General features: G+C 47.1%; 1 protein-coding gene across 1 annotated transcript; it reads right to left on the bottom strand.

Moving 5' to 3' along the window:
* Positions 1-39,557: 39,557 nt before the first annotated feature.
* LOC143941157 (vomeronasal type-2 receptor 26-like) lies at positions 39,558-168,226 on the bottom strand. Its single transcript, XM_077463183.1, has 6 exons — positions 167,934-168,226; positions 97,442-97,733; positions 88,085-88,858; positions 63,316-63,549; positions 61,686-61,809; positions 39,558-40,548 (listed from the first exon to the last, which is right to left on the bottom strand). The coding sequence occupies exons 1-6, from the start codon at positions 168,149-168,151 to the stop codon at positions 39,656-39,658; spliced, it is 2,535 nt and encodes an 844-aa protein (XP_077319309.1). The 5' UTR covers positions 168,152-168,226; the 3' UTR covers positions 39,558-39,655.
* Positions 168,227-213,129: the final 44,903 nt, after the last annotated feature.

Here is a 213,129-nt window from a genome sequence, read left to right as displayed (position 1 = left end):
AACACTCCAACATTCCTCCTCATAATATTCCACCATTTTCCTCCTACTGCCTTATGGCATTCCATATAGTGATATAGGACAGTGAATGGCCTTTTGTGCAAAACATTGGCACTGGCTTGAACTGCCTTATGGCATTCTACATGCTGAAAGAAGACAGAGAGTAACCTTGTGTGCAAAATAATAGCACTGGCTTGAACTTTGTGTGATCCAAAAAATGACTGATATGCACCCTTGTGGAGGAGGAGAACAGTCAATTAGTATCCCAAGTACTGTTTGATATGTGTCCTTAAAGATGAATTCCAGGTATGGCAGCTTGGACCAATGTACTATGCATATACCATACCCTGTAGGATCTCTCTAGAACATAGGTCTCCACACTTTCTAAACAAAGGGCCAGGTAACTGTTCTTTAAAATTTAGGGGGGGGGGGGGCAGACTGTGGCCAGCAGGAGTAGAAAATGTCCTGAGGTTGGTGGAAGTAAATATTGTCCCCTCGTTTTTGTTAGGGGGAGAAATAGTGGTATATACTATATGGCCTGCCCTATATGCTCTGCAGAATATTGGGCCTTAGGTGTTGGTGATACCAGATCACTGTAAGACCTCACACTTACTCTTGGTGGGTGCTGGAACGGGCCCTGATGTGAATATTATATCAAGAATTGTAATTACATGCCCCTGTTAAACAGGGGCAGAAAAATTGGGTCTTAGGCAGTGGTAGTGGTGCCAAAACTTTGTAACCCCTCGCAGATTCTGTTGTTGAGTGCAGGAACGAGTCCTGCTGTGAAATATTAGAGCAAATATTGTAATTACATGCCCCTGTTAAACAGGGGCAGAGAAATTGGGCCTAAGGCAGTGGTGGTGCCACAACACTGCAACCCCTCACAGATACTTCAGTTGAGCGCAGGAAAGAGCCCTGCTGTGAAATATTACAGTATAAATTGTAATTACACGCCCCTGTTAAACATGAGCAAAAAAAATTGTGCCTTAGGCACTGGTGCTGGTGCCACAACACTGCAACCCTTCACAGATACTCTAGTCGAGTGCAAGAAAGAGCCCTGCTGCAAAATATTACAGAAAAAATTGTAATTACATGCCCCGGTTGAACAGGGGCAGAAAAATTGGGCCTTAGGCACTGGTGGTGGTGTCCTAAAACAAAAATGTTCTTAGAAGCTATCAACATGAACATTGAGGAGGAATTGGATAGTCACTTAGCATAACAGGATAGTCACTCAGAATAGGCAGTCTTCAAGGGATCTCACATTCATAGAAAAAAGTAACGGTTACAGCAGCATCAGGTGCTTGGTAGCTGGTGATCCAAGACTGATTCATTTTTATGAAGGTGAGCTGAGTCTGTGGACAGGCGCACTCTGTGATCGGTTACAAAGCCTCCAGGAGCACTGAATGTGCGTTCAGAAAGAACGCTGGATGCAGGACAGGCCAGTAGCTCAACTGCATAATGTGCAAGCTCTGGTCAGTGATCCATCCTCAAGACCCAGTAACCCAGTGAATTTTTGGTTGGAAAGGTCTCCAAGTCTGATCTTACCCCTAGGTATTCCTGCTCCATGTAAATCAGAAGTTGGCAATGGTTGCTGGAACCGATCAGACCTTGGAGCTGCAGACTAAAGAATTGTCTGAAGGTATCAGTCAGAGGTCCTCCTTCTCCACCGCTCCTTCTGTGACTGACCGAAGCATCAGCAACACGTTGTCCAGGAGGACCAGGAAATTGTAACCTCCCAGGCTCTGGAAACGCATTGCACAAACCTTTCTGCAAGGCCTTCCGAAGGTCATCCTCTGCTCCCTCTGCGAAGGCTGGATAAATTCTACAACTTTACCCTTCTAACGTGGATCAAGAAGGGTTGCCAGCCAGTAATGATCCCTCTCCTTGATACCACAAATCCGAGGGTCCTTTTGCAGGCTTTGCAGGATAAGGGAGGCCATGCAGCGAAGGTTTGCTGAGGCATTAGATCCGGAGTCCTCTGGGTCACTAAGGATGACATGATCCACAGCCACCTCCTCCCAGCCACGTACAAGTCCATGGGTTTCTTGGGACTGAAAATGATCCCTTGAAGATTGCTGCTGATGCTGTGTGCCATGCTCCACCTCCATGCTGAAACAATCCTCATCCTCCTCCTCCTTCTCCTCCTCTTCCTGTGTGATCGGTGGGCCCGAAGGAATACTGGATAAAGGGGGCCTTCAGAGGTAAGGAAGTCCTCCTCTTCTTCCCTCTGTTCTGCCTCAAATGCCCTGTCCATTATTCCACAAAGTGTGTGCTCCAACAGGAAGACAAGAGGGACAGTATCACTGATGCATGCACTGTCACTGCTCACCATCCTCATGGCCTCCTCAAATGGTGACAGGACAGTGCATGCATCCTTGATCAGTAGCCACTGGCGTGGTGAAAAAAAGCCAAGCTCCCCTGACCCTGTGCTGGTGCCATACTCACACAGGTACTCATTGATGGCCCTCTGCTGTGTGTGCAGCCGCTGAAACATTGCCAACGTTGAGTCCCACCTGGTGGGCATGTCACAAATGAGACGGTTCTTGGGCAGGTTGCATTCCTTTTGAAAGTCATCAAGCTGAGCACTAACATTATATGACCAGCAGAAATGCCCACAGACTTTCCTGGCCTGCCTCAGGAGATCCTGTAAGCCCGGGTACCTGCACAAGAACTGCTGCACCACCAAATTAAGGACATGAGCCAAACAGGGAACATGGGTCAAGTGTCCCTGTCGGAGGTCGGAGAGGAGGTTGGTGCCATTGTCGCAAACCACCATTCCTTACTGAAGCTGAGTCTGCTCCTGCAGAGCTGACAGAATCTCTGCCCTAGTGTGGCTCCTGTTCCCCATGCAGACCAACTCAAGCACCGCAAGGCATCTTTTTTCCTGAGTGCTTGCGTAGCCCCTTGAATGCCTATGGAGCACCACTGGTTCCGAGGAGAAATCTGCAGAGGAAGATGCCACAGAGTAAGAAGAAGAGGAGGGGTGGAGGAGAGAGGTGTGGCAGAATCACCACTACTAGCATTTTGGAGGCATGGTGGCAGAACAAGCTCCAACAATACTGCACCCTGTCCTGCATCTATCCCAGCTGCCAGCAGAGTTACCCAGTGTGCCGTGAAAGAAAGGTAATGTCCCTGTCCATGCCTGCTGGACCATGAGTCAGTGGTAATATGCACCTTACCGCTGACTGCCCTGTCCAAAGAGGCCAAGACATTGCCTTCCACATGCTGGTAGAGAAAAGAAATGAAAATAAATGGCATTTGGGAACCTGCCTCTGAGGTACCACACATTTCACAAATTCACGAAAGGGGGCAGAGTCTACAGCTGAAAAGGCAGCAGTTGGAAGGCTAGCAATTTGGCCAAGCTAGCATTCAGCCGCTGAGCATGTGGATGACTGGGATCGAATTTCTTTTGACGGTTTAGCAACTGGGGTAGGGAAATTTGCCTGCTACAATTGGATGTTGGTGTAGCGATAACAGATTGCCCGCAAGTACTTGGCACACCTAATTCTACACCTTCATTCCTCTCAGTGCAGTTTTCTGAGAGGACTGAAGGTATAGTGGGGTTGGAGATCCCAGCTGATGAGGAGCAAGGAGAGGTCTGCCTTGTTCTTTGGTGTGGGTCTTTTAAGTACTTTTGCCAATGGACCGCATGAGGGGTTGACATATGTCTGGTCAAGCAAGTGGTGCCCAAGCAGCTGCTGTTTTGGCCATGCTTGATATGCTTCAGACATATGTTGCAAACAACAATGGTACGATCTGCTGCACACGTATCAAAAAAGGCCTACACCAAAGAACTTTTCAAAATACTTGGGGAGTCAGCAGCGCTCTGCACATGCAGAGCTCTGCGGTGTGATGCAGTTGGGTGGCTGCCCTTAAGCTGGCCCCTGGAGGGCATCCTGCCTCGTTGGAGATGTTTCTCCTCCTCCTCTCTTCTATCACCTATGCAGAGTCAGTGACCTCATCATCCCCTCCCTCCTTATCACTGGAGCAAACCTGGCAGTATGCTGCAGCTGGGGGAACATGACTGACAGTTTCTTGTCCTTCTTGGGCACTCCCTCTCTCTGGGCTCACGTTACTGCCTTCCTCAACCTGGGTACCATCATTGGAGCCTTCAAAACACTGCACATCCTCCTGCAGCATGTACCTGACACTTTGGTCGAACAGTTCAGGGGACTCCTCCGTGCATGATGGTGGAGCTAGAGAAGGAGTCACTGATGACATTGAGCCAATGGAATAGGCCACTTTGGCAGCTGCAGTGGCAGGGCGAACTACTCTGAGCCTGGGTGACAGAGGATGAGGAGGATGAGAACGGCTTAGTTATCCACTCTACCGACTCTTCTGCATGTTGTGGATCAACACGGTGTGCCCCACCGCCATGTACTGAGGATGCACCGTGTCCACGACCAGCACTGTTGGCTGTAGACACAGAGCCTGTTTGCCCTCTTTTAGAGGCCTGTGAGTAGGGATGAGCTTCGTGTTCGACTCGATCATACGTTCGACTCGAACATCGGCTGTTTGCCCGTTCGGCGAATTCCGAACGTTATGGGCCGTTCGCGCCAAATTCGTGTGGCGCTCACGGCCCACAATGCACTGCGCCATCGCAGTGCATTGCTGGCTCATGATTGGCCAAGCATGCACTGTGACCCCGCATGCTTGGCCAATCACAGCGCCAGCAGCGAGGAGAGCCAGCAGCTGTGTAGTACACGCCCCACACTATATAAGGCCGCCAGCGCGGCGGCCTTGTGTAGTGTGTTGGCGTCTGTAGCAGTTAGTGGGTGTTCTGTGTACCTTCAACACAGTATACACCGATCGTTATCGGGCGATTTTTCGTTCTTGCTCTTCTGTAGTGGTTGTTGTCTGCGTGCCCTGACCGCAGTATACACCGCTATATCCACCTATATAGCTAACTATCTTGCTCGTTTTAAATAGAGCTTGCAGTCAGTGGTAGGAGATTGTGCGTGCTGTCTGTGTGCTCTGAACCCAGTATACACCGCTATATCCACCTATATAGCTAACTATCTTGCTCGTTTTAAATAGAGCTTGCAGTCAGCGGTAGGAGATTGTGCGTGCTGTCTGCGTGCTCTGAACCCAGTATACACCGCTATATCCACCTATATAGCTAACTATCTTGCTCGTTTTAAATAGAGCTTGCAGTCAGCGGTAGGAGATTGTGCGTGCTGTCTGTGTGCCCTGACCACAGTATACACCGCTATATCCACCGCTATATCCACCTATATAGCTAACTATCTTGCTCGTTTTAAATAGAGCTTGCAGTCAGCGGTAGGAGATTGTGCGTGCTGTCTGCGTGACCCTGACCGCAGTATACACCGCTATATCCACCTATATAGCTAACTATCTTGCTCGTTTTAAACGGAGCTCGCAGTCAGCGGTAGGAGATTGTGCGTGCTGTCTGCATGCTCTGAACCCAGTATACACCGCTATATCCACCTATATAGCTAACTATCTTGCTCGTTTTTTAATAGAGCTTGCAGTCAGCGGTAGGAGATTGTGCATGCTGTCTGCGTGCTCTGAACCCAGTATACACCGCTATATCCACCTATATAGCTAACTATCTTGCTCGTTTTAAATAGAGCTTGCAGTCAGCTGTAGGAGGTTGTGGGTGTTGTCTGCGTGCTCTCTGCAGAGTTCCAGTGTCCACAGGTGAGGGGGGAGGATGGCCTCTTCTAGCCTAGGCCCAGGGTTGCTTTCCTGGCCTGGGGCTCCAGCTACCCTCCCTGGAATTGAAGACCTATCCAGGGTGGAGAGGCTCTTTCTGGGGACTCAGGTCAGTCTTACCAGCTGGACCAAAGCCCAGCCAGGAGAGGATGATAAGAAATGCAAAGTGAGGATCGAGAAGGTTAAGAACCTAATGGAGAAGGCAACGTGTGCATACAATGGCCGCATGGCCTGTTTAACCTCTTTTCGGAACCGGCGGGATCGTTCCGGCATCTCCAAGAGATCGGAATTCCGAGTGGCCATTGCAAGTCTAAAGCAGCAGAATGCCAAGTTAATCGACCTCCTGGTGAACCTATGTGACCATGGCCCAGGCGAGGAGTGCTTTTTGGATGAGCTAAAGCATGAGCTGCTGAGAGCAAATGAGGAGGGGAGACAGGCGTCTCGGCGCCAGAAGGGGAGCCAGACCCCGCAAGCTGACTCCCAAGAGGAGAAACCTTCCCAGGTAGGGGAAGTTGGTGCAGTACCAGAGACCCCCGGGAAACACCAGGGGGGTGAGACGGATAGCCGACCCAGGAGACGGGGCAGGAGTGCTGGACTCTCCCCTTGGAACATCATGCCAAACCCAGTCCTGGACAAAATGACTGAGGGTCCCCAGGATCCTGCCGGTCCTCAGGTAGAGGCTGCTGCAGGCCTGGGTAGGGCACCCGATGAGGTCAGGATGTCCACAAGGGGTGAGGCTGGCGGGGGGAGCCTCCTGGGCCTAGTGGAGAGTCGCTTGGAAACTTTGGGCTTACTTGTCACAGGGGCTCCGGTGGACAAGCCGGATTCCCTGCTAGACGTAGACAACCCCCCACTTCCATGTCCTCATTACGCTGTGGGGGGATCCCCCGGTCAGCAGGCCCAGACTGTCCGAACAGTTGAACAGTGCAGATGGGGTGGTGTTGAGTGGGTCTCCCGCCATGGCGGGTGTTGTGCAGGTTGGGGATGGTTGCTGTGGGACGCCATCCTCCGTGGGGAGGGGGGAGGGAGTCCCACACTCTGCTCCGGGATTGGTGCAGGCCTTTGAGGGGCAGGCGCCTGCAGGAGGTCCGCCGGGGCTGGGGGCGGATCCCGCTGCTTCCGGTTTGCCGGCGGGACAGGAGGTGGGCGGAGCTTCATCTGCCGCAGCTCCGGCAGATGACGGGACGGTGAATCGGCAGGTGTGGGGTGAGTCGTCCATGGCGGCTTTGGACAGGGAGTGCCCTGCGATGGAGTTTATCCGTCAGTTGGAGGGCACCCAAGTAAAGGAGTGTATAGTGGTCGATTCTTGCGGGGCTCACGCTGAGGTTAGTGGGAGCTCCGAAATTGAATGGGCGGGCCTCCAATTGGATGCCTTCTTTGGCTGTGGCCAGGAGGAGGCCCCCCAGTCTACCAGTGAGGTTCGGGAAGTGGCGCCCCGGTCGCCAGGGTTGGGAAATATGAGTCAGACCATGGAGTCAGGAGTGGTCCCCCCGGCTGCCTCAAAGTCTGGGGGTAACCACGTGGTGTCGGCTCCTGTGGAGCATCTCTTGGGTGTGGAGGAGGAGGCAGCACTATTGGGTGCACTTAAAGCAGGGCGCTCTTTCTCGCAAGTGGCCGGTTCTAGTGTTCCTCTGGGCCCCCTGTATGAGCAGTTTGGCGCCCAGAATTTTAGGGCGCCGCCCTCCGCCCAGCTTACAGGGCTGGACGCCTGGTCATGGGGTAAGGGGGGCCCAGAGAGAAGACGTAGAAATGTCGTGCAGCTTAAGTGGGAGGGCGAAGGGGCATTTCCCTCCAGGGGTCAGGTAGTGGGATGGATACTGGGTGCCAGTTTCCGGGTGGTGGATCTCTTTGCTGTCATCCCTCCAACGGGATCCAAAGAATTCGACGTCAGTTTCCTCTCCGTCGTCTCGATGGAGAGGTTTCTGACTGTATACGAAATCCTGAGAAGATCTGACCCCTGGAGGGGGTTCCGTGTGGTCCCCCTGTCCCGACAGGAGGAGGTGAAAAATATCACTGTCCTGGTTAGGAATGAGTCCCTCCCTCCAGAAGACATCATGACCTGGCTCGGGAGATTTGGCCAGCTGCAGACTCTGTTGCGTAAGTCCCTAGACGAGCGCGGGGTCTGAACTGGGGCTTGGCAGGTCAGGATCCGGGTCAGGCGCCAGGGCAATACAGTATCTCACGTCCCTGGTAGCGCCTTCATTGGCAGAGACCGGATCCTGGTCTTCTACCCGGGCCAGCCTCGTCGCTGCTTTAAATGCGGAAGCCTGGCGCACCTGAGCGCAGACTGCGTGACGCCCCACTGCGTCAGGTGCAACGGGTTTGGGCACCCACAGGAGACTTGCAGGCTTATAGTCTGCAATCTCTGTGAGGTGCTGGGGCACCCTTTCCGCCGGTGCCCCAAAGCATTCAGGGACTTCCCGACAGAGGGGGGCGAACCTGGCCAACCCCGGGCACCATCTGAGGACCCCGGGCCCGGGTCGGTGGTTGGGGGGGACTCAGGGGCAGGGGGAGCGGTGGGGCCAGGTGATCAGCTGCCCCAAAGGGTGAGGTCTGGGAGGGGGAAAAAGGAGGAGTTAGGGAATAGTGTGGCTGGTAAGAAGGTTGTTGGAACATCTAGGTCCTTGGGGGCAGTTCCCAAGGAGAAAAAGAAAGAGCCCGATAAGTCATCTGTGGGTAGGAAGGCATCTACCAATCAGCCGACTGCCGGGCCCAAAGAGAGACCTCCTAGAAAGGCTCCTTTCCCGGATCCCCCCCCTTGAACCCCCTCCTGCTGTTCCTTCCCCATCCCCTCCCCTTCCCCTCTCCCCCCTCCCCCTCCCCTTCCCCCCCTTCCCCTTCCGTCCTCTGATCACTGTATGGTGTCCGTTACCTTGAATGTGGCCGATACTCCTCAGAAGGGTCAGGGCTTGTGGCGCCTAAATGGGTCGCTGCTCGAGGACCCTGAAGTGAGGGAGGCTTTTGAGACCTTTTTTTTTGGAACAAGCCACGCTCCTTGAGGGCGGCTGCTTCCATCAGGAATGGTGGGAAGTGGTGAAGAAGAGGTCTGAGGGCTTCTTCCGAGAGGTCTCGAGGCACCGGGCTTTCTCAAAATATCTGGCCTACCAGAGGCTGCAGAGGCAATTAGATCGCCTCATCTCCTCTGGGGGCACTCAGGAACAGATCTCTGCTCTGAAGCTTCAGATGAAGGAGTGTCAGTACGACCGTCTCGCCTCCCTGGTCCTTGAGAGGGATTACGGGAAGTTCGTCTCCCCCGATCCTTACAAGAGCTGCGGCGATGTGGTGAGTGGGAAGGTCGTACATGGCCTGAGGGATTCCTCGGGGTCCTTGGTGCGGTCCAAGGCAGGGATCCTGGGCATCATCAGTGCCCACTTTTCCGACATCCTGAAGAAGAAGCCTTTAGACCTTGAGAGAGCCAGGGCGTTCCTTGACGGGACACCACTGGAGGCAGTGTCTGACCTTCCGGTCTCCTTGACAGATGGGATCTCAACGGCAGAGGTTGAGCAAGCCATCGACTCTTTGTCACCAAAAAAATCGCCGGGGCCTGATGGGCTCACGGCGGAGTTCTATAAAACCTTTAAGAGCCTTTTGGCTCCTCTTTTGAGGGAGGTGTTCAATGAGTGTTTGGCATCTGGTTTGCTTCCTCCCTCAATGAGAAGGTCTGCCCTGATCCTCTTGTCAAAGGGGAAAGATTCGTCCAGGGTAGAGAATTGGCGTCCTATTGCCCTTCTCTCCACGGATAGGAAGATTCTGGCGAAGATATTGTTTGTGCGTATGTCTGCTGTCGCGGACAAGTTACTTTCCACCTCCCAGCACTGTGCAGTTCCCGGCCGTAGCACCTTTAGTGCTGTCCTGAACGTCCGGGAGGCTGTGGAAAGGTGCAGGGCAACGGTTGATGGTCGGTATCTGCTGGCACTAGATCAGGCGAAAGCTTTTGATAGGGTAAGCCATGAGTATCTCTGGCTTCTCCTGGGTAAGTACAGTCTGCCAGCTAAATTCATTAATTGGCTGAAAGTATTGTATAGTGGGGCTGAGAGCTTCCCCCTTGTCAATGGTAGGGTGGGCTCTGCCTTCCTGGTGGACTCTGATGTCAGGCAGGGTTGCCCGTTGAGCCCCCTACTCTACGTCTTCGCGGTAGATCCCTTCATAAGGAGGCTTGACCAAGGGAATTTGAGGGGGGTTCCGGTAGAGCCCTGTGGGGGCCCGGAGCCATCGGTGAGGGTGGTGGCCTACGCGGACGATGTCTCGGTGGTAGTGTCTAGCCGAGAGGAGGCCCTTTATGTGGAAACACAGATTGGGGGCTACTCCGAGGCATCAGGTTCGTTAGTCAACTGGGACAAGAGTGAGGTTATCTGGATGGGGAAGGAAGGCGAGCAGTTTGCCCTTCCGGACGTTTTCCCCCAGCCCCAACCAGAGATAAAGATCTTAGGCATCCTTTTTGGCCTAGGCGACTCTCCCAAGCAAAACTGGGAGTGCAGGCTGTTGGGTGCTACCCAGAAAGTGAAGGCCTGGAAGGGCTGGAAGCTGTTGTTGAGGGAAAGGGTAAGCCTGATCAAGACCTATCTGCTGCCTGAATTTCTCTATGTCAGCTACGTTTGTCTTCTGCCGGAATCACTCTATACACGGATCTACAGCCTGTTCTTCCTACTACTGTGGGGAAACAGGCTGAACCTCATCAAGAGGGAGGTTACGTACCTTCGAAGAAGGCAGGGTGGGTTGGACATGATCAACCCAGTGGTGTTTTTCACCACTGTATTTGTGAAATTCAATCTACAGTCTATCTTTGTGGACATGCCTTCTCTGTGGGAACGTTCGTGTAAGGGCTGGCTCTTGCTTTTCCTGAGTAGCTGGGAGGGAGGGGGTCACCCTGGTGATCTCCGTAGATCCCATGGGTACCTCCCGTCCTATGTCCCGACTGCTCTGAAGGTACTAAGGAAGTGGAGGATAACTGCTCTAGAGGTGGGCTCTATTGGTTGGCGTAAGCTGTACCTTAGGGTAATTTCCTCTGACTTTTTGAGACCACTGGCCTTAAGGGATTGCCCAGACAGGGTTCTCACGGAGGGACTAGCCCTTCTGAATTCCGTGAGAATTCCTCTCAAGTTATGGGATCTTGCGTGGAGAGCGTTCCATGGACGCCTCTATGTACGATCCAACTTGAAATATCGGAGCTTAGGGGACAGAGGGTGTCCCCGTCCAGAGTGTGAAGGGACATTAGAGACCATGGACCACTTTTTGGTCGAATGTCCCTTTAACGTGGAGGTTCTGGCGGGGGTTGGGGTGGCCGTCGGCTATCCCCGCCTCCAGGCCCTGTCGGCTTCTGAGCGAGTATATGGTAACTTTGGGGTGCGAAGGGGCTTTGAGTTATCATCACTTTATCTAGTTAATACAGTTTGTCTTTACTTCACCTGGCACGCAAGGTGTTTAGTGTCCACTAGGGCCAAAGTCCTGTCCGTGCATGAGGTGGTGGGAGATATTTTTCGGGAAGTGGAGAAGGTAAGGTGTCTGGAAAGAGAGAGGATTGGGGAAGAAAGGAGTGCCAGGTTGTGGAGGGGTTTTTCCTTTTGGCCTCCTTAATGACTCCCATGGTCCTTTCTCTTTCGGTGGTGGTGTCTTTCTATCCTTTCACCCCCCCGTAGTTTTTTTTTAAGTTTCTTTTTTTTCGACAAACAGGTACGGGCATGCTTCACTCTTTACATTCCCGTCTGTATCTTGTGTGTAGTGTGTTTAGATGGATGAGTTGTATATTTTAAAACTAAAGTTTAGTGGATAAGTTGTACCATAAAGAAACCCGATGATCATGCGGTAGTGCGGCTAGTCGCTGCGGAGACTGCTGGAGGGTTGAGGAGACATACGGTTGTTTGATATGTTATTTTCTCTCACCATATGTATGTTGCTATGGTATAATTTCTAAGAAAGTCTTTGTATATTTGGAAGAAGTTCTATTAATAAAAAAATATCCACCTATATAGCTAACTATCTTGCTCGTTTTAAATAGAGCTTGCAGTCAGCGGTAGGAGATTGTGCGTGCTGTCTGCGTGCTCTGAACCCAGTATACACCGCTATATCCACCTATATAGCTAACTATCTTGCTCGTTTTAAATAGAGCTTTCAGTCAGTTGTAGGAGCTTGTGCGTGCTGGCTGCGTGCTCTGACCTGTCCTGTGACTGTGAGAGCTTCCAGAGAGGTGGAGGAGGAGGCCCTCTTCCCGGCCTGGGACAATGGTTCATCCCCCTGGAGTGAAAGACCACTCCAGGGAGGAGAGGTTGTTCCTGCAAACACAGTTTGAGCTGCTGGATTGGCCCCGGGCCCAGCCGGGAGAGGACCCTGGAAGGATGCAGAAGCGTCGGTCAAGGATCAAAGCCCTTGTGCAGAAGGCCACATTGGCCTATGTGCTAAAGTCTGAGAGACTAGCGGACCTGAGAAATTGCAGAGACCGCTCAGCCAGTAGCAGAAGGGGGGAGTACCGGGAGGCCATTGAGGGCCTGAAACATGAATGCAGAGACCTATGGCGGCTGCTGGGCGGTCTCTGCGAACACGGTGTTGGTGAGAGGGGCTTCCTCTCTGAAGTAAAAAAAGAACTCCTGAGGGCGAGCCAGGAAGGATCCCAGGCAGCCAGGAGGAGAGGCTCTTACCAGAGAGTGTTGCTGGAATCGGAGGAGAAGCTGCGAACCCCGGTGGAGGAAGTAATCTCAATGGGTGAGGAAGACCAGCGCCCCGAGGTGGAGACCAGCCGGGTGAGCGTGGCCCCCGGAGCCGTAAGTGCGGAGGGTCCCCGGATCCCTGTTGTTTCACCTGCTCAGCCAGAGGCTATGGAGCAGATAGATCCGGGTAGGGAACCCCATGATGCACAGGGAAGCTCCGGGATGGAACAGCATGGAAGGAAGCTGGTGGTGGTCCTTGCTAGGGGCCATGCTGTGCGGGCCCCCCCAGTGGCCCCGGTCGAGCTCGCAGCATCTGAGACAGTGCGAGGGGTGCCGGACATAATGGTGGCCCCCGCCGCGGCTGCATGTAGTGAGGGGGAGGTGCCGGCAAGTGCGGACTGTGTTCAGAAAAAACACCTTGGACAAACATCCTCTGCAGACACCAGGGAGGGTGGGGGCGGGGAGGTGGATGTGTCACTTCCTGTTTCCGGAGGTGCGGCCAGAAATGACCTCTGTGAACCGGAAGTACCACTTGCAGTGACCCCGGAGGTTGTGAAAGAATGTACTGAGGAGGTGGGGACACCCCAGGCCTCGGTGACCAAGTCTCCTGCTCCTCTGGGTCAGGTAGGGGCTTTGGGGATCTTGGGGGCTCCTCTGGTGGCTACTGCCTTGAGTACCCTGGAATCCTCCAGTGGAGCTTTACCCGGTGGACAGACAAGTTGGGGGGAGTCCCCTATGGGGGAACTAAGGGGAGAATGCCCGGCCTTGGACTTCATCAGGGAACTTGAGGGGTCCCAGCGGCAGGAGCAGGATATGGCACGGGGAATGGAAGTGGCTTCCTCTCAGGCCCCCGCCGCTGTGGGGGGTGTGGCTACGTCTCCATCTGCGGATGTGGTTGGGAGCAAGGCACCTGTTGGGGGAGGGATAGAGGGTGGGAGTGGGGGGATGTGTGCTGCTCCATCAGAGCCCATGGGCTCATCTCAGCGGTGGTCTGACCCTTCCCCCACAGTCCTGAATCCCATCTTGGGCACGCAGGAAGAGGCAAACCTCTTAGGTGCCCTAAAAGCTGGGCGCTCATTTGCCCAGGTGGCAGGTTCCTCTGTTCCTCTGGGCCCCCTGTATGGCCAGTTTGGTGCCCAGAACTTCAGGGCCCCCCTGAGGAACAGCTCCAGGGGGCACAGGCTTGGTCAAGGGGTACGGGGGGTCCGGAGAGGCACAGGCGGAATGTGGTGCAGCTCAGGTGGGAGGGGACGGCCGCGTGTCCCAGTAGGGGTCAAGTAATTGACTACCTGCTGGGATTACACTACAAGGTTTCTGACTTGTTTGCGGTCATACATCCTGCGAACAGCAAGGAGTTCGATGTGAGCTTCGCCTCTGTGGTCTCTATGGAACTTTTCCTGACCCTGTACGAGATCGTCAGGAAGTCAGATCCTTGGAAAGGTTTCCGTGTAGTACCTCTTTCGAGGCAGGAGGAGATAAAGAACGTGACCGTCTTGGTTAGAAATGAGTCCCTTCCTCCTGAAGACATCGCAACCTGGCTGGCGCGGTATGGGCAGCTCCAGACAGGGTTGAGGAAGAATTTGGACGAGCGCGGGGTCTGGACAGGTGCTTGGTTGGTCAGGATCCGGCTCAAGTGCCACAACAACACCGTGGTGCATGTACCCGGGAGTGCGTTTATAGGGAGAGACCGGATCCTGGTCTTCTACCCTGGCCAGCCCCGTCGCTGTTTCAAATGTGGCAGTCCCACGCACCTTAGCGCGGACTGCACTATGCCTCGCTGCGTGAGGTGTAATGGTTTCGGCCATTCACCTGAGGGTTGCAGACTTATAGTCTGCAACCTCTGTGGGGAAATGGGGCACCCCTTCAGCCGCTGCCCCAAAGCTTTTAGGGGGTGCCGGACTGAGGAGAGTGCTCCAGGCCCGGAGGGTGGGCGGGTCCTTAGACAAAGTGGGGGCCCTAATCCTTCTGGGTCACAGAATGAGGGCGCCCCCTTCCCTCAAAGGGTCAGACCCCCCAGGCATGAGCAGGGGGCGGGTACTGCAGGGGTGGGTATGTCAGCAGGTTCCCCGGCCCCGTCCGGTTCTGTGCCCGATGGGGCGACAGTAGGAAATCCAGCAGAGGTTCAGGCTAAACCAAAAAAGCCCTCTGTTAACCACTTGCCGACCGCCGCACGCCGATGTACGTCGACAGAATGGCACGGGCAGTCATAAGGGCTTACATGTACGTCCTTGCCTGCCCGCCGGTCGGTATTCGTTCGGGAGCGATCCCGGACGAGGGGACGGCCATTCATTCATGGCCACCCCCTCGCGATCGCTCCCGGCGAATGAAAATGTCCGGTGACATCACTTCCTCTCCTGTAATGTAAACACAGGAGAGGAAGTGATGTATTCTCTCCTCCGTGTCGGTAGTTTTCGTTGCGGCACCGAGGAGAGAGCATCGGTGAGTTGCACAAGCACTACACTACACAGTAGAACATGCCAGGCACACTCACACCCCCCCTTTACCCCCCGATCACCCCCCAATTACCCCTGCCCCCCCAGTCACAGTGACACCAATTGCTTTTTTTTTTTTTTTTTTTGCATTGGTGTCATTTGTGACTGTAATAACTGTTAGGGCAGTTAGGGTTAGCCCCCTTTAGTTCTAATGTGCCCCCCTAACCCCCCCAATAAAGGTTTAACCCCGTGATCACCCCCCGCCGCCAGTGTCACTAAGGCTGGGTTCACATTGCAGCGGTTTATGAGAACGAATGTGATTCGCACCGCACTGCAGTGCAAATCACATCCGATCTCTGTGCGATTCGAGTTCAGCCATTCGCCGCACCCGCCACACCCGCCGCACCCGCCGCAAATTCACACGGGACCCTTTTTTTGGCCCGCAGCAGAATCGGATCGCATGGGTGTTCACACCATGCGATCCGAGTTTGCAGATCGCACTGCGATATGCGAACTGATCTGGGGGTGTCAGTAACATTTCACTGACACTCCCAGCAGTTCGCATAGGGCAGTGTGAACTGCCGCCGGGAGGCATGCGATGCGGGAACACGCCGCGGATTCGTGGCGTTTCCGCATCGCTCCAGTGTGAAACCAGCCTAATAAGCGATCATTTTTCTGATCGCCGTATTAGTGTCACAGGTGACGCTAGTTAGGCAGGTAGGTATTTAGGTTCGCCGCAGCTTTTCATAGCGCCAGGGACCCCCATATACTACCGCATAAAGCCCCCTGATTGCCCCCTAGTTAACCCTTTCACCAGTGATCACCATATAACTGTTACAGGTGACGCTGATTGGTTAGTTATTTTTTTTATAGTTTCAGGGCACCCGCCATTTATTACCTAGTCTCACTAGTGTACCCCTAAATTTAGGGGTGTCTACTTTCCAAAATGGGGTCATTTGGGGGGGGTTTGTGCCATCTTGGCATTTTATGGCCTTCAAAACTGTAACGCCCTTAGAAAGCCTGAAGGCGGTGCTTCGTTTTCGGGGCCCCGTACGCGGCTAGGCTCCCAAAAAGTCCCACATATGTGGTATCCCCGTACTCAGGAGAAGCAGCAGAATTTATTTTGGGGTGTCATTTCACATATGCCCATGGCATGCGTGAGCAATATATCATTTAGTGACAACTTTGTGAAAAAAAAAAAAAAAGTTTGTAATTTTCCCGCAACTTGTGGCAAAATATAAAATATTCCATGGACTCAACATGCCTCTCAGCAAATAGCTTGGGGTGTCTACTTTCTAAAATGGGGTAATTTGTGGGGGTTTTGTGCCATCTTGGCATTTTATGGCCTTCAAAACTGTAATAGGTAGTGAGGAGTGAAGTCAAATATTTACGCCCTTAGAAAACCTGAAGGCGGTTCTTGGCTTTCGGGGCCCCGTACGCGGCTAGGCTCCCAAAAAGTCCCACATATGTGGTATCCCCGTACTCAGGAGAAGCAGCAGAATTTATTTTGGGGTGTCATTTCACATATGCCCATAGCATGTGTGAGCAATATATCATTTAGTGACAACTTTGTGAAAAAAAAATAAAAAAAAATTAAAGTTTGTAATTTTCCCGCAACTTGTGGCAAAATATAAAATATTACATGGACTCAAAATGCCTCTCAGCAAATAGCTTGGGGTGTCTACTTTCTAAAATGGGGTCATTTGTGGGGGTTTTGTGCCATCTTGGCATTTTATGGCCTTCAAAACTGTAATAGGTAGTGAGGCGTGAAATCAAAAATTTACGCCCTTAGAAAGCCTGAAGGCGGTGCTTGGTTTTCGGGGCCCCGTACGCGGCTAGGCTCCCAAAAAGTCCCACATATGTGGTATCCCCATACTCAGGAGAAGCAGCAGAATTTATTTTGGGGTGTCATTTCACATATGCCCATAGCATGTGTGAGCAATATATCATTTAGTGACAACTTTGTGCAAAAAAATAAAATATTCAATGGGCTCAACATGCCACTTATCAATTTCGTCAGGGTGTCTACTTTCCAAAATGGGGTCATTTGGGGGGGTTTTGTACTGCCCTGCCATTTTAGCACCTCAAGAAATGAGATAGGCAGTCGTAAACTAAAAGCTGCGTAAATTCCAGAAAACGTACCTTAGTTTGTAGATGTGACAACTTTTGCGCAAACCAATAAATATACAATTATTGACTTTTTTTTTTACCAAAGACATGTGGCTGAATACATTTTGGCCTAAATGTATGACTAAAATTGAGTTTATTGGATTTTTCTAATAACAAAAAGTAGAAAATATCATTTGTTTTCAAAATTTGCGGTCTTTTTACGTTTATATCGCAAAAAATAAAAATCGCAGAGGCAATCAAATACCATCAAAAGAAAGCTCTATTTGTGGGAAGAAAAGGACGCAAATTTTGTTTGGGTACAACATTGCATGACCGCGCAATTACCAGTTAAAGCAGCGCAGTGCCAAATTGTAAAAAGACCTCTGGTCATTTACCAGCAAAATGGTCCGGTCTGAAGGTGGTTAAGAAGCATCCTCCCCCCCTCCCCCAGTTCCCGCCCCTTCCCCTCCCCCCCTTGTTTCCCCTCTCCCTGCCTCCCCTTCCCGTCCCCCACCACCTTCCCTTTCCCCCCCTTCTTCTCCTTCCCCGTCTGCCTCTCCCCCCCCCCCCCTCCAGATGTACCATGTCCGCCTCCGGATCCGGCGGCCCTTCTCATGCCTCCTCCCGCCTCCATGGAGGTGGTGGGTGGTCGGCGGGTTGACCTGGAGGGTGGTATCCCAATGGACACCTCTGAGGTGGGTAAGGGGGTGAATAAGCGCCCCAAGGAGGTGTCTAGTAGGAGGTCGGATGGCGAAAGTGGGAGAGAGCCCCCCAAGTCGGGCTGGGTTAAGAAAAAAACAAAAAAAAACAGAAGCGGAAGGGCCTGGGAAACGAGGGTGGCGAGGACCCTCAGCCCAGCACCAGTCTGGAGGCAGGTGGGGGACCCTTGCTCGCCCTCTGGAACCGTTTTGGGGTCCTATCCTCCGATTCCGAGGAGGATTAACTTAGGTTTGTAATATAGAGAGGAACGTAAACTTTAATCACTAAGGATGACGGTACCCTCTCCAATACGCCTTGCGACGATTAATGTTGCAAGTGTGCGTTCTGCGGCGGCTAGGTTTTCAGCCTTTGATTTTCTCGGCCGCGTTGAAGCTGACATTTTGTTTTTGCAAGAGACCTGGTTGGCATCTGTGGCAGAGATGCACCTAGCAAGGTCTCTTGCGGCTGAGCACTGCAGTGGTGTTGTGGTCCTTTTTAAGACTGGTTCGGTGGCTTGTCGACGAGTGATTGAATTAGAAATCGGTAGGTGTTTGATTGTGGATGCAGTCGTGAGAGGGGAATTTCTCTGCCTCATAAATTTCTATGGTCCCCAGTCAAGGATAGGGAGGAAGGACCTTCTTGCGCTGCTGAAACCATACCTATTTACATCCCAGCAGGTGGTCTTTGGTGGTGACTTTAACCTAGTCACCAGGTCAAAGGACCGGGCAGGCACCTCAGGCCCTCTGGGATATGATAGTATCTTTTTGAATCGCATAGTGAGGGAGACCGGGTTGGTGGATGTGCACGTTCACCACTTCCCCAACCTCACTGGTTTCACATACTCCAGAGGTAGTAGTAAGAGTAGACTAGATAGGTTTTATTTGAAGGGGGACTCGTCCTTTGCGGCTCCTGTGCTGCATGCGGTCGAGTTTTCCGATCACTGTATGGTGTCGGTCACTCTGAATGTGGCGGACACCCCTCAGAAGGGTAGGGGCCTGTGGCGACTAAATGGGTCGCTACTTGAGGACCCTGAAGTCAGGTCAGCCTATGAAGACTTCTTTATGGAACAAGCTTTGCTCCTTGAGAGCGGCTGCTCTCGCCAGGAATGGTGGGAAGTAGTGAAGAAGAGGTCGGAAGGCTTCTTCCGTGAAGTCTCTGGTCGTCGGGCAGCTTCCCAGTACCAGGCCTACCAGAAGTTGCGCAGGCGGCTTGACCGCTTGGTTTCTGATGGTGGCCCTCAGGACCAGATTTCAGGTCTGAAGCTTCAGATGAAGGAGTGTCAGTATGACCGTCTCGCCTCCCTGGTTCTTGAGAGGGATTATGGGAAGTTCACCAACCCGGATCCCTACAAGAGCTGTGGTGACGCGGTGAGTGGGAAGGTCATACACGGACTGAGGGATCCCTCTGGTTCTTTGGCGAGGTCCAGCCCGGGAATCCTAGGGATCGTCAGAGCCCATTTTTCGGACCTCCTGAAGAAGAAGCCTTTGGACCTGGGAAGAGCCAAGAAATTTCTTGATGAGACTTGATGGGAAAGGCTGGAAGCTGTCACTGAGGGAAAGGGTGAGCCTGGTCAAAACCTATTTGCTTCCCGAATTTCTCTTTGTCAGCTACGTTTGTCTTCTCCCAAGATCGCTCTATGCGTGGATCTGCGGTCTGTTCTCTCTGCTTTTGTGGGGAAACAGGCTGAATCTGATAAAGAGGGAGGTCACGTACTGACAGAGGAGGCAGGGTGGGTTGGACATGATTAATCCCACAGTTTTCTTTACCGTGGTGTTTCTTAAGTTCAACCTACAATCCATTTTTCAGGATGAACCCTCCCTGTGGGAACGCTCATGTAAGAACTGGTTTCTGGTTTTCCTGAGTGGGTGGGAGAGGGGTGGTTGCCCCGGTGATCTACAGAGATCCCATGGGTACCTCCCCACCTATGTTCCAACTGCCCTAAGGGTACTGAGGCGGTGGAGGATAACGGCCCTGGAGGTGGGCTCGTTGGGTCGGCGCGAGCTGTACCAGCGGGTCATGACCTCGGACTTTTTGAGACCACTAGCCTTAAGGGATTGTCCGGACAGGGTTCTCAGGGAGGGATTAGCCCTTCTGAATTCTAAGGCCGCGTACACACGGGCGGACTGTCCGCCCAACTAGGTTCGTCAAACAGTTTGACAAACAGTCCGTTCAAAATTAGCATGAACGGACTTGACCACACACGACGAACGAACAGTCCGCTGAAAACTTGCGCAATGACGTGAACGGCACGTACGACGGGACGAGAAATTCGGCGTCTGATACACTGCAATGCAACCTTCGCCGTGTAAATTCTTTCTGAGCATGCGCGAGACTTAGTTTGCCGAACAAGCCTACACACGAGCGGACTGTTCGCTCAAACCAAGTTTCAGCGGACAGTCTTACGGAAATTCCGAAAAACTTTGTTCGCCAGACTGTCCGCTGAAACTGTCCGCTGAAGCCCACACACGAGCGGACTGTCCGCTGAAACACTGTTCAGCGGACAAAGTTGGACAAACAGTCCGCCCGTGTGTACGCGGCCTCAGAGAATTACGGCCAAGTTCTGGGATCTGGCATGGAGGGCGTTGCATGGACGGCTCTATGTGAGGTCGAACTTAAAGTACCGGAGTCTTGAGGACAGGGGCTGTCCTCGTCCCGAGTGTGGAGGGGCACTGGAGACCATGGACCACTTTTTGGTTGAGTGCCCTTTCAACATGGAGGTTCTGGGGGAGGTTGGGGATGCCATTGGCTATCCCCGTCTCCGGGCCCTTACTTATTCTGAGAAGGTGTACGGCGACTTCAGGGTCCGGAGGGGTCATGAGTTATCGTCACTGTTTTTAGTTAGTACAGTTTGCCTTTATTACACCTGGCACGTGTGGTGCTTAGTGTCCACTAGGGGCAAGTTCCTGCCCGTGCATGAGGTGGCGGGTGATATCTTTCGGGAATTGGTGAAGGTGAGATATCTTGAAGGAGAAAGAACGGGCAGGGAAAGGTGTGCCAGATTGTGGAGAGGCTTTTCTTTCCGGCCACCTTGATGATCCTCCCCCTTCTTTTTCCCTAGGTGGTAAGTCTGTCTGTCCTGTCCCTCACGTTTAGTTTTTTGGGCAATCTAATTTTAAAAGCATGGTAGGCACTGATGGTTTCGTTACGTTCCTGTCTATAAAGGGTGTGTAGTGTATATAGATAGGTTGCTATTGTAGATAAACTGTTCTAATCTGAGTGACTTTTCTTTTAAGCTGGTGAAGAAAGCATGTTTTCTTTTCTATTTTATTAAGTCCGTTTAAGTTGGTTTTCCTTTTTTCTTTTCAAGAATGAGTATTTATGTCTTTGTTTTGTAAATACAACTGGCAGCATTTTTTTTTTAAAATAAAAACCTCCACCTATATAGCTAACTATCTTGCTCGTTTTAAATAGAGCTTGCAGCCAGCGGTAGGAGATTGTGCGTGCTGTCTGCGTGCTCTGAATCCAGTATACACCGCTATATCCACCTATATAGCTAACTATCTTGCTCGTTTTAAATAGAGCTTGCAGTCAGCGGTAGGAGATTGTGCGTGCTGTCTGCGTGCCCTGACCGCAGTATACACCGATATATCCACCTATATAGCTAACTATCTTGCTCTTTGGGCTTACTTGTCACAGGGGCTCCGGTGGACAAGCCGGATTCCCTGCTAGACGTGGAAAACCCCCCACTCCCGGATGGGGGAGGGAGTCCCACACTCTGCTCTGGGATTGGTGCGGGCCTTTGAGGGGCAGGCGCCTGCAGGAAGTCCACCGGGGCTGGGGGCGGATCCCGCCACTTCTGGTTTGCCGGCGGGAAAGGAGGTGTGCGGAGCTTCGTCTGCCGGAGCTCCGGCGGATGACGGGACGGTGAATCGGCAGGTGTGGGGTGAGTCGCCCATGGGGGCTTTGGACAGGGAGTGCCCTGCGATGGAGTTTATCCGTCAGTTGGAGGGCACCCAAGTAGAGGAGTGTATAGTGGTCGATTCTTGCGGGGCTCACGCTGAGGTTGGCTGGAGCTCCGAAATGGAATGGGCGGGCCTCCTGGGGAGCCAATTGGATGCCTTCTTTGGCTGTGGCCAGGAAGAGGCCCCCCAGTCTACCAGTGAGGTTCGGGAAGTGGCGCCCCGATCGCCAGGGTCGGGAGATATGAGTCAGACCATGGAGTCAAGAGTGGTCCCCCTAGCTGCCTCAAAGACTGGGGGTAACCCCATGGTGTCGGCTCCTGTGGAACGCCTCTTGGGTGTGGAGAAGGAGGCAGCACTCACTATTGGGTGCACTTAAAGCAGGGCGCTCTTTTCGCGCAAGTGGCCGGTTCTAGTGTTCCTCTGGGCCCCCTGTATGGCCAGTTTGGCGCCCAGAATTTTAGGGCACCGCCCTCCGCCCAGCTTACAGGGCCGGACCCCTGGTCAAGGGGTACGGGGGGCCCGGAGAGAAGACGTAGGAATGTCGTGCAGCTTAAGTGGGAGGGTAACCAAAAAAGAGGGGGGGGGGGAATTTACAAGGGAGATGGGACTTTAAATGCAGCACATGGAAGCAAAAAGATAAAGGGGCGAATGTAAAGGGGTTTTATTGATACATCAATCAAAATATATAAAATTACATAATAATAGTACAATTTAATAAATAGAAAGTAGTAATGCAAAATAACATACATATAATAATACATATGATAATCATTTCACTAAATACACTCCAATTAGGTGCATTAATAAAGATGGACAAAACAATATAAATATGGATAAAATAAACAATAAAACGTTTCCTCATTCGTCTCAAAAAGGCATGGTACATAATAGTACTTAAGAAGTAAAATCCGCAGGACCTATGACTTCACTAAACCTGAAGGGGGAGTAAGAATTCTATAATAACATAGAGGTCTGAATACGATTTGGTAAATATATGGAAACTAGTAGCTCTACGCGTTTCGTGGCTTAACCGCCACTCATCAGGAGAAAGCGTATATGAAATCTAAAATGAATTTTTGTAAAAATTGGAAAATTAATTAATTATATATAAAAAAAAAAATAATAATAATAATATATAAAAATAGCTAGAAAAACAGGATTGGGGAGCGACATAAATAATCACCCCAACCAAGGCTGACTCACTGGAATTCGCTGTGTAGCCAATGTGGTGGTAAGACTGAAAGAGCGGTCTGGAGAACAGATCCAACCGGGAGCTGAGGTGGACAAACATCCAGCACCGATATGGGCGATACCCAGGATGGGCGACTTGCAGGGACATTCTAAAGGGGAAGGAAAGGAAGTGAAAATAAGAAAAGGAGGGGAAGGAAAAAGGGGGAGGGAAAGGGGCTAAAAAGGGGGGGAATAAAGAAAACCCAAGTAGGGAATTACATAGATATGTACAAGGATGTAGGAAGAACAAAATATATATATGAAAGGGGAAAGGAGGGAAAAGAAAAGAATTGTGAAAGAAAGGGGGGGGGGGAAGGGGAGGGGGAAGGAGAAGGGAAAAGTGAAGGATATGTGAGTGATGGTAAAACACAATAATGTACAGAAGGGGGAAGTGGAATTATATAAGTGTTGAACTGCAGAAGGGAAAAAAACAGGAGACCGGTGCACTGGTGAATAAAAAGGAACAAAGTGATAGTGATAAGTGAAGACAAGTTACCTGGTGAAACATGATGGTCTCGGGTGAAAAGAGGCCAAAAGAATCAGACACTGGTTGAACACAGTGGAAACAAACATAAGGAACGTCCCGCCCGCCGGGGACACCCGGGGTGCAGCCTAGAAAAAATGATCAGTCACAGGGGAGTCCACCAATGCCACGCCATTAGACGAAGGGAAAGACACAGCGCGCCGTGAACTGGAACCTCCGGTCCGTCGGCGCACAGTCCAGACACCCATCGCCAATGAGCATGGTATATACAGGCCGTGCGCGATGACGTCAAAGAAGATGCCACGCCCACAAAGTGCAATGCGTGACGTCGACACGTGTATACTGCGCCTCCAGCCGCCCCGTAAACAAAACTTAAAGGAGAGGGAGGAGGCCCGCAAGACGTGTCGCAGCACCCGGAATAGGAGCAAAACCAGACCACAAAGTAGTCCAAACCCACACCCACCCACACAGCGTAAACTTGAAAATAGGTTAATAGGTTTTAAATAGAGCTTGCAGTCAGCGGTAGGAGATTGTGCGTGCTGTCTGCGTGCTCTGAACCCAGTATACACCGCTATATCCACCTATATAGCTACCTATCCTGCTCGTTTTAAATAGAGCTTGCAGTCAGCGGTAGGAGATTGTGTGTGCTGTCTGCGTGCTCTGAACCCAGTATACACCGCTATATCCACATACATAGCTCTTCTCTATTTGAGCCATCTGCAGGAGTTAGTGTTAGTTGTGTGTGCCTCCAGCACAATATACACTACCCAATTGCTGGTTTTCCCAACTCCCTTCAGGCCATTACCATGTCTGGAAGGCCAGCAAGGAGAGGCAGACAGGCGCGAGCCGATAAAAGAGGGCAAGCAGGCTCTGTGTCTAGAGACAACAGTGCTGGTCGTGGACGTGGTGCATCATCATCATCAGCACATGGCCATGAGACACGCTTGTCCTTCTTTTCTGCAGCTGGACATGTTGAGCCGCAACATGCCAATGACTTGGTAGAGTGGATGACCAAGCCCTCTTCATCCTCCTCATCCTCTCTCACCCAGGCTCTGGGTACTAGCAAAGCAGCTGCCAACGCATCGTCTTCCCTCCTCTCAATGTCATCATCAGTGACTCCTTCCCTAGACCCACCACGTCCTCCTGAGGAGTATCCTGAACTCTTTGAGCACAGTGTTGGGTACATGCTCCAGGAGGATGCCCAGTGTTTTGTAGGCTCTGATGATGATACTCAGCTAGAGGAAGGCAGTAGCGTGAATGCAGAGAGAGGGGATGCTCAAGAAGGACAGCAATCTGGCAGTCATGTTCCACAAGCTGCAGCATACTGCCAGGTTTGCTCCAGCGATGAAGAGGGAGGGGATGATGAGGGCACTGACTCCACGTGGGTGCCTGGTAGGAGAGAGGAGGAGGAGGCACATGTCCAACGAGGCAGGATGCCCTCCGGGGGCCAGCTTAGGGGCAGCCCAACGACTGAATCACACCGCAGAGCTCCGCCTGTGCAGGGCGCTGCCTCTGTGCGTCATTCTAAAAGTTCTTTGGTGTGGGCCTTTTTTGAGACGAATGCATCAGATCGCACCGCTGCTATTTGTAACATATGTCTCAAGCGTATCTCTAGTGGCCAAAACATCAGCCGCTTGAGCACCACATGCTTGACCAGACATATGTTGACCTGCCATGCAGCTCGTTGGCAAGCGTACCTCAAAGACCCACACCAAAGAACAAAGCGGACCTCTCCTTGCTCCTCATCCGCTGGGATCTCCAACCCCACAAGACCTTCAGTCCTCTCTGAAACCTGCTCTGAGAGGAATGAAGGTGTAGAATTAGGTGTGTCACAGCCAAGTGCTTCCAGGCACTCTGCTACCTGTACATCCACGTCCGATTATAGCAGGCAAATGTCCCTGCCCTAGCTGCTGGACCGGTGAAAGAAGTTCACTCCCAGCCATCCACATGCCAAGCAGTTGAATGCTGCCCCCTTCCGTGAGTTTGTACAATGTGCGGTTCCTCAGTGGCAGGTCCCTAAACGCCACTTTTTCTCACGGAAGGCGATTCCGACTCTCTACCGGCATGTGGAAGGCAATATCCTTGCCTCGCTGGACAGGGCGGTCAGCGGTAAAGTGCATATTACCGCTGACTCATGGTCCAGCAGGCATGGACAGGGACGTTACCTGTCTTTCACGGCCCATTGGGTCACTCTTCTGGCAGCTGGGAAGGATGCAGGACAAGGTGCAGTAGTGTTGGAGGTTGTTCCGCCACCACGCCTCCAAAATGCTACTATTGGTTGTGACACACCTCTATCCTCCACCCCCTCCTCTTCTTCTTCCTCCATGGCCTCTTCCAGTGCTCTGTCCTCAGAACCAGCGGTGCTCCGTAGGCGTTCCAGGGGCTACGCAAGTACGCAGGCAAAACGATGGCATGCCGTGCTTGCGCTGGTTTGTTTGGGGGACAGGAGCCAAACTGGGGCGGATGTTTTGTCAGCTCTGCAGGGGCAGGCCGAGAGGTGGTTGACGCCACGCCAGCTTAAGCCAGGAATGGTGGTTTGCGACAAAGGCAGCAACCTCCTCTCAGCCCTCCGACAGGGACAACTGACCCATGTGCCCTGTGTGGCTCACGTCCTTAACCTGGTGGTGCAGCGGTTCTTGGGCAGGCCAGGAAAGTCTGTGTGCATTTCCGCCGATCATTTAATGCCTGTACTCAACGTTGGCCATGCTGCAGCGGCTGCACACGCAGCAGAGGGCCATCAATGAGTACCTGTGCGACTACGGCACCAGGACATGGTCAGGGGAGCTCGGTTTTTTCTCACCACGCCAGTGGGGCATGATCAGGGATGCATGCACTGTCCTGTCACCGTTTGAGGAGGCCACAAGGATGGTGAGCAGTGACAGTGCATGCATCAGTGACACTGTACCTCTTGTCCACCTCTTGGAGCATACGCTGCGTGGAATAATGGACAGGGCACTTGAGGCAGAACAGAGGCAGGAAGAGGAGGACTTCCTTGCCTCTCAAGGCTCCCTTTATCCAGACAGTGTTCCTGCTGTGCCACCCATCACACAGGAAGTGGATGAGGAGGAGGAAGAGGAGGAGGAGGAGGATGATTGTGTCAGCATGGAGGTGGAGGCTGGCACTCAGCATCAGCAGCAGCAGCAGTCTTGTAGGGATGATTTACAGTCCCAAGAAACCCGTGGACTTGTACGTGGCTGGGAGGAGGTAGCTGCGGATCATGTTGTCCTTAGTGACCCAGAGGACTCCGGACCGAATGCCTCAGCTAATCTACGCTGCATGGCCTCCCTGATCCTGCAAAGCCTGCGGAAGGATCCTCGTATTCTTCGGATCAAGGAGAGGGACCATTACTGGCCACTCTCCTTGACCTAAGGTTGCCGACCGTATCTTGCCATCGCAGAGGGAGCAGAGGATGAGACATCTCCGGGAGGCCTTGCAGAAAGGTCTGTGAAACGTGTTTCCAGAGACTGGGAGGTTACAAGCTCCTGGTCCTGGACAACGTGTTGCTGAGGCATCGGTCAGAAGGAGCGGTGGAGAAGGTGGCCGTCTGACCGATGCTTTCAGGCAATTTTTTAGTCCGCAGCCCCAAGGTATGATCGGTTCCAGCAACCATCGCCAGCCTCTGATTTACATGGTGCAGGAATACCTAGGGGCAAGGTCAGACTTTCCCACCAAAAATCCTCGGGCTTACTGGATCTTGAGGATGGATCACTGGCCAGAGCTTGCACAGTATGCAATTGAGCTACTGGCCTGTCTTGCATCCAGCGTTCTTTCGGAACGCACCTTCAGTGCTGCTGGTGGCTTTGTTACTGATCACAGGGTGCGCCTGTCCACCAAATCAGTTGATCGACTGACCTTCATCAGGATGAATCAGTCTTGGATCACCCACAGCTACCAAGCACCTGAAGCTGATGTAACCGAATAATTATTTTTTTAAATATCACATCCCTTCAAGTGTCAGGACCTGGACTTGAACCTGGGACCTCAGCTGTGTCTGGCCATGAATCTTCTCTCTGAGCTATCTGAGATGCTGGACAGTTCCTGGACAGTTCCTTGTCAGATCCTTTTGACAACCCTGCCTTGTACCTTGATTTCAGCTGAACCTTGAACTCTTTGCTCCTCCCATGAACTTCCTGATATAAGCCATGTCTCTGCACTTCCTCCTTGCCAGAATATTGTGCCATCTCCAGCCTGTATCTCGTTCCCGTCTTCTCTGCTGCCGCTTATATTTGCTACTGCTCGTTATCGACCCTTGGCCTGTTCCATGACTATGCTTTTGCCTGATCCCAATCTGCAACAACTCGTTACCGACCTTTTGGCTTGCTTACTGACCACGCTTCTGTTTGATCCTTACCTGCTCATCCGCTACTGAACCCCCGTCTTGCTCACCTCCTGGTGGGGCGATCCTGAGGACCGCGACCTGGTACTAACACGCAGCTAAATCCATCTCTACCATCTGGAGCTCTGGTGAAAACCGGTTAGTACTTAGACTCCGCACCTCAGGTGAGCCTGTGTCTTCTGCCAGGGTGACGGCCTGTGTTCCTATCCTGCTGGTTAGTGGTAATCCTGCAAGTGCTATAGCAATTGGTCTTCGAGCCTGACCCCTGATCGTGACATAATATTCTGGCCCAAAAACATGGAGGCCGCTATAGCAAATGCCGTGGCTCCGTTCAGGCAGCAAATTGCTGAGCTGCAGCAAGAAGTCCGCTTGTTTAGAGGCACAGTACACCCAACCCCGGAACCGGTATGTCCAGAACCGTTTGTCTTGATGCCTGAGAAGTTTGATGGCAATCGTGCATCCTTCTTTTGTTTTAAGATGGATTGTGAGCTGTTGTTTTCCCTTAAGCCTAGGACCTATGCCACTGACTATATTAAGATTCGTGCTTCCATCAACCTGCTCACTGGACAATGCAAAATATGGGCTCATCAGCTTTTACAGGAAAGGAGTCCAGTCTTGGATAGCTGGGAGGCATTCATGTTTGCTCTGGACTCTTACATTCCTGTTTCTAAGAAAACCAGAGTTCCCAAGTCTGCTCTTTGCTCACGTGGCCTGCGGGCATCCAGGGATAGGAGTACCCGGTACAGATACGACTCCATGCCATCACAGTATGTTCCAAGCCATGAAGCTGAAGTCCTTACCCCACAAAGCCTAGACGCTCCTATGGTCACACACACACCTTCCCTGGGAGACGTGGAACCCATGGAGATCGGGGCCATCCGGCCCAAGCTATCTCAAGGTGAAAGAGAGCGGAGGAGAGACTGTGGTCTTTGTTTTTACTGTGGGGGGAGAGGGCATCTTATCTCTCTCTGTCCAATTCGCCCACCTCGGCCAAAGGTTCTCCAAGTGGGTACTTCTTCTAGGATCCTTCCTGCTGTCCCTGAATCTCTGCCTGCTATCCAGCTCGAAGTGTCGGTGCCTGTTTCCCCAGTCGAAGTTCCAGTGTCGGTGTCCCCAGTCGCAGTACCAGTGTCGGTGTCCCCAGTCGCAGTACCAGTGTCGGTGTCCCCAGTCGCAGTACCAGTGTCGGTGTCCCCAGTCGCAGTACCAGTGTCGGTGTCCCCAGTCGCAGTACCAGTGCCGGTGACCCCGCTTGAAGTTTCTGTGACAGTGACCCCGCTACCTCCTGACTGCACGTATGCCTCAAATGGCACCATAGTCCGTAAGCAGGACCTGAAGACTTTCGAAAGAGCCTTGCGAGCGACGAAAGTCTCCCCAACTGGAACTTCTAAAACTAATAAAGCCCAAAGGAAATAGAATGTTAATGCACCTAGATTAACAAGAGAATTCCACCAGAGGTTCACTCACAAACCGGGCCCTTGGGAGGAGGGGTGTACTGTCAGGACCTGGACTTGAACCTGGCACCTCAGCTGTGTCTGGCCATGAATCTTCTCTCTGAGCTATCTGAGATGCTGGACAGTTCCTTGTCAGATCCTTTTGACAACCCTGCCTTGTACCTTGATTTCAGCTGAACCTTGAACTCTTTGCTCCTCCCATGAACTTCCTGATATAAGCCATGTCTCTGCACTTCCTCCTTGCCAGAATATTGTGCCATCTCCAGCCTGTATCTCGTTCCTGTCTTCTCTGCTGCCGCTTATATTTGCTACTGCTCGTTATCGACCCTTGGCCTGTTCCACGACTATGCTTTTGCCTGATCCCAATCTGCAACAACTCGTTACCAACCTTACTGACCACGCTTCTGTTTGATCCTTACCTGCTCATCCGCTACTGAACCCCCGTCTTGCTCACCTCCTGGTGGGGCGATCCTGAGGACCGCGACCTGGTACTAACACGCAGCTAAATCCATCTCTACCATCTGGAGCTCTGGTGAAAACCGGTTAGTACTTAGACTCCGCACCTCAGGTGAGCCTGTGTCTTCTGCCAGGGTGACGGCCTGTGTTCCTATCCTGCTGGTTAGTGGTAATCCTGCAAGTGCTATAGCAATTGGTCTTCGAGCCTGACCCCTGATCGTGACATCAAGACTGCCTATGCTGATGCTGAGTGACTGTCCTGTTATGTTGATTGTCTATCCTCTTCCTCCTCCGTTGATATGTTGGAAGAACATTTTTGGTTCTGGGTGATGCCAGCAGCCCAATTTTTCTGCCCCTGTTTAACAGGGGCGTTAAATTACAATTTTTGATGCAATGCTTTGCAGCAGGGCTAATTCCTGCACTAAAACTAGAGTATATGGGAGAGGTTGCAGTGTCGTGGCACCAGCACCAGTGCCTAAGGCACAATTTTTCTGCCCCTGTTTAACAGGGGCGTTTAATTACAATTTTTGATATAATATTTCACAGGAGGGCCCGTTCCTGTGCCCACCCAGAGTAACTGTGAGGACTTATAGTGTTGTGGCACCAGCACCACGACCACCAAAGGTCAATTTTTCTACCACTGTTCAACAATAGCATGTAATTACAATTCTTGATATAATCGTTCACAGCAGGGCGCTCCAGCGCCCACCAAGAGTCACTTTGAGGGCTTACAATGTTGTGGCAAAACCAAAACCTTGTTCCGCCATTTCTGCAGAGCATATAGGGCAGGCCCCTACTTTCAAACATCCAACTTACAAACATCTCCTACTGCAAACAGAAGGATACAACAGCAAGTGAGATGAAAAAAGACGGACGGCAAAACAAATTATACAGGGGTGATAACCCTTCCCTATGTTTTCCAAAAAGCTTAAAAATATATTTTTTGACTGGAGCTACACTTTAAAAATGTACCAGTTGAAAATTACAAACATATTCAACTTAACACAACAAATCTACACAGTCCCTGTCTTGTTTGCACCACCTGTATACTGCTGTTCTGAGTATATAGGGCCTGGGGGCCACACGTATTTCCTTTTTTTAATATGGGTACGGGTTCCCCTTAATATCCGTACAAGACCCAAAGGGGCTGGTAATGGGCAGGGAGGGCTACCCATGCCATTTTTCTCAATGATTTTCAACCATATTGCAGGAACCATATATAACATTAAAACCGCAAGCAGTTTTAAATGACGTTATTTCCGTTAAATGTCATTTTGTGCAGGGACTGTTCTAAACACGGGAAACACGTGGCACTTCACAGGCATACTATAGACACCCCCCAGGCACGATATTTAAAGGAATATTTCACTTTTTTTTCACTTTAATCGTCATTAAAATCAGTGCTCCCGCCAAAACGGCCATTTTTAAAACTTTTTTTTTGCATTGACCCATGTCCCCTGGGGCAGGAGCCAGGTCTCCAAACCCTTTTTAGGACAGTATCTTGCATATTAGCCATTAGAATTAGCACTTTTAATTTCGAACGTTCAAGTCCCATAGACTTCAATAGGGTTCTAACGTTCGTGCGAATTTGGGGTCCGTTCGAAAGTTCTGGTGCAAACCGAACCGGGGGGGTGTTCGGCTCATCCCTACCTGTGAGCATCTGCCTCTTCTTGGTGGCCATCCAGACATGCTGTTTTTTATTAGCAAAACATCGCCTAAAGTTTACTAGAAAAAGTACACCAGGAATGACCTACAGTCAGATATAGGCTTGGCTAGACTAGAATGCAGTGGATATATATGTTGGTGACTGTATATATATTTTATATACTGAAGATTACTGAATCACCTGCCTGCCTGCCTGAAAGTATATTTGAAAACCTACACCAGGAATGGCCTGCAGTGAGATATAGGCTTGGCTACACTCGAATGCAGTGGATATATATGTAGGAGACTATATATATTTTATGCACTACAGATCACTGAATCTTCTGCCTGCCTGCCTGCCTGAAAGTGTATTTGAAAATGTACACCAGGAATGGCCTGCAGTCAGATATAGGCTTGGCTAAACTCAAATGCAGTGGATATATACAGTATCTCACAAAAGTGAGTACACCCCTCACATTTTTGAAAATATTTTATTATATCTTTTCATGTGACAACACTGAAGCAATAACACTTAGTTACAATGTAAAGTAGTGAGTGTACAGCTTGTATAACAGTGTAAATTTGTTGTCCTCTCAAAATAACTCAACACATAGCCATTAATGTCTAAACTGCTGGCAAGAAAAGTGAGTACACCCCTAAGTGAAAATGTCCAAATTGGGCCCAATTATCCATTTTCCCTCACCAATGTCATGTGACTTGTTAGTGTTTCAGGTGTGAATGGGGAGCGCTGAGTTGAAGTTGGTGTTATCACTCTCAGTCTCTCATACTGGTCACTTGAAGTTCAACATGGCACCTCATGGCAAACAACTCTCTGAGGATCTGAAAACAATCATTGTTGCTCTACATAAAGATGGCCCTAGGCTATAAGAAGGTTGCCAAGACCCTGAAACTGAGCTGCAGCACAGTGGCCAAGACCATACAGTGGTTTAACAGGACAGGTTCAACTCAGAACAGGCCTCGCCATGGTCGACCAAAGAAGTTGAGTGCACATGCTCAGCCTCCTAACCAGAGGTTGTCTTTGGTAAATAGACTTATGAGTGCTGCCAGCATTGCTGCAGAGGTTGAAGGGGTGAGGGGGTTAGCCTGTCAGTACTCAGACAATACCCCGCACACTGCATCAAATTAGTCTGCATGGCTGTCACCCCAGAAGGAAGCCTCTTCTAAAGATGATGCACAAGAAAGCCTGCAAACAGTTTGCTGAAGACAATCAGACTAAGGACATGGATTACTGGAACCATGTCCTGTGGTCTGATGAGACCAAGATAAACTAATTTGGTTTAGATGGTGTCAAGCATGTGTGGCGGCAACCAGGTGTGGATTAAAAAGGCAAGTGTGTCTTGTCTACAGTCAAGCATGGTGGTGGGAGTGTCATGGTCTGGGGCTGCACGAGTGCTGTCAACACTGGGGAGCCACAGTTCATTGAGGGAACAATGAATGCCAACATGTACTGTGAAGCAGAGCATGATCCCCACCCTTCAGAGACTGGGCCGCAGGGCAGTATTCCAACATGATAATGACCCCCAAGCACACATCCAAGATGACCACTGCCTTGCTAAAGAAGCTGAGGCTAAAGGTGATGGACTGGCCAAGCATATCTCCAGACCTAAACCCTATTGAGCATCCGTGGGGCTTCCTCAAAGCGGAAGGTGGAGGAGTGCAAGGTCTCTAACATCCACCAGCTCCATGATGTCATCATGGAGGAGTATAAGAGGACTCCAGTGGGAACCTGTGCAGCTCTGGTGAACTCCATGCCCAAGAGGGTTAAGGAAGTGCTGGAAAATCATGGTGGCCACACAAAATATTGACACTTTGGTCCCAATTTGGACATTTTCACTTAGGGGTGTACTCACTTTTGTTGTCAGCAGTTTGGACATTAATGACTGTGTGTTCAGTTATTTTGAGGGGACAGCAAGTTTACACTGTTATACAAGCTGTACACTTACTACTTTACATTGTAGCAAAGTGTAATTTCTTCAGTGTTGTCACATGAAAAGATATAACAAAATATTTACAAAAATGTAAGGGGTGTACTCGCTTTTGTGCGATACTGTATATATAGGAGACTGTGTATGTATGTATGTGTGTGTATATATATATATATATATATGTGTGTGTGTGTGTATATATATATATATATATATATATATATATATATTATTCACTGCAACTCACTTAATCACCTGCCTGCCTGAATGTATATTTGAAAACATACACCAAGAATGGCCTGCATTCAGATATAGGCTTGGCTAGACTGGAATGCAGTGGATATATATATATGTAGGAGACTGTATATAAATGTTATGCACTGCAGCTCACTGAATCACCTGCCTGCCTGACAGTATATTAGAAAAAGTACACCAGGAACAGCCAGCAGTCAGAATTAGCTACACTGGATTCAGTGGATGTGTGTGTATGTATATATATATATATATATATATATATATATATATATATTAAATGCACTGCAGCTAGCTGAATCACCTGCTTGCCTAAAGTATATTAGAAATAGTACACCAAGAACGGACTGCAGTCAGATCTAGCTAAACTGGATAAAGTGTATATATATATATATATATATATATATATATACACAATTAAATACACTGCAGCTAACTGAATCACCTACCTGCATCTAAATGAAATGACACTCTCTCTGGGTCAATGCCAGCAACTACACAGGGCTGACGTGTGGGCGTCCTTATATAATGTGGGGCGTGGACTTAACCCCCTGAGCCATAATTGGCCAAAGGCACCCTGCCTTTGGCCAATTATGGCTCTCTTTGCTGACGGCACTGTGATTGGCCAAAGCATGCGGGTCATAGTGCATGCTTGGCCAAGCAATGCACTGAGATGGCGCGCCACTCGATTTTGGCGTGAATGCCCCATAATGTTCGTATTTCGACGAACGCTCAAACAGCCAATGTTCGAGTCGAACTCATGTTCGACCCAAACATAAAGCTCATCCCTAGTCTACATGTTGGAGTGCCCTTGTCATAGATATTACATAAATAAAACTAAGCGCCAATTTAGGGTACGTATCGGTGAGCACATCAGGAGCATCAATGGTGCTAAAAAGGAGGAGAAAAAGGAAAAGAAAAAAGAAAAAGGACCTATCTCCAGTGGCTGCACATTTCTTTGATTTCCATGGTGGTATATGAAGGGTGAAGTGTATATATACCATCAACCTGCCACCACAGAGGGGTGACTTCAACACTATTCTCCTACAGAAGGAGAAGATGTGGATCTGTCACCGCAACACACTCGCTCCCGCTGGCTTAAACACAGAATGCTACGTCCGTTTGTTTGTAAGCACGGGCGTGTGTTCTGTAGCCGGCCGGCCACAATTTTATACAAATTTGAAGTGTTTTTTTTTTCTATACGCTCTGGCGTTTTTTACTCTTAAATAAAAATACCCTACGGGTTTTACCTATGATTGCTCCATTTTTCCTTCTTTCGAGCAAACAATTATCTACCCTTCGCCATATAATTTTGTACCAGTGGAGAGCCGATTAAGCTGGGCTGGGAGACCTTTCCAGAGGATTTGTCGATTGGATCATTTTGGCGATTGGATCATGTGGGGAGATCTTTCTGGGGAAAAGGCCCTGGCTGGGCTATGGCCATATGTGTTTGAAATTTTCACAGCTGGTAAGCGTGCACTTCACTCGGTGGCGGGATTCTTTCAGCACAAGTCACTTTATTGTGGAAAACATTCCAGTCGTCACTTGATTTCTTCACAGACTGTGGACTGATTTATATATCTTTATTTTCACTTTTCTTTTTCAATTTTTATGTACATATTTATATGGATTTTTTTATAAACACATATAGGAATTCATTTTCATCATTTTAGATTTATAGCAATCAATATTTATTTATCCACTGTTCATTAATATTTGAATTAATTTTTATTGGTATTTGATTTCTAATTTGGTAATTTTTTGTTCACAGGATTTATTATTTATTTATTCATTGTTCACATCATGAATTGATTTATTTTTAGGTTATTTAATTTATTTTTTACTTTCTTGAGTGTAACCTTTTTGGATTTTTATTGTTATTGGTGTGTATCTCATGTGGTGTTGCTGCTATATTACCGTATATACTCGAGTATAGGCCGACCCGAATATAAGCCGAGGCCCCCAATTTACCCCCAAAAAACTGGAAAACTTATTGACTCGTGTATAAGCCGAGGGTGAGACATGGCTGTCCATCCCTGTGTGTCCGTCCATCCCTGTGTGTGTGTCCGTCCATCCATCCCTGTGTGTGTGTCCATCCATCCATCCATCCATCCCTGTGTGTCCGTCCATCCATCCCTGTGTGTGTATCCATCCATCCCTGTGTGTGTGTGTGTGTGTGTGTGTGTGTGTGTGTGTGTGTGTGTGTGTGTGTGTATTCATCCATCCATCCATCCCTGTGTGTGTGTGTGTGTGTGTGTGTGTATCCATCCATCCATCCATCCATCCCTGTGTGTGTGTGTGTGTGTGTGTGTGTGTGTGTCCGTGCAGCCTTGTGTGTGTGTCCAGCCTACCTGTGTCCCAAGCCTCCGTCCCGAGCCGCCGTCGTCCCGAGCCTCCTCTGTCCCGAGCCTCCTCTGTCCCGTGCCTCCTCTGTCCCGTGCCTTCCGGTGTCCCGTGCCTCCTCTGTCCCGTGCCTCCTCCGTCCCGTGTCGTGCCGATGGATCGCCGCTCTTCTCGGCGGCCATTCTACGATTCAAAAGCTGCGCCTCCGTCCTCCGCCTGTGATAGGCGGAACACTCAATTTCCCAGCAGCCTGTGTTCCGCCTATCACGGACATCCTCTCATACTCGTCCGTAGTATGAGAATGAACGGATGTCCGTGATAGGCGGAACACTGACTGCTGGGAAATTCAGTGTTCCGCCTATCACAGGCGGAGGCGGAGAAGGAGGCGCGGCTTTTGAATTTTAATGTCCGCCGTCTGTCTGCTCGATACGCTGATCGAGCAGTCAGACAGCGGTGACTCGAGTATAAGCCGAGGGGGCACTTTCAGCCTCAAAAAAGAGGCTGAAAATCTCGGCTTATACTCGAGTATATACGGTAGTTGTTTTTTTCTTTGTCCAGAGCAATTGTCTTTGTTATAACATCAGGAGCATCAATGGTGCTAACAAGGAGGAGAAAAAGGGGAAGAAAAAGAAAAATGACCTATCTCCAGTGGCTGCACACTTCTTTGATTTCCATGGTGGTATATGAAGGGTGAAGTGTATATATAACATCAACCTGCCACCACAGAGGGGTTAAGGTGGCCTCTAGTGGTGGAAGCAAATAATTGCACTTCCTTCCATGCTTTTTGGAGAGTATAAATAAAAACCCACCACTAGCCCCCATCCCAGAAGAAGCTCAAGCTGATTGGGTGAAACTAGTTGGTTGTCACGACACCATGTGAATGACGCACTGGCGTCACCATCGATGTCGGCTTGCTACCCTGCACATGCTCATGGGAATCTGCGAGTACCACAGCATTCACCTTAACTAAAGGACTTTGAGACCGCTACAGGACCAGACCACATCAAACTGCACCTGCCTCTGACCTAGTGCCTGACCGGCAACACAACCACATCCCTTATCCAAATCCAATGGATGTGCAGGTGGGAAAGTTACAGCCAGTATCCACACAAATCCACACTGCTTCCAGGTTGGGTGAGTGGACATGTTGATCCATGCACTATACGCTTATGTTGTGTCTTTTTGCACTGCAGTGAACACTGGTCACACTGAGAACAATATCCCATGCAATACACTGGACTGATATTCTAACCAGTGTTAATTATATATGACCTTACTGCATCACTACTTCCCAGCTTCACCCTCCTGTGGAAAATCTTTGGACTTGGGATACATACATGCCTAAATATGGGGCACGTTAGTGCCTGGAGTTGCTATGCATGGTGGTCATAGGAAAAACTTGCTCCCCCCCTGCTGCACTCGCAGAGCCCCCATTTTTTGCTCAACCATTCTGCACACTGTGTGAATATTCCTTATCTATGGTGTATTGACAGTGATTTCACTTCACCATATTGTCAGGTGCTTTATTACCCCAGGGATGTTATGTTGATATATGTATGTGTGTGGATTTTTATGACGCAGCTGCATTTTGATCAGACAACGTTGTCTATTTTTTAATTTTTTACTGAGGTGCTGATGATGGGATTTTTATCCAGTGTTTTTTTGTATTATCATTTGATATTGTCGTGTAATAAATTTCCCTTATCTATAAGCTGCAGGGTCCTTAGTGATTACTGCAGGTGAGGCTCTCTTTTCACCTTTTTCTTCTGGGCTAGTGAAAGGGGCAGCTGCAGCCAGGAGTGCTGGCAGTGCCTGAAGAGGTGGTGCTGGGATCAATAGCCACAGGAAGGATAGTTGGGCACTAGAACTTTGCTACACAAACAAGGAGCCCACGGTTCCGGCCTGTAATTGACTTTTGCTACCTTTCTGATTGAGCTATTTTGTCAGATCATCCAACAGTGTGTTGTGCTGGAGGAGCTGGGGTGAGTTTTGTATCTGCATGCAGGTTTGTGCAGGAGGCAGAGGAGAAGAGTACATATTGACTGTAAATAGTTGTGTCCCTGAAGATTCCTTTTGCTAAAAAGTCAAATGGGCATCCCATAATACCCCAGTCCCTATCCAAGTTTTTTCCCCTCAAAAAAACCCAAAAAACAAGGCACTGGACTGTTCCTCGACTCTGTGCAGGGTGGGGGATCCCTTTACACTTGCGGCTCCTTAGAGGGTGTGCTACACTTACTGTATAAGGCGAGTGGATACTAAATAAGGGGGGTTCTTGAAGAGATTGTTTGACCACCACAAAAGGGCAAGCTTCTTCCATGATACTGAGTAGGGAATTTATTCGTATTTTGGGAGACTTGATTTTCACATGTTGCACCTGATTAAAGGGAATAGGGGCATCCAAGCAGGTGCGCTCCCGAACTGTTGGTTTGCATGTCCATTTAGACATGGAGCCGTGGCTCTGCCCCGCCTCCTCTCTCTTCTCATTGGCTCCTTGGCCGTGATTGACAGCAATGGTAGCCAATGGCCCCCGCTGCTGTCTCAGCCAATGAGGAAAGTCCCCGGAGTGCCGATTCTCTCGGATGGAGAAGAAGCTCAGGTAGGTATAAGGGGAAGTTGGGGGATGCTGAACAAAGGAGGTCACTTTAGAATCACATTAAGCTAACATAATTCTAATATTTGATGTCTTCTTCAGAATGAAACCTCTGATTGATCAATGAGTAACTGGAACCAGTTTTTAGCTTTGGAAGTTTTCATATAAGGATCTGGCAAGGTGTGGGGTAGGAGTGTTGTCTCTGCAGCATTGTATGGGGAAGCCAAGTAATCCTTTGTGGCAGCAGTTTTCACTGAAATGTATGCAAGGGCATTTTTTTTCTAGTTACTGATAATTTTAGATGTTTTGGATACTTTGTCACCTTCTGGTCACTGTGGTTCCTCCTCACTACATTGTTCTGTAGTGATGTACCGTCTGGTAGGAGGAACCACTACCCTCAACAGGGGACAAGGTTTCCAACAAACCCAAAGTGTCTGATACCAGCGTTGTCCAGTAGACATGTGCATTTGTTTCCGTCCAAATACATTTTCATCCGAATTTCAGGTATTTTCGTTATTGTTTTAACAAACGATAACGAAAGTGAAGAATCCAAAAAACGAAAGATCCGACATAAACAAATGCTTTCTTTTTGTTTTCATTGTGACAACAGTTCAATATAGATAGGAGATTCGACATGACGCTGACAATAACAATCTGTGTCTAGCGAACCTGTGGTCGCATGTGCCTAACCTTACCTCTATTAGTCCAAGATTATTCTACATAGAGAGAAAATATTCGACATAGAGAGAAAAGATTTGCCATAGAGAGAAGATTTGACATAGAGAGAAAAGATCGCTGCTAGAATTGGGTGGGGGATGTTGTGATAGCCTCAGAGGCTGCCCGTGTTGTGGGGGGATTTATTATTATAGATTCTATATTATAGATTAAGATTCTATATACCCTATCTTGTTACCTGTCTGATCAGTGATCACTATCACCAGTCCATTTTTTGTTTGAACTAAATACATTCAACATGAACGATGTAGATTAGACAAAGCAGCGAAAAACATACAAATGTTGAATCTTTGGCTTATGGTGTCTGTCGAAAGTTCTAAGAAGATTCGACGGAGCAGCTAAACTATACGGAGTCATACAGTTTAGCTGCTCCGTCAAATCTTCTTTGAACATTCTACAGACACCATAAGCCTTCAATGACAGATTCAACCTTAATTCATTTGGATTTTCGGACTAATGCAATTTTCTAACGAAAAACAAATAAAAAAAAGCGAATTTCTGGAGTAACGAAATAAATGTATTTTTCGGACGAAAAACTCTAAAACAAAATATTTCAGTGTGCGCATGTCTAGTATCCAGAGCAAAACTTTAACTCAACTTTCAAAGGTCAAGTGATTATTAAATGCCCAAATTTAACATTTCATTCTCAATACACTAGCAAAATATGAAAAATAACAATAATAGAGATATTGCTTTAACTATTGGTAACCTAGTGTTGCTCCATACATATTAGTGGATAGCTATTTTTGTATTGAGGTCAGGTCTTAACAGAATTATGTAACATTTTTGGAAAAATATACAGCCAAGAAGTCCAATACTTGATGCCATTATAGCAAAAACCTCCACAGCCACCATGTATTTCCCTCTGGTGCTCAGATAGGCCGGGATCATGGCAATCCAGACACTGCAGAACACCAGCATGCTGAAGGTGATGTACTTGGCCTCATTAAAACTGTCCGGTAATGTCCTGGCTACAAAACCTATGATGAAACTCACAGCTGCCAGAAGCCCCATATATCCCAGGACAGAGTAGAAGCCGATAACTGAACCCTCATTACACTGAATGATGATCTTCCCCTGATAAGAGTGAATGTCCCGATCCTGGAAGGGGGGAGAAATAGACAACCAAGTGACACAGATGATGACTTGAACCAGTGAGAAGACACAAATGATAAAATTGGGCAGTTTGGCTCCCATCCATTTTCTCAAGGGACTCCCAGGTTTGGTGGCTTTAAAAGCAATACACACCATGATACTTTTGGCAAGTAGAGTAGAGATGGCAACTGAGAAGATGACACCAAAAGAGGTTACACGCAGCATGCAGGTCACATCTACTGGATGGCCGAGGAACAAGAAGACACAGAGGAAGCTCAGCATGATGGAGACCAGGAGAAGATAGCTCAGGTTCCGGTTATTAGCTTTAACAATGGGGGTGTCCTGATAATGAATAAACATCCCCAATATGAAACCAGTCAAAAGACAACAGAGGATGGAGACAGCTGAAAATACTGCAACAATGGGATCATCAGTGTAGGAGAGAAATTCCACCAATTTAGGAACACACCGATCATTCTTCTCATTTGGCCATTCTTCATCAGGACATTTCATGCAGTTTTCACTGTCTGCAGGAAGAACAATACAAACACAATGAGCATTGGGGTCAGAGAAAAACTGTGAGTAAAAGGAATTATAATACATACAATATAAATATTATATAAATGTAACAACTCGCCGACCGCATCACGTATTTTTTATTGCAGCACAGTGGCTCTGCTGTGCTGGACTACGTAGTAGATGTGTGATTTGCGCTCCCAAGAAGGGATCACCAATCACAAAATATCAGTTGCCTTTAACAACTGATTATGGGAACAGAAACCACAATTACTGTTAGAATTTATTTTCTTTGAGGAAATATGTCCATCCCGCCTCTTTGATTTTTTTTGTAATTGCTACAGACAAAAGAAAACATTGACTTGAACCCATTGATTACTAGAACAATCGATGAACATTTTTAACAGAAAGACATTTATAGCTCGGTGTTGGGCAATAGCAGAGACAACTGCTGTAAGAAGAGGCCTTCGTAAGGAATAGGGATGAGCTTCGTGTTCGAGTCGAATGTACGTTCGACTCGAACATTGGCTATTAGTCCGATCGGCGAAATCCGAACACTTTGGTCCGTTCGCGTCAAATTCGCGTGGCGCTCACGGCCCACAATGCACTGTGATGGCGCAGTGCATTGCTGGCTCATGATTGGCCAAGCATGCACTGTGACCCCGCATGCTTGGCCAATCGCAGCGCCAGCAGCGAGGAGAGCCATGATTGGCCACAGGCAGGATGCCTGTGGCCAATCATAGCTCAGGCTGTGTAGTGCACGCCCCACACTATATAAGGCCGCCATCGTGGCGGCCTCGTGTAGTGTGTTGGCGTCTGAAGCAGTGGGTGTTCTGTGTACCTTCAACACAGTACACACCGATCGTTTTCGGCCGATTTTCTATCTTGCTGTTGTGTAGTGGTTATTGTCTGCGTGCCCTGACCGCAGTATACACCGCGATATTCACCTCACCTATATAGCTAGTGATCTATCTTTAATAATAGAGCTTGCAGTCAGTAGTGTTAGGAGATAGTGCATGCTGTCTGCGTGCTCTGTACCCAGTACATACCGCTATATCCACCTACATAGCTGTTCTCTATTTGAGCCCACTTGCCATCTGCAGGAGTTATTGGAAGTTGTGTGTGCCTCCAGCACAGCACAGTATACATCTGTATATACCCCTTTATCTCTGGTGTTCTATAATAAAGGCATCTGCAGGAGTTAGTGGGTGTTGTGTGCCTCCAGCACAATATAAACTACCCAACTGCTGTTTTACCCAAACTCCCTTCAGGCCATTACCATGTCTGGAAGGCCAGCAAGGAGAGGCAGACAGGCGCGAGCCGATAAAAGAGGGCAAGCAGGCTCTGTGTCTAGAGACAACAGTGCTGGTCGTGGACACGGTGCATTGTCATCAGCACGTGGCCATGGGACATGCTTGTCCTTCTTTTCGGCAGCTGGACATGTTGAACCGCAACATGCCAACGACTTGGTAGAGTGGATGACCAAGCCCTCTTCATCCTCCTCATCCTCTCTCACCCAGTCTCACGGTAGTAGCAAAGCAGCTGCCAACGCATCGTCTTCCCTCCTCTCAATGTCATCATCAGTGACTCCTTCCCTAGACCCACCACGTCCTCCTGAGGAGTCTCCTGAACTCTTTGAGCACAGTGTTGGGTACATGCTCCAGGAGGATGCCCAGTGTTTTGTGGGCTCTGATGATGACACTCAGCTAGAGGAAGGCAGTAACGTGAGCGCAGAGAGAGGAGATGCTCAAGAAGGACAGCAATCTGGCAGTCATGTTCCACAAGCTGCAGCATACTGCCAGGTTTGCTACAGCGATGAAGAGGGAGGGGATGATGAGGGCACTGACTCCACGTGGGTGCCTGGAAGGAGGGAGAAGGAGGAGGAGGAGGAGGAGGAGGAGGCACATGTCCAACGAGGCAGGATGCCCTGGGGGACCGACTGAATCACACCGCAGAGCTCCGCCTGTGCAGAGCGCTGCCTCTGCGCGTTATTCTAAAAGTTCTTTGGTGTGGGCCTTTTTTGAGACGAGTGCATCAGATCGCACCGCTGCTATTTGCAACATATGTCTCAAGCGTATCTCACGTGGCCAAAACATCAGCCGCTTTGGCACCACATGCTTGACCAGACATATGTTGACCTGCCATGCAGCTCATTGGCAAGCGTACCTCAAAGACCCACACCAAAGAACAAAGCGGACCTCTCCTTGCTCCTCATCAGCTGGCATCTCCAACCCCACTAGACCTTCAGTCCTCTCTGAAACCTGCTCTGAGAGGAATGAAGGTGTAGAATTAGGTGTGTCACAGCCAAGTGCTTCCGGGAACTCTGCTAGCGGTACACCCACGTCCGATTATAGCAGGCAAATGTCCCTGCCCCAGCTGCTGGACCGGCGGAAGAAGTTTACTCCCAGCCATCCACATGCCCAGCGGTTGAATGCTTGCTTGGCTAAATTGCTAGCACTTCAACTGCTGCCTTTTCAGTTGGTAGACTCGGCCCCCTTCCGTGAGTTTGTACAATGTGCGGTTCCTCAGTGGCAGGTCCCCAAACGCCACTTTTTCTCACGGAAGGCGATTCCGGCTCTCTACCGGCATGTGGAAGGCAATGTCCTTGCCTCGCTGGACAGGGCGGTCAGCGGTAATGTGCATATTACCGCTGACTCATGGTCCAGCAGGCATGGACAGGGACGTTACCTGTCTTTCACGGCCCATTGGGTCACTCTTCTGGCTGCTGGGAAGGATGCAGGACAAGGTGCAGTAGTGTTGGAGCTTGTTCCGCCACCACGCCTCCAAAATGCTACTATTGGTTGTGACACACCTCTCTCCTCCACCCCCTCCTCTTCTTCTTCCTCCATGGCCTCTTCCAGTGCTCTGTCCTCAGAACCAGCGGTGCTCCGTAGGCGTTCCAGGGGCTACGCAAAGTACGCAGGCAAAACGATGCCATGCCGTGCTTGCGCTGGTTTGTTTGGGGGACAGGAGCCACACTGGGGCGGATGTTTTGTCAGCTCTGCAGGGGCAGGCTGAGAGGTGGTTGACGACACGCCAGCTTAAGCCAGGAATGGTGGTTTGCGACAATGGCATCAACCTCCTCTCCGCCCTCCGACAGGGACAACTGACCCATGTGCCCTGTGTAGCTCACGTCCTTAACCTGGTGGTGCAGTGGTTCTTGGGCAGGTACCCCGGCTTACAGGATGTCCTGAAGCAGGCCAGGAAAGTCTGTGTGCATTTCCGCCGATCATTTAATGCCTGTGCTCGGCTGGCTGAGCTCCAAAAGGAGTTGAACCTGCCCAAGAACCGCCTTATATGTGACATGCCCACCAGATGGAACTCAACATTGGCCATGCTGCAGCGGCTGCACACGCAGCAGAGGGCCATCAATGAGTACCTGTGCGACTACGGCACCAGGACAAGGTCAGGGGAGCTCGGTTTTTTCTCACCACGCCAGTGGGGCATGATCAGGGATGCATGCACTGTCCTGTCACCATTTGAGGAGGCCACAAGGATGGTGAACAGTGACAGTGCATGCATCAGTGACACTGTACCTCTTGTCCACCTCTTGGAGCATACGCTGCGTGGACTAATGGACAGGGGCACTTGAGGCAGAACAGAGGCAGGAAGAGGAGGACTTCCTTGCCTCTCAAGGCCCCCTTTATCCAGACAGTGTTCCTGCTGTGCCACCCATCACACAGGAAGAGGATGAGGAGGAGGAAGAGGAGGAGGAGGATGATTGTGTCAGCATGGAGGTGGAGGCTGGCACTCAGCATCAGCATCAACATCAGCAGCAGCAGTCTTGTAGGGATGATTTACAGTCCCAAGAAACGCGTGGACTTGTACGTGGCTGGGAGGAGGTAGCTGCGGATCATGTTGCCCTTAGTGACCCAGAGGACTCCGGACCGAATGCCTCAGCTAACCTACGCTGCATGGCCTCCCTGATCCTGCAAAGCCTGCGGAAGGATCCTCGTATTCTTCGGATCAAGGAGAGGGACCATTACTGGCTGGCCACTCTCCTTGATCCACGGTACAAGGGTAAGGTTGCCGACCTTATCTTGCCATCGCAGAGGGAGCAGAGGATGAGACATCTCCGGGAGGCTTTGCAGAAAGGTCTGTGCAACGCGTTCCCAGAGACTGGGAGGTTACAAACTCCTGGTCCTGGACAACGTGTTGCTGAGGCATCGGTCAGAAGGAGCGGTGGAGAAGGTGGCCGTCTGACTGATGCTTTCAGACAATTTTTTAGTCCGCAGCCCCAAGGTATGATCGGTTCCAGCCCCCATTGCCAGCGTCTGATTTACATGGTGCAGGAATACCTAGGGGCAAGGTCAGACTTGGACACCTTTCCCACCGAAAATCCTCTGGCTTACTGGGTCTTGAGGATGGATCACTGGCCAGAGCTTGCACAGTATGCAATTGAGCTACTGGCCTGTCCTGTATCCAGCGTTCTTTCGGAACGCACCTTCAGTGCTGCTGGTGGCTTTGTTACCGATCACAGGGTGCGCCTGTCCACCGAATCAGTTGATCGACTGACCTTCATCAAGATGAATCAGTCTTGGATCACCCACAGCTACCAAGCACCTGAAGCTGATGTAACCGAATAATTTTTTTTGAAATACCACATCCCTTCAAGACTGCCTATGCTGATGCTGAGTGACTGTCCTGTTATGTTGATTGTCTATCCTCTTCCTCCTCCGCTGATATGTTGGAAGAACATTTCTGGTTCTGGTTGATGCCATCAGCCCAATTTTTCTGCCCCTGTTTAACAGGGGCGTTTAAGTACAATTTTTGATGCAATGCTTTGCAGCAGGGCTAATTCCTGCAATAAAACTAGAGTATATGGCAGAGGTTGCAGTGTGGTGGCAACAGCACCAGTGCCTAAGGCCCAATTTTTCTGCCCCTGTTTAACAGGGGCGTTTAAGTACAATTTTTGATGCAATGCTTTGCAGCAGGGCTAATTCCTACAATAAAACTAGAGTATATGGAAGAGGTTGCAGTGTGGTGGCACCAGTGCCTAAGGCCCAATTTTTCTGCCCCTGTTTAACAGGGACATGTAATTACAATTCTTGATATAATATTTCACAGGAGGGCCCCTTCCTGTGCCCACCCAGAGTAACGGTGAGGACTTTTAGTGTTGTGGCACCAGCACCACAACCACCAAAGGTCAATTTTTCTACCACTGTTCAACAATGGCATGTAATTACAATTCTTGATATAATCGTTCACAGCAGGGCGCTCCAGCGCCCACCAAGAGTCACTTTGAGGGCTTACAATGTTGTGGCAAAACCAACACCTTGTTCCGCCATTTCTGCAGAGCATATAGGGCAGGCCCCTACTTTCAAACATCCAATTTACAAACATCTCCTACTTGCAAACGGAAGGAGACAACAGCAAGTGAGATGAAAAAAGATGGACGACAAAACAAATTATACAGGGGTGATAACCCTTCCCTATGTTTTCTAAAAAGCTTAAAAATAGTTTTTTTGACTGGAGCTACACTTTAAAAATGTACCAGTTGAAAATTACAAACAGATTCAACTTAGCACAACAAACCTACACAATCCCTGTCTTGTTTGCACCGCCTGTATACTGCTGTTCTGAGTATATAGGGCCTGGGGGCCACACGCATTTCCTTTTTTTAATATGGGTACAGGGTTCCCCTTAATATGCGTACAAGACCTAAAGAGGCTGGTAATGGGCAGGGAGGGCTACCCATGCCATTTTTCTCAATGATTTTCAACCATATTGCAGGAACCAGATATAAGATTAAAACCGCAAGCAGTTTTAAATGGTGTTATTTCCGTTTAATGTCATTTTGTGCAGGGACTTTTCTAAACACGGGAAACATGTGGCACTTCACAGGCATCGTACAGACACCCCCCAGGCACCATATTTAAAGGAATATTTCACTTTTTTTTTCACTTTAATCGTCATTAAAATCAGTGCTCCCGCCAAAACTGCCATTTTTAAAAACATTTTAGGCATTGACCCATGTCCCCTGTGGCAGGAGCCAGGTCCCCAAACCCCTTTTAGGACAGTATCTTGCATATTAGCCGTTAAAATTAGCACTTTTCATTTCCAACGTTCGAGTCCCATAGACTTCAATGGGGTTCTAACGTTCATTCAAATTTTCGGTCCGTTCGAAAGTTCTGGTGCGAACCGAACCGGGGGGTGTTCGGCTCATCCCTAGTAAGGAGAACTTGGACAGAAGGACACTTTGTTCAAAAATACCTGGTGGTCATAGGTGGACATCATTAGTGGGCATTCCTGGTGGTCCTGGGTGTGCATTCTCGAGGGGGCAGACCCCCCTATCAGGAGAGCAGCCAATCGGCTCTCCTGTACTCATGTCTGTCAGACGTGATAGAGGAAAAGTGATAAATGACTTTTCCTGTTTTCACTATGATCAGCTGTGATTGGACACAGCTGATCACATGGTAAAGCGCCTCCATCAGAGTCTATTTACCTAGATCGGAGTTGCAGTGCATCAGACTTCCGCTCTCCTCACGGCTTATAATGCTGGATGTTATATGACGTTCGGTCAGAATAACTGAACTACTTTACGCACGTCATATTGCTATATGGTGGGTGAGAAGTGGTTAAATAAGATAATGAAACATTTTGAAAGCGTTTACAGCTTAGAAGTCCAGGACTGGAAGCCAATATGGCAAATATATCCACATATCTCTGGATCTGGAGAAGATAGAGATTTTTACCTTCCTAACACCATTCTCCCTACAGGAAACATATTTATTGCATGAGAAAAAGCCCTGCAGGTCAATAAAAAAGGAGATTGCATTTGGAGGGTCAACCACATTTTGGGCTAATTTAATCCGTAAATTAGGTGCTCTTCTGAACACCACTTATGGTTGTTCTCATAGTGTAGGATCAAAAATGGGATCATTATGTAAAATACCCCAGTATTATGGATTTGGGGTGAGGGGGGTAGAGCTCCCCCTGCCCCAAAACACCCCCTATGTTAAAGGGCATGTGGCCTGGTATGGTTCGAGGGGATGCTCTTCCCCCTATTCCTGGCTTGCCAGGCTATATCCAAACAAGAAAACTCAACGCTCCAGCTGAGACAAGAAGCCTGATGAACTAATGTATGCCCCGGCTCACCTCCACATGCAATCAAAATAGAAGAAATGGCTGCACTCCGCAATCAATCAAAATTCTTTATTGGAACATCCCAAGTGCTAAGAACAGAGAGCTGGTAGACGTGTTTCACACACTTCAGGTGCGCTTAATCATTACCCAAGGTAATGATTAAGTGCACCTGAAGTGTATGAAACACGTCTACCATCTCTCTGTTCTTATTAGCACTTGGGATGTTCCAATAAAGAATTTTGATCGATTGCAGAATACAGCCATTTCTTCTATTTTGACAGGCTATGTACTCGGATAAGGGTTTGGTATGGATTTATTTTAAATTTTGGCATGGGGTTCCCCTTAAAATCCATAGCAGACCCAAAGAGTCTGGTATTCATAGGGGAGACATTACACCTTTTAATTAAAAAAAAATATATATATATATTTTTGATACTATCAATGAACATTTTTTTTTTTTAAATATTGTTTTTTAACCACTTGCCGACCGGCTCCTATAGATATACGTCGGCACTTTGAAGATGGATATCTCGGTAACGGCAGCAGCTGCTTCCACAACCGAGATATCCATCTTTTCAGGAGACAGTTGTGTTTACGATAATGGTGGTCCACCACCTCCGCTCTCCCGCACCCTCCTCCGCTTACTGGAGCCGTCGGTAAGCGACAGCGGTAAAAAAAAATGAAGTGGGGATCCCCCCAATTCATTCCAGCCTCTTTGTGTCTGGTATGGATTTTATGGGGAACCCCACACCAAATGTAAAAATAAAATGGCGTGGGGACCCCCAAAAAATAATTTAGAATATTATAGGATTCTTTTATGTGGTCCTGTTTATCCCAAATCACTACTCCCCCACCCTTGCCAGCTGGTCCGATCATCAAGTCCTTTTTCCTTAACCATATCAATACTGGGCACTTTTGCCCCCTTCCTTGCATTTTCATTGACAATTGCGCGGTCATGCTACACTGTACCCAAATTAAATTGTTATCATTTTTTTGTTGCGATATAAGCAAAAAAGAGCGTAAATTTGGAAAAAAAAAACTATATTTTCTTCTTTCTATTTTAAAAGAAATCCAATAAAATCGAATGTTGTCATAAATTTAAGCTAAAATGTATTCTGCTATTGGTGGGCATGTCACAAATCAGACGGTTTATGGGCAGGTGGAATTCCCGCTGAATTTCAGCCAACCGAGCACTGGCTGTGTATGACTGCCTGAAATGGCTACAGACTCTTCAGGCCTGCTTTAGTACATCTTGCAACCCTGTGTACGTACTTAGGAAACACTGCACCACCAAATTGAGGACATGTGCCAGGCATGGCACATGTGTCAACTTTCCCTGTCTAAGGGTAGACAGGAAGTTTGAGCCATTATTGGACATCACAATTCCTGGCTTCAGCTGGCGTTGTGTGAACCACCTCTGTGGTTTCTGTCCCCAAACACACCAGCTGAAGCACTGTATGGCACCGTTTAGCCTGACTCTGGGGAAAGCCTTTTGAATGCTTAGGGGGTACCTGATGTTCATAGAACAATTCTGCAGAGGAGGACATGGAGGTAGTGGAGGAGGAGGGGGTAGAGCTCACAGGTCTGGCATCATCACCACCAACTGTATGGAGACATGAGGGGCACAACAAGCTGCAGCACTGAGCCCTGTCCTGCATCCTTTCGAGTTGCATGCAGCGTTACCCAGTGTGCTGTGAACAAAATATATCATCCCTGCCCATGCTTGCTGGACAACGTGTCAGTAGTAAGGTGGATTTTATGGCTTACTGCCTTGCCCAACAATGCCAGAACATTCCCTTCCACGTGATGGTAGAGAAATGGAACGGCCTTACATGAAAAGTAGTATAGACTGGGAACCTGCCATTGTGGTACAGCACATTGTGCAAATTCACAGAAGGGGGCAGAATCCACCAGGCTGAAAAGCAGAAGTTGGAGAGCCAAAAGTTTTGACAAGCTTGCATTCAGGCGCTGGGCATGTGGGTGGCAGGGAATGTATTTCTTTTCCACTGCAGAAGATGGGGCAGAGAAATTGGCCGGCTACTGTCTACAGCTATGTGCTATACCATCATCCCTGTCAGTGGAGGCTGCTGAAAGGTAATGACTTGGTATCGCAGGGGCAGACTGAAGAGGGTAAGGAGGAGGAGGGACAGATTTGTGCCCCTTTTGTGTGACTTTTATGTGCTCTTGCCAACGGGCTGATTGATTGGACGTTAATGCCTTGTTAGGCATGCAGTAACCAAATGGTAGGCGTTTTTGCCACGTTTGATGTGCCTGTGACACAGTTTTCAGATAGCAACAGTGCGATCTACTCCAGATGTGCTGAAAAAAGCCCAGACCGTTGAGCTGTGGGGAGTTGGCCAGGAGATGACAGCTGCAGAATGTGATGGAATAGGATGGCTGCTCTCTACTCTTTTTTAATTCTGACCTCCTTGGGGTTGTGACCCCTCACATTCAGTTTCCTCCTCTGCTGTATCTGGCACCTAAGTCGCATCAGTGACCTCATCATCACCATCATCATCATTATCATCTCCATCTTCATCATTACCACTGGAGACAACTTGGGAATACGCTGCGGCTTGGGGAACATGAATGCCAATTTGTCTACCAGTGCTCCTCCCTCTCTCTAGGCTCATCTTCCTGTCATCCTCAACCTCAGAACCAGTATTTGAATCCAGTAATGGCTGGGCATTATCAAGGACAAGTGGACGATGCTGTGTTCAAATAACTCAGCTGACTCTTCAATGGCTAACGTTCGGGCTACGGCAGGAATAGCTGTGGACAAGGAGGCAGTTTTATCCACTCTGGCAACTGCAGGGGACTGCACACTTGTCTCTGCTTGTGTGACAGAGGATGAGGAGGATGAGGAAGGTTTAGTAAGCCAGTCCACCACCTCCTCTGAATGTTGTGGCTGGATGGCATGGGTAAACTCACTAAACAGAGGAAATGATGCCCTGCCTGAGGACTGACCACCATGTCCACCTTTGCCTGTGGACACATTTGTTGCTGGCCCCCTTATAGTGCCAAGGGGATGTCTGCCTTTCCTTGTTGTTCTCCCAGACATTATTCAGAGGAAGGGGGTGGTGTTTATAAGTAAATGTAAAGGAGAAGTTGGAATCTGTACGTAGATGCACTTTAATCAATGTAAAGAGGTGTTTGGTGCCCTTTAATTTGAGTACTTACACTACACAGACACACTCCACGGATACAATATAATATACTGCAATATAATGCACCAAAGGTAAAGTGACGCACAGAACTATATGGCATTAAACTGTCAGTAACACACACAGAAGTAAATGGCGTTAAGCTGGCAGTAACGCACAAAACTATATGGCGTTGAACTTATAGTAACGCACACAGAACTATATGGCGTTAAAGTGGCAGTAACCCACGCAAAACTATATGGCCTTAAACTGGCAGTAATACACGCAAAACTATATGGCATTAAAATGGCAGTAACGCATACAAAACTATATGGCGTTAAACTGGCAGTAACACACGCAAAACGGTATGGCATTAAACTGGCAGTAATGCACGCAAAACTATATGACGTTAAACTGGCAGTAACGCAATCAAATAGATGGTGTTCAACCGTCACTACACTGAAGCTATCTGAACTGTCCCTACTCTAGCTATATAATAATGTCAAGATTACTGACACGGTCTCACTACACTGAAACTATCTGAGCTGTCCCTAATCTAACTGCACACTATGAAAAGCTGAATGATGATCCTCACTACTCTCACACTATCCCTAGACTGACACTAAACTAATATACTATACTGACAATTGAAGCAAAATAGCACAGTATAACACACTAACTAATAGCACTGAACAGAGCCCTGTTCTATCTCTCTCCATGCCAAAATCACACTGAAAATGGCTGCCATTGAATGAATACTTTTATACTGTGGGGCGGGAATGAGGCATGGTTGGATAAAGCCATAATGACAGTGTCCAATCATGACTTTGACAGTGCTCTGTGTCCTGATTGGCTGAAGCCACTGCTTCAGCCAATCAGAGCTTGCAATGCACTGTCCAACGTCACAATGCATTGTGGTCGGTTCGGGGGGCCGAACAAACGGTCGAACGACCCGTTTGTTTGGATGTTCGCCTGACGTCCGAACAATGAAAGTTCAGCCCGAACTTATGCTTGGGCAGAACTGTTCACTCATCCCTATTGCCTAGCAACCGGCTCTGTGTTTACATCACATGATGTCTGTGATTGGACATGGCCATCATGTGATCAGGAGGGCCAATTACAGTGCCCTCCTGCTGATCGGAGATGCGCCGTGTCCGGGTGACACGAGCGCATCGGGATCGCACTGCTGCATGGGCACACGTGCACGTGATCAATCTCCTGATGGGGGATGTTCCTGAACATCCACTCAGAAGGAGAGAGCACCCACCCGGCCGTTTATGTACATTGGCCGGGTGGGAAGTCGTTAATAAACTTTTGATACTACTATCAATCTAGTTTATGTGTTTGGCTTGGCTTTGGTTTTAACATGCATGGAATTCAAATTATTGATGACCATTTTCTTAAAGATTTTATTATGGGAATTGGTGGATGAGGATGGGTTAAATGTTATTTTTATATAGTAGTTGTAGAAGGTTTTCTAATGACTCAATTTTTTTTTTTAGGATTGGTCTAGTAAATTTTGTTATTTTAATAACCAGTATATATTTGAAAAATTAATAATTCTGATGTACTGATGGCCTCTCATTTCTTGAGGCCATACAATGCCAGGACAATACAAATTCCCTACAAATGATCCCTTTTTGTAAAGTAGACAGTATGAGGCATTAGCAAGAGGCATGGCAAGTTTTTTGAAGTTGTCATTTTTTGTTTCAATATTTAAAAAAATTAAGTAATTGAATAAAAAAATTTTTTTTCTTCATTATATTTTTACAATCCCTTTATAGTTGTTGGCTCAGCTAAGGATCTGGTATGGATTTTTTGGGGGGACTCCACGCCATTTTTTTTAATTTTGGTTTGGGGTTCCCCTTAATATTCATACCAGACCCAAAGGGACTGGTAATGGACTGGGGGGATCCCATGATGTTTTTTCCAATGACTTATTTTATCTGTATTGCCAGGACAGACAATTGATTATAGCCACAAGTAGTTTTAAATTACTTTTATTCCTTTAGAAATGTAATTTCTTGATCATACATCACGGGACACAGGAGCTTCATTACATAGTGGGTTATATAGGCACCCCTGGTGATTGGACACTGGTTGACCCTAATTAAGGAGAATTCCTCCCCTATATAACCCATCCCATCTGGGAGGCACCTCAGTTTTTTCGCCAGTGTCTGGGTGATGGTCACGTAAAACTTAGCTCTATGCAGGTCCCTGCGAGGGCCGAAGGGCTACAACAAACCGGATCCATACCTCGGGCCGATATTTGACTCCCAAGATGGTATGGTACCCGGGCCTCGTCTGCCGAAGAAGCGAGGTTTTGCCTGTAAGTCCTCTCCATTGGAAGACTGGACTCTGGGAAAACCAGACTTGGGGTACTGTTTATACAGAGCGCCCGAAAGTTTCTGGCAGAGCTTTCTACATGGCCCAGGTGGTAGGTTCTTTTCGTAAGAGCCCCAGATATACCTGAAGGTTGGCTAGCAATACCCGCTGTGATGGGTGAAGGCTGGAATTGGTCTGATTCAGCAATTCCTGCGGCGGGGACAGGTAAGGGAAGTCATCCTGTATATTTAAATATATGAATGGATTTCTTCATTGTGAGTAGTTGTATGTCTTACCTGGTTTCCACCACTAGAGGGAGTAAGAGCAGCCTGATGCATACTTACATGCCTTTCAATACAACACGCTCAGTGAAAGCCTGGTTTCTCCAGCTACTCACGTCTCCATTGCAGTCCCTGCCACAGATGAAGGTAAACAGGGGTCCCACGCAGTTCAGGGGTCCCACGCTGCTCCGTTTTGGGTTCTCCTCCCCCCCCGGATTCCGCGGTCCTCGTGCTCCTGGCCTAATGGAGGAGGGGGGGGTGTGGTTACAAGCCGTGCATGTCAGTGTGCACGGCGCTGTACTGCGCAGGCGCCAGGCGGCAGTTTTAAAAGCCCAGAGCGTCAGGGGACTGTAACTGGAGACACAGGAGCTGTGGGCAGTAAGCATCCGTGGGGATTGGATCCAGGCAAACCTTAAGACACCTACTCAGCATCAGGTTGTGCAGTTTAAGCATATATTGATTTATTGTGAGACTTTAAGCGCAACAGTGATCGCACTTGTACTAGTACCTCTGCTTTGTAGCTTAGTACTATGTCTCCTCGTAAGAGGGTCTCAGGGGGAGGTAATAAGAGCACTGGCAAGTCACCGCCTAGGTCCAGGGGTTCCAAAAGTGCCTGTAAATTACCATCCCCCTCTGCAAGACTGGAGCCAGCCTCTCAAGACGAGTCGGTGCCCCTGTCGGGTTTTGCAGCCTCTCCTAATGTCGCAGCCCCGGTTTATGTCACTGAGGACTCCCTTAGGGCTACATTGGAGGGTTTTGAAGGGAGAATCATGAATTTTATTTCTGCTTCCCTAAAAGATAGCAGGAAAAGGGGTAGATCCCCTCCCTCTGCTGAAATCCCTCTCTCGGATAGTTGTTCTGAAAATGAGGAGGGATCCCTATCTTTGGATAGGGATCATGAGCAGTCGGATGAGTCAGAGGAAGAGGAGATAGTCCCCTCCTCCCAGGCACTCAGAAAACAGGTGCAGTATTATACTGAATTGGTGCGTACCACATTCAGAATGCCTGCTGCTGAAGTCGCTACATCCTCTGTCTCTTCCCTGGGAGTCAGGAAAGCCCCACAGACTGATTGTTCCTTCCCAATTCATCCTTTAATGGATAAATTGATGTATGAGGATTGGGGACATCCCGATAAACTGTTTACTCCTCCCAAAAGGTTTTCCATGCATTATCCTGTGGAGGAAAGTTTCACCAAGAAGTGGGGGGTCCCATCTGTCGATGCGGCTGTTTCTTGTGTGAATAAAAACCTAACTTGTCCTTTGGATAATGCACAGGTATTCAAGGATCCAACTGATAAAAGGCTGGAAACCTTATTAAAAGCCTCCTTTTCCATGGCTGGCGCTGTAGTGCAACCTACAGTCGCAGCCGTGGGGTTGTGTCAGTTCCTCAAGGAACAGGTTAAACAGATGTTTGGGCTCCTTCCCAGTGAGGAATTAGAAAATTATGCAGAATTGCCTCACATCCTGTGTTTCATAATTGATGCGATTTTGGATTCTGTCCAACAAGCATCACGTTTGTCCCTCATGTTGGTACACATGCGCAGGGCCCTATGGCTAAAGAATTGGGCTGCTGAGCTGTCATGCAAAAAACATTTGACTGGGTTCCCGTTTGGTGGGGAGCGTTTGTTTGGGGAAGAATTAGATAAATACGTCCAAAATATTTCAGGAGGTAAATCTGCTCTCCTTCCAGTCAAAAAGAGCAAGCGTCCTTCATTTAGGCGTGCTCTCTCTCCCGAAGCATCAAGCTCTAAACAGTGGCGACGGCCTTCTCAGTCCTCCTCTGCTAGAAAGGCTCAAGGCCGAGCCCAGGGACAGAAAAAGACTTGGGGGCGAAAGCCTGCCAAGCAGAGCCCCAAAACCTCCTTGTGAAGGGGCGCCCCCGCTCGGCAGAGTGGGGGGAAGGCTCCTGCAGTTTGCAGGCACCTGGCGGGAAGAGATTCAGGACAAGTGGGTGATCTCTTCAGTATCTCTGGGCTACAAGCTAGAGTTTCAGGAGATTCCACCTTCTCGTTTCCTAAGGTCAAGGATCCCCAGGGATCCAGTAAAGCAAAAACCGCTATTCCTGGCCTTAGATCAATTACTATCCCAGGGTGTGATAGTAGAGGTGAGCCCGAAAGATCAGGGTTCAGGGTTTTATTCAAATCTCTTCACCGTTCCAAAACCAAATGGAAGTGTCAGACCTATCCTGGATCTGAAAGACCTAAACCGGTTTTTACACATCCAGACCTTCCGAATGCAGTCAATCCGCACTGTGGTCTCCTCCCTGCAAGGGGGAGAATTCATGGCCTCAATAGATATCAAGGATGCATATCTCCATGTGCCAATTTTTCCCGCACACCAGAAATTTCTAAGGTTCGCGGTAGAGCGGCGCCATTTTCAATTTGTGGCCTTGCCGTTCGGGCTGGCTACAGCCCCTCGAGTCTTCACAAAGATTCTGGACCCTCTCTTAGCAATCTTAAGAGTTCAGGGTATAGCCGTCATGGCTTATCTAGACGACTTGCTTCTCGTGGAGAGAACTGCAGTGTTCCTAAGTCGCAGCGTCACCAAAACGCTAGAACATCTAGAACGCCTAGGTTGGATTATAAACCTAGAAAAGTCGTCCCTACAACCGACTACCAGGTTGGAATACCTGGGTATAATTATCGACACCGCTCAGGGCAGGGTGTTTCTTCCAAGGCTAAAGGCCTTGGCCATTGGAGATCTGGTGCGTCTGATTCTGGGCAGAAGATCTTCCTCCATTCGGTTGTGCATGAGACTATTGGGAAAGATGGTCGCCTCATTCGAGGCCGTCCCGTTCGCCCAGTTCCACTCAAGGCCTCTGCAAGGATGCATCCTTGCGGCTTGGAACAGGAAGCCCCAATCCCTGGATCTTCCTATGCGTTTATCCCCCGGGACACGCAAAAGTCTTGTCTGGTGGTTACAAACCAGGAATTTGCTGAAAGGCAAAACTTTTCTTCCTCTCTCATGGGAGATTGTCACAACAGATGCCAGCCTGACAGGCTGGGGAGCTGTATTGGAGGGAACGTGCTCTCAGGGTAGATGGTCTGCGACCGAAAGTCTACTACCCATAAATATCTTGGAGATTCGGGCAGTTTACATGGCACTCATAGAGTGGTCTTACAGACTGCGAGGTTTCCCGGTTCGGGTTCAGTCCGACAATGCCACCGCAGTGGCTTATATCAATCACCAGGGCGGTACCAGAAGTCTGGTGGCCCAAAAGGAGGTGAATCGCATACTTGTCTGGGCAGAAAAGCATGTTCCGTGTCTTTCTGCAGTCTTCATCCCAGGAGTGGAGAATTGGCAGGCGGATTTTCTCAGCCGCCAGCAATTGTGCCCAGGAGAATGGGCCCTGCACCCCGACGTGTTTCAGAACATATGTCACAAGTGGGGCACTCCAGACGTGGATCTGTTTGCATCCAGGTTCAACAGGAAACTGGACAAGTTTGTGTCAAGGACAAGAGATGCGCTTGCTCAGGGGTCAAATGCTCTGACAGTTCCCTGGGATCAGTACAATCTGATCTATGTCTTCCCCCCGAGCCCGCTACTGTCGCGGTTCCTGGGAAGGGTCAAGAGGGAGACGAAGTCGGTCCTTTTGGTGGCCTCGGCTTGGCCCAGGCGACCATGGTTTGCAGAAATCATGAAGTTGGCAGTAGGCAGGCCATGGACCCTCCCTCTCCGGCCAGATCTGCTCTCACAGGGTCCAATCTACCATCCTGCTTTACGCAGTCTGAATTTGACGGTTTGGCTGCTGAGACCCACATTCTGAGAGACCGTGGCCTTTCGGGGCCAGTCCTTTCTACTCTGGTCAATGCCAGAAAGCCGGCCTCCAGGCGTATTTATTACAAAATCTGGAGGACATATGTTCCTGGTGTGAACTCAGGAAGTGGCATCCTAGAAAGTATGTCATTAACAGAATCTTGGCCTTTCTCCAGTCAGGCCTAGAAATGAATTTGGCCATAAGCACTATCAAAGTGCAGATTTCGGCCCTGTCGGTATTTTTTCAAAAACCACTTGCATCACATTCCCTGGTACGGGCTTTTATCCAGGGGGCTATGCGGACAAAACCGCCAGTTAAACCTCCGGTATGCCCATGGGATCTGAATTTGGTTCTCTCGGCCTTACAGGGGCAACCATTTGAACCTTTGCATCTGGCTTCTTTAGCTCTCTTGACTAAAAAGCTGGTCTTCTTAGTAGCCATATCCACGGCTAGAAGAGTATCAGAGTTGGCAGCTCTTTCCAGTAAAGAGCCGTATTTAATTATCCATAAGGACCGGGTGGTTATGCGTCCCAACGGGTCTTTTCTACCTAAGGTGGTTTCGGGTTTCCATCTGAATCAGGATGTAATCCTACCATCCTTTTTTCCGGACCCTCAGTCCAAAGAGGAAGAGTCTTTACACACTTTGGATGTGGTTAGAGCAATCAGTGTTTATCTTCAAGCAACTGCTCAGATAAGGAAAACTGATTGTTTATTTATTCTGCCGGAAGGCCCTAGAAAGGGTCAGGCAGCGTCAAAGTCCACTCTCTCAAGGTGGATCAGACAAGTTATTTCTCAGGCCTATGACTTAAAGGGGAAGATTCCTCCTTTTCAGGTGAAAGCGCACTCTACTAGGGCTGTCAGTGCTTCTTGGGCAGTGCATCATCAGGCCTCCCTGGCTCAGATCTGTAAGGCTGCGACTTGGTCATCAGTCCACACATTCACCAGATTCTATCAGGTGGATGTCAGAGGGCAAGAGGATATCGCCTTCGGGCGCAGTGTACTGCAGGCTGCAGTTTAGGTCCTCAGGTCCCTGGCGGCCTATGTTTATGATCTGTGTCTCCCTCCCCTCAACCTGAGCATTGCTATGGGACATCCCACTATGTAATGAAGCTCCTGTGTCCCGTGATGTATGATCAAGAAAATGGGATTTTTATATACAGCTTACCTGTAAAATCCTTTTCTTGAGAGTACATCACGGGACACAGGGCTCCCGCCCCTCTTGGGTTTTACGTGGTTTCTTATTGCTTTGCTACAAAACTGAGGTGCCTCCCAGATGGGAGGGGTTATATAGGGGAGGAATTCTCCTTAATTAGGGTCAACCAGTGTCCAATCACCAGAGGTGCCTATATAACCCACTATGTAATGAAGCTCCTGTGTCCCGTGATGTACTCTCAAGAAAAGGATTTTACAGGTAAGCTGTATATAAAATCCCATTTTTGCTCTCGGACTGTTTCAAACACGGGAAACATGCGCCACTTTACAGGCATGCTATAGAAACCCCCCCGGTATGAAATTTAAAGGAATATTACACTTTTATTGTTTCACTTTAAGCATTATTAAAATCACTGCTCATGAAAAAGAACTGGCGTTTTTTGCATTGATACATGTCCCCTGGGGCAGGACCCAGGTCCCCAAACACTTTTTATGACAATAAATTGCATATAAGCCTTTAAAATGAGCACTTTTGATTATTTGTGTTGATGTCCCATAGGCTTTAACAGTGTGTTCACGTGTTGAAACAAATTTCTTGCCTGTTCACATATTCTGCTGCAAACCGAACCGGGGGGTGTTTGGCTCATCTCTAGTTGCTATAAAGTTGACAGCCAGCCTGCCTTGCAAAAACCACAACTCATACTGCTAATCCAGAGCAGGTGGCATGCAGGTGGCATCATTCAGGACAGGATGGGAGTCTGGTTCTTCCAGACTTGCTCTACTTCCTGCCTTCTGCCACACTGCTGGAGGGGTTTGATGTGAATAGGTGGCTGTGTGATTGGGAGTGCTGTGTTATGAGGGACTGTATGATGGGGACCTCTGTGATTTGAATGGGCTCTGTGATAAGAAGACTTGGTGATAGGGGAGAACCTGATATGGTGAGAGGACTCTGACATATAATGGGGACTTTAGCACTAGACATGTGCATGACAAAAATATTTGGTTAATCTGGTTATTTTGTTTTTTTAAATTTGGTTGATTCGTTCAATTCATATTTGGAATTTGTATTCGGAATTCATAGCTTAAATTTGTTTTATGTCTTTTTTAAATTTTATTAGCATTTCCAATTTCTTTTCAATTCAAAACGTTCAAAACGATAAATTTTTGAATTAGGTCAAATCGAAAACTTTTTTCTTTTCTTAGATTTGAATGATTTGAATAGATTTTTTGGCAAAGTGAACAAACAAAAGGAACATCTTCATCAAATGATTACAATGACTCTTTAAATCACCTTTGGCTTAGGCCCCTTTCACAAACTGCCAGTAAAACATTTGAGCGCTTTTGAAGGCGCTTTTTTTTAGCATGAAAGCACCTGAAAAGTGCCTCAGTGTGAAAGGGGTCTTAACAAAAACTGCATCATTTGGAAATTGTACTATAAATAAACACACAGTCTTTGATTTCAGAAATATGTTTAGAAAGTTAGAAATTGAGTTTAATGTAAAATTCTATAACAATTTTGGAAATTTGGATGAATTTTGTTTCGCTATTCAGGGCATTTGGTAAATTTTGGTTATACTGTAATTTGGGTATTCGGATATCTCCGAATAACGAAAAATCTTTCGGAAAATATTTATTCGGAATCCAAACTAACCGCACATGTCTATTTGACATGCAGGGAGGAATTAGATGTATAGGGTGGACTCGGACATGTTGAGGGATTTTTGATGTGACGAGAGGCTTTTGATGGGAAGTTAATTAATCAAGGTAGTAAAGTGCATCATCAAAGGTTCATTTTTTCCATTGATATGCAACATTTCAATTTTTTTTTATATTTTAGACTGGGTGCTTCTAGATTTTGCATACTTTTAAAGAGTGCTGCTTCTGGAAAAATGTTGAGAAACCCTAGTCTGAATATATATTCCTGGTGCTATCCTGCTGTCCACCAACAAGTGGAGACTCTGCATATGTCCCATAAATGTTAACTGCATATTTCTCTCCTTTCTTTAATTTAGGTAGATATCTTTGGGTTGGTCACCACATCTGTAAATAAGTAGATTATATTGTTATTATTATAGTAAATATAATTTAATACAATATCATATAATATAATAATATTTCCTTGCCACGTGCCCAATGGCACAACCATTAAACCATCCCCGCATGCCAGGGTGCTGGGTGTAATCTCAGACTCTGAATTCTCCCTTTGGCCCCACATCCAATCACTGTCAAAAGCTGTGTTATGAGAACATTTTGGTCCCTATGGAGGAATCCCGCCCAACTTTGGATGAATAAGAATATGTGAAAAAGCCAGATCGGCCTGAAGACTGCAGCAAGAAAATCAAGTATAGAGTATTTAAAAAAAAAAAATCCTGAGGCAAACCTTGTTGGGAGGGAAGGGATGCTACATTTCAACTTTAACCACCTCAATACCAGGCACTTACATCCCCTTCCTGCACAGGACATTTTTCAGCTTTCCGCACTGTCACACTTCGAATGACAATTGCGCGGTCATGCTACACTGTAACCATGTGAAATTTTTATCACTTTCTTCACACAAATAGAGCTTTCTTTTGGTGGTATTAAATCACTTCTGGATTTTTTAGTGCAACATTTTGAAAAAAAAAAATGTTTTTTCTAATTTACTGTTAGTAAATTTAGTAAATAAGTAATTTTTCTGCTTTACCGATGGGCACAGATGAGGCGGCAGTGATGGGCACTGATTAGGGGGAATTAATGAGGAGGCAAAAATATGCTGCACATATGGGCACTAATAGGTGGCACTGATTTGTGGCACAGATAGGCATCACTGGGTGGCACTGGTGGGCACTGATAGGCAGAACTGGTGAGCACAAAAAGGTAGCACGGATAAGTGGCACTGATAGGCAGCACTGACTGGCATCACTAATGGCCACTGATTGCTGCCACCTGTGGGCACTGATTGCTGCCACTTGTGAGCACTGCTGGGAACTGATTGCTGGCTGTGGTGGGCACTTAATTGTAATCAGGGCACTGATTACTGCACCAGCTGTGATTCTGGGAAGCCATCATATGACGTCCACCTAGAACATGAGCCGCACAGCCCAGCCGCCATTTGACGGTGGGTGGGCGGCAAGTACTTAAAAGATATCTTGGATGTAGTGTATGGACTTTACTAAAAATCCTAAATCTCAGTGCTAGGATCTTAACATGATAAGAGACCAGTAAACTTTCTGCAGTTAGTTAGAACTCTGAGTACATGAAGGTTTCCCTCAATAGTCCAAAAACATATAAGCTACAAGTAGTATTACACCATCCCACATGTTATTCCCTGCACCAGTATGTTATACTCTGATTTTGCACATCTGTGAGTTTCAATGTAAAGTTAAAAACCATTAATAAATAAAACTGTATATAAATAAGGTATACCAGTCCTATTGGATATCTGCCCTTCTGAACATGGAACACAGTCATAGCAGCAAGAGTTGATTGAAGCTCCTGGCTTTTTTCTGTAACCGGGCAAACAAGAGTCCACACACTTAGATTCCAGCATCTAAAGGAAGTGAAGAAACAAAAAAAAAGTCTCCTTGTGTGAAATAACATTGGAGATTCAATATTAGTGCATTGCAAAACATTACTGTATCTCCTTATTCATGGTTTCCATTGCACTTTAAGGTGCATGCAAACCCCAAATCTATTTTCCAGTATGGCTTCCATCATAGTGTGTATAGTCTGAAGAAACTTCCAGGAACAACTCATCTTATTTCAGGCTGACAACACTTAGCCACCGCCTCACACCGGAGGAGAACTCATGGCAGACTTACAATGCTGATAATAATATTGAGGAAGTTGATTAGTGTTGTCAGCCTGCTATAGGAAGTGCTGCTACTGATGTGATCTCCGGGTCAGAGAAACTGCAAAGGATTCCCAAAAAAAGAATTGCTTAAAGTGGTTGTAAACCCTTACAAACCACTTTGACCTACAGGTAAGCCTAGATTAAGGCTTACCTGTAGGTCCAAGAAATATCTCCTAAACCTACACAGTTTAGGAGATATTTGCCAAAACACAGGCACTGCTGTCTAGGGCACATGCGCCTTAGACAGCGGCACGCAGGTGCACTGAGCGTGCCGCTGTCGATGGCGATATGCTGCGAGTGGCGGCTCCCGTGCGCATGCGTGGGAGTGACATCATCGCGGCTCCCCCAAATGACAGTGCCGGAGCAGTGAGACCCACCAAGAAGATGGAGGCTCTGTACACAAGGGGACAGCGGTGACTTCGCTGGCTCCTGTGTCAGGTAAGTGACGCGTAATTGGCTACTATGCGATGCATAGTAGTCCATTATGCTTTACCTTTGCAGGGAATCAAAGAGGAACTAAACCCATCAGGGTTTACTTCCTCTTTAAGAAAACTGAATGCAATGAGACATGATGCCCAACATAGTGATAAAAGGATTTTGGGTTTACATGCACATTGAAGTGTATTAAAAAATATTTTTGTAACTGAATGGTGTCAGCCTTGCCCTCCTTTTTTTTGTTCATTTTGAACAAGTATAACACAACAATTCCAATAATTTCAATGGTATATTTAACAGACCAAACAGGAGGAATAAGGCTGAATTCACATCTATGCAGTTTTAGTGCTTTTTACATTTTGCATTTAACATGGTTTCCTTTAGAAAACGTTCTGTAGTGCAAATCTGCAAAATGCTAAAAGCACTAAAAATACATAGGTGTGAATCCAGCCTAAGAGAGTATAGGTTACATAGACTTGAAATCATTTTAACCTGAGGGACAGAAGTCAATCCTAGTAGAGAACCCCATAGTCCATGAGTGCGAGTAGGAATTTATCCCTACAAATATTTTACTTGTTCAATTTATGTGTTATTTATACTTATATGTGAAGGGCAGATAATACTAATATAATATTTGAAGCAATAAAGTTCATGGGTGATGCTAAGAAATGTCATTGCTTGACTATCATTTTTACATATCTGGTGAGAAAACTGTACAATGGACGGCCAATGTCATGAAAAGTGAGAGCCTCATGTTCTCCTCCTCACCGTATTATTCTCATCATCCCATATTATATTGGTGGGGTCAATGTGAAGTTGGTCTTCCTCTTTAGCCCATGGTGTGTATGAACCAACATCAGTATTACTTGTCGTAAGTTGGCGGTTAGACTTCATCCCATTTACTATTTTGTAGTAGAAAGGAAATTCACCATTTTCATCAAACAAGGTCATTCTGTCTGCCGTCTTATATGGATTTTTTATTTGTTTCACATATTTATGCAACTGGAGGACAAAAAATAAATAAAATAAACTCGAACAAGTTAAAGCTAAAGTTCAATTTGTTTATATCTTGCTTTCACTTGTTTCTTCATTCCCATTTATCAATGCTTTTTTTTTTTTTTTATAATAAAATCTTTCTGTTTATATTATATGCCTAATTTTAAATTCAATTGTTTTAATCATTTCCAATAAAATACAAAGATAACAACATATATATTTAACTCAAAACAGTATATACTCTTATGCAATAATTCTTGTTTAACCACTTGCTGACCAGCAGACCAGCAGCCGCAGTTTTTCTGCAGCAGAATGGCACGGCTAGATGAAAACTACATTATGTAGCATCGCTTCGCACCTGTGGCCACTAGGGGCACACCCGCTGCTAACCCCCGGAGCCAATGTAAGTGACCGATCGCGATCACTGCCAGGCTCCCGCGATCGCTGGTGACACACCAAGAACTGGGATGTGTGTGTGTAAACACACAGTTTTCGGTTCTCTGAGGGGAGAAAAGACTGATTGTCTGTTCATACAAACTATAAACAGCGATCTGTCAATTTTGTTTGGGTGCAACTTTGCACGACCGTGGAATTGTCAGTTAAATCAACGCAGTGGCAAATGGCAAAAAGTGCTCTGGTCAGGAAGAGGGTAGACATCACCGCGGCATAGAGGGGGCACATGGACCACTTTGTGGAGCGATCGTACGCTCGAGCGGTCAGGGCGCAAACACCTCCCGCGGGGGGCACAGCTCCTGGCACAGCCAATATGACGCTCCACACACGGCTGCATCCCCACTCCCGTTATCCCCGGAGATCCAGGCACAGGAGCTCACACAATCAGTGAGCATTGCACAGGAGGTAGTGGCCCTCCTGGGACCCATGCTGGTGGCCACAGTGGATGCAGCAGTACATAAAGGTTTGGAGCAACTATATATAGAGCTGCAAACACAAGCTCAAAGAATCACACAGGCGGAGGACAGGATATCATTACAAATGAAAAATAATAATAATAATAATAACAAATGAAATGAAAATGAAATAATAACAAATGAAAAATAATAATAATAATAATAATAATAAAAATAAAATAGACAACCTGGAAAATCGCTCTAGGAGAAATTATCTGCGCATAATTGGTCTCCCAGAATCTGTAACGACAACCAGCTCGCCAACATATGAGCAAAGGTCATTCCAGAGCAACTGGGACTCTGCATACCGTGCACTAGGGATGAGCCGAACACCCCCTGTTCGGTTCGCACCATAACTTTCGAACGGACCCCAAATTCGTACGAACTTTAGAACCCCATTGAACTCTATGGGACTCGAACGTTCAAAATTAAAAGTGCTAATTTTAACGGCTAATATGCAAGATGCTGTCCTAAAAAGGGTTTGGGGACCTGGCTCCTGCCCCAGGGGACATGGGTCAATGCCTAAAATGTTTTTAAAAATGGTGGTTTTGGCGGGAGCACTGATTTTAATGACGATTAAAGTGAAAAAAAAGTGAAATATATCTTTAAATATCGTGCCTGGGGGTGTCTGTAGTATGCCTGTGAAGTGCCACGTGTTTCCCGTATTTAGAACAGTCCCTGCACAAAATGTCATTTAACGGAAATAACGTCATTTAAAAGTGCTTGCGGTTTTAATGTTATATCTGGTTCCTGAAATATGGTTGAAAATCATTGAGAAAAATGGCATGGGTAGCCCTCCCTGCCCATTTCCTGCCCCTTTGGGTCTTGTACGCATATTAAGGGGAACCCCGTACCCATATTAAAAAAAGGAAATGCGTGTGGCCCCCAGGCCCTATATACTCAGAACAGCAGTATACAGGCGGTGCAAACAAGACAGGGACTGTGTAGGTTTGTTGTGTTAAGTTAAATCTGTTTGTAATTTTCAACTGGTACATTTTTAAAGTGTAGCTCCAGTCAAAAAAACTATTTTTAAGCTTTTTGGAAAACATAGGGAAGGGTTATCACCCCTGTATAATTTGTTTTGTCGTCCATCTTTTTTCATCTCATTTGCTGTTGCCTCCTTCTATTTGCAAGTAGGAGATGTTTGTAAGTTGGATGTTTGAAAGTAGGGGTCTGCCCTATATGCTCTGCAGAAATGGCGGAACAAGGTGTTGGTGTTGCCACAACATTGTAAGCCCTGAAAGTGACTCTTGGTGGGCGCTGGAGCGCCCTGCTGTGAACGATTATATCAAGAATTGTAATTACATGCCATTGTTGAACAGTGGTAGAAAAATTGACCTTTGGTGGTTGTGGTGCTGGTGCCACAACACTATAAGTCCTCACAGTTACTCTGGGTGGGCACAGGAACAGGCCCTCCTGTGAAATATTATATCAAGAATTGTAATTACATGTCCATGTTAAACAGGGGCAGAAAAATTGGGCCTTAGGCACTGGTGCTGGTGCCACGACACCTGCAACCTCTCCCATATACTCTAGTTTTATTGCAGGAATCAGCCCTGCTGCAAAGCATTGCATCAAAAATTGTAATTTAACGCCCCTGTTAAACAGGGGCAGAAAAATTGGGCCTTAGGCACTGGTGCTGGTGCCACGACACTGCAACCTCTCCCATATACTCTAGTTTTATTGCAGGAATTAGCCCTGCTGCAAGGCACTGCATCAAAAATTGTAATTAAACGCCCCTGTTAAACAGGGGCAGAAAAATTGGGCCGATGGCATCACCCAGAACCAGAAATGTTCTTCCAACATATCAGCGGAGGAGGAAGAGGATAGACAATCAACATAACAGGACAGTCACTCAGCATCAGCATAGGCAGTCTTGAAGGGATGTGATATTTCAAAAAAAATTATTTGGTTACATCATCTTGATGAAGGTCAGTCGATCAACTGATTCGGTGGACAGGCGCACCCTGTGATCGGTAACAAAGCCACCAGCAGCGCTGAAGGTGCGTTCTGAAAGAACGCTGGATGCAGGACAGGCCAGTAGCTCAATTGCATACTGTGAAAGCTCTGGCCAGTGATCCATCCTCAAGACCCAGTAAGCCAGAGGATTTTCGGTGGGAAAGGTGTCCATGTCTGACCTTGTCCCTAGGTATTCCTGCACCATGTAAATCAGACGCTGGCGATGGTTGCTGGAACCGATCATACCTTGGGGCTGCGGACTAAAAAATTGTCTGAAAGCATCAGTCAGACGGCCACCTTCTCCACCGCTCCTTCTGACCGATGCCTCAGCAACATGTTGTCCAGAACCAGGAGTTTGTAACCTCCCAGTCTCTGGGAACGCGTTGCACAGACCTTTCTGCAAGGCCTCCCGGAGATGTCTCATCCTCTGCTCCCTCTGCGATGGCAAGATAAGGTCGGAAACCTTACCCTTTTACCGTGGATCAAGGAGAGTGGCCAGCCAGTAATGGCCCTCTCCTTGATTCGAAGAATATGAGGATCCTTCCGCAGGCTTTGCAGGATCAGGGAGGCCATGCAGCGTAGGTTAGCTGAGGCATTCGGTCCGGAGTCCTCTGGGTCACTAAGGATAACATGATCCGCAGCTACCTCCTCCCAGCCACGTACAAGTCCACGTGTTTCTTGGGACTGTAAATCATCCCTACAAGACTGCTGATGCTGAGTGCCAGCCTCCACCTTCATGCTGACACAATCCTCATCCTCTTCCTCCTCCTCATCCTCTTCCTGTGTGATGGGTGGCACAGCAGGAACACTGTCTGGATAAAGGGGGCCTTGAGAGGCAAGGAAGTCCTCCTCTTCCTGTCTCTGTTCTGCCTCAAGTGCCCTGTCCATTATTCCACGCAGTGTATGCTCCAAGAGGTGGACAAGAGGTACAGTGTCACTGATGCATGCACTGTCACTGCTCACCATCCTTGTGGCCTCCTCAAACGGTGACAGGACAGTGCATGCATCCCTGATCATGCCCCACTGGTGTGGTGAGAAAAAACCGAGCTCCCCTGACCCTGTCATGGTGCCGTAGTTGCACAGGTACTCATTGATGGCCCTCTGCTGCGTGTGCAGCCGCTGCAGCATGGCCAACGTTGAGTTCCACCTGGTGGGCATGTCACATATAAGGCGGTTCTTGGGCAGGTTCAACTCCTTTTGGAGCTCAGCCAGCCGAGCACAGGCATTAAATGATCGGCGGAAATGCACACAGACTTTCCTGGCCTGCTTCAGGACATCCTGTAAGCCGGGGTACCTGCCCAAGAACCGCTGCACCACCAGGTTAAGGACATGAGCTACACAGGGCACATGAGTCAGTTGTCCCTGTCGGAGGGCGGAGAGGAGGTTGGTGCCATTGTCACAAACCACCATTCCTGGCTTAAGCTGGCGTGGCGTCAACCACCTCTCGGCCTGCCCCTGCAGAGCTGACAAAACATCCGCCCCAGTGTGGCTCCTGTCCCCCAAACAAACCAGCGCAAGCACGGCATGGCATCGTTTTGCCTGCGTACTTGCGTAGCCCCTGGAACGCCTACGGAGCACCGCTGGTTCTAAGGACAGAGCACTGGAAGAGGCCATGGAGGAAGAAGAAGAGGAGGGGGTGGAGGGGAGAGGTGTGTCACAACCAATAGTAGCATTTTGGAGGCGTGGTGGTGGAACAACCTCCAACACTACTGCACCTTGTCCTGCATCCTTCCCAGCTGCCAGAAGAGTGACCCAATGGGCCGTGAAAGACAGGTAACGTCCCTGTCCATGCCTGCTGGACCATGAGTCAGCGGTAATAGGCACCTTACCGCTGACTGCCCTGTCCAGCGAGGCAAGGACATTGGCTTCCACATGCCGGTAGAGAGCCGGAATCGCCTTCCGTGAAAAAAAAGGGCGTTTGGGGACCTGCCACTGAGGAACCGCACATTGTACAAACTCACGGAAGGGGGCAGAGTCTACCAACTGAAAAGGCAGCAGTTGAAGTGCTAGCAATTTAGCCAAGCTAGCATTCAACCGTTGGGCATGTGGATGGCTGGGAGTGAACTTCTTTCGCCGGTCCAGCAGCTGGGGCAGGGACATTTGCCTGCTATAATCGGACGTGGGTGTACTGCTAGCAGAGTGCCCAGAAGCACTTGGCTGTGACACACCTAATTTTACACCTTCATTCCTCTCAGAGCAGGTTTCAGAGAGGACTGAAGGCCTAGTGGGGTTGGAGATGCCAGCTAATGAGGAGGAAGAAGAGGTCCGCTTTGTTCTTTGGTGTGGGTCTTCGAGGTACGCTTGCCAACATGCTGCATGGCAGGTCAACATATGTCTGGTCAAGCATGTGGTGCCCAAGCGGCTGATGTTTTGGCCACGTGAGATACGCTTGAGACATATGTTGCAAATAGCAGCGGTGCAATCTGATGCACTCGTCTCAAAAAAGGCCCACACCAAAGAACTTTTAGAATAACGCGCAGAGGTAGCGCCCTGCATAGGCGGAGCTCTGCGGTGTGATTCAGTCGGTGTGCTGCCCCTAAGCTTGCCCCCGAAGGGCATCCTGCTTCGTTGGACATGTGCCTCCTCCTCCTCCTCTCTCCTACCAGGCACCCACGTGGAGTCAGTGCCCTCATCATCCCCTCCCTCTTCATCGCTGTAGCAAACCTGGCAATATGCTGCAGCTTGTGGAACATGACTGCCAGAATGCTGGCCTTCTTGAGCATCCCCTCTCTATGCATTCACGCTACTGCCTTCCTCTAGCTGAGTGTCATCATCAGAGCCTACAAAACACTGGGCATCCTCCTGGAGCATGTACCCAACACTGTGCTCAAAGAGTTCAGGAGACTCCTCAGGAGGACGTGGTGGGTCTAGGGAAGGAGTCACTGATGATGACATTGAGACGAGGGAAGATGGTAACGTCCCTGTCCATGCCTGCTGGACCATGAGTCAGCGGTAATATGCACTTTACCACTGACATTGCCTTCCATACTGTTAGCAGAGTGCCCGGAAGCACTTGGCTGTGACACACCTAATTCTACACCTTCATTCCTCTCAGAACAGGTTTCAGAGAGGACTGAAGGTCTAGTGGGGTTGGAGATCCCAGCTGATGAGGAGCAAGGAGAGGTCCGCTTTGTTCTTTGGTGTGGGTCTTTGAGGTACGCTTGCCAACAAGCTGCATGGCAGGCCAACATATGTCTGGTCAAGCATGTGGTGCCCAAGTGGCTGATGTTTTGGCCACGCGAGATACGCATGAGACATATGTTGCAAATACCAGCGGTGCGATCTGATGCACTCGTCTCAAAAAAGGCCCACACCAAAGAACTTTTAGAATAACGCACAGAGGCAGCGCCCTGCACAGGCGGAGCTCTGCGGTGTTATTCAGTCGGTGTGCTGCCCCTAAGTTTGCCCCTGGAGGGCATCCTGCCTCATTGGACATGTGTCTCCTCCTCATCCTCCTCTCTCTACCAGGCACCCACGTGGAGTCAGTGCCCTCATCATCCCCTCCCTCTTCATCGCTGGAGAAAACCTGGCAGTATGCTGCAGCTTGTGGAACATGACTGCCAGATTGCTGTCCTTCTTGAGCATCCCCCTCTCTGCGCTCACGCTAATGCCTTTCTCTAGCTGAGTATCATCATCAGAGCCTACAAAACACTGGGCATCCTCCTGAAGCATGTACCCAACACTGTGCTCAAAGAGTTCAGGAGACTCCTCAGGAGGACGTGGTGGGTCTAGGGAAGGAGTCACTGATGATGACATTGGGAGGAGGGAAGACAATGCGTTGGCAGCTGCTTTGCTAGTACCCTGAGCCTGGGTGAGAGAGGATGAGGAGGATGAAGAGGGCTTGGTCATCCACTCTACCAAGTCGTTGGCATGTTGCGGTTCAACATGTCCAGCTGCCGAAAAGAAGGACAAGCGTGTCCCATGGCCATGTGCTGATGACAATGCACCGCGTCCACGACCAGCACTGTTGTCTCTAGACACAGAGCCTGCTTGCCCTCTTTTATCGGCTCTCGCCTGTCTGCCTCTTCTTGCTGGCCTTCCAGACATGGTAATGGCCTGAAGGGAGTTGGGTAAAACAGCAGTTGGGTAGTGTATATTATGCTGGAGGCACACAACACCCACTAACTCCTGCAGATGCCTTTATTATAGAACACCAGAGATAAAGGGGTATACTGTAATGGAGTCACACAACACCCACTAAGCCCTGCAGATGGCTCTATTAGAGAACAGCAATAAAGGGTAGATACAGGTCTATATTGTGCTGGAGGCACAAAACACCCACTAACTCCTGCAGATTCTTTTATTATAGAACACCAGAGATAAAGGGGTATATACAGATGTATACTGAGCTGTGCTGGAGGCACACACAACTTCCAATAACTCCTGCAGATGGCAAGTGGGCTCAAATAGAGAAGAGCTATGTAGGTGGATATATCGGTGTGTACTGGGTACAGAGCACGCAGACAGCATGCACAAGCTCCTAACACTACTGACTGCAAGCTCTATTATAAAAGATAGATCACTAGCTATATAGGTGAGGTGAATATAGCGGTGTATACTGTGGTCAGGGCACGCAGACAACAACCACTACAGAAGAGCAAGATCGAAAATCGGCAGATAACGATCGGTGTATACTGTGTTGAAGGTACACAGAACACCCTCTAACTGCTTCAGACGCCAACACACTACACAAGGCCGCCGCGCTGGCGGCCTTATAAAGTGTGGGGCGTGTACTACACAGCCTGAGCTATGATTGGCCACAGGCATCCTGCCTGTGGCCAATCATGGCTCTCCTCGCTGCTGGCGCTGTGATTGGCCAAGCATGCGGAGTCACAGTGCATGCTTGGCCAATCATGAGCCAGCAATGCACTGCGATGACACAGTGCATTGTGGGCCGTGAGCACCACACGAATTTGGCGCGAACAGCCCATAACTTTCGGAATTCGCCGAACGGGCGAACACGAAGCTCATCCCTAATGGGTACTACCCAAGAACAAATTTCCTTGTCCGTAGGCACGGTCAAGGAAATTAAGAAAACATGTCCTAAATACTGATGGCCGAACGGTTCGCCCGGCGGTCGTTTCGCTGCGAATTTCGGTCGTTCGCGGTCCGCTCGTTCGCTCGCCTATTGCCGTCGTTTGCCCCGGCGGACTTACGTGTTTAATGTGTAAAAGAACTTTGACCTATGATGACACATCCATCATGGGGTACAGGACAGCCAATTGAGATATGACAGCACATGGACACTTGGACATTCCCCCTAACCTATAAATACACCCGATCCGGTGGCCATTTTACATTCTTTCTTCTGTCACTATAGAGAAAGGTTGCTGTGTGGAGTAGGGACAAATAAAACGCTAGCTATTTGGTACACAAAAGTCCTTTTCAGGACTGGTATAGGTGTTAGGTGTATATAGGTTTGCTGTGCTACTGATTCTTGCAGCAGCCTGAGTGTCTTTTGTCAGTTTAGAGAACGGGAAAGGACGGTGTGTGCTACAGGGAGAGTCAGTTTAGTCGTCATCATCATCATCATCATCATCATTAGCTGTTACTATCAGGTCCACAAAAGAGCTATTCCAGTAACCACTAATTGTTCCAGGCTCCTCTTTTTTGCCACTTTGTATAGGGACAGGAAGGAAGCAGTGTGTCAGGCAGTGAGGGTCAGTTTAAAGACTTGCTGTTACTATTAGTTCCACAAAGGTTCTTTTCAGGACTGGTATCAGTGGTATGGTAATAGGCTTGTACACGTATAATATTCTTTCTTCCAAATATAGAAAGAATATTATACTTGACTGCTGCCCTTCTGCTGCAGTCTGCTAATCATTCACAACTCACTTGTTCCACAAAGCTCTTTATCAGGACTGGTAACTTGGTCTGTGTAGGGTGCTACAGTACATAGGGTTGAGTGAGGTACAGTCTGCTGTTCTGTAAGGACCGCTATCGGTCCACAATAGATAGGGTTGAGGTGCACCACTGCTGACCACTGCCCTATACTGCAGCAGTCCTTCATTGGTATAGGGACTGACGTACAGTCTGCTAATCACTAACACACAACCTGCTTGGTCCACAAAAGTTCTTATAAGGACTGGTAACTTGGTCTAGGGTGCTACAGTACATAGGGTTGAGTGCGGTACAGTCTGCTGTTCTGTAAGGACCGCTATCGGTCCACAATAGATAGGGTTGAGGTGCACAATTGCTGACTGCTGCCCTATACTGCAGCAGTCCTTCAGCAGTATAGGGACTGACGTACAGTCTGCTAATCACTAACACACAACCTGCTTGGTCCACAAAAGTTTCTATAAGGACTGGTAACTTGGTCTAGGGTGCTACAGTACATAGGGTTGAGTGCGGTACAGTCTGCTGTTCTGTAAGGACCGCTATCGGTCCACAATAGATAGGGTTGAGGTGCACCACTGCTGACCGCTGCCCTATACTGCAGCAGTCCTTCAGCGGTATAGGGACTAAGAGTTTTGTCACAGGGTCTTTTAAAAAATGACAGGCAGAGGAAGACCATCCCTGTGCTGTGCTGACTTCCTCCTGGGGGTTCTTATAATGAGGGGATCACACCATCCCTGTGCTGTGCTGAGTTTCTCCTGGGCCTGCTTACTATGAGGGGATCACACCATCCCTGTGCTGTGCTGACTTCCTCCTGGGCCTGCTTATTATGAGGGGATCACACCATCCCTGTGCTGTGCTGAGTTTCTCCTGGGCCTGCTTACTATGAGGGGATCACACCATCCCTGTGCTGTGCTGACTTCCTCCTGGGGGTTCTTATTATGAGGGGATCACACCATCCCTGTGCTGTGCTGACTTACTCATGGGGCTGCTTACGGTGCTGCTGTCAGTGCTGCAAATCACGGTTCTGGTGTGAGTGCTTAATGTCACGGTGCTGCTGTCAGTGCTGTATATCACGGTGCTGATGTCATTGCTTAATGTCACAGTTCTGATGTCAGTACTCTCTATCACGGTGCTGCTGTCAGTGCTGTATATCACTGTGCTGATGTCAGTGCTGTATGTCACACTTCTGATGGCAGTGCCCTCTATCACGGTGCTGCTGTCAGTGCTGTATATCACGGTGCTGATGTCAGTGCTTAATATCACGCTTCTGATGTCAGTACTCTCTATCACGGTGCTGCTGTCAGTGCTGTATATCACTGTGCTGATGTCAGTGCTGTATATCACGGTGCTGCTGTCAGTGCTGTATATCACGGTGCTGATGTCAGTGCTTAATGTCACGCTTCTGATGTCAGTACTCTCTATCACGGTGCTGCTGTCAGTGCTGTATATCACTGTGCTGATGTCAGTGCTGTATGTCACGCTTCTGATGTCAGTGCCCTCTATCACGGTGCTGCTGTCAGTGCTGTATATCACGGTGCTGATGTCAGTGCTTAATGTCACGCTTCTGATGTCAGTACTCTCTATCACGGTGCTGCTGTCAGTGCTGTATATCACTGTGCTGATGTCAGTGGTCAATGGGGCCCGCCGCGAACGTTCGGTTTCGCGAACGGTCGGCCTCGTTCCCGGTCCGCGTTCGCGAAACGTCCCATCGGAGGTTCGGGCCATCACTAGTCCTAAACCTAAAAAAGATCCCAAATCAGCTGTAAGCTTTCTTAAAAGATACTGTCAAGGGGCAAGGATGTCTGGAGAGGATCTGGAAGTTATTACAACTGCTGTAGATCCTGAAACCACTGCAGAACTGAAAGTCACAGACTGGGTACGGGAATGTAAGTTATATGAAGATGAGGAAGATTGGACTGGCTTTTGGAACAAACTCCTAGCCGCCTGGAGAAAAGCATATAAACCAGAAATGCCCATAAATGATCTGCTTGCATGTAAACAACAAACAGGGGAAGATTTTTATTCCTTTGTGTCACGGTTGTTTAAAATGTACACATCCTGTGAAATTGATAGCCCACAATTGTTTGTCAGTACAGCCATGAATAATGGAGACCCTAAAGTCACACAAATTATAAAATTTGTTAATTCTGATTGGGCTACACAGAGTCCTAAAGATTATATGGAGGGCGTTAAAAAACGGGCATCCTCTGGGGTTTTCCATACAAAAGGGGGATTATTCACGCAAACCACACCTGAAATCTCCCCTGGTATTTCTGCCATGTTTCCTGCTCTCAATGACCGACCACGAGGGTCATATCCTCAGCCCTATGACAATCAAGGGTGTTTTAACTGTGGGGATCCTTCCCACTGGAAATCTGATTGTCCTCAAAGGAAGGGCTATAGATCACGGTGAGGTGGTCCAAGGAGAGCTGATTTCAGAGGCAGATATCAGGGAAGAGGTCAACAACACCAACAGGGATATCAGCAAGAACGGAAACCTCCTCACATACAAAGTGAAAGTAGAGCTCCCGATCGCCCTCCAAATCAATCTTATCCAAATCAACCTACTAACAGGCAGCCCGTAGAGCCAAGAAGTTCAGATGGACTGGCCGGGGTACAGGGATAATAATCCCTGTAACCCCTTCCACCCTAGACCATAGGGACACTCGGAGCATGTTCCCTCCTTGGTAATGCACTTTTTCTCTTCTCATTGGAAAACACTTCCACAAGTAGTTCTAAAAGTTAAAGGACATATGGTGACCTTCCTAATTGATTCAGGAGTTTCTAGTAGTAGTTTAAATGACCCCAAGTTTATCAATGAGAATTGTACCAAGGGTTGCTCTGTGGGAATAAATGGGACTGATGTTCCACACAAAATCACTGCACCTCTAGAGCTGACAGATCTAGAAGATAAATTATTGACCAAACAAACTTTTGCCATCTTGTCCGAATGTCCCTTGTGTCTGATGGGGAGAGATCTTATGTCATCTTTAGGACTGACCATTATATTTGACTTTCAAGGGGGTATGACAGCTAAAGCAGTTAACTATGACTTAACTATGCCTAAGCGAAGGGACCTGACATTTTACTTCATGTCCATACCAGCCCCCCTGGAGACTCACCCAATTTGGGCGAAGTCCAAGACAGATGTAGGACATATCAAATGCACTCCCTATGTCCCGACTTTCAAACCTAACATTACACCCTTCTTTCAAAAACAATACACACTAAAAACTACAGGGTATACAGCCACAAATTGAAGAGTATTTACAAAGGGGAATCCTTAAACCCATCATTAGTCCCTGGGATACCCCCATAAATTCTGTCAGAAAGGCCAGGACCTACGGGGATTAAACAAATAGTTTCAGACATTACAGGGATCTTAAAAATTTCTGCCACATCCACCACTTACACGGTACTAGACTTATCCAATGCTTTCTTTAGCATTGATGTACATGAGGATTTTCAGGAAATCATCCCTTTTACCTGGTGCCCCTGGCCAACAGCTGACCTGGACACGTCGTCTCCCTCAGGGATGTGCAGCCTTTTCAATGGTTTTGAAAGTCACCTTGGATGGGTACCACCTCAGGGATCGGTCCTACTACAGTATGTAGATGACCTACTGTTGTGTAGTGAGAGCGGGACACAGTGTTCAGCGGACTTTGAAAAGCCTGATGAATCACCTGTTTCTCAAGGGCCACTTGGTATCTCGGAAAAAGATCCAGTGGTGCAGGGACAAGGTGGAATACCTAGGACGTATTATCTCAGGTGGGACACGATAGGTGTCCCCTGAACGAGTCAAAACCTGACCTGTCTCAGTCCCCCAAAGGATAAGGCAGCGCTCCTTTCCTTCCTTGGCTCTATCGTCTACTGTAGGCAATGGATCCCAGACTGTTCTTTTTATGACTCAGTCCTATGTTCTGCCATTGCATTGACTGCCCCAAAACAGGTCACATATACTGAGGAAATGAAACAAGCTTTTAACTCTTTGTTACAGTCCATGGCCAGTGCTCCAGCACTGGGCTTGCCAGATTACAGAAAATCCTTCGTACTATACTGCGTAGTCAGGGACTCTGCATTTGCTGTGGTTCTAGCGCAAATGCACGGTACTCACTACCGCCCCATGGCCTACCTTTCAAAAAAAACTACCAATTCAAGTCCAGGGCATGTCTGCCTGTCTACAAGCTATGGCTGCTTTGCAATGACTGTAAAGGAGGCATGTAAAATTACTCTCGGCACTGACACCACTCTGTATACCACACACACAGTAGTGCATCTTCTACAAAACATGTCAGCTCAACACATGGCAGCTCAGAGATCCAGTGGTTATGAGATTGTGTTATTAAACACACACAGACTCACAGTCAAATCATGCTCTGAAACTACCCCAGCAGTTAGATTATTACACTCCTTACTTAGACTGCCCATTGCAATCACCCCCACCCATGACTGTTCTAAAGAATTGACTAATACAACTTCACCAAGACCGGACCTCACTGACACTCCCAACCCTGAATTTCTAAATGTTTTGCCAACAACAAATTGCCAACCAAAAATGGGTGGAAAACCTCCTGCAAGCACTCCATTTACCATCCAGAGTTAATATTATAAAAGTGAAAGGCCATTCTTATGACAAAACAGAAACTACTAAAGGTAACAATTTAGCTGACAGAGCAGCCAAAGCTGCAGCTAACGAGATACCTTGTACAAAGAAAAGCACAACCCAAAGACATAGATTGCTGGGTTCATGCAGGTTTGACACGCAATCCGGATAAATTGTGGTCAAACAAGGAGGGAGTCATAGGGATCCCAGAAGCTGTTGCTCCCTTAATCCTGTCATACCTTTTAGTGGACTCATGTCTCACCTGTTCACAAAACAATGTTCAAGGTCTGCAAGATATACAGATAGATTTCCTGTTACAGGAGAGACCGCAGGGATAGCTACTAGATGTATAATCAATCATTGGTTCAGTAGGTTTGGTTTACCTGCTACCATATACTCTGACCAGGGGCCTGCTTTCACAGCAAAACTCACCCAAGAGTTAGTGAAAGTTTTGGGGATATGGAAGCTCCACATTCCTTACCATCCACAGAGTGCAGGAAAGGATGAACAGGAACATTAAGGACAAGCTAAGGAAGGCCACACAGGGTACTATGAAGAACTGGCTTCATTTCTTGCCAGGGGTACTCTTCCAGATAAGGACCACCCCCCATGCCAGCACAGGTCTCTCTCCCTTTGAAATCCTAATGGGTAGGCCAGCACAAAAAGCCCCTAAAATAGCTGAGGAGTCTAACTTATATTCCTTACAGGAAGAGCACATGAAACTTTTGGTAAGTAGCCTTACTGAAAACTATGATAAGGTTGCTGGCACTTTCCCTCCTCTTTCCACAGAGCCCACGCACCCCTTCATACCAGGAGACAAAGTGTTGATCAAACAACTTGCAGTCCGCAAGCAACCAGGTCATGTCTTCCAAGGTCCATTTGAAGTCCTCAAGGTCTCCAGTACAGCAATTCTGACCGAGCAAAGCCCGCAATGGATCCACGCATCAAGGATAAAGAAAGTGCCACAGCAGCAAGAACCAGAGATGGACCCAAAGCCAGGACCAAGCGGATCCGAAGAGACACTGACCCAACCACTCCCTGCCACCCTCCCCCTCTCCCTCGGATCCGAAGAGACTCTGATCCCATCACTCCCTGCCCCCTCCCCTCCAGCCCTACAGACCCCCCTTGTCCCACAGCCAAGCTGCCTTCCTTCTAGGGTCTCCCAAGTCCCAATTCACAAAGCCCAGAAGGTGCAATGTTAAAGTTATTCTTATTTTGTCAATTACATTAACCATGAAGGTATTCTTATTAACTGTTACTGGGTGCTGGATTACATCTTCATGCGGAATAAATAGGAATAACAGTATAGGGGTCATGGAGAGAGCAACAATTACAGGAATGAGTTATAATTATCCCTGCTGCATACAGACAGGAGATATAATGTCAAAAGCACAAGTTGCAGCAATTACTGAGTATCACATCCAGAGGAGGGATGGGACATGTAATATAGCAGCAATCATATTGTTCGCAAAATATAAAGGGACACAATGATGAAAGGGCAAAATTACAGGACCGAATGAGACGTCTGGGAGACTCCTGGAATCCATTCGCTGGAGTGGGAGGTTGGTTTGGTTCATTCTGGGATAGTATCATGAATTTCTTTAAGAAAGTAGGAATGATCCTCATCATCATATTTATCCTGGTAATTGCAATCTATGCCACCATTAAAATTATATTCTGTCTGATGGGCAAAGCTACCAAAATCAAACCTTCCACTTCAGACCAGACACAGCCATGGCCATGTTCTATACAGAACATAGGTGGTACTGAGAATGATCAGTAAAGGACTTCCTCCTTCATGATCAGAGGAGGGATTGTAAGGGTAGGGAGAGTCACCCTTTAAGCTTATGTTAGAGATATGTAAGGATAAGGAGCTTCAGGAGTTAAAAATGCATTTTATTATATAGGAACTGCTTGCAAGTATATACAAGGTTTTGCCTCTCTGCAAAATCTTGTGCAAGATATTTTTGGAGTATAGAACAGGATGTATTCTGTGGTCAGAGCTAGATGCTAGAACTTATAGGAAGTAGGAAATATTCATAAGGTGAAATGAAATTATGTGGTTTAATTGTAGGCGATTTTTATGGTTATGAAATATATTTTTATAAATGTATGTCTGAGGACCTTTATCAAAAATTCCCCTAAAAAAATCAGCTTAATGTATGACGCACTAAATGTCAATGCTTTATGATTGGTTATGCCTTGAATGTCTTGTCTAATCCTTATTGGCTGACAATGCAATGTTTGAAGCACATAAAAGTAGTATACAGGAAGTAAAGAACGTAGTCATGATAATCCTCAACTCGTGTGATTGTCTGATTTTACCCAATCTATTGAGAGGGCTTTCCAGTGATCACTAAAGTCCAGCTCGAGCTAGGAGCTAGGAGGGGTAGGAAATACCAACGTAAAAGTATTTTTTGCGTTAATTCCCATAGATTCATGGATCTAGTGGATGAGTAAGTTGCTCTAATTGCCCGCTGCCATTGATCAGGGGTGTGGGCTACTCTCAGGTCTTGTTCCCAGGCTTGAATGTTGGCATTTTTAACAAATGTTAGCTTGTTGTTAAGGGCGTTATAAAAGAGAGAAATCCCTTTAGTGTTGGATGTATATTTGGTAAAATACAATGTTATCCTCCATGGGAGATGAACGGAGACTGTAGGGTTGGTGCAAAGTAAGTGGTTAATTTGTAGGTATCAGTATTGTTCAGAGTTTCCTAGGCCAAATTCAATTTGTAAAGTTCTAAATGTTTTCACTGCGGGCCATTCATAAGGTCTGATATAGTATGGATTACTTTTTCTGCCCAATGAGTTATGTGCAAATCAGGAATAATTCCGGATAGACAGGTGAGTGGAATTAGTAGTGGAGAAGTTGGAAGGGATGTCATTTGGTGTCTCAGTAGTGTTTTCCAGGCCTGGAGGGATACTCTTATTGAAAGTGCTAGCGGAATGTTATGGGTGTTGGAAAGTGTGAATGTCATTAAATAGTTAAAACGATTGCTATTTGGTACTTGACATTCTTCGAGTTCTCGCCATTTAGGAATCGAGGAATTGGGAAACCATGTTCTTAGTTGAGCTAGAATGGAGGCGATAAAGTAGTCTTTAACCAAAATATTGCCCACTCCCCCCACATTTCTGGAAGCTATCGAATTTTTAAGAGCCCACCTAGCTTTTTTCCCCTTCCATAGAAACTTGTTGACGATGGACTAAATTTTATAAAAGAAATTATTGGGGAATGGAATGGAAAGGGTCCTAAACAGATATATAAGTTGGGGTAAGATCATCATCTTAAAGGCTGCTAAGCGTCCTGACCATATAAGTTCTGATTTGGCTAGTTCATGAAGCTTCAATGGGAGTGTATTAAGAAAGGGAACATAGTTGGCTTGGAATAGCTCATCCATGGATGCAGTTAGGGTGATTCCTAGATACTTAATACCATTATTACTCCACACAAATGGATACAGTGTGCTGAGTTTGTTCTGCAGTTGCGTACTTATACCCATACCCATTATATATGATTTGCCTTTGTTAATTTTATAATATGAGACTTTGTTAAACATTTGAAGAATGTTGTATACCAAAGCCAGGGATTTTTCAGGATCTGTGAGCATCATAATGATGTCATCAGCGAATAAGCTGATGATGTGTTCCAAATTATGGGTTGGAAATCCCTTGGAGTCTTGATGGGACCTAATAAGAGTTGCTAGTGATTCTAGAATCAAGTTAAAGACTAGAGGGGTGCCATTGGATATACGAAATGGTTTAGAGAGTACCTCTGATGTATATACTTGGGCTGAAGGGGCCGAGTACAAGGCCATAATTGCTGACAGGATAGATCCAGAGAACCCAAATTTTTCTAAAACCTTATACATATAACCCCAATGGACTCTATTGCAGGCCTTCTCTGCGTCCAATGCTAGAAGCAGAGAAGGCCCACCCCGGTTTTGGCTAAATTAATGATATTAGTTAGCCTCCTGGTAGCTTCGGAGGCCTTTCGCCCTTTGATGAATCCGGTCTGATCTAAATGTATCAGCTGGGGTAATATATCTATCAAGCGGTTAGCTAGGAGTTTTGCATATAATTTCAAGTCTGTATTGAGTAACGATATAGGGTGGAAATTAGCAGGAATTATAAGATCTTTCCCTGGCTTGGGTAAGGTTACTATTATAGCACTCAACATTTCTGGTGGGCAGCTGCGTTAAATAGATTAGTCAGATGCGGGTATAGATGTAGTTTGAATGTTTGGTAGTATTCCCCTATGGGCCTGGGGATTTGTTGGTTGGTATGGAATCTAGCATGTCGTGGATTTCTTCTGTGGTGAATGGAGAATTTAGGTATTCTAGTTGTTGAGGGGAAAGAGATGGTAATGAGATTTGTTGTAGGAAATCCGCTATCATGACAGAAGTTGGTTGGATCGTGTCAACATCATCTTTGAGTTTATAGAGGGTGCTGTAGTAATTGCTAAAGGCGTCCGATATATCCTGTGGATGATGCAGTTTAGTTTTATTGTCGGGGTGTAGGATATATGGAATTTTAGCTTTCCTTCTATGCCCTTTGAGCTGGTGAGCTAAAAGCTTTCCATCTCTGTTGCCTTGTGCGTAGTAGGTCATTTTAAGTTTTTTGGTGCTTTTTTCAAAATCTTCCAATAATAAGAGTCTAAGATCATATCTTAATTGGTGTAATCTGTTTGAAAGTACTGGGGATGTTTGTCTTTTGTTTAGAGTCTCTAATTTATAGATTTCGTCTGTGATTTATTTTAATTTGTTTTGCCGCTGCCTCTTCGCCCTGCTCCCTAATTTTATGAAAATTCCTCTAATAAATGCCTTATGGGCATTCCAAAGGGTGAATTGGTTTTGCATAGAAGGGCCATTAATGGAAAAGTATTCCCATAGATGATCCTCAATAATTCGTTTGGTTCCCAGCTGCTGCATCAGGAAGGAGTTGGCTCTCCATAATGGGATTGAATTGACTGTGAAGGTATCTGTGATCGCAAGTGTTATAGAGGAATGGTCCGACCATGTGATAGAGTTTATAAATGAGGAGATCGATTTAGTTAAAGTCTGTTGATAAGTCAAAAATAGGTCAATTCTAGTGTACAGTATGTACGATGTGGGGCGGAGAAAAAGTGTAATCTTTTTCTCCAACGTGCAGACACCGCCACACATCGTACAGCTCTTCTTTATATAGAGCTTCTTGGAGAGACAAGGTTTGGCGTTTCGCCTTTGTGGTTGTGTCTATAGAAGGGTCGGGTACTATATTAAAGTCTCTGCAGATGACAAGTAAACCTTTCTGGTGGATGTTGATTTTTTTTCTTGAGTATTTGGAAAAATCTTACCTGGTGATTATTTGGAGAGTACGTATTGACAATCGTATAGGTCACTTGGTTGATGTCGCACACCAAGATTATATAGCGAACAAGAGGGTCTGCAATTTCAGTGTGCAGTGTAAACGCTATGGTATCTCTTATGGCTGTCATTATCCCTTTGGTTTTTGCATCTGCATTGGCAAAAAAGGTATAGGGAAAGTTCCTATGAGTGCATTTTGGAGCTGACAATTTGCAGAGGTGGGCTTCCTGCGCACACAAGACATTCGATTTGTTGATCAGTGCTTCCATCCATAGGGACTTCCTTTTCATAGGGTGGTTTAGACCCTTTGCATTAATGGACAAAAATTTGATAGCCATAGGGATTTTTTTTGTGAATAAGCTAAAGTATGAAGTTTTATACTCCTAGATGGAGCGAATGCTCTCTCTTGTGGGCATTGTAGTTGGTGCTGTGAATGTATTAAGCAAAAAGTACTTACTTTGGGTCCAGGGGTATAACTGGAGGCTTTGAAGATTTTTGAACGGTGGGTTTTGAGAGATCCGATCTTTGTGTGCTGTAGAGGTCTTGGTATGGTGCTGTAGAAGTTTGATGAGGAGCTATGCACTTTGAAAAAAAAATAATACAAAAGAAAAACATAGATAGTAAAATCGAACAAATAGAACTGAACCTGTTAGGTAAAATAGCAGGTAGCTGCACATTTCCATGTATAACACAAGGGAGAGACCCCCCATGGAGATCTAAAATTGTTTACCCTTGTGGAGCTAACTGTTGCTTCAATAACTTGGGGATACTTTCTGGTCTAAGGGCTATTCCGGTCCCTTCTGTAGGGAAATTGTTTGACTCCTCTGCTGGAAAATATGTTAAGTATGCGATTTGGCGTTTCTGTGTGTAACCGTTGTCCAGTCTGGGCTGGATGTTCGTTGGTTAGATTTACGTTCGGTGACTTCACTGGAATCTGGCAGGATCTTCCACTCTCTCAACAGGGAGATACCCCTATCTAGGGAGTCCACCATAAACATTTTGTCTTGTTTGGTGATGGTGATTTTTGTGGGGTAGCCCCATCTGTAGGGAATGCTATGATTTCTAAGCACCTTTGTAATGGTGTTTAGGTTTCTCCTCTTTTGCAGTGTATGCTGAGAGAGGTCAGCATAAAACTGCAGGTTGTGGTACTGGGAGGGGATCTTGTCTTGTTTACGTATTGTTTGCATAAGTTGCTCTTTAACATGGAAGAAGTGCATGCGGAGTATGACATCCCTGGGAACAGCATCAGGAAGGTGTGAGGGCTTAGGCAATCTGTGAATTCTGTCTATAGTAAGTTTCACACTTTAAAGGTCAGGCAGAAGAGAGGTGAAAAGGTCAGTCGCATACGATCGCAGGTCCGAGGGTTGAACCGACTGGACCCCCCTTATTTTAAGATTGTTCCTTCTTGACCTGTCTTCAATGTCAGCGATTTTGTTTTTGATCCATGCTGTTTCATCCTCTTTTTCTTCATTTGCATCAACTAGATTGTTAATGGTGGAGGCATACTCCCCCATCTTATTCTAAATATGTTCCACCCTGGTTGTCACTGCACTCAGCTCCCCACTAAACCTGTGTATGCAGTTCATCATGTCTGCTTGTAGTGTGCTCCTCAAGGATACTAGCATATCCTTGAGGACAGTGTCCAGCACAGGCCGATTCATGGTGGGGAAGGCGTTAATTGAGTCAGAGAGCTTCCTGGTATCATCTCCTGAGTCAGAAGCAGGGCCTGCTGTGGGACTGCATCCAACCTCATCCAGCTTCAATTTGGTTTTAGCTGGGCTCCTGAATGGTGAGGGGGATTGTGGGGAGTGCTGGCTGGCATAGGAATCATTATATTTAGGGGATGCAGTTGCTGAGTTAGTTTCAGGCCTATTCCTATGGGGATCTGCATCCGGAGGGCAGGCGCCATTTTGCCTACCTCCATTCCGCGGCTGTGTAAAATAGTCCGTCAGCCTCTATGGTTTCGGTGTCCCCTTTCTCTTGCCCATCATGATCCTCAGGTGTTCCCAGGTCAGATCGCCAGCTGGGGTGCTGGAAAACGGGGTCTGTAAGTACCGTTTTTAGCCGCTGTGTCACTAAAAGTGCCAGAGCTCCTGGATTTAGCTGCCATTCAGCTCCGCTGCAGGCCACACCCTCCCATTGTAGCTACTTTTAATCGGTATGGAATTGCATTGTAATTGATGTATTATGATGGCTAGGGATGAGCTGAGTGTTCGAGTCAAACCCATGTTCGACTCGAACACCGGCTGTTCGCCCGTTTGGCAAAATCTGAACATTATGGGCTGTTCGTGCCAAATTCACGGCCTTGCGTAGTGTGTTGCGGCTCATAGAGAAAGATAGATGGAGAAACAGTGTCTTAATTTCCTTTGAAGCTATTGCAATTACAGTCAGTGTATTGTGCCACCTGCACATTGTACACCTGAAGCTACCCCAATTGCTGGTGTTCTGCTGATCCTATACCGCAGGCAGCTCCAGTAATTACAGTTGGTGTATTTTGTCATCTGCACAGTGTGCACGTAAAGCTAGGCCTAAATTTCTGCTGAGCATATAGGGCAGGCCCCTAATTTCAAACATCCAACTTACAAACGTCTCCTACTTGCAAACTGAAGGAAACAACAGGAAGTGAGATGAAATCTATCCCTAGGAAGGGAAATTCTCTCCTGTAAGAGTTGATATGGGAAAAACGTGTCTCCTCTCCACTGATACTTTATCCCAATCCTTGTTTTACTAAAAAACAAATTTTCAAAAAACATTGGTCATTGGGACAGAACGTGAGGTAAAATCTTGTGAAGAGGTGCACAGATGGAAAAAAAAATATGTTACAGGGGTGATAACCCTTCCCTATGTTTTCCAAAAAGCTGAAATGTTGGAAGAACATTTTTTGGTTCTGGGTGATGCCACCAGCCCAATTTTTCAGCCCCTGTTTAATAGGGGCGTTTAATTAAAAATTTTGATGGAATGCTTTGCAGCAGGGCTCATTCCTGCACCACAACTAGAGTATATGGGAGAGGTTGCAGTGTCATGGCACCAGCACCAGTGCCAGCAGTCCAATTTTCAGCCCCTGTTTAATAGGGGCGTTTAATTACAATTTTTGATGCAATGCTTTGCAGCAGGGCTCATTCCTGCACCACAACTAGAGTATATGGGAGAGGTTGCAGTGTTGTGGCACCAGCACCAGTGCCAGCAGCCCAATTTTTCAGCCCCTGTTTAACAGGGGCATGTGATTACAATTCTTGATATAATATTTCACAGCAGGGCACGTTCGTGTGCCCACCCAGAGTAACTGTGAGGACTTATAGTGTTGTGGCACCAGCACCGCAACCACCAAAGGTAATTTTTTTCTGCCACTGTTCAACAATGGCATGTAATTACAATTCTAATTAAAAATAGATTTGTTGACTGGAGCTACACTTTAAAAATGTACCAGTTCAAAATTACAAACAGATTCTACTTAACAACAAACCTACACAGTCCCTGTCTTGTTTGCACAGCCTGTATACTACTGTTCTGAGTATATAGGGCCTGGGAGGCCCACGCTTTTCCTTTTTTTAATTTAGGTACGGGGTTCCTCTTAATATCCATACAAGACCCAAAGGCTGGTAATGGGCGGGGGGTACCCATGCCATTTTTCTCAATGATTTTCACCGATATTGCCGGAACCAGACATTACATTAAAACCGCAAGCAGTTTTAAATGACTTTTTTTCGTTAGAAATGTCATTTTGTGCAGGGACTGTTCTAAACATGGGAAACCCATGCCACTTCACAGGCATACTATAGACACCCCCCAGGCACAATATTTTAAGGAATATTTCACTTTTTCTCACTTTAAGTGTCATTAAAATCACTGCTCCCAAAAAAACTGCAGTTTTTAAAACTTTTTTTTGCATTGATACATGTGCCCTGGGACAGGAGCCAGGTCCCCAAATCCTTTTGAGGGCAATAACTTGCATATTAGCCTTTAAAATTAGCACTTTTGATTTTGAACGTTCGAGTCCCATAGACTTTAATGGGGTTCTAAAGTTTGCACAAATTTTCGGTCCATTCGCAGGTTCTAGTGCGAACCGACTGGGGGGTGTTCGGCTCATCCCTAATGATGGCAACCGTATCTACCTCAATAAATTATTTTATCATGTTTACTTTTGACCTAGTGGCCATGTATCGTACACCTCATTTCAAGTCATAGGGATGTGGTTTGTTTTTTACATAAACAAAATGTGTTTTTTTATCCCATAAATAGTTTTCTTTGGGTACTATTTGATCACCTTTGAGGTTTTTACTCTTGCTCTAAAAAGACCAACAATTTAAAAAAATATATATTTTTTACTTGCTGCTATAAAAAAAATATCCAAAAATAAAAAAATAAAAAAATATAATGTCTTCATAAATTTAGGTCACTATGTATTCTGCTACATATTTTTGGTAAACAAAATTCCCAATAAGCGTATATTGATTGCGTTGCGCAAGTTATAGCATCTGCAAACTATGGGATATATACTGAAATTTTTGTTTATTTTATTTTTTACACTAGTAATGGTGGCAATGAGTGACTTATAGCAGGACTGCAAAATTGCAGCATCCAACCGAACACCAATATTTTGTGGGAACCAATGACACTAATACAGTGATCAGTGCAAAAAATATGCACAGGAAAGTGGTTAAACATCTAGGGCAATCAAACTGTTAAATGTGTCTAGCCAGTGTTTTTGTGCACTGTGGTAGGTGCATTTACTACAGGAAATGATGGATTTTCATTCCCTTTGCAGGGAGAAAAAAAAACACATCACCTCCCCTCTGTCAGAATGGAGCTCTACCTTGTTTACAGAGTTGCCAGAGTTGTGTCCTGTGTGTCTTCCCGACCATTAGTGGGTGCCGGCAGACATCCATTGGCCAGCACCCAGAAATCGGCTTTTATTATGACTAATCACAGTAGAAGTGGTGTGCATGCTCCAATTAGTCGGAAGTTCAGAATCACCTATATATTTATATATAGATGATTCTGCACAGAACGGCCTCCCTGTAGCAGTAATTCTGCTATGGGGCAGCAGTCATTAAGTAGTTAAAGCATAATACACTTAGGAATTTGCACAAGCAGCATACTGTATCATTACTTCATTATTTGAATTCATTTCTTTTAGGATACAGTCACTGTTCGGCCTACAACTTTCTACCCGCCTCATTTGATTTGTCAGTCAAAGTTTGTCGAGCCGGGTGGTGCTGACATGGCAACCCACAGCTCAAATTTCAGCCTATTCCAGCTCTGGCTATCTTCTAGTAAAAATATATGTCCTGTTGGTGTCGCTCAGTGGAGCCACTGTTCAGACATCAGCCAGAGTGGGACCTGCACTTAGTGACATATGATGAAAATTATACAATTTCCCTGTTTAGATATGAAATCGCAAAGTCCACCAGAGAGAAGTCTCAGAACCAATTCCCTTTGCAGCCCTGAGATATGGTCAAATGCCAAAAACTGAAAAAACATATATTTTCTTCCCCCATGTCCCCTCCCCCAACTGTTCCTTTGAGATAAATAACACAATCATTAGTCCATCCCCTCATGTCAGCACGCTAGGTGTGGTCCTGGACTCTGACCTCTCTTTTTGACCCCCACATCCAATCACTGTCCAAACTTATCCGCCTCAACCTCCATAACATCTCCAGAATACACCCCTTCTTTCCAATGTCACCACCAAGATACTAATTCCCTTGTCATCCCTCACTTTGACTAGAGCAACCTCCCTCTCATTGGCCTACCTCTACACAGATTATTTCCATCTATAGTTCTGCTACTAGACTCATCTACCTTACCAACAGCTCATTACCCACCAAACCTCTTTGCCAATCCCTCACTGGCTTGCGCTCACCCAACAAATACATTTCAAACTAACTTTACCTGATTAAATCTGTTAATGTTAAAACGGCGATTGAACTTGTTGAAAATTTGTATAGCTTCAGCCATAGCTTCTACTGCAATATACACTCGTAATGATTCTCTAAGAAGTATACGTTTTTTAATTATTTGAACCAACGTTCTCAATAGACTGTTGCCGGAATTAGAAACATTTTGGAAATAAATATTTTTTCCATTTTGAGTTGATGTTATATTGTGAAATGTAACAATCAGATCATCAATCAGAAGCTCAATCTGTGAATGTCTTGTCAATAAATTTACATTTTCATCTATATGAATTGGTGGATCAAAAATACCTAAAGACAAAATTGTTATAAAACCTATCAAAACAGTCATCATCTTGAATTCTTCTAAAGTCCAGCCTGGGGGAAGAATAAGCATACTCTTTCTATTGATACGAATGTATACAGAAACATATCTCTGAGCATTGTTTGTAAAGGAACCACAAAGTATTAAAACTTTACATCGTACTTTATTAAGTGTGTCCCTCCACTGATTTATTGTAGCAGAATCATCAATCATTCTTTTTTCAAAAGCCACACAAATCTCCTGGGAAACCAAATGTCTCTTCAGAATTTGCGCTTCATTCTCTCCGGCATCATTGTTTGAAAAAAGTATTCCAACCCAATTCCAGCCAAAATGTTTCACTAGTTTGGAAATTGCTAAATGATGGACATGATCATTCTGAACGGTCCTGAATACATGCGGGTAAAGGAGTCTGTTACTTAATGAGTAATCGGTGGCCCAATAGCTGATCTGAAAAGAGAAGGATTAACTATAAATTATAATGTGACTATATTTGCAGATTACATTCATATCCATTGGCCGATAAAATAATCATTAGAGACTGAACTGTACAACTATATAAAAATACAATTGTTCTTACAGACTAAATCAGCTGAATACCTTCCATGTGCATCAAAACAAAGATGTTCAAAGTCTTACAGAAAACTGAGTTGTCAAGCCTGGTCCCTGCCAGCATGCTGTAGAGAAGGATCTTTGCTCTTCGCATTGTAACAGAGGTTTGCCTGAAGACGTTCAACGTGCCCCCTGTTGTGTCAGATTTATAGCTCTCCAATCAATAGCAAGGGTCATAAGTATTATATGTTAAAGCTTGGACTGGTGCCAGCCTGGTGCAGAGAAGAGTCAATGTTCTCTGTATGAGGTCTAACATACCCACTGGTATGTTAGACCAGGCTGGCAGGGGACAGGCTTTCCTAAGCAAAATCATGTATAACCAGAAAAACTATACAAATCAGGAGATGTGACATCACCCTGACTTTACTTGTGATCTGCTTGCTCTGGATCACTGATTCTGGCAGTTTACCAGCATTTTCAGGAAGAGCCCAGCAAAGGATAGTCTATATGCTTCTTTCAGTACATGTGTATGCATATGCACATTATATGTATAACTTTGAAAGCTGAGAGCAAACCAGAAATGAATCAGAGAGCCCAGTAAATGCAGTACAAGCTCTAATACAGTGGCGACTGGTGTTTTTTTTGGGGGTTGGTCAGAAGGTGGCACCCTCCCACCCCGGTATTTACCCCATTGGTTGCAGGTGGGTGGGCACCTTTTCTGCAGCAGAGAATGACATTTTGTGACCCGAATTAGGGTCATGTATCTCGGGGTCACTTGGTGCTAGAAAATTTGGAGATGTTGTAGTACTAGCTCTACTGTGCTTGCATACCAAATTTGGGGTTCCTAGCTATACGTGGCCCCGAGATACATGGCCCTAATTCGGGTCACAAAATGTAATTTTTCAAATTTGATTCTAATTTCGTTTGAATTCATTAGCATTGTAATTCGGTAATTCGGATGCATCCGAATGTCCGAATGATTAAATTCGTCCGAATTTCGATTCGGAACTAAACGAAATGCACATGTCTAATGCACAGTGCATTCTGTGCTTTGTAAGCTGGTTGTTAAGAAGTGGGGCTGGGAATCCGGCCATGGCATCCTTAACAACCAATCAATCATCAGCTTTCAATGGATTTCACTACTAACAGCTGAATAATAATAATAAAAAAAAGTTCCGGCTAAAAAAATTAAGAAAAAAACAGTGTGGGGTCTCTCCCCCCCAGTCCGTACCAGGTCCTGCAGGTCTGATATGGCCCCCAGAGCCTGCCCCCCCTGAGGGCCACATGCCCTCAACATGCCGTCCCACCCCAAAGCATCTTGTCTCCATGTTGCTTTGCTACAATATCAATGCTCATAAATAAAGTGAAAAGTGAGTACAGTCCTTGTTACATGGAATATCCTTAAAAGAAAAAAATATATTAACCACTTAAGGACCGCCCCACACAGATATACTGTGGCAGGGCAGCCCTCCTGCGCAAAATCACGTACAGCTAAATGATTTTGTGCAGTGGGTCTGGGGTGCATGCGTGCCACTGGTGACTCGTTCATGCTGTGATTAGACACAGCGGGAGCCAATCAGAGGGTCCTGTGGGCTGCGATGGCTGTCGGGACCCACCGCTCGTTCACAGGAGAGGCAGAACATCAGTTTGCCTATGTAAACAAGGCAGACCGCCATTCTGTGAGGGAGGAAGATTGCAGGAGCTAGTGTTGGGCTCTGTCGCTCCTCCCACTCGCCGCCCCCAATGGATTCCTATGGGATGGCGAGCATGAGAAGCACAGCCTTGTAGGGGTTATTTCCAGCACGATCCCATCACGCTGGAAACACAATTTCGGCAGCAGGTACTGTAGGTGTCCGATTTGTCCACCACAGTGTTGCAGTACCATTAATGATGGCTGACATTACTAGTAGAAAAAAATAATTAAATAAAAATTCCATAAAAATATCCCATAGATTGTAGACGCTATAACCAAAAATATGTAACAGAAAACATATTGGCCTAAACTGATAAAGAATTTTTTTTGTTTATAGTGTAAAAAATAAAAACAACAGGGTGATCAAATACCACCAAAAGAACGCTCTGTTTGTGGAAAAAAAAGGAGATACATTTTATTTGGGTACAGCTTTGCCATATCGCTAAAAATGGCCTGATCGTTAAGGGGGTAAAACCAATGCCAACAAATCACATATTTAGGGTGCTTGTAGTGCACCGCTCTGACCTCGCTTGATAAATCAAAATTTAGTTATGATTTTGGGATTGTTGTGATTTAATGTGATATATATATATATATATATATATATATATATATATATATATATATATATATATATATATATATATATATTGTAAACTTTGGGGATAATAGCTCAGCGGAACCAAGTGCATAAACCGTTCAAAGGTGAAACCAAAAGACTTTTATTTATAATTAAATCAAAAATAAGGCTTTCTTCAGCACACAGGTCAAAACGTAAATTAAAGTCCACTTATCTTCAGCACAAAACATAAGAATTAAAGAAAGCACCTACAGTTCTGTAGCCGGGTTTTTGCCCCAAAGTTTTCAGAGTCCTTATAGAAATCTTTTGCAGCCTCCAAAACAGCATCACAGCTCATCAGACAGATGTTAATCTCCTACTCCTCCTCACCACCACCTCTTCACTTCTTCCTGCTTTATGAGCTGTCTTCTTGGAGGCCTTTAACCACCTGTGTGCAGAATCCCTGTGGTCAGGGAGGGAGGCTCTTTCTCACCCAAATGTCACTTCAGAGCCCCCCAAATTCCGGGTCCCAACTTTCTGTCTCTTAATATAGAGAGAACCGCGAGTCAGTCCTCTCCTGATGACTATACCCGGAAGGGACCACAATCCAAATACTGGTGCTACATAGCACCGTCCAGGACCTAACCTTGGCGTCCTGTACATATCCCCCCCTCTACCTCAACGCAGAGGGGTTGGAGGCACCACTTGACATCATACAATGGACCCGGAAGAGAGCATTGCCATTCTGATGTTGTCTCCCGGATCTGTGCTCTATCACAAAATTGAACTCCTGGAGAGAAAGGAACCACCTTGTCACCCTGGCATTAGTGTGCTTATTTTGCCTCATCCAGGTCAGTGGGGCATGGTCGGATACTAGGCGAAACCTTCTGCCTAGGAGGAAATACCATAAAGAGTCAAAGCCCACTTAATGGCAAGACACTCCCGCTCCACCAATGCATAGTTTTTCTCTGCTGCCATCAGCTTCCTACTTAAAAAAAAACTATGGGGTGCTCTTCCCCATTGATCACTTGGGACAGGACTTCTCCTAACCCTTAATTTGAAGCATCTGTCTGTACTACAAAATCCTTAGTAAAATCCGGAGCTATGAGCACCAGATCCTGGCACAATGCCGTCTTAAGCTTCTGAAAAGCTTTTTCGGCATCGTCATTCCACTTTACCATCACAGACTTTCTGCTTTTGGTCAGGTCAGTCAACGGTGCAGCAATGGTGACAAAGTTGGGGATAAACCTCCGGTAGTAGTTTACCTCCCCCACTTTTCTACTACCTCAAATGGATCTTGCCACTTGGCCAAGAACTTGCTCTCCACTGTGGGTATTAGGACAGCCACCCGGTCTCCTACTTGAAACTGTCTGATTTTTTAAGAACGGTTATACACCCTTCTTTGGGCATCCTGAGCCTTCTCCATGTGCTCCCTCACCAGCGGCATCACCTTAGCCACCCTCTCTCGCATTTGAGAGATATTCTCTACCACGGATTTGTGTGGTGAGGACTCACTTTCCCACGTTTCCTTTACCAGATCGAGCAACCCCCGGGGCCTTCGCCCATACACTATCTCAAATGGTGAGAAGCCCGTGGACGCTTGTGGAACCTCCCGGTTGGCAAACAAGAGGGCAGGGAGTAACATATCCCAATCCTTCCCATCTTACTGGACCACTCTTTTTAGCATGAACTTTAGAGTTTTATTAAACCTCTCAACTAGGCCATCGGTCTGCGGGTGATAGACAGACATCCACAACTGTTTAACCAGTTCCCGACCGGCGCACGCCGATGTACGTTGGCAGAATGGCACGGGCAGGCATATTGGCGTACAGGTACGTCCAATCTTCAATGCCCCGCCCTTCAATGCTGACGCGCTCGCGTGCCGGTTGGGACCCCCGTGAGTCCGGGTCGTGGGTACCGCAGACTCGCATACCCGCGATCGTCTCACGTGACCCATTCTGCCTAGAAACTAGTGACGCTGATCTCTGCTCCATGTGATTGGAGCAGAGATCAGTGTTCACTAAATGAAAGCCCAGCCCCCACACAGTTAGTAACACACCCCTAGGAACACTTAACCCCTACACTGCCACCCACTGGTTAACCCCTTCACTGCCAGTGTCATTTACACAGGAATCACTGCATTTATACAGCAGTGATTACTGTATAAATGACAATGGTCCCAAAAATGTGTCAAAAATGTCCGATGTGTCCGCCGCAATGTCGCAGTCACATTAAAAATCACTGATCGCCGCCATTACTAGTAAAAAAAAAAAATAATATAAAATTATTAATAAAAATGCCATAAAACTATCCCTATTTTGTAAACGCTATAACTTTTGCGCAAACCAATCAATAATCGCTTATTGCGATTTTTTTTACCAAAAATATGTAGAAGAATACTTATCGGCCTAAACTGAGGGAAATTTTTTTTTTATATATTTTTGGGGGATATTTATTATGACAAAAAGTAAAAAATAATGTGTTTTTTTCAAAATTGTCGCTCTATTTTTGTTTATAACGCAAAAAATAAAAACCGCAGAGGTGATCAAATACCACCAAAAGAAAGCTCTATTTGTGGCAATTTTGTTTGGGAGCCAAGTCGCACGACTGTGCAATTGTCAGTTAAAGCTACACAGTGCTGAATCTCAAAAAGTGGTCTGGTCTTTGACCAGAAAAATGGTCCGGACTATAAGTGGTTAATCTGAAATAGTTTGCACAAGTCCGCCATCACCTTTGACATAAAAGGGGTGCCCTGGTCCGTTAGTATCACTTTGAGAAATCTAGTTCGTGATAACATTTGAAATAATTCCGGCAATGGCCTTAGAGGAAGTTTCCCTCAAAGGAACTGCTTCTGGATATCTGGTTGCGTAGTCTAGGATGACTAATATATATTGGTGCCCCCTTGCTGACTTTACCAGGGGTCCCATGAGATCCATAGCGATCCGCTCAAATGGAACCTCAATAATTGGCAAGGGTACCAGAGGGCTTCTATAGTGGGGCACTGGAGCAGTTAACTGGTAAATGGGACAAGATGCACAATATCTTTTAACCTCAGCCTTCACCCCTGGCCAGTAAAACTGGTCGGTTATCCTGGCCTCTGTTTTCTCTGCCCCCAAGTGTCCTCCCAGTGCTTGTTGTGGGCTAGATCAAGTAACATCCGCCTATACGGTTGTGGAACCAGCAACTGCTCTATAGTTTCCCCACGGCTTTCAGACACTCGATAAAGCAAGTCCCCCTTCAACGCAAAATGGGGAAACCTCTGATCTGCCCCTGGCATTTGTGAGACCCCATCCACAACAGAAACCTGCTCTCAAGCATTGACTAAGGTAGGATCCTGCAACTGGGCGGTGCCAAGCGCACCCCTTGGTACATCCAGGTCTGGGTGCACTGGCCTTGAGGATGTTTCCCTTTCACCCTCCTCACCCGGGAACTGCAACGGGGAGAGCTCCTCATCATCCTCCCCCAGCCTAACCTGTAACAGGAAGACCCCCCCCCCCAGAGGTTAACTTGGTTTTTAAACCTGAAACAGAAACATCATCATCCTTCAACTTAACATTTTCTGCCATATCACTATCAGTAACCGGTATCTCCATATCAGTGGGTTGTGTTGTGGAGGTTTCAGGCCCAGGTCCCTCAGACTCTGTCTCTTCCAGGCCCAGTGTCCCCAGTTCTCCTGGCTGTCCTGGCAGCCCCATCTGTATCTGGTTTCACAGTTCGAAAAATAGTGGACAGTCCCGCCCACTATAATGTCATGTATTAGGCTTCTCACTACCCCAACCTCTTGTGTCACTGAGGTATGGCCATAGGACACAGTCACCAAAACCAAGGGGTACTCCTCGGTGTCCCCATGGATGCACACTATGCGTAGGGTTTTTCTTACAGGGCCAAGTCTCCCAATCACCCTGGCATGTACAAGTGTTACCATGCTACCAGAGTACAGTAGCGCCCTGGCAGGAAGGTGGTTCACCCACACTTCACACTCGAACTGTCCTGCAATCGGATCCAGATGAGTGGCACAGACTCTTTGCACATAGAAGGAGCTTCTCTGACCACTCCCACAATCCATAGGCTCCTCCTGAAGTGGGCATTGTGCCCGGGTATATCCACAGGACCGACATCGCCAACACTGTAAGTCTCCCATTCTTGGGACAGGAACCACCCTTCGAGGTTCTGCAGCAGACAATGCAGTTTTGCGGGTTCCAACGTCTGGCAGGGCTTCTATCCTAGGTGCTGTGGCTGGTCTGGTTGCCCTTGGGGTGGGTTCCCGACGCTCGGCAGGCCCAAGCAGGTCCTCCACCATGGTGTACCTTTCATCCAACTCAACCAGCTGGTCAGCGGTTGCAGGGTCTCCATGGCTTACCCAGCGCTGTAGGTCATCTGGCAGGGACCGCAGGTCCCAGTCCATCACTACTCATTCCACCATCTGTGGGCCTTACAGTTTTTCTCGCTGCAGCCATTTTTTAACCAGTTGTACCAGTTCATGCATTTGGGACCTGGGTGGTCGGTCAGGTTTGTACCACCAGCGATGCACCCTCTGAGCCCGGACGGCTGTGGTCAGTACTAGGCGGGCCAGGATCTCTGCCTTCAGATGCTCATAGTCGCTGATGTGTTACATTGAGAGGTCAAAATAGGCCTTTTGCGTGTCACCGGTGAGGAAAGGGGAGATAATGCCGGCCCATTGGTCACGGGGGCCACCCCTCTCTCTCCGCTATCCTCTCAAAGGTGGTGAGAAAGGCCTCTACATCATCACTGGGTGTCAGGTTTTGTAAAAAATGGCTGGCCCTCACAGACACCTGGTTGCCAGTGACGACAGCCAGTTGTTCTCGTCCCTGAGCCAGCCGCTGTACTGCCTCCTGCAAGGCAGCCACCTGTGCTTGAGTGGACTCCTGCTGAGCAGTAAACTGGGTGGCTAGCAACTGTGTGCTTTCCTTCTGTGCAGCTATGGCCTGTGCCAGGGCCTGCTGCTGCTGAGCCATCGATTCCTCATGGCGACGGTTTGCGTTTGCTGAAACTTGCTGCTGGGTCACAGTGGCTTGTGTCAAAGCTCTGATGACCTCCTCCATGTCTTTACCTGCTGCTTGCAGCATCTGAGCTGACTTCACCCAAGACATGCCATTTGTACACAGTCTCTTTTAAATGTCAGTTTTTGGTTTTTAAACGTTTTTTGTGGCTGCAAAGGCACTTTTGCCCGCATTCTCCACCAGTTGTAAACTTTGGGGATAATAGCTCCACGGGACCAAATGCATAAACCATTCAAAAGTGAAACCAAAAGACTTTTATTTATAATTAAATCAAAAATAAGGCTTTCTTCAGCACACAGGTCAAAACGTAAATTAAAGTCCGCTTATCTTCAGCACAAAACACAAGAATTAAAGAAAGCACCTACAGTTCTGTAGCCGGGTCTTCGCCCCAAAGTTTTCAGAGTCCTTATATAAATCTTTTCAGCCTCCAAAACAGCAACACAGCTCATCAGACAGATGTTAATCTCCTACTCCTCCTCACCACCACCTCTTCACTACTTCTTGTCTTATGAGCTGTCTTCTTGGAGGCCTTTAATCCCCTGTGTGCAGAATCCCTGTGGTCAGGGAGGGAGGCTCTTTACCACCCAAATGTCACTTCAGAGCCCCCCAAATTCCGGGTCCCAACTATCTCTCTCTTAATATAGAGAGGACCGCGAGTCAGTCCTCTCCTGATGACTATACAGTACGCAGAATTTCTCACCCATTTTGGGTGACCCCCTGAAGTCTACCGGGATTCCCTTAAAGGGACCACAACCTGAATACTGGTGCTACATAGCACCCGTCCAGGACCCAACCTCGACGTCCTGTACAATATATATATATATATATATATATATATATATATATATATATATATATATATATATATATATATATATATATATATATATATATATATATATCATTACATAAGCACTTGATGTTATACAGTATATATAGAGTGATACATAGGATCTGTTTAGAAGAATGAGGATGTTTTAAGGTTGGTTTAGAAGCACAGCACATAAATTTAGTTTTAATTGGATTGGATTGTAATTATGGAAAATGGGCCAAAATCCTTAGTGATGGTGCAAGCTGTGTATTCATTCATTTTAACTGAGTTTACATACACTTTAACTTTCATAGACTGGCATGTTTTTGTAAAACGTATATTGTTGTCTCTGTTGACGTAGAATATTATTACAAATATACAAGTACTTTTCACTCACCTGTGTGTATCTGTACAATCCAAGGATTTGGGCGATTGGGATTGTAGTGGATGAATAGTGATCTCCAATAACACCAGCCAGCTTGCCTTGTCCTTTACAGGAATAATTAGGAAATGTCCCATTTGGTCCAGATAAGATTTGCAGAATACTCTGTACACCCTTCTTGGGTTCCAACCATGAATCATATAGATGGAAGCCTAGACTGATATTCGGTAAGATGTCTGGATCCTTGTTAATATTATCAATTGCGGAAAGGAAAGCTAGGAAGTTCAGGTAATACGAGAAAGAAGGGCTACAAAAAGTTTTTTTTTTCCAAAACAGTAAGTTATTAATTTCTATATATTTGTAAAATATTTTTAAAATATTAATACATGTGATCTGGTTAACATTAAATACAGAGGGGAAGACTTTTAGGCAATGCTTCCTGGGGAATATATAAAACAGCAACAACAATGTTGAGTTAATGCTAAGTTTTTCACAGCATGTCTGTGAATTAAAATCTCACCACTAGGTGTTTAAACCAATCATGTGGCCTTTTGATCTACTTGTGGCCTGTTTTGGTATGTTCTGCACAGGTCCGGCAGGTAGTGATGAGCTAAACTGCCTTGGGTCCGGTTCAGCAGGAAATTTGATCAACTTAATTGAAACCACTTTAATTAAAAATGCTAATTTTCTGTGCTAACAGGCAAAGGGGTGTCAAAAGGGGGTGGGCATTGCCCTAGGGAACATGTACCAATGCAAAAAAATTAAATAAATTAAGAAACCATTCTGCCCGAAGTAGTGTTTTTTAACTGCTTAAAGTGAAACCCTTTAAGTCTTGTATGGATTTTAAGGAGGTACTTCGCACAAAAAAAATGCCTGAGGTGCCTCAGAAAATATATACCAGACTCTTTGGTTCTGGCGCAGATTTTAATGGGGGCTCCACCTAAAATAAAAAAGGAAAATGTGAGGTCCTCCTTAAAATCTATACACGACCCTTAATCCAAGCATTCAGCAAGGCTGGATTGGCAAGGGGGGATTGAGCATGTGCCTCCCCTCCTGAACCATATCAGGCTACATGCCCTGATCATAAGGGGTACCTTGTCGGGGGTGACCCCCTGGTAAAGTAGCCTGTCCCCCTGTTAATGAGAACAAGGGCCTCTTCCCCACATATCTTACCTGGTGGTTTGCGCATGAGGATCTTAGCGGAATCCGAATGCTTCCTTTTATAATAAGGGGGTTTGTAGATAACCCCCCACGGGTGATAGTCAATGTCGGGGGGAATGGTGACGCGCTGCTGAATGCCCATCTGACACAAGAGCTCCACTCAAGTGATAAGACCTCTACTGTCTTCAGAGCAGCGTTTTTTTCTCCTTCCAACTCAGGCAACCCTCAGGCAATCCCATAGAAAGAGGGACTTGTCGCAGCCTGTCAAGCTGTATGGCTTCTTCTGCAAATTCCCCACTGGTGCTCACCAAAATTGCACCTGCGGTGGCTCTCAGAGGAGGAATGGAGCCTCCTCAGGACAATGGCGCAGGCCCCTGCTCTCCACAGGGGCTCATACATAGGGGTTTAAAAGCTAGTTCCTTTCCTTCAGGGGCCTCCACACCCTGCACAAGAAGCCCAACAAATTCCAGGCTGTGGAGAGACTCCTCAGATGATGTCCCAGGATCTCTAGACATGGAGGTGAGAGCAGAGGCTACTGACCCACAGGCTGCACAACCAGACACAGACCCCTTTACTGTGATCAGCTCCTCATACCACCCAGAGTTAGAGACTGTGCTTAAAAACATGCTAACTCCACTCAGGGAGTCTCTCCAAATCTATATGAAATCATATTTCCACCGCATGCAAGCTGACATACAAGTCCTGAGTAGGGATGAGCCGAACACCCCCCGGTTCGGTTCGCACCAGAACTTTCGAACGGACCCAAAATTCGTACGAACTTTAGAACCCCATTGAAGTCTATGGGACTCGAACGTTCGAAATTAAAAGTGCTAATTTTAATGGCTAATATGCAAGATACTGTCCTAAAAAGGGTTTGGGGACCTGGCTCCTGCCCCAGGGGACATGTATCAATGCCTAAAATGTTTTTAAAAATGGCCGTTTTGGCGGGAGCACTGATTTTAATGACAATTAAAGTGAAAAAAAAGTGAAATATTCCTTTAAATATCGTGCCTGTGGGGTGTCTATAGTATGCCTGTGAAGTGCCACGTGTTTCCTGTGTTTAGAACAGTCCCTGCACAAAATTACATTTAACGGAAATAACGTCATTTAAAACTGCTTGCGGTTTTAATGTTATATCTGGTTCCGGCAATATGGATGAAAATCATTGAGAAAAATGGCATGGGTAGCCCTCCCTGCCCATTACCAGCCTATTTGGGTCTTGTACCCATATTAAAAAAAGGAAACGCGTGTGGCCCCCAGGCCCTATATACTCAGAACAGCAGTATACAGGTGGTGCAAACAAGACAGGAACTGTGTAGGTTTGTTGTGTTAACCACTTGACCACTGGGCACTTAAACACCCTTAATAACCAGACCAATTTTCAGCTTTCGGTGCTCTCACATTTTGAATGACAATTACTCAGTCATGCAACACTGAACCTATATGAAATTTTTGTCCTTTTTTTCACACAAATGGAGCTTTTTTATTTTTTGTGCTATAAAAGAGAAAATACAGAAAATTCTGTAAAAAAATTAATTTTTCTTTGTTTCTGTTATAAAATTTAGCAGATTAGTAATTTTTGGCCAAAATTGATACTGCTACATATCTTTGGTAAAAATAAGTACAAATTGGTGAATATTATTTGGTCTTTGTGAAAGTTATAGAGTCCACAAGCTATGGTGCCAATATCTGAAAATTGATCACACCTGAAGTACTGATGGCCTATTTCAATTCTTAAGACTCTAACATGCCAGAAAAGTACAAATACCCCCCAAATGACCCCTTTTTGGAAAGAAGACATTCCAAGGTATTTAGTAAGAGGCATGGTGAGTTTTTTGAAGTTGTAATTTTTTCCCACAATTCTTTGCAAAATCAAGATTTTTTTTACTTTTTTTTTTTCACAAAATTGTCAAATTATCAGTTTATTTCTCACACACAGCATATGCATACCACAAATTACACCCCAAAACACATTCTGCTATTACTCCCGAGTATGGCGATACCACATGTGTGAGACTTTTACACAGCGTGGCCACATACAGAGGCCCAACATGCAGGGAGCGCCATCAGGCGTTCTGGAGCACCCAGGACAATTTTGACATTTCTCTCCTACATGTAAAAATCATCATTTATTTGCTAGAAAATTACAGAGAACCCCATAACATTAAATATGTTTTTTTAGCAAACACCCTGGAAAATACAATGGTGGTCGTTGCTTTTATCTCGCACGGTATTTGCACAGCAATTTTTCGAATGCTTTTTTTTGGAAAAAAAACAGTTTTGTGCTTAAAAAAAAAAAAAACACAGTAAAGTTAGCCCAATTTTTGCACAATGTGAAAGATGAAGTTACGCTGAGTAAATAGATACCTAACATGTCACTCTTCAAAATTGAACACGCTCGTGGAATGGCACCAAACTTCGCTACTTAAAAATCCCCATAGGCGACGATTGGATTTTTTTTTACTGGTTATATGTTTTGAGTTACAGAGGAGGTCTAGGGCTAGAATTATTGCACTCGCTCTAGCGTTCGCAGTGATACCTCACATGTGTGGTTTGAACACCATTTTCATATGTGGGCGGGACTTACATATGCGTTCGCTTCTGCATGCGAGCACATGGGGACAGGGGCGCTTTAAAAAAAAAAATCTTTTTTTATTGTTCATTTTACTTTATTTATTTTAGTTTGACATTTTTTTCCCCAAAAATACATTTTTTGATCACTTTTATTCCTATTACAAGAAATATAAACATCCCTTGTAATAGGAACATGGCATGACAGGTCCTCTTTACAGTGAGATATGGGGTCAATAAGACCCTGCATCTCACCTCTAAGCTGGGATGCCTGAAAAAAAAAAAAAAAGATTCTGGCTTTGATCGTATTGGCGAGTCGGTAGAAGCACCGGAGAGCGGCGGGAGGGGGGGTGTCTATGGCTGGGTATTGCAGCGGCCGTTTACCGTGATCTGTGATGCGGTCACGGATGCTCTCGAGTGCACGCCCCAGGGGGCGTGCGAGAGCGGAATTCTGGGAGGACATCATATGACGGCCTCCCAGAGTTAAACAACCGCCCTGTAGCCGTCATTCGGCTATGGGCCGATAGTTAAGTGGTTAAGTAGAATCTGTTTGTAATTTTCAACTGGTACATTTTTAAAGTGTAGCTCCAGTCAAAAAATTTATTTTTAAGCTTTTTGGAAAACATAGGGAAGGGTTATCACCCCTGTATAATTTGTTTTGCCGTCCATATTTTTTCATCTCACTTGCTGTTGTCTCCTTCCATTTGCAAGTAGGAGACGTTTGTAAGTTGGATGTGTGAAAGTAGGGGCCTGCCCTATATGCTCTGCAGAAATGGCGGAACAAGGTGTTGGTGTTGCCACAACACTATAAGTCCTCACAGTTACTCTCGGTGGGCACAGGAATGGGCCCTGCTGTGAAAAATTATATCAAGAATTGTAATTACATGCCCCTGTTAAACAGGGACTGAAAAATTGGGCTGCTAGCACTGGTGCTGGTGCCACGACACTGCAACCTCTCCCATATACTCTAGTTGTGGTGCAGGAATGAGCCCTGCTACAAATCATTGCATCAAAATTTTTAATTAAACGCCCCTGTTAAACAAGGGCTGAAAAATTGGGCTGCTGGCACTGATGCTGGTGCCACGACACTGCAACCTCTCCCATATACTCTAGTTGTGGTGCATGAATGAGCCCTGCTGCAAAGTATTGCATCAAAAATTGTAATTAAACGCCCCTGTTAAACAGGGGCTGAAAAATTGGGCTGCTGGCACTGGTGCTGGTGCGATGACACTGCAACCTCTCCCATATACTCTAGTTGTGGTGCAGGAATGAGCCCTGCTGCAAAGCATTGCATAAAAAATTGTAATTAAACACCCCTGTTAAACAGGGGCTGAAAAATTGGGCTGCTGGCACTGGTGCTGGTGCCACAACACTGCAACCTCTCCCATATACTCTAGTTGTGGTGCAGGAATGAGCCCTGCTGAAATGCATTGCATCAAAAATTGTAATTAAACGCCCCTGTTAAATAGGGGCTGAAAAATTGGGCTGGTGGCATCACCCAGAACCAAAAATGTTCTTCCAACATATCAGTGGAGGAGGAAGAGGATAGACAATCAACATAACAGGACAGTCACTCAGCATTAGCATAGGCAGTCTTGGGAAGGGATGTGATATTTCAAAAAAACTTATTCGGTTACATCAGCTTCAGGTGCTTGGTAGCTGTGGGTGATCCAAGACTGATTCATCTTGATGAAGGTCAGTCGATCAACTGAGTCAGTGGACAGGCGCACCCTGTGATCGGTAACAAAGCCACCAGCAGCACTGAAGGTGCGTTCCGAAAGAACGCTGGATGCAGGGCAGGCCAGTAGCTCAACTGCATACTGTGCAAGCTCTGGCCAGTGATCCATCCTCAAGACCCAGTAAGCCAGAGGATTTTCGGTGGGGAAGGTGTCCAAGTCTGACCTTGCCCCTAGGTTTTCCTGCACCATGTAAATCAGACGCTGGCGATGGTTGCTGGAACCGATCATACCTTGGGGCTGCGGACTAAAAAATAGTCTGAACGCATCGGTCAGATGCCCACCTTATCCACCGCTCCTTCTGACCGATGCCTCAGCAACACATTGTCCAGGACCAGGAGTTTGTAACCTCCCAGTCTCTGGGAACACGTTGCACAGACATTTCTGCAAGGCCTGTGTGATGGATGGCACAGCAGGGACACTGTCTGGATAAAAGGGGCCTTGAGAGGCAAGGAAGTCCTCCTCTTCCTGCCTCTGTTCTACCTCAAGTGCCCTGTCCATTATTCCATGCAGTGTATGCTCCAAGAGGTGGACAAGAGGTACAGTGTCACTGATGCATGCACTGTCACTGCTCACCATCCTTGTGGCCTCCTCAAATGGTGACAGGACAGTGCATGCATCCCTGATCATGCCCCACTGGCGTGGGGAGAAAAAATCGAGCTCCCCTGACCCTGTCCTGGTGCCGTAGTCACACAGGTACTCATTGATGGCCCTCTGCTGTGTGTGCAGCCACTGCAGCATGGCCAATGTTGAGTTCCACCTGGTGGGCATGTCACATATAAGGCGGTTCTTGGGCAGGTTCAACTCCTTTTGGAGCTCAGCCAGCCGAACACAGGCATTAAATGATCGGCGGAAATGCACACAGACTTTCCTGGCATGCTTCAGGACATCCTGTAAGCCCGGGTACCTGCCCAAGAACCGCTGCACCACTAGGTGAAGGATGTGAGCCACACAGGGAACATGGGTCAGTTGTCCCTGTCGGAGGGCGGAGAGGAGATTGGTGCCATTGTCGCAAACCACCATTCCTGGCTTAAGCTGGCGTGGCGTCAACCACCTCTCGGATTGCACCTGCAGAGCGGCTCCTTTCCCCCAAACAAACCAGCACAAGCACAGCATGGCATTGTTTTGCCTGTGTACTTGCGTAGCCCCTGGAACGCCTACAGAGCACCGCTGGTTCTGAGGACAGAGCACTGGAAGAGGCCATGGAGGAAGAAGAAGAGGAGGGGTGGTGGAGAGAGGTGTGTCACAACCAATAGTAGCATTTTGGAGGCGTGGTGGTGGAACAACCTCCAACACTACTGAACCTTGTCCTGCATCCTTCCCAGCTGCAAGAAGAGTGACCCAATGGGCTGTGAAAGACAGGTAACGTCCCTGTCCATGCCTGCTGGACCATGAGTCAGCGGTAATATGCACCTTACCGCTGACCTCCCTGTCCAGCGAGGCAAGGACATTGCCTTCCACATGCCGGTAGAGAGCGGGAATCGCCTTCCGTGTGAAAAAGTGGCGTTTGGGGACCTGCCACTGAGGAACCGCACATTGTACAAACTCACGGAAGAGGGCCGAGTCTACCAACTGAAAAGGCAGCAGTTGAAGTGCTAGCAATTTAGCCAAGCTAGCATTCAACCGCTGGGCATGTGGATGGCTGGGAGTGAACTTCTTTCGACGGTCCAGCAGTTGGAGCAGGGACATTTGCCTGCTATAATCGGACGTGGGTGTACTGTTAGCAGAGTGCCCGGAAGTACTTGGCTGTGACACACCTAATTCTACACCTTCATTCCTCTCAGAGCAGGTTTCAGAGACGACTGAAGGTCTAGTGGGGTTGGAGATCCCAGCTGATGAGGAGCAAGGAGAGGTCCGCTTTGTTCTTTGGTGTGGGTCTTTGAGGTATGCTTGCCAACAAGCTCCATGGCAGGTCAACATATGTCTGGTCAAGCATGTGGTGCCCAAGTGGCTGATGTTTTGGCCACACGAGATACACTTGAGACATATGTTGCAAATAGCAGCGGTGTGATCTGATGCACTCATTTCAAAAAAGGCTCACACCAAAGAACTTTTAGAATAACGCGCAGAGTCAGCGCCCTGCACAGGCTGAGCTCTGCGGTGTTATTCAGTCGGTTTGCTGCCCCTAAGCTGGCCCCCAGAGGGCATCCTGCTTCGTTGGACATGTGCCTCCTCCTCCTCTCTCCTAACAGGCACCCACGTGGAGTCAGTGCCCTCATCATCCCCTCCCTCTTCATCACTGGAGCAAACCTGGCAGTATGCTGCAGCTTGTGGAACATGACTGCCAGATTGCTGTCCTTCTTGAGCATCCCCTTTCTCTGCACTCACGCTACTGCCTTCCTCTAGCTGAGTATCATCATCAGAGCCTACAAAACACTGGGCATCCTCCTGAAGCATGTACCCAACACTGTGCTCAAAGAGTTCAGGAGACTCCTCAGGAGGACGTGGTGGGTCTAGGGAAGGAGTCACTGATGATGACATTGAGAGGAGGGAAGACGGTTTGTTGGCAGCTGCTTTGCTAGTACCCTGAGCCTGGGTGAGAGAGGATGAGGAGGATGAAGAGGGCTTGGTCATCCACTCTACCAAGTCTTCGGAATGTTGCGGCTCAACATATCCAGCTGCCAAAAAGAAAGACAAGCGTGTCCCATGGTCACGTGCTGATGATGACGATGCACCGCGTCCACGACCAGCACTGTTGTCTCTAGACACAGAGCCTGCTTGCCATCTTTTATCGGCTCGCGCCTGTCTGCCTCTCCTTGCTAGCCTTCCAGACATGGTAATGGCCTGAAGGGAGATGGGAAAACCAGCAATTGGGTAGTGTATATTGTGCTGGAGGCACACACAACACCCACTCCTGCAGATGGCAGATGGCTCAATTAGAGAAGAGCTATGTAGGTGGATATAACGGTGTATACTGAGGTCAGGGCACACAGACAGCACACACAATCTCCTACAGCTGACAGGAAGCTCTATTTAAAAAGAGCAAGATAGCTAGCTATATAGGTGGATATAACAGTGTTTCTTGATCATACATCACGGGACACAGGAACTCATTACATAGTGGGTTATATAGGCACCTCTGGTGATTGGACACTGGTTAACCCCAATTAAGGAGAATTCCTCCCCTATATAACCCCTCCCATATGGGAGGCACCTCAGTTTTTTCGCCAGTGTCTATGGTGGTTGGTCACGTAAAAAAAAATGTGCTATGAAGAAAGCTCTGTGCAGGTCCTTGCGGGGGCCTAAGGGCTACAACAAACCGGATCCGGGCTAATGGAGGAGGGGGGAGTGTGGTTGTGAGACGTTCAAGTCATTGAGCACAGCGCTGTACTACGCAGGCACCAGACGGCAGTTTTAAAAAGCCCAGAGCGTCAGGGGGCTGTAAGTGTGAGACACAGGAGCTGTGGGCAGTAAGCATCCCAAGGGATTGGATCCAGGCAAACCTAAGACACCTACTCAGCATCAGGTTGTACAGTTTAAGCATATATATTTATTGTGAGACTTTAAGCACAACAGTGATTGCACTTTGTACTAGTACTTCTGCTTTGTAGCTTAAGACTATGTCTCCTCATAAGAGGGTCTCAGGGGGAGGTAACAAGGGCACTGGTAAATCACCGCCTAGGTCCAGGGGTTCTAAAAATGCCTGAAAGTTACCATCCCCCCTGCAAGACTGGAGCCAGCCTCACAGGATGAGTCAGTGCCCCTGTCAGGTTTTTCAGCCTCTCCAAATGTTTCAGCCCCGGTATATGTCACTGAGGACTCCCTTAGGGCTACATTGGAGGGTTTTGAAGGGAGAATCATGAATTTTATTTCTGCTTCCCTGAAAGATAGCAGGAAAAGGGGTAGATCCCCTCCCTCTGCTGAGATTCCTCTTTCAGATGATTCTTCTGACAATGAGGAGAGATCCCTATCTTGGGACAGGAATCTTGAGCAGTCGGAGGAATCAGAGGAAGAGGAGAGAGTCCCCTCCTCCCAGGCGCTCAGAAAAAAGGTGCAGTATTATACTGAATTGGTGCGTACCACATTCAGAGTACCTGCTGCTGAAGTCGCTACATCCTCTGTTTCTTCCCTGGGAGTCAGGAAAGTCCCACAGACTGCTTTTTCCTTTCCAATTCATCCCTTAATGGATAAATTGTTGTATGAGGATTGGGGACATCCCGGTAAACTGTTTGCTCCTCCTAAAAGGTTTTCTATGCATTATCCTCTGGAGGAAAGTTTCACCAAGAAGTGGGGGGTCTCATCTGTCGATGTGGCTGTTTCTTGCATGAATAAAAACCTGACCTGTCCGTTGGATAATGCTCAGATATTTAAATATCCAACTGATAAGAAGCTGGAAACATTATTAAAAGCCTCCTTTTCCATGACTGGCGCTGTAGTGCGACCTATAGTCGCAGCCGTGGGGTTGTGTCAGTTCCTCAAGGAACAGGTTAAGCAGATGCTTGGCCTCCTTCCCAGTGAGGAAGTGGAGAATTATGCAGAAATACCTCAAATTCTGTGTTTCATGATTGATGCGATTTTGGATTCTGTCCAACAAGCATCTCATTTGTCTCACCTGTTGGTACACATGCGAAGGGTCCTATGGCTAAAAAATTGGGCAGCTGAGCTATCATGCAAGAAGCATTTGATTGGGTTCCCGTTTAAAGGGGAATGTTTGTTTGGAGAAGAATTAGACAAATTCATCCAAAAAATTTCAGGGGGTAAATCTACTCTCCTTCCAGTCAAAAGGAGCAAACGTCCATCATTTAGGCGTTCTCTCTCTCCCAGGGCATTAAGCTCTAAGCAGTGGCGATGGCCTTCTCAACCCTCCTCTACAGGAAAGGCTCAAGGCCAGGCCCAGGGGCAGAAGAAATCCTGTGGGCGAAAGCCTGCCAAGCAGAGCCCAAAAGCTTCCTTGTGAAGGGGCGCCCCCCGCTCGGCCGAGTGGGGGGAAGGCTCCTGCAGTTTGCGGAAGCCTGGCGGGAAGAGATCCGGGACAAGTGGGTGATCTCTTTGGTATCTCTGGGCTACAAGCTAGAGTTTCAGGAGATTCCACCTTCTCGCTTTCTAAGGTCAAGGATCCCCAGGGACCCAGTAAAGCAAAACCCCCTATTTCTGGCCTTAGATCACTTACTATCCCAGGGGGTGATAGTACAAGTGAACCCAAAAGAACAGGGTTCAGGGTTTTACTCTAATCTCTTCACCGTTCCAAAGCCAAATGGAAGTGTCAGACCTATCCTGGATCTGAACCGTTTTTTACGCATCCGATCCTTCCGAATGCAGTCAATTCGCACTGTGGTCTCCTCCCTGCAAGGGGGAGAGTTTATGGCATCAATAGACATCATGGATGCATATCTCCATGTGCCAATTTTTCCCGCACACCAAAAGTATCTAAGGTTCACGGTAGAGCGGTGCCATTTTCAATTTGTGGCCTTGCCGTTAGGACTCTCTGCGGTCCCTCGAGTCTTCACAAAGATTCTGGACCCTCTCTTGGCAAACCTAAGAGCTCAGGGTATAGCCGTCATGGCTTATCTAGACGATTTGCTTCTCATGGAGAAAACAGTAGCGTTCCTGAACCGCAGTGTTAGCAGAACACTAGAACACCTGGAACGCCTAGGTTGGATTATAAACCTAGAAAAGTCGTCCCTACAGCCTGCTACCAGGTTGGAATACCTGGGTATGCTTATCGACACCGCTCAGGGCAAGGTGTTTCTTCCAAGGCTAAAAGCCTTGGCCATTGGGGATCTGGTGTGCCTAATTCTGGGCAGGAGATCTTCTCCCATTTGGTTGTGCATGAGACTGTTAGGGAAAATGGTCGCCTCCTTCGAGGCCGTTCCATTCGCCCAGTTCCACTCAAGGCCTCTGCAAAGATGCATCCTTGCGGCTTGGAACAGGAAGCCCCAGTCCTTGGATCTTCCTATGCGTCTATCCCCAGGGACACGCAAGAGCCTCGTCTGGTGGTTACAAACTGAGAATTTGCTGAAAGGCAAAACTTTTCTTCCTCTTCCATGGAAGATTATAACTACAGATGCCAGCCTGACAGACTGGGGAGCAGTGTTGGAGGAGACGTACTCGCAGGGGAAATGGTCTGCGATCGAGAAGCTATTGCCCATAAATGTCTTGGAGATCCGGGCAGTTTATATGGCTCTCATAAACTGGTCTTCCAGACTACGGGGTCTCCCTGTTCGGGTTCAGTCCGGCAACGCCACAGCAGTGGCCTATATCAATCACCAGGGTGGTACCAGAAGTCAGGTTGCGCAAAAGAGGTGAATCGCATACTTGTCTGGGCAGAAAAGCATGTTCCATGCCTTTCTGCAGTCTTCATTCCAGGAGTGGAAAATTGGCAGGCAGATTTTCTGAGCCGCCAGCAGTTGTGCCCAGGAGAATGGGCTCCGCACCCTGACGTGTTTTGGAACATATGTCGCAGGTGGGGTACTCCAGACATAGATCTGTTTGCGTCCAGGTTCAACAGAAAACTGGACAAATTTGTGTCAAGAACAAGAGATGCACTTGCTCAGGGGTCAGATGCTCTGACAGTTCCCTAGGATCAGCACAATCTGATTTATGCCTTCCCCCATGCCTGCTTCTGTTGCGGTTCCTGGGAAGAGTCAAGAGGGAGACAAAGTCGGTCCTTTTTGGTAGCCCTGGCTTGGCCCAGGCGACCGTGGTACGCAGAGATCATGAAGTTGGCAGTAGGCAGGCCGTGGATTCTCCCTCTCCGGCCAGATCTGCTCTCTCAGGGTCCAATTTACCATCCTGCTTTACACAGTCTGAATTTGATGGTTTGGCTGCTGAGACCCACATTCTGAGAGACCGTGGACTTTCGGGGCCAGTCCTTTCTACTCTGGTCAATGCCAGAAAGCTGGCCTCCAGGCTTATTTACTACAAAATCTGGAGGGCATATGTTTCCTGGTGTGAACTCAGGGAATGGCATCCTAGAAAGTATGTCATTAGCAGGATCTTGGCCTTCCTCCAGTCAGGCCTAGAAATGAATTTGGCCGTAAGCACTATCAAGGTGCAGATTTCGGCCTTCTCAGTGTTTTTTCAGAAGCCACTTGCATTGCATTCCCTGGTGCGGGCTTTCATCCAGAGGGCTATGCGGATAAGGCCGCCAGTCAAACCTCCGGTATGCCCATGGGATCTGAATTTGGTTCTCGGCTTTGCAGGGGCAACCTTTTGAACCTTTGCATCTGGCTTCATTAGTTCTTTTGACTAAAAAAATGGTTTTCTTGGTAGCCATATCCTCGGCTAGAAGAGTGTCAGAACTAGCAGCTCTCTCCAGCAAAGAGCCGTATCTAATTATTCATAAGGACCAGGTGGTCATGCGTCCCAACAGGTCCTTTCTACATAAGGTGGTTTCGGGATTCCATTTAAATCAAGATGTAATCCTACCATCCTTTTTTCCGGACCCACAGTCTGCAGAAGAAGAATCTTTGCACACTTTGGATGTGGTTAGGGCAATCAGTATCTATCTTCAAGCAACTGCTCAGATAAGGAAAACTGATTGCTTATTTATTTTGCTGGTAGGCCCTAGGAAGGGCCAGGCGGCATCAAAATCCACTCTCTCAAGGTGGATTAGACAGATTATTTCTCAGGCCTATAGTGTTAAAGGGAAAATCCCTCCTTTTCAAGTGAAAGCGCACTCTACTACGGCTGTAAGTGCTTCTTGGGCAGTGCATCACCAGGCCTCCCTGGCTCAGATCTGTAAGGCTGAAACTTGGTCATCAGTCCACACATTCACCAGATTCTATCAGGTGGATGTCAGAGGGCAAGAGGATATCGCCTTTGGGCGCAGTGTACTGCAGGCTGCAGTTTAGGTCCTCCGGTCCATGGCGGTCTATAATTATGATCTGTGTCTCCCTCCCCTCAATCTGAGCATTGCTTTGGGACATCCCACTATGTAATGAGCTCCTGTGTCCCGTGATGTATGATCAAGAAAATAGGATTTTTATATACAGCTTACCTGTAAAATCCTTTTCTTGAGAGTACATCACGGGACACAGGGATTCCGCCCCTCTTTGGTTTTACGTGGTTTCCTATTGCTTTGCTACAAAACTGAGGTGCCTCCCATATGGGAGGAGTTATATAGGGGAGGAATTCTCCTTAATTGGGGTTAACCAGTGTCCAATCACCAGAGGTGCCTATCTAACACACTTTGTAATGAGCTCCTGTGTCCCGTGGTGTACTCTCAAGAAAAGGATTTTACAGGTAAGCTGTGTATAAAAATCCTACTATTTTGCGGTCAGGGCATGCAGACAGCACGCACAATCTCCTACAGCTGACTGCAAGCTATATTTAAAAAGAGCAATATAGCTAGCTTTATAGGTGGATATAGCGGTGTATTCTTCGGTCAGGGCACACAGACAGCACGCACAATCTCCTACAACTCACTGCAAGCTCTATTCCAAAAGAGCAATATAGCTAGCTATATAGGTGGATTTAACGGTGTATTCTGCGGTCAGGGCACGCAGACAGCACGCACAATCTCCTACAACTGACAGCAAGCTCTATTTAAAAAGAGCAATATAGCTAGCTATATAGGTGGATATAACGGTGTACTCTGCGGTCAGGGCACGCAGACAGCACACACAATCTCCTACAACTGACTGCAAGCTCTATTTAAAAAGAGCAAGATAGCTAGCTATATAGGTGGATATTTTTTTAATGGTTATCTGCTACCGAACATACAAATTTTTCATTACAAATCAAATATCAGTTAACATACACTTTACAATTTAACAGATAATAAACTATACAAACAAAAGGGAAAAAACAACTTACATGTCATCTTCCCCCTCCTCCTCCCCAGAAGAAAAATTTATAAGTAGAGCATCACCCCTACTGCTAGGCCCTTCTGGTGGCCCAGGATCCACCTCAGGTAACGGGGCCCTTTTTTTCTTCTTCTTCCCCTGCTTTTTCCTAATCGTGACCCAAGCCACTTCACCCTCCTCATCCGATACTTCTTTTGGGCGTTTCTGAGCCCCCTTAACCGAGACTTCCATCTCCTCCTCCCCAGACCTGTCATCCCCAGCCGAAGAATCGGATGAGGAGACAGTGACCAGACGTCTGCCCGGCCTACATCTCCGAGGAAGGGGAGTGGGAGCAGTAACCTGGGAAACAGAACCCTGTGCCCCCCCCTTATCCAAAAAGGGAGGCCCAACTACCTCCACCTGACCAATATCTGGACCGGGCACCTGAACTTCAGTGACAGGGGCCTGGGCAACATCTGCAGGCCGTACCTCCTTTTCTCTTTGAGGGACCCTACTTGCCTTTTGGGCTCGAGGTGCACCCTGTGGCTCCGCCGTAGGAGCACTTCCCTGCCTTTCCCCTCCAAAACTCTGCCCAGCAGGAGGAGGTGCACTATCCCCTCCTGGCCCACCACCTGCTGCAGCTTCACCCCTGTAGGCTCTGGGGCATCTGCTAAAGGGATGCCCCATTTGACCGCAAAGGTTGCAGCAGATCAACCCACACGTGTCACCTGAGTGTCCAAACTTATTGCACTTAGTGCAGCGCACAACTGTGCAATCTGCACTCATGTGGGTTGGACACCCACACCTGAAACACCTACGGGGCTGGCCTGGGTAAAACACCAGGATTCTATCTCGTCCCAGGAAAGCACTTCCTGGGACATGTGCAACCGTGTTGCCAGATCTTCTCAAACGAATCCTGGTGTTCCATGCTCCAGTCCATACCCCACGCTCGTCTAAGCATTTATTTAGAGGACACTGCAACTGGCCGTGTCTCCCCAGCCAAGTTGCTATGTCCTCCGGGGGCAGGCTCTCGTTCCTTACTAACACCGTCAGGTTTTTAATCTCCTCCTGCCTACTCAAAGGAATCAGGCGGAACCCTTTCCAGGGATCAGCCCCTTTAACCAACCCAAAAGCGGTTATAAAACGCTCCATAGTCACAGCGTTGGTGAAACTGACATCAAAGTCAGGGGTGCCAGCTGGGTGGATCACAGCAAATAGCTCAGCCACCCTGAACCCCAACGCCAGGACCATGTCAACCACTTGACCCCTCGTGGGGCACTGACCTTCACCCTCCCATCTCAGCTGGACCACATTCCTACGCTTGCGCTCCGGACCACCTGTCCCCCTAGACCAAGTACTGGCCCCAGGGGTCTGACCAGCCGGGGGTACCCGAAAGTTACTGGCCCCAAACTGGTGGTACAGGTGGTCCAGAGGCACACTGGACCCAGCCACATTGGCGTAGGAACGCCTTTCACCAAGTGCCGTCAGCAACTTTACCTCCGGTGTCCCCCTTAGTACGGGTCCCGGAGGAGGAGCCTCTGCCACAGACACTGGGGGTACAACATGAGAAGCAGCCCCCTCACTCACGGCATGGGAAGTCACACTCCCCACATCGTTTACCCCAGCCTAAACTTTAGGATAGGTCTCATCCTCAGAGCTATAAAGCAAAGCCTCCCAGGCTTCCTGCCACTCCACCTCCATATGGGCCCCGCAGGAATCCACTGACACTTGGCTTGGCCCTGATTGAGAACCCTCCAAGCCGCGAATGAACGTCATTGCAGGGTTCTCACCATCAAGCTCGCCCATTGGGCAGTCACCCCAGGCCGTAGCTTGTTCTGGCACTATACAATTAGACATTTCAACATTACTGTTACTGTTACTGTTTACACTCTCTTGACCAGAAAGCAGACTGGAAGTCCTTTGAAAACGACCCTTGGGGTCAACTTCCGGACCCGCCACCGTCACTTCCGGCCGTGGGCTATTCTCACCATGAACCAGCTCGCGTACCGGAAGTGCGTCATCACCCCTTCCCGCGCTACTATTGGCCTCGCGGTCAGTAGCACCGCCCCTCCTCCTGCGGGAAGACGGCGTTCTCTTATTCACTCCCGCCATTCCCGAACTGTCAGATGCCATGCCGCCGGCCGACACTGCACCGCTGCCCACAGCGGCAGCCAAGCTGGCTTGACTCTCATATACCCTAGTCCCCTTACCCTGAGACCGGCTTGCAGCAGTGGCAGCCGACAACACAACTGACGGCGTGCCCTGCTTGCAACCACCGGCTGGGATCACTGGGGACTGTATAGGTAAGTCCATTTTTCCTTTGCTTACTATCCTAGCAAGCTGCACCACTGGTATCTTCTTAACAACACTCCTGTCTTTAATGTCCTTTTGCTGCCTCCTTCCCACTTCACCGGGGTCTAACCTGCCCTCTGGGGACACAGCCTCATTCATAGGCTGGCAACCCTTATGCCCCGTACACACGAGAGGGATTAAGTCTGACAGACCTCCAAAGGAGTTCCGCCAGAGTTCCGACGGAGTTCTGGCGGATTTTTCGACCGAACGGACTTGACCACACACCATCACACCAAACTCCGACGGAGTCGAACGTGATGACGTACGACTGGATTCGACGTAGGAAGTTCATAGACAGTAGCCAATAGCTGCCCTAGCGTCGGTATTAGTCCGTCGGAGTAGCACACACACGAGCAAATTTTTTGAAGGGGACCGGGTCCGGCGGAGTTCCGACGGGAAAATTTAAAGCATGCTTCATTTCTAAAGTCCGTCAGACTTTGGCGAATCAAAAGTCCGTTGCAGCCCACACACGATCGGATAGTCTGACGGACTCGGTCCGTCGGAGTTTGGATGTCGAAAAGTCCGCTCGTGTGTACGGGGCATTAGGCTTACCTGACCCCTCTGCAGGATTAGTGGAGTTAGCAGGGCTAGCAGTCTTTTCACCAGGAATGCTCTTCACATTTTCAGCCTTCACAGCACTCTCTCTCTCCAAAACTGTTTCTTTACACACCGCTGGCTTTCTTTCCACCACAGTCTTTCCCTCTGGTTTGTCACTGGCCACCTTTCTTTCCACCGCACTTTCCTTTTCTTTATGGCTGGCTTCCACAGAGGGACCCGCCATTTCCTCCTCCTGCGTTGTGTTCGGGGCTGGATACAGTCTACGGCGTCTCCCTGCCTGGGTCCCCTCGTCACACGCAATTCTCATCGCTTTGTCCACGTTAGATAGAAAGTCTTTCTCACCAGAAGCACTGTCAATCAGGTTGGATAACAGCTCACCCAACATGTTGCACTGCTTCTTCAATCCGTCTATCACCGTCTTATACTCCTGTCTCTTTACAATGCCTGATCTGTCTCTCCGGTTCCTTAGCTCCGCCAGGACCTTCATTTTCTCGCAGTAGCTGCGGGAAGCCTTTACAATTAAGCTTTTAGCTTTCTTTCTTCTGTCTGCAGATTTCTCCACATCCTCTCCTGGCTGTCTCAGAGACCAATCTGCAAGATCCAGCTGGTTCTCCAAAAACAACCTCTCCTCCTTGACGAGCTCCAGGAGCTTAGGGGCTCCACGTCCTTCATTAGGCTGAGAAACAGGCACCTGGCCTGGGCTGACTGAAGTCATCAGCTCCCTCTCTTTCTCCACCACTCTGGAAGTCCTCAGAGATCAGAGCACGCAGCCAGCACGCACGATCTCATACCGCTGACTGCAAGCTCTATTTAAAAAGAGCAAGATAGCTAGCTATATAGGTGGATATAACGGTGTATTCTGCGGTCAGGGCACGCAGACAGCACGCACAATCTCCTACAGCTGACTGCAAGCTCTATTTAAAAAGAGCAAGATAGCTAGCTATATAGGTGGATATAACGGTGTATTCTGCGGTCAGGGCATGCAGACAGCACGCACAATCTCCTACAACTGACTGCAAGCTCTAAAAGGAGCAAGATAGCTTGCTATATAGGTGGATATAATGGTGTATACTGCGGTCAGGGCACGCAGAAAACACCCACTACAGAAGAGCAAGAACGCAAAATCGGCCGATAACGAATGGTGTATACTGCGTTGAAGGTACACAGAGAACACCCATTAACTCCTGCAGATGCCAACTCACTACACAAGGCCACCGCGCTGGCAGCCTTATATAGTGTGGGGCGTGTACTACACAGCCTGAGCTATGATTGGCCACAGGCATCCTGCCTGTGGCCAATCATGGCTCTCCTCGCTGCCGGCGCTGTGATTGGCCAAGCATGTGGGGTCACAGTGCATGCTTGACCAATCATGAGCCAGCAATGCACTGCGATGGCGCAGTGCATTGTGGGCTCTGAGCACCACACGAATTTGGCGCGAACGGCCCATAACGTTCGGTATTTGCCGAACAGGGCGAACAACCGATGTTTGAGTCGAACGTATGTTTGCCTCGAACAGGAAGCTCATCCCTAGTCCTGAGAGATAGGGTGAATCATATAGAGGACAAATTGTGTGATTATGCAGAATCTTTCAACGCTCTAGTCGATGCCCACTCAGCACACATGAGGATGAAATCGCATGGCTGAAGTCTAAAGTGGTGGATTGGAAAACAGGTCTCGTCATAATAGTTTGAAGATTCGGGGGGTCCTGGAAATGGTCCAGCAATAGTGATGGCCGAACGGTTCGCCCGGCGGTCGTTTTGCGGCGAATTTTGGCTGTTTGCAGTCCGCCCGATCGGCGGACTATTGTGTTTACTGTGTAAAAGAACTTTGACCTATGATGACACATCCATCATGGGGTACAGGACAGCCAATTGAGACATTACAGCACATGGACACTTGGACATTCCCCCTAACTTATAAATAGACCCGATCCGGCGGCCATTTTACATTCTTTCTTCTGTCACTATAGGGAGAGGTTGCTGAGTGGAGCAGGGAGAGATTGCAGTGACTCAAATCGCTAGCTATTTGGTACACAAAAGTTCTTTTCAGGACTGGTATAGGTGTTAGGTGTAGTTCAGGATATAGGTTTGAGGCACTGCTGTGCTACTGATTGTTGCAGCAGCCTGAGTGTCTTTTGTTAGTTTAGAGAAAGGGACAGGACGGTGTGTGCTGCAGGGACAGTCAGTTTAGTCATTAGCTGTTACTATCAGGTCCACAAAAGTGCTATTCAAGTTATTGTTCCAGCAGCCTCTGTTTTGTCAGTTTATATAGGGACAGGCAGAAAGCTGTGTGTGAGGCAGTGAGGGTCAGTTTAATCAGTAGCTGTTATTATATTAGGTCCACAAAGGTTCTTTTCAGGACTGGTATCAGTGGTATGGTAATAGGCTTGTACACGTATAATATTCTTTCTTCCAAATATAGAAAGAATATTATACTTGACTGCTGCCCTTCTGCTGCAGTCTGCTAATCATTCACAACCTACTTGTTCCACAAAGGTCCTTATAAGGACTGGTAAGGTCTAGGGTGCTACAGTACATAGGGTTGAGTGAGGTACAGTCTGCTATTCTATAAGGACTGGTACAGGTCCACAATACGAAGCTGGGACATCATGCTGGATCCTCCTCCTCCTCCTTGCCCTGGATAAGTGACCCTTGCCAAATACCACCAGACTGTCAGAAAGTTCCACAAAAGAAGTCTCGCATCACCATCCTCCAGGGGGCTCATAAGTAGGGATGAGCCGAACACCCCCTGGTTCAGTTCACACCAGAACTTTCAAATGGACCAAAAATTCGTACAAACTTTAGAACCCCATTGAAGTATATGGGACTTGAACGTTCAAAATAAAAAGTGCTAATTTTAATGGCTAATATGCAAGATACTGTCCAAAAAAGGGTTTGGGGACGTTGCTCCTGCCCCAGGGGACATGGGTCAATGCCTAAAATGTTTTTAAAAATGGCCGTTTTGGAGGGAGCACTGATTTTAATGACGATTAAAATCTGGGGGGTGTCTATTGTATGCCTGTGAAGTGCCACATGTTTCCCGTGTTTAGAACAGTCCCTGCACAAAATGACATTTAACGGAAAAAAAAGTCATTTCAAACTTCTTGCGTTTTTAATGTAATATCTGGTTCCGGCAATATGGATGAAAATCATTGAGAAAAATAGCATGGGTAGCCCCCTTTGCCCATTACCAGCCCCTTTGGGTCTTGTACGGATATACTAAGAACAGCAGTATAGAGGCGGTTCAAACAAGACTGGGACTGTGTAGATTTGTTGTGGTAAATAGAATCTGTTTGTAATTTTGAACTGGTACATTTTTAAAGTGTAGCTCCAGTCTAAAAATCTATTTTTAATTAGAATTGTAATTACATGCCATTGTTGAACAGTGGCAGAAAAAAATTACCTTTGGTGGTTGCGGTGCTGGTGCCACAACACTATAAGTCCTCACAGTTACTCTGGGTGGGCACAGGAACGTGCCCTGCTGTGAAATATTATATCAAGAATTGTAATCACATGCCCCTGTTAAACAGGGGCTGAAAAATTGGGCTGCTGGCACTGGTGCTGGTGCCACAACACTGCAACCTCTCCCATATACTCTAGTTGTGGTGCAGGAATGAGCCCTACTGCAAAGCATTGCATCAAAAATTGTAATTAAACGCCCCTATTAAACAGGGGCTGAAAATTGGACTGCTGGCACTGGTGCTGGTGCCATGACACTGCAACCTCTCCCATATACTCTAGTTGTGGTGCAGGAATGAGCCCTGCTGCAAAGCATTCCATCAAAATTTTTAATTAAACGCCCCTGTTAAACAGGGGCTGAAAAATTGGGCTGGTGGCATCACCCAGAACCAAAAAATGTTCTTCCAACATATCAGCGGAGGAGGAAGAGGATAGACAATCAACATAACAGGACAGTCACTCAGTATCAGCATAGGCAGTCTTGAAGGGATGTGATATTTAAAAAAAAAAATATTCGATTACATCAGCTTCAGGTGCTTGGTAGCTGTGGGTGATCCAAGACTGATTCATCTTGATAAAGATCCGTCGATCAACTGAGTCGGTGGACAGGCGCACCCTGTGATCGGTATCAAAGCCACCAGCAGCACTGAAGGTGCGTTCCGAAAGAACGCTGGATGCAGGGCAGGCCAGTAGCTCAATTGCATACTGTGCAAGCTCTGGCCAGTGATCCATCCTCAAGACCCAGTAAGCCAGAGGATTTTTGGTGGGAAAGGTGTCCATGTCTGACCTTGCCCCTAGGTATTCCTGCACCATGTAAATCAGACGCTGGCGATGGTTGCTGGAACCGATCAAACCTTGTGGCTGCGGACTAAAAATTTGTCTGAACGCATCTGTCAGACGTCCACCTTCTCCACCGCTCCTTCTGACCGATGCCTCAGCAACACGTTGTCCAGGACCAGGCGTTTGTAACCTCCCAGTTTCTGGGAACGCGTTGCACAGACCTTTCTGCAAGGCCTCCCGCAGATGTCTCATCCTCTTCTCCCTCTGCGACTGCAAGATAAGGTTGGCAACCTTACCCTTGTACCGTGGATCAAGGAGAGTGGCCAGCCAGTAATGGTCCCTCTCCTTGATCCGAAGAATACAAGGATCCTTCCGCAGACTTTGCAGGATCAGGGAGGCCATGCAGCATGGGTTAGCTGAGGCATTCGGTCCGGAGTCCTCTGGGTCACTAAGGACAACATGATCCACAGCTACCTCCTCCCAGCCATGTACAAGTCCACGGGTTTCTTGGAACTGTAAATCATCCCTACAAGACTGCTGCTGCTGCTGATGCTGAGTGCCAGCCTCCCCCTCCATGCTGACACAATCATCCTTCTCCTCCTCCTCCTCCTCATCTTCTTCCTGTGTGATGGGTGGGACAGCAGGAACACTGTCTGGATAAAGGGGGCCTTGAGAGGCAAGGAAGTCCTCCTCTTCCTGCCTCTGTTCTACCTCAAGTGCCCTGTCCATTATTCGACGCAGCGTATGCTCCAACAGGTGCACAAGAGGTACAGTGTCACTGATGCATGCCATGTCACTGCTCATCATCTTTGTGGCCTCCTCAAACAGTGATAGGACAGTGCATGCATCCCTGATCATGCCCCACTGGCGTGGTGAGAAAAAACCGAACTCCCCTGACCCTGTCCTGGTGCCGTAGTCGCACAGGTACTCATTGATGGCCCTCTGCTGCGTGTGCAGCCGCTGCAGCATGGCCAACGTTGAGTTCCACCTGGTGGGCATGTCACATATAAGGCGTTCTTGGGCAGATTCAACTCCTTTTGGAGCTCAGCCAGCTGAACACAGGCATTAAATGATCGGCGGAAATGCACACAGACTTTCCTGGCCTGCTTCATGACATCCTGTAAGCCCGGGTACCTGCCCAAGAACCGCTGCACCACCAGGTTAAGGACGTGAGCCACACAGGGCACATGGGTCAGTTGTCCCTATCGGAGGTTGGTGCCATTGTCGCAAACCACCATTCCTGGCTTAAGCTGGCATGGCGTCAACCACCTCTCGGCCTGCCCCTGCAGAGCTGACAAAATATCTGCCCCAGTGTGGCTCCTGTCCCCCAAACAAACCAGCGCAAGCACGGCATGGCATCGTTTTGCTTGTGTACTTGCGTAGCCCCTGGAACGCCTACGGAGCACCATTGGTTCTGAGGACAGAGCACCGGAAGAGGCCATGGAGGAAGAAGAAGAGGAGGGGGTGGAGGAGAGAGGTGTGTCACAACCAGTAGTATCATTTTGGAGGTGTGGTGGTGGAACAACCTCCAACACTACTGCACCTTGTCCTGCATCCTTCCCAGCTGCCAGAAGAGTGACCCAATGGGCCGTGAAAGACAGGTAACGACCCTGTCCATGCCTGCTGGACCATGAGTCAGCGGTAATATGCTCCTTACCACTGACCGCCCTGTCCAGCGGGGCAAAGACATTGCCTTCCACATGCCGGTAGAGAGCCGGAATCGCCTACTGTGAGAAAAAGTGGCGTTTGGGGACCTGCCACTGAGGAACCGCACATTGTACAAACTCACGGAAGGGGGCAGAGTCTACGAACTGAAAAGGCAGCAGTTGAAGTGCTAGCAATTTAGCCAAGCTAGCATTCAACCGCTGGTCATGTGGATGGCTGGGAGTGAACTTCTTTCTACGGTCCAGCAGCTGGGGCAGGGAAATTTTCCTGCTATAATCGGACGTGGGTGTACTGCTAGCAGAGTGCCCGGAAGCACTTGGCTGTGACACACCTAATTCTACACCTTCATTCCTCTCAGAACAGATTTCAGAGAGGACTGAAGGTCTAGTGGGATTGGAGATCCCAGCTGATGAGGAGCAAGGAGAGGTCCGCTTTGTTCTTTGGTGTGGGTCTTTGAGGTACGCTTGCCAACGAGATGCATGGCAGGTCAACATATGTCTGGTCAAGCATGTGGTGCCCAAGTGGCTGATGTTTTGGCCACACGAGATACACTTGAGACATATGTTGCAAATAGCAGCGGTGTGATCTGATGCACTCATTTCAAAAAAGGCTCACACCAAAGAACTTTTAGAATAACGCGCAGAGTCAGCGCCCTGCACAGGCTGAGCTCTGCGGTGTTATTCAGTCGGTTTGCTGCCCCTAAGCTGGCCCCCAGAGGGCATCCTGCTTCGTTGGACATGTGCCTCCTCCTCCTCTCTCCTAACAGGCACCCACGTGGAGTCAGTGCCCTCATCATCCCCTCCCTCTTCATCACTGGAGCAAACCTGGCAGTATGCTGCAGCTTGTGGAACATGACTGCCAGATTGCTGTCCTTCTTGAGCATCCCCTTTCTCTGCACTCACGCTACTGCCTTCCTCTAGCTGAGTATCATCATCAGAGCCTACAAAACACTGGGCATCCTCCTGAAGCATGTACCCAACACTGTGCTCAAAGAGTTCAGGAGACTACTCAGGAGGACGTGGTGGGTCTAGGGAAGGAGTCACTGATGATGACATTGAGAGGAGGGAAGACGATGTGTTGGCAGCTGCTTTGCTAGTACCCTGAGCCTGGGTGAGAGAGGATGAGGAGGATGAAGAGGGCTTGGTCATCCACTCTACCAAGTCTTCAGCATGATGCGGCTCAACATGTCCAGCTGCCAGAAAAGAAGGACAAGCGTGTCCCATGGTCACTTGCTGATGATGACGATGCACCGCGTCCATGACCAGCACTGTTGTCTCTAGACACAGAGCCTGCTTGCCATCTTTTATCGGCTTGCGCCTGTCTGCCTCTCATGCTGGCCTTCCAGACATGGTAATGGCCTAAAGGGAGATGGGAAAAACAGCAATTGGGTAGTGTATATTGTGCTGGAGGCACACAACACCCACTAACTCCTGCAGATGGCAGATGGCTCAATTAGAGAAGAGCTATATAGGTGGATATAGCGGTGTATACTGCTGTCAGGGCACAAAGACAGCACGCACAATCTCCTACAACTGACTGCAAGCTCTATTACAAAAGAGCAATATAGCTAGCTATATAGGTGGATATAACGGTGTATACTGCGGTCAGGGAATGCAGACAGCACGCACAATCTCCTACAACTCACTGCAAGCTCTATTCCAAAAGAGCAATATAGCTAGCTATATAGGTGGATATAACGGTGTATACTGCGGTCAGGGCACGCAGACAGTGCGCACAATCTCCTACAACTGACTGCAAGCTCTATTACAAAAGAGCAATATAGCTAGCTATGTAGGTGGATATAACGGTGTATACTGCGGTCAGGGCACGCAGACAAAAGGCACAATCTCCTACAACTGACTGCAAGCTCTATTACAAAAGAGCAATATAGCTAGCTATATAGGTGGATATTTTTTTAATGATTTTCTGCTACCAAAACATACAAGAAATCTAAACTTTACAAAAACAACATCAGTTACATTCCACTCATAACATAATCATATTACTTGGAATCACAACATCCGTGGAACTGTACAATTATATTTACATATCTTCAACACACTCATCCCCTGAGGAAAAATCTAGAAGATGAGCTTCACCCCTGTTGCTAGGCCCTGGTGAGGACCTAGACTCCACCTCAGGTAGTGGGACCCTTTCCTTCTTCTTTTTACTATGCTTCTTCTTGACCGTTACCCAGGTTACCTCACCTTCCTCATCTGATAACTCTTTAGGACGCTTCTGAGCGCCCTTTACTGACACCTCTATCTCCTCCTCCCCAGTCTGGCTCTCACCCGCTGAGGAATCAGACGAGGAGGTGGCAGCTAAGTGACCACCAGATCGCTGCCTCCGAGGAAGGGGAGAGGGACCAGGAACTGGGGGACAAGATCCCTGCACCACTCCCCCGGAAGGGAGAGACTCAGAAGGAATCACGGACCCAACCTTACTTATAGAAGCTTGAACTATACTATCAGGAGCCCAGGCTACATTCGTAGACCGAACCCCCTTCTCTTTCTGGGGCACCTTAGGTTCTTCTGAGTCCGGGGTTCCTCCTGCCCCCCCTGCCCAGACACGTTACTCTGCCCCTCCCCTCCAGATCTCCGCCCAGCTGGAGGTGGAGCAGCATTACCACCCGATCTACTGCCCACTGCTGCTTCTCCCCTGTACGCCCTGGGGCATCTATTAAATGGATGCCCCATTTGACCACAGAGGTTGCAACAGATCAGGCCACAAGACTCCCCTGAGTGCCCAAATTTGTTGCACTTGATGCACCGCACCACCATGCAGTCTGCACTCAAGTGGGTTCACACATCTAAAACAACGACGGGGTTGGCCTGGATAGAACACCAGGATCCCATCCCTTCCCAGGAAAACACTACCTGGGACATGTGCAACCGTGTTGCCGGCCCTTTTTATTTAGAGGACACTGCAATTGGCCATGTCTTCCTAACCAAGTTGCAATGTCCTCTGGGGGCAGACTCTCATTTCTAACTAAGATTGTTATGTTCTTGATGTCCTCTTGTCTACTCAAAGGAATTATACGGAACATTTTCCACGGATCCGTCCCCCTGATTAGACCAAATGAAGTAATAAAAAGATCCATGATTACCACATTCATGAAGCTTATGTCAAAATCAGGGGAACCCGATGGGTGGATTACTGCAAAAATTTCCCCAACCTTGATCCCCAATGATAGGATCATGTCCACAACCTGACCCCTTGTAGGGCATTGGCCACTCCCCTCCCACCTTAACTGTACAACGTTCCTACGTTTGCGTTCAGGACCACCCGTCCCCCTAGACCATGAATTTGCCCCAGAGGACAGATCAGCCGGGGGCACCCGAAAATTACCAGCCCCGAACTGATGGTACAGGTGGTCCAGCGCAACATTTGACCCTGCCACATTTGCGTAGGAACGTCTTTCCCCTAAGGCTGTTAGCAGCCTCACTTCCAGTGTACCCCTCAAAATAGGTTCAGGAAGAGGAGCCTCTATTGATGGGACAGGTGGAGCAACCAGGGGCAACACAGCAACCCTCTCAGCTTGGGGACACCTACTCTCCTCCCCCCAGCTAGACTGTTCCATTGGAGGGGCCTCCTCCTCTGAACTATAGAAGAGGGCGTTCCAATTCTCCTGCCAGGCCACCTCTGTATAGGCCCCACAGGAATCCACTGGCACCTGCCCCTGTTCCCATTGGGACCCTTCTAAACCTTGAATATAATCCATAGCAGGGCTGTCATCTCCTAGCTCCCCCATGGGACAATCTCCCCAAGCAGGAACCTGACCTGGTTCCAGACCATTAGATATTTCCATATCAGTCCCGCCGGCATTCTCCTGACAAGATGGAATACCGGAAGTCCCAGGTGTCACTGACCGAAGGGGCCTCCCCCGGTCAACCTCCGCTTCCGCGATCTTCACTCCCGGCCTCGAACCATCCCCGCCAGGAACAGATCCGCCTACTAGTGCATCACCCGCTCTCATTGCACTCCTATTGGCTCCCCGCCCAACAGTACCGGCCTCCCTCCCGCGGGAAGACGGCGTTCTATTGTCGGCGGCCGCCATTACCAAGTCACCCGGAGCGTTGCTGCTAGCCTTCACTGCACCACCAACCACAGTGCCGGCCAAGCTGTCTTTGCTCTTCTCACTCCCTCCATACATTTTAACCCCCTTCCCCATACCCTGGGTCCGGCCTACAGCAGCGGCAGCCAACAACTCAGCTGATGGTGTGCCTTGCTTGCAATCACCGGCCGGGATCATTGGGGACTGTTTTGGTAAGTCCGGTTTTTCTTTATCTTCTACCAGTCTTGCTAGCTGTACCACAGGAATCTTCTCACATTTTTCCTTAAAGTCTTTCTTCTCCTTGCTATCCTTCTGATATTGTCTCCCTCCTGAATCACCGGGACCCAAACCGCCACCTGGAGTCACAGCCACACACACAGGCTGGCTCCCCTTCGGCTTACCTGGCCCCTCCGCAGTACCATCGGCAACAGCATTCTTTGCCTTGGGGTTTCTTCTCCCATCACCGCTCTCCTCCACACTCCCATTTACCGGGGATGTCTCTTTCCTGGCCGGGGTTGCAGCTACAGCTGGAGCCTCCACCAATATTGGGGTTACCGGACTTTTTTCCTCCACTTCTGCTTCTCCATGGGTGTCCTCCATAGATGGACCCTCCATCTCTCCTTCTGGCGCTGTAGTTGAGGTTAGACGCTGCTTGCGGCGTCTTACTGCTTGAGAGCCCTCATCGCACGCCACTTTCATAACTTTTTCTATACTCAACAGAAAGTCCTTTTCGCTTGAGGCACTTTCAATTAGATTTGATAAAAGCTCACCAAGCATATTACGCTGCTTTTTCAGTCCATCTATGGCAGGTTTAAATTCTGATCTCTTCCTGATACCTGATCTGTCGTGTCTATTCCTCTGCTCGGCCAAAACTTTCATTTTTTCGCAGTAACAGCGAGAAGCCTTTACTATTAAGCTCTTGGCTTTCCCTTTCCTCTCCGCAGATTTCTCCATGTCTTCACCTGGCTGTCTCAGAGACCAGTCAACCAAGTCAAGCTGGTTTTCTAAGTACAGCCTCTCCTCCTTAACAAACTCCTGGAGTTTTAGGGCACCACGCCTTTCCTCAGGCTGAGAAACAGCCACCTGGCCTGGGCTGACTGAAGCCATCAGCTCCCTCTCTTCCTCCACCACTCTGGAAGCTCTCACAGGTCAGAGCACGCAGCCAGCACACACAAGCTCCTACAGCTGACTGCAAGCTCTACTACAAAAGAGCTATATAGCTAGCTATATAGGTGGATATAATAGTGTATATTGTGGTCAGGGCACGCAGACAGCGCGCACAATCTCCTACAACTGACTGCAAGCTCTATTACAAAAGAGCTATATAGCTAGCTATATAGGTGGATATAATGGTGTATACTGCGGTCAGGGCACGCAGACAGCAGGCATAAACTCCTGCAGATTGCTAACAGCTCAATTACAGAAGAGCAAGAACGCAAAATCGTCCGATAATGAACGGTGTATACTGTGTTGAAGGTACACAGAGAACACCCACTAACTCCTACAGATGCCAACACACTACACAAGGCCGCCGTGCTGGTGGCCTTATATAGTGTGGGGCGTGTACTACACAGCCTGAGCTTTGATTGGCCACAGGCATCCTGCCTGTGGCCAATAATGGCTCTCCTCGCTGCCGGTGCTGTGATTGGCCAAGCATGCACGGGGTCACAGTGCATGCTTGGCCAATCATGAGCCAGCAATGCACTGTGATGGCACAGTGCATTGTGGGCTGTGAGCGCAACACGAATTTGGCGCTAATGGCCCATAACTTTCGGTATTCGCCGAACGGACGAACAGCCGATGTTCGAGTCGAACGTATGTTCGACACAAACACGAAGCTCATCCCTACTCATAAGCGATGTCCAGAAGTTCTTAATTTCTCTGTTATCCTGGCTTATGGGCGCTCTTCCATCTTGCTCTCGCCCAGGGCCGGATTAAGAGCATCATGCGCTTGGTGCTGAGGATTTTGGTGGCCCTTTTACTGGGCACCCTTCTGCTTTCCAAGAGCCTGTGCTGGTATGCGCTCAAACTTAAAAGTGCGCAGCCTCACAGGCATAACACTAGGGAAGCCTGGCATTTGATTTGCCAAGTTTCTGTAAGGGCCGTGCATTGGCATGCACTCTGAACTGAAAGAATGCAGTTGCGCAGGCCTAATACTATGGAAGCCCCAGACTTCTGTAAGAGCCCTGCATTGGCGTGCCCCAGGCTTCTGTTAGGACTGCTCATGCAGTGCCCATTATCAATCCCTCCACCCTGCCCCGGCGGTGCATGTGGAATGCAGGATCCATCAGGGGAGATCTCTTACCATTGACCCATTGCTTTCCATGTCCTTTTTGGGTGGCTGGGCCTATATTAAGGTAGGAGCCTTGAGCTGCAGCTCCAATAGCCCCTACGTTAATCCAACCCTGGGAGTCACTCGGTTCAGCATGGAGACCAATTAGGGAACTTGTTACCTTTTTTTTTTCTTTCACTGAATGAAAAAGTGTTCTCTGATTGGACAAGGTGAAGATCTTGATGTCATCACTTTGCTTCCCCACCTCATCCAATCATAGAATGTTTTGCATTCATTGAGAAAATACAACATGTTCTTAGAGTGGTCCACCATGCAGATCGGGTGACCTTCTTTTTCACATTGCAGCAGCTGCTCAGCATGGAGCTTGCAAGGTAGCAGAGATCCTTGTAGTAGCGGGTTAATAGCCATGTCTACTACAGGGATTTCCTCAGGTATGGCACATACATACTTGCATTGGTCCAAGCTGACACAATGGAACCATGTGAAATAGCTGAAAAGTAAGCTATAATTATTATTTAATTTATCCATATAGGTGGCATAGGTTTAGTTACCATTGGTGTGTGTGTGTGTGGTGGGGGCAACTATTGTGTTGGGAGGGGGAGGGGAGCAGAGGTTGCATCTGCCCATGGACCTCAAAGGACAGTTGGATCCGCCCATAGACCCTAATGGACAGTTGGATCCACCCATAGACCCCTAATGGACAGTTGGATCCACCCATAGACCCCAAATGACAGTTGGATCCGCCCATAGACCCCAAAGGACACTAGGATCTGCCTTTTTATGTTAAGAGGATGGTTGGATCCACCCATGGACATTAAAGCGCTGCCTATAGACATCACAGGAAGGTTGGATCTGACCAAAGACATTAGATGAAAGTTGGCTCTCCCCATAGACAGAAAATGCACAGATCTGTCCATCCATTCCTTTATACTGGCTTTTAAAATTTACAAATGCAGCAATTTAGAAATTGGATGAAAGGTTTAGCGCTGGGAAATACTTTTTTGTTTGATAAATAGTGCATTTTATATACAACTTTATGGATTGGGCCAAAATGAGGAATAAATGAGGAAGAAAGAGGGACAGAGGGACTTTGCTCCAAATCAGGGACAGTCCCTCGAAATCAGGGACAGTTGGGAGCTGTGTCAAAAATGTGAATTTTTGTGTTGTGCAAATAATGCCGCGTACACATGTAGAAGACTATCCGGCGGACTTAGTCTGGCGGACTTTCCACCCGATTTTCCGAATGAGCTACTTGCCCACACGCGGCACTTTTTCAGGGGACTAATACGGCGTACTAAGTCCGCCGGACTATCCGCCGTACTTTTGAAATGAACGGACTCGCCCACACACGTGGAGGAAAGTCCACTCATTTTGAGCGTGTCTCCAGGTACCCGGGGCCAGCGAAGGAGGCGTTACTGGCCCCGTCACCTGGTATGGAGTTAAAGGAGAATCCCTACGCTGAAAAATCTGCGTGGGGGTCCCCCCTAGGTCCATATCAGACCCTTATCCGAGCACGCTACGCGGCCGGCCAGTAAAGGGGGTGGGGACGAGCGAGCGCCCCTCTCCTGAACCATACTGGTCGCGTGCCCTCAACATGGGGGGTGCCTTGGGAAAGGGGGGGCCGCGCGCCCCCCCACCCCAAAGCACCTTGTCCCCATGTTGATGAGGACAAGGGCCTCTTCCCAACAACCCTGGTCGTTGGTTGCTGGGGTCTGCGGGCGGGGGGATTATCGGAATCTGTGAGCCCCCTTTAATAAGGGGGCCCCCGGATCCCAGCCCCCCACCCTATATGAATGAGTATGGGGTACAATGTACCCCTACCCATTCACCTGTGAAAAAAAGTAAAAAAAAAAAACACAAACACAAGGGTTAAAATAGTTTATTGCACAGCTCCGGGGGTCTTCTTCCGTCTTCGGGGGTCTTCTCGCCAGACTCCTCCGCTTTCTTCTGCTCTTTTGCTAGCTCTTTCACTAGCGGAGGAGTCTTCGCCGCCGCCCTCTTCTTTCGACTTTGGGGGTCTTTCCCCCCTCTTCGGGGTCTTGTCCCCCTCTTCGGTTCTTCTTGCCTGGCCACGTGCCTTCTCCTAGCTTTTTTACAAGCGATGGCCCGGTCTTCTGAAAAGGAGGGATCTTCCCTTTAACACTATAGGCCTGAGAAATAATCTGTCTAATCCACCTTGAGAGAGTGGATTTTGATGCCGCCTAGCCCTTCCTAGGGCCTTCCGGCAAAATAAATAAGCAATCAGTTTTCCTTATCTGAGCAGTTGCCTGAAGATAGAGACTGATTGCCCTTACCACATCTAAAGTGTGCAAAGATTCTTCTTCTGCGGACTGTGGGTCCGGAAAAAAGGATGGTAGGATTACATCTTGATTCAAAAGGAATCCTGAAACCACCTTAGGCAGAAAGGACCTGTTGGGACGCATTACCACCCGGTCCTTATGAATAATTAGATGCGACTCTTTGCTGGAGAGAGCTGCTAGTTCTGACACTCTTCTAGCCATGGATATGGCTACCAAGAAAACCAATTTTTTAGTCAAAAGAACTAACGAAGCCTGATGCAAAGGTTCAAAAGGTTGCCCCTGCAAAGCCGAGAGAACCAAATTCAGAACTCATAGGCATACCGGAGGTTTGACTGGCGGCCTTATCCACATAGCCCCCTGGATGAAAGCCCGCACCAGGGAATGCGATGCAAGTGGCTTCTGAAAAAACACTGAGAAGGCCGAAATCTGCACCTTGATAGTGCTTACGGCCAAATTCATTTCTAGGCCCGACTGGAGGAAGGCCAAGATCCTGCTAATGACATACTTTCTAGGATGCCATTCCCTGAGTTCACACCAGGAAACATATGCCCTCCAGATTTTGTAGTAAATAAGCCTGGAGGCCGGCTTTCTGGCATTGACCAGAGTAGAAAGGACTGGCCCCCGAAAGCCCACGGTCTCTCAGAATGTGGGTCTCAGCAGCCAAACTGTCAAATTCAGACTGTGTAAAGCAGGATGGTAAATTGGACCCTGTGAGAGCAGATCTGGCCGGAGAGGGAGGATCCACGGCCTGTCTACTGCCAACTTCATGATCTCTGCGTACCACGGTCGCCTTGGCCAAGCCGGGGCTACCAAAAGAACCGACTTTGTCTCCCTCTTGACTCTTCCCAGGAACCGCGACAGAAGCGGGCACGGGGGGAAGGCATAAATCAAATTGTACTGATCCCAGGGAACTGTCAGAGCATCCAACCCGTGAGCGAGTGGATCTCTTGTCCTTGACACAAATTTGTCCAGTTTTCTGTTGAACACGTCGGGGTGCAGGCTTGCCAATTTTCCACTCCTGGAATGAAGACTGCAGAAAGGAATGGAACATGACTTTCTGCCCAGGCAAGTATGCGATTCACCTCTTTTTGCGCAACCAGACTCCTGGTACCGCCCTGGTGATTGCTGTGGCATTGTCGGACTGAACCCGAAAAGGGAGACCCCGTAGTCTGAAAGACCAGTTGAGAGCCATAAAAACTGCCCGGATCTCCAAGACATTTATGGGCAATAGCTTCTTGATCGCAGATCATTTCCCCTGCGAGCACGTCTCCTCCAACACTGCTCCCCAGCCTGTCAGGCTGGCATCTGTCGTAATAATCTTCCATGGAAGAGGAAGGAAAGTTTTGCCTTTCAGCAAATTCTCGGTTTGTAACCACCAGACGAGAGTCTTGCGTGTCCCTGGGGATAAACGCATAGGAATATCCAAGGACTGGGGCTTCCTGTTCCAAGCCGCAAGGATGCATCTTTGCAGAGGCCTTGAGTGGAACTGGGCGAATGGAATGGCCTCGAAGGAGGCGACCATTTTCCCAAACAGTCTCATGCACAGCCGAATGGGGGAAGATCTTCTGCCCAGAATTAGGCGCACCAGATCCCCAATGGCCAAGGCTTTTGGCCTTAGTAGAAACACCCTGCCCTGAGCGGTGTCAATAACCATACCCAGGTATTCCAACCTGGTAGCAGGCTGTAGGGACGACTTTTCTAGGTTTATAATCCAACCTAGGCGTCCCAGGTGTTCTAGCGTTCTGGTAATACTGTGGTTCAGGAGCGCTACTGTTTTCTCTATGAGAAGCAAATCGTCTAGATAAGCCATGAAGGCTATACCCTGAGCTCTTAGGTTTGCCAAGAGAGGGTCCAGAATCTTTGTGAAGACTCGAGGGGCCGTAGCGAGCCCGAACGGCAAGGCCACAAATTGAAAATGGTGCCGCTCTACTGCGAACCTTAGATACTTTTGGTGTGCGGGAAAAATTGGCACATGGAGATATGCATCCTTGATGTCTATTGATGCCATAAACTCTCCCCCTTGCAGGGAGGAGACCACAGTGCGAATTGACTGCATTCGGAAGGACCGGATGCGTAAAAAAAACAGTTCAGATCCTTCAGATCCAGGATAGGTCTGACACTTCCATTTGGCTTTGGAACGGTGAAGAGATTTGAGTAAAACCCTGAACCCTGTTCTTTTGGGTCCACTTCTACTATCACCCCCTGGGATAGTAAGTGATCTAAGGCCAGAAATAGCAGTCTTTGCTTTACTGGATCCCTGGGGACCTTAGAAAGCGAGGTGAAATCTCCTGAAACTCTAGCTTGTAGCCCAGTGATACCGAGGAGACTACCCACTTATCCCGGATCTCTTCCCGCCAGGCTTCTGCAAACTGCAGGAGCCTTCCCCCCACTCAGCCGAGTGGGGGCACCCCTTCACAAGGAAGATTTTGGGCTCTGCTTGGCAGGCTTTCGCCCCCAAGTCTTTTTCTGCCCCTGGGCCCGGCCTTGAGCCTTTCCTGTAGAGGGAGGTTGGGAAGGCCGTCGCCACTGCTTAGAGCTTGATGCTCCAGGAGAGAGAGGACGCCTAAATGATGGATGTTTGCTCCTTTTGATTGGAAGGAGAGTAGATTTACCCCCTGAAATTCTTTTTTTTTTAATTGTATTTTTTATTGAAAAATTTTCAGAGAGAATATACAAAGGGAAGTACAACAACAAATAATTGTCAGTGTCAACAATGTTACAGACAAAAGGCCAAAGAGCAAGAAAAAGAAAATAAACACAAAAAATGTGATGGTCAGGCAATATCTAGTCACAGGCACAAGAGGAGGAAGGGGGGTAGGACAGGATCCAATGGGTGGGTAGGCCAGATACCTACGTGTCTGCAGAGGAAGCATAGCCAACCACCGGATCTGGGGTATGCTCATTTCTCGGAGGAGCCTATACCAGACTGAGGCAGCCTCGGGGAGCGACATATACAGGTGGGAGGGTAAGGGAAAACATCAAGTAATCTTGAACGGTCTATAGGTAGGGAGTTAATGGGACTGCACCCTCCTACCTCCGTTCAAGAGGGTCAGCAATGTTAGGGGAGGGCTGTAGGGAGTCCTGGATTAAGGTGGGAATGGTCCCACAGGTCCCAAACTCAAAAGAACCTAGGTAGTGTGTCGTGAATAACAGCGGTAAGGTGCTCCATTCTACGGATCTGTTCCAGAGTTTGTAATACCTGTGGGAGCGTTGGCGGAGACTGTGATAGCCATCTGACTGGTATGGCCCGTCTCGCTGCCAGTAGAATAAAACCTAAAAGTTTCTGGACATTTGCAGGCAAGTCAGGAAAGGGTAAGCCTAACAGAAAGTGGATTGGGGTTAGAGGGAGGATGGTGTGGGAAAGTTCTTGCAAATATGCATGGACAGAGGACCAAAAAGGTTGGATGACAGAACATTCCCAGAAAATGTGAAAAAGAGATCCAGTAGCCTTCCGACATCTCCAGCAGAGTGGGGAAACCCCGGGGTCGTATTTATGTAGGATCTGTGGGGTCCTGTACCAAAACATTAGGATTTTATAGATTGTCTCTTTTTGTTCTACACATCGAGACGATTTAGAGGCAGTCTCCCAAATTTTCAGCCATTGGGGGGTGGTAATGGTCTGGCCAAGAAGCCGAGACCACTTGTGCATATAGAGGTGACCTGGGCCAGAAAGAGAGGGAGAGGCCTGTAAGTACTTGTAAATTTCAGAGATGAGTCTCGTTTGGTATGGACCTTGGGAGCAAAGAAGTTCAAAAGGGGTAGGGTTGTTCAAGGTAAGGGTGGGGTTTTTGGAGCTAAAGTAATGTCTGATTTGAAGATAGGAGTAAAATAGACCCTTGGGGACCTGAAATTTACGTTGAATGTCAGCGAAGGATAGAAGCGAATGTGTAAGTGGATGTACCAAGTTACGAAGTTGGAAGACACCCGCACAAGTCCAAGGGAGCATGCGCGAGTAAGACAGGCTGTCCGAAATGTCAGGGTTGAACAATATGTTTAATAATGGCGAGCATGGAGAGGTCAGGGAGAAACGCTGGGCACATTTCTTCCATATAGAAAGAGTAAAGAGCATGGGGTGCAGAGAAAGGTTCCTAAGCTGATGTATGGAAGTTTCCAATTCTGCCCAAATCATCGAGCAGGGGTGGACCGGGGTAGTAATGCTCATTTCAATGTCAGACCACACACTGGACGACATTCTATGTGACCATACTATGACCGGTTTCAAGTGTGTAGCAAAATAATATTTAAGGAGGTCCGGGGCCCCCAGTCCACCTCTAGCTCTGGGAGTGAGCACTACGGAACTAGCTATCCTGTGAGCCTTATAGCGCCAGATAAAGTTAAGGAAGGACCTCTGAGTCGCTTTGAGTTGGAACATGGGAACGGGGATCGGTAACGTTTCAAATAGGTATAAAAGTCGTGGCATGATAGACATCTTCAAGACATTGATGCGACCCAAGAGAGAAATAGGATACGAGTCCCATTGTCGCAAGAGTCGGTCGATGTCCCGAAAGAGTGGTGGGAAATTAGCTTGATACAGGCTAGAGTAGGAAGAGGTAAGGTTGACCCCTAGGTATTTGAGGGAATCCGTACACCAATGATAAGCGTAGTTGCGCTGCAAAGCGACAAGCTCTGCGGGGGGGAATAAGGATAGGTAAAGCTTCTGTCTTGTTGGTATTGATTTTATATCCAGAGATTGAGCTAAATTGGTGCAGGAGAGCATGGAGAGAGGGAAGGGAGGTGTGGGGTCTGGTCAAAGTCAGCAGAATATCGTCAGCATATAGAGACAATTTATACTCTGTTTGGCGTAGCTGCACCCCTCGAATACAGATAGCTGCTGCCAGGGGTTCCAAACAGAGAATAAAGAGCAAGGGGGATAGCGGACAGCCCTGTCTAGTGCCATTACTGAGGGAGAAGGATGGTGATAAGTAGGAGGATAGTTGGACTTGTGAAGAGGGTCTGGAGTGCAGTGCCCTAAGGGCAGCGATAAAGGGACCTGCAATGCCAAAGTGAGAGAGCGTGGCAAACATAAATGGCCAGCTAAGTCTATCGAACGTCTTTTGAGCGTCAAGGCTCAGTATTAGAGCCGAGCGGTTCGTTTTATTTAGTAAGTCAATCAAATCCACGGTACGTCTAGCATTGTCTCCCGCATGTCTAGCCAATACAAAACCTACTTGGTCCTTGTGGATGAGTTGCGGTATTAAACGGGATAGCCTATTCGCCAAGATTTTGGTGAAAATTTTGTAATCGGAATTTAGCAGCGCGATAGGCCTGTAATTATCTGGGAGGGAGGGGTCTTTAACTGGTTTCGGGATCACAGATACGTGTGCATGGAGAAACTGGGGGTCAGGAATGGTGCCTTTAGTAAGGAAGAGAATAGGGAAAGAAGGTGTGGACTCAAAAACGGAAGGAAAGTTTTGTAGTAGGAGTAAGGTAGGCCATCAGGGCCAGGGGCTTTTTGGGTGGGAAGATTCTCCACTACCTCAGCTAATTCCTCAGGGGAGATAGCGGAGTTTAAAGACGGGAGGTGGTCAGGAGAAAGCTTGGGGAGGGGCAGTGATTCCACGAAGGAGTTAAACTTCTCCTGGGTGAAAGTGTACTGATCATCAGTGAGTAAACAGTTATACAGCTTATGATAGAAGTGGCCAAATGTTGTGGACATTGTGAGAGGGCAGTAAGAGGGGGAACCGTTGGGTTGTTTAAGGGAGTCAGGATAGGCTTGGAAAGGTCTAGGTTTAAGTTTGTTTACTAGTATCCTGTGGGGCTTGTTAGAGTACTCGTAAAATTTCTGTTTCTTGATCATACATCACGGGACACAGGAGCTTCATTACATAGTGGGTTATATAGGCTCCTCTGGTGATTGGACACTGGTTGACCCAATTAAAGAGAATTCCTCCCCTATATAACCCCTCCCATTTGGGAGGCACCTCAGTTTTTTCGTCAGTGTCTGGTCGATGGTCACGTAAAACTTAGCTCTATGCGGGTCCCGGCGAGGGCCGAAGGGCTATAACAAGCCGGATCCATACCTCGGGCCGATATTTGACTCCCAAGATGGTATGGTACCCGGGCCTCGTCTGCCGAAGAAACGAGGTTCTGCCTGTAAGTCCTCTCCATTGGAAGACTGGGCTCTGGGACAACCAGACTTGGGGTACTGTTGACTCAGGGCGCCCGTAAGTTTCTGGCAGAGCTTTTTCCATGGCCCAGGTAGGAGGATCTTTTCGTAAGAACCCCAGATACGCCTGAAGGTTGGCTAACAATACCCGCCGTGATGGGTGAAGGCTGGAATTGGTCTGAGATCAGCAATTCCTGCGGCGGGGAACAGGTAAGGGAAGTCATCCTATATATTTAAATATATGAATGGATTTCTTCATTGTGAGTAGTTGTATGTCTTACCTGGTTTCCACCACTTGAGGGAGTAAGAGCAGCCTGATGCATACTTACATGCCTTTCAATACAAACATGCTCAGTGAAAGCCTGGTTCTTCCAGCTACTCACGTCTCCTTACAGTTCCTGCCACAAGTAAAATAAAAAAGGGGTCCCACGCAGGTCAGGGGTCCCACGTTGCTCCCTTTGGGTTCTCCTTCCCCCCGGATCCCGCGGTCCTCGTGCACGCGCGTGGGCACGTGCACGCGCGCCGGGCGCGCTCCCGGCCTAATGGAGGAGGGGGGGTGTGGTTGCCAGCTGTGCACGATTAGTGTGCTCAATGCTGTAGTGTAGGTGCCAAACGGACGTTTTAAAAAGCCCAGAGCGTCAGGGGACTGTAACGTGAGACACAGGAGCTGTGGGCTGTAAGCATCCGTGGGATTGGATCCAGGCAAACCTTAAGACACCTACTCAGCATCAGGTTGTGCAGTTAAGTGTATATTGATTTATTGTGAAACTTTAAGCACAACAAGTGATTGCATTTGTACTAGTACCTCTGCTTTGTAGTTCAGTACTATGTCTCCTCGTAAGAGGGTTTCAGGGGCAGGTAATAAAAGTACTGGCAAATCACCGCCTAGGTCCAGGGGTTCCAAAAGTGCATGCAAATTACCATCCCCCTCTGCAAGACTGGAGCCTGCATCTCAAGACGAGTCAGTGCCCCTTTCAGGCTTTGCAGCCTCTCCTAATGTCGCAGCCCCGGTCTATGTCACTGAGGACTCCCTTAGGGCTACATTGGAGGGTTTTGAAGGGAGGATAATGAATTTTATTTCTGCTTCCCTAAAAGATAGCAGAAAAAGGGGTAGATCCCCTCCCTCTGCTGAAATCCCTCTCTCAGACAGTTGCTCTGAAAATGAGGAGAGATCCCTATCTTTGGATAGGGATCATGAGCAGTCGGATGAGTCAGAGGAAGAGGAGTTAGTCCCCTCCTCCCAGGCACTCAGAAAGCAGGTGCAGTATTATACTGAATTGGTGCGTACCATGTTCAGAATGCCGGCTGCTGAAGTCGCTACATCCTCTGTCTCTTCCCTGGGAGTCAGGAAAGCCCCACATACTGCTTGTTCCTTCCCAATTCATCCTTTAATGGGTGACTTGATGTATGAGGACTGGGGACATCCCGATAAACTGTTTACTCCTCCCAAGAGGTTTTCTATGCATTATCCTATGGAGGAAAGTCCTTTGGATAATGCGCAGGTATTTAAGGATCCAGCTGACAAGAGGCTGGAAACCTTGTTAAAAGCCTCCTTTTCCATGGCCGGCGCTGTGGTGCAACCTACAGTCGCAGCTGTGGGGTTGTGTCAGTTCCTTAAGGAACAGGTTAAACAAATGTTTGAACTCCTCCCCAGTGAGGAAGTAGAGAAATATGCAGAGATGCCTCACATCTTATGTTTCATAATTGATGCGATTTTGTATTCTGTCCAACAAGCATCACGTTTATCCCTCATGTTGGTACACATGCGTAGGGCTCTATGGCTAAAAAATTGGGCTGCTGAAATGTCATGCAAGAAGCATTTGGCTGGGTTCCCATTTAAAGGGGAGCGTTTGTTTGGAGAAGAATTAGATAAATTCGTCCAAAATATTTCGGGAGGTAAATCTACACTCCTTCCAGTCAAAAAGAGTAAACGTCCTTCATTCAGGCGTACTCTTTCTCCCGAAGCATCAAGCTCTAAACAGTGGCGACGGCCTTCCCAGCCCTCCGCTGCTAGAAAGCCTCAGGGCCGAGCCCAGGGACAGAAAAAGACTTGGGGGCGGAAGCCTGCCAAGCAGACCTCCAAAACCTCCTTGTGAAGGGGCGCCCCCGCTCGGCCGAGTGGGGGGAAGGCTCCTGCAGTTTGCAGGCGCCTGGCGGGAGGAGATTCAGGACAAATGGGTGATCTCTTCGGTATCTCTGGGCTATAGGCTAGAGTTTCAGAAGATTCCACCTTCTCGTTTTCTAAGGTCAAGGATCCCCAAGGATCCGATAAAGCAGAAACCGCTATTCCTGGCCTTAGATCAGTTACTATCCCAAGGTGTGATAGTAGAAGTGAGCCCGAAAAATCAGGGTTCAGGTTTTTATTCGAATCTCTTCACCGTTCCAAAACCAAACGGAAGTGTCAGACCTATCTTGGATCTGAGAGACTTAAACCGGTTTCTACACATCCAGACCTTCCGGATGCAGTCAATACGCACTGTGGTCTCCTCCCTGCAAGGAGGAGAATTCATGGCATCAATAGATATCAAAGATGCATATCTCCATGTGCCGATATTTCCCGCACACCAGAAGTTTCTAAGGTTCGCGGTAGAGCAGCGCCATTTTCAGTTTGTGGCCCTGCCGTTCGGCCTAGCTACGGCCCCCCGAGTCTTCACGAAGATTCTAGACCCTCTCTTAGCAACCTTAAGAGTTCAGGGCATAGCCGTCATGGCTTACCTAGACGACTTGCTTCTCGTAGAGAGAACTACAACGTGCCTAAGTCGCAGCGTCACCAGAACGCTAGAACATCTGGGCCGCCTAGGTTGGATTATAAACCTAGAAAAGTCGTCTTTGCAGCTGACCACCAGGTTGGATTACCTGGGTCTCATTATCGACACCGCTCAGGGCAGGGTGTTCCTCCCAGGGCCAAAGGCCTTGGCCATTGGAGATCTGGTGCGCCTGATTCTGGGCAGAAGATCTTCCTCCATTCGCCTATGTATGAGACTGTTGGGAAAAATGGTCTCCTCATTCGAGGCCGTCCCATTCGCCCAGTTCCACTCAAGGCCCCTGCAAAGATGCATCCTTGCGATTTGGAACAGGAAGCCCCAATCCCTGGATCTTCCTATGCGTTTATCCCCCCAGGCACGCAAAAGTCTTGTCTGGTGGTTACAAACCAGAAATTTGCTGAAAGGCAAAACTTTTCTTCCCCTCTCATGGAAGATTGTCACAACGGATGCCAGCCTGACAGGCTGGGGAGCCGTATTGGAGGGAACATGCTCGCAGGGAAAATGGTCTGCGACCGAAAGTCTGCTGCCCATAAATATCCTGGAGATTCGGGCAGTTTACATGGCACTCAGAGAGTGGTCTCACAGACTGCGAGGTTTCCCGGTTCGGATTCAGTCCGACAATGCCACCGCAGTGGCTTATATCAATCACCAGGGCGGTACCAGAAGTCTGGTGGCCCAAAAGGAGGTGAATCGCATACTTGTCTGGGCAGAGGAGCATGTTTTCCGTGCCTCTCTGCAGTCTTCATCCCAGGAGTGAAGAATTGGCAGGCGGATTATCTCAGCCGCCAGCAGTTGTGCCCAGGAGAATGGGCTCTGCACCCCGATGTGTTTCGAGACATATGTTACAAGTGGGGCACTCCAGACGTGGATCTGTTTGCGTCCAGATTCAACAGGAAACTGGACAACTTTGTGTCAAGGACAAGAGATGCACTTGCTCAGGGGTCAGATGCTCTGACGGTTCCCTGGGATCAGTACAATCTGATCTATGCCTTCCCCCCGAGCCCGCTGCTATCGCGGTTCCTGGGAAGGGTCAAGAGGGAGGCGAAGTCGGTCCTTCTAGTGGCCTCGGCTTGGCCCAGGCGACCATGGTTCGCAGAAATCATGAAGTTGGCAGTGGGCAGGCCATGGACCCTCCCTCTCCGGCCAGATCTGCTCTCACAGGGTCCAATTTACCATCCTGCTTTACGCAGTCTGAATTTGAGGGTCTGGCTGCTGAGACCCACATTTTGAGAGGCCGTGGTCTTTCGGGGCCAGTCCTTTCCACTCTGGTCAATGCCAGAAAACCGGCCTCCAGGCGTATCTATTACAAGATCTGGAGGGCATATGTTTCCTGGTGTGAACCCAGGAGATGGCATCCTAGAAGGTATGTCATTAGCAGAATCTTGGCCTTTCTCCAATCAGGCCTTGAAATGAATTTGGCCATAAGCACCATCAAGGTGCAGATTTCGGCCCTATCGGTCTTTTTTCAAAGACCGCTTGCATCACATTCCCTAGTACGGGCTTTTATCCAGGGGGCTATGCGGATAAAACCGCCAGTCAAACCTCCGGTATGCCCATGGGATCTGAATTTGGTTCTCTCGGCCTTAGAAGCCCAACCATTTGAACCTCTGCATCTGGCTTCTTTAGCTCTCTTGACAAAGAAGCTGGTTTTCCTAGTAGCCATATCCACGGCTAGAAGGGTATCAGAATTGGCAGCTCTTTCTTGTAAAGAGCCCTATTTAATTATCCATAAGGACCGGGTGGTTATGCGTCCCAACAGGTCCTTTCTACCTAAGGTGGTTTCAGGTTTTCATCTGAATCAGGATATAATCCTACCATCCTTTTTTCCAAATCCTCAGTCCATAGAGGAAGAGTCCTTACACACTTTAGATGTGGTTAGAGCAATCAGTCTTTATCTTCAAGCAACTGCTCAGATAAGGAAAACTGACTGTCTATTTATTCTGCCAGAAGGCCCTAGAAGGGGTCAGGCAGCGTCAAAGTCCACTCTCTGAAGGTGGATCAGACAGGTTATTTCTCAGGCCTATAACTTAAAGGGGAAGATTCCTCCTTTTCAGGTGAAGGCGCACTCTACTAGGGCTATCAGTGCTTCTTGGGCAGTGCATCACCAGGCCTCCCTGGCTCAGATCTGTAAGGCTGCGACTTGGTCATCAGTCCACACATTCACCAGATTTTATCAGGTGGATGTCAGAGGGCAATAGGATATTGCCTTCGGGCGCAGTGTACTGCAGGCTGCAGTTTAGGTCCTCAGGTCCCTGGCGGTCTATATTTATGATCTGTGTCTCCCTCCCCTCAACCTGAGCATTGCTATGGGACATCCCACTATGTAATGAAGCTCCTGTGTCCCGTGATGTATGATCAAGAAAATTTGATTTTTATATACAGCTTACCTGTAAAATCCTTTTCTTGAGAGTACATCACGGGACACAGGGCTCCCGCCCCTCTTGGGTTTTACGTGGTTTTTTATTGCTTTGATACAAAACTGAGGTGCCTCCCAAATGGGAGGGGTTATATAGGGGAGGAATTCTCTTTAATTGGGTCAACCAGTGTCCAATCACCAGAGGTGCCTATATAACCCACTATGTAATGAAGCTCCTGTGTCCCGTGATGTACTCTCAAGAAAAGGATTTTACAGGTAAGCTGTATATAAAAATCCCATTTTTGACCACAGGAGGGATTTGTCTATTTTCTGCAGATCAAGTGATCTAAGGAGGTTGCATAAGTAGACAACAGTCCTAAGCCCTGACACCGTGGGAGAAGAGAACAAACGGTCTTCGGCCTTGCGAAGCCTGAGAAGAGCCGAGGCTCTTTGGTGTGTGGCGTCTTTTTTGAGTCGAGAGCTTATTGCAATACAATGCCCTCTGAATACAGGTTTATGTGCCTCCCACAGAGTCGAGGGCTCCGAGACGGTGCCAGTTTTAAGCTCAAAATACTCAGTAAGGCTTGCGGTCAGTTGAGCTTCAGTCTCAGGGTTACGTAGAAGAGTCTCATTGAGCCCCCAGTGACAGGTGCGGGGGAAGGCCGAGGATAGGGAGAGTTCTAAATGGACAGAGGAATGATCCGACCAGGGGATGGGATTAATTTCCGAGGATACTGCAGCTGTCAAGAGGGGTGTGGAGATGAAAAAATGGTCTAATCTAGAGAAGAGTTTGTGAGGGTGGGAGTAGAAAGTATAGTGTTTCTGAGTAGGGTGTTTAATCCTCCATATGTCTAATAAACGTCGGGCTCTGATAAGTCTGCGGAACGATTTGGAGAGGGAGTCCACATTGGAGGGGGTCTTAGAGGGGAACAAAACATGTTTCTCTTTACCAGGGGACATGACCATTAGGGATGAGCCGAACACCCCCCTGTTCGGTTCGCACCAGAACCTGCGAACAGACCTAAACTTCGTGTGAACTTTAGAACCCTATTAAAGTCTATGGGACTCGAACGTTCACAATCTAAAGTGCTCATTTTAAAGGGTAATATGCAAGTTACTGTCCTAAAAAGTGTTTGGGGACCTGGGTCCTGCCCCAGGGGACATGGATCAATGCAAAAAAAAGTTTTAAAAACGGCCGTTTTTTCAGGAGCAGTGATTTTAATAATGATTAAAGTGAAACAATAAAAAGGTAATATTCCTTTAAATTTCGTAGTTGGGGGGTATCTATAGTATGCCTGTGAAGGGGCGCATGTTTCTGGTGCTTAGAACTGTCGCTGCACAAAGTGTCATTTGTGCAGGAAAAAAAGTCTTTTAAAATCACTTGCGGCTAAATTGTCGGGTCTCTGTAATACAGAGAACACTCAATGAGTATTCTCTGTATTAGCCGACAATTCATTCATTCATTGATTAAAAAAAAAAAAAAAAAAAGCGTGGGGGTTCCCCTAAATTCAAATACCAGGCCCTTCAGGTCTGACATGGATATTAAGGGGAACCCCGTGTCAAATTTAAAAAAAAATTGACGTGGGGGTCCCCCCAAATATCCATACCAGACCCTTCAGGTCTGATATGGATATTAAGGGGAACCCCGCATCAAATTTTAAAAAAAAATTGACGTGGGGGTCCCCCTAAATATCCATACCAGACCCTTTATCCGAGCACGCAACCTGGCAGGCTGCAGGAAAAGAGGGGGGGACGAGAGAGCAGCCCCCCCTCCCTCCTGAACCGTACCAGGCCGCATACCCTCAACATTGGGAGGATGCTTTGGGGGTCTGTGACCCCTCAAAGCACCTTGTCCCCATGTTGATAAGGACAAGGGCCTCATCCTCACAACCCTGGCCGTTGGTTGTGAGGGTCTGCGGGCGGGGGGCTTATCAGAATCTGTAAGCCCCCTTTAACAAGGGGACCCCCAGATCCTGCCCCCCCCCCCTGTTTGAAATGGTAAGGGGGTACAAAAGTACCCCTACCATTTCACAAAGAAAGTGTCAAAATGGTTAAATAAGACAAACACACTTTTGAAAAATTCCTTTATTAAAAATAAAAAAAATAAAAAAAAAATTCCAGCGGTGCTAATCCACTCTTGCTATCCAGCGACGGGTCTCCGGGGTCCAGCGATGGATGATCATATCCAGCGACGGGGGAATCTCTCAGTCCAGCGCTGTCCATACATCTGTCTTCTGTCTCCTCTCCGGAGACACTGCAGAGAGCCGAGCGCTGACATTTCTTATATTGGGAGGGCGGGGCCACCCGTCACCTGACCCCGCCCCTCTGACGCAGGAGAGGGAAGCCAGGGGTTCCCCAGTGACGTGTGGGTGACCCCGCCCTCTCTGATGTAACGCAGGAACACAAATAGAGCTTTCTTTTGATGGTATTTGATTGCCTCTGCGATTTTTATTTTTTGCGATATAAACATAAAAAGACCGCAAATTTTGAAGGCCATAAAATGCCAAGATGGCACAACCCCCCCCCCCAAATGACCCCATTTTGGAAAGTAGACACCCCTAAATTTAGGGGTACACTAGTGAGACTAGGTAATAAATGGCGGGTGCCCTGAAACTATAAAAAAATAACTAACCAACCAGCGTCACCTGTAACAGTTATATGGTGATCACTGGTGAAAGGGTTAACTAGGGGGCAATCAGGGGGCTTTATGGGGCGAACCTAAATACCTACCTGCCTAAATAGCGTCACCTGTGACACTAATACAGCGATCAGAAAAACGATCGCTTATTAGGCTGGGTTCACACTGGAGCGATGCGGGAACGCCACGAATGCGCGGCGGGTTCCCGCATCGCATGCCTCCCGGCGGCAGTTCACACTGCCCTATGCGAACTGCTGGGAGTGTCAGTGAAATGTTAATGACACCCCCAGATCAGTTCGCATATCGCAGTGCGATCTGCAAACTTGGATCGCATGGTGTGAACACCCATGCGATCCAATTCTGCTGCGGACCAAAAAAAGGGTCCCGTGCGAGTTTGCGGCGGGTGCGGCGGATGCGACACGAATTCAGCCATACTATCTGTATAGCTGAACTCGAATCGCACAGAGATCGGATGTGATTTGCACTGCAGTGCGGTGCGAATCACATCCGTTCTCATAAACCGCTGCAATGTGAACCCAGCCTTAGTGACACTGGCGACGGGGGGTGATCACGGGGTTAAACCTTTATTGGGGGGGTTAGGGGGGTACCTTAGAACTAAAGGGGGCTAACCCTAACTGCCCTAACAGTTATTAGTCACAAATGACACCCGCCGGGTGATCAGGGGGTTAAACCTTTATTAGGTAATAAATGGCGGGTGCCCCCACGTCAATTTTTTTTTTAAATTTGATGCGGGGTTCCCCTTAATATCCATATCAGACCTGAAGGGCCTGGTATTTGAAATTTGGGGAACCCCCACGCTTTTTTTTTTTTTTTTTTTAATCAATGAATGAATGAATTGTCGGCTAATACAGAGAACACTCATTGAGTGTTCTCTGTATTATGGAGACCCGACAATTTAGCCGCAAGTGATTTTAAAAGACTTTTTTTCCTGCACAAATGACACTTTGTGCAGCGACAGTTCTAAGCACCAGAAACATGCGCCCCTTCACAGGCATACTATAGATACCCCCCAGCTACGAAATTTAAAGGAATATTACACTTTTATTGTTTCACTTTAATCATTATTAAAATCACTGCTCCTGAAAAAACGGCCGTTTTTAAAACTTTTTTTTGCATTGATCCATGTCCCCTGGGGCAGGACCCAGGTCCCCAAACACTTTTTAGGACAGTAACCTGCATATTACCCTTTAAAATGAGCACTTTAGATTTCTCCCATAGACTTGTATAGGGTGTTCCGGCTTTTCGAATTTGCTGCGAACAGCCCAAATTGTTCACTGTTCGCTGAACAGGCGAACAGGCAATGTTCGAGTAGAACATGAGTTCGACTCGAACTCGAAGCTCATCCCTAATGACCATATTAAAATCTCCACCAATCACTGTAAAAGGGTGTGCATATTTATCTAACATGTCAAAAACAGCATTGAGAAAGCGAACTTGACCAGAATTGGGAGCATGTACATTTAGGATCGTGACAGGTTGAGACTGAAACATGCAATCCAGAATAATAAATCTGCCCTGGGGGTCCAGGTAAGAAGATTGAATTCGCAACGGGCAGGAGCGGCCAATCAGGATCGCCACGCCCGCCTTGCCAGACGGATCCGAAGCCAGAAAGGAGGTCGGAAATGTTTTGCTTGCAAATTTAAGGGAACCCCCAGGACGGAAGTGTGTCTCCTGGATCAGTATCACGTCAGCCCTGGAAGCTTTAAACTCTTTCAGAGCCAAAAACCACTTCCGAACAGAGTTTAAACCTTTCACATTTCAGGTAAAAAATTTCAACGACATAGCAAAGGAGACTGGTGAAAGAGCATAGAAAAAAGCAGAAAACAATCAGTGGATATTGAGTCCCAAGCGGGAGGGAGGAAGAAGCAAGAGGAGAAAGGGAAACAAAGGGAGAGAAAAAGAGAGAGCCTGACACTTTGGTAAACATTGGTGTGACAGTAATATTGACAATGACATACATCTAGAAAATTGCGGCTGACGGTCACCAAGAAAAACAAAGGGGACCGAGGCCTGACTAAAAAGAACTTCCCAAGAAAAACTAGTGTAATGGTGAGCGGCGTCACAAGGATATGTGAAGCACTGGAAAAAAGCTGTAGACAAAAACCAAAAAAACTAAAAGAAACAGAAAAAAGCAGCCTATGGGGAGACTGCATGGGCAGCAACAACAAAAAAGAACAAAAAAAGGGAAAAACCAAAAAAATGACATCCGAAGAGAAACCTGGAGAAAAACAACCTCCAGGAAGCCCAGGTCCGAGCCCGGGACCAAAACAGGGGTCACGAGGACCACCTAGTGTGGGGGGAGGGGAGCCCATAGGCCACCCCCCGACTTCCATAGCTGGAAAAACTAATTCAGCCAACCTTCAAAAAACGAGCTCAGCAACTGTGTAAGAAAATGCAAAAAAAAAAGATAAATAATAATACAACAGTCAAAAAGCAATATACCAGAGTTGTAAACAGTAAAAAAAGAGCAATGAACAATGAACAGTGCACCCCGTGGGCATCGGGGAATAGGTATGGGGGATCCACCATGGTATAACGGCAAAAAACTGCACCATGGAAAATCCAACAAGGCCCCATCCGAGGGGGTAGATAAGCTCAATTGTGTTCCGATGCAGTGTTCCTCAAGTCGGGGGTCTGAAGGAAGGTCTCCATTGAGGGGTGAGGTTGGATCTAGAAGGCTTTGGTCGAACTGGGGTCCAAATCCGGGCAGGAAGTGCGGACGGCCGAGGTGTAGAGGGAAACGGAGCAGGCTCTTCGTCTGTGAGAGGAGGGAGGCCAAGACTAGGCAGGAAGGCGTCGCTTTCATGTAGATCACGAAGAGAGAATTGAGTGCCTTCTCGGGTCACTGAGAGGCGGAAGGGAAAACCCCATCTGTATGGAACCTTGTGGGCTTGGAGATGAAGCATCAATGGACGCAGGTTCCGTCGTCTCACCAAGGTAATGGGCGAGAGATCATTAAATATTTGAATTTTGGCTCCTTTAAAGTCCAGCTTGGATTGATTACGAGTGGCGAGTGTAAGTGCTTCCTTACTGTCAAAGTAGTGGAACCGAACCACCACGTCCCTTGGGTTTGCACCTGCAGGGGGTTTAGGCGCCAGTGATCTATGAGCCCTGTCTAATCGCCAATCAATATCCGGAACTTGGGGGGCCACCACGTTTAACAAGCTTAGAAGGTAGGAGCGGAGATCCCTGTCCTCCACCACTTCAGGGATGCCTCTGATCCGCAGGTTCTGCCGGCGTTCACGATTCTCGAGGTCTTCTTGTTGTGTTTGGAGTTGAGAAACAGAGTGTTTAACAGCGGCGTTATCTTCCTCTAACACTTGAACATATTGGACCAGTTCATCAAATTTAGTCTCCAGGGTGTCCGTTCGGCTGCCCAATTGGTCAATCTCACCCGTCAGCTCCGTGGCAAGCTTCCCAATTTCCTGAGTTATGAAGTGAGTGATAGCTTTGAGCAGGGATTGGAGCTTAGCGTCCAGGACATCTGCCGTCAGCAAAGTAGGTGAATCTAGGCTGAGCTAGGGTGGGTGAAAGAGCGTCCGGGACGTTCAAATCTGGTTCATGGCGAATTTGAGGGTCTGATGCAGGGTCTCCCTCCAGTTGGGAGGAGGGGATGGGTTTGTGTAGATAACGGTCCATGGTGGATGAAGTTTGGCGGAGAAGTACAGAAGAATAGGACTTTCTTTGGTCTCCTATTTTCCCCATGGGGTGCACGGCTGAGCTGAGTGGGTGAGGATGCGACTCCCAGAGGTAGTAAAGCTGCAAAATGCTGAGAAGGAGTCTCAGGAAGGCGGGGGTGGGGACATGGCCCCAAAATCACATGATTGTCATAGTAGAGGGGTTCTCACATGTTCTGGCAGTCAATAGGCCTGGGCAGGTAGGCACAGGAGTGGAAGGGGGCAGGGGAGATACAGGGAGACTCGGGGGGGGGGTGGGGGCAAAACAGTCAGCCCAGGTGGATGTGGGGGGAAGCAGGGGAACGAGGGGGGGATGAAGGGGGGGTAGTTGCAGAAAGGTACCTGTTGAGGTGGCAGGAACACTGCGCTGCATACCGGTGAGCCCAGGCAGGGGCCAGGCGCAGTGGGGGAGAGCAGTTTGGAATCCTCCAGGGACCTCTGGCAGGTAGCACCGCAGATGGAGGGTGAGGATGGATGTAGCCCACCACAACAGCGGTCACCAGCACCTCCACTGGGCGAGTGGGTTGTACAGGCCTGAGGCCTAAAGATGGCGGCCGGCCTTGTGTGGAAGGGGCTCCGCAGTAGGCCTCAGCGCGTCCGGATCCTCCGGAGGTGTTTCAGGCCACCTCCGCTGGTTGGCTCTTCCCCAGATGGCCGTGGGGAGAACGTCAGCCGTGCTGTAGGATACCTGGGATGGCGCGGAGGTCCGGAGGTGAAGTAGGCCCCAAGATGGCAGCGGCGGTCTGGCGGAGAGAAGTAGGCCGCGAGCCTGGACGGGGCTCGAGCGGCCAGCGAAACTCACGAAAACCCCCCGGGATGGCGCGGGAGGGTTCCGGCACCCAGTGGGGCGAGTCTTGGATCGTTCCGATGGCGGCAGATTAGGCGGCGGCCATGTCGGAGCTTTGGCACAGCACGTCCGCTCCTGTCGACTTCCGGTCACGCCCCCCCTGAAATTCTTTGGACGAACTTGTCTAATTCTTCTCCAAATAAACGTTCCCCCTTAAACGGGAACCTAATCAAATGCTTCTTGCATGTTAGCTCAGCTGCCCAATTTTTTAGTCATAGGGCCCTTCGCATGTGTGCCAAAAGGAGAGACAAACGAGATGCTTGTTGGACAGAATCCATAATCGCATCAATCACAAAACACTGAATTTGAGGTATTTCTGCATAATTCTCCACTTCCTCACTGGGAAAGAGTCCAAGCATCTGCTTAACTTGTTCCTTGAGGAACTGACACAACCCCACTGCTGCGACTGTAGGTTGCACTACTGCACCAGTCATGGAAATGGAGGCTTTCAATAAGGTTTCCAGCTTCTTATCAGTTGGATCCTTAAATATCTGAGCATTATCCAACGGACAGGTCAGGTTTCAATTCACGCAAGAAACAGCCGCATCGACAGATGGGACCCCCCATTTCTTGGCAAAACTTTCCTCCAGAGGATAAAGCATAGAAAACCTTTTAGGAGGAGCAAACAGTTTATCGGGATGTCCCCAATCCTCATACAACAATTTATCCATTAAGGGATGAATTGGAAAGGAAAGGGCAGTCTGTGGGGCTTCCCTGACTCCCAGGGAAGAAGCAGAGGATGTAGCGACCTCAGTAGCAGGCATTCTGAATGTGGTACGCACCAATTCAGTATAATATTGCACCTGTTTTCTGAGTGCCTGGGAGGAGGGGACTCTCTCCTCTTCCTCTGATTCATCCGACTGCTCATGATCCCTGTCCCAAGATAGAGATCTCTCCTCATTGTCAGAAGTGTTATCTGAAAGAGTAATCTCAGCAGAGGGAGGGGATCTACCCCTTTTCCTGCTATCTTTCAGGGAGGCAGAAATAAAATTCATTATTCTCCCTTCAAAACCCTCCAATGTAGCCCTAAGGGAGTCCTCAGTGACATATACCGGGGCTGAAACATTAGGAGAGGCTGCAAAACCTGACAGGGGCACTGACTCATCCTGTGAGGCTGGCTCCAGTCTTGCAGGGGGGGAAGGTAACCTACAGGCATTTTTAGAACCCCTAGACCTAGGCGGTGATTTACCAGTGCCTTTGTTACCTCCCCCTGAGACCTTCTTACGAGGAGACATAGTCCTAAGCTACAAAGCAGAGGTACTAGTACAAAGTGCAATCACTGTTGTGCTCAAAGTCTCACAATAAATATATATGCTCAAACTGCACAACCTGATGCTGAGTAGGTGTCTTAGGTTTGCCTGGATCCAATCCCTTAGGATGCTCACTGCCCACAGCTCCTGTGTCTCCACTTACAGCCCCCTGGGCTTTTTAAAATTGCCGCCTGGCACCTGCGCAGTACAGCGCCGTGCCCACCAACATGCACGGCTCGCAACCACACTCCCCCCCTCCATTAGCATGGGAGTGTGCTTAGCACGTGTGCATGAGGACCACCGGACGTCCAGGGGGTAAGGGGACCACCATCGGAACTGCGCGGGAACCCCCAGACTACGTAGGACCCCTGTATTACCTTTATTGTGGCAGAGAGTGCAGTGGAAACGTGAGTCATCTGGAGGAACCAGGCTTCACTGAGCACGTGTATCTGAAAGGCATGTAAGTGTGCATCAGGCTGCTCTTACTCCCTCTAGTGGTGGAAATCAGATAAGACATACAACTACTCAAAAGAAGAAATCCATAATATATAATTTATATAGGATTAACTTCTCTTACCTGTCCTCGCCGCAGGCATTGCTGAAAACAGACAGATTCCAGCCTTCACCCGTCACGACGGGCAGAGTTGTGCCAACACTCAGGATTTTTTGGGTTCCTTCTCAGAGGAACCTCTTACCTGGACCTTGTAAAGACTCTGCCAGAAACTTTCAGGCCACTATGTATATAGTACACCAAGTCTGGTTTTCCCAGAGCCCAGTCTTCCAATAGGAGAGGACTTACAGGCAAAACCTTGTTTTTTCGGCTGACGAGGCCCAGGTACCATACCATCTTGGGAGTCAAAATATCGGACCGAGATATGGATCCGGTTATCATAGCCGTTAGGCCCCCACAGGGACCTGCACAGAGCTTTCTTCATAGCACATGTTTTACGTGACCAACCACCTTAGACACTGGCAAAAAAACTGAGGTGCCTCCCATATGGGAGGGGTTATATAGGGGAGGAATTCTCCTTGATTGGGGGTTAACCAGTGTCCAATCACCAGAGGTGCCTATATAACCCACTATGAAATGAAGCTCCTGTGTCCCCTGATGTATGATCAAGAAAAAATATTTTAACCCTTGTGTGTTGTGTTTTTTTTTTTACTTTTTTCACAGGTGAATGGGTAGGGGTACATTGTACCCCATACTCATTCACATAGGGTGGGGGGCTGGGATCAGGGGTCCCCCTTATTAAAGGGGGCTCATGGATTCCGATAAGCCCCCCGCCCGCAGACTCCGACAACCAACGGCCAGGGTTGTTGGGAAGAGGCCCTTGTCCTCATCAACATGGGGACAAGGTGCTTTGGGGTGGGGGGGCCACACGTCCCCCTTTCCCAAGGCACCCCCCATGTTGAGGACACGCGGCCTGGTACGGCTCAGGAGGGGGGGCGCTCGCTCGTCCCCACCCCCTTACCTGGCCGGCCGGGTAGCGTGCTCGGATGAGGGTCTGATATGGACCTAGGGGGGACCCCATGCCGATTTTTCAGCGTAGGGATTCTCCTTTAACTCCATACCAGGTGACGGGGGCCAGCGACCCCTCCTTCGCTGGCCCCCGCTACCTGGAGACGCGCTCAAAATGAGCGGACTTTTCTCCAGGCGGGAAAAGTCCATTCATTTCAAAAGTACTGTGGACTAGCACACACAAGGCCGGATTGTCTGCCGAAATGCGAGTCCGGCGGACAGATTGGCGTGCAAAAATACTTTCTTAGTCCACCGGACTTTTGGGTAAAAAAAGTCCGCCGGAGCCCACACACGGCGGGATTGTCCGGCGGACTTAAATCCGCCGGACTTTTCCACCGGATTGTTTGATTGTGTGTACGAGGCATAAGACAAACGCTATTCACAAACTTTTCAGCCTGCAAAGGTTCCTCATTTGAATGATTTATCGAAGGTTTAACCTGATAATCCTCCACTTCAAGGCTGGATTCACACCTATGGCATTTTTAGTGCTTTTTGCATTTAGCAGATTTGCACTACAATCCATTTAACATGGTTTCCTATGGAACACGTTCTGAAGTGCAAATCTGCAAAATGCAAAAAGCACGCCTCGCATAATACGCAAGGGCGTAACTCGCCCCTCCAAATGCCGTAAGGCATTCCAAAGTTACCAAGCCAGAAACCTTGATATTGTGCTCCTTAAGGAGACCCATTTCCCAGCTAGCTACACCCCTTCCTTTCTCCACAGCAGCTTCCCCACATTTTACCTGGCAAATGCCGACTCCAAAAAAAGGGGGGTGGCCATCTTGCTAGCAAAACTAATCTCATTCCTACACTCTAAGGCCACGTACACACGGGCGGATTGTCTGCCCAACTTAGTCCGCTGAACCGTGTTTCAGCAGACAATCCGCTCGTGTGTGGGCTTCAGCGGACTTTTTCAGCGGATTGTCTGACGAACAAAGTCTTACGGAATTTCCGTAAGACAGTCCGTCCAAACTTGGTTTCAGAGGACAATCCGCTCGTGAGTAGGCTCGTTCGACAGACTAAGTTTGGCGCATGCTCAGAAAGGATTTACACGGCGAAGTTTGCATTGCAGTGTATTGGACGTCGAATTTCTCATCCCGTCGTACGTGCCGTACACGTCATTGCGCAAGTTTTCGGCGGACTGTCTGTTTATCGTGTGTGGTCAAGTCCGTTCATTAAAATTTTGAATGGACTGTCTGTCGGATTGTCTGACGAACTTAGTTGGCCAGACAATCCGCCCGTGTGTACGCGGCCTAACATGATCAAAGACTCCGAAGGCAGAAACTTACTCATTAAAGGTCAGACCGTGGGAGTTATGTATTCCATTATCTCTTATTATGCCCCCAACCAGGGTCAATCACGCTTTTTTGCCTCCATGCTTTCCACCCTCTCCCCACACTTAGAAGGCAGAATTATCATAGGGAGTGACTCCAACATCACATTTGATCACAAGCTTGACAAAACAACCCAAGACCAAACTGAAAAGACCCCCTAAACAGAGTCTTAGAATTGCATGACTTCTCCATGACAGAGGTATGATTGATTCTTGGAGAGAATTAAACCCTACGGCCAAAGACTACATGCACTACTCTGCGCCGCACAAAACGTACGCCAGAATTGATCATATCTTCATACCAAACTCGGAAATACACACTGCGACTCACGCTGATATTCACGAAGTTCCTTGGTCTGACCACTCTCTAGTGACCCTGCGAATAACTAGCTCCCTTTCCCCTCCTGACCCACCTCAGTGGCGCCTTAGTAAAACCCTCCTTTCCAATCCAGTCCACTGCACCATGCGGGAATTCTTCAGTCTTAATGACACTGGGGATATATCCCCAAGCAATCTATGGGGAGCACATAAGGCAGTCCTGAGGGGGAAAATAATTCAACTAGCGTCCAAACTGAAACGGGAAAGGAAGATAGATGTGGAAAAACTTGAATGTGAATTTAAGTCTCATAGTAAAGCCCACAAAAACAACCCCACCTCCAAAACACTAGCCAATCTGGATTCTTCCCGGGTCGCCCTCAATTTAGCCCTAACGTCCAATGCAAACAAACATTTAGGCTGGTTAAGCGGCCGGTTTTATCTACAGGCCTGCAAAATAGGCCTACAGCTGGCAGCAAGACTCTCCCCTAAAATAAGGGTTTATTCTTTATCTAAAATCAAATCCCAGGCAGGCAATCTTACTCAGAACCCCCGTAAAATACTAGAGACCTTCCAGATCTTTTATTTGAATCTGTACTCTAATTCCACCCTGAACGATCCTGACTCCATTAACACATTTCTAGAGGCGATCGCAATTCCCAAACTTACAGACTCTCATCGTGACGTCATGGACTCCCCCTTCCAGATCGATGAAGTCCAGGACGTCATCAAGAGCCTCAAAACTGATTCAGACCCCGGTCCAGACGGCTTCTCGTCACGTTACTATAAAGCTTTCTCTGAGTTCCTCTCTCCTCGTCTGGTCCGGCTCTTTAACTCCCTCCGGGAGGGTTCCCCACTGGAGTCAGCAGCTAATCTTGCATACATTTCGGTCATTCCCAAACCGGGCAAAGATCCCAGTGAAGTAGGCAACTATAGGCCAATTTCTTTAATTAATAATGATCTAAAAATCATGACAAAAATTTTAGCTAACGGGATGGCCTTGTTTATTGGAAAATATATAAACTAAGACCAGGTGGGTTTTATCCCGGGGAGACAGGGGCCAGTCCAGATTAAGAGAGCAATTGACTTAATTTCCCTCATGCAATCTTCCTGGGACGGGAATCCCCCCAATCTGGATATATTCTCTCCATAGACCTCCAAAAGGCCTTTGACACAGTCACTTGGCCGTACCTCTTCACCACTCTCCAAAAATGGGGCTTTGGTCCAAAGTTCTTTACAACTCTCTCATCCCTTTATTCATCCCCAAAAGCTCAAGTTAAATTGCAAGGTCACCTCTCCGACCAATTCCCAATCCTCAAAGGCACCAGGCAAGGTTGCCCCCTCTCCCCCATTCTCTTTGCCATAGCAATAGAAACACTGGCCTTAGCTATTAGACAACATCCAGATATTTATGGAGTACAATGCGGTCAAAAAAACTCACAAATGTGCCCTTTTTTCAGATGACGTGTTGCTGTTCATTACCTCCCCACTCATTTCCACTCCTAATATTCTCCTACTCCTCCAAAAATTTGGTGCAGTATCAGGACTTCAGGTAAACATGTCTAAGTCTATCGCCCTTAACATATCTACCCCCAAAAACTGGTGGATAGAATTAAAGCTCGCTGCCCTTTATCCTGGATTTCCTCCTCTCTACCTTACCTAGGTATTCACCTCACCCCCAAGATCGATCTTTTATACCGTCATAACTATCCCCCCCTTATTTAAGAGGTTATCAGAAGATCTTGCGCAATGGTCGCTCTATAAACTGTCGTGGCTGGGACGTGTAAATGCAATCAAGATGACCCTGCTCCCCAAGATCTTATATCTCTTCTGGTCCCTTCCCATTACAAAATGCCTCCTTGATAAACTTCAGTCAGCAATTATACGATTTATCTGGGGGGGGGGGGGGGGCATCGCCTCTCTAAGACGGTCCTTTACAGCTCTAAGAAAAAAGGGGGCCTGGGTCTGCCTGGTGATATTTCCAAGCTGCACAACTTTGTCAATACTCGGCTATATACTCTAAAGGCCCAAAACCGGACTGGGTAGACTTAGAAAGACAAGCAACTCCTAATCATACCCTTGACTTCCTCACTTGGAGACCACAAAAAGATAGACCCCTCATCCTTTCCCCAACGTTGTCTCATGCTTTGGCCCTATGTGATACACTACACAAAAAACACTCTCTGATTTCGGCCTGGCAGCCCCTTGCACACATCTTCCACAATCCCCAATTTCCCCCAGGTCTCAATATCAAGGCTTTCCAGTGGTGGCTCGATTAGGGCCTCTACAGAATAGGACATTTATTCAACAGCAACAGCCCCTTATCTCTTGTTTAAAGACATTTTATTGAAGTTGTGAGCGAAACATAAACATTAAAGTCAATCGTTAAGGTACAGAAAAAAGCGTTACAATGCCTCGAAAGGTAGATGCAAAAGTTAACATAAGAAGATCTAGAAAGTAAACATACGTGGGTGTATGATGGTAAAAGAAAAGGTTCTCTGGGATGTATAGTTATATAGTCGTAAGTACAATAACCCACATTGATTTAAAAGGTGTTATGTGAGCAGAATAGGCACTTTGCTTGTTTGAAAAGAGCGAAGTCATATGCAATGTCTTTACAGCTTAATAGGTAAGTATGATTTTTGTCGATAATATGTTGGCATGATAATGCTATGCGAATGTAAGTTCAAAAATTGTATGAAGTGTTGTTCGCTAATATAAAGAACTAGTGCGCACTACACTTAAGGATGTTTGTTAAGGAAAAAGGAACTGGTCCAGCCAGTCATTTTTGCAGATCACAGACATATTTAGCGAGTTAGGGAATCAGTGAGTGATAATCTGGGGATGTACGTAAAAGCAACCAACTCGACCATATGCAGGTAAAAGTAGAAGGGGTGTCATTGGCCTGATGTATCAGGTTCTCCATCTCAGCTGTTTTGTTAATACGGTTGAACCATTCCAGTAACGAGGGGGGGTGTTTTGTTTTCCAGTTGGCTGGGATGCACATATTCGCTGCCATGATCATATGCATGGGTAGGGATTCCATGTAGGCTTTTTTAGAGTGAGTGGAGATATGGAAAAGCAGTTGTGCAGGGGAAAACTGCAGTGGGCGGGTGGAAAATTTTTGGGTGATTCTGTGGACTTCTTGCCAAAATGGCTGGATAATGGGGCATGACCACCAAATGTGTTCTAGAGTACCAAGACTGGCCTGACATCTCCAACATTGCGGAGAGACAGACGGATAGATATGATGCAATTTTAGAGGGGTATTGCACCATCGGGAGAGCAATTTGAATGCGTTTTCCTGAACACAGACATTTCGGGAGCCTTTATGTATGACAGAGTATACACATTCCCAATCTTTGGGATTGAGGGGCGATGGCAGGTCTCTATTCCAGGCTTTGGTAGACCAGTATTCATTACTGGGTTGTTGTGGAAATAATAGATTATACGAAAAAGAGATGAGGTGTCTTTGTGGTTCAACCAGTGTGCATGTATGTTCGAAAGAGGTTAAGGTTCGAACTCCAGCTAGGGCATAAGGCGTGGAGGTCAGAAAATGTTGTATCTGGTTGTATGTCCAGGGGGAAAACCCGCTTTTGAGCATTTTTCTCGACAAGTTTGTATAGGATAGAAGGTGCTTACGGTCATAGAAGTCCTTAGACAGGACTCTGGGGTGAGGCCACAACCCTTTGAGAAAAGAGGGGTGTAAACCAGGTGGGAAAGCTGGGTTGAGTTTCAGTGGTGTTAGTGGGCCCGTGACCGAGGATATCTGAAAGTTTTTGCAAGCGTATCGAAATGCAGTGAGTGACGTGGCGATCAACGGGTGGGAAGAGTAGCTACGAGGGACATGTGTGGGAAGTAACCATGGGGTTTGAGCTACCGGAATCTGATCTAGGGATGTTTCAAGTTGAACCCAGTCTTTAGTGTTTAGGTGAACGTTCCAATCGATTATTCTGGTGAGGTGGCATGCTAAGTAGTATTTATGGATGTCTGGCAGACCAATACCTCCCTGTGATTTTGGTGCAACAAGTCTTGCATAACTCAGTCTGGGTCTTTTGGAACCCCAGAAAAAAGTCGAGCAGAGTTTTCGAAAGGAAGCAAAGAATGTTTGGGGAAGTAAGAAAGGTATAGTTTGGAGGAGATATAAAATTTGTGGTAAAATATTCATTTTTATGATAGCTGCTCTGCCAAACCAGGAGAATAAGCCTTTTGACCACCTCTGAAGGTCAGCGGATATTGTGCGTAATAACTGTAGGAAGTTTAGAGTGTATAAGTTAGCTAGGGATCTTGGGAGTTGGATTCCTAAGTAGGGTATACTAGTGGGACTCCATTTAAAGGGGAAATTCGCTTGGCAATGGGAGCATAGTTTGTCAGTCAGCGAAATATTTAGTGCAAGGGATTTTTTAAAGTTAATTTGTAGATTAGATATGACATGAAATTGGTCAAAGAGTTTGAGTAAGTTAGGGATAGATGTTAGGGGCTCTGTCAAGAATAAAAGGATGTCGTCCGCAAATGCAGCTGTTTTAAACGTTCTCTTCCCTATATCCACACCTTTAATGTCTGGGTTTTCTCTAATTTGTCTTAATAATGGTTCAAGAGTAAGGATAAAAATTATCGGGGATAGCGGGCACCCTTGACGTGTGCCATTGGAGATAGAGAAGGCATTCGACAGGTGGCCGTTGACTTTCACTCTCGCCGTTGGTCCTGAGTATAGCATATGGATATAATTGAGCATTCTATTTGGCAATCCAATAGCTTTTAAAGTCGCTGACATATAATCCCAGGCCACCCTGTCGAATGCCTTCTCCGCGTCCAAGGAAAGGAAGAGTCCATTTTGTTTTTGGGAAGAGAGCCAGTGGTGGATGTTGAGTGCTTTGAGAGTTTTGTCCCTCGCCTCCCTGCCAGGTATGAAGCCCACCTGATCAGGGTGCACAAGGTCAGGGAGTAGGGGCAAAAGTCTGTTAGATAAGATTTTAGCGTACCATTTAAGGTCAACATTTAGGAGCGAAATAGGCCTATAGTTGGTAACCTGTGTGGCATCTTTGTTTGGCTTTGGGATTACGGCTATATGCGCAGATAGCATATCTCGCGGGGCAGAGCATGGGGATGCACATGTGTTAAAGGAGGATAGGAAATGGGGTAGTAAAATTTGTTCATACGTTCTATAATATCCAACGGGCAGGCCATCAGGGCCTGGACTTTTACCTGCGTGCATGGCTTTAAGAGCAATTCGAGCTTCTTCTGAGGTCAGTGGGGTATCGAGCATTTGGAATGTGGAAGTGGAGATAGGGGTTGGGCTATATTTATTTAGAAATTCGGATATAATTTGTTCCCGCCGCTGGGTAGGGTTCGTCGGAGTTACGGATGATGAGGTTAAGTTATATAAATTTGAATAGTATTGTACAAATTGGGTTGCGATATCGGGTGTTGCTGATAACTTTTTGCCTGCTGGGTCAGTGATACTGTGAATAGTTATTGATGCTTTCTTGGATTGGAGGGCTTTTGCTAGTATTCTTCCAGATTTGTTACCATATTCATAAAACGTTTTCTGAGAGAGTATGTATTTGCGTCTGGTCTGTTTTCCCAGCAATTCTAACATTTCTTTCCTTGATTGGGTAAGGGTGGCAAGCAGTGTAGTGGTGCTCTTTAGACTATGTGCACGTTCTAGACGTCTAATTTTAGTGGCCAAGTCATTGAAGTGTTTTTTATACTCTTTTCTCTTTTTTGCTGCCGCTGCTATGAGGGTTCCCCGTACTACACATTTGTGTGCATCCCAGTTAATGAGGGGGGAGGTATCCGTGGCTTTGTTATCCAAGAAGTAATGTTTTAATGTTTGCTCCACTTCTGAAGCTACAATCGGGTCAGTTAACAAGGATTGATCTAGTTTCCAGGAGTGAGTGCACGGATTGGATGATGGGATAGAGAGTGTGATTGAAACCGGGTTGTGGTCAGAAAGAAACATAGGGTTGATGGATGCGTGTGTGAGATAAGGTAGAGCTTCCTGGGAGATAAAGAGGAAATCAATTCTGGAATATTTTCCATGGGGTGCTGAGTAGAAAGTAAAGTCATTTGTGTCTGGGTAGAGGGTTCGCCAAGCATCATGCAAAAGCAGGGTCTGCATCTGAGTTTTTATCGATCGTAGGGCAGCATAGGTAAGGGAGGAGTGTCCATTAGAGGTATCGAGTATGGGGTTCAAAGGAACATTGAAGTCCCCTCCTAGAATGAGTGTACCTTCCTGAAACGTGATCAGCTTGGATATAGTTTCCTTGAAGAACGGTACCTGGAGTGTGTTAGGCGCATATATGTTTGCAAGGGTGAATGGTTTGTTTTGGAGAGTTCCTTTGAGGAATAGAAACCTGCCATCGTCATCAGATAAAGTGTCAGTGATCTGGAGGGGGCAGTGTCGGGCTAGTAAGATAGAAACACCTTTCGTTTTCGCTAATGTGGTGGTGGAATGGTATGCCGTGGGGTAATATTTGCAGTGGAGTTTCGGTATGTTATTTGAACGGAAATGTGTCTCTTGTAAGAATAGTATGTCTGTTCTACTTTTTTGCATGGCTAACAAGAGTTGTGAGCGTTTTTCCGGGATATTTAAACCCTTAGCGTTCAGGGATATGATTTTGAGATGGTCAAGATTGGTTGCACCCCCGGTGGTGGTCATGTTGTGGAGGTTAGAATGTAAATGTAGATACGTCTGGGGATAAGGGAGAAATAAAAAAAAAAAAAAAAAAGGGGGATGTAAACGGTAATCTGGCAGCAGGTAAGAGCCTGCTCGCCTGTGTCTGTAATAAGGGAGTGGAAGCCGGAGTAAGGTAGAAGCTTGTAGTGTATGCCCTGTGCAAGATCACAGGACAGTCCTACAAGCCACTGGTTAGGAGGTGATTGTCGAAAGACAAAGATTCGAAGTGTGATAACCCTCACACCAACAGCTCCGAATTTTAAATGTAGAGAGTTTGCTGATGGTTTACCAATGGTTCACTATTTTGCAACTCGCATTCAATAGATCGTGGGCAGAAGTGTTTATATTTGATTGTTGGGGGAGGGGCCTATCTTTAGTAAGGATAGTGTACGTGGTTCCCCTGCATAAAATGATTAAGGACGAAAAGATCTTATAGGGTAATCACGTTCAGATAACAGTGGTGCAACATAGATGACCATAAACATTACTTTAAAAATCATGAATAGAAAAGACAGACCTGTGAGCTATATCAATAACAGAAAAACATTTTATGTTGAAAGATAACCGAGGGCGAGAGGAGGACGGGACTGCCCCTTCGAGTAAGCCGGGACGGCTCATGTTGAATAGAAAGGGTCTCTCCAGTAAGTACTGGTGAGAGGGCCAATCATCTAATTGGTGTTGTTACCTAGGCTAGGCCATAGGTTGGGGTATGGCATTGTCAGATCGATGTGAGAGATCACATCCCCTCGCCCTTAGCATAAAGAAAAAAAAAACAAAAACTAAGTTCGGCAGGTCTGGTGTGTTGAACATTCTAACATTAATGTAACAACTCATTAACAAGGTTAACACAATAAAATGAATAAGCGAACTAGTGGTAGGGAGAGCACGTAATCCATAGTAGGTATATAGAAGTCGGGCTGTGAGACACAGTTCAGCTTCTTGAACGCGCGGTACAATAACTCGTGAGTCAATGAGAAAAGATATGGAATCAGCAGATGGGGGAGGCATTGCCCCAGTGTTCACTCTGGAATAGGGAGGCTCAGGCTAGAAGAGGGGTAGGTTAGGGAAAAGTTAATAGACATAGAGTTAGTAGGTTGTGGAACATACCTGGAACACTATAACACTGGACGAAGGAAATTGCCGAGCGGAATGAAAATGTGGGTTTAGTGAGCCTCATCTGCTGGTATGTGCTGAGTCCGTCCGCTTTGTCGATGGGGAGTTCCAGAACAGTGTAGACAGTGTAAGGGTAGCTTAAACTTGTGGTCAACCAATATACGTGATGGTTGTCGGACAAAGTTCAGAGGAAGGCACCAGGAATAAGACAGGGTAAGTGGTGTGGGGAAAGGGGAGAGGGAAGGATAACTGTGGAGTAGACAGATTGTCAGTTACGAGAAGGATCAGGCCGGCAGTTTCAGCAGAGCTACTTCTTCAACGTGATGTTGGCGCAGCAGTGGGGCTGCGCAGATGACGGAGGTCGTAGGATCCCGGAGAGATTCGTCGGGTCGATGGGGAGCGTCGTCTCCGGTAAGGTGAGGGCTGAGTGTCCATCTGGTCGGCAGGTCTGTGGTCAGAGCGGGACGAAGATCCATTGAATTCTGCGTACCAATCGGGGAGTGACACCAAGGGTATGTCTAGTGTGCGGCAAAAAGCTTTCAGCTCCTCAGGAACTCTCAGGGTGGCCGATCGTCCTTGATGGGTGGCTGAAAGTCCGAATGGGAATCGCCAGTGGTAGAGGATACTGTTATTTTTTAACACCTCTAAGAGGGGGCGCAAGTCTCTCCTATTAAGAAGCGTAATGGCTGAGAGGTCCTGGTAAATAGAGATATGTTGACCTTCATATTGTAGAGTTTGCTTAAGTCTGGCTTGCTTCAAAATCATTTCTTTGATTGAAAGTCACATAGACAGCAAACTACGTCTCTGGGTGGGTCTGTGTCACGGCCGCGGGGTCTAAGAGCACGATGGATGCGCTCCATCGCTATGGATGTGTGACTGGGTTGGTCAAGGAGCTCGTTGAAGAGGGCAGTAATCACTGGGGTGAGGTGATCGTTGTCCACACTTTCGGGGAGACCTCTCACCCTAAGATTGTGTCTTCGTCCCCTGTTGTCCAGGTCCTCGACGTGTCTCTGGACGTCCCGCAATTGGGCGGTATGGGTGTCTATGGAGCGGTGCATCGTGGAGATTGCCGCTTGATGGATGGCGGTAGTTTTCTCTACTTCCTGTACTCTTCCCGCTATGGCCTGTATCTCATGTTTAAGATCCGTGATGGCTGCAAAAAGCGTGTCTTTAATATCGGCCGCTACTGTGCGTAGGTCTAGCAGGCTTGGAGATTGCAAAGAATCCAGCTGGGCTGTAGTAGTTGAGGGAGGTGAAGGGTTGGGGGTCAGTAGTATCCCATCTCGTGAGGGAGCTGAGGCGCTCGTCGCCATGTTTGTTCTCTGTGCTCTGAACAATTCAGCGATATTCCGCGTTCCTCGGCCGGTAGTCTCCCTCGGGGATCTCGATCTGGAGGTAGAAGAGCCCCTGGATGCAGTACCCATCATCCGAGGTGATAGTGAAGGAGTAGTTTGCTCTCTCAGGGCTAGTTGTAGGCTGTGGTGTGAAGGAGCTCAGGAGTTATGCTGCCATCTTCACTCGAGGCAAGCCACGCCCCCCGTCCCTTATCTCTTAAACACTGCATCTCCAAATTGGACATGTCACCCTCAGAGACTTTCCGCTACAACCAACTTTCACATTATTTGCAGGGGATTTGGAAGAGCCATGACACCCCTCTGTCGGTAATTCCATATGAGCTCTGGTGCTCCTCAGCCACGGGGGTCAGGGGGGGAATCTCCCTTATCTATTCTGCGTTGGCTGATCCCCAGGAAAAAGCGAACTACATGGTGAAGTGGGAATAAGACCTCCAATTCGAATGGGGCCTGGATACCCGGCATTTAAATTTTGCTCGCTCCTACAGGGGTATTCTTAATAACTCCCTTGTGGAAGCAGATGTTAAAGTCATTTCCCGATGGTACCTGGTCCCCACCCGGCTCACCAAGTTCTTTCCCCAATCCTCTCTGCTCTGTTTCAGGGGGTGCGGCCTGGTGGGCTCTCTTATTCACACACTTTGGGAATGCCCCAAAATCAGGGGGTACTGGAACAAAATCTTCAGTCTCATTCGTAAATCCACAGGGCACGCAATTAAACAGGAACCCACCACAGCCCTTCTCAACTTGCGCATCCCCAATGTTCCCAAACAGACACTCTCTCTAATCCACTTTATTCTACTGGGAGCCAAGATTACGCTGGCACATTTGTGGAAATCTCCTTCGGTTTCCTTTTACCAGGCTAAAAAAAAAAATATCCTGGATAATGGCGCAGGAAAAAATGGCCAGTGCGATCCTGGATTCCTCTGAGAAATTCAGACTCATTTGGGAGCCCTGGGCTACATATATTGGAATATCCCTATTGCCCTCAAATTTTACCAGGGCTTTCCCCGCCAATTCCCTCCAGAGCCAGGTACTTCTGCGAGGGTTCCTACCCTTCCCTTCCCCTGCATATTATAGTTTTTTTGTGTTTTTTTTATCATCACCTATTCCTTGCTCTCCTCTTTCCCTCTCTCTTTCCTTTCCTCCTCCTCTCTCCCACTTGCTTTCTTATTGCTATTTGCCTCTGCGCTGGGTCGCCTTGACCCACCACATGTACTGGAGTGAGCTGTGTGACGGTTGGTCATTCCAACCGTCAGGTTTTTTTTTTCTTTAGTTTATTTTTCGATATTGGGCTGGGGGGTCTGTCCTCCTCCTGCCCAGCTCATAGTAACTTGCCTAAGCCAAACCTACTCAGTTAACTGCAATTTCTCCTAGCGGTTCTTACCTTTTATGGATTTGTGTTTAAGGACAGCGAGCTCTCCTTGGTTACCCTCGGAGGGCCCTCGGGAACTCCTCGGTTGGCCCCCGTACAGCAAGATCCCTATGGGGTGCAGGGTTCTGACCTTGGATTGATCCTGGTGGGTCCGGAAACAGGGCCCTACACATTTAAGTGACCACTTCCTCCATCCAAGATCTGATTCCAGAGTTTGCTTATTCCTTCCAAAGGACCACCAGTTACCCGGAGGTCTACTCTCATACCCAAAACCTTTTTTTTTGCTTTTTTCCTCCTTTCTCCTTATATTTTTTGTCTGCCTCAATGCCTAGTGTCTTTGACATATGTTTTGTACCAACTTTGCTCTTAGAAATCTTCATAATTGTCAGATGGATGTCTTGTTTTAAGATTCAATAAACTCTTTTTGAAACTTAAAAAAAAAAAAATGCAAAAAGCACTAAAAATGCCATAGGTGTGAATCGAGCCTAAAAGCCGAAGTCCAGGTATGAATAATTTTTCCATAGGTACGTTGTTGCAGCTTGCACCAATGCAAGTACCTGTAGGATTCCTGCGGACGTAGGAAATTACTGTAGTAAGGACCACTACTACAGTGGCCGCCACTTGCTTCCATTTCAAATCGCAAACTGCATTGTAAACACAGGGAGTCACCAGGGCCGGATTAAGAGCATCATGTGATTGGTGCTGAGGATTTTGATGGGCCTTTTACTGGGCACCCTTCTGCAAGAGCCTGTGCTGGCATGCGCCCAAACTTAAACGTGTGCAGCCGCACAGGCATAACACTAGAGAAGCCTGGCATTTGATTTGCCAAGTTTCTGTAAGGGCCGTGCATTGGCGTGCACTCTAAACTGAAAGAGTGCAGCTTGCACAGGCCTAACACTATGGAAGCCCCAGACTTCTGTAAGAGCCCTGCGTTGGCGTGCCCTAGGCTTCTGTTAGGACTGCTCATGCAGTGCCCATTATCAATCCCGCCACCCTGCCCCGGCGGTGCATGTGGAATGCAGGGCCTATCAGGGGAGATATCTTCCCTTTGACCCATTGCTTTCCATGTCCTTTTTGGGTGGCTGGGCCTATATTAAGGTAGGGGCCTAGAGCTGCAGCTCCAATAGCCCCTACGTTAATCCAGCCCTGCTCTCACCCCCACCTAAGAATAGCAGTGAGTACTCAATAAAAATATTAGTGCAGCACAACATGAATATAAGAGCCAGTTCACACCAGACGCAGTTCCGTTCAGTTCCGTATGCTTTTTTTCTGCACTAAAAATGCATGCACAGTTTTTTCCATGTATTCCAATGGCTCTAGTTCACACCATGCAGTTGGTTTCTGGTCAGTTTCCGGTCAGTTTCTGGTGCAGAAACTGACCGGAAACTGACTGAAACTGACTGTATTGATACAGAAAAAATGGAACTGCACAGAACTGCATGTAACTGCATCTGGTGTGAACTGGCCCTAAATTGATATAAAGTGCATGTGCAACAAAATCTCATATCACATCAATATTGAAACATATATAGAATAATATCATCTGTGCAAATTGTCCATTTGGCTTAAATAAATCATACTGAATAGTCCATAAATAATGTTCTTCAACCTTCGTGCTGAAAAAAGTGGTTTAAACCCAATCCCCAAATGACAAATTTCCCTTAAGGCATAGCATTTCTACTCTTCTACTCCACATCCTATTAAAGGCATATCACTATTCTACAATCTTCTCCACGAAAAACATATTTTCCACAAAATTTCAGCCCTCAGGAGGTGGGAGTCGGACCTGTACACCACTTTCTCCGATGAACAATGGACTCAGGCTTTTAAATCTATCCACAATACATCACATTGTGTAAACCATTGGGAAATGACACTTAAAATTATCAATAGATGGCACTATACGCCATACAGGCTTGCCACCTTTTTTCCACCCACATCACCACTTTGTTGGAGAAAGTGTGGCCAGACAGGTAATTTACTACACATGTTGTGGGGCTGCCCGAGTTTAACCAGTTTGTGGAATACATTTTTTTTACCTCATCTCCTCTCTCAAAGGAATACTAACACCCCCAAATCCTGCATTAGCAATACTACATATAGGTATAGAGTAATTCCCCCCAGGAGACAGACCAGTAGTTACTCACATATTATTAGCAACAAGAAATCTTATTCTCCGCAACTGGAAAGACACATCGGCCATTAGCATATCTGATGTAGTTATACTAGTTAATAGAAATCATACCTTTGAGCGTCTACTAGCAATCAACAACCTAAAATGCCACAAAATTGATAATAACTGGAAAATATGGTGCGACCATTACAAAGCTTTTTAACGTTATGCTTTCAGAACTGTCTCACTCCCACGTATTACTATTTGTAATGACCCAATATTACTGATAAGATTACCACTCACTACTATCCTGGTGTATTGTGTGTAACTAGTACCTGATTTATCGTTATCTTTTCTTTTGAAACTTTTTCTTTTCTGTATTTTGATCAAATGTTTGTTTGAACATGTGAAAACCTAATAAAAATTATCGAATGAAAAAAAAAAGTGGTTTAAGTAGACCAACTATACATAAAGTGTCCATGCAGTCCCGAACCAGTGTTTACTGATCGCTCACCTTATGCTAGGGCTCCTGCATTACCAGTGAGTCATAGGAAGCTGCTCCCTGTTAGGGATTTAATGTGATCTGTTTTCTTTACTCAACTTCACACAACACAGGTGGCGATACAGGATAGTGATATATGCAAATAGAACATAAGACATCTAGTGCTCTCTGTCTTAAATGCTTTATTCCAATAAATAGTATACAGATATGCACCTACTGATGAAATTCACACCAAGGACGCAACGCGTATGGGGGCGGATTGGAGCCTGATCTTTGACATCATCCCGCGGCCATCCTGAGTTATACAACGCAAGCTGATGTGATTATACAGTACAAGTCTTTACAGCTAGCATGGCTAAGTGCCACCTATGTGAGTGCACTACATATCTGTATACTTTTTATTGGAATAAAGTTTTTAAGACAGAGGGCACTAGATGTCTTATGTTCTATTTGCATATATCACTATCCTGTATCTCTGCACCTGTGATGCGTGTAGTTGAGTAAAGAAAATGGAATACAGATCTGATTACCGTATATACTCGAGTATAAGCCGAGATTTTCAGCCTCTTTTTTGAGGCTGAAAGTGCCCCCTCGGCTTATACTCGAGTCACCGCTGTCTGACTGCTCGATCAGCGTATCGAGCAGACAGACAGCGGACATTCTAAAATTCAAAAGCCGCGCCTCCGCCTCCGCCTTCGCCTGTGATAGGCGGAACACTGAATTTCCCAGCAGTCAGTGTTCCGCCTATCACGGACATCCGCTCATCCTCGTACTACCGACAAGGATGAAAGGATGTCCGTGATAGGCGGAACACAGGCTGCTGGGAAATTCAGTGTTCCGCCTATCACAGGCGAAGGCGGAGGCGCGGCTTTTGAATTTTAGAATGGCCGCCGAGAAGAGCGGCGATCCTGGAAGGACGGAGGAGGCTCGGGACGGCGGCTCGGGACGGCGGCTCGGGACGGAGGCTCGGGACACAGGCTCGGGACACAGGTAGGCTGGACACACACACAAGGCTGCACGGACACACACACACAGGGATGGATGGATGGATGGACACACACACACAGGGATGGATGGATGGATGGACACACAGGGATGGATGGACACACACAGGGATGGATGGATGGACGGACACACACACAGGGATGGATGGATGGACGGACACACACACAGGGATGGACGGACACACACACAGGGATGGACGGACACACAGGGATGGACAGCCATGTCTCACCCTCGGCTTATACACGAGTCAATAATTTTTCCAGTTTTTTTGGGGGTAAATTGGGGGCCTCGGCTTATATTCGGGTCGGCCTATACTCGAGTATATACGGTATTTCCCTAACCGGGAACAGCTTGCTATGACTCGCTGGTAAAACGGGTTTTAGCATGAGGTGAGCGGCCAGTGAGCACTGGAGGATTGCACACGGTGTGATTAATTATTGGTTTGTACAATAATATTAATAGCCCAATTGGTAATAGTTGTTTGGTTTTTAAGTAGCAGCATTTATTAATATTATTAATATTTTTTATTAGAAAGGATACAGTCTTTAGCGCGGTGTATTAATTGAATTTATTTAATTTGTTTTAGAAGTATGTATAAAGAATAGTGACAGAACAATTTGAACTAAAGTGTGAGTGCACGTAAAACTTTCCACAACCCCCACAATTTTATCCTTGAACCCTCTAGATCTTTTTTTTTCCTTGCAAACATAAAAAAATCTTAATTTTTAGTTATAAAATGATCTCAAAGCCCCCCGGAACATAATATATTTTCTGAAAGCAGAGGCCTAGCAGAACACAAATCTATGTATTCTGAAAGAGGAGAGTCTCGCTGCCAGAATACAATGTTTCAATGGGGAGGATTTAAAGTGATCTCTTTTACAACAACAAAAAGTAAACAATCGCTCCGTCCACACAAACAGCGGATGGAGGAATCCCCACACTTTTCAGCTTTAAAGAAAAGACTCTTCCAGCAAATTCTCCAACACCCTGACACTGTTATAGATTGTTACAAGTTTTGTCACCGTCACCCATCCCCTGTCAACATTCCCCACCCCTTGTCACTGTCACCTTCCACCTGTCACTGTCACCCATCCCTGGTCCCCGTCATCCACTCTCTGTCACCGTCACCCACTCTTTGTCACCATCACCCATCCCCAGTCACCATAACTCATCCCTGTCACCGTCACCCACTCTCTGTCACCATCACCCAGCCCCGGTCACCGTCACCCACTCTGTCACTGTCACCCACCCCGGTCACCATCACCTACTCTCTGTTACTGTCACCCATCCCTGTCACCGTCACTCACTCTTTGTCACCGTCACCCACCCCGGTCACTGTCACCCATTCTCTGTTACTGTCACCCACCCCCAGTCACCATCACCCATCTCTGTCACCGCCACCCACTCTCTGTCACCGTCACCCATCCCCGGTCACCCTCACACACTCTCTGTCACATCACCCACCCCCGGTTACTGTCACACACTCTCTGTTACAGTCACCCACCCCCGGTCACCGTCACCCACTCTCTGTTACTGTCACCCACCCCCCCCTCACCGTCACCCATCCCTGTCACCGTCACTCACTCTCTGTCACCGTCACCCACCCCCATTCACCCTCACACACTCTCTGTCACCGTCACCCACCCCCAGTCACCGTCACCCACTCTCTATCACCATCACCCACCCTGTGGTCACCCACCCCTTTCACTGTCACCTACCCCCTGTCACTTTCTGGACAGCTTGGTTTGCATGTAAATGAGAAGACATTCTATATACATTTATATAATATTTCCATCACATGCATTTCTTCCAATCATTTTGTAAAGTCCTCTTTGTTGTTCTTTGTCACACTGATCAAATTTTTCTCTTCCTAGCAAGTAAGTTACATACCTGTATATCTTTTTTTCAGGTGATAATAGATCTACTTTTGACCTCACAGTGAGCACTCCTCCAATGATCAAATCTCCATCCTGAAAATATTGGAACTCATCAGATACATCAGTAAAATGAAGGGTACAGGCCGGACTCTGCATTCCTCCTGATCTCCAGAGTGTCATACATTGCAGGATCACACAGAACTGGAAGATGTAGGTATATGATATGACCATAGCTCTGATCACTGGGTTCTTCTTTAATTAAAGCCTATAATTCTCCATTGTGACACAGACCTCTGCAGCATGGGTATCACAATGGCAATACAATGAGATGGCTTCTCTCCCCTCCTTTTATACAGTTCAGTACCATACATCTCTCTTTGTTCTCATTATACTGATATCGTCTTCTATATACTTTTAGTTGTTTGTGCAGGTATTTTATTTGTGAGTGGTTCAGTTTAATCCTCTAATATTCATATTATTTTAACAACTCTAAACCAAGACACAGAATTTCTTTATAATAAACTCTATTCAGCAAGGATCAGTGCTAAATATTCCATATTCCAAATAAATCATACAATTGAAATACACAGGTAGTAGCTGATAATATCATAATGATTCTTCTACTTGCAATAATAATGCACATAACTGTTCCATTTGGCAGTTTTATTGTCTTAAAGTTACTCTGTAAACTAAGCTTGGCCTGTAAAAGAAGCACATTGTTACTTACCTTTTGTTGGCCATTGCCTTTAACCACTTGCTTACTGGGCACTTAAACCCCCCTCCTGCCCAGACCAATTTTCAGCTTTCAGCGCTGATGCACTTTGAATGACAATTGCGCGGCCATACAACACTGTACCCAAATGAAATTTTTATCATTTTTTTCCCACAAATAGAGCTTTCTTTTGGTGGTATTTAATTACAGCTGGGAGTTTTATTTTTTTGCTAAACAAACAAAAATTTGCAAAAATAAAATCATGTTTAATAGTTTGTTATAAAATTTTGCAAACAGGTCATTTTTCTCCTTCATTGAAGTGCACTGATGAGGCGGCACTGGTGGGCACTGATAGGCTGCATTGGTGGGCACTAATAGGCTGCACTGGTGGGCACTGATAGACATAGTTAAGGCGGCATTAATAGGCACAAATAAGGTGGCACAGATAGGCACAGATAAGGCAGTACTGATGGGCACAGATAAGGCGGCACTGATGGGCAAAGATGGACACAGATAAGGTGGCACGGATGGGTGGCACGGGTGGGTGGCACGGATGGGTGGCACTAAGGGGCACTGATAGGTACCACTGATAGATGGGACTGATGGGCACTGATAGGTGGCACTGATAGGTGGCTCTGATAGGTGGCACTGCTGGGCACTGATGGGCGGCACTGCTGGGCACTGATGGGCAATGGTAGATGACACTGATGGGCACGGATATGTGGCACTGGGGTGCAGCACCGTTGTTGAGGCAGATTGTGGGCACTGCTGGGTGGCACTGCTGGGTGGCACTGTGGGCACTGCTGGGTGGCACTGTGGGCACTGCTGGGTGGCACTGACGGGGGGCACTTATTTTTTAATAAGGTGGCACTGGCAGGGGGCAGGTGGGCACTGGCAGGGCTGGCCATGATCGGGACTGATGTCCCGATCACGGCCGCCGGTGATCGGCTCTTTTTTTTTCTCCTCGTGCTGTCAGCGCGAGGAGGAATAATAGCCGATTACCGGCTCCGTTGCATCACATGATCAGATGTCATTGGCTGACAGCTGATCACGTGATAATGGGTCGGAATCACCCCCAAATCCCTGGGGAAGCGGAGCAGAACCAGACATACCTCTAATAGAGGCAATACTCGAGGCGAGTGCCTGCACAGAGACTGGAGCAGCAGCAGGGATGGCCTGCAACTCAGGTTGTACCGGAGCAGCCACTGTGGGGGATTCCAGGTGAGCCGTGCGATTCAGGAGCGTTTGTAACGCCAAGGCAAACTGATCCATGTGGTGATCTTGCTCATCCAATCTGGAAAAAATATTACCAACAAGTGGATTAACTGTATCTTCTGAATTTATGGCCTTCGTGTACTGACAGGAACCATGAAACAGACAGAGACAGAAGTACAATCAAATCACACTTATTTATTAATAAAAATAAAAAGGTAAATAGGAAAAAGCGTAGTCAAGCATAGCCAGAGTCCAGTAGCCAGATTGAGTAATCAGCCAGTCCAAAGTTCATAAACCAGATCGGGTAATCCGCCAGTCCAGACGTCAGGGATCCAAGGAGAGCAACTGCAAGCAGGATAGAAGCCAGGAGGGATGTCAGCAAGCCAGTCTTGAGACAAACAGCAGGAGATAGTTTCTAGTGATGTGACCACACGAAGGCAAAGGAAAGAGTGAGCTGGAAGGCTTTAAATAGGCAGGTCAGACGAGCATCATCGGGAACAGCTAGTAACTGTGGAAAGAGAAGAGAGCTGGCAATTAGCCAACAGCTGAGTGGCCAGCCCAGAGGAGGAAGGGCTAAGCCAGCCCTGACAACTTCCCAGACTAACAACTTATGCTAACTACATTTCCAAAACCACAGGGTACCGACCGGAATCTCTGACAGCCCACATCCCCATCATCTCCAAACCTGGCAAGGATCCTACCCTCTGTGGCAGCTATTGCCCCATATCCCTATTACATCTAGACATCAAACTTATTGCCAAAGTTATGGCCATCAGCCTGTTACCTCTGCTACCCAATTGGATCTCGGCAGATCAAACCGGATTCATCCCAGCTAGGTCAGGGATAATTCCCTAAGCACCCTCTCACTCATCCACCATGTCCAGAGGTGCTCCCAGTCCACCCTTCTCTTATCTACTGATGCTGAAAGCTTTTGACAGGGTGGACTGGGAGTTCTTTAAGATGGCTCTCAGATACTTTGGTCTAGGCCCCAAAATGTTCTATCGCATTTCCTCTTTATAGTCTCACTGGCTCAAATTTGAATTAACGGAACCGACCCTTTTAGCCCTTGTACACACGGTCGGAGATTCCAACGGAATGTGTCCGATCGGACCGTATTGTCGGATAATCTGACTGTGTGTGGTCTCCATCGGACTGTTTCCATCAGAATATCCGATGGACCAAGTTTTCCAACTTGTCTATAAAATTTTCCGACAACATGCTCCGATCAGACATACTCCAATCATGTGTAGCCTACTCCGGACAAAGTGCCACGCATGCTCAGATCAAATTCCTAGACCAAAGCTATTGGCTACTAGCCTGAACGTAGTCCCGTCGTAATGAAATAACATCATCACGTTATGTACAATCGGATTTTCCGACAACTTTTGTCTGACCGTGTGTATGTAACAATTTCGGACAAAATCCGTCATCTTGCACCCAATCACCACTCCTTTTTAGATACAATTATATTCCTTTGCTCAACAGTATTAAGTCGGACTTGAGACAATGGTCCTCCCTCCTACACTCTTGGTTGGGTAAAATAAATATTATTAAGATGAACATTCTTCCCCGGATTCTCTTCATCTTTCAAATGTTGCTACTGAGTGTGCCTGTAGGATTCTAGTCTATTTTGCAAACCATGGTATCCCGCTTCGTTTGAGGGCAGACACCCTAGAATTTCTAGAACGATCCTTTTCCGTTCCAAAAGTGTCATGTGACATGTCTCCCAAACAAAGTTGATGCCTTTTTTCCCACAAATAGATCTTTCTTTTGGTGGTATTTGATCACCACTGCGGTTTTTATTTTTTGCGCTATAAACAAAAAAGTCCTTGTCCTCTAAAACAGCTGAAATTAACTACAAGCTGTTGACAAGATGGCATTATACACCAGCTAAACTGCACTGTATGTTTCCCTTCAGTTCCCCGCTGTGTTGGAGGAATTGTGGGAACACAGCATCTCACGCCCATATCTGGTGGTCGTGTTCTGATCAAACATCATTCAACCTGTAAACCAAATAACGAGCTCTTCTTTACCCATGAATTGGTGGACTATACTTCTGCACAACACTTTGGAAACTGTTGGCTCTAATGCCACATACACAAGACCAGACTTTCCAGCAAACTAGGTCCGATGGTCTTACCGACGAACTTTCAGCAGTGGTCCGACTGACTTTCCCAATGAACAGACTTGGCCACACACAATCACACCAAAGTCCGACGGATTTGAATGTGATGACGTACGACCGGACTAAAATAAGGAATTTCATAGCCAATAGCTGCCCAAGCGTTGGTTTTCGTCCACTGGACTAGTATACAGATGAGTGTATTTCTCCATAGGAACTGGGTCCGGCAGAAAAATTTGAAACATGTTCTATTTTTAAAGTCCATCAGATTTTTGGACAGCAAATGTCCGATGGAGGCCACACACGATCGAATTGTCCGAGGGATTTGTTCCGTCGGACCTTTGCTGTAGAAAAAGTCCGGTCGTGTGTACGCAGCATTACAGAAGTTCCCTTACTCCACACCTACTGAACGCAGCCAAAGCGCTCATCCAAGCCATCTGGGTCAATCCTCTGCTCCTTCATTGAAAAATTGGGCAAAGGCAGTGGAAAGTACCTGTCTTATGGAAGAACTCACCCTTATAGCCAGAGATAAACTTGAACATCACACCGCAACTTGGGCCCAGTGGAACAAATTTAAAAGTTCTACTGACTACAAGAACATCATGTATGTGTCTCCTGAATCCTCACAACAAACTCCCCCTCTCATAACCAAGTAGTCCTTGGGTATGTAGATGTAGATTTAGCCTAATATAATGTTATATTATACAACCTTCAATGTGTTGATTTGTGTAGTCCATTGTCTACCAGCACTTTACCATCCTAACTCTTTTTCTTATTCCCCGTTCTATCCCTCTTTCACTCACTTCCCCCTCTTACCTTTCCCCCCCCTAAGCCCCCCTGAATTTTTTTAACACTTGTTCATTCACTTTATCATATAATATGCATTTGTCTATTTGCCACCCTCCAGACCCAGGTCAATGCACAGATTTGTATGCCCCCTAAAATCCACCTATTCATTCCTGTGTGTTTCCGAAACATTGTTTTTGCTATACTTACCTGCATATGTTCTTGTTGTACATACTTTTTATGATCAATAAACAAATATTAAACAAAAAATAAAACCTGCTGCCTACTGCAGCGTCCTGTCCCCTCCACTGCACATGTGCTCGACACAGGGATCAGTCACGTGTCTTCCTATACTTTTATGCACTTATGAGATTGTGGTCAATGCCAGCAGCTGTATCAATTAACCACCTCGCGCCCGCCCTATAGCCGAATGAAGGCCGTAGGGCAGGCACGTTCTTCCGGGAGGCCGTCCCTGGACGTCCTATTGTTTACTTCCGCAATGTGCGCGGAAGTTCTGTGTTCGCCGTGTCCCCCGGGGACAGGCAAACACAGATCGCTGTAAATGGCCAATCACAGCGGCCGTTTACAGCGTGATCAGCGTGTCCAATGGGAGATGATCTCATATGTAAACATATGAGATCATCTCTCAGCGCCGCTCTCCCTCCTCACACAGAGTGTGAGAGGGGAGAGATGAACGGCTGCAGCTGGTTCGATCTGAAAAAAAAAAAAAAAGTAAAAAAAAAAAAAAGTGCCATCCATCCTCCCCCAGCAGTGCCATCCATCCTCCCCCAGCAGTGCCAGCCATCCTCCCCCAGCAGTGCCAGCCATCCTCCCCCAGCAGTGCCATCCTCCCCCAGCAGTGCCATCCTGCCCCAGTGCCACCCTGCCCCAGTGCCATCCACCCCAGTGCTACCGGCCCCCAGTGCTACCTGCCCCCAGTGCCATCCACCCCAGTGCTACCTGCCCCCAGTGCTACCTGCCCCCAGTGCCACCTGCCCCCAGTGCCATTTGTCACCAGTGCCATCTGTCATCAGTGCCACGTATAAGTGCCATCTGTCATCAGTGCCACGTGTCATCAGTGCCACATAGTGCCATCTGTCATCAGTGCCACGTATTAGTGCCATCTGTCATCAGTGCCACGTATCAGTGCCATTTGTCATCAGTGCCACCTGTCAGTGTCACGTGCCATCTTTTGTCAGTGTCACCAATGCCACTTATCAGTGCCATCTGTCATCAGAGTCACGCGTCATCAGTGCCATGTATTAGTGCCATCTGTCATCGGTGACATGTATTAGTGCCACGTATTAGTTCCATCTGTCCTCAGTGCCACGTATTAGTGCCACGTGCCTTCAGTGCCACGTATTAGTGCCACGTGTCATCAGTGCCACGTATAAGTGCCACGTGTCATCAGTGCCACATATTAGTGCCACATATTAGTGCCATCTGTCATCAGTGCCACGTGTCATCATTGGCACGTATCAGTGCCATCTGTCATCGGTGTTACGTGCCATTGTCCTGGTGCTTCAAAAGTGTAATAAATAGTCAACAAGTTAGATGTGTAATTTATGCTCCTAGAACACATGATGGCGCTACCTGCATGTTGGACCTCTATGTGGCCAGGCTGTGAAAAAGTTCCACACATGTGGTATTGTAATGCTCAGGAGGAGTAGCAGAATTTTTTGGGGGGTGTCATTTGTGGTATACACATGCCATGTGAGAGAAATAACCCATTACAATGACAATTTTGTGGAGAAAAAAAAAATGAAAAATCTTAATTTTGGAAAGAATTGTGGGAAAAATATGACAAAATCAAAAAGCTCACTATGCCTCTTACTAAATACCTTGGAATGTCTACTTTCCAAAAAGGGGTAATTTAGGGGGTATTTGTACTTTCCTGACTTGTTCGGGTCACAAGAAGCGAGATAGGCCACCAGTACATCAGATGTGATCAATTTTGTGCGATTCGCACCACAGCTTGTAGACTCTCTAACTTTCACAAAGACCAAATACTATCCACTAATTTGGGTTATTTTTACCAAAGACATGTAGCAGTATAAATTGTGGCCAAAATGTATGAAGAAAAATTAATAATTTGCATAATTCTGTCACAGAAACAAAGAAATATGCGTTTTTTTTTCAAAATTTTCGGTCTTCACCAAAAGAAAGCTCTATTTGTGGGAAAAAAAGGACAAAAAATTCATTTGGGTACAGTGTTGCATGACTGAGTAATTGTCATTCAAAGTGTGAGAGCACCGAAAGCTGAAAATTGGTCTGGGCAGAATGGTGTTTAAGTGCCCAGTAAGCAAGTGGTTAAGAAGGTTCTGAGTCATTTGTTTGGTTTGCTCGCAAGCTTATTCAGTTTATCAATGTTATTGTATTGTCTGCAATTTAAATATAATTTCCTGCATTTTTTTTCTTTAGAAACTTCATTTTTTGCTATAGCATATTCTATACATGCTACAGAACCCCACTTTAAGCGAAACAATAAAAATGAAAAATGTATTTAAATATAGTACATGGAGGGTTCCTCTTATTCTGCCTGCAAAGTGGCACATCTATAGCATGTATAAAACATGCTGTAGCAAAAAAATTTAATTTAAGAATTTTTTTTTTCTTTAAAAAATTAAAATTTAAGAAAAATACTAAATATCTACCAAAAAAACTACTAAACTTTATAACTTTTATTTCTTGTCAGTTTCTGTATGACATATTACAGTATCAGTGTTTTTATATATGTGAGCCTATTTCTGCCCTTACCATGTTTATATGCTATTTTGTATGTAGTAATAAAAAAAAAAAAAATATTGTAAAAGAACGTATATGTATTCTTGTGATATACAATATACCTAAAAGCAAAATAAATCATTAATCCAACTCTTGTGGAAAATAAATTGACATAAATAAAATACATATAAGCAGCTGCTATTGTATACAAAACAATCAATATCACATATGCTTAAAAACAATAATCAATAAAACAAAAGCAGCGCTCATCTGGTGTATTGCACACTTTGTTTCCAAACAGTTCAAAGTGATTACACCCTGTGACAGGTGAGTCCATATAAAACTTTTTCCGCTGAGTGTTTCTTTGGGGATTAATCAGGTGTATATATACAGTATATAAGCAAACCTTCACCACACCTCGTGATACTGCTCCCCTTAAAATTTGCACTCACCAAATATGCAAAGTAAATATGCCTTTCAGCCAATCGGGTGAACAGTGTCAAAACCAGATTCCTGATTGGCGGGGAGGAGGATTAGTGTTACAACAGCAAATATTGATTTGCTGTTGTAACACACCTGCGTGGGCTCAGAGCTCACTCTATGCGACCCGAGCCAACCCTGCATTGGAATCCATGCGCCGGTTTCCTGAAAGTGGCTGGACGAATGGATATGGAAGGCGGGAATGGACAGGGGGCAGTGCCCGTGTGCCCTTAATGGACGGGCCACCCCTGTTATACACAGTAGTTTCCCTAGATTGACACATCGCTGGCCCCGCCACCTGGTATGGACTTAAAGGGGAAGCCCTACGCTGAAAAAACTGCATGGGGGTCCCCCTAGGTCCATATCAGACCCTTATCTGAGCACGCAACCCAGCCGTTCAGGAAAGGGGGTTGGGATGAGTATCGCCCCCCCCTCCTGAGCCATTTCCTCCGGCGGACTATACGGTGGATAGTCTGCCGGAAAAGTCCCGTGTGTGGGCAGGTCCTCTCGTTCGGACAGTGACAGGGCCAGGGACGTGTCATTGACTTCCTTAGCTAGTCCCGGCTACCTGAAGCCACATTCAAAATGAACGGACTTTCCTCCGGTGGACTATACAGTGGATAGTCTGCCGAAAAAGTCCCATGTGTGGGCAGGTCCTCTCGTTCGGACAGTCCGGCGGACTTTACGGTGGTTTGTCCGGCAGTACTCCGCCAGATAGTCTGATCATGTGTACGCGGCATAAGGGGAAATGATGTGGGATTCCCCTTAATCCTCCAACCAGACCCTTATCCAGGCATCAATCCTGAGTGGGCAGGAAAGGAAGAACAGCAAGAATGCAGCCCCCTCTTCCTAGACCAGGCCAGGCCACTTGCCTTTCCACATTGGGTGGTCTTTCAAAGGAGAGAAGCAAAGTGCATTGAAGTTTTTTTTTCTTGTTTTTTCAGCTATATTGCCGAGAGCGGGCAATACATTATAGCCACGAGCAAGTTTAAATTACATTTTTTCCTTTAGAAATGTAATTTTTCTTTGGCAACGTTCTACATATTGCACAGATGTGCCACTTTACAGGCAGACTAAGGGTAACCCCCAGGCACTATATTTAAAGAAATATTTCATATTTATTGTTTCAGTTTAAGCATTTTATATATTTATTTTTGCATTGATACATATCCTCTAGGGCAGTACTCAGGTCCCGATACACTTTTTATGCCTTTAAAATTGGCACTTTTTTATTTTTCACGTTCGTGTTCCATAGACTTTAACTTTAGCATTACCTGTTCGCATTTTCTGGTACAAATTGAATTGGGGGGGGGGGGGGGGGGGTGTTTGACCCATCCCTAGTCCTCATAGGAAGCTGCTGACCGTGGGGGCATGCTATAGGAAGGAGGGGCCAGGAGCAGTAAAGAGGGACCCGAGAAGAGGAGCATCCGGGCTGCTCTGTGCAAAACCAACTGCACAGAGAAGGTAAGTAAAACACGTTTGTTTTTGTTTTTTTTAAAACAAGACTTTAACAATCACTTTAAGGTTAATAGACAAGCCATTGTCAAAAAAGGTCATTTTCATGAGATGAGCGAGATAGTATAATGGGGAGAGAGCCTTCTCATGCAGCTTTGAGGGCATAATCAAAATTGAAAAGCACAAATTCTTTAAAGCGGAGTATGTTTAGAGTTTCAACTATGAAAACATTTTTTTTTAGGATGAATATCTTAATATTTACAAAGTTGTTACTAGCACTCATGTGTCTCTGTTTAAACAGTGCTCAATTGCCGATTTAATTGAGAAACATCTCTTATATTCATTGTTCTTGTCTATTACCATCTTGTTTGTGGGCATGTAAAACCCACAAGCACTATCTTCCGGGGTCTGGTGCAGCAGAGTGACTAGCATGCACCGCCCATTCTCCCTCATGCGCAGTATGTATGGTGCACTGTCGTACACTTCTGACGTTGCCATCACAACAGGCATCATCGCCGGTAAGTGCCGGCCACCTTTGTGATAGCAAAAGCCCTCGGTGCTGCCCAGTGACTCCTGGGAAACGATGACAGACATCTCCCAGGAGCACTAGTGAGCACGGGCGCCAGGGGAAATGACGTCAGGCACTGTGGAGAGGAAGAGACAGATTACGAGGGACCCCCTAGCAACAGACCTGAAAAGGTGAGTAAAATAATATTTTTTTTTTTTCCAAATGTTGTTAATTGTATTAAATGCAGCTGAATAATGCAAAATTCATTTTATGAGTGGAACTCCGCTTTAAATGGCACGCTTGGGGAAACCTAAAAGCTGTAAGTAGTATTATGAAATAGTTCAATTTTCAGTCCCAGTAGTTTTAGCAGCTAGAAATGCATATTTGGCTGTTGATTTTTTTTCTCATATTTAGCTTGGCTTATACACAGTAGTTTCCCTAAGGGAAAATGGTGTGGGATTCCACTTAATCCTCCAACCAGACCTTATCTAGGCATGAATCCTGGGTTTCCAGGAAAGGAAGAACAGCAAGAATGCAGCCCCCTCTTCCTATACAAGACCAGGCCATCTGCCTTTCCACATTGAGTGGCCTTTCAAAGCAGGGCATCAAAGTCTTCCCCTCCTTGCAAAGTAGCTTTTTCCTAATGTTGTGGAACAAGGATCTCTAGCCTATGTACCTCCAGTGTCCAGAGAATGAATTGGGGATTATATGGTGTTGACTGGTTGTAGAGTCCAGACATGTACCAATGAAAAGTAAAATACCATTAAGCAGGGAGTGGGTCTTTTATTGCAGGTTAAAGGGAACATTAAAAATACACAAATCTTTAAAAAAAAACATAGCTTTAGGATGCTTTAAAGCTGCATGTGAAATTGTGTACTAGTATGATGCACTTATGAAAAAGTGATCATAAACAACCTCTAATTTCCTTGCTTTGCAGCATATTGTCCCCCTCAAGATCCAAACCAGTCCATTATCTATTGTAGAGGAAATTGTAACTATATTGAGCATTTGGAGAGTGAAATAGATATGCAGGTTGTTACAATTTCAAAAAACAAACATATTTCGGTGGTTACAAAGAGGAGTATAAAAAACAGTCAGAAACAGCAAAGGCAGCTTATATACCAGATGTTTCTATTGAAGTAGACAAAGCGGATGCGACTGACATGGACGTATATACTGTAAGCAGAAGTTAGATAGAGTGTCTAACTTAAAGTTGCAAATACATGATCAGTTGATGAAAATTTTGAAAGATATCCTGCATTATGATTTAAGAGAAGATGCGTTTCACAACAGGGATGTCTTTGAAACTTTTTGTGATCCTTTCAACTTGAGTGATGATCAAAGGAATAACATTTTTTGTTTATGGGTTCCTAATTTCATTGCAAGGCATTTAATCAAATCACCATATCTTGATTATCATGGAGCAGAAGTTCATAGTAATGTATCTAAGAGATTGCCTCAGTTATCACAGAGTATTATGGGAGAGGAGAGGCCAATGGTTGAAATATTGTACTACTTAAGAGTTACAATACATGATGACCCTTATCATTTTAGAGAGAAATTTGCTAAGGCATTCAAGATGGTATATGTGTTGGAGGACGAAAATTCGGCATTAATAAGGGCATTTGTTTGAAAATGTACATATTTATATCCTGCGTCAATGGTCTTGGCTAGTCAAAAAGAAAATTTCGATGAGGCAACTTCAGTTAAAGATATTGTAAGAAGACAATTAAAACTAAATAATTTAAAAAACAAAATATCTGTCATTCAGAATAGCAATTTTGAAACCCAGACTAGGTTTAAAGCAGGTGATGCTGCCACCTTCAGGAATGACAGGGTAAGACAGTTTGATCATAAAAAGCCATTTGCTTGGTTTTACTGTCAGAGTAGGTCATTATAAGTTACAGTGTAGTGTAGTATTTAAGATTGATATCTATTCAACCTCCTGCCTTCAGCAGAAGAAGTTAAGACTTTTTCTCCTTACACTCCTCTGAGGAAAGAGCTAAGAGAGATTGGTATGAATATGAATGCACATTCAACCAGTGAAATCAATAGGAGACAGCAATTATTGGCTTCCACATGACAAATAATTTGTTTCTCACAAACTAGATTATGTAGCTCCCATTTTCTAGACAAGAGTGGTCGTCCTTATTTTTTTTGTTCAGTATATTTTTATTGAAGCATATTGAAGCAAAATGTTGCCAACAGACTTATACAAAGCTTATAGACTTGTGACATTGCAACAACTTCCGCATATGAAAGCTCTAATCGTACATACAACCATTAACAACTCCTTAGGGTATGTGAGTGAGTAGAGGTGTACGTACTCCCGTATGTAGTTGAGTACCTCCCATTCACTCATGCATACACTGTTTCATTTGTCCTTAGGATTGGCTATCTCGATTAGAACTCGGACACTACCCTGCAGGTTCCGTGTCTTATAGGTACATGTTTTCGGTCTATTCATTTATTGTCAATATGCCCTGATATAACAGAAGAGTTATACAGCAGGAAACACAGTTAGTTATAGGAAGAGAAAAGAAAAGATAGGGAGGGAAGGAAGGGGGGAGGGTAATTGACCAGCCGATACAGATCATCATAGTACACCTAACCTTTCCTTGCACACAGTCCTAGTTACATTTTTGTGACATAATTTCTGCATACGGTAGAGAGAACTTGAAGGCAAGCCAGCAGGACCATATTTTGGAAGCCAGTTCAGCTTTGTTCCTAAGGTTAAGCGTGCTGTTTTCCATCTGGTAAATACGGTCTACCTCCATTAACCATAGGCCAAGGGAGGGGATTTTCCTCTGTTTCCAAAATTTCGGGATCAATGCCTTAGCGGTGTTCAGTAGGTGGGGGGTGATTTCCTGTATGATCCTACTGGCTCATCTGTGCAATGGAATAGTATTTGCCATGGGTCATTCTGTATTTTAATACCTTGTATTTTCTCAATCCAATAGATGATATTGAGCCAATATGGTCTAATGAAAGGACACGTCCTCCAAATGTGGGTGTGCGATCCTACATATCCACATCTCCTCCAGCATAACTCCTAGGTAGTTGGGAAAGTCCTGTTAAGTATAGCTGGAGTGTAATGTAATCTTGTTAACAGTTTGTAGTATACTTCCGCTGCTTCGGAAGATATTGATGAGATGTGTCCTTATAACTCCTGTTCCCATTTGGAGAGGAACGAGTGCTGCAGATAAGATGACACAGAAAGTAAAGCTTGATAGAAACTAGATATGGGCTTGGCAGGGGGTTGAGTCCCAGCAAATACTTCTTCCACAGGATTCAGTTCCTCATCAATCCGTAGGGGTTTAGGGAGAGTGCTTACAAATTTTAATAGTTGGTGATACTTCCACTGATTCATGAAGGGGATTGGTCCCGCCGGGATAATATCCAAGATGGGTAATAAGTCAGCATCATTTGTAACTTGGTGTAACAAGAAAGTTGTTTCCGATATCCATTTGCCGAAGCAATAGAGTCCATATTCCCCGGTGGGAAGTAGTCATGACCTGTCAACTGCATTAGAGGTGAGTTGTGAGGCCAACCCTGCTTTCTACATAGATGGTCCCAGATTGCAAATGAGGATCTAGTAAGAGGTGAGGTAGTCGAGGCCAACTTGCGATATCTATTTGGTATCCAGGTTAAGGGGTATAGATCCTTTCCACTCAGTTCTATTTACAATTGCACCCATATTTTAGATTCTTATGATGCTTCCAGTCAGTCGATTTAGAATTATAGCGAGAAAATATTTTTTAAAATCCTGGAGTGCCAGGCCTCCAGAGTCTTTAAGCTTTATTAACCATTTATGAACAATACAGGGTTTCTTGTGATTCCAAACAAACTTGCCTATTACAGATTGTAGTAGCTTAGAAAATCCTAAAGGTACCTTATATGGGATCATCTGGTACATAAAGAGCAGCCTGGGCAATATGTTAATTCTTACAATTGCAATTTTGCCTAACCAGGAATGTGCCAAGTGAGTCAATTTTAATAGGTCTGCCCTGATTGCATTTAGTAAGGGGATGTATTTTCTGCGAAACAATGAAGCTAGGTTGGGAGTAAGGTAAATACTGAGATATTTTAAAGCTAATGGCTGCCACTGGAAAGGAAAGGAGGATTGTAAACTAACCGTCCTCTTGTGTGGGACTGATATGTTTAATATTTCTGGTTTCGATAAGTTAATTTTAAAGTTAGAGAGTACACCAAATTCATGAAAGGCTGACATGAGGTTAGGGAGGGGCTCTAGGGTATCTGTTGACAATTTCGGTAGGTTGGCCTTAGACAAGTACCCATGTATGGCAGTTCGTCTTGCCTCTCCATCTGGGATGGTAAGTCCCATGTGGTATATAGAAAGCTCAAAATTCCTTAGCTATCTCATTCATTTTATAAAGCATGTTGTCTGATGTCGACTTGATTTTAGCTATGAAAGAGGCTGACTTTTTTTGGGCAATAGAACGGGAAGTATAAGGCTGGGTTTATTTCCCCATTCATAGAGCTGCTGGAGAATTAAGCATCGTTGTGATGTAAATTCTTCGTAGAACAAGGCTTTCAATTACTCTCTCTTCTTAGTAAGAGAGTGTAATATTGGAGGAGACCTTGCATGTTTATGGTTTTTACCCAACAGGTCTATTTCTCTTATAAGTTGTGATTGTACCTGTGTTCTCTCCCTCTTCTTCATGGAGCCTAGTTCCACAAGCTTGCCTCTAATGTGGGCCTTGTGGGCCTCCCACAGAACACTTGGTGTTATCTCAGGGGATTTATTGTCCTGGAAGTAGAGGGAGAGATTCCAGCCTATTTTCTTAGCTTCTATTTCGTCTGCTATAAGTGAGTCGTTGAGTCACCAGTTTGTAGACTTAACCGTTAATGACAGGATTTTCATGGATATGCTGATTGGGGCGTGGTCAGGGATGGTTGAAATTTCAATACGGGAGTTTGTTACTAGGTCTAGGTAATGGTGTTTTAGGAAAAAATGATCTATACTCGAGTGGGTGTTATGTAAATGTGAATAATACGTGAAATCTTTTTCACGTGGGTGTAGAACCCTCCATACATCCATAAGTTGGGCCTCGTGTAGTTGTTTTCTTATATAAGCTAATCGTCTGTGAGGGATATGTGTTTTACCCTGGGTTGTGTCTAATAGAGGTTTGAGGGCAGCATTTACATCACCTACCATGATTTTACAGCCACGGGCAAATTCCCTCAATTTGGCCAGGGTATTTGATATAAATTCTGCTTGACCTTGGTTAGGGACATTTCAGTTGACGAGGGTGCAAGGCAAATTTCCCAGGGCACCCTTTATGAACAGAAATCTTCCTAATTTATCCATCAAGGACTCCTCTACAATGAAAGAGAATCCCTTTTGAACCCAATGGACACGTCTTTTGCCTTGTACCCCTCTAGATGTCTAAGTTCTCTTATCGGTGGCATGCAGTCCTCTATCATTGAGTGCGATCAGTTTTATTGTAGCCATTGTGTTCGTCTGGGAGTCTCAATCCATGCATCATCTCTGCTCGGCTGGTGGTTGGGCTGTGGCGAAGAGGGGCGGGAGAGAAAAGAAGGAATAGAAAGAATAGAAGTAAAGAAGAACATAAACATAGGCAACAAATTATAAGTCAATGTGTCTCTGTCATGCTCGCAAAGCCTTGCTGTGCACATCTTGGGACAGCATGTGGCCTACCATGGCAACAAGTCCCTCCTCATGGGGTTTGGCAGTTTCTCTGAGGCCTGCCCCACACTGGCCCTTTCACATTGGTGGGTTTCTGACACCGACTCCAGACCGCTCGTGGCCTAACTTGGCACACCTCATCTGTGCGGTCCGGTGTCTGCAAAATAATACAAAGATAACAATCCGAACCACGTATTTTACTGCACCCCATCTACAATAGGTATGCTACCATTTGTTTACATGTAACTGATATAATGAATATTAACAGTCTAACTACTAGATGATATAAAACAGTTCAGTCAGATGGTTTAACCATTAAGTATCTTATTATGGCGTTACTTATATCTTAGGCCTGAACTTTGAAGATTGTTTGTTCAGTCCGCACCCAAATTAGGCCCCTGGTTAGCTGAACGTCTCTTGAGAGTGATTTTTTTGCCACTGGGCTTCTGGTGCACTGGGTAGAGCTGGTATACCCTCCTGCCATCCCGGGAGCTCCGGGGGTTCGATGTTGAGGTCCATGCAGAATGTTTCCAGGTCCTCCAGGAATCGCAGGATAGCTGTTTTCCCCATCTCTATTTGCTAGGAGGGTGGATGGAAAGCCCCACCTGTGGTTAATAGAGGCCAGGCGTAGTTTCTCTGTGAGTGGTTTTAGGGCTCTGCACCTCTCTAGAGTCTCTCTGACCAAATCCGGGAAAAGAGCCAGGGTGACTCCATCGAAATCCAAGGAGGTTGCTTCCCTAGCTTTCTTCATGAGAAGTTCTTTATCCTCAAAGTAATGCACTCGGCAGATAATGTCTCTGGGCATTTTAGAGGATAGGTTCCGTGGGCGAAGAACCCGGTGCACCCTGTCTAATTTCAGGGGATGGTCAGCCAGATTACCTAGTAGGCTATTAAGTATGCCGCAAACAGTAGCCGCCAAATCCTCATCCCTTTTGGCCTCCGGTAATACTCTGATGAGGATGTTATTTGTCCTATTGCGGTTTTCCTGGTCCTCGATTTTGTGCATAGCCATCCTGTGAGCTATGGTCAGTGCTTGGGTAGTGGCCTGCAGGTCTCTAATGGTAGTGGTTTGCCTATCCAGGCACTGCTCATACTCCTCTACCTGCTCTAAGGCCTGTGTGAGGTCTGACCTGACCGCTGACAGTTCCTTTTTAATCAGTTTCTTCAGATCTGCTAGCATCAAGGCTAGGTCTGTTTGGTAGGTTGTCCGCTTACCAGGTCTGCCACGCTGGAGCGTCTGCTTTGGCTCTCTCCGCCGTCGGAATCACCCGAGGAGACTGGAGAGCGGTGTCTGGATTCTGGCCCGACCCACATGGTGAGCGGCCTAGTCCGTCCATGCTCCGGTAAGTCCTCAGCCTCCGGGGCTAGAGGCGCTTAATGGAGCTCACCAGGTTGTTCTTTTTCAAATGGGACTTGCTCGCTCTCCTTCCCGTGCTTGCCATTGAGGTGGGTGTGCGAAATAGTGTCGTTTGGTCGGGTGAACTAATGTCATGAAAAGGTCCACCCAGTTCCTGCTACCCAGCCTGATGTCCCAGTCTTTCAGCCTGATATCCCAGTCTTTCAGCATGAAGTCCTGGTGCCAGCCTTCCAGTCCAATGTGCCAGCCTTCCAGTCTGATGTCCTGTTGCCTGCCTTCCAGTCTGATATCCTGCTGCCTGCCTTCCAGTCCAATGTGCCAGCCTTCCAGGCTGATGTCCTGCTGCCTGCCTTCTAGTCCAACGTGCCAGCCTTCCAGTATGATGTCCTGCTGCCTGCCTTCCAGTCCAATGTGCCTGCCTTCCAGTCTGATGTGCCAGACTCCCAGTCTGATGTGCCAGCTTCCCAACCTGCTGGGCCTGCTTCCCAGGCTGCTGTGCCTGCTTCCCAGCCTGATGTGCCTGCTTTACAGTCTGATGTGCGTGCTTCCCAGTCTGATGTTCCGGCTTCCCAGTCTGATGCTCTGGCTTCCCAGTCTGATGTGCCAGCTTCCCAGCCTGATGTGTCAGCCTCCCAGCCTGATGTGCCAGCCTTTCCGTCTGATGTGCCAGCTTCCCAGTCTGATGTACTGGCTTCCCAGTCTGATGTGCCAGCCTCCCAGCCCGATGTGCCAGCCTTTCTGCCTGATGTGCCAGCTTCCCAGTCTGATGTACCGGCTTCCCAGTCTGATGTGCCAGCTTTCCAGTTTGATGTCTCTGCTTCCGAGTCTGATGTGCCAGCTTCCCAGCCAGATGTGCCAGCCTCCCAGCCTCATGTGCCAGCCTTTCTGTCTGATGTGCCAGCTTCCCAGTCTGATGTGCCAGCTTCCCAGTCTGATGTACCGGCTTCCGAGTCTGATGTGCCAGCTTCCCAGCCTGATGTGCCAGACTCCCAGCCTGATGTGCCAGCCTTTCTGTCTGATGTGCCAGCTTCCCAGTCTGATGTGCTAGCTTCCCAGTCTCATGTACCAGCTTCCCAGTCTGATGTGCCAGCCTCCCAGCCTGATGTGCCAGCCTTTCCATCTGATGTGCCAGCTTCCCAGTCTGATGTGCCAGCTTCCCAGTCTGATGTACTGGCTTCCCAGTCTGATGTGCCAGCCTTCCAGTTTGATGCCTCTACTTCCCAGTCTGATGTGCCAGCTTCCCAACCTGATGTTTTGATATTGGTGTTCCAGTCTGAAGTGCCCATGTCTCAGCCTGAAGTTTTGGTGCCCTTGTCTCAGCCTGAAGTTTTTGTGCCTGTGTCTCAGCCTGCGGAGCCGGTGCCCGTTTACCCAGTCTGTGGAGCCGATGCCCCTTACCCAGTCTGTGGAGCCGATGCCCCTTACCCAGTCTGCGGAGTCGGTGCCCATTACCCAGTCTGCAGAGCCGGTGCCCATTACCCAGTCTGCAGAGCCAGTGCCTGCTACCCAGTCTTCTGAACCAGAGTCCATCACCAGGCCTGTTAAGCTTTGCAAAAATGGCTTAATATTGCATAAGCTTTCAAATGGCTGATCTTGATTGTGAGACGAATTTCCTTAATTATTTCTAAGTCAGTTTAAATCAAAATGTGTGTTTTATTGTACACGCCAAAGTAGAAAAATAATACTTACAAAAGTAGTACAATGGTACAGAATTTAACTGTGTTGTTTCATATATGATTAAAGTTCAAGTATAGTTCATTTGTTTCAAAGATTAAAAGAATTCTTAGCATTAGACCATGTGCTCATGAAATATAAAATGGCTAAATAACCCTTTGTATGCTGAAGAGTAGCTGAAGAAAGTCTGTGTGCTGAGATGGATGTTATTCCTAGAGCAGGCAAGATGAAAGAGAGACCTTCTTCCAGGAAACTTTTAGGTTATATGAACTCAGATTTTCTAAATTCGCACCAAAAGAATACATCCTCCTTTTCCTCTTATGCCGCGTACACACGATCAAACAAGCGGGTGGAAAAGTCCGGCAAACTGAAGTCCGCCAGACAATCCCCCCGTGTGTAGCCTCCAGCATACTTGGTTGACCCGAAAGTACGGCGGACTTAGAAAGTAGTTTTGCACTCCAATCTTCCCACGGGACTCACATTTCGGCGGACAATCCGGCCGTGTGTGTGCCAGTCCGCCGTACTTTTGAAATGAACAGACTTTTCCCACCCGGAGAAAAGTCCGCTCATTTCGATCGGGTCTCCAGGTAGGCGGGGCCCGCGAAGGAGACGTTGCTGGCCCCGCCGCCTGGTATGGACTTAAAGGGGTACCCCAACGCCAAAAAAAAACGGCGTGGGGGTCCCCCCAGGTCCACATCAGACCCTTGTCCGAGCACGCTACCCGGCCGGCCAGGAAAGGGGGGGGACGAGCGAGCGCCCCCCCTCCTGAGCCGTACCAGGCTGCATGCCCTCAACATGGGGGGGTGCCTTGGGGAAGGGGGGCCATGCGGCCCCCCACCCCAAAGCACCTTGTCCCAATGTTGATGAGGACAAGGGCCTCTTCCCGACAACCCTGGCCGTTGGTTGTCGGGGTCTGCGGGCGGGGAGGCTTATCGGAATCCGGGAGCCCCCTTTAATAAGGGGGCCCCGGATAACCGGCCCCCCACCCTATGTGAATGAGTATGGGGTACAATGTACCCCTACCCATTCACCTGTAAAATAAAGTACAAAAAAAAACACAACACACAAGATAAAATAGTTTATTGCACAGCTCTGGGGGTCTTCCATCTTTGGGGGTCTTCTCGCCGGACTCCTCCGCTATCTTCTTGTAGCTCTTTTGCTAGCGGAGGAGCCCGGCTTTCTTCCTCACCACCGGCCTCTTCTTCCAACTTCGGGGGTCTTGTATATAAGTCGCCGCGTGCCCGGTCCCCGTCATTGTGAGCGGAGGACTCGGCGAGGCAACATCTGAAGAAGAAGAAAACAGAAGAACAGAAGGCGGCGGTGGCGGCAGCGGCGACAGAAGAACCGAAGAGGGGGACAAGACCCCCGAAGTCGGAAGAAGAGGCCGGCGGCGAGGAAGAAAGCCGGGCTCCTCCGCTAGCAAAAGAGCTACAAGAAGATAGCGGAGGAGTCCGGCGAGAAGACCCCCGAAGACGGAAGACCCCCGGAGCTTTGCAATAAACTATTTTATCTTGTGTGTTGTGTTTTTTTTGTACTTTATTTTACAGGTGAATGGGTAGGGGTACATTGTACCCCATACTCATTCACATAGGGTGGGGGGCCGGTTATCCGGGGGCCCCCTTATTAAAGGGGGCTTCCGGATTCTGATAAGCCCCCCCGCCCACAGACCCCGACAACCAACGGCCAGGGTTGTCGGGAAGAGGCCCTTGTCCTCATCAACATGGGGACAAGGTGCTTTGGGGTGGGGGGGGCGCGTGGCCCCGCTTTCCCAAGGCACCCCCCACATTGAGGGCACGCAGCCTGGTACGGCTCAGGAGGGGGGGCGCTCGCTCGCCCCCCCCTTTCCTGGCCGGCCGGGTAGCGTGCTCGGACAAGGGTCTGATGTGGACCTGGGGGGATCCCCACGCCAATTTCTTTTGGCGTTGGGGTTCCCCTTTAAGTCCATACCAGGCGGCGGGGCCATATCCTTCGCGGGCCCCGCCTACCTGGAGACACGCTCGACATGAGCGGACTTTCCTCCGTGTGTGTGGGCGAGTCCGTTCATTTCAAAAGTAGCGTGGATAGTACGACGGACTTAGTACGCCGTATTAGTCCGCTGAAAAAGTGCCGTGTGTAGGCAAGTAGCCCATTCGGAAAGTCCGACGGACAGTCTGGCGGGAAGTCCGCCAGACTAAGTCCGTCGGACAGATGGCTACGTGTGTATGCTGCTTTATTATCACCTTCCCTTTTGCTTCTCACAAGGGTGAGGGCTAAGGAGTGGATACCTGAGCTTTTCAACATCTGGTATCCTTCAGAGCATAGGCTGCCCATCCATCTGACAGGAAATGGGGGAAGGGACCTAAACCTTAAACTTTAAACAAAATATCAGTTACATAGGAAAATGTCTTTAAAAGCATATATAAGATTTACAATATCCATCAAAATACTGACAGATTCTAGATGTTTACTAATCCAGTTCAGCATGTCACTATCTGGAGGTTATTAACTCAAACTCTGTCATGCACACAATTTAAAATAGGGGAATAAACACTCTGTATATGTATGTTAAATCCAAATGAAATTTTAGATATTAAGAATATAGCAAGCTTGTGCTCACTATTCGGCTTTCTGGACCAGTACCCGGTGTCCAGCTCACTGAGCCGGGGCCCGTTGCCCAGCCCGCGGGGCTGGGCAACAGTTACCCAGTTTGCTGAGCTGGTGCCTGTGATCCAGCCTGCCCTTACGATACTTGCTGTTCGGCCTAAGGTCCCGGAGCCTGCTGTCCAGCCCAATGACCCGGAGCCTGCTGCCCAGCCTGTCTTCTATCACCCAGGGCCTGTAATAAGAGGACTTACCTCCTGGTGGCACTGTTGGATCCTTGGACTGTAATACCGGTGTCCACCAGCAGGTGTACTCTGGCAGTGTGGAGCAGACAGACTCTTCTGTGCTCAGCTGTTACATGAGGTTAATCACTGGCAGTCTTATAAATACCCGGCAAGCCCTCCCGTGCTTGCCTTGTTATTGCTCTCTCCACATGTCCTGACCTTGTTGCCTGTACTCGGACCTTGAGCCTGCATCTAACCCGACCTGATCCCTCCCGATCCTGAGCCCATCCTGGACCTGTCCCTCTTGTCTCCTGTTACCTTAGGATCCCTGCTCTGCAGCCCATCCATCCGTCCTTTCCCTCTCCTGCTGGTTCCCCATCCTTACCCATCTACTGATTCCCCGCTGTATGACCTCAACCTGGCTTTTACGACTCTGGTATTTCCCATTTACTGTATATATTACTTGCTGTTTGTGGTTGATAGTGCACTGTTTGTTTTCACTTTCTTGTCACTTATTATAATAAACACTATTGTTACTTCATGGATAATAACAGTAATTAAGGGGCCCTCTAAAATAATCTATATGTAAAAAATTAATCAACCAATATCAACAACAAAGTGGCATTGGTAAGAAATAATTAGAACAATAATCTAATCACCATATACAAAAAAATATAATATCAATAAATAAAATATGCTGAAAATTGGTGAACCACCAATCATAAGATAAAGTCCCAATAACGTGTCTCTACATAGAAAAATTCTGCAGATCCAAGTGTAGAAACAAATAATATAATTTTGACATAGCGGCAAATCCAAAAGACTTCCCTCCACCAAACATGCAGCAATACACCAGTTGTGAAGATGTAAGTCCAAACTGCTTACCAGATTCGTTTGACCATTTTAATTAAAAAGTAAGTCAAACAGCGCCTGTACACGTAATGCCTGCTCATATGGATACTGATGGAAATGACAATGGATGATACGTCCCCCTTCACAGACTCAGGCGGTAGATATGAGAAAATAATACAAAAGGATCCATAGCGTAATACTGACTTTAATAAAAAAATATATAAAAACTGGCAGCCAAATGGCTCCTTACGTGGCTGTTTGCCTGACCCGGAACTGGGGCTGCTTGCCTTGACCGAAAAACTCACTCTCCGACCGAACAAAAAAGTCCTTCCGCATTCACTATTGGCGTGCGTTCCAGGCCTTCAAACCGACAAACCAGAGGGCTGGAAGTGGCATCGAAAAGCGTGACCAGGCTATTGTTACTTCACCTACATGCGTTTTGGTTTCCTCTGTGCAGTCCACACAGTCTGGTCTACTAATTCTCTGATAAATAAGTGCTGGCACCGGAGCTCTTGTGAGATGTGTCCTTGCGCTTCCATGACCAGGCCACGCCTACCTTTTTTATCAGATGCAGACATTTGTACAATTGTTGGGTTTAATGGAACAGGGGATTCTCAGGCTAAAATGTGTAACAATGTTTCTTTTGAAATCCCAGGTTGTTTGCAAACGGAAATTGACATGTGATTTTGCCAGGGAGCCAAGAATATAATTGAGATATTATACAGATATTTTGTTTCAAAGAGTGTGGATAGATGATTTAGGCAATAGAGTGATTTGGAAAGGTTCAGCTAATCGTAAGCCTCTGGTAATTGAGCCAGCTGATTATTCAGAAGTGAGAAGCATCTGTTTGATAGAAGCAGTTGACACTGACTACAAAAGGCCTGACACAGGAGATAATTTGAAGTTAAAAATAAGTGGTACAATCACACAAAAAATGTTGGAGTTAGAAAAAGAACAAGTTGGGTTTATTTAAAGTTATTGAGGTTCACATTGAGGGTAAGGACCTTCCATTTGCCAAAAGCCATGCAAATTACCATCAGTCTGATGAACCTGTTTCAATGATTATTCAAGAGTTTTTAGAACAGGGAATCATCAGGAAAGCTAATTCTGTGCCAAATAATACTTTATGAGTAGTGGCTAAATGAGATGACCCTAGTGCATACAGAATTTTGATTGACCTAAGAATGCTGAACAAATACATACCATGTTGTTTGCCTATTTTAGCGGAAACTCCCGATGTCATGTGGCAATTAAGCACCAACGCAAAGGGGTTTTCTGTATTGGACATTGCAAACAGCTTTTTTTAGCATTGCTTTGGCCAAAAGCTGTCAATATAAAATTTCATTAATTTACAGAAATGTCCAATATGTTTTTAATCGTCTTCCTCAGGGCTATCACAGTTTGCCATCTATATTTTATCAGGCATTGGCAAATGTCTTATTCTCTAGACCGGATTGTTTAATTCAGTATGTAGATGACTTTTCTGGCAGAATTGTTGACACTTTTGCAAGAAGAAGGTCTCAAGCTGAATACATGCAAAGTTAGCTCATGAAATGTGAAATAAAATTTCTAGGAATTTTGATTGGTCCAGGGAAGAAGCAGCCTTTACAGGGACGTACAGAGGCTATTGCATCTTTGCCTGTACCAACAACATTCAAAGCATTGAGACAATTTTTGGGTTTGGTAAATTTCTCCAGAGATTTTATTGAGTCATTGGCAGAGAAGGCAAAAACACTATATGATTTGTTAAAACTTAACCACTTGGCGATCGGGCCCCCCCCCGGTGCCTGCGGCGGTCGGCATTCGTTCGGGAGCGATCCGGGATGAGGGGGCGGCCATTCATTCATGGCCACCCCCTCGCGATCGCTCCCGACGAATGAAAATCCTTCGTGACATCACTTCCTCTCCTGTAATGTAAACACAGGCAGAGGAAGTGATGTAATCTCTCCTCGTGTCGGTCTTTTTCGTTCCGGCACCGAGGAGAGAGGATCGGTGAGTTGCACCCAACACTACACATACAGTAGAACACGCCAGGCACACTTTTCACCCCCCCCCCGATCACCCCCCAATCACCCCCCCAATCACCTCTGCCCCCCCAGTCACAGTGACACCAAGTGCATTTTTTTTATTTTTTATTTTTTTTTTATTTTTTTTTGCATTGGTGTCATTTGTGACTGTAATAACTGTTAGGGCAGTTAGGGTTAGCCCCCTTTAGCTCTAGGGTGCCCCCCTAACCCCTCCAATAAAGGTTTAACCACGTGATCACCCCCCGTCGCCAGTGTCACTAATAAACAATCGTTTATCTGATCGCTGTATTAGTGTCACAGGTGACGCTAGTTAGGCAGGTAAGTATTTAGGTTCGCCGCAGCTTTTTATAGCGTCAGGGACACCCATATACTACCGCATAGCCCCCTGATTGCCCCCCAGTTAACCCTTTCACCAGTGATCACCATATAACTGTTACAGGTGACGCTGGTTGGTTAGTTATTTTTTTTTTTTGTTTCAGGGCACCCGCCATTTATTACCTAATAAAGGTTTAACCCCCTGATCACCCAGTGGGTGATATAAGTTTGAGGGTCAGATAAGGTCTGCGTCGCCCCAGTGTCAGGTTAGTGCCAGTACCGCTAACACCCACGCGCAAAGCATACACCTCCCTTAGTAATATAGTATCTGATCAGATCTATATTAGCGTTGCCAGCATTTTAGGTTTCCCAAAACGCATTGTTAGCGGGATCAGCCCAGATACCTGCTAGCACCTGCATTTAGCCCCTCCGCCAAGCCCAGCCCAGCCCACCCAAGTGCAGTATCGATCGATCACTGTCACTTACAAAACACAACACACATAACTGCAGCGTTCGCAGAGTCAGGCTTGATCCCTGCGATCGCTAACAGTTTTTTTTTGTAGCGTTTTGAAACAGTCGCTGACAGGCTAGGTGCTTTTTTACCTGTGAGTCTCACTAGTGTACCCCTAAATTTAGAACCCAAAATTGCAAAGCGAAGGTACACTAGTGAAGAGGCCTACACGTTTCTGAGCATGACAGATAGTGAAGAGGACGTCACTCATCTGTCAGATTCAGGCTCAGAATACGATCCTGTAGAGGACAGCGGCTCCATGACAGATAGCTCTGACGACGGAGATGAGGCCGCTGTTAAGAACAGGTGTGCCCAGTCCCGAATGTATTCTGTTGTTCAGGTGCAGGAACCCGCAGGTCACTCATATAGAGCAGAGACGTACTAGAGCCGCTCATCCTTCTGGTGAACTGGCAAGCACCAGCGGCCTAGTACACCCTGGACGTACATCCAGCACTGCAGTAACACGTGGTGACGTGGCGAGTCCCATAAGTGCAGTTCAAGCTGGCGAGGTGGCAAGCACAAGTAGTGTCCCGCTGCCACCAAGAAGACAAAGACAGGCCCGTCGTACCCATAGTGCCCTTCCTGCAGAATTCGCCAATCCTATTTGGGTGCCCACATCTTCTGCAGAACCCGTACTTCCCCCATTCACTGGCCAACCTGGCATTAACGTGGAAACAGTTGATTTTAAGACACTTGAATTTTACTCACTGTTTTTCACCGAAGATCTCTTTAGATCTATTGTGGACCAAACCAATTTGTACGCTGGTCAACACATCGCCACTATTCCCCAGTCCGCCCTTGCCAAACAATGGAAACCAGTTACGGTTTCCAAATTTAAAATCTTTCTGGGCCTCTCCCTCAACATGGGCATAACCAAAAAGAGTGAGTTGCGGTCATATTGGTCCACTGACCCAATTCACCATATGCGCGTGTTCTCTGCTTCCATGTCCAGGGCACGATACGAGATGATTTTGCGGTTCATGCACTTCAGCGACAATGAACTCTGTCGTCCTCGTGGAGACCCTGAATACGATCGGCTCTACAAAATTCGGCCCCTCATAAACCACTTCAACCAACGTTTTGCAGAATTGTTTACTCCCCATCAAGTTGTCTGCGTTGATGAGTCCCTGATTACGTTTTCTGGTCGCTTGTCATTCAAACAATACGTCCCCAACAAGCGTTCCAGATACGGGGTCAAGATGTATAAGCTCTGTGACAGGGCCACAGGCTATACACGTAGTTTCATGGTTTATGAGGGTAGAGATAGTCACGTAGAGCCGGAGAACTGCCCTGACTACATAGGAAGCGCTGGCAAGATAGTGTGGGACATGGTGTCACTCTTATTCGGAAAGGGGTACCACTTGTACGTGGACGATTATTACACAAGCGTGCCACTGTTTAGTCACTTGTTTGATCAGCAGATTGGAGCATGTGGCACCGTGCGACCTAATCGCCGGGGCTTTCCCCAGCGGCTTGTAGAGTCCCGTCTTAGGCTGGGGGAGAGAGCCTGCTTGCGCAGTAATAATTTGCTCGCTATGAAGTGGAGGGATAATAAGAATGTTTTCGTTCTTACCTCCCTTCATGCAGACACGACGGTCCAAATTCCTACGGCGACTGGTATTGTGGAGAAACCCCTCTGTGTCCACAAATATAACCTTAACATGGGAGGGGTGGACCTCAATGACCAGTTGTTGGCGCCGTATCTAGTTGCCCGTAAGGCCAGACGCTGGTACAAAAAAGTGTCTGTTTATTTATTCCAATTGGCTATACTGAATGCTTATGTACTACACAAAGCTTCAGGACGGACTGGATCCTTCCTTAAATTCCAGGAGGATATCGTCAGAGCCCTTCTGTATCCAGACGGTGTTCCACCTCACCTTTCCCTACCAGATGCAGTAAGCCGGCTGCATGAGAGGCATTATCTTTATGCCCTCCCGAGTACCCCTACCCAACGAGCCCCCCAAAGAAAATGTTGTGTCTGCAGAAAGCGCGGATTTAGGCGTGACACCGTTATTGTTGTCCCCGCTGTCCTGACAATCCTGGTCTTTGCATTGGTGAATGTTTTGAACGCTACCATGAACTAGTTGAGTATTAGCATAGGGTACAGCATTGCACAGGCTAGGCACACGCTCACAGGGTCTCCCAAGATGCCATCGCATTTTGAGAGACCCAAACCGCTGAAACCGTTACAACAGAAGTGTTAAAGTTACATAAAAAAGTGTTTAAAAAAAAAAAAAAAAAAAGTAAAAAAAAAAAAAAACCAAAAAAAATATAAAATAAAAAAAACAAAAATAGTTGTCGTTTTATTGTTCTCTCTCTCTCTATTCTCTCTCTATTGTTCTGCTCCTTTGTACTGTATTCTATTCTGCAATGTTTTATTGTTAACCATTTTTTGGTTTCAGGTACGCCATTCAGCTGTAGCGTGGATTTATTTATCTTGACAGCAACAGCGTTTGCTCCCACGATACGTAAAGCCACGACTCCAGCGCTGTCGGAGGTGATTTCACCACCACAGTTAAAAAAGAGCATATATGCCGAAGCATGGGGGCATAAGGGGTGGAGGAGCGATTTTGCTCCTAATGCCGCGTACATACAGTCAAAATTCCGACGGAGGGCTTGCCCATGGAAAAGTTTGAATGTATGTACGCGGCATAACTTTTTTGCGGGAGGATGCCCCCATGCTTCGGCATATATATATTTTAGGCACAGATTGTGTTAAATGTGTTATTTTTTGCAATTTTTTTTGTATTTGCTTTGCAGGTATGGTAAGTCCTACTGTTATACTGTAATGTTACTTTGTTTTATTGTTAACCATCATTTGCTTAGCAGGTACGCCATTCTGCTGCAGAGCGGATTTATTTATCTTGACAGCAACAGCGTTTGCTCCCACGATACGTTAAGCCGCGACTCCAGCACTGTCAGAGGTGATTTCACCGCCACAGTTAAAAAAGAGCATATATGCCGAAGCATGGGGGCATACGGGGTGGAGGAGCGATCTGCTCCTACCTTTTGCGGGAGGATGCCCCCATGCTTCGGCATATATAAATGGTGCATGTATGCCCACCATTAAAAGTGGGTGGATGAAGGGTGGTATCTAATGGTGGGCATACCCACCGATCAATATTTTTTTTTCGTTCAGCCCACAGGCTGCATGAAAAAAAAATTACAATATATGCCCAACCAGTTCCAGCAACATACTGGTATGTTGCGGGACTTTGAGTGCTTATACCAGAATGATGCCTGCAGGTTTAGGTATCATCTTGGTATCATTCTTTTCCAGCAGTCGGCTTTTATGTAAAAGCAATCCTAGCGGCTAATTAGCCTCTAGACTACTTTTACAAGCAGTGGGAGGGAATGTCCCCCCCCCCCGCACCATCTTCCATGGTTTTCTCAGGCTCTCCTGTCCCAACAGGGAACCTGAGAATGCAGCCGGTGGTTCCGCCAGCTGACCATAGAGCTGATCAGAGACCAGAATGGCTCCAATCATCTCTATGGCCTAAGACACCGGAAGCTACGAGCATTTCATGACTTAGATTTTGCGGGATGTAAACAGCGCCATTGGGAAATTGGGAAAGCATTTTATCACACCGATCTTGGTGTGGTCAGATGCTTTGAGGACAGAGGAGAGATCTAGGGTCTGATAGACCCTAATTTTTTTTAAAAAGAGTACCTGTCACTACCTATTGCAATCATAGGGGATATTTACATTCCCTGAGATAACAATAAAAATCATAAAAAAATATATATAAATGAAAGGAACAGTTTAAAAATAAAATAAAAAATCAAAATAAATAATAATAAAAAAAAAACACCCCTGTCCCCCCCTGCTAAGGCGCAACATCGAACGCAAGCGTTGGTCTGGTGTCATATGTAAACAGCACCATGCATGTGAGGTATCACCACGAAGGTCAGATCGAGGGTACTAATTTTAGCAATAGACCTCCGTAAATCTAAAGTGGTCACCTGTAAAAGCATTTAAAGGCTTTTAAAAATGTACGTAGTTTGTCGCCGCTGCACGTTTCTGCGCAATTTTAAAGCATGTCATGTTTGGTATCCATGTACTCAGCCTAAGATCATATTTTTTATTTCATCAAACATTTGGGCAATATAGTGATTTTTAGTGCATTAAAATAAAAAAAAGTGTGTTTTTTCCCCAAAAAATGCGTTTGAAAAATCGCTGCGTAAATACCGTGTGAAAAAAAAAAAATGAAACACCCACCATTTTAATCGGTAGGGCTTTTGCTTTAAAAAAACACTTCATGTTTGGGGGTTAAAAGTAATTTTCTTGCAAAAAAAAAAATATTTTTTCATGTAAACAAAAAGTGTCAGAAAGGGCTTTTTCTTCAAGTGGTTAGAAGAGTGGGTGATGTGTGACATAAGCTTCTAAATGTTGTGCATAAAATGCCAGGACAGTTCAAAACCTCCCCAAATGACCCCATTTTAGAAAGTAGACACCCCAAGCTATTTGCTGAGAGGCATGTCGAGTCCATGGAATATTTTATATTTTGACAAAAGTTGTGGAAAAAATACATTATTATTTTTTTTTTTTGCACAAAGTTGTCATTAAATGATATATTGCTCAAACATGCCATGGTTATATGTGAAATTACACCCCAAAATACATTCTGTTGCTTCTCCTGAGTACGGGGATACCACAAGTGTGAGACCTTTTGGGAGCCTAACCGCGTACGGTACCCCAAAATCCAAGCACCACCTTCAGGATTTCTAAGGGTGTAAATTTTTGATTTCATTCCTCACTGCCTATCACAGTTTCGGAGGCCATGGAATGCCCAGATAGCACAAAATCCCCCCAAGTGACCCCATTTTGGAAAGGAGACACCCCAAGCTATTTGCCGAGAGGTATGGTTAGTATTTTGCAGACCTTCATTTTTGTCACAAAGTTTTGAAAATTGAAAAAAAGAAAAAAAATATACATTATTTCTTTTTTTCTTCATTTTCAAAAACAAATGAGAGCTGCAAAATACTCACCATGCCTCTCGGCAAATAGCTTGGGGTGTCTACTTTCCAAAATGGGGTCATTTTGGGGGGTTTTGTGCCATCTTGGCATTTTATGGCCTTCAAAACTGTAATAGGTAGTGAGGCGTGAAATGAAAAAATGTACGCCCTTAGAAAGCCTGAAGGCGGTGCTTGGTCTTCGGGGCCCCGTACGCAGCTAGGCTCCCAAAAAATCCCACACATGTGGTATCCCCGTACTCAGGAGAAGCAGCAGAATTTATTTTGGGGTGTCATTTCACATATGCCCATGGCATGTGTGAGCAATATATCATTTAGTGACAACTTTGTGAAAAAAAATAAAAGTTTTTAATTTTCCCGCAACTTGTGGCAAAATATAAAATATTCCATGGACTCAACATGCCTCTCAGCAAATAGCTTGGGGTGTCTACTTTCTAAAATGGGGTAATTTGTGGGGGTTTTGTGCCATCTTGGCATTTTATGGCCTTCATAACTGTAATAGGTAGTGAGGCGTGAAATCAAAAATGTACGCCCTTAGAAAGCCTGAAGGCGGTTCTTGGCTTTCGGGGGCCCGTACGCAGCTAGGCTCCCAAAAAATCCCACACATGTGGTATCCGCGTACTCAGGAGAAGCAGCAGAATTTATTTTGGGGTGTCATTTCACATATGCCCATGGCATGCGTGAGCAATATATCATTTAGTGACAACTTTGTGAAAAAAATAAAAAAAATAAAAAAGTTTGTAATTTTCCCGCAACTTGTGGCAAAATATAAAATATTCCATGGACTCAACATGCCTCTCAGCAAATAGCTTGGGGTGTCTACTTTCTAAAATGGGGTCATTTTTGGGGGTTTTGTGCCATCTTGGCATTTTATGGCCTTCAAAACTGTAATAGGTAGTGAGGCGTGAAATCAAAAATTTACGCCCTTAGAAAGCCTGAAGGCGGTTCTTGGCTTTCGGGGCCCCATACGCAGCTAGGCTCCCAAAAAATCCCACACATGTGGTATCCCCGTACTCAGGAGAAGCAGCAGAATTTATTTTGGGGTGTCATTTCACATATGCCCATGGCATGCGTGAGCAATATATCATTTACTGACAACTTTGTGAAAAAAAAATAAAAATAAAAAAAGTTTGTAATTTTCCCGCAACTTGTAGCAAAATATAAAATATTCCATGGACTCAACATGCCTCTCAGCAAATAGCTTGGGGTGTCTACTTTCTAAAATGGGGTCATTTGGGGGGGTTTTGTGCCATCTTGGCATTTTATGGCCTTCAAAACTGTAATAGGTAGTGAGGCGTGAAATGAAAAATTTACGCCCTTAGAAAGCCTGAAGGCGGTGCTTGGTTTTCGGGGCCCCGTACGCAGCTAGGCTCCCAAAAAATCCCACACATGTGGTATCCCCGTACTCAGGAGAAGCAGCATAATTTATTTTGGGGTGTCATTTCACATATGCCCATGGCATGTGTGAGCAATATATCATTTAGTGACAACTTTGTGAAAAAAAAATAAAAGTTTTTAATTTTCCCGCAACTTGTGGCAAAATATAAAATATTCCATGGACTCAACATGCCTCTCAGCAAATAGCTTGGGGTGTCTACTTTCTAAAATGGGGTCATTTGTGGGGGTTTTGTGCCATCTTGGCATTTTATGGCCTTCAAAACTGTAATCGGTAGTGAGGCGTGAAATCAAAAATGTACGCCCTTAGAAAGCCTGAAGGCGGTTCTTGGCTTTCGGGCCCCGTACGCAGCTAGGCTCCCAAAAAATCCCACACATGTGGTATCCCCGTACTCAGGAGAAGCAGCAGAATTTATTTTGGGGTGTCATTTCACATATGCCCATGGCATGCGTGAGCAATATATCATTTAGTGACAACTTTGTGAAAAAAATAAAAAAAATAAAAAAGTTTGTAATTTTCCCGCAACTTGTGGCAAAATATAAAATATTCCATGGACTCAACATGCCTCTCAGCAAATAGCTTGGGGTGTCTACTTTCTAAAATGGGGTCATTTTTGGGGGTTTTGTGCCATCTTGGCATTTTATGGCCTTCAAAACTGTAATAGGTAGTGAGGCGTGAAATCAAAAATTTACGCCCTTAGAAAGCCTGAAGGCGGTTCTTGGCTTTCAGGGCCCCGTACGCAGCTAGGCTCCCAAAAAATCCCACACATGTGGTATCCCCGTACTCAGGAGAAGCAGCAGAATTTATTTTGGGGTGTCATTTCACATATGCCCATGGCATGCGTGAGCAATATATCATTTAGTGACAACTTTGTGAAAAAAAAATAAAAATAAAAAAAGTTTGTAATTTTCCCGCAACTTTTAGCAAAATATAAAATATTCCATGGACTCAACATGCCTCTCAGCAAATAGCTTGGGGTGTCTACTTTCTAAAATGGGGTCATTTGTGGGGGTTTTGTGCCATCTTGGCATTTTATGGCCTTCAAAACTGTAATAGGTAGTGAGGCGTGAAATGAAACATTTACGCCCTTAGAAAGCCTGAAGGCGGTGCTTGGTTTTCGGGGCCCCGTACGCGGCTAGGCTCCCAAAAAATCCCACACATGTGGTATCCCCGTACTCAGGAGAAGCAGCAGAATTTATTTTGGGGTGTAATTTCACATATGCCCATAGCATGTGTGAGCAATATATCATTTAGTGACAACTTTGTGAAAAATTTATAAAGTTTGTAATTTTCCCACAACTTGTGGCAAAATATAAAATATTCCATGGACTCAACATGCCTCTCAGCAAATAGCTTGGGGTGTCTACTTTCTAAAATGGGGTCATTTGTGGGGGTTTTGTGCCATCTTGGCATTTTATGGCCTTCAAAACTGTGATAGGTAGTGAGGAGTAAAATGACATATGTATGCCCTTAGAAATCCTGAAGGCAGTGCTTGGCTTTCGGGGCCCCGTACGCAGCTAGGCTTCCAAAAAGTCGACCACATGTGGTATCCCCGTACTCGGGAGAAGTAGAAGAATGTATTTTGGGGTACAATTCCACATATAACCATGGCATGTGTGAGCAATATATAATTTAGTGACAACTTTGTGTAAAAAAAAAAAAAAAAAAATTTTTTTTTGTCATTATTCAATCGCTTGCGGCAAAAAAATAAAATATTCAATGGGCTCAACATGCCTCTTATCAATTTCCTTAGGGTGTCTACTTTCCAAAATGGGGTCATTTGGGGGGGTTTTGTACTGCCCTGCCATTTTAGCACCTCAAGAAATGAGATAGGCAGTCATAAACTAAAAGCTGCGTAAATTCCAGAAAATGTACCTTAGTTTGTAGATGTGACAACTTTTGCGCAAACCAATAAATATACAGTTATTGACTTTTTTTTTACCAAAGACATGTGGCTGAATACATTTTGGCCTAAATGTATGACTAAAATTGAGTTTATTGGATTTTTCTAATAACAAAAAGTAGAAAATATAATTTTTTTTCAAAATTTGCGGTCTTTTTACGTTTATATCGCAAAAAATAAAAATCGCAGAGTCAGTCAAATACCTTTAAAAGAAAGCTCTATTTGTGGGAAGAAAAGGACGCAAATTTCGTTTGGGTACAACATTGCATGACCGCGCAATTACCAGTTAAAGCAGCGCAGTGCCAAATTGTAAAAAGACCTCTGGTCATTTACCAGCAAAATGGTCCGGTCTGAAAGTGGTTAAAGAGGAGAATTAATTTGGTCCCTGGACAGAAGTCCAGCAAAAAGCTTTTGAAATATTGAAACGTGATTTGCAGTCAGCTCCTGCACTAACTACTGTGGATAAACAAGCACCATTTGGTTTGCAAGTGCATGCTTCAGAAATTGCCATCTCAGCAGTTTTGCTTCAGAAACAGGGAGAAGATTGGAGAATTCTTGGGTATTTTTCTTGTTTAATTACTCCTGTGGAAAAGGGCTTTGACAATTGTGTACGACAATTAGTGTGTGTACATTATGCGGTGAAAGCAATGGAGCATATTGTAGGATTTAACAAAATCATTTTACAGACCCCATATAGTACCATGAAGTTCCTTTTTCAGAAAAAAGTTTCTGGAGTCTCCAATCAAAGATTTTCTCAATGGTTGTTGGCTCTGTCACCTAAACAAGTACAGGTTGAACACAAAGCCAAGTATATCCTTCCTCAGTTGATGGAATACAATGGGCTAGGATATTTGTCAGCTCAACGACCAAAAGTTGAAGCAATAAAAACAGTACTTACAATTGGCAAGGAAGAGAATTGAAGTCCATTGGTGATCTATAGCGATAGTTCATATGATGTTCATTCTCTTACTGATTATCTACCAATTTGGAAACATAGAGGTTTTGTAGATTCATCCAAAAAGACCCTTGCGCAGAAAGAGACACTTGAATTTGATTTTGAAAATGCAGAGAAAAATCCTCTTGCATATGCTATTGTAAAAATGCCATCACATAAAAAAAGATAATAGTGAGCTATCTATAGGTAATAGAATAGCAGACACTTTAGCAAAGCAAGCAGCTTTGTATGCAAAATTAGTGATTCAACCTGAATTGGTCCTAGTTAATGTTGTGAAGAAAACAGACACACAGATTCCCTCTTTTGCAGAGGAACAGAAAAGGGATGTGTCTTTTCTCTTCTTCACCTGGTGACCCAAAATCTTCCTTTGTTTGCCAAAATGGGATCTTGTGTCATGACTTAGATTGGGTTCTGCGTCCTGTTATTCCACAACACCTACAGGTGGAATTTACTAAATTTAATCATGAAAGTTTAGGTCACATTGGTAAGGAAAAATTGCTTGAAGTTTTATTGGGACAAAATGGAAGAGACTGTAGACAAAATGGAAGAGACTGTAGACAGTGTAATTAGATCTTGTCTAATTTGTGCATAGGTGAATCCTAATCCAAAGGGTCAGAAACCACCTTTACAAAGAATTCCTCCAGCAGACAGACCTTGGTCCACTATACAAATAGATTATATAGGACCATTGCCAGCGGGGAAAAATGGATTCAGATTTGCGTTAGTTTGGTTGACATTTTTTCAAAGTGGATCAAGATCCTCCCAGTTTGCAAAGATGATGATTTAACAACTGCTAGGATGCTAATTAATGATGTTTATCTAGTTGGGGGTAAACCAACAAACCTTAGTAGTGACAGAGGATCCCATTTTACGGGTAAAATCATGCAGGCCATGTTTAAAATCTTAGGAGTAGATCATAGATTTCATGTACCGTATCATCCACAGTCTGCAGGTATTGTGGAAAGAATGAATAGGATTAGCAAATTCAGAATTGCAAAAATGTTGCTAGACAGAGGAAATACTTGGGTTGATGCTGTACCAATGGTTCTGATGAGTGTCAGAAGCACAGCATCTTCAGAAACAAAGTATTCTCCTTTTGAATTAATGACAGGAAGAAAAATGATGCTTGTGTTTCCCAATGAACCTTTTTTGTCTACGCCGCAAAGAGAGGCAATAGAGAAAACAAAATGGTTACAGATGTTACAGGACAATTTTAACAATTGAAGCACACTACTCCCTTGGGAGCTGCTAGTAGTTCATACATTACGGCTGGTTTAACCCCCGCATCTTCCACCCCCGCTGTAGTAAAGCACAGACACGTGTAGAACAGTTCAAAATTTTAACTTTATTCCAGATTCCGGCGGGCGCTATCACCTCAGTGATGCACAGAATAGGAGTTGCCTCTGGATTAGAATGTGTGTGAGTGAATAGTCCCTCTCCTTTAGTGAGTTGACACATATGCTCCTCTGAAAAGCATGTGGTATTGAAACGCTAGCAGTCCCAGGCCTCACCTGCCTTCTCCTCCTGCCCTTTTCCTCCCAGGCCAAGCTCAGGAAAGGTCCAGGCCAACCCTGTTTGCAGCTACTTCTTGCTTTGGAACATGATGGAAACCTTCCAGCTGTGGAGTCTCTGAACCTCCATCACCTTCCAGCGAAGATCTGTGTGGCTTTCCAGCACTGGAATCTCTGAACTTCCAGGCCTTCTAGCCCTGGGCCTTAACGTCACATCTCTAAGTCTGTGTGGATTAGTTCTCATTCCATTTCCAACTCCCTAGGGAACATGTGACCCCTGTGTATATGTATTAACCCCGCCCCGGACCAAACAAATTAACAATTGAACAAGAGCTTCATACACACTGTCTGTCCATCAGAGCCTCACCCGCCTCCTCTCCAGAATATTCCTCTGGAGAGCAAGGGAGTGTTCACCCAGGGTGATGAACAGGTGGTCACAACCCCCTCTAACCTATTACTCCTCCCTAACCCAGACAAACCTCCAGGCCTGTACAAAAATACAGTAAGGCACTGGCAATTTAGCCTAACTTTTAAACTAATAGCACCAGAGGTCAAGTCCTGGGGAAAAAAGTGTGGGAACTCCCACCCAAGATCCACTCCCCCACCAAAAAAAATAAAAAAATGATGGGACACTATTCCTCCCACTCCCACTCTATACACCTAAGCTAGCTGTGGGGGCTATCTTACCAAAGAAACATATGTGTGTGTCACTCCACTCAGCAGGGCCACCAGGTACTCACGAGTCTGCCGTTCCTGGCCACCATAGTCGCCACCACATCAGTACAGGCTGGAGCGATTTCCAATCCAGTCCTCATGTCGGCACCTGGCTCTCTCTTCCCAGCTCTGCCCTTGCAATTTGTAGAGTGCGCCAATGCTGGGACAAGATCATCCAGGACAAACTCCTCACCCCACCTCACCCCCATATGCCCCCTTCTAGCACAAATACCCCCCAGAACAAATCCTCACTCCCCACATCCCCCTACAACATAAATCCACAAATTCTCTTACCCCCAATCCCCCCCCTCAGCACAAACCCCCGTCTCCTCCATCTCCCCCTAGCAGCAAAAATCACACCTTTCAGCACAAATCCTCACCCTCATATAACCCCTTCCAGTACTAATCCCCCTTCTCAGCACAAACCCTTGCCTTCGCCTTCTTTCCTAGCACACATCCTCCCCCCATCTCTCCCTCCCAGCACAAATCCTCTCCTATCTCCCCATCCCAGCATAAATTCTCCCTTTCATCACAAATCCTCTCATCTCCCCCTCTCTGCATAAATTCTCTTTCTCATCACAAATCCTCTCATCTCCCCCTCCCAGCGTAAATACCCCCTCTTAGCAAAAATCACCCCCCTCTCAGCAAAAAAATTCCCCCTCTCAGCAAACCCCCCATCTTAAACCCGTGCCTCCTTCTCTCCAATTCCAGTACATATCCCCCTCCCAGCTCCTTCTCCTGTTCTGTAAGAGCAGCTTGATATGCTGGGAATTGTAGTGCCTTAGATTATAGGGGACTGAAGAATGGCAGCCCGCTCTGCTGGGACTTGTAGTGCCCCCTGTGGGGGATTGAGGATTCCTCAGTCCCCCCACAGTCTAGGGCACTACAAGTCCCAACATAGAAGGCTGCCATATCTCAGCCCCCAACAGGGGGCACTACAAGTCCCTGCAGAGCGGGCTGTCACCAGTCCTCCAAACACCGCATGAGGAGACTGCACAGCCTTTCACCCCCATACACTCTTCCCCACTCTCCCCTTACAATAGTGTCCGGCTCCTGGCTGCCCCTCTCCAGATTCTGGGTGGCATGTCACACTGCATGGTGGGGCAGTGGGCAGGATTTCCCCTTGTTGGACACATCCCCCCTCCCAGACTCCGGTGCAGCACACAAGGCTGGAGATCACGCCGGCACTGCTCAGACACCTCAGTAGCTGTGGGCAGCAGCGACCAGAACTACAGACTGGGCATTGGCAGATGTGTCTGCCGACTTCCTTCACTGTGTCCTTTCGTCCTTCACTATGCAGCGATGCTGGGCATCACCGCTTAGTCAAGGATCGGCTCGGGCGGCTCTAGCCCTGCAAAGGAAACGATGTTCCTGCTGTGAAAAAAGTGCAGAGACGCCGTTCCCATGCATTCCCACAGGACGCAAGCCCTGTTATATTCTTAATATTTAAATTTTAATTGGCTTTATTATACTTTATTTAAAATATGAATCCTCTATAATTGTGTGTATGATAGCTTTGGGATTAATATCTCCAGATGGTGACATGCTAAAATTGAAAAAGTAAACATTTAAAACTTGTCAGGATTTTTTCTTTCAAAAATTTTTTATTAACACAAGATACATACAACGCATAGAAATCTGCAATTCGTCTTGTACAACATTAAGAAAAATAATAACAGATAGTCCGCATCAAGTTGTAATAGTAGTGACATAAAAGCGATGTAATATAATATACAGCTTCTTGAGAGCAAATATTCACACGGTCAGGCCTTTAGAGGGTATAGAAAACGTGAACATCTTATGCACAGGCCAGGATGTTAACATTAAAAAGGAGAGCAAAACATCTATTTCCGTGTTTGCAAACAAATACAAAACATTCAAACCATAACTGGTTATACCCAAGGTCACCACTAGGGTGAGCTTTTATCACAATTGGGTACATCATTAAGACAGAAATCAAAGTACAAGGCAAAAAGAGTAGATGAAGAAAAGAAGAAAGAGGAAAAAGAGAGAAAAGAAGGGGGAAGAAATGAGAGAAGAAAAGTGAAAGAGGGGGAGAGAGATGGCAGGATGGGATTGTAGAGGGAATGAAGAGAGAGAGATCAGAAGGGTGGGTAGGTCGGCCGGCCGGTTCCTATACAACTACCAAAGGTCAGGAATAGGTTGTTAATCGGGGGGGGCTGGGACTTATGGTACTAGTAGCCGATGGTCAAAATGTGGGGGTAAGTAGTGATCAACCCATGGTTGCCAGATTTTAGTATGTCTAGGGACAGTATCTTGAACAGTAGCTTCAATTTTACTATGTATCATTGCCTGCGTAACTCTATTCTTAACTTCAGTCAGACGCAAGGTGGAAGTCTTCCATGCTTTAGCTATTGTTTGTTTAGCTGCAGTGGTGATCTGCAGAGCAAGGCGTATCTGGGCCCTGGTGAAAGAATCGGGGTAAAAATTGAGAAGGGCCAATGCTGGATCAGGATCCAGTGAACTGGCGAACAGAGTGGACAGAACCAAAAATATTTCAGTCCAGAAGCACTGGGCCACTGGACAAGTCCACCAAATATGCAAGTGCGTGCCCCTCTCGTCACAGCCACGGAAACAGTTTGGAGAATATGAAGGTAAAAACTTTGCAATTCTATCTGGCACTAAGTACCAACGCATGAGAACTTTGTAGCTCGCCTCTAGAGCCACAATATTTAATGAGGAGAGTTTAGTGTGTAGCCATACATCAGACCAGTCGTTTTCATCCAGATTTAAGTTCAGGTCCCTGGACCAACACTGCGCATATGTCGGGAGTGTTGACGGCTGGGAGGTAAGGTGTGAGTATAACTGTGATATTTGTCCCGGGGCATGTGGATCAGTATTGCATAATTTTTCAAATAATGTGTATGTGTTCGTATCCCTAGTCAAGCTAATAGTCTGCTGTACAAAGTGCGATATTTGGAGATAGCGAAAATATTCATTATTCGGTAACTGTGATTGAGCTTGCAGGGAAGAGAACGATTTGACTGTATCACTGGCCACCAGGTCGCATATACGAGTTAGGTTTGCATGTTCTCAAGCTCGGAATGAGGAAGGGGAGGTGTAGGCAGGATAGAACTTTGGGTGACCGATATAGGACAACAAAGGGGAGTGCGGGGAGATCAAATGAAACGATTTACAAAGTTTATCCCAGAGTTTGACAAAGGTAGAGGTTATGGGGTTGGATATTGGGCCTCGGGCCGCAGGGGGGAGCCAGAGAAGATTAGTTAGGGGTATAGGGTGAAGATCTACCGCTTCAAGGCTCACCCAGATGGGGATTTCCACTTTAGCATGATAAAGCGTGGCTTGAGCAAGTTGGGCCGCGTGGTAGTAATGTTGAAAATTGGGTATGCCCAGACCACCGGCCCTACGATGGCGAAGTAAGGTGGGTCTAGAGATTCGTGGTTTCACAGGGCCCCATATATAATTAAATACCCGGCCTTGGATTATGCGATGAAAATAAGGGGGAACCGAGATGGGAAGGACTCTGTATAAGTAAAGAAGCTTAGGGAGTAGGGACATTTTGACTGCGGCAATGCGTCCCATCCAAGAGATGGAGAGGGGGCGCCAATCCTGGAGTAAAGAGGAGAGATGCCTCAACATTGGGAGGTAATTTGCTCGGAAGAGGTCTGCAGGATCACTGGTAAGTTTAATGCCCAAATATGGGATAGACGAACCAGACCATTGAAATGGAAAATTAATCTTAAGAAGCGCCAAGGTGTCGTCTGACAGTGATACATTAAGGGCTTTGGATTTTGTCTGATTAACTTCTAGGCCAGAGATTTTAGAGAATTTATCAAGGAGATTTATTAAATTAGGGATGGAAATGTGTGGAGAGGTGATAAACAATAGAGCGTCGTCAGCAAATAAGCATAGTTTATGAGTGGTAGAAGCAACCTCTAGTCCCCTAATATCCGGGTGTGCTCTAATCAAAGAGTTGTGGTGACAGGGGGCACCCCTGCCGTGTTCCTCTTCGTATTGGAAAACTTTGGGAGTTAAACCCAGAGTATGTCACTGATGCTCGCGGGTCGGCATACAAAGACATGATCCACTGTAGGAAGTGGGGGCCAAAACCCCAGCGTTTCAAGATGAAGTGGAGATAGGACCACGAGACTGTATCAAACGCTTTTCTGATGTCTAAGGATAGGAGGTGCATGGGGATGGAGCGCGTCCTCGCAAGGTGTTGTAACAAGACTACTCGGCGAATGTTATCGCTAGCTTGCCTACGGGGGATAAAACCTACCTGGTCTTTGTGAACCAGATTTCCTATGATCAGATTGAGACGTAATGCCAAGATTTTAGATAAAATTTTTATATCTACATTTAGTAGGGAAATGGGTCGATAGTTGGACCATTGGGTGTCATCTGAGTTGGGTTTAGGAATCATAACTATCTTGGCCATTAGAGAGTCTCTACCAAGAGGTTGCTGCCTCAATAGGGCGTTAAACGAATTCGCTAATAAGGGAGCTAGGATATCTGAGAATTTCTTATAATAATTGCTAGGTAAACCGTCCGGGCCTGGGCGTTTGTGTGGCTTGAGCGATTTTATAGCTACAAGTACTTCTTCTGTAGTGATTAAAGCATCAATGGAATCTCTGGCTGTGTGGGATAGTTCAGGTAAAGACAAGTTCTGAAGTAGGGATTCAGCATGCTGAGGAGAGAACTGGGTTTTGTCTGAGTAAAGGTCAGCCAACTTCTCACGGAATTCGGCTAGAACTTTGATGGGGTTGCTTGTGTGGGAATTCTTAGCGATTTTAAGTCTAATCGGCTTGCGGGTTTTATCTGGTTGTCTGAGGCGTAGGGCCATAAAGGTATCCGGTTTATTAGCTTTGGTGTATATCGTGTGACTAGACTTACGAAGAACCTTGTCTGCTGATTCAACTAATAAAAGATCCAGCTCCAATTTAGTTTTTTCAAGGATAAGCTTATGGGACTCTGTCGGTGAATTTTGGAACTGGAGAAAATGTGAGTGATATTCTTCTTCTAATTTTTGCTGTCTGGCCTGTCGGTCTTTCTTAATATGTGTGGCTAGGGAGATGCAACTGCCTCGAATTACCGGCTTATGAGCCTCCCAGAGTAGCACCGGGGAGATATCTGCGTTGGAATTATGTTGCAAATAGTCTGTAAGAGCAAAACGAATATCAAAGCAGTATGATTGATCAGTAAGGTGTGCTTCGTTCATGCTCCACGACCTTTCCTTGGTTCTAGGGATCAGTGAGGCAATAGTAGTGACTACAGCACAGTGGTCAGTCCAGGGAATCGGACATATGTTAGACTGGAGTACAACTGGGAAGGAGGCCACTGGTGTCAGAATATGATCAATCCTTGAAAATGAATTGTGAGGATATGAATAAAACGTGTAATTTTTTTTCAAAGGATTACATTCCCTCCAGGTATCTAGGAGGGAAGCCGAAAGGAACTGTTTCTGAAGCTGAGCCGAAAGGGAATGACCCTCAGGCATATACGGCGATTTATCTATATGTGGTTGTAGAGTTAGATTGGAGTCCCCACAAATAAAAAGTGTACCCCTACTGTGGGTCTTAATAACCTGTAAACTTCCGGTTCCGGCGCCGCATGAGCTAGCTGCGTCCCAGCTTAGCTCCCGCCACAGAGCCTCACAAATCGGCTTACAAAGTCACCGCCGGCGGATCCAACGACCTATCCTGGACCGGCGTGTCCCCCACACGATCCCCGTCAGCATGGATCGCTTCCTAGAAAAGCCGGGGACCCGGTCGTACGCGGCCGCGGCGGCGCCACCCGAACGGCCGCAAATCGAGCCCCCGGCTTCGGCCTATCCCGCTCCGGCGCTGCAGGCCTCAACCCCGGATCTCGCAGATGCTGCCATGGAGGTAAGTGGGACCACCTCTCACGCCTCCCCGGCCCTCACCGGACCCCCCCACCTCGGGAACAAGCCACAGGGCCCCCGCACATTTCACGTGGGGACGCTAATCCGCCGTCCCCTGGCGGGGACGGCCATACTGAGCGCATTGCTAAGGCTGTGGCGGCCTTGCTGACCCCCATGATCACGGCCTCGGTTGAAAAAGCTGTGCAAGCAGGGATGCAGCAAATCAAGGCCCAACTCACTGAACATAGCACCAGACTCAATGACCTTGAGCACCGTGTCTCAGAAGTGGAGGATGATTTATTTCAGCTTCAGGCCACAGAGCGGTCCCAGGACAAAACTGTACAATATATTATACAGAAACTAGATGATTTGGAGAACAGATCCAGACGCTCCAATCTGCGATTTGTCGGTCTCCCATGGCTGAATTAACCGACTTCTGTTGCAAACGTATACCGGAGGCCATGGGACTCTCAGGCCCTTTCGTGGTGGAAAGGGCGCACCGCATGGGCGCTTTCAACGCTGATCGCAAAAATCCTCGCCCAATCATTGCCAAGTACCTTAACTATGCAGACAAAGCAGTCATTCTACAAGCATTCCGGCAAACTCCCACCCTAATTATTGATGGTGTTAAAATCCTAATTTTTGCGGACTACTCTATTGAAGTATCTAAAAAGCGCAAAGCCTTTCAACCGATCTGCTCGGAACTGTTCAAAATGCAGATTAAATTCTCCCTGGCATTTCCCGCAGTCCTTCGTCTCAAATCCCCTAAGAGGGATCAACTCTCCTTCCAGGACCCCTCCGAGGCAGAAGCATTCCTGCGTTCTCTCCGCTTGGACTCCTTACCAGTCACACCCTCCAAACCGGCTTCGACGCTACGTGCGCTAGACCAGAGGAGCCCCAGAAAGGACTCACCAAAGCGCTTTAGAGCATCTGCACCGGATCTCCGACACCGCAACATTCCGCGTTGAAGCCTCTCCTACCCCCCCCAAGGCTGACTTGCCTCCTCTTTCACTGGCTGCTCCTCCTTCACCCAGGCCACAAGGCCTGTTCTTTCTATTATTTTTCCAGTTTCGGGAAATGGTCTCCCTCAGGCCATGGAGGACTCGGTCGCTGGGCACTGCGGACGTCATGTTCCTCTGCCCCACCGCCACGGTTCTTCTGTGAGCTCACTTAGGGCCACTCAGGTCGTATTTGATAATGACTCTCATATTGTTTTTTTTTTTTATTGTGTTACTATGTTCATACAGTATCCACCCCCATGCATAGTTCTGTTTAGTCTTACACTGCTATAGTCACTACGATGTTTCTACTCTGCCATGACTCCACTGTGTATTTCCTATCCGCCATTACATGTCAGCCGCCACGCCGCGAAACTCGTCCCTGAACGATCTGCTCTTTGAGATTCTCCGAGACGATCCGCTGGCACCCCATTTCCCCACGGGGCTCTGTCTGGGGAGCGTCCCTCTCTACACAGTGAACTCATGCGGAAAAAAGTGAAGTGTGTGTTTTTGCTTATTTGTTTGGTTATTCCTTTATTTCCGTTGTTTTACCCCTTCGGGTTTCCCAAACTCCTCTCCCCCCCTCCCCCCTCCCCTTCCCGCCGGGGCTTCTCCCCACACCTGTTTAGGACCCTCAAACAAGGACCTCCACCCCTGATCCAGTTCTTTCACTGCATAGGCCATCTGATCTCTGCAACACCCTATAGCCTGATCACCAGCCTTCTACACCCCCAACAAATGCTTATCTTAGAGTAGTCTCTTGGAATGTCAAGGGCCTTCGCTCTCCGCACAAGAGGATGAAGGTCCTACGACATCTTAAACGTCTCAAGACGGATATCGCCCTCCTTCAGGAATCCCACCTACTCGCATCTGACTTCCCTCGCATGCAAAAGCTGTGGATGGGCTCTGTGCATGGAGCAGAATCTGCGGGCCGGAAGGCTGGTGTCCTGCTCTTGATCAACAAAAACCTCCCATGTACTGTCTTATCCTCTGTCTCAGATGTAAACGGCCGTTTTTTTACTGCAAAGCTGCGGCTAGGTACTAAAGAGATGTTTGTCACTAATATCTATGCTCCCAATAACCCAACTGCACAATTTTATAAAGATCTCTCTACATGGCTACTTGATTTCACACACCTACCTCACCTGGTTGGAGGTGACTTCAATGACGTCATGCATTCCTCGCTAGACAGGTCCTCTCCAAAATCACCATTCTCGGGCACGGCCGTTCCTAATCCCACCTTATTCGCTTCCACCATAGATTCGTTACACTTAACGGATCTATGGCGCCTTTCTCACCCCTCCGACAGGGAATTCACATTTTACTCCAACCCTCACAGATCTCTAGCAAGACTCGATCATTTTTTTGGATCTGACGATTTCCTAGGCCTCATATCCGACACTGAGATTCTGGACATTGCGATCTCGGATCATGCCCCCGTGGTAGTCACCCTCGATAGACTAGATCTACCTCCCCACCCTAACCTTTGGCGTTTCCCCGCTTTCTTAACCAATAATTCCGACTTCCGTACTTATCTAGACAAGGCCTGGACAGAGTACTCGTCCGCGAATGCCTCCCATTCAACTGACCCTAACCTTTTCTGGGATGCTGGTAAGGCGTACCTTAGGGGACGCATTATCAGCTATGCCACATCTTTTAAACGCCACGCTCTTCAACACTAC

The sequence above is a fragment of the Lithobates pipiens genome, unplaced genomic scaffold (genome assembly GCF_037356315.1).
Source record: "Lithobates pipiens isolate NorthernLeopardFrog02 unplaced genomic scaffold, aLitPip1_a1.2 Scaffold_3, whole genome shotgun sequence".
In the NCBI taxonomy this organism is placed as follows: domain Eukaryota; kingdom Metazoa; phylum Chordata; class Amphibia; order Anura; family Ranidae; genus Lithobates; species Lithobates pipiens.
The sequence above is the reverse complement of the archived record's forward strand: the minus strand, read 5'-3'. Positions and strand labels throughout refer to the sequence as shown.

Coding starts and splice junctions, on each gene's coding strand:
- LOC143941157 (XM_077463183.1), bottom strand. CDS start 168,151: ATGGTCATATCATATACCTACATCTTCCAGTTCTGTGTGATCCTGCAA. Junction 61,810..63,315: donor GGGATGATGAGAATAATACG/GTGAGGAGGAGA, acceptor CACTTCCTTTAG/ATGCTGGAATCTAAGTGTGT. Junction 40,549..61,685: donor GCAGATATCCAATAGGACTG/GTATACCTTATT, acceptor TTCTTCCTGCAG/ACAGTGAAAACTGCATGAAA.